We start from the raw sequence: 288,358 nt of genomic DNA, 5'->3' as shown, positions 1-288,358 counted from the left end.
AACAAGCGGTAAAATGTGATACGGGAAATCTGAAAATGCCAGCAAACTTTTTTTTCTAACTTAAGGGGACTAATCATTTAATTAACCAGAGAAAAATCAATCACCGGATCTGAAACAGCAGCAATTTTTGTTCACCAGTCGACCTGTATGATGGGCTAAAAGAATATATGCACTGCGCCAGACTATATGTGCTGTCTGTACATGTGCAAACAAGCCTAGCTGTGAAGTTACCCAGTGCAGTACAAGCAGAACCACGTGTTTGCTGTTCTGTCCATCTGTCCATATTGTAAACAATAACTGTGACTTTTAGACTTTTACCAAAGTATAAACATGCTGTGCAAAAAGCAAAAATGGTACCGAGAGCTTCCTGAGTTTAAGCACTGTCTAATGATAGAGTTATTCTATATTAAACACATTCAGCAGTCGCATAATTCCAGTAAAGGAACAAAGCTGAAGCAAGCGCACGCGCTCTATCATTTTTTTCCTAACAAACGATGTAAAAATGGTCCATTATAACGAGGAACAAAGAGGATAGACCCCATGTTACAGCCAACCCCTCACTGATGCCCTAGTGACTCGGCCAGCCACTCTCCCAAGGCCTACTCCTTGATTAAATGCATAATCCACTACTCCCCATCCCCAATGATTTAGTGTGCCTTTAAATCAGCTTGCGCACACATAAAAACCTCAAATAAAAATCACCAAGAAAAACCATTGCACTCTAACTGTTCTATTAAAATGATACCCAGCCCAGCCTTTCTTCTCTGCAATAGCGTTTATTCCACATGAATGCATATCTTCATTTTTTTCATAGGTATGCATATAAAATATTTAAAGTTTAAAATGTCACAGTTGAAACATCAAATGCGGGAGTCTCTTATTAATCAGCAAGGATTGAGGTTCTCTTTTAAGGTTATAACCCTTTGAAAGAGCAAAAATTACATTTTTGACCTTGAAGATGAGACAAACTCATAAACGTAAAATAATTTGCAGTTTAAAGGGGAAAGAGATATCGGTTACCTCAGCCAGCAGTGCTCTGGGTTGTCAGGGGAAGACCAAACAAGTCTCATTTTCATATTTACATCCAAGCTGTTGAGATTAATTTGAAATCACATCAAGAAAAAAAAGAAAAGAAACAAAACTCAGAGAAAACATCAAAAGGGCCAACTGTCAAAGTTTCAAATCCACGGGGCCCTAGCTATCTCCAGCGTGTGAAACGCAGACTTTTTTCTTGCAGTTTTATTAAATGGTGCATGACATTTTCATTACTCAAGGAAATTAAATTGACTAATTTTCTTACAAGCCCTGTACGTCTGCTATTTTAGGGAGGTGCACAGAAGAGAGCAATTGTTTCAACACCTACACAAAAGAAATGCAAACACGGATGAGCTCAGAGAAGAAAAGTGATTTCAAAGCTTTTAATGAGGAACTTTAGGGTTTTGCTCCTTTTCTTAAAACTGGGTTTTGATCACATCCCCAAGTGCTGATTACTGTTTGTTCATTCATTTTAGAGCCATGTACAGCACGGCGCGCTACAAACTGGAGCCTCCATTTTTCAATATATTGACTTTGAAACAAATTACAGCTTTCCAAAAATAAAAATTAAAAATTAAATATGATGCATTAAAAAATCCAGGTCGAGGTTTGAACAAGTGAGAACACACATTTACTTGAATAGGCTGGAGACTTAAATAACAACACGCTGCCATATTTATATATTATACATGAGGATAAAATGATACATCTCAATGTAACTGTAAAGGTGAAACCTTTAACCCGTGGATACAGACTTTAACCAGAATTTGTGCTCATAATCCAAAAACAAGCCATTTGTTTTGTTAACACACAAACATATTCATCATCAAAATCATAACAATCATCATCAAACATGGTGTCACACTAAAGCACGGTTGGGGAGATGGCTCCAGTTAAGTATTAAAGATTTAATCCATAAAGAGCGACGCTTTGCTCAAACACGGCGAGGACGGCTGAGGAAAATATGGAGTCAGCCAGGACCTCGACATTGCCTCTTCTCTGGAGATGAAAAGGCTGATTACCTTCACCTCTCAGGGGTGTAAGCCACATGGCTGACAACATCATTGGAAAATAGACTACTGAGCTCCTCTGGGCCCTATAACAGCTTACATTTAATGTGGGGGGAAAATTCACACTAAAAAGGAGTTGACACCACAGCCATACTCTCATATTGTTGAATGCGTTATGAAGGAAGCCACTTATTTCTTGATGCTGGTTGTGAAACAGTGATGGCTGGAAAGGGATTTTAAAGACTGTGTAGATAATATACACAGTCGGGCGGGAGTTAAAAAGTGCAGTTTGAGTAATGCAGATTGCTCTCACTTACTTAAGCTGCATTTCTCCATTCATCTGGAAGATTTTTCCTCATAGAAAGAAAATTCACATTAAAGTTGACCTCAAGCGCTCATCTCGCAGCGGAGCCGTCCTGTGAAAGAATCTACAAAGACAAATTTGCTGATTTCCAAAAAGTATTTGCTTAATTTTAAACACAATAGCCGCTGTTCAAAGACGGAACGAGCGAAAACGAAAAAGTTGAAGCCAGAAAAATAATTCAAACCAAACGAGCGACTGTTTTTTATGTTCTCCACAGTGTTTCAGTGACACATTTTGAGTGCCATTGGATAAAAAAAAATGACAATTTAAAAATGATATCCCAGTAATCCTCTGATGAATAAGCTGGAACCCTCTGTGTGACCTCTGTGTTCATCAACAGCAACCACAATTTAGTGGCTGCCTGAACTCTATTTCAAAGGTTACTGAATTAACTTAAAATTACTTACAATGCTATTAAAATGCTGAGCTCTTTTGTTGTGGCTGTAAATTAATTTAAAACCTCAGCAATTTGAAATATTCTGAGACATGTCAGGCGAAGAAAAAAAGAAAAAGAATGGCAGAAGTTGGGCTTTCTCAATGCTTTTGGCTTGGCAAATGCTTGTCTTGAATGATGAGAAAAAGAAATTGGGCTTAACTAGAAACATATGGTATTCCACTGGAGAGGAAGCCTTCGTAAGAGGATCATGGCTGCGTAATAAAAGGAGACAGGAAAAGGGCACGTGTGGCGGTTTGGGTTGATGGGGAGTTTTTTTAAGGCGAGCTGGAGCCAAAGTCTTTTTTTGAAAGCTGCATTGGTGTCCTACTCAAACCCTCTTGATCAGGACACAGAAAACTGAATTAATAACAGAACACTGCAATACAGACAGAGACCTGGACGCTCGCAGGAAAGCGGACAATGACAGTTATCCGTGGAAAAGCCAGGCGGTTACACAGAATAGTCAATTCAAAATTTGATCTTTTTTAATTTTCTAATTAAAAACAGTCACACTGGATGTAATGTTTGTACCATATGCATTTTTTTTTTAAAATTAGGATTTAAATGAATCTTGCTGATGTCGTCTCTATGTTCTATTTAATTGCCTTACCTTTAAAAAATGTTGGTGAAACAAATAAACACAGTGACAATATTTTTTAATGTCCGATCTAATCCCAAGCATTTTCTGGCATTAAATGTTTTTGGCTTTGACTTTTTTGTAGCAGCCTGAAAGAAGTTAAAGGCCATTACAATCACAAATATCACAAATTATTTAAATCTTGTGTACCTAAAAACTGCAATTAATGGAAAGTCCACTTGAGGCTGGCTCCAACAGTGAATCGATCCCCCCTCATGACAACTGTAATGAGGATGAACTCTTATAAAACACACCCCTTTAAATTATATTTAAAGTCATATGTAGCTGAATGGTTTCGCCTTCAGTTGTAGTAAAAGAAACAAAGAATTCTGCTGTTTAGTTTCTTCTAGAAGTTCGCTTAAATTTAATTCACATAAATTTTCAATATTACATAAAATTATCACTGGCATGTACTGAATGGGTGAAATCACCCATTGTTTTGTGAAGCTCCATTTTGAAGCATTGGATGTAGTTAGAGGCGGGTCTGACTGAAATTGCACTCTCATTGGCTACTGACTTGTGACTGACAACTAGGCAAGTGAGCATAGGGTTTCATACCACAGCAAATTCTCCGTTTTGGTATGATGAAGATTTATAAAACAGATATAATTTTTTTTACTCAGTGTGACCCAAAATGAGTGACTGAGTCCATAAACTCAGCAGGAGAGTATTTACAGCAGTCATCACAGGAAGCCGTTTTCCCATAAACTTCTATATGACCAGAAGTGTTTCTCCAATTACAACTATCACCATCTGATGGACTTTTAATAGCAAGCAGGTTTAAGGCAGTTCAGCACTAATGTAAATTTTCAACTCAGAAGCTTAAATTTATGTTTTATACTCTCTATGAAAAGTGTTAACCTCATTCTCCAACATCTAAATAAAAAAATAAAAAAAATTAATATAAAAAGTATACGGTTAGAGTCTATGGTTAGTCCACTAGCCAATAGGTGAATCCACAGTGGCTACACTAACAAAAGATTTTTCCTTAGCCTTTTGGATTATCAAAGAAAAAGTTTATGATACTGACACATTTTGTTCAGCAACAAAATCTTCTCAAACTGACACCATCTTTAACCACAAATTAAATTCCTATTGCGGTATGAACAACCTACACCAAGATCACATGGCCTCAGTGTCACAACCACAAAACTCATGTTTGGTAAAAACAGGAAAAGACCAAAAGGTAATAACTCATTTCTAGACTTTTCATTCCACTCTTTAAACATCTGTTAACCATTTGTGTTTCTGCCTTAACCACTGTTAAACCTACAAATAATTCATTAGTGGCAAATTTGGACACAGTGTTATGGTATTTCTATATATTAGTTTATACTAGCAAAAAAACACCCTAATGTTGGTTTTTGCCAGACCTGTGGCACTTAAAATTCTTCATTCTGTGAATTGGTCGTAATATATGGAAAAATCCAAATAACTGGGATTTATAACCTTTTTAAAAACATAATTGTATGTGTGAAGATGTTCATGCAGTTTTGTTCATGGCCATTAAAGAGCCCATGGGGTAGATACAGACATAAACAAACCTATGCTGCAATCATTATATTAAGATATGTTATTGACAATAACAAAAGTCACAATGTCTCAATCTTAATTCCCAAATACACCCAAGCCTTATGCTGCTCTGTTTTTTTTCCATACGTTGAGAAATTCCAGTTTGTCCAGTGTCATATAATTAGTTTGTCTTTGATGTCAAAACTCCACAACTGGACACATATTTCTGTAAACAGCCATGGCTGTTTTAATGATTAATATCAGTCATGTTGCACTACCATGTAAATATCAACAAAAACCTTCATTAGTAGGTCAGTAGCTAAAGGGTCTTAGGCTTTTAGCTTACTGGTGTCTAGTTTGTAGTACTCAGCACTGGGGCATATGTCTGTGCTGTAATCACAACAACAATCTTTTACAGATTGCCCATAATTAGAAAAGCTCCTCTCCAAACCAGCTCCATGTTAAGAGCATGATTGCAGCCAAATTGAGCAGTAATTTGTATGATGTCGATGTGTGCTGTGTGAGGGGAGAAGTCTGATGTTTTAATGCCACTTTTATCAGGCCTGGTTAGCCTGCCTCATTCAAACTAAGCGCATGGACCTTCGGCTGAGACTGGGTAAAGAGCTTCTGTATTGTATCATAGTAAAACAGACATCAAGCTTAAATAAAAGGCTAGAAAAGGCAGAATGGGCATCCACGTTTTCTGTCCTCAGTGACCCCAAGAGACCCATCATGGATGCTAATGGAATCACTTGCCCTACTATTATACAAAAACCTAAACATCACCTGGCTGGCTGTGTGTGAAGGACAGATGCACTCATTATTATTCTGCAATGCTTATCAGGGCCGTGCTACTGAGCAGTCCAATAAAGACTGTCCAGTTACTGTACCACAGACATGCTAGCAAAGTAGTAAGGAAACTGGAAGATTTGGGGTATTAAAAGTATCGAAATATCAGTGATTGTGATTTCATAAACTTTTCATAAACGATGCTCTGTAGAGATAAAACAACAGATGAATGAATAAATGAATGATTGTGTATCTACATTGATTTTATATAATCTTACAAAATCAGTTATGAATCAAAGTTAAGAATTTGAAGATAAGAAAAGGACAAATAAATATAAAATAATTCTATATTATGTTTAGTGAACACGGCAGTTACAGTATTAGTACACCTCTGGTAGAAGGTGTTTGCCATTATATAATGAGAAGTATAATATTTAATCATTATGCTACGTCATCCAATGTATTTTTAATTTAAAGCCACATATTACGTAACTAAATTCTTTGACAATTACAAAGCTCCGTATAAAAACACTAGGCTATAAAAATAGGAAACCCTTTAACAGACTGAAAAGACCGGGCAGTGACAAGCTGTATCAACACAGGCCTGAGAGAATGTCTCCTTCACCCACCATAATTACCGCTGCCAATCCAGAGTGATTTTATAATTCCAAAATCATGACACTTCACAAAGACACCGTAATTGCATTAGTATACTCTTTCAGTCTTCAAATGTCTATTTATTCATTTTTTCCAAGGACCTGTCCCAAAATATATCTGGGGTTTTTTTTCTAAAAGCCACCTCATGAGAAGATGAGGAATTTTTCATGAAAACATAAAAATTTCCACTTGAGATCATCACCCACTCTCTACTCTCTGCTCTCAAAAACATCCCAGAATAGAGCAATGGCGTGGTGTTAGATACTTAGAGCATAATTTTGAAGTCCAAAAGGAAATTTAAAGCCAATAATAGTCAAGGAGGTGAAACCTCAAGAGTGACAGATTTACATGGCGTCCGAATAGATACAATTAAAAAAAAAAGAAGAAACTTTTGGATCTATGCCGAGTTGCAGCTTACATCAATGTTTAACCAGGCTCACAAAATATATGTAGTGAAGACTCTGGACTTACAGAAAGTAACATTATGATGCCCTGTGTTTTTTCATAAACATGGAATCGATTGTTGATTTATAACCAAAAGCTGTTTTGAGATCACTGTGACATTGATCACTCCATTCGTACCAGTCCATCCTTATGTCCATCCAAGTGGGCATGTGTGCCAAGTCTGACCAAAAAAACCCAAAAAACCCTCAAAGTATTCAAGAGAAGTGAGAAAAGGTGAGCTTAGTGGGCGTACAGTGTGACTTTTACCACAAAATGAAATTGGTGCCTTCTGGAAATGCCAAGCTCATGAGAATGGGATGAAACTGTCAGGTCAGGATGGGAAGGTACAGCTGTCACCTATCATTCTAAATGTTAATCTGCTTTAAGTGGACACTTGTTAAAACACACTGTGCTTGTTGAAGAGTGGCAGGTTTACATCCCCCCATGGCGCTCGGCAGTGTTTTCTCCCTCACTCTGGCCAACAAATTTGTCAGAGCCAAAGGTTACAGTTCACCACTGAGAAAATACATTCATGACAGGCTTAAGTTACTGAGGATGGTGCTGTTTTCTGCTTAGTGACTCCCAGTCAAATGATACCATAGCTGCACAGCTAGATAGTTGCTAAGGTCTAGCAGGCCTAGAGACTGGACGGTGACCCCCTGGAAACCTCTGGTTGCTAGGGAAAACTGTGTATTTGCAAACAATTGATGAGCAGTTGCTGGAATTTGCTGACTGTCATTAGGGGAAATCAGTCGCAAAGAGGGGTCTGCTCCAAAAACCTCCTGATGATTGATTTGGGCTCAGACGGCCACAGTCTGCACAGTAGTTTGCCAGCCAACCGCAGAGTGGTAGTGAAACTGTGAAAAGTGTGACAGTCTCCGTTTCTGGTGTGCATTGCACTCTTCACAGTTTCACTACCACTTCCATGCAATTCCATCCAAACTACAGGTGATGTAGCAATCTGCTAGTGATCAAAGAATCACAAGGTTTTTGGTGCTGCATGTTTCTTTGCAATCAATTTCAACTAACCAAACCAAACAACCTCCGACAAACAATTGGCAACCGGTTGGGGAATACAAATTTTTCCCTTGTGAGCTATGATCACCAGGAGGTTCACTGACTGCTCTCCAGGCCTGCGTGTCTGCCTGCGTGGATTTAGCAGATGATTTCACAGTAACTGCCGGTATGTTCTAGCAATTTTTCCATAGCGACTCATGGTTGCCAGGAGTTTGCAAGGAAGTTGCCAAATGGTCCCTAGGCCCATGTGACTGGGGCATAACCATCACTGGAAACAACATGATAAAAAAAAACCCCACTACAGTTGTTTGAAAGGTAGCACACTAAAAGTATGTTTAATGTAATTTCCCAACAGTGTCAAGTTTCACTGGACTATGTTTGTGGCAGACACCAATATATAAGTCATGTGCTTGTTGCTATCATAATGGGTTCAACTTTCTTCACAATTTCACACACTTAAAAAAGAAAAATGAAAATGAAATGAAATAGAGGTTGGCTTGTTTTCACAAATGTAAAACTGCATTCCTGTGCAGATGTTTTGCTACTGCTAAATGTTTGTAGCTAGCATAAAACAGTTTATGCCTGTGTAGGTTCTCACTCATCCAGGTCATTATAGTTTTTTATTATAAGTTAAAAAAAGAAAAAAAAACTAAAGAAATCCAGTCGCCTTCTTTTCAAACCCCTACATCTTACAACAGATGCTAATGCTCACAATCCATTAGAAGTTAGCATTTGTTCTTTTGTTTTCTGCTAACTAATTAGCATATTGCAAGAACCATGAAGTGCAAACATCACCATGTCACAATAAAACCAGTCTTGTTCTTACTGGGCAGAACAGAGATAAAACATCACACCCAGGTACACATGGCACCCACATAAACAGGCCTGATCTGACAGTTTGTCAACGAGAACATCTGACATGCTCTGTTCAGGTTCACATACTGCAAGACCTGTAAAACAGCTTTTCTACAAATAAGAATATCGCTTTCTCTTTCGTTATTTATTATTAATTTCCATCTAATTCTTGCAAATAAAAAGAAAGAAGAGTCATCTAACAGCCAACATGAAAGTTGTGCTTTGTTTTACTGACACAGGTGCAGTGAGTTTCAGATCTCTATTACGTGTTACACCGTGGATGCAAACGGTCTTCAAGTGCTTGACAAAGTAAGCCCCAACGTTTATCTCTTGAGCCAATCTGCCCATTTGCCTCTTCAGAGTTACGCCTGTCTTGTCATGACTTGTGGTAATGACATGACTATTACATAGCTGCTGCTGGGTAATGAATTAACAGCTAAAATATTACCGTTTTAAAGTTTGTTTTAAATCCCAGGTGTTTGCAGAGGTACTGTATGTGTTCAGTTTTGCCCTTCAGGTGTTTATGAAGAAAGACTTGGAGCATGGCAACCATTTACAGAACTGGAAGTCTAATCATATCAATGTGAAATACAGTTCTTGGGCATACTGCTTTCTGGCGAAGTGACGGCTTCAGATCTGCTCACTTAAGAAAATTGATGAGATCATTGCCAAAATGGTGCCCTTGACAGACATTGAAATGATAGCAAGCGTTAAGTTTTATGCGATGTAGTTGACTCCAACATAACCATACTACAAGCTCTGATCAACTAGTCAACCCACACGGCACCAGCAGAAAACGGCTGATGTGCTTTCCTCTGTCATGCACAAAAGGCACATTTACTTCTTAAATGCAGCCTCTCTTCATTTAAAAAGCAACACTGCTGTGCTAAAAGTTGGCTCTCTATTTACTCCTCCAAGAAGTATCATAAATACAGACACAAAAAGGATTCTAATTGAGAAAACTCCACTTTATTTGATTCATCACTTCAGCAGCCTGATTGTTTTAGATACACAATTGCCACACATTTGGGACTCGAGCAGAGGAAGAGGGAGTGGCAAAATAATACTTAAACAAACAGACAAACATAAAATATTTCTGGATGATGCTAAAATCCCTGCAGAGCACCAAAAGCATGGGGCTTAAAGATTTACTGCAGTCCTCTTATCTTTCATTACTGACAAGTGTGAAAGAGAGGCAAACATATTCTACTTTCTGCATTTCTGTTCTGATCCCAGTCCAACTCGATTAAACATTTGTGTTTCAGAGGATGTGTCAACTTCATTCTCAGAGCACTGCTTGCATTTAGGAGAAAAAAAGGGAGGAAAACTGTCTCAGAAATTAAGTTCTTTAAGACCATCTTCCCCCTCTTCTGTTCTTAATAAAAGATCTGTTTCTTTTTGTTGTTTTTTTCTCATAAAGCTGTGCAACGTATGAAAGCCCTGGAATGAAAGCCAGTACAATAGCTTTATGAAACAAAGGCAGGAAGGAGATTGAGGGGAAAACAGGGGGAAAATGGCATCATCTCTAAACTTAATGAAACAGCATCCTTTCATTTTTTCTGGTAATTATAATAAAGATGGAAAAACATAATAAACGTCTCCCTGCCCCCACCTGCTAACAGTAATTATAATAGACTCAACAATAAATGGTAAAGCAGCACAGAGCTGCATCTTGGGAATTCTCAGGGGTCTGTGGATTAGCTTGAAAAGCCTGAATGATTAAAATACACTAATTAAAATTTTGTGTTCCTTGGTAACTCGTCTTCCAGGGCCCCTTGTGCTGGCAAAATGGGAATAAATGCGACAAAAGCAAATACTCTTTTGGACCCGAATAAATAAACAAGTCTAATCAACTTAATGTTTTTACAGAGCGAGTTACATAAAAACTTCCTTGATGACCTTTCCTCACAGCCGTACTTTGCACCCACCAGGACAATAGCAAGTATATTTTGACTATGTTGTTCTAATCAAGCAAGACATGCCAGACAGGTTAGATGTCCTATTATGCTGCTTTTGATTAGGCGGTTCAGCCTCATTGTGACTTCTAATTGTTATTTAGACAAAGTTTGACATCACTGGACAAATAACTTTGTCAGCTGCTTGAGGCTGAAGAGGGATACTCAAGCTGCTAACTTTTGTACACAAACCCAACAAAAAAAACAGCAGTACATTAATGACAATATGTTACAAATCACTGGTTTGGAGACAGTGAAATCAATTTTGCATTTTCAGATTTCTGCACAGTATTTATCACAAGTGTGATGAGCAAGGCAAGTGCACTTTTGCTATGCACAGTTTAAACACCAGACATGCAGGGCTTTGTCTTTCTCTTACAATGGGTAATACTCAAAAATGGGAAAAATTAAATCATCTTATTTTGGGGGTTTGGTCTTCCTAAAGAGTCTCCTGCAAATCGGTACTTTGGCTTTTGTAAACTCTGTGCGGTCACTGGTACTTGGCCCCCTTCTGCCAGGGTGTCAAAATAGCACCTCGCTTCGAAAAAACGCTGTAATTCCTTCCGGTATTACCGAAGAGGCTAAAAAGATTCAAAAAGCCTGCTCCCAAATTTAATTACCTTTGCAGTTAACCACAGCTTAGCAGCCAATGACCTGATATTTCCACTGAAGACTAGCTAAGGGGGGATGGATTGGAGACGGACGCGCCGAGTGGGCCACAGAGACTGCCATGCGTGGCAATCCAGGGCGGCTCAGAGCCATCCGGTGGGCATACTCATTGCCAGCAAAGGCAACAACAGCACACATGTGGCCCTATCTTCTGCTGGAGTGCAAATTAGATACAGTTGATTAAAATATTGAGTCATTTCACAGTCACTGTTGGGGGAATAAAAAGAGTGTGAGTACTGAAAATGTGCTGTGGTGTGTGTGCGTGAGAGAGAATATTGGTATGAAAAAAAAGTAAGAGAGAGAAAAGAGAGCTCTCTTAAATTTGTACATATTTCTCATTTATATAGATTTCCTTTGACAAACATGCCCTTTCCCAAAGGACAACTTTGAAGCGCCTCTGCTCGCAATATCAAAGAATTCTCTGCAATCACTCAGTCCACGTCACGACAGTATATATATAAGTGTTGTGAAGAGCAGTGTGCAGGGTTATACCGGTGTTCATGAACGGTAGAACGGTATCCAACATTCAACATCGCGTCCACCCTCCCTCCTTTTTTTTAACTCAAGAAAGAAAATAAAGTCCCAAGTTCTTTGTTCACTAAAAAAGTGAATATGACTTGTGTTATAAAAACTTCTGCCTCGCTGCAATATAACAAAAGAAAATTAACACTTTGGGGTTGCCCTGGTAACCTAATTGCATCACAACACTGCACACAGGAGCCAAAGTAACTGAATTTTGATGAAAAGGCGGTGATAATTTACGGCATTGAGAAATTAGTTGCCGTGGCGACGCGTTAATTACATCTCAAATTAACAATGCAAGTGTAGTGAAATTAAATATAAATCATATTTTCTGCATAAATTACAGGGGTTGATTAGTGCGGGCGCCAGGAGAGAGAGGTTGAGATTCCAAGGGCCTGTCACATCCCCCCCCTCCCTCTCCCTCTCCCTCCTCTCTCTCTCTCTCTCTATCTGTCTTTCCCTCCTCCTATTCCTCAATGCCACCCCCCCCCCCTCATCCTGACTGGTTCCCTTAAAGACAGGGACTGGATTAGTATAGCTGGCCTGGCATATTAGTGGATTTGCATGTTTGTGTGTTATCTGTCCACAAACACTTTTGCACATTTTTGCCAGAACACGTGTTTTGTTGTTGCTGTTTTTTTTTAATGCAAGCGCATGTGCACAATTGCAATTTTGTACATCTGTACTGAAACCGTAAATTCTGCATACGTGTGATTATTGTACGTGCACGCGTGTGTTTGCCTTTGCTTGGTGCTGCAGGGACAATTCAGATCTTTGAATCCATTTTACATTGCTCCATATTGGAGACCTTCCACCAAATATCCATTTATATGTGTCAAATAAATATCCATCTCCAGTCACACCCAGCCTCATTACCATGATGCTCAGTGAACACTAAAAAAAAAATCAGATTTCAATTAAGAGAATCCAGTGTATACAAGTTTCAAACGTGTGCAATGTCTACCATATAAAACGAAGCGTCTCGATATCTGAAGAGTATTTCCCACATGCAACATGCCTGGCTGACTGACAGGCTATGTGTGTCAGCGGGTGTTTAACTGTTTATCTGAGGTTTGTGTAGATCTAAGAAAGAAAGAAGACACAGAAAGCACAGCAGAGAGGGAAAGTGAGTCTCTCCTCCCCTCGATTCCTCATGTGGCCCAACTTCCCTTTAAGCATCACAAACAAACCTCAGGAGTGATGTCAAGGAGGGAGGGTGATGGTGGGGGTGCTGAGCTGAGAGAGAAAGCTGAGCGCAAACACAACAGCAACAGGAACCAACTTCAGCCATCTAAATTATTCATATACCAGATGGATACGTTTCCCCGGGATTTCACACTAAAACACAGCTATTCAGCTTCCCCGCGCGTCGCCGTGTCTATTCAACGGACGGCGCCGGGAATCAAGATAACTATCACTTTATCTAAATCATTTCATGTCTGATTCATATCAACTTTGAAGAGTGGAAGCCCCTCGACACCGTGATCTCACGTTTGTTCTATTCCACAGGCACAATGAAGGGGGAACATGTTCTCTTTCCTCTATCTTCAAAGATGTAGGCAATGCTATGACCTTGTCTGAAGGATATTATACAAATCAGAGGGTCCTTAGAGACGCGTGTCATGTATATCACCGACTACACCTCGCTCGCTTGATGTGAGCTTGTAGGCAGTCCAAAGGTTCGGGGATTGAAGGAAAAGGCAACATGCAGTAAACTGTACTATTGTTTCAGGTGCACTCCTTATCTACTTTTCAAACTTGTGTGGAGCTTTCAAGGATAATTTGGGAAAATCTTGAACGTCCAGTTGTTTTCGTTATGTTATTTTTAGGTTATTATACTCCCATGAAATCACAGTTAAATACATCTACAGTGCATACAAAAGGACAAAAAAGCATAACTCTAAAAAGGCACAGCACTAAAAATGAGAAAATATATAGAGCAAGGAAAAAAAAAAACATCTTTTCAGTTCCTCCAGTTCAATTTTTATTTACTAAACAGGACAGAAAAATTACCTGAAGGAGCAAAACTCATCCGAGTTTGTATAAAGTCTGTGTATTAGTAAAAACCTTCTAATATTTCAAAAGTATTTGATAAAAATAATGATCCTTGGTCTAAACTTTTAGTCACTGCATCACTCATAAAAGGGACTTTCAGCCGGTCTCTTCTTCACAAGAGGTCACCGCAGCAGGTAGCTCTGTATGTTTGATATGGCAGATTTATTTATTTGTTTTTTACACCTGATGCCCTTCCTGACACGAGTCAGTCTCCTCCCAAGACTGAACCAGGAATCTTTCACGTGTTAAGCAGTTGTGTAAACCACCACAGTATGGAGCCTCTAGTCATAAAATCAGAAACCGAAAAAAGGCTTAAATTTCAAAAGCTTCCAAACGTCTTTAGCCTTGTATACTGTGTTTACAGCAGTTTAGCGAAAACTGACAGTGTCACATTTTAAATACACTTATTAAGTTGGAGATTTAGATTTGGCATGCAACAAAACATTCCCCATTTCCCTGGGTGCAGCTATTAATGGGCAGGAAACTTATCATAAATACCTGCCTAACTAATCCACCCCTATAATAATTACTATGTGCCATTACATTCTACCCCCCACCCGATGTCAACAAATTTAATTTTTAACACAAACTGTCATGCCTCATTTCATACACAGTAACTTCCTTTGCTGGGACAAGGAGGTTGGGATGACCTCAGTCCCTCGGGGTGCTCCTCTGCTATAGTCATCCATTTGTGAATGAAGATGACGACTTTTAAAAGGACAAGACATCATTAAGAGAATAAGTAGCCTTTCCAGCAGTCTTTTTGCAACCCCCCACCACCTGGACGTAATTCCAAAGCCTTAAAACAGAACCGAAAGTGGTTGTGAGTGGGAGGGGTGGCGATTTAATGGTCCAATAATGTCTCAGCCAAAGCATAGTGTCCTCCTAGGGTGGTACAAAAAAAAGTAACGCACTGAGACTGACCAGTTTGTTGATTTAAGAGGCAGTTAAGGATGCTCTGAAAGTGCCCACATTGAGTGAAATAAAGCCCTATATAAGGTGACGCAACACAGCAGCCGGAGCGGATACTCTATCCACACAAACGGATGAATTCTATCAAAATACCACATGTCAGCGTATGACACTGAAACCAAAGATGGTCAAATGACATTTATTTAAGTGGCACATCTTCTACTGTAGATAGAAAAGGTCAATAAAAACAAGTCGGGGACTGCACTATCAAGCTGTAAAAGATGCCTGTGTCATCTGTCCCTATTTGTCGCTCTTTTTCAGTCCTTTTTCCTCATGCTTCTCCTCTCTTTCAGGTTACTGTCTCTCACAAAATGTTAAGTCTAGCAACACGGCAGGCTTCGCAGGCGTCGCATCATCAGTCATCCTATGCCTAAACATAGGATGAGCTGCAAGTGGCGCAGCATTACTCGACCCCCATCTTAAATCTGCCACTGTTTGCATTTAACGGGAAATTGGCAACTAAAGTTTTGAAATCTGGATCAATAAGCCGAATAAAATCAGGTTTTAAATGTGACAGGGTTCGCCTAAATGTCAAATAACCTAGTGTATCAAAAAGAAAAGGCAAGACCTTCCCAACAAGTTTAAATAAACCCTGCAGGATAATGCTGGCTCTCCTGGGGGAACCAAAAGCTGATGGCTTTGAAACAGGAGGGAGGGTATTTTCAGCGGGGCTGCCCAGCATGTGAGATCCTGTATGTCTCACAGCTGATCTTGTTTTATTGAAAGGTTGTTTGAAAGGCCCTGAACCCAAGACACCAGTGGTCATGTTTGTTTGGCTTAAAGAGAAGCAGCATTCAAAAGAGCAGCACAAGTAGTCAGAGTACACGAAGGAAAATAAGATGGGTTAGTGCCCGTAGTAGCTCGGAAATACAGGCAGGGAAGATTTGTAAAAATTAATAAAATGGTCTCAGTACAGCTTCAATTACAACCTGCTTCGAATGTGCACGGCACACGCACGAGCTTAGCGCTGCACTGTGCAAATAAGTGCCAAAACCAGCGCTGTTATCAGGTAATGGAGTCAGTGGGAGAGAGAGGGCCTTTGTGAACTTGACACTCCCATTAAGCCCCTACTGGAAAGTGCAGTATTTGATCAGGAGATGGGAATTGAGCAAAAATGAACTGAAACTGGATCCCACATGACTTATTTTCCTGTTGGCTCTCAGCTTTAGGTGTCACTCAGACTTAATAAAGCTTTCAGATTTTCATTTTATCACAGAAAATAGACTGGGCAAAAATAAAATCACTCGGTTTTGCCTTAATGGAGCAAAGTAATGGCGAGGTGAAACTGACACAACACATTTTGTCCATAGTAATACCATCAAAATGAAAGCATATTCACTTCTTGAGTTTTCCAAGAATCAATTCAAACTGAATATTGCCCTTTTCCACAGACTTTATTTCATAATGGTTCCAACAAATACAGCACTTTGGCAATAGCCTGTCACCTCGGGTGATACCAACACAGCTATTTCAACCTATAGAGTTACAGTATTCTCTAGCCCACACTGAGCCTCCTCCACCAACCTATAACTCTTATTTTATTTCCGCACTTTATACATTAGAGGTACATTACACCCATCCCAGTAGATAGGATGAGTCCACTTTTACACCCAGGTGTTACATTGCAAGGTTAGGTCATTTGGATGGCTATGACCTTTGATGGCTCCATCTTCAATGAAAATTATCTGGCGATCTCCGCATTGACATGCACACGGATGCCCTTGTGCTGTACATTCACACTATGGTGATAAGAGCAATTCACTTGGGAGACATTATGGAAATGTTCATTTGGGAATTACGAATTATAATTAGAATGTATGGCCACATTTCTCTGTCTTAAGTATGGTGGGGTTTGCTTGATTTTAGAGGGACGGCACTAAGAAGCGAGAGCAGGACGTTTCCTGCATCTTTCCTGAACTTTTCCTTTTGCGGAGCGTACGGCTGCTGTGTTTATCATTCAAGTCTTCTTTAGAGAATGCTTTGCTTTTAAAGAAGTAATTAGACCAAATAAAGTGAGAGGAAAAATCCAACTCTGAGTCCCGAGTGTTCTGGTAAGCGATTAATTATTCTGAGGAAGACAGATGTTAAATTGTGTATGCCCATCAGCGCTAAGACTTTCTGAAGATTTATCATTCATGTAAATCATGAATAAAATATTTCCTTGTTGTGAGAAAATGCTACATCTGTTTGGCGCATCATTTACTCCCGACTGCAGGAAAATAAGCACACAAATCTGACCTATTAAAGCTCGTTTTTGACACACAGTGGACATGTGGAATTTAAGTGTTTGAGGTATAGAGATTCAAATCTGTATGTTGTTTGCAAACGATTTTATGAATGTCGTCCCTACTGAACCAAACTCTTCTCTTAAGGGGCCTCGTGTATAAGGTAAACTAGTAGTGCATGTACACGAAGCTTACGTTTTTATTATCTGCCCAAATGTATGAATAAATAAGCAGAAACAGTGAAGCGAATGGGATGGTGTCATGGGGATCAGGGACAAGGCAATGGTGGTGGCAGAGGTTGAGCCACAAGCCACCGGGACGGCAGCGTCTCCAATCGCCCCTGGCGACCATCACGTTGCCATGCTCCGGAACAGACAGGCCTGCTCGCACAACAGATGGAACTAATGATGCGAAACAAAAGAGATCATTTCACCGTGGTCCTCTAGGAAGCCACAAAGAGAGGCTTGGAAGTTTGAATGATGGGATCAGGGGACTTGCATGGGGTTAGATATGGATAGCCTTTTTTTTTTTTTCCAGGAGGTGCTCAGATGAATAGGAAAAAAGGATCTTTGATGTTTGCTACTGAAAGCACCAAGTTTAAAAGGCGACTATGAAAAAAATAAGAAAAATGGAAATTAATGTTGAAGCTCTGCTGATGATGCCCAGTAGGGATGGGGTATTTCTTTTTTCCTACATAAATATCAGGTCACATATCAGACATCAGAGCCTTGAGGTAAAATCTTCAATGATGGAGAAGACAGTTGTGAATCTGTAGTTGTAGAAACTTTTTAGCATAACGTGTTTAACAGTTCAGTCAGTTTTACAAATACCCTTAACTGCAACTAAACACAGTATTAACCATAAAGTTTTCACTTCCTTGTTGAAACTAAAACTCGTTTCAGGTCAGCTCTTTCTACGTAATACTTGCTGAAGAAAGAAGAATTTTAATTCTAACATTTAAGGTAAATTTGTCCAAGAAAATAATATCGAAGCTGTCTACCGAACACGGCTTTTTCCTGCCACTGTGTCAGATAACGGTTATAAACAAACGGCCGTGTCCTGAACAGTCAAAAACAAATCAAATTTGAGCTGAGGACATTTGCATATCCTGAGGGACAGGATTAGATTTAGAGGTCATGTCTTACGAGCCAGTTCTCAACAGATGCCAATGTAATGTTTCTATGTCAAGTACTTTCCATTGAAGCCCAGCCTGTTTTCCCAAGTCCGACAGTCAGAGAGAGGGAGCGCTGCTCGCTAAATGCAGAACGTGAACTGAGAAAAGCCAAACACCTTGGGATGGGATTTAACCAGGATGGAGCAGAGTAGAGCCCAATCCATGCCCATCCACACATGGAGGGGATCACTGGGAAAAGTTCAGCTCCGACGCTGACACAAACAGCGGAGCAAGGCCTGTATTAGAGTCAGGTTAGCAAAGATAACACTATCAGCCTGATCCCCATGGGTACCAAATGCCGGGCCTTGCTGGCAAATAAAGCTACAGTGTCTTGACTCCTTGGCACATTAGCTCTGATTACAATGACCTTCATTATATCAGCTACCCTTATTACAACACGTAGAAGGCGTCTCTCCCCTGGGCAAAGCACAGTGGGGGAAAGAGTGAAGGAAAGTGTGGAGATTCACTTGTAAGGACTGAGCTATGAAAGCTAAAGCACAGACCTGTGCTGTAGTGCACAATTACCACCTGTGAAAACACTCATAACAGTCACAACTGATGACTAGTCACTTCACTTGAAGAGAGTTTGTAGATGTATTATTCAATTCAGATTCAAGTGTACTGCAGTGATCTCCTGGGGTCACTCAGATATAATGGTACTTGAAATATGAGAACTAATTTAAAACTTTTTTTAATTACATTTTTATTCTGTATCTATGATTTTCAAACTCAAAACTCTGAAGAAGCTTTCCAGCACAATACCAAAAATATGTGCTTTTTTTTTTACATTACTAAAAATTGATATCTTGACTGAACCACAAACACTGTGGGAGTTTTAATAGATTTCACGTGTGAATAATAACATGCTTGACTATTCAAGGATTTGCCTATGGAAGCAGCCAACCCCTGCTTAATATGTAACAATGTCGTTAACCTCAATTTCCTGCCTAGTCTGCCCCTCCACAGGCCACATTGTTAGCTTGAGGAAGCTCTTGGCAAAGATTACCGCCGTGGTGGTGACTCTCATTCAGTCTGACCACCCTGCAGACACGGGGATTCTCCCCCGCAGACCTGCTCATCCCTCCTTCAGGCCCCTCACTGTGCATCTCACCCTCCCTCTTTGTTGGCAGGTGACTCAGAACAACAGATGTTGGCCTGAGAGAGCCGCTACATCGCAATCACCCAGCTCTGCCAACATGCCCAACACGGGATGAGTCGAACTGTGGGGGGTTCTCAGGACCATCCCTTCAGCCAGCAGGGGAGAGGGGTGGGGGGGGTTGTTTATGTGCGGAGATACAAGGAGGTAAAGGGGTGGGCAAATCAGCTTCCTTTGGATTAAGAACAAATCAGCAGATTTTAAGAATCATGAGAAGTGCCTCAATAGCCAGCCAAAACATCAACACCTGTAGGAAGCGTGGGATACCGAGCACTATGTGACACACACAGTATCATTTTCAGCCTCTCATTCATTTTTTTGTCAAAGCATAATTCCTGAGGAAGAATAAAGGACACAAAAGCGATATAGCCAAGAGTGCACTTAACAGAATCAGAGTTTAAGCCATGTTGATCCCCTATGACAGTATGTTAAAAAAAAGCAAATAAAATTGTAACTTAATTATAGATTTATAATGAGCCACTGCACCACTGCCAAAAACAAGTCCCATACCAAGGCAAACAGGCACCTGCTGAATGCTCTCTGCTCATGGGTTTTCATAGCTTAATTAATCTATGCCTTGGGGTATCATGACTCGAACGTGCTGCTTCCGTGCATGTTTGAGACAATTAAGTTGCTCCAAGAAACAGAGGTGCAACTTCGACATGGAGCAAAGACAGCAATACCGCACATTGCATGACACATTTTGTGTTTTGCGAAAGTCAATTATCCAATAATTTGTTTCCCACTGAAGAAAACAGAAAACTAATGACAAATGTGTGAATTGCTTTTTTTTTTTTTTTTTGTATACAATTGAATTACAAATCACATGGGCGATCTGTCAAAGACAGGGAGGAAAGCCAGTTCAGTCTTAAATGTTTTGGGGCTGGGGGGTTACCTATATTTGCTATACCACATAAAAATGGTGCAGGAATAAAAGTTAAAGACTCACCTTCCTGTTGAATAATGTCTGCTGAAGACTAATCCGCTGAGGAGTTATCGCCTCTGGCCGATGCTCACTCTACTGCCATCTGATTTCTGTAGATAAACATAAAACAGCTGTTTACATCACATATAGTCCGTTTACATCACATGTAGTTTCTTTGAAATAAGAGATTTAAAGCATTTGCGCAGATTGCAGCAAAGATGCCATTACCAATGTTGCAAATAACAAACTGAATGTAGAGGTTAATATCTTCAAACCACCAAGTCACTCAAATGTGTGACTCGATGGGACAATAAAGTTTATATTAAATTTAGTTTTATGTCCAATATACAGTATTTAAACTCAAACTTCTGAGGTCATTCTTTTTCTCTTTTGTGTAGAAACCTCTCTGTGGAGCAGTTTTGCATTCAGTGATGCAGCTGGTTTTGGAAAATAAAGGGAAACCAACTCGTTTTATGATGGTCAAACAAAACAAGCACATCAGTGACCACCCTGTTTTCTAAAGGCTTTGGTTCCAGAAGTGAACTTCTCATTCATTTTCATTTATTGACAACAATTCTGATGTAAAGGGTTTAAAGCAGGGGTGGGCAATCTCAGTCCACGAGGGCCGGTGTCCCTGCAGGTTTTAGATGTGTCCTCGAACCAACACAGCTGATTTAAATGGCTAAATTAGCTCCTCAACATGTCCTGAAGTTCTCCAGAGGCCTGGTAACGAACTAATCATGTGATTCAGGTGTGTTGACCCAAGGTGAGATCTAAAACCTGCAGGGACACTGGCCCTCGTGGACTGAGATTGCCCACCCCTGGTTTAAAGGCTTGAACCAAGACAACCAGCTATGAGTGAATCATGACCATAAAAAGATTTGATATGCAGAAAAAAATAAAGGGAAAAAAAAAGGCCAAGGTACAAGACTGACATGATTACTTGAAAGGCATTACTCATCCCATAATGCATTGCAAATTCCACAGTATCCGGATTCCACAGTATCTTTATTGAATGCAAACCATATCATTATCATAATGTTTATATGCTTAATAATGGCGTTAAGTATTAATAATAGTTTTGAATCTATTTTGCATTTTGTGTAGTAAAGTATAAATCAAAGTATAATCCCTGACTGCAAACACCTCTTGGGCAGTTTCTTAAGTTTGGTTTGTTGGGCTTGGACACTTCCATGGCAACAGCGGCGTCCACCGATCAGAGATAACACTGTTTTTAGTTTAGTCCTTTCCATGACTTTGCAAACAAGCGCACTCGGAGAGCATGACTCGCCTCAAAGGGCAAGGGCTGTTCTAAAACACTGATGTTTTATGATGTTTTTATTACAACATGCTGACGTCAACCTGCTTTTATAACAACACCCTGATATCTGAACTTTGACCTATGACCTTAAAGCATTACATAGTAAAATTATATTTTGCTTATTATCTTTAGCCATGTGATTGAAGCAGAATTAGCTGACTTCTTTGGCATCAAATTTGAGATTTTAAGACATATTCATGCCATGTGTGATTTTGCTTAATTTTATGTAATCGCTATGATTCTGAAGTGTGTTGTACAGCTCACTCAGATGACATGATGCCCATTGTGGTTTCTTTAAATGTTTTTTCAAGGTCAACTTTGACCTGGGGTGCAAACAGCCCGGTACTCATGGCCACAACTTCCTAGTATATTGTTGTGAAATTTGAAGACGATCCATAAATAAATGATACATTTTATGTGACCTTGACCTTGATCTGATTTTCACCAAAATTAAATTAGTTCATGTTTTACCATGACACAAAATTTGAGCTAACGACAGCTAACGAACAGCACCGACTGCATACTCCCTCCCTTCGGGGAGAGAATAAACTGCATCTTTGTTAAAACAAGGTGGATTTCGCACAGACTTGTGGTTTCTACAGGAGCACATGCCATCATTTCACAATGCTGTAGCTCAGAGTAAGTCTGCTTTGGATGGTTACAACATTACGGCTCATAATCAAAATCCCTACGGAAAATACGAATGGGATTTTCCATTTTCGGAACCTCGCTGCTGAGCTCTGTCAGACGTCTCACTTTAAGGCTTAGTTAAGGCAAAGTTAAAGTAGAACTGCAACTATGCAGATAGAGTTATGCTTTGGTATTACACAAAACATGAAACAAACATTTGAGTGAGCACGGTGTTTGTATGTTTACTGAAAAATCTAAATGGATATGGTAATGATTCATTGATATAAAATACACTATAAATAACTGGCGACCAAAATGAATTAGGACAAAAGTATAGAATTCTCACGACTGCTAATTACCAGCTTGAATGAGCCTGATAACTAAAAGAGAAAAGGTATTAAATGCAATAATTATTACTATTGCTAATTACATTTCCAATTATGTAACTAATGAGAACAGCTTAATTATCAGCACATTGGATAAATAAGAGTTTTGCTTTCCACCATTTGTGATTGGGGTGGTGATTTGGTCACGATATCAAGGGCAAGTCCTCTGAAACGCACAAGAAAAACGCTGTAGCACCCTTTCTTCAATGGTAATAAAACATTTACCATGTAAATTAAATGCATATTCATTTATAGATTTGATTATGTCCCTTGCACTGTGTGAAAAAAAAAAGGAAAATCAGATATCAAAGTTATCACAAGCCAGCATTTAGGCCTTAAACAACTGCATTTATCATTCAGTACAAAGTCATTATAGCTTTTCAACAAACGGGCAGCTGCACTTTATTTTTATTAATTTATACTTAAAACCATCTCTGCAGAAAAAAACTAAACTTTGTTAAAGAACTAAATTTCTTTAAAAAGAAAGAAAAAAGAAAGAAAGAAAGAAACGCAGCCAGACAGAAAAATATCAGTATTGTAAACATGGAAGCTCAGTTAGTTATATTATATAAGATTGGGGTGCAGCAGCAGACTGTGAGCATGCAGAGGTCAGCCTTCCCTCTTGCAGGTTATGAGCCTTTTTTTTTTTTTGCCTAATCAATGTCGGCAAGTTTAAAAAGACAACATTCAGGATTTTATCTAACTAAGAGATTTTCTTTCATGATACCAGCTTATCTGTTACTCTACGTTGAAAGAGGGTTTCGTGCACATGAGTGAAAAAAAATTAAAAAAGGAAAATGAAAGTATCTCGTTGGAATAGAGGCCAGGCACAAGCCTAGAGAAATAAGGATGCCCAGATCCATCCAATAAATCTGAATCTATCAACTGGCTGATGACTGCCATCATCAGCACCCATACTCTGCCCACTTCCTCCACGAGGTAAACTGAACCCCACGTGGCTGCATCATGCTCAAGAGTCTTGAAACCATGTTGATATTTCTCACATTCCTTAAGGGCGTTGCTCTAACTTTAGGAGAGCGGAAGTGTTGCAGAGGGCCATGTCTGAGTGCCAAGCAAAGGCACGATGGATTAGAGTCGTATCTTCCACATGGCTGCTTCCTAATCCTACCATCTGAGGTAAACACAGCACCAGGTGAGGCAACACGCCTGTCTGAGACACCGCTGGAACACAGAGGGATCTCCTCCTCAACACCCACGGGTCTGCTACTTCCGACTACCATGAAACACGATCACAGTGGGTTGTAGTAATAACAGGGAAATTATTCGTTTTCTGGTCTGCCTTTAACGCACATAAAATAGCACAGAGTGTCAAAAGAATGAACAGTTGGAAGTTCTTTTTTTCTTTTCTTTCAGCGAGTGTTTACACTTCTGTTTTTAAGAGCAGAACTCGAACATCTGGTTGAGCTCTTTGTGTTTTTCGTGTTTTCTAAAAGTGAGCAATAAGGTGATACTTCAGCGTGTGTCACCGCCGAGGAATGCTGCCAACTTTAGTTTCTAAGTCTCTCCCTTTCGACTCAAAGGCAGGACAAGAGGAGGAGCGAAAACAAACAAAAAGCACAGAGAAACATTCAATGTGCGTGTTTAAGATAGAGACGCTTTTTTTGTTGTTTTGTTTTTTTAAAATATCTGGATCATTATGTAAAAACAGGTTTTGATTTGTTATGGCATGACTGTTTTTCAGTACATTTTTCACACATGACCTCATGATGTGAAAAAATGTACACACCCATGGAACAGGTACTTGAGGTAAAAAGAAAAAAAACACTGACAGAAAAAAACAAAACTTCAAGATGGGTATTTCACAAGTAAATTAGGTTTGTACTTTGTGGTACGGTATTTTCCATTACAGACATGACTCATCTATGAATAGTAAAGTAAAAAAGAGAAGGCACTGAGGCAGAGTATTTAACATTTACCAGAATTGTTCAAAAAATTCAAATCCAAAAAATACGAAAGAAAGTGTAGAGAACTATTTTTTGAAATAAATGACATTAACATTTACAGGAAGTGTTAATACTAACACAAAAATATATCTTGTGGGATGAACAAAGCATCTATCTATCTTATCTTATCTTATCTTATCTTTATTTACAGGCCAGTTCTGTAGAGTATTGAATTTCCCTGCAAACTGTACAGCTGTTTTTGTTATGATTTGAAGTATCAAGGTGTTCTGACAAACACCATATTACTACAAATACAACCTAGAGCCAAGGCACTTGAGAAAACCTTGTCAGAACATGTGAATGAGGGACGGTTCTGAAAAAGTGCATATTTTGATTTTGGTGATAAAACAACAATCCCAGGGGCTGAAATGCGTTAACTATTAAGTGACTGTGAAACCTTTTGATAAAATGTGGAGATGACTCATTAACATTTAACAAGACAACAGTTAACAGCTTAATCTGGAAAAGGCCAAAAAACCCCTACCTTCAAGAGAGGAAAAAAAGCAAAAATCTGAACCTGCAAGGTGAGATTTTCTGTGGTTATGTTACCCTTAGGCATGAGTACGAGATAAATACATTGTAAAATATGCACAACGCACTTTTGTCACGCAATGTGGCTTGAGCAAAAAGGCATCACCATTACAAATAATGGAATCTCCCATAAATGCAATATGCAGCTGACCCACCTTACTTTCTTTGCCTGACTTTGTTTTTCACACTCTTTGTTGACACTAAAATAGTAAGCTATACAACAGAAGAAAAAAAAACTCCCTGAATAGCTGAGTGAGTGTTTTGTGTCTCAGTGACCGCATCACCCCTGAAAATGACGCTCACCTAACCGGGCTTGGATTTAACTGCTGGTTTTCATATTAAATGAATGAGCAAACTCTAATTTCATGTTTATACAGCACTGAAATACAAAGTAAACAGTCTCCCTGTGTTTGTTTGCCTTGCAAATGTATACTAGTAGTTATGGTAAACCATATAGAAACAGTTAAATTCCATCAAGTACACAGTCTACTGACTGAGTGAGCTTGAGTCCTACCAATTTAAAGAGATTGTTCAAGTCTGGAGTGTGTACCAAGAATGGACGTGTTGATTATGTATGCTAGGAGTGGTACAGTGTTTTATTGGAAAATTTACACCCGTGCAGTGATTTATATAAATCAGTAGTGCCCACAAAGCAGTAAAACTCTAATTGTTTCTTCCATTTTGAAAGTCTAGCGTCCATTAAGGATGCAGTGAGTAATAAAAAGGACTTTTAATCAATCCTCTCTTGTTGATGAGCTGATGTGCGAATGGGCTATCCTACCTGACAGCGCTACCATATGTTGATTTTTTTTGTTCTTACAGTCAACAAAGAGACAGAGGGAGCTTACTGCAGTGCAGGTGAATGCCTTTACAATATACTTTAATTGAAACACTCTGATAAAAGGGGACAATTTATCTGACTTAGATCTTTTTGATCCGTTTTCACGTTTGTCGAAACATTTGCTGAATGAGCAAAAAGATCCTAAAACCAAAATGAATACAGCCGCTCTCATCTTTTCAATATTAGTGCCTTTCATAACATTACAAAGTCATTTTCAGGCACGTGCAGGAGGCCGGCCACGTTGCTCCCTTTTGCCCACGTTGCAGTCTCTGTAGTGACCCTTTCATTGTCAGATTAGACTGGCCGACCCCTCCTCGACCGGCTGGCACGGCCACAGTAAATCCTGGAGACTGCTCATGCTAGGGACCTTGGGTAATTAATAAAATCCCCATTACATGCCTTGTGCCCGTTGTTTGCTATTTCAACACCCCATTTGTGCCACGATTACAGTCATTATCAGTCACCGCCATTAATTCTCTACCCGAAGCCAGAACTGCATACTAATAAATTGGGCTCTAAAATTTCTTTACCTTTCAAGGAGTTGGTGTTGGAACTCGGCCAGGAAGTGCCACTCCAGATTAGGAGTCATCTGGTGACTCGGAAGGAGCCCTTTGAATAGTAGGCTGCTGCATCTTTGGAGATAGTTCAAATTCCCTCTTTGATTATTTTCCTTTCCCCTCCAAAATGAATCTTTATTAAGCTTAAATCCTGAATAAAATGAAATTAGCAGACTGCAAAATATTGCTTTCTTTTCTGACTCTATTCCCTTGTGCACGCATGCAAATTATAATGCTTATTTATGTAAATGAGGTGTCGTCTTTAATTAGTTTTGCTTGAGGGCATTAAAATACATGTATTCTTTCCCCAAAAATGATTTGTTTTGTTGCTCTGCTCAGTTTAAGTTCAAAATGAGTGATTATGCCAACTAAAAAGGTTTATTAATTCTCCAGTTTTCTTTTTTTTTTTTTCCTTTCCCTTTCCTCTTTTGCAGAATTATCTTCTCCACCCACTTCCTGGGAAGAGTGTATTCTCTGTGAAATCGAAAAGCCTCTTCAGGCAGCACTCTAAGCACTACTCCGACAAGCACTTGTAAAGGTCCCAGGTTGAAACCACATGGTAGAAATGCACTTCCACTCATCAAATCTGAAAGCTGTGCTCTTCAGCAATTCTCTCTATACGTACGTGCTTTGCCACATGACTTTTTGAATGACGACACGGGAGATTTGCTCAACTGTAGCACTTTTCAGTCGCGTGTGCGTCTCAACGTTTTGTTTAATCATGGTAAAGTACGCCGTGCTTCAGTGACGTGCTCGTTCGTTTCGAATTTTTATCCATACATAACAGACTTACGCTGACAACATAACCTATCTTCAGAGTGAGGGCTGCGGCATTAATTAAATGTTATTAACGATGTAAATTCCACCATCCTGTCAGCTACTGTGGCTCGCCTCGAAGCTGAAGAGAGCACGACCCGTTTAAAGATGATCCGCCTGATTTGGCCCTTATTTTAATATTTGTTTAAAAGGATTCGCAGCGTTACAGTAAATCTTCTGCTGCGCGCTGTTTTTATGCATTTACTCCTGATTTACAGTCCTTTGTTGAGAGGCTATCGAACAGAAAACAGCTTTATGTCACTGCAGAAGGTGTTGGGTCAACTTCAGTTAGAAGCAGCCACTGACTGTGTCATGCAGTATTTCATACCACTTCAGGTTGAAAGTGACCAACTGCAGCTCTGGTTATTGTTCAATATCCTATCAGTATTCAGCATCACTTCAACTGCTCAGATGAGCTGAAATGGCAAGTTAAGATGCCCCCCCTCCCCAGCCTCCAAGTATGATTTATGGAAAGGAAGCTAAAACCATTATAGCATTTTTATTATTATTGTTCTTTCAAGGCTAATGCAACAATAGATTTTTGCATGATTGATGCGTTATACTAAACATTAGAGGATTACATTAACTTTGCATAGAACAGCAGAATGACATGAGATTACTTATTGTTATTTTTCCACCACATGATCATACTGTAAACACAGCACATATAGTAATTCTCGGCATATATCGATCACTGTGTACGCATCCTACGTAAGTTACACGGTTTGATACAGCTTAGCCGGCTTTCGAGACTGCTTTTTAGAGGGAACTATGAACTCCTGTCTTTTTCTGGAAAACTTTGTGAATGGCAGTCCTTCAGAGATTAAACAAATATAAGCCACTTTGATAGCCTCTCAACCCCCCTACCCCCCTTCATTCTGCAAATTATTAAAACTCTAGGCTCTTGTGGGAGGGAATATGGCAGCAATATGCTGATACTTCAATCATCTGGGAGGAAATTCCACGTGTAATAAAGAGGAATTGCATACAGTATAGAGTACAGCCATGAGTTCTCTTTCATGGCATGTGTGATAGAAGAACTATTCAGACCACATCAAACATCGTGCATTATTCCTCACACATTAAGCACAGGCACAGGCAAAGCCTCAGACCAGACTCAGCTTCTTAAGGTGTCCTCTCCCTTCATTTATTGCAACAAAGTTTTTTTCCCCCCCACTACATTTATTTACGAGCTTAAAGAACAGAGAAAAAAAAGTTGACCCTCTATAAAGGCTTGTTTTCACACACGACTCTGCAGGATTCGCTCAATATACAAACAGGACATTACCCAATGTTGGTCTTTAAAATCAAAAGCGGTAATCCCGCAGTTAGTCTTTTAGTTTTCCTTAAAAAAAATAAAATAAAATAACGTCTTCAAAATGTTGATGCACACTTTGGATGCCTTTTATAGGCATTTGTGCTTCTGTGTTTCTCATGTCCAGGCCATGCAAGCAGTGATGGGCATCCAGCCAACTGATTCTTCGCCCAAAGTGCTAATTTGTGCCACTCTAGTGTGCACAACGCTATAATTACCTGAAAACGTAAACTGGAAGCTATGCCTGACAAAGACAAGAAACTGTAATAAAACTGAGCTTTTGGTGCTCAGTTGCGGTGACTCTTATAAGACATATTAATGGGATGTTTAAAGGATATGGCACTTTTCCATTTGTCTTGTGGAAAAAATCTTGGGCAAAACACCTGGTGCACTAAGTGCCTGCAGTCTGAACACTGAACAACAGCTAGCAGTCATGGAGCTCTTTTATAAAGCGCTGTCACTTCTAAAAGATTTTCTATTAACTACATACTGCAGCTTCGTACCACACTTGTCCTTTCTCGACACTCATTATGTGGCTAGTTAATGAACTACCAAAGTCAGATTTCAAAGGATTGTATCTTGTAAATTACATTAAACAGCAAAATAGCCATCTGTTTAAAAACATATCACTTAAATCAGTCAGCTCTTGCTCTTCTGCTCTTTCCTGTTGGGATGTTTGATTCATGAAAAATGGGTTTTGTGACTGATGACTAGCTTCAGGTTTCTTAACAAATTAGACCAATTACCCTTTTCCAAATAATTCACTCCATATTTAGTCACACAAACAAAATTCCTTAGAGAATACAAATTCGGTGGCCATTAAGTTACGTATGGGCAATGCACACTGAATGTGACACGTGAAACAGACAAAAGCAGAGAATGTAACGTCGCATTCACAGGGGGATGATGAAATCAACACACTATATAGGAAAATCCAAAGATTTAGGATTTATAATCGTATTTTAAAATATTTTGCATGACTCCCGTATGTGTGACGATGTTCATGTAAAGGTACTTTCAGCTTGGCGTTCCCGTTAGGGAGGAGATACAGATATATATAAATGCTATGATCACAATAGCAACATGTGTAAGTAGGTAAGCTAAAAATATATTTTTATTTAACCTATTCTTGGTAAATATTTTGTGGCAGTAGGAATACAGTGCTTAACATTTTTTTTTTTACCAACTTATAAGAATAAGAAAACAAACATCCTTTTGAAGTCTTTCAAAAACTTGTTTTAAACTAAAAACTACTGAATTCATAAATATGATCATAAATATCATAAAGGGCCTTGCACAGTAGATACAGTAGTTCATCTGTTCAAGCGTTCATTATGCAAATATCTATTTGGACAATAACCAAAAGCATTTAAGCATGTAGGCAGGGTCTTTCCAAGATATGCAGAAGAGCATCTCTGAGCATACAGCAGCAGAAGACCACACCGGGCACCACTCCTGCCAGCTAAGAACACAAAACTAAAGCTACAATTTGAAAAAGCTCACCAAAATCAGACAACAGAATATTGGGAAAATACTACCAACTGCCTACCTGAGCATTGTTGCTGAAAATGTCAATCTCTTTATATTACCACTCCGTGCCCATCGTCTGACGGCTGACTCCAAAAGGATAACGCACATAAATCTCAAACTGGTTTCTTGAACATGACAATGAGTTCATTGTACTCCAGTGGCCTCTATACTCACCAGATCCCAATCCTTTGGGATGTGGTGAAACAGGAGATTTGCATCATAGAGCTGAAGCCAACGAAGCCGCAGCAATTGTGTGACACTATCATGTCAAGATGGACCAAAATCTCTGACGAATGTTTCCATCACTGAAGAGTTCAGGCAGTTCTGAAGGCTTGTTAGTACCCACTTGGACCAAGGATAACTAGGTGTACCTAATAAAGTGGCCAGTGACTGCAAAGCTCCCTGATAAGGCAGGTTTTACAGGCTTTACATATCACTGACTTTAACACTGTTTAGCAAACTGAAGAACCATAATATAATGACTTCACTGCTGATTCATCAGATAGTAAATGAATATGTAAATTTGTCAAAATTAAGTAAATGAATTATTTAAAAACAACTTATTTACTTCCTGTGATCCGTAGAGAATCAAACAACTCCCCCAAAATATATTCTATCAGTCTAACTATAAAGAACCACCTTTCACCTGACTTAAAACTGCACTCAGTCCACTGTTTATATGAGGATTCTGTCCCTGAGAAACTCATTTGTTCACAAAAGGAACACAATGTTATGCCTTTCACATTCTTTTTGTAAATCATATCTCTCTGTGAATTCAATAATAATTCAGGGAAGAGAAAATACTAAGAACTCATACAGCCCGTATTGTAAAAACCTGTAGGTGCGGTTACTTTTTCACTTTTTTTTTTTCAATGACGCAAATACCAGGAACATATTTTTTTGTTTGTCTGCCGTGTCTACTGAAACCAAGCATACAATGTGAATGGAATGCTCATTCTCAGACATACCTCTAAACAGACCATTTTTCTTGCCATTTAAAATATGAGATCTCTAGCTGCTGCGACTCTTGCAAACCTGTTGGTCAGATGCACAAATATCTGAGCAGCACTACTGCTTATGAAAGAATATCTCTTTCAGATTTTATATCATTAAGGTCATTTCGTTCACTTGCAGATTTTCTATGCAAAATAACAGAAATAACGCAGACATCAACTGAACAAATTTATCCCTAAAGGTACAAGATACTAAAACACGTACGCTAGAATTCAACACACTGCGCTTAATCAGGAGACAAAAGAGAAAAGAAAGTTCCAGTTAAGAAAACTGGCCCTGCAACTTAACTACTATTTAAGAAAACAGACAATTTATATGCAGAAAGAAGTTTAAGAAGACAGAACTGGGCAGACAGGTTCAACTATTATTTACTGTAGGGAGATGTAATTATTTCTAATAAAAGTCTTCACCACCAACAGTCAGTACATTCCTGTGATGCATAGCAGGTCAAAACTAAAACCAAGATTGTGCGTGCTCTGTGAATGTGACTGCTGCCGTTGCTATAACAGAGAAAAAGTGTCTTTTGTTTTTATAAATATATTCCATAGTGTGGTAGTTTACACATTCACCTAACAAGTGAAACCTTTCCTGGGAGGAGACAAAATTCCCTTTGGGGTTGCGTCAGGAAGGGCATTTTTTTCTTTCTTTTTTTTTATAATAAATCTGCCGAATCAAACATGTCGAGCTACCCCTTGTGGCGACCCCTTGTGAATAAGGGAGCAGTTACAATTTTAAATGACTCCCATGACACCTTCATATCCTCAGCAGAAGGATTTGTGGACAGCTACTTGAAAAAAAAAACTTTGCAATACCTATGGCACAGACAAGACGTCCAGAGAAAAAGAAATGTGGAATAAAACTCAGCAGGACGTCATCAATTGATGACTTACAAGAATAAAAGAGGTTTGTGTATTTGTAAATGAGCAGTTCTGCTGTTAACCCCGGGAATACACTGCATGTGACGTTCCACTTTTGGGATGCAATTCCATTTTTTCTGGTTTTGCCCTTGGATTCATCAAGCCTATTTTTTTCCAGTTCCATACTTTGATTTCAGCTATCAGCAGAATGGGAAAAAACTAGGAATCATTCTATACAGTGAAAGCAATATCAGGTTTGATTTAGACATTTTTAAAAAATCATTTTAGAGAATTTTTAGGAAGAGAAACATTCAGCTGCTATCTACTGTGGTGGTGTAATTAGCACCATTGCCTCACAGTCAGAAATTCCTGGGTCTGAATCCACCGGTCAGCCAGAAGCCTTCCTGATGTCTGCATGAGAGAAGCCGAGTACTCCAGCTTTCTCCCACTGTCCAAACACTGCATGCTAGGTTAATCGGTGACTCTAAATTGGCTGTGGGAGTGAGTCTGAGTGGTTGTCTGTCTCTCTGTGTTTGCCCTGTGATAGACTGGTGATCTACTCTGGATGTATCCAGTTGGGAAAGGCTCCAACAATCTGCTACCAATATAATATTTGACAGCATGCCCAAGATCCATAAATACAATGAAAAACTCAAAAATGTACCGGTGCTGATCATCTAATTCATTTCCACTAGTCTCATTACAGTTAAAAAAAAAAAAAAAAAAAAAGCAAGAAGCTGGCATAGCGAAGGTAAAATACCTGCTAGCTTTCGCCATGCCATGTTTGCTCTCAGGCTAGCTGCTGCTGACACGCGACAAAATAAACACAGATCAATTTAATTCAAAAGGTCAGCTCAACGATCAGCACGTTGTCAAGGATACCCAATCTAGCTTCTTTTTTTTCTTTCTTTTTTATATTAAGATTGGACCATCACCCAATACAAATGTCAAATTGATGAATCCCTAGTTCTGTGCCGGCCTTCGTGCAACTTTAACGCACGCTCAGACTAATTTAGAAGTGTAGCATTGAATCTGCACAGGATGTTTTATTTTGAAAATTCACTACATCTTCTTTTTGTATCTGACTTCCAGCACCTCACCTCTTTTGTGCAGCTCCAACAAAAAAACAAACAAAAAAAAAATCAGCACAGAGTTTTAGTAGTGCAAAGAAGTGCCGGTGCTGCTCCTTCACTGTACGTGCACTAGGATAAACTGGAAGGATTACGCTGGTGTGACACAAAGCAGCCATGCCTAGTGGGATTCGGGCCTAAGGCAGCTTATAGCACAGCCTGGAGTGCAGGGACATTTGTGAAAGTGCACTGTAACAGCTAAATAAAGATTTTCAATCATACAGGATTTTCTAATAATTTCTGCTTTTGTTTTCTTTACAGACCCAATAATAATCATTCTGTCACCTCTGACTTAGTAGTTCAAGATATCGTATCAAGAAAATAATTTTACAGGAATTATTATGCAAAGACTTCATAGTAGCAATGACTATCTCAAGGTACAGTTAGCATCCTTGGAACACAAGAAAACAAGAATCAATCAGAAACAGCAGAGAAACTCCCATAAAAAATAACTGTTTTCAATAACAACTAAGCATGTAAAGGAACTGTGGCAACTTTGAATTGTTTTTATGCAATTCTACTTATTTTTTGACATTTTAAATTAGGTTTTTTTTTTACAAAGAGAGAGCTGATTAGACCTTTAGGAGTTGAGATTTTAAAACATTTTTAATTTGACAAATTTTTGACCCTTTTGTGAAGTCTGCAATCCTAATCATTTTACACATATCTAAAATGGAAAAGGTAATCAAAGTGAAATAGCTTTTTTTTTTTTTTTTTAACTTGGTCTAGGTCTCACAAAAGCCACAAGAATTTGAGAGAAAACAAAATGCCTGTCAGGGCGAGCATACAAGAGGCAAAGGGGGAATCTGGCATGGCCTAAGCAAAGTCATAAAAATATTTTCCCTTTTATTTAATGTCATCCATAATTCATTGCCAGGAAAAGCTAATCAATAGCACCTTAATGAAAACTTGAGCCATATTTTATTTTGCCGCAGAGAAGTCCCGGATCAGCATTTGTTGCCTTCTTATGTGCTGGTTTTCACCCTTGGGCTGTTTGACAGATGTGCATCACATTTGCAGATACCTTAAATATTTGCTGTCTTTTAACCACATTTGCTTTATCAAAACACTATAGAGAAGGGAAATTCTGATGATGATTGCAATCTAGAACTGCAAGAAACGAAAATATCTAAAGAGACTATAATATGCATTTAGTTTTTTAGTTTTTTTAGCCATTTGCTTTAATGTTTTAGTGATTAGTTTTTTTACACTGTAGCTTTTGTGTGTGTGTGTGTGTGTGTGTGTCAAACCTCATCAAAGATATAAACCATATTAGCATAGTAACCTCCCAGCAGGTGGGTTAGCATACCCTAAAACAAAGAATAAGCATTTGCTCTACATTGACTTGCAAGAGAAACTTCTGCTGGATCCAAAATGTCTCAGCCAAGTGTGTCAAATGTTCTGTCACAGGCGGCAAGACTCAACACAAGATTCCTCATTCACTCCAGCAACGAATGAGGAATCAGATGGTCGTCTTTGTTGTGCTCACCACTGCCAGCTACAGTCCAAGACGGTGGAGCGGGAGTCCGTCAGCAGAATGAGAAGAGACAGCTGATTATATTGCTCAGTTAATTATATGCCACAAAGTACTTGACAAATAAATATTTTGCAGAAGAGAAACTTGAAAAGAAATCTTTAATTGGTTCAAGAAATTACCCAACCCGGCTGTGACCCTCTAGAAAGAATATGAGGGCAAAGCAAACAGAACTAAATGAACTTCAGTGTACTTGATTAAAAAAAATAATAGTAATGTATTTTGTTATTTGTCTAACCTTTGTTCCACATAATGAAATCAGACTGGTGTTGGAGCAAAAGGTGTGAATAAAGTGAAAACAGAGCCGCTTCCAGATTGGCTCGTGAGACGCAATGCTAATTGTTTCCAGTGATCCTTGTCAACATACAGTATGCTCTCGTTCCAGTCAACTATCTATGAACTCAGCCTACGATTACAAGGGAAAAGGTCATTTTTCATGCTCCGAAAAGCACCTTAATGAACTGGTTACCGTGTATTTAACACTACCCTCGAGTCCACTTAAACAGACTTTCTATTTCCACTGTCAACAGGCTTCATGAACAGGATGAGGTGTTTTTGTTTTGCCATTTGTGTCAGGGACAATGACTGCAAAACTTAAGAAAAACTTGTTTAATGCCCGCTTTCAGAGTAAACAGTTATTCATCAAAAAAATAATAATGCCTCAAAGGTCACGCCATAAAAAACAATATCTGCCCTCTTTCCACTGACTTGTGCATTAGTTACTTTTTGATGACAAGGGACTAGGTAAAAAAAAAGCTGCCTACACTTGTAGGAACTTTAGAGTATGGACTCGTTTATGACGTGATATAAAAACTGAGTCCAGTGTCAAAACAACAGGCTGTCACAGCGAAAAGGATCATTTTAGTGATCAGCGTCTGACTCAAAGTTTTTTTATCCATAAGGAATTGGATGAGGGTATACGGTGCTGTCCAGCAGCTACACATCGTTTGCCTGTATTTGCATTGTCAGCCGGAGGTGAGAGGGTGGAGATCTGCCAAGTGTAAGGCTCTGGTCCAATGCCATGACAGCTGACAACTCAGACAGGCCTTGTGTGCAGCGTTGCACTTCTAACAGCCAAGATCTCAGATCAAGTAAATCCTAATCAGTGAGTTAATATGCAGCTAATGTGAAAATTCATATTTCTGCTCTGTAGTGTTTCATGTTCAAAAGGGAGCACATGTCATTTGGCATGCCTTCATATAACACTAGGGCTTCCATCACTCACTGATTATTGCAATGAGGAATTAAAATCCCTTAACACAAAGCAACCAGCACCACATTGCTTTGCCTGTCAGAATTAACTAGTGAAAGTGACCTCAGCCTATATAGGCTGAAGGAGGAGGGATCATATTCAATTAGTTAGACAGAAATATTCTATCAGACATGCATTCATTGTCGATTAATAAAGATACAGAAGAGCGTGTTCCCATGCATCAAATCTCAGCCCTGCTTGAACAGTTTTCACATATTCTTTAGCTGATTTTCAGTCGGCAAGTTTAACTATCTGAATTGACCGACATTCACAGTCGCACTTACACTGATCTGTTAGAGTACAGCAAAGCTGCCAGAGGGGCTGTCTAGTTTGTCAGTGAAGACTGGCTGAGGGAGGCTGTGCTGAACTGTTAGTCTTCTCCCTCTTATGGCACGATGTGTTTACACCGATCCCTCAGGCCATTTGTTTGCAGCACTTCCTTGCCCCACAGCACCATGCATAATGCAGGAATGAAAATGTTAACAGTGGCAAATAAAATCGGCAAGGTGCCCCCACAAATCAGGGCAGTTTAGGAGCACATTTAATCATCCGTGCATTGGGGACAACGCATAGCAATTAATTGTGGCATTTCAAAGAAGATCAGGACCCAATTTTTCCAAGGCCTTTCAAGCGTCTTGCTCAGTTGCCCCATCCGCTGCAGACCAGTGTCGGCAGCCTCTGGTCTTCTCTTTGAAACATCTCCATATTTTGGCCCAATTATGTTTATTATCGCTTTGCTCTCAAGTAGATGAGAGGAGAACTCTTGTAGCGCGTTGCACACAATTGCATCAACAAAGCCCACCCAGCAAAAGAAATAACAAAAAACAGGCATTGTTTGAAGAGGGTCTCCTATGTATTCATGCAAGAAGTAAATCTGTCTATGTCTTGCATTTCTCCTCTATGCTCCAAGACAAACAAGTTACAGCACCATATGGTGATGTCAGGAAAGTAAATAATTTAGAGACCTTCATGTGCGGTGCGCAGATGAGCGACCGCAGAAATACCAACACACCAGCATCCTCATAGTTAACCCTCAAATAAGAAACCTCAGCAGCAGGGGGAGCGCAAAGACACGACCGCAATATCGGACGTTAACTGGATTGAGAACTACTTTGGAATTTCAAAGACTGGGACTGGCAACTGTCTCTGGACGTAAGGACAGCATTTTGTGGAGATACAATCTGCAGTGCCTTTCAGCACTTCCTGAACACAAGACAGCCTAATCTAATGAACTGGGTGTGTGTGTGTGGTGTGTGCGACGTCGGGGGGGGGGCAAAATCTGCTCAGGCTTTTAGCCCAGTGCCAGCATGCTCACATCTTACCGCAGTCAAAAATCCACTTGTTATTTTTATTCCCACTGAATTCTCCCTGTGGTGTACTCTGCATGGCTTGAGTCATCATTGTTCAAGTCTTTAGAGTTGGAAAGAAAAAACAAAAACACGCAAACACAAGCTGGTGGCAAGGTTATAGCCACTCAGACATGGAGGAGGGGGGCACTCGTTTTCTGCCAACCCAAGGGAAAACTCACAGAGGGTTCAAGCGAGAGAGAGAACAGAGATGTGCCATGTTGCTGACATGGCAGCCGTCACGTCGTACTAACGGGCGAGAGTGATGTGCGCAGACAGCACCGAGATTTGTAGAATACTGCGGTGGCTCCTAACCAGAACAGTAAGTGGTGTGTAGATTATATGACCCGTGATTGCCTTCTTCATGCCTAATTATCCCAAAAGGAGCACGAGAAAAAACAAAGGCAGCAAGAGAACATCAGATCATGAACATAAGCGCACACAACCAATGAAACCTCAGCGTGTCTATGAAGCTACAGCGACGGCTTTTTACCTCACATCTGCAATTAAACTGTTGCAGCGTCAATAAGCCATAACACACGGCTCGAAAGTTTGTGCACAGCTTTGGTGCTTCAGTTCCAAAATAAGGCAAATCACAACCAAACAGCCATACTCTGAAAGACTTACGGAAGCAGATGTTCACATATAGAAATGTAAACTAGGCTTTTTTTTTTTGGTAGCTCTTTTATCCCAGTAACAATGATGCTGAAGCACTATAACTGCACAGTCAGCCCTTTTTAATATAGAAGTGTTTTCACTAAATGTTTATGTGTGTTATAATTTAGTGCCAAGTGATGATTTAAATTGTTCTTCTCTTCCTTTGTGATCCCTGGCTGGAATCATTTCTGAAGAGTTAATAAATAACATAACGTTGAACTCGATCATAACTGAAATTCAAAACATAAAGAATCTGCTTTAAGTCGCGAAACAATGAAGAAAAAAGCTGGCCGCTGCATATATTCAGTGTAAATAACAAATCCTCTGTAACCTGTTACTCGAAATGACCCTGATTTGCCCCCAAAAGCTTGAACCCTAACCAACAGAAAGGTGCACCACAAACCACGAGACTGCCTCACATCTCAACCCGTTTTAAACCATTCAACCGAACTTTGTCGCTTGAATTTGTAATTAAAAGGTTAAAGATAATTAAAGAGAGTCAAATCCATTCTGGCACATAATACCAGAGAAAATTACTACTATACAGTTCGTCTACAAGCTGGAAAACAGACAACAGAGAGAATTTAGTTTCTTTCTTTTAAAAGTGTGACAGGTATGTTAGCTGGCAGAGATGCAGCATTTCGCTGTTGCCAACATTTAGTCTCTTTGAACAGTGACACGAATAATCAAAGAAAATAATTAGAAAGCCTGAGTGGGTGAAATAACACGTCGGATAGATTTCTCCATAAACACACTGTTAGAGCCAGCCACATCACAAAACGTAGAACTGCTAATGGCTATAAAAAGCTTTAAAAACTTTAAAATGCTGTTGCCATACATCATTCTGTCTTTCAAGGACTACGCCGTAACAGTTTCTGCTTCTAACATTTTCATGACTCGTGAAAAGTGCAGGCTTTTAATACGATGTTACTCTCTTTAACGTGCACACCAGAACAAAGCAAGCCAACAGAACAAGCAAAACAAAAAAAAAAGGAAAGAAAAAAAGATGGCCTGAGTTGTTCCACATCCATGATAAATCACTGCCACTTTTATAGCCTCTAATAAGTTGATGCAAAGCCATTTTTCTTCCTGCCCATCGTTCAAACATTTAAGGCATATTTACAAGGAACTTGTTAAAATATTTAATAATATTTAGTGGCAATTTTGGAGCAGCCTGTCACAGTGAAATTTATTAGCTTTAAGTGTTTAAAAAGGCGACGTCATGAATAACAAACTGTCAAAATTTCCTAATTTGCATGGACAGGCCATAACTCCTGATACCTTGCATTAAAAAAAGAGGTTTTTAAAAAAACTAGTCATAAAAGAAGCATTCAAAGTGAATGATGGCAAAGACTCTTCCACAAAGTCGCACCACAGAGACAGCTTCCCCCCCACTACAGATGCCTCGGAGATCAAGTCAGCCAATAAAAGGACATATATCCTACTGCTTTGACTTATTTATCCTGTGTGGATGAGCTCAAGATGGAACATCTCCTATAGGCAAGCTTAATTAATTGTGATAAAAGGGCTAATTCAAAGGCTGCACAAGAAAAGTGAGCCAAACAATAATATTCCCCACAAATCATCTCAGCCCGTCAAATATTTCCTCCATAACTTTCTAATTCAAAGTCCTTCGGACGTGAGCCTTTTGTTAAGGAACCTCACAGAGCCAAACTACCTCCCACGTATCTCTGCAATTCCATCCACACTCCTAACTAAAAGTGATCAGATGAAATTGCAGCTGCTCAGCTGCTCGCGCTCTCTTGTTTTTGTTTAAGCAGACAGCACGATGGCCATCTTTGATGCCGCTTCTTCCGCCAGATTCAACGGGTTTCACCATAAGACTCAGTGACCTGGGCCTGCCCCGGCTGTCCCAGTCAGAAAAGGGCCCCCGTTGACACTGATTGCAAGGCTATGAGTAGTCTCTCCCCTGTGCCCTCTCAGTGCAACTCTAATTAATAGCCAATTCATCTTCTCTGATCTGAGCCAGCACATGGAGTAATATATCGTTAGTTTGGCAAGCGAGCTATTAAAGTGTAATAACCAAGTACCAGCACTCGATTTGGAAGAGTAGCACATACTTAACCATGAAGTGGAAACAATTAATTTACTGGAGGATCTCCTGTAACCAATCATTTACTAGCACTCACACTGTGATGCAAAAGCCATCTCCTGTTGTGTGTGGCACAAGTCAATGACATATTTTGGGCTCAGTGCCTCAACCCCTCTGCTCTTTGACCAGTTATGTAAGCCTCATTTAAGCGCCAATGTCACACTTCCTACCTACATATAAAAAATAAAAAACTCTTCTAATGGCCATCTGCAAGGCAGAAAGTTCATTACAAAAAGGACCCGGCTGGATTCCAGGTGACCTTACTGGATGAAAGTAGAATTTGAAGATGAAAAAAGGAATAATAAAATAATGAACACACTCTGAAACACTGTCTTGAAACAGTCTTTTAACTTTAAGCTAAATCAAAAGACGATATAAATGATGCGAATGAACAAAAGGAAGCAGCCTCAAAATAATCAACCCAACTTTGTTTGGGTGTAAGTATTAAACTTCACCTGTTGTTGAGTTTGATTCATTTGTTTATGAATTTATTCACAGGAGCCAAATTGAAAAAACAAAAACTGATTGGACTATTTTAGGCCAAATAAGAGCCTGCCCCTGTACTACAGCATGGCTGGCTTAATGCCACACGAAGGTTTGGAAGTGCCTATTCTCTTAACCAACTCAGTGGATTATCAAATAATCCATCTCTCACATTTTTACAGCGACATCCAGCTTTCCTCACTGACAATACTATTTAGCACAGCAATTCAGCAGGGAAAATTATAAATGGAAAAAAATGAATTTTGTCTTATTTCAGGCAATTAAGGCACACACTTAGTGAGGAAAGCAACAAACTGTGTCTGCTTCCTCAGTAATGTACCTTAGAACAATAAATCCCTCCTTCAAACCTTGATAATTGCAGGAAGTAAATGAAAATACATAAGGCTCACTGTGCTTTTGGCCTGCCCCTGAAGCAAAACATTTAAAACCCATTATTCTTTTTGCAAGAACTAATGACGTTTTTTGTCTCTTCAGCTTAACGCACTAATTGACAGTTTTTTTGGAGGATAGCCCAGATGGAAAAATAAGTAGCCCCTTAAAGACCCAACTCCCTTGCTCATTCCCTTAGCTTTAAGTCCCTTATTAATTAAACTTTCACCAAGTCAGGAATTTTTATTAAAAAGATAAAGTCTGCTGTACCGTAAAACAGAACCTATTGTCTCTGAAGCTAAAATTTTACTTCTATAAATAAAAGAGACTTTTTAATACCATCCGAGGGACGGGGACCGGAGGATCCACACAGTACAGTAATTAGAGAGAGATTTCCATCCCAACTACTCAAAAGTTGGTCAGCTTTAACCAATACCCTTTGCTCCAACTGAATAAATACACTAAGGCTGCTCATTTTAACAGCGTGGGATATTATTTACTGTATGGCAAACAGGAGCAACATCATCACGCTCAGTGAGAGAAGAAGTGTAAATATGTGTTTTGCCATCACTGTGTGTCTAACCATACATCTCAGACATCCTGGTACACTGTTGTTCAGAGGGAAATAAGGCTGCAGCCAAATATTGACTGCAGTTTTATGATCAGTCATTCACTTGATCAATTAAATCCCTCTTGTGCCATTAAGTTTGCAACAATGTTTGTCAATCAACATCAGAATAGAGGGATTGTGTGGCTCCAATCGGAGTTCTATGGCATTTACAAAACAATACAAGTCTTGTGTGCTTTTAATTTTTTTTAAGCACAAAAACAGGCATGTTTACAAAAACAAAGTGGATTTTGGGAAATCTTCAAAAGGAAAAAAAACAAAGCATAAATTTAAAAAAAAAATTAAAACAAAGCTCCATGTATGATCACAATAATCAGGCCTAAAATGAAATTCAGACTGGTTGCATTTGAGTGGTTAAAACATTTGTAAAAGCATAAAAAAAAAGTGAACCACATAATCTACTTAACCGGATTTTCTGGCTGCGTTTTTCATGCACATGCCTTCTGCTCTGAAATCATTCGGTGCATCCCCTCCATCTTAAACCCACGGGCATGTATGAACTCCACTTCCCCCCAAAAACACACATGACAACCTCTGAGTTGAATTCGAGTGTTTCTCTAGTAAAAACTCTTAAGTTTATATTAGAGAAACTTTGTATTAAGCTTCTATTAAAGGCAACATTAAAGACATCCATCTGCAGGCAGCTCATCAAACTAAAGAGATGCAGTCGATGCAAATGTGGACAAATGCATGCATACCTATTACCTTTGCACATCTGCAATGTTAACAGCTGCATCAAAGTCTTTAATCAGAATGATTTCAGTCAGAATATTATATGTGTGCATGTAGCTGATGTTTCTTTCTTGGTTAGGATATGTCTAATGAATTGTTTTGTATTTAAGAAACTTTCTTACGTGGACTCCTTACTTGTCACCAGATAACAGATGGTGGCTTGTTTGGGATCTTTAGACCCACAGCTAAGATTTAAGTTAGAGTCAAAGTTAATGGTTAACTTGTGGTTTGCTAAATGCTTATCTATCTATCTAAGTTGAACTGCTTTTTGAGAACAGCCGAAAGTACTTATGGTATTTAGCTTTGGTCCTTCATTGGGAGCTGGGGAGTCATTTTTCTGTGTTGCACTCTGGGTTCCCCTGGGCTTTTTGGGAGTGGTCCACAATGCTGAAAATAAGCTGTAATACTGAATAAAAAAACTTTACAGATGAGCTGCTTTGGTATTTCATGGCCTTCAACCACAAGTCTAAAGCGAAAACATGGAATTCATTGGAGAATCACTGTAAAACAACTCAAGGGACTTACTTTAGAGAAAGTGGCAGAGGTCAACATTTCATGTACTCATTTGCAACCTGCAGCGTGTAGGTCAAAGCCATTGTTATGTCCGTTTGTTATGATGCCCAGATGAAGGCTTAAATACTTACAGAGAGGAGTATGAATACATCCCGCGTTAAGGTGCATTAATTTGGCAGAAAAGTAATGTATCATCCACAGAGGATCATTATGCCACTTCCAGTCACTGCTGTACAGCCAGCAAATCACAGCCAATTAAGAACCCTTTAAACTTACAAGTCAAGCATCACTTGTTGTGCTGTCCATAATGGGGTTTTATGGATATGAAGCACTGTGATGGCTGTATTGGTCTTGTGATGAATGGTTAACTTTACAGGAAAGATGGCCTCTGAAAGAGTAGTGTTGAAAACTAAGCAGATCATTTGGTGCCTTCAGTTTTTCAGGCACACAAAAGGCGAGGATGAGCGAGGTTTTGGGAGCCGCGTGTTTGATCTGATTCTATCGTTTCATGAGAATCACACTTTTAACTTATTCTGAGAGATAAACAATTCAGGCCTGTTTCCCAAATTTTTTGTGTCAGTTTTCTGTTTTCTGCTAACGAGATGTCACTAATATGTACTGGAATGCTGTGAGAACAGACAGTTTGATTGGCCACGAAGAACTTAATGATGTATACCAAATGTGGGGGGACAGCTTCTAAGCGCATATTTTCTAGACAAACATAGGTGTTGACAGCATTTTCCACCCAGTTTGCCATTTCTGTCAGGCTGAAAATCTAAAATTAAGAACATTTTTTTTCCTAGGTACAACATCCATTAACAAATCATGTCTTATTAGCATTTTTGCAGCAATTGGTCATATTGCAAGTACACATTATGTAAAAATGTCAGTGAACAAGAGGGAAATAACAATAATTACAAGAAAGACAGAATTCCTGCCTAAGAAAACAAATCTAACTAATTAAAGAAAACATAAATGAAACATTGCATGTTGTCTAACAACATAAATGCATTATGGTATTGTTGCATGAATTTCCTTGTATTGTTCCTCGGTGCACATGGCAGCTTATTCGAGCTCAATTTGCGCCACTGTGTCTTCCTGTGAGCAGACCCTAGTCATCTTTAAACGGCTCCATTTAAAATGCAATTTGATTATCTGCCAAATTGCTACCAAGTCTTTCCCTCTGCAGCTCGGGGATGGGGGGTAAAAATTTTAATTAGCATTTGTGCATAAAAGAGAGGTCTTTGTTACATTGCATTTGAACACGGCATCCCAGAATGACCACCGCTTTCAAAGAGTCATCACCCAAACGATTTCAAACTAATAGATCCAAAGGGAGAGGAGGAGTCCTGGCACAGACGGGTGGGGGAATCGGAGGTCTTCAGTGGGACTGGGAAAAAAAACAAAAACCCACAGGACACAGCATGTTTAAATAATCCAAAACTTTTCTTTAATCATAGTTTAGAAAATTGGCTGGGACCTTCAGCAGGAGACAGCTGCTCTGCCCCACAGCCATTTAATGAGAATCACTGAGGGTTTCCCTTAAAATATTTACGCTGTCCCATGGCACAGCAATATTGTCCTAGAATGGGGAGATAAGAGCCAAGGAGGTGTGTTGAAGTTCTCCTAATCAATTTGCTAATTACTGGAGCAGCAATAGGAGAGGAGAGAGGAGTCCCTTCTGGCAAGCTGTATTCTAATAAATGCTGAAAAATTTATTTACTCCCTTAGCCAAGAGGAATTCTGAAGTGGGATTACAGCAGAGAGCTGATTGAGACAGAGCTGTGCTGTGGTTGAGGTCGCAGTCAAAGGAGCAAGGAGAGGTCTCCAAACATAAAAGAATCTCTCAGGACCTGCACCTTTGCATCTGCTCGGGGAACAGAGATGACAGACTCTTACAGACTTGGCATGAAAAGACCTGACTGCTATAGCTACATATCAACAAATATTAATGAGACTTCAGGTTCTTGCATAATAAAACAGGTTATCGGGGGAGCTGTGGTATGCACTGCATACTGGCCCTGACTCCAAAACAAAACAGCTCTACTGTATGTATATAATGCATATGTGGATATTCTGAGAGAAGACAATAACTTTAGCATTTGATGCCACAGGAGCCATGGGGTGGTATTACCCTTAGCAGAGGGCAGCAGGCCCAGACATTATACCAGACGCTAGGGTTGTGTGTTTGAAGTCACCTTTGTGTCCTCTGGCTCAGCCTGACCCCACCCTCCCAACCTCTGGGACTGAGGGCAACCCTGGACCTGTCATAGTACACAGCCCACATCTTCTTCAGGGTTGAGGGCAAAATCTGCTCCGCATTTTCAGTGACACATCATCTATATGACCGTTCCTTCCCTGAGGCCGGCAACCAATAGCCTGCCTCAAGACAGGTCGAAGGTCAAAGTAAAATGATGGCTCAAAGGGCATTATGAGGTGATCAGAATTGCCATTATGGCAGAAGTACAGTGAAGCGTGGAGGAAGTTAGACCCTGGGATCCCAAGGGTCTTCTAGAGACTGATATTTACTGCTTTTTATATTTACCACAAATCTGACAGGAAAACTGTGCACTTCAATCCAAGGAAAAGATCCCATGCAATTTAACCATTTACTTTATTGGGAAGGCCCCAGCAGGACTTCAGTTTGTTCACAGCGAAAAGTGTGTGTATAGAAGTCAGAGAGAGGGGGATGGCTTTTTTTCCCAAGGTTAATTTATTCAGTTTTATTTTGCAAAATACTACTAAACTGAATAAAATTTGAGGTAAATTGAAATACCTCGGTATGAAACAACTTTTTCAGCACTGAAACTAATTAAACAAAATTCTGCTTTTCAATTGCATGTTTTTATTATAAATTATTGTTATATAATTAAAAACCCTGCAGTTTTCCCTTCAGGTTGTGCCCATTTGGAGAATTTGCAAACACATTTATTCAGATAAAAACAATGAAACTTCCTCCCTGGCTCTGCTTTTGCGTTTTTACCCTGATGCTAAACATTACAGAAGGAAGGAAAACAAACAAATGCACTTATTATAGTCTACTTTGATACCAATCCATTCATTTCCCCAATCAGCCTGTTTGCCTAACTCCCACAGTCCCTGCAGCAGTCCATCCAGTGTGACGGGTTACATGGATCTGAGTGCATTTCCACTGGGAATTGAGGCAAAAACAAAAACATACAAAAAAACCTGTTGCTGTGACATTTTGTTCTCTCTCACCTTAACGCATGCCGGTCACAATGGACCGGTGTGTTGGGGATCTGTGTTCACATCACCATGGCAATGGCTCTCTGCCTCCCAAGGCTTCCTTGAGGGTGTCGAAGGGTTGGCGCTTGGGAAGGGGGCAGTAAAGGAGGAGTTTGCCAACCTTGCAAACTAAAATCCAAACGCACTGGGAGAATGGTAAAGAAAACATGTTCCTACAAGCTTTTTCTCTATGTAACGTAATGGGTTTTTTTGTTTTGTTTTTTTACTCCAGACTTTAGTCCACTATAAGGGGAGCATTTTAACTCAGCACACTGTGGAGCAGAGCAAACAACATCAAAGCAATCAAAAGAGGCCGACATGTTGCAGGGAGCGCGTTTCACTGCCTAACCTTTAAAAGGGCAAAAAATAGAACTAAACGTGTAGGTTCATGAGCAAAGGTCTGAGAACATCTGTCTCTTTGTAAATCATTTTTACATGACAGAAAGGCACAGAGATGGCATTACACTGTGCAAGACAAAAGAGGACAAAAGGTTACACCCATTCTACACCATCAGCTCCAATTTCATGTGCTTGTTTCACTTATTCCCCCTACTTGGACAATTAAAGCCAACACATTCCCGTGAAAATCTGCGGAATTATCATCAAGATTTAAATACACAGGGAACATAAGGAGCACCTTATGTTGCCAACAATCTTAGAGAAAAATGTCATTATTTTTAAATAGGAGCTTCATTTTTCAAATAATTAATGGCACAAAAATGATCAGAATTGGTCCAACGTGATGCAAGAACGCAATGTCTCCGATGTAATCCTCAACTGCAGCAGTCTGTGACAAGATAAAAGTGCTTGTTTTCACCACTGACAGGGTCAAATAGATATTCTAAGATTGTTTTTGACATTCTCCCGCCATGCTTTTACATGTACTGATGCTAAGTCAAGAAGATAACTTTAGACAGAAACAGTATTATCTCTCTGTCTGCAGTTTCTCATAAAAATCAAGCAACGGATTTCTTTGATTTCACAGCCAGCAGACATCCTGGCTAAAATGGTAACTGAAATATTATTGTCACCAAGACGCTGTGTACAGGCAGCCGTGTTTTCATGCTCTTGTAACACAACTGACGACAACTTCTGCACTCTGTTAGGATTTGTTTTCTTTGTACTACAGTTATAGAGAAAACTATAACTGTAATCTATACGCTCCATACTCCAACTGTGTAATACTCAGATTTTCTAAACGGCTCTCTCAAACTCTCATTTTGCAGTGGGACTTCCCCTTAAGCAAAATAATGCTAGTTTCTATAGGGATCTTTTGCACAATGTTGGCACAAACACTTGTGGTTAACACCAGTGACTCATGACAAGGATATTCGGGGTTCGGACCTGTTGCTTAGCTAAGGACGTTCTTTAAGTTTTATGCTCTTCCGGTCCCTGTTTTCAAAGACATGAATGTAGGGTTCAGTGGTGACCTTAAATTGAAAATAGTTGTGAATGTGGGCACCAATGCTTATTGTTGTGTCTGTAATAGACTGGCACTCTATGCTTTGCCTAATGTCAGCTAGGCCTAGCCATCGTATGACCCAGATGGAACTGCCACATGAGACTGGATAACAAAGTTTCACAACTTCTGATAAAACCATTCACACTCAGTTTCTGACCAGTTTCTTTCCAATTGGAAATGGGAAAATAGGGCCCAGGTTTTAACAGACCTGCTTAAATGTGACGCAGAAAAGCTGGCCACAGACACAGACCGAGAATCCCAGTTCCACATAAACCAGCCGACGCAATGATACAATCATGAATAATGTTTGTTATCTTAACTTGACCGTGCCCAAATAACTCTTGCAATTATTCATGAAAAGTGCAGTTTATTGAACTGTTATGTATAAACTGCAAATAAACAGTGCTCTATGTTGGCTGTGAGGACAAAAATCCCCACTCAGTGCAGCCACACATGCACAGGGAGGCAATGTGGCCAGTCAGCCAGTGAAATTTGCCCACTTACTGGTGACTTTTCTGCCTTCAGCCTGTGGAAACAGCACTGTAGGGTTTGTGACTGATCAACGGTTTCTTGTAAACCTAGTGTAGTTTTCATTAAAAGTTTACTCACTTCTTAACGTGTTACAAGTGACTATTTATCCAGCTGCATTCTTACTAAACCACAATCATTCAAAGAACGTACACAGTTTGACATCTTCAAGTTAAAAATACATAGAAAATAAACAAAGACAAAGGACGCTTTATTTTGCATGTTAATCTAGAAGTTTATTTCCATAAATAGCTGATGTTCACTCTTGTCTCAAGTTGCTGAACACTTTGTGAACTGCTTCAGCGAGAAATCTGATTAAGTACGGCATTTGTTGTTCGTAAACTGTTGGATATATGAAAAGATAAGGGGGAAAAAATCACAATTGTAATCTTGTGCTTTTAAAAAGAATTAATAGATGCCAAAAAATGTATTTTCTTTTACCTGTGACGTCACATTCACAAAAAGAAAACTGCTGAATCCAACCATAAAAAACAGCATTTACAAACAACAGTTATTCCCCAAACTACCACCCACATAAAGCTGCTTGTTCTGATGGTGGTGGTCATGTAGCAGTTTAGAGCCTCAATAATCATTTTAGAAATACAGACCTTTAGCGAATAAAGGTGTCTTTTCACAGACATATAGTCACAAAGCGCTGTAAAATGCAATAAATAAAAAACTAGGAGTAATCACAAAACACTATAACAGAAACAGCATAAACTATAATAGGAAGTTAAAACACAGCAAACACCAGTACAAAACGATGTTTAACAGACAACAGATGAAAAAATTGCCAATAAAAACAGTAATAACAAAAGAATGTCAACAAAAGGTCGGGTTAAACAGAAGAGTGAGCTAACGATAGCTGAAGTGAAAGATTTTAAAACAAATTTAAAAACCTACTGGAAGCCATGTATCGAATTTAAAAAACAAGTAATGTGAGCTCTCTTACTAGAATGTGTTAATAGTTTGGCTGCTGGATTTTGTATAGCTTGAAGGCGTGAAAGAGACAATTTATCTAAGCCCATAAACAGGGCATTTACAGTAATCTAGGTGCAACAACAAAAATGCAGTAATAATTTTCTTCAGTTCAGATGGGGAGACTATGGCTCGCAATTTAGAAATTTCCATAAATGAAAGAAGCAAGAACGTGAGACAGATTTTACATCTGACTCAAAACCCAGAGAAGACTCAAATATCAACTGAGATTAGGAGCACTGGACTTCTCAGATGAGCAGAAGGAAGCAAGCACTTGACTGATTTTTGGATGTAGTTCAGGAGGAGCTATAATCATGGTCTCAGCCTTACTGGAATTTAAAACAAGGTAATTGTTGGAAAGCCAGTCACTAATCCAGGATAAACAATCAACTGGAGTGGACAGCCTATCCAGTTGGTGAGGCTTAAAGATATATACAGCTTAATGTCATCAGCATAAAGGTGATAAGAAATGTAATCAAAAGGCTGAATGATGCTAGCTAACGGAAGAATGTAGAAAGAAAATGATAACGGGCCGAGGATTGATCCTTGCGGAACCCCACAAACCCCCACAAATTATTACAACAGCTGCTATTAAAAGACCATTATAGATCTTTAAAAGAGCAGTTTCAATTGAGTTATTTTGCTTGAGTCTCTCTTGCTTATTTTTGAGTTAAATTTGCATTATAAGGATTTAAATGGACTTTATACATCTTTGTCTAATACATTTGAATCAGTTTCAAAATAGGTCAAAATTTACCACCAATCAAGATTATTTTGGGAGTTCTTTTAAATAATGAAATTACCTCAGCATGCTTAAAATTGCTAGGAACACAACCTTGTCTCGCTGTGCTGTTAATGACGGTTTGCTAACTTTTAATTTGTTTTAGTATTATGAAATACTAAATACCGCACAAAATAAAGAGGTAGGGCCACATGTCAGGGCCAGAAAGGATATTGTGTTTGCAGTCATTCTTCAAAGAAGGCGTGTTCTGAAAGACACCACTGCAAGTGTTTTGCACTTTGTTCTGCTTTTCAGTTGCTGATTTGTTTCATTTTCTCCGCTCGATTTTTACTATCACTTTCAATCACTGGCAGATTTAAGCACTAAAATCTGCTTAGCCAGGTTTAGGAGCAGACAACATGCTTTCAAGTTTGAGCGATCATAATTTTAAATTTTTTATAAATGCAGTTTTTATAAATTATGTCATAAAAATATTAGCTCATGGTGTGGCACACCGTGCACTGAGTAAGAACAATTTTTGAATTGATGATCAATTCTGAATCCAAATTTAAAATAATTACTGAAGATTCCTATGACACCTAAATACCACTTACAAACACTATTCTCGATTAGTTACTTTAGCTGAGGAAATAAAATATGTTTCCACTTGTGATGTGACCAATTCTGTCACATCACAAGCAGCTGACAGGGCTGTCGCAATATACCAGTACTGACAATAACCATATTTAAAAATGAGAACTGATATCCCATCAAAAACTCTTCCTCTTCAGTGAAAGACTTTCAGTAACTACTATAGTGCAGCATGAGCTTATCTACAGACTGCATGGCTCATGGGATTCACTGTTCTGTAGCGGCAGCTCCTTCTCTCACAAAGCAGGAGAGACTCACTTCCCACAATAAACCCACTAAGTTAGACTGAGTCACTTACACATGTGCAGTAAGGCTGTTGTTACGTTGTTGAGTGAAGCAATGAAGAAAGGCGAGTGCCGTTGAGTACTTAATTTAATTACCAATTTGTTGTCTGCTCTTGCTGCTGCTTTTCCCCTTTATTCTGCTTTCCAAGCGCTCAGAGCTAACGCTAGGGCTTCGATTTAGATGCACTACTTTGCCCTGCGCCATGACTCACAGGTGTGTCTACAGTTCTCGGCTGGCCTGATTGAGTTATTGCAGTTTGGTGCTCAATTTGAGCTGGATGATAATGTTTGCACAAAAACTACTGAATGTACTGCATATATCAGTGACATTTGTTCATACTGGTTGAGCTTTTTTTAATCTTATTAGATGCAGTGGTGAATTAGAAAGTCTTTTCAGACGTTTTAATGTCCTTCATTCAATTTGTCAATGTCATTACATTCTGGTAATGGCGTTTGCCACATTTTTTGCTAATGCAACAGTAAGGAAAACACTCTCTGTGCTAATTAATCCGAGTATAAAAATCACCTTCTTGTGTGGCCTAATGTGGACTAAGATTAATGTGCCAGACATGTCTCACAACTGATTTGATTAATGAAAAGGAATACTTTAATATTACTAACACTGTATAATGTATAGGGTGACAGAACACTGGACTGTAAACTTGGTACAGTATATAAATAAATACTGCATTGGATTTCCATTAAAGCAGTGTGGTTGAACAACCCCTACAAGTGGCTGGCAATTTGTTAAATGAGTTAATTGGTCACCAGTTCATCTAATTCATCATAATGCCTGTTTCTGGACCACACCCAAAGAACAGTGAATTAGGCAGGCAGTGCAATCAACAGTTACACTGAGATCAAATATAGACGTGAACCCCAAAGCAGAAGGTATTCCACTTGAATTTTTAATGAAACTTTAGTTGTCACCTTTTAACTGTTCTTTTTGGGAATAATTCCAGCCTACGCCCAGTCTTAGCGCCCAAACACTGCTGTTTTAAGTCTGATGCAGAGCTGTTTACTCATTAATTGCCAGGTGGTGCAGTTACTGGAAAGCTACAGGCTGGGGGAAAGGCCCTAACCTTTATGCACTGTCTAAACGTCCTCACTTTCTCCTTGAACATCTATCCTTAACTGTGCTCCTCTGGTCCCCTCCCTGTCCCAAAGTGGCCAGCTGGGAACGGTGCGCATGTGCTGACGTCCCTACTAACCTTGGCCAGTGTAAGGATTACCGTGCATTTACACTCAATGCTCCTTCTTTCCTTAAGACTTATTAAGAATGATAATGAGCTCGGAAAGGGGCAGCTTGTCCCTTTCTCAACTCTGTGAAGGCTCTTTTTCTCTCTGTCTTTCTCTTCCTCACTGTTCACTCGTCTTGTTCTTCTTTCTGCTCCCGCTCTCCACCCTTTATGCAGTCTCTCTCTCTTTTCCCCAGTCCATGCCTCTCTCCCTCTTTCTCCATCGTATTGAAAGGAGCCAGGACAAATTACCAAAAAGGCCATTTTCATCTATGAACTGCAGGATTTAATCGATACTTATTTCATGCCTTCAAAATCAACCCTATATTACTGTTGTCTGCGTGATTTGTTTATTTTGCTTTAGAATATTCCTTCAGTCGAGTGGAGGGGGGGTGGGGGGAGATGCACGGGATGCAATTCACCTTGAACCTCCATTATATTGGATTTCTCTACTGGCTGATCAAGCATGCACAAAGGACATTTCCTCAGCACTAAAATAAAAACAATAATGATGATTAAAAAAACATGTGTGCTATTTGTGCCGGTGTAAGAGTACGTGTTGAAGGCAGTATATTTTTACAAGGAAAAAACTACGGTTGTGGTAGTGTGAATATGTATACAAAAATCATTACACTGTGGGCAATTGATAAAGCTTAGGTGCCGGGGAAACAAAAGTAATAGCTCCTGAAGCCTGTCGAATGCAGCCTGGGATTACAGATGCTTATTTGACATCAAAGACCCGAGGTCCACAGCCAAGGTCATACAGAAGAGGAATACACATGGGTTTAATTTTACACACCCCTTGACAGATGCAGATGGGTACTTATGAGACATGAGGCATTTCACTGACTGATAGAGCTGCAAGCAATAAGAATCTTGGAGGCATCGCACACTGATTAACTAATGAGATTCTCAACCATTTTAGTGAACCAAGGGTTCAGCACTACAGGCAACATTTCAAGTCCATTTTAGAGACAGAGAACCCGAAACGAAAGGCCCACCGCATCCATAAATACTGAACTAAGCACACAAAGCGAATTTGCAATTAAAACCGCACAAATGGACAGTTATCATCTCAGCTATCATCTCTGCCTACCTCTCTGGCAGAGAGGAGAGCGAGCGAAAGAGAAGCAGGGAAGGAAGGGCAGTATGTTTGACATATGGATATTGCAGTGTCTCTTCAATGCCGAAGAGAGATGAGAACCTGCGCCACTGGCCTGACAGTGAAGGCTGGCTGGTGTCCAGCTAAAGATGGACCTCTGGACAGCAGGCACATGCCGTTACATTTGAGAGCGGCACCGAGGGAGCACACAGGGCGGAAGAGTTGGAAACAGCTTCGGCTGATCACTTTGCAGCTCTTCTTTGCACAGAATGTACAAAAGCTATTTTACAGTAGCCCTGCGATGGACCGAGGCGAACTGCTGTACTCTGTAGTGTCACCTGCTGTTGGTTTTTATTTTTGGTATGCTCATAAAACAGGAGGCATCAGTAAAGCGAACTCACATATAGACCGGCTAATGACTGGTACTCAAAACACGCAAAACGCTATGTAATTTCATGTCTAAGCATGTGTTTTTTAAGCTTGCCTTGTTTAAGTGCCAAGTGTGTGCTTGCTCTGCATGCATGAATACATCTGCAACAGTTAGGCTGCACAGCTGCTGCATCATGAGGGTATTATGGAAAATACCTCAAAAGCACACACTGTGTGCATAATGCATCTCTTCACATGATGAAATTATTTCATCTACTAGCGATCTGTGGGACACACACACACACACACAAAATCAAAGGATAAAAAAACCTGGGGAAAAAAAAAAAGTTTTCATGTTTACCTTGTGTTGTACTATCAGTGGCATTTTTAATATAGAAGATGGCTTTCCTTGAATGATCTGTTTAACCAAAGACAGGAGGGAGAGAGGGAAAAAAAGGGGGGGGGGGGTAATTAATTACTTTTGTGCTATTGCACGGGAGAGACAATAAACCTGCCTGGTCGCCATGGATATGACATATTTGCTCTGAAAACAACACAATAATTAGCAAAGGAGAAAGATCCGGCGAGAATATGAGAACTCCGGGTTTAAAGTGCCAGTGATCTATTCCTGTCCTCCTCATCATCCCTGAGAACAATAACAAACACAGTGGCAAGCACACAGCAAAGACATCTATAAATGCGCGAGAGAACAAACAGTGACCCTTTACAAAACCATGTTAAATTAAATCTCACATCACAGTGGTGTTTTGTAGAGATCACAACTAACCAAACACACGCAGTGTTTTAAAAAAGATTGTTTGTTCGACAGTAAGTGGAAGTCAGAAAGCCCATGCAGTCACTGAGAGCAGGAACTGCATCATATTTACCATAGTAAATATAGTTTAGTGGTGTGTGGTGTCAGACCTGCCAATAGCTGAAACTACATTATCGGTAAGAAGCCTTACAATGTTAAACAATAATTGTTAATAAGTAGAAAAGGTCTGATGGTGTGATGCACTTTGCAGGTTTCAGTTGTGACTAAGATCAGACACTTCGGCCCCAATTAACCTTTTTACCCATGCAATATACAGAAAAGAAAAAAAAACAAGTCATTCACAGCCAAACTTCAAAAGCAGAACTTCCGCAATTCGGGCTTTGAATATTGATTGCATTTATAGCAGTTCCTCTATTTACAGTAAATGATACTGTGTGAAGGCTACTACCTGTTTAGGGGCAGCCAAGGAGTTTCACTAAGTTTTTCTCAACTTTAAAAGCGGGACTTTCGGCGCTGAAGTCGCTCTTTTGTGTCTTTTTTGTTATGTTTTGTTGGGGTTTTTCTCATTGTTGCACTTTTGGATAAGTGCAAACTAACAGGAACAGCCTATGATAGCCTGTACGTCCAAAACTGCTGATTAAATAATAAAGAAAAAAGCGCGTGTCAGTTCTGTTTTCACGCAGTCCACTTTTTATATTTTGAGGAAGGGAGGACTCGAGCTCACCTTGACTGGGCAATAAAAAAAGAAAAGTACAAACTTAAGGGGAGGAAAAAGTTACACCTTTCTGTCTCAACTTTGAAACGGGGACTGGCTGGCTGGCTTTTGCTTGCTTGTAGTTTCCTTATCTTCTTTAGACGGTTTAAAATGAGACCGCTGTGTGAACTAGCAGATTTTAAGGAAAGCCCGGACCCCTCGCCGTCATTTTCAAAGGTACAGTAGGTTCAGTCGGACTGTGTGGAGTCGCTCCAGACCTGCCGCTGTTGCTGTCGGCGCTGCCGCTGTAACCGAGGCTGCTGCTCGCACCGTGTTTACAGAGTCCTCACATCAACTCTCTATCCTACAGTATCGCTTCCACGACGTTAAATACCGCTTGATAATGCTATTTGTCGGCGTCCCCGCTGGAGCTGGGGACACTTTGATGTCCTTTTCAGCGCGGGGTGATATGTTTTGGAGATGAAATGAGCGTGTGCTGTATAGTTGAGAGCAAAAGGAAAACTCTTACCTGTGCTACTTCGCTGTCTCTCGGTGACTTCCAACTCAGGGGAGGTGTGAGTGTGCTTACGGTGGCCGGTGTGAGAGCTTTCATTATTAAAGTTCCCACATTTTTTTCAGTTTTTTCAGGTTTTATTGTAGCATTTTCTAATTTCTTACAGGGCGAGTTGGCCGGAAGATCTGCCCTGGAGACCGGCTCCAAGTGGGAAGAGGAGCCCTTAATTGAATTTCTCGGTTAGCAGGTGTTGCTTGGAAAACCTGAACTGGAGTTTAGGATAGTCTCCCCTGACGACTTGTTAACAGTTAACTCTTTCAGTCTATTGTAGTTATTAATATATATATATATCAATTAAAAAATACAGTCTGTGCTTTCAGTTTAATGAAGAGGAACTGGAATTAAAACATTGCCCTTAAATACCAAATAGCTACCAAAGTGTTTTCAGATATTAAGCTAGCTGAGGGGAAAGAATCCGAAATATGGTGTGTGTGTGTGTGTGTGTGTTTGTACATGAATATTGTGGTATTAACATTTATCTGGCAACCTGTTTGCATTAACTTACAACTTAACTTGTATTAACTTACACTTAGCAGACACTTTATTAGGTACACCTTTCTAGTATCTTGCTAGTAGTAGTAGTAGTTGGACACCCTTTTGCCTTCATAGCTGCCTTAATTATTCATGGCATAGATTGAACAAGGTGCTGGAAACATTCTTCTGAGACTTTGGTCCATATTGGCATTAAAAGCAACGTACAATTGCTGTACACCCATGATGAGAATCGCCTGTTCGACCACATCCCAAAGGTGTGCTGTTGGATTGAGATCTTCTGACTGGGGAGGCTGTATGAGTAAAGTGAACTCACTGTCATGTTCAAGAAACCATTGCATTTTAAATTGATTTTGAATATTACTTTAAATACTTAGATTAAAAGTTCTGCTGAAAGTTTAAATAAAAAGATTAGTATTGCTGAACTGCAACATATTTTGGGTGCAGTGTATTTTTTGCATACAAGTGTAATAGAATAGCTTTAGTTTTTTGTCTTTTTAAATTTGAGTATGAACTTATGCAAAATGCAGCAAGACATTTTTAAAAAACAGTTTTATTAATTATAAAATAGACTACATCGGATTCATCAAATATCGGCAGATATCCATATTTATGATATCGGTATCAGACATAAAAAAGTGGTATCGTGCTATCTCTAATATATATATGTCACAGCACGGTGGTGTTACTCCAGCTTCCTCCCACAGTCCAAAGACATGCTGTTAGTGGGGTTAGGTTAATTGGTGTGGTGATTCTACTGTATATTGCCCATAGGTGTGAATGTGAGTGCAAATGGTTGTCTGTCTGTGTTAGCCAACAGACTGGTGACCTATCCACCAAGGTGTACCCTGCCTTTCGCCCAAGACAGCTGGGATAGGCTAGGAAGAGAATGGGTGGATGGATGTATATGTTTCCTGTTTTTAGCTGCGAAGAATGTCAGTTCTGCAAATTCAACATGCCGTGCATTCAGAGATGCTCTTCTGCATCTCTTGGTTGTAACAAGTGGTTATTTAGGGTTTTGCTGCTTTCCTGTCATCTTGAAGGCTCATACATACTTGAGCACTAAAAGCACTTTATATACAATACACTCTATTCATTCATACAAGCACTTTTTTCTATCACTTTTTTTCAAGCACTTTCTAGCTAACATTTTCACACAAATACACCAGGAGCAACTGCAGGGTTCAAGGGAATCAAACCAACAACTTCCCAGTTGCTCTACCTTCTGAGCTACAGCCACCCCTAAAGGCCATTCTTCTCTAAACCGTGGATTCAGCAAAGCATTTTCACTCAGAGAACTCCAGTTTGAGGGGTTTTCCCCTCTTTCTTCGATCATTCTCTCCAAACGTTGTGCAAGAAGATCTGCAGAGTAGATCAGCAGTGTATGTAATACTTGTCTGTCCTGTAGCAACAGCCAAACCATGTTCAAAGTCATTAAAATGACCTTTCTACCACATTTTGATGCTTAGTATTAACTTCATTATGTCATGTCATGCCTATATGGCTAAATGCACTGAACTGCTGCAGTGTCATTGGGTGATTTGATATTTGCAATAACAAGCAGTTGAACCTGGTGTACCTAATAAAGTGGCCAGTGAGTGTATTTTTTTTATCCACCATAATAACATAAACACATATTTTCTTACTGTAACTAATATATTTTAGCTTAGTTAAGAGCCACAGCTAGTTTTCAGTGTCTAGCTACGTAGCTAAAGAATCCAGATGATTTACCTCAAACTAAAATTTTTATCCAAGTCTGTCCTACTTTGGCTTGACAGTTTAGGCTATAAAAACAACCCCATCTTTTATCTGTTTTGTGATTGACAGTCTAACCAGTCAGCCCTAAAAGGCCATAATGGACTTCAGGTAAGGACTGCACCACCCTCTCACCTGTCAGGCACTAAATGATTGCCAGTGGTTTATAGATGTTGCAGTGGTATCAAACAACTAAAAATATATCTTAAATACTGTGTGAACAATGTGGTACTCAAAGTTTACTAGTCCATATGCACAGCTAAGAAAACAGAAAGAAAATCCAGAAAGTTTTTCATTTTCGCTCACATCTCCAGTGGAAAAGAGAACATTCTGAAATAAGGTGTGACTAGTTTTGCTACTATGGATAACAAAGACAATCGACACCACTAAACAAGTTGACAGCCAAGGGTAATGCCCAGTTCTTAAGAGAGTCATTCAAACGTCCACCTCAATAAATTGGGTTTGTTCTTTGTTCACACTTCACTAAGTTTTAAGAAAACTTAATTGTTTGACAGTTTTTGCAAGATCTTACTGACAGGCGAACTAACTGCATATCTCAGCTGAGGCGCCACCTCATGAAAACGTCAGAGCACCGGAGAAAAAATAGGACTTGCATTGTTACGTTAGACCTTTTATTAATGTGTTGATAGATTACTGCAAGGTAGGTGTGGAGCTTTCATGTTGCCAAATGAACTGTAAATTGCAAGGTCATTGTTATTGTAAGGTCTGGATGTTCACACTTTGGCGCAAATCAGCTGTGAACACATTTTGACATTTTATACATTTTGTTACCTTATGTGAAGAACATCAAACATCTGCCCATTTACAGACAGAGAGCAGATAGACAGCCACATTAACATCAATACGAGTCTTTCAATATTCGTCTCACTATTCACCTTCATCTGAACTATTGGTTTAGTGGTCTCCACCAAATCCTGAGGTTACTATTTAACTCTTCTGGAGTTGGTTTCACCACTTACATTGACTTTGTACGTTGTTGGTGTCTTTAATAAAAAAAGAGAAAAGCAATCCTTCCCAAAGAGCACAGTCATTACATATTTATTATAATATATATTCATTACAAATATATATATTTTTTTATATTAAAATATAATTATTGTTATTCTACATGAATTTTCCAGTTTACTCTTTTACAAAAAGGCTGAAAAAATTTGTAAAGCACATTATTATTTTTTGATTAACATCCCAATTTACACTTATTTGCTTATTCCCGAAAAGGAAATTTTTTCTTAGTGGTTCACTGCTATGACGGATTAATTTCTGAGGTCTCCAATAACTTTTGGAATTCTGTTCAGTTTGCTTTGCCTGATGAGTTAGTTCAACTCAAACTGTTTGAAGAACTGTTTGAATTATTACATATGTAATTTTGTTAACTGAGTACTCATAATTTTAAAAAAAACCTCAACTTAAGTAAGTGAATTTATTAATGAGGACTGAATAGGATGAACTTAAATGGTTTATTTTACTTGGATGCTAAGTTTTATTTACTTAGTTTGCTTCTATTCAGATTCGATTAAGCATTTGTGACAAATTCAAACACAGCTGTGTCTACTCTGTTCGTCTAAGGAAACCGACTGCCTTAAATGTTTTACGTTGCAGTAACACAATACTGCAACAACTTAACACTGTTTATTTAGTTGAATGCTGAACACTGACACTTGACATGTTGGACCATGACAGAAGCTTTAGGAGCGCAGAGACTGCAAATCTTAATAGTTTCCGTTTAGTTTTATTAACACCACACAATTAAACATAATTGTTAGTTGTCCTAGTAACCTTAGACCTGACAGCAGCCTTCGACACTGTCGATCACAACATACTGTTATCCCGCCTAGAACACTGTGTCGGTCTGCAAGGTACTGTTTTGAAGTTTTTCCAGTCCTACCTGGATAACAGGAGTTTTTCTGTTCACCTTGGTGAACTGTCATCTCCCAGAGCTCCTTTAACTTGTGGTGTACCTCAGGGGTCCATTCTAGGTCCCCTGCTGTTTATTTTGTATTTGCTCCCTCTGGGCGATGTGCTGCGCAAACATAATGTGTCCTTTCACTTTTTTGCTGATGACATTCAGATCTACCTCCCACTGAGGTTAGACTGTAAGGACTCTTTGCAGCCGTTATTCTCCTGTCTGTCGGACGTTAAGACTTGGATGGCTCTTAACTTTCTACATCTAAATGAAAGTAAAACTGAAGTCATTGTGTTTGGGCTTCCTAAAGACCCTAACTCTTCTTTTGATTTTATGGGACCCCTAACTTCTGAATGTGCTTCCTCTATTAAGAGCCTCGGTGTTACTTTTGACAGTGCTCTTAAATTTGATAAACAAATCAGCTCCGTAGTCAAGGGATCTTTTTATCACCTACGGATTTTAGCTAAAGTCAAGTCCTACCCGTGCAGGAACGATCTAGAAAGGGTGGTCCATGCTTTTATTACTTCACGGCTGGACTACTGTAACTCCCTTTATGCTGGTTTAGATCGTTCCTGTTTGCATCGCCTCCAACTGGTGCAGAACGCTGCTGCTCGCATGCTGACCGGTTCCAAAAAGAGAGACCACATCACTCCGGTCCTCTGCTCTCTCCACTGGCTCCCAGTTGCTTTTAGGATTGATTTTAAAATTTTACTGCTGGTTTTTAAGGTTCTTAACGGCACTGCACCTCCTTACCTGGCAGAGCTTCTTAGCATTTACTGCCCCAGGAGATCTTTGAGGTCAGCAGACTTGATGCTTTTAGATGTTCCCAGGTATAGATTAAAGACTAGGGGAGAGAGGGCTTTTGCTGTGGCTGCACCCAGACTGTGGAACAGTTTACCCCCTCACACCAGATTCTCCACAAGCCTAGGAACTTTTAAAACTGCTCTTAAAACTCACCTATTTTCACTGGCTTTTAGCAAGGTTTAACCTATTGTTTTTAATTTATTGTTTTATCTGTGAGGCATTTTATGTACCTGTGTTTTATAGTATTTTATATTTGTATTTTATTGTACAGCACTTTGGTCAGCCTTGGTTGTTTTTAAATGTGCTTTATAAATAAACTTGACTTGACTTGACTTGACTTAAACAAGCTTTTGACTGATTTCTAAAATATTTTATGTTTTCTTCTTCTTATGTGGTTTGTTAATTTTTTAAAAGAATTATATAGTCAAAGTTTTGCTGACGCACATGTTCTTGATCATTTCGGCCGATTTGCACTTCTATATAGGAGCAGCTTGAGAGTTAAAGTTTACCGTACTATTGGTAGGACAATAAAGTCACTTCCTCTGTTTGTTTTCCTGCTCTCACCTTTTCTACCACCACACATACATCAATAATTTACTGTAAAATATTCTGAGCATGAGACTCCTTGAAGGTTTTCCAGGAACAAAGCCCATAGGAATAGTGGGGCTGTGATAATGTATTTTAAACTTGAACTTTCCTTATCTAAATTCTGCAGTCTTGTGATCTATTGACAAACAGATTATTGCCAATTAGCAATTTTGTGATGTGTCCTCTTGTACATAATAAAGAATTGAGAGGATCGATAGCAAAGTCAACTAACAAGGTAGCGCTTTAATCTCTACCTTTTGTAGGGTTTAAAGCTCGCGACCTACTGCAGGGTGTATCTCTATACATTAAGGCCTTGGTCAGTTGATTTCATCTCGTTCTCAATTCAGTCAACTGTCATGTTTAAAATTTTGAGCAGCTGCCGCCCCAAAAATTTAGGTTAGGCTGAATAATTTTACTAATCAGATACTGAACATCTGGGAGTGTTTAGTTTGAACGAGTTCTTTCTTCTTTTTTTAAATTTATTTGATAGACAGTGTAGTGCAGACCAACCTTATATGGTATGTCACTCTTTAGTTGTTATATAATGTGCATATAGGATTTTAGACTAATAATGGCTTCTGTGTCTTACCCCAAGTTCCCCATTACTGAAAGCCTCAAAATGAAGACTCACTCAAAAACACATATGCTCTAAATTTAGTAAAGAATCTCAGCAACACAGTTTATTTTATGTTTTATGCCCAGTGCTCTGGTATGGGTTATATATACACAGCACTCTTAAACAACTCCCCCCACGGTCACTGCAGAGGCCCGGGCACCCCATCCATCAGTGGGTTCCTCCTGATGTTGCAATACTGTGATACAGAATAATAAAGAAGTAAGAAAGACCAGAAAATCAATAGATTATTCTGCAGATCACTTGATTCAGTAATGATCCAGTCCATTTATCGCCGGCCGTTTATTCATAAGGCCCACTCTCAAGGGCGTACCCACCTCACCTCTGCCCTGCTGACTCCTTTGCCACTGGTACTACTAATTATACGGCATTAAAAGCTAATCATGTGGCACTCCAAGGTTAGAAAACACATACAAGTTATTTCATAAAAACTGCAGTAAACAGAAAAAAATGTCTCCTAAGTAGACTTGCACACTGTGTTTGACACCTTGGAGAATTTTCACAGTTTCGTGGGTTTAGTCCGTCTTGATTGCCTCTGTCTCTTCATGTAATCCCAGACTGATGATGTTGAGATCAGTGCTCTGTGGGGGGCATATTCTGTTGTAGGACTCCTTGTTGTTCTGAAGAGCTTGGGATCTTAATTATTCTCACTGTATGTCTGGAGTCATTGTCGTGCTACAGAATCAATTTGGGACCATCAGATGCCTCCCTGATAGTATCGTGTCATGTGTGATGGATCTAAACAGTTTAAGTGCATAAAACATGAGCTCAGTACTCTGTTCTGGGAAATAACTACAGTCCATTTCAAAGGCCTGCATCAATTTCAGTACGAGACTGTAAGTGCAAAGAAACAAATCGTCCCACCCAAAAGCCCTTCCACATCTCACTTTTCTATTTCTACACTTTCAAAAAGGCCAAAAAACAAACATGCAGTTTGTTTATTTTTAGTTTTTTTATCAATAGGATATAAATGCTGCTGTAAAACACATTCTGTCTTGATAAAAATGGACATGAGGGTTATTATCTGACTGTCTATAGCACATTTTCTCCTCTTTTGAAAGGCTGGCAGTGATTTTCAGACAGTATACCCCCCAGAGTTTCCCAATTGTACTATGAAAACACAAATACACAGCAGGAGAGAATAAAGCAAATCTGGTACAATAACACAGCATCTGTAAAAGTCGCCAGATTTGCTCATATTCTCCCCATTCACCTGATGAACCCTTGAAATTTTCCATTTCTGTTCAAATGTAGCGTTTTCTGCAGATTTCCATTGTAGTTGTTTGGATGCGACAAACAGAAAAGGGCAGAGTGGAGTTGGTCAAGAGCTCTGTTTGAGCTCGTCATCAGTATCGGCTCAGATACCTGTTTTACATTCATCAAGTTTCACGTTGGCAGTGAGTGATATTACATTGGACCACAAGAACGCAGTTAAACCATGGGTGTGAAATGCTTTTTTTTGTAGTGCAACAGCACTGCATTGCATAAAAACTGTTGCACAGCATTACACAAACAGTTGCCAGATTAGCTTATGCTTAATGAGTCAAATGCACTTTGCAGCAATAGTTACATGACACCTTTTTCTGCTGCAAAACTTTGATCAATGACGAAGACGCGTGCCCTCCACAAGCTTCCAAACTGTCCACCGGCAGAAGCCTGATCAAGGTCGACTTATTTTCAGTCACATTGCATGAGGGGCCCAATGAACTGGCATTCGCCTTAATTAAATAAAGACATGTACAAATGTCCTGTAGCAGGTGGCTGTCTTATGGAAGTTAACGGTGGTGGCAGCTGCCTATGTATGGTAAACAGGGAGCCTTTTCTGAAAAGTGATGGTGGCTGGTGAGGGAGGAGGGGTGAGGGGAAGATTGGACAGCTGTCGCCATACCCACCTCACTGTGCTGACTTAGAGCTAATGCTCGATCAAGCCTTTGTATATATTTTTCCAGTACATTTCAACACTGTGTACACCTAGTGTTTGAGGCCGCGCAGAGACACAGTTGGCGCGACAGATGTACACAGCACATGAGCAGCAGAGGGCAAGAGCTGAAATGCCTGAGCCAGTAAATTACTCTTTCTGTCAAACTTTAGGGATAAGCACGACCTCAAAGACAGCGGCACTGAGGCGAACGTGCGATTCTTTCCTATAGCTTCGTGGTTTTTATGGGAATTTTTTTGAAATGCCTCCATGAGCCGCTGGTGTGTTTTTTCTCTTGCGGAGGCAATATAATATCTTCATCTGCGCTATTTACATGTTTAGGTAGCAAACAATAACAGGTAGGTGGCTACTTCCTCAATCACTTCCAACAGGAAATTAAGGTGTGGGTCCTCCATAGAACTGCACTATCACAACAATCTCAACTTTTCTCAAAACAAACTAGAATTCTGCAGCAAGAGGCGACATTTAGGTCCGTGTTCAAAGTTCACAGAGTGCAATGATGACTAGGGAAACAGCTGTTTCCTTAAAAAATAATTACAGAAGCTGTGTCCACATGTCTACGCTAAAAACAATGCTGGTCAGTGCACCATATGGTGATGATAGGATGGGCCAGGTAAAATCTAATTCTAATAAATTCCTAATCAGTTTGGAGGGACACTGAAACAGCACAGTTAATGGAAATGTGTAGAGTCAGCAAGGTCTTTCACAGCTGCGTTTTTAATAAGATTTGAGAGGCATTACAACAACATTGCAGTCAATGTCATGTTGAGCTGCTCCCTCTGTCTGTAACTCCGGCAGAGGGAAAAAAGAACAGACAAATGAGGCAGGCGAGGGGAGGAAAACATGGTCATCTGTTTCAAAAGAGCTGAAATCTGATCTCTCGGGGGGAGAGGCATAGTCGGAGGTACTGTATAGTACATATCATCTGCCTGTGATCATTCATGCTTTCTAATTACAGAAGGTGAGGAGGGCCATAATTTTATCGTATTTGTTTTGCATCACTGCAAAAATAGAAAATGAGGGCTTGCCAAGCTGCACCAATTTACTTCATTTCGACCTTGATTAAAAGAAAATTAATTGCCACATCTCTCATTATGTTGCAGGCAGCATTCGATGACGTGAATGGGAAAAAAAAACCCTCAAAAAATAAGATTCAAAGGCTCAGAGGCAATGGGAGGTGGACCTGGGTGTTCAAGAGACGGCGCAGTCCTCGAAAATAAACAAGCCCTCCCCCTAAAGCTGTTCCACGAAACTATCAAAGATGTTAAGAATCAATAATTTAGAAATACAGATAATGAGTGGTTGCTCGATGTTTGGATATTTGGATGTTTGATTGGCTCACTGTGTTTTCATACCTGAAAGGACTTTACTTGTACTGACTTTTAGTATAAACTATTACTTTTAAAACCGAAACGTGCCCCTTGCAAATAATGACAGACCCAACCAAATTTAAATCCTGTTTTCATCCCTCGAGCCCCCGCTGCTCCTCCTCTTCCCAAGACACCATATGTCTCAGCGGATCAACTTCAGAAGTTTTCAGCAACCACGGTGTATGATTACATGAGAATTTGTCTCAGAGAAGGCCTCCAGGAGGAAGAAAATGCTAAATGCTATTTTTGAAATGAAATTCTCCTTCATGTGGCTGCACCTGTTTCCCTGGGAGAGTAAACAGAGCAGACGCCCGATAGAAAGGGCCTGCCCTCAACACGCACCTAATTCTAAAAAATTTATTAGCTTTTGACACTCTTTAAAGTCACAGTGTGGGACAAAGGGTAACCTGTTCCTCTTGCACTGGTTTGGCTATACTTCTTCTTCCCTCCTTGCTGTGCCGCTGGCTCCAGCTGCTTATCTGTGTCTATGGTGACAGAGACCCACCGGTGCTGACCTCACACAAGTTTACCTGTCATCTTTCCACAGTTGGGTCCAATCAACAGGGCTGAAATTAGTGTTTTGTTGTTGTTGTGAACTTGTGCGCGTGAATTTTTCATGCTCAGCTGAGTATCCGTAAGTGAGCTACCATTTAGCGGATCATGCATCCTAACTTGCGGGCGTCGGGGGCAGGGATCATTATTTGGCATGCCTCGTCAAGCCATCATGAAGGCAGCGGGGACATTTGAATAATTGATTGAAATAATGTAAAGTAATCTGGCCGGCTCTCATTCTTGGCTCACCTGCCCCTATTTCTGAGACCGCTCTCAGCTGACAGGGGCTAGGGAGGGACATTTAAGGACATGGGAGTAACATGGAGGAGGGCATTTTACCCACCATTACCCTTCGGCTCCTATTTCTCGACTGGTCTTACCAGTGATGTTGTGGTAAATAAAATGGTGTGTTAACAGCCCTATCACCCCTGTTGGAAATTATCCCGAGGCATGCCTTTGTTAATATCAGCAAACAATTTTTTTTTTAAAGAGCTTCATTTGAGATATTTTTCACTATTTTTCACCTGTTAAGATCAGGTCAGTTGTCTTTCCGAGGCACAAAATTCCCCCCCGACCCCCAACCCACCCTTCCTTTTTGTACGCTAAGCTGGAATGAGAAATGTAAACTCATGATAGGAAAATTTAAATCAAAACCTTAAGGGGTTTTAATAGGACATTAAAGCACATCAGTCATGCATGGCCAAGCATCTTTGTTTAGACTGAATTTGAGCAATCAGCTCAGGCTCGGTGACATTGTTTGTCTCACACTGTGATAAAGTTTTATGATTGACCGTAATTATTCCCTCAGGATCTAAAAGCACCTTCCAGAATCACTTTTTCAACTTCACTGCTTATATTTGATTCAAAGCACAACAGAAGAAAAACAATGAATTGATTAACAAATCCGAATATTTCAAAAAGCCACACCTGTGCTCCTCTTGCACCTTGAAAGTGTGCATTAACACTTGCTCGACAAATGTCAGTTTTGTAGAAAGATCCAATGCCACCTACGAACCATTTGCATTCAGGTTAGGTCTAGATCAGGGGTGTGAAAGATACGGCCCAGGGGCCAGAATTGGCCTGGCAAATACTTCAATCCGGCCCACTGGACAGCTTTGGAAAATGTGACGGAGTGGATAAATTTTGAACTTTTAACTGTATTTCATAAGTTTTACAGCTTTTCATATTGAACCCCCCACCACAGCCACCACCACACACACAATTGGGATTAATATTACACCAAAATGATAAAGTATTAGATAAACAAATGACAGAAAAGGTCTGCTCTCTACAGTAGAAATGACATGTGTTTGTTAGGGCTGTCAATGTTAATGCGTCCCCAAGATTAACACAATTAAAATTTTTAATGCATTTAACCTATCTGGAGTGCAGAATGGACAAACTTTGGACAAACAGCCCAAAATGCGTTGACAGAGACATTTCAGGGATTTTGAATCATTCTGCGCTCCAGATGGGTTAATTGCGTTAAAGATTTTAATCGCGTTAATCTTGATTAATCCATGTTAACACGTACAGAGGCCACACTTTAAAAAAAACAAAAAAAACATTGATTTTCTGTGAATTAATGAAAACTTTAGATGTTATGATGAACTACTAGAAGTACCAGAAACCAGACGTTTCACTGTTCGCCACGGTTAAGGTGAAAGCGAACTGTATGTAGCCCATGATGTAAGATGAGTTTGACATCCCTGGTCTAGAGTGTGGCACTAGGATTGTCATGTTACAAGCACCACACTGGTAGGTCCTCTTCAGTAGCCTTTGTTTATCTTTCTTTGCGTCTTTACACCTCGAGCAGAAGCTGTGGGAGAGGAGGGAGCATACAGGTGCTTTCTTAACTCTGAGTCCACGTGTTGAAAAGTCCTTCACAATTTGAATGGCAAGCTCTGCAGTCCTCCTCCTCCTCCTGCATTCGTTGAAAGACCACGGGGACGAGCTGCGTTCTTCTCAGTGTGTCATGCTGACTGCTGCCTGATACAGTATATCACCTGATATGGTGTTTATCCTTGAAAGCTTCACTGAATACTTCAAACTCCTCTGGCAGGAGCACAACTTGACACTACAGGCGCTATTGTGTGTACACAAAACCGGTCTCACTTAACACTTTGTCAGAATTCGGAGAGAGTGTCGAGAAAGGGAAACTTAAAAGAAAGAAAAAAGAAGCTTATCACACTGTGGTGTGCGGTTTCTATATGATAAGTGAGCATGCCCTCCCCTCGTCCCTTACGAAACAGCACCCACTGAAAGTGTTCAGTTTTAGGACACAGGGGTCACACCTGTTGTGGAACTTGATAGAAGGCTTATTTATAAACTTTCACAGCCCTAAATTCCTCCTTCAGAGAAAACGCTGACACATAAAGAGTGAGGACATGGGTCAGCTGAAATGCTTGTTTAAGAACGAACCGGCACCTTGGAAAAACCTGCAAAAATCCCAAATGAGGAAATAAACAAGCCATTAAAAAAGGTGATCAGAGAACGAGCAGGGCTTTCATCTCCACACCGAAGCACATTTAGACGTGTCACCAGCAGCGCGGTTTGGGTGTGTGACGTGCAATTTCTTTCAATGAACTTCAGCGTGTACCGTAAAACTGGGCGGCTCGACCGCGTTTTCTGGTAGCGCTCTGCTCTCGACTGCAACTGTCGTGAACACGCTCTTTAAATCAAGTCACACTGTGTATTCTGAGTGACCTTCACCCAGCCTTTGTGGTAATTTAAAAACCAAGCACCGCACTGGGACGGCCTCTGTTAAATACTTTGCTCCCTAAAAAAGGCAGAAGTCACAATCGGGGTCCAGAGGGGAGCATCTTAATATATTGCCTAAATTTAGGTACTGAGTTACAGCCTGGGGGGAGATATCTGGGTGGGCTCAACTGACGTAAGAAAAGTTCTGGTAATGCTGAGTGGATTTTAAGTACAAGAGGGGACACATTGTGGCTGTAGGGAAGAGCTTTGGAGTGACTGATAGCGTGACAGGTGCTACCAGACAAGTGTCTGATAAGTGGCTTTTAGAAATGGGGAAATATATGCATTTTATTACCTCTCAGTGCCTGTTTTCTTATTTAGAAATAACTCGAGCCATGCAGCTTATTAATCAGATTTAACCTAGATTTGACCTTAAGCTTAATATCTTTTTAACTAAAATATATACATCTAATGAAACACACAAATGAAATATAACGCAGTATAGCAGGTTTCAGGTTCTTCAGCAGAAAGACACTAATAGAAGTGTCATCATATTCTGCTGAGCCCCTCTCTCTGTCACTCTTGCCATGCCGTGTAATGCAATGTCGTTCCCTTTAACATTTAGCAGGGTTCAAGTCATTCTGCACTGGTCAGGAAGCTGTAAGGACCAGATTGCGCACAAGTAAGCAGATACTCCACACTTTATTATAGACATCTGGGTATAATATTAGTCATCTCTGCCAATACCAGCAAACCTAACAGGCAAACCATGTGACAAGGAGCAATACCAGACAAATCGATGGCTCAGAACAGATTGCATTGCAGAGATTCCCTTTGCTGACAGGCCGAGGGATAGTTTTGGCTTTTAAAAAATAGCGACATCTTTTAAGGTGACCCCTAGAGTGCTTCTTATAAAATTACAAGAGACAGAAATCCATTTGCAACTGTGCTATAACACTGAGATTACATTGTTACTTTAGAGGCTCGGTGCAAATTAATTTGAGGTTCATTTCATGTATTATATAAATGGATGGTGGTAGGAAAATTAAATCCCAGTTTTGCACATTTCTATATATTGTTTTATTTCTGCAGAGGGTGTTTTGGATCACCGTGCTTGCCATTCAATTGGCCAGCAGGGCAGGGTTCCAGCAGATTTAACTCTTTTATGGCTCTCAGCTGTTTGGAGGGCAGAAGGACAAAAACAATCCGGCATTCATTGTTCAGGTAAATAAATGTGAGACGACACATCTAAAGCTGATTAATCCCTGTTAAAAACAATATGTAAATACTTTCGAAAAACATCTGGTTTTCCTGGGAATAAAGAATTGGTTATCTGTAAATAGACAACATGAGTCATTTCTTTGAAGCCCAGTTTGAAGGGAGCAGTTCAAAAAGCAACCAATTCCATATTTGAGGTTTCCCGCCGCTCATACTGCAGGTGTCCAGCTGAATTTGCTTCCACATTTCACCTGGCAGCAAACCGCAGTGGACGTCTCCCGCTGATTTAAGACCCACGTGCTCAAAGGTGGACAGCAGCATTGTAAAAGAAAAGTTGTAATACTGGATTACTTTGTTTGAGTTAGGCTTTTATTCTCAGCTGTTAATCATGTTGTAAATGTTGGCTGTCATAATGGATACGGCTGAAATGTTTTAAAAGTGCAGCAAGTGATGCTACACTAGTATTTGCCGCAATTTAATTATAGGTGGAGAAAAAACATGTGACTGCTACAAATTTTTATTTTTTCTCTTCATCATCTCACGACTTGTTTTTAGTCAGATCAGCAGAGGCCACTGCTCATTCGCAGCTAATGCAATATAGGGCCTATTTTCACCTACTTTAAGACGGCTCACGTCAGTTTCCACTCGAGAAAATGTCGGTTTGCTCTATCGGACACCTCCTTTATTCCTCCTCCTCTTCTCTCACTCCTGTCGCTCCCCTTTAAACCCTAAAAAAGAGCAGCTACCAGTAAAGTTGTAAACTCCCTCACTGTGTTCGGCACCCTTGCACCCAACACCAGCCACACATATGGAAAGAGTGCACAGCGTGTCAATGGGGCAGCCCTGTCAGGTATGAATATCGGAGCATCTCCTACCCTATCTAGGGACCTTGGAGCCATGTGTCGACATGCATCGCACTGTTAGCTACATCGCCTGGTCATATTGGGGACAGGAAAGAAGTGGCGGAACAGAAGCACTCCAGATGTTCTTCATCAGTGGGCCACAGGGGAAGTCTGTTACCACAACACCTGGCTCATTCTGCTCTGAGCTCCGAGGCAGAGTGGTGACGCTCTGCCACAGTCTGGCTATCCGACTGAAAATAGACTTGCGCTGCTGAAGGATACAGCAGGATCCACTGTTAACATGGACTTTATCATGTTAATGCCTCTACGGATAGACTGGCAACAATCCCATGTATATATAATGAAAAGAAGATGTGCAGTGACAATACTGTGCAGGTCTAGAAGCGCACATGTGAGCGTTCAGTCTTGGACTGCTTGATCAGATTTGATCCAGCAGACTTGCATCAGCCCAAAAAATGACTAAATGAGACAACTACATTTATTTTTCCCTGCAGATTTATGAGTTTGAGACGGCTTTAAAAACATTAAAATAAGTCCTCTTTACAATAACTGATTTAAAGACTGAATGAATGAAAATGCCCAACCACACACACACACACATTAAATTGTGCACACCAGTTTAAAATAAACTAAGATTCTTATTGCGCACACTTTGCAGATTTACACCTGCAACTGTCACCTTGCGGGCGACAGATCTGGAGCCCTCGTAGTGGTGAAAAAAAGGTGTTTGTTTTCATTTTGGCAGTAGAGAGCAGGGATAGTGAAGAGGGCAGCGGCCCAGGTGAAAAACGGCAGATGCCACGCTCAATAATACCAATGTTAAAATCTCCTTGACCTGCAGGTCATCAAATAGCAACACCAATTCGTTTCATATTTTGCTTGCCGGATCAATGGTGGCATAAATTTGGGGCTCAATGACAAGAATAATTTAAAACAGATCTATAAACGATAGAACGGTATTCCCTATGGTCACAGATGCATAACAATTTGCTAGATTGACAGGATGGACTGCAGAAAGCTAAAAGATGCGAACATATAGTTAAGAAAAAAAATCATATAAGGCATGCTTGTGCACAAGCACACCTTAGTTTTATTTTTGCGTCTCCTCCTTTTATCCTTTTATCAGGTTCATATAGAGAAATCAATGTTTTCTGAATTTTCTTAGGCTTTTCTGCTCTGATCAGCAAATACTGGAAGGACAAATTGTTTAACATGCCTGAATAAATAATAATATCAATGGCGAATCCACCAACCCCTCCTATTTGAGTCAAATGAATCTGACTTTCACCACCTTCACACATGACAAGAAGGGCAATAAATATATGAAATATAAAAGCAGGAGTGAGCCTCAGCATTGGTGCTTTAATTCAAAGAGCAGAAATCCAGATGTCTGCTTAATAATTTTTTTGGGGGGGAGGAATCATCTTAAATGTTTAGTTGACACTTCTCTTTGACTTATCAAATCCCAAAACCCGTCTGACCAAGCCTAGATACAGACACCATTTTCCTGCTTAGAGGACAAGATTATTGGACTTCACGCTAATACTGTTTTGCAAAGCATAAAAGCCTCTTGCTGATAAATATTAATTTGAGCCTTCATGATGTATTTGAAAATTCCAGCTAAAATGTCACCACATGGAACATTAATGTAATATTTCAAGGCCTGAGAGCAATACTCATATTGATTGCATTTATTTGACTCTGGGGAGGAGAAATAATTCTTCAGTGTGGAGACACATCTGGTAGCCAAAGATGCGAAGCAGGGAATGAGAAAATGCAAAATAACAATAAAAAATAATAGGACTTGTATTTAAATGCATTATCCCAGAATTGTTTGGATACCAATGCCTTATTATAGCCGAGAAAAAGACAGATGCACCCGGGTCTTTTACTGCTACCTCTGAAAGGTTTAATTTTCTATAAAGTGTTTAATACCCAACAAGAGGAAAGCAGATCGTTTGCATCCAGCTATTTCCCCCCCCCACCTCGCCGCTATTTGCAGCAGGTCCCCTGTGATAAAGCTGAGCAGCTAAATGACAAGGAGTACCAGCGCTAATGCTCCCCTTTTCCTTACAGTACTGAGCTGCACTTTGCATTGCTGCTGCTGCTGCTGCTGCTGCTTGCGTGAGTTCACCGGGATCCAACTTCAAGGCGTTGTCACATAAGGATTGTGTCCTTTGTTATCAGCGATATTGACTCGCAGTGTGTCGAGGCGTCTGCCTGTCTTCGTGCAAATGAACTGAAATCTGAGAAACAGCACTTTGACCCTGAGCCCATCCGTCACCAGCTGCGCGGACTTTTATTAATTGGATGAACAATGTTTGGCCGTTTGGTGCTTAAATCATTTGTAAGGGCGGCCTTATGTTCTTCTTTAAATAACATTAACAGCTTTGCTGTGTCACTTTGGAAACAGATTCAAAATTCATAAAAGACAATTTCTCAATAAAATAATTTATTTTATTTTATTTTTTTAAGAGTGGAGGCCTTGTGAAATCCGTCTATTGGTATATGCGTGCCTGTAGGATTCATTTATTTACCACTGAGGTGTTGCTTACAGTTATGGAAAAATGCCGATCATCTTCTGCTTCACACACATCTCCATGAAATGCCCCGGATTTCCTCTACGATGCGCATGCGTTAAATAACGAGTCTTCAACTTAAGCAACTGTGGTCACAGTTTTGCATAGTTTTAAAAGAAGAGCCTGTCAAAAAAGAAAAGAGAGAGAAAACTTTTCTCACGTTGAGGAGAGAGCTTCTCCGTCCTGTACGCAGGCGGCTTGAATACAACACGGCTAAAGCGCCTCCCACTGGCGTTTCTCGGTACTCCTCATGCTTCATCAGACACCTGACCACCATCTTCTCCCGTTTGCTTGTTTTCCGAGAGGATTTGAAGTTTGAAACCATGCATACTGCAGTGCAGGGGGATGGATGTGTGCAGAAAAAGGAGTGATGGCATCGCAGGTGACTTTTTTTTTTGCCACTACGTAGTTGTGATGTTCCTGTAACTGCGACACTTAAAGGATGCATTGTGTAAATATTTTATAGCACATCTTTTATAATTATGTTTTCATTCTTTTTTATGTAGAGGAAAAAAATATCTGCAAGCGGTTGAGTTAACCACAGAATTATTTTCAGCTTGGAAGCGCTTAATATGTGTTAAATTCAGATTTTGGTTAGGTGGTTAGCCCACTAAATAAGGCCTTATTAAACACACTTGGCAAATCCGTCCACGTGGGCTTTGGTTGGTTATCAAAATGTCGTTTCAAGGAATGCCAGTTTATTTAAATGCTTTTTTTCTTCTTCTTGTAACTACAGTAAACATTAACAGGAAGTAGGGAAGAAACACGATGAGTCAAAAGTCCTTCTCTGATTTTATGTTACAACTTTTAGATGAACCGTCAGGACATTATACCACATCTGTAGGCCTGCTTTCCAGCGAAACCCTGAATGATTTTACCAGATATTCCCTCTGTTTGGTTAAAAGTGGGCCAGGCCGCTAAACCAGCAGATGCCATGTCAGGTTAGGATGAAATACTGAACGGTCTCAAATGAGGATGACAGGAAAAACTGTTCTCATTCTTGTCTCACTTTTTCATTAAAACTTTTTGAATTCGCACAGTTGCACAGCTGCACAATCCAGGGGGATGTCGTTCCTTTATGCTTCGCGCCACCAGGAACCGAGAAGTTTCATCCAAATTCCTAACAATAAATATCCAACCAAGGATAGCCTAAATAATGGATTTACACAAAAACCCAAGACAACGCCTTCAAAAAGCAAATACCTTTTATCGCCATCTGTAGCGGGCACCTGGGAAGATGGGCTTTGTGCGTGGCAGAGTGAGGAGGGAAATCATAGTTTTGGCGCAGACAATGTGAGCATTTAAATAAGAAATGGAATCCGAGCCCGACTGTTTGCTTTATTTCTCAATTCCCACATCAGTTTGAGAAAACAGCACAAAAAAAGAGGAGTGGAAGAAAAAAAGCAAAACACTTTTTTAGGTGTAAAGAAAAACATACGCCAGGAAATGACAAGTTCCAAACCAAAGAGCAAAGAACGTCACTATAGGATGTGTGATAATTGTGATGAATCTCCGGTGTCCTTATCCATCTCTGCATGCAATTTTCACTTCCCTTTTTTGCATGCATGAAAGCAGGGAAAGAAGTAAAAATAAATACTGAATTTATTTGAAATAAGAGGCTCAGTCACACAGAATACGCGCCTGTTGGTCCTGAACTGCTACCGCGTGTGACATAAAGCAGAAGTATGCACTGCCGGGGCCAGACGGGTCAGCCAGGCATCAACAGCGGCATCAGTAAAGTGGCTGCACCGTGGCAGGTGATTTAATGGTTGTCACAGCAGCAATAGAAGTGTACAGAGACAGGATTCCAGTCAAAGCTAATATTTGTGATGAATCACTGTCACGCCAGAGGTAAATGTAACACTAATAGACATGGGGAGATCTACTGTTAGCTGGTTTTGCTAATGAGCGTATTCTTTCAGAGAGGTGGTGTCACTTTGCGGGTGCTGCTTCCATACAGTAAGCAGAGAAATGAGGGGGCTTATATTGGATTGAGTGTAATGAGAGTGTCATAGCTATACTGCTGTGAGGAGCTCAGTGGAGGAGCTCAAGACATGAGGCCTGAAATGCAGATAATGTTGTTGGAAGACAGTCTTTATGAGTATTGCTAAACTGCAGGTAAGACGTCTGATCAAAATGAAGTTTAAAAAAAAGAACTGCGTGCATGACTCTCTACTTTCCTAAACAGGAAATAGTGCAGTAGCAATGTAAAAGCACTAAAGCCACACCAACGTGTGCTCGAATGCTTGCCGGAGTTGTATCACGAAACAAATGTCTATTGATTAACTTATTTTATTGATTTATGATGGAACTGTTGGTGTTGGTTTTATTGTGCAAATTCTGCTAAGTTTTAAACACAAATTTCCCATAAGGGACGATAAAGTTTCTTCTTCTTCTTCCTTATTTAGGCCCGTACTTTCTTTGAACATCCTGACTTCACATTCACCATCAGATCAGCCCACAAAAACCAAAGCTAAAAAAATGTGTTGCTAACATTTCAGAGGTTACATTTAGAAGTCTCCCTATGGAGGATCTAGATATTTGTTTAGCTGCAGTAACATATGTTCCACTTTAATTCAGGCCAATAATTTAACATATGAAATCAACAATTACAAAAACTACTTAACTGTTAGACAATTGGAGGATACCTAAATAAAGAATGTGGATTTAAATATTTGAATGTCAATCAATCAGTTTTTATATTTGTTATTTTTTTCTAATTTAACTATATTAATTTCACTAAGGCTATTTTCACATATTAATCAGTGACGTCTGTGCACATTCATTTCCAGTCCCAGAATGAAACGGTTAGGAGAAATCTCTCCAATATTTTTCCGGGATCCTTTTACTTTAAACGTCTGTTTCCGATGGTGCTCGGATGTGTCGATCTGCAAAGGGAGGAATTCTGTTTTTGCTGAATGGCAAGTGTTTGGTTTCCTGTTTGGATTAGCCAGCTTTAAATCAGGTACAGTGATACTCAGCGCAGAGAGATTCTTCAAGGTGGAAGGTCACGGGGAAGTCAGCGCGACACAATGGCTGCAACTGACTCCCCCAGCCAGGTGGAGCGACTCTTAAGGTGGCTTGTAGATGTAGTCCGATCTGTTGTATGCAGGGAGAGAGGACTGTGTGCTGGCATCAGGTTCTTTAAGTTTATTAGCCTGTGGTATTTTTCAAAAAGCTATAAACCAGATAGGAAGATCATTTCTACTTCTTACGCACAGAAGTGAATGAAGTTCAGCAGCTTTGTTTGTCAGGCTTTTTTAGCAGTTGTTGGGCAGATTATAGATGTTTTTTCTAAGCGTATTTTCTGAAATCTTAAGACTATAAAGCCTCACATTTTCAATCTCATTTGATTCAGCTGTACCTTATTTAACAACAAATCCAGAGGATTGTACAAGCACGGGAGAAGACAGGACTACTTTCTGCTGCCTTTGCTTGAGTTGGTGTGCAAGGATTCTGCTTCTCATACTCGATTTCCAGCCTTTCCAGCAGCTTTAATAAGATCACAGAGTCATACAGTGATCATATTTCATTTCTGAGTTTCGGTGCCAATGTAGATTTACAAATGCGCCTATATAAACCAGGAACCACAAAAAAGCACTAGTCACTGATCTCACAATTACTTAGTCCCTTTGGCCATCCACCCAGTCTTTGAACTGTATCTTGCGAGCTGAAAGCGCCTTCCTACACTGGAACGAGAAGTGGCAATACCACATGATTATTGCTCAATCCACTGAGTATTCACAATTACAATGAGGTCTGTTGCATTTCCTGGAGCAGAAAAAAACAAATAAAACTGAAGCGTATCAAAGTCTTTTGGCCTAATTTGTCCTGTTGGGGGTCTCACTCGATCCTCTGCATCCAAGTAACACACCGTGCGCTTTTGCTTAGCACCCCACCCTCAACCACTCCCAGGAGCACCTCGCACCCCCCCGCAACACATTCAGCCCGAGCCCTCAATTGCTTGTTTAACTTGACACATAATTACTGTGGAAATATTTGTGTATTTTGTACGAGTGCCACAGCCTGTATTGCAACCGACTGCCAAGTCCTCGCTGCTCCCACTGCAGCTATCGCAGCCAGAATCCCTGATTAAAACAAGATGCTTTCATTTGGGCCAGCTTTGGAAGAAATCACTCCCAGAGATGGGCCTCTCCCTGCCAAGCCCCTACTGCTGTAAGGTTTGCCATGTGTGGCAAGGCCGACATGCTCATTGTACCAAAAGAGCTTTCCTTTTTTTTTTTTTCTTGGTTTAAACCCAAACATGCTACTGAATCAAGCCTCCTCCATCAAAGTGGTGCTCTGAAAAAGCCCACAGTGGAACTCTGGTCAACATGAAACAGAGAGTTGTTATTAAAACCCCATGCAGCTTGAGGTCATCGCTATAATTTTTCACACAGAACCCTTTAATTTTACACTCATTTAATAGCTTTTCATATTAAGATTGAGGCAAATGCGCATGAAATAAGTACCTTTAAGCCTAGAAAATTTGAAGCCACCTTTGCTCCGGATTAAGAGTTATAACAGCATATTTTACTTTCCCTTAGCCTTGCTTAATCTGTTAAATTAAAGGATGCAGAGGTGTGAGGGGAGCCAAAGGCCTTGTTTCAAGCTGTATAGGTATTGGTTTGTCTGCATTTTCCCAGGACAAATTTGGCTTTCTATCAATCTGTACAGCAGAGTAATATTTTAAAGGATTTCATTTGCACGTGTGTGTGTGTGACTGAGCACATGTAGCACAAGACTTTCTCCAAACCCCCTCACAAAAAAAGATGACAACTAACTGCATTTAAATAGTTTATAAAAGGCTCGAATCTGCACTATAGGTTAGTTTCCGCCGGCCATCCATAATTCATAAGTGGCACGGGAATATGCAGTTGTGGGAGAGAAGTGACAACGGCAGGTGAAATGCTCTCTGACATCTTATGAAGTCACTCTCGTGTGGCGGTGACTGGACGTCTGGAGAGTCTGGCTCCGGCTGACCCATCAGCTTTGACTCACCGCTGGCCCGAATCAACAAAAATCTGAAGAGTCACTTGAGCTTTGTCCTGACACCTGTCATGCAACCTGAGGTCTTAATTTGCTTGTCTGAAATTTTGCTAATTTGAAATTTGGAGGTAATTCCTGAGCCAAGCTAATAGGCGCGCGGCACTGTAAGCCGCGAGATACAGTGGGGCATTGCAACGCATCCCAGCAGCAAAATAAGTAAAACACACCACTTCAATCAATGTTGGGGGCCACTTTCATGTAAATTGGGACCTCATTCACAATATCCAAAGCAAATTATCTTCATTAGATTTCCAAAACCATGCCACTGATTTGTCAAGCTGTGAATGATAATGAAGTTGTCTGGTTAATGAAGGACTGAAGATGCAGGGTTTCACAATCATGATCATCTGCTATATAACCCTTATGAATATTTAAGGATCTTAATTCTGTATACTGTATAATTGCACACCAAAGCTTGGCATCTCTATAGACTTAACAAATAGAGTATGTAATGGAGGAGACAGACCTAGCTATATTTCACTAATCACTCGGATTAATTAACTGGTGAATATATGGGATGTTTAACTTTGCAGGATCCATAGGGAACTCCAGCAAACAAAATGCGTGGAAGAGGCACCGAGTTCTGTGAGCTTATGCGTCAGATTATTTACAGAGAGTTACTTACACTTTCAGAGTTTGTCCGTGGTGCTCAGCTAAATTGTTTTCCTTCCAGCAGATTCGAATGGCAAAGCTCGGGCTGCTGATTTGAAATACTGTAATTGGGCTCACGTCATTTAAGGGAAATAAAGGCTCTTTGGTCTTTATTTCCCTTTATTACAGCACATGGAGCAGAAGTGCACATGTGACTCAGAGCACCGGGGTCGGAAAACAGGAAGTAAATAAGCTCGGTCGTATCGTGATCCCACCAGGTGCCCGTTCCCACAACGGCCTTTGGAGTAAACTGGAGTGGATTTGAGTGTCATGGTGGAAATCCTCAGTCAAATAAAACAAAGTGGGGCTGCATCGATGCTCTGTCTTGTTTTATATGATGGCTTGAAATAAATGAACTTTAAATGGAACCTTGGCAGGGACTCGAGCTATTGATCGATTGAAGCAGGAGCTGAAGTTTAAGGGCACAGCTTTCCCGGGGCTGGGGCTGTAACTGGAGTAATGAAATTGATTAGGCCAAGGGAGGGTGACAAGCCAGTAGAGTCAAGCCCTTGATGTAAGGAAACAAGAGTGCCATCTAATTGGGGTGTAATATGGGTCTTTAGAGGACATTAAGCACACGAGTGGCGGAAGGGAAGCCACTCTACTGGATGGAGCCAAGATGATGTTGCACCGGTGTTATTATTTTGTAATTATTCACTCAGATGATTGGATTATAGGAGTCAAAACTGAGAGTCCAGCCAAGGGTCAGCTTAGTCCCAAACTGTAGCAGCTTTTGTAACAACTCGATCCCTGCAATAGCGTGTGCTGCTCAGGCACCTGGATGAGAGAAAAAAGATGTATCTTCTATAAACTATAAACTTGAACAAGTCATGTTTTACATTAAATATGTTTTTTTATTTTTCCTCTTACTTCCCTAAATCTTGAAGTTTAACCAGACGGGTCCATGCAGTTGCAGCAATCGTCCTTAAAAACTGCTGGCCAGCTGTGGTGAAGTTAGAGATGGCTTGTATTCAGCACATTACCTATGCAGACTATATAAACAGACCTCACTGGATAAATATTCTATTAGTATTGACATGACATTTGCCCTCCTTTAATAGACCCTGTGATGTGCACATTGCTGTGGTTTCCAGGTGGGTCTAAGCTGAATGTGCACAACAATTAGTCTTTTTACATTTTATTATTCAAGATTTAGTATATAATTAAAAGCATGTAGAAGGCTCAAACTACATCTCTGATTGAACCTGTAATCCTAAAAAAGAACAAACTTTTATGAATTCATTCATCAGCTGCTACAGTCTGAAAATCGCACTTCCTGCGCTGTCACTGTTTTGAACTTATGAGTAACTCTGGCTGGGATCACGGGGAGTGCGGTGTCCTCCTGCCAGCAAAAGGCCCTGTCCAGTGCAGGGGCATTTATCTCCTGGCCTGAACTGTCTCACTCAACAGGATGGCCAGAAGTTACGGTGCATTACAAGCACTTAGCGCAGTGATATCAAGGTTCACCTCCGATTTCCAATCTCAGGCCAGAATGGTGGGCTGGGAGGCCGTCATTAAAAAGCCATTACATGCCCATATTTCATATACCAGTCTCTCCTATGTTTCAAGGTGTTAAAAGCTCAATGTATATTTCCTCTATATTTAAGCAGCAGGACAACGGAGCAGCACATAGCATCCCGCTAGCAGCCATTGACCTTGGCCTAGCCAGCCTTCATTAGCTTTTAGACACTTATCAGTCATAACTGGGTTTGTCCTCTCCGCAACGTTTCCTCCTTCACTTCACTTAGGCCGGAAAATAATGGCTGAAATCCATTTATCTGCCATTTCCAACAAGTGCGTGACATTAACAAATTATCTACTTTTCGCTAAGTATGGCCAAGGTACCCTCTAAAGGATTCCTCCACTCTGCCGGCCAAGGTCAGACCTTTTTAGAAACCGCCTTTTTTTTTTTTCTACCTGAGCTATTTTCTTTCATTCCCATCTTTAAATATTCATCCCGCTTTTGCATGCCGGGCTGAGCTTTTATGAGCACCATCAGCCATATTTCTCCAAACACACATCTTTATTTGTTTTTGATTATTTATGCTCCACTCTGACTTTATAACTCACATCCCTAGGAAAACATTGATCCAAGAGGCAAATGAATCTAATTAGGACCTCTTTCTTCTGTGCTGAATATTGACTTGTTTTGAAAGGTGCCTCTCCATTTCGAGAGAATGTCTCTGGAATGCTCCTTCCCAATCTCTTTAAGGAAAACTTCTAAATGCTGATGAGATATTTAAGTCCATAAATGCGATCCTGTGCAGATCTGCAGTGGCGCCTAGATGTTCATAATGTATTGCATTTATTGCAGGATGTCATCAGTGCGCTAATTTCCAGCCCTCTGAAACTCACGGGCACCAGTTGTTTGTTCAATTATCGAGTGCTTTTTCAACCTTTTTTTTGGGAAGTTGTGCATCTTAATATATAAAACCATCATAAAAAACATGCTGCAGAGACAGAGTGGATAATCTCTGCAGTGCATTTGGGGCTCCCAGGCCCAACCTGTCAATCTCTTGAACAAGGACAGCGCAGAAAGTGATGATGTACCATTAGTCAAGAATCATCTCAGCTAAGAAGAATCTTTGTTCTTGACACAGAAAACTTGTGTTCCATCTCGATCAGTGAGGAAATGGGGCCTGGCGAAGCGTGCGTCGCCTTGCATTTGTCTTGAGTTGCTGTCCCAAAGGCACCGGCGCTTGTTCACAGCATTACGCCGCCGCCTTTTGATGAAAAGCCCCTGCATTTTGCCATTTCGCGCAAACTCCGTTTCTCAAATATTCCGTCGCTTTCCATGTAGTTGATTTCTATTTAAAATGGTCATGATTATTTTATTTTGTAACATTAATGGAAGTACATTTGGTGCTGGAGGAGGGTGGTGCCGAGGCATTTGCAATTCATATTCCCCTGCGTGATTACATTAAGAGTATGTTCTGTCATATTTGATTAATGTATCGTGTTTTCCTTAAAACAGGATTAAAATATGAAAACAGACAGAAATTATTACATTACAAAGACTGATCAATTTTTAATAATCTACTCAAGGAAAGGGGAGGGGGGGGGTAGAAATGTGGGCTGCTCAGAAATGCACAGATCAGGTTTCTGCAACATTTTGTAATCGGGGTTGAAGTCCCTGACAGAATGAACATGAAAGGCCACTAACAGCTCCTGCACTCTGTGCATGTTATACAACGCTGAACGGCGAGCTTCGGCTCCGTTATTAGCATGCTCGTGTATGTATCCGCAGCCGGCAACAACCTGCGCATTTACTGTAGATATCTTTTAAATTTCCCTGTAATTTACAGAAGCAATCATAAAATTTAATGCGCAGTCTTTAATTTCAAGGGGTGACCGCGAATGAAAACATAAATAACAGAGAAATACAAGCTTAAACACCGTTGTGCAAAGTACTTTAACTGGCAGCTTTTTACGAGCAAGTAGTACATCATGAGATGTACCCCTAGATGTGCTCTTTGTTGCATGTTCACAATTATATTTTCGGGAAATTCACTCCATTCATTTCCTCGTGGAATCGCTTCATCATACACGTGTGAAACCTACTGCATTCGCTAAAATCTTTCACACTGAAGCAACATTGCAGAGAATCCAGCTGAAGCTCTTCAGTCAATGTCAATAGCCATTTTTGAAACTAAGTGTGTGTGCGTGTGTGTGTGTGTCTACCAGTATAAACACAGGCCTCCAATTCCAGTGTCAGCCATTTAGCCTGACCATGGGTGACTGTGAATTAAAAAGAGGGGCCTTTATGTGCGACCCTGCAGCACAAAAGGCTACATCCATAACTTAAAGAGGCAGGGAGGCCATTAGCCGCCACTGCTAGTCCACCTTTACATAATACGGTGTGTGCGGAGTAATCGCTGAGCTGATGAGCCAAAGTGCTTTTGGACTGAACTGTATACATACTCCTTCCACGTGAAAGAAAGAAAAAATGATAACAACCTCCTTATGTGCGTCTCTCAGACATGTTCTACGCGGAAAAGCTTTTTCAAGAAAATCTTTCCCTTCGGCTCCACTTTGGGTAACAATTAAATTCTGTTAATCCTCAGCTAATATTTATCATATGAGATCAATTGACAGTTTGTCTGTGAATGGAAGCCTGTTTCTCCAAAACAAATCACATCCATGTGGCTTTCCAAATGCTGGGACGAATCAAAATGACTCAGAAAAGCCAAATATTACTGCTGAAGCAGTGCTTTTTTTTTTTCTTCTTTTCCTGAGGGCAAGCAGAGACAACAAAGTGTGCCTGTGGAAGCAGAAACACATGGACCGGGGGGAAGAAACTACAGAGAAAGCTCCAAGAAACAAACTATTAGCAGTTACCAGTATGGAGTGTGAACTCCATATGTTCTGCGCGCACGCTGTCCCATTCTTATTCTATGAACTATTACAGTAACTCCCAGTGTTTTAGATCTGCTTCTCCTAATCGGTTCTGATTTTGCATCTGTTATTTTTAATGCCACGTATCATGTTTTAATGCATTAATCCATTAAAAACAAAGTAACCACCAGGAGCAAGATTGAACTGTTTTCATATTCGTCCTGCTTCTAATCTTTCAAACAAAGTGAACCACAAGTGTCTCTGATTGTGCTTATCTAAAACACTTAGATTCCCTATAAAGCTGCTAGTGGCAGAAATCAGGTAAATGATACTGTGTATCCTGCTTAAAAAGGATTTGCAAACCATTTGGACTGACTGCTCTTCATATTACCTTAATGCCTCCCAAAAGGCCAAAGCCAAGAATGAATTATTGATAGCCATCATATGGATCGCACACTGTGGCTCCACATGCCTATTAGAGGGTTTTCTTCATTCATTTGCGCTAGCTTGGACTTCTGCCTTGACCGACGCATCACTCTTCTTCTTTTACTTTTATCCATTAACTGTTAACAATAACTGACTTTACGCAGGTCCCTGAGTTTCCAGCACAAACAAAGTAACGCCGTGGCTTTCATTTGCATGCTCTGTGCAGGGGTTGACCTTTGACGTCTGTTGGTTAACCTGCAGACCATTTAGGCTTTGCTCCATTTCTGCATGGAAATTGGAAAAGGGGAGACAATAATTTCTGGTGAAACCATAGCTGGAATAATAATTGCTAAGTTTAAAAAAACAGAAATCTAATTGTGCCGATCCCTCTGGGAACTAATATTGGACTATCTTATAAAAGGCCCCCAGTATACCAGCAGTGATTTATTGCTGAATTCCAGTCATTTTCAATACATTATAGTTTCCAAATTGTGTTTAAATTGAGTGTAGAGGAGAAAAGGCCATTAGGAGATGCAGAAATGAAGATTATATTTAAATATTCATGTACTCGGTACCTTATTATTGAATCTGTACACTAACAAAATCAATATTAAGTGCAGCTTGACATAAATTTATTTATGAATTTCGACTTTCTAAGTACTTGCGTTTTTTCGCTCAAAAAAAGGATGGGTATAATGCCGTAATGATATCAAAACAGAGTGTCAGGGTGCATTAGTCTGGGAGTTTATGAACCCGCACATAAAAACTCAGGAGCGTCCCTGTAGAAGTGCTTACTAGGCAGAAATGTCGCTTTTTACAAACATCAGTCATTTTACAGCCCTGTATCGCAGAGCGCTCCTCGGCTGTGGGTGATAGTTAGAGAAAGATGCAGTCATCTTGTTTGTCCTAAATGAGATCTTTGCAGTAAGCCTACTTGTATTAGGGGCTGGGAGTGGGACTGTGTAACATTTAATTAAAATGGATGTCTCTCGTTGTGCCTAACCTGTCCCCCTAACTCCTTCTTGTTTCCAGGCCATGTCTTTGTTTAGACAACAGCCCAATGTGACACTTATGACACGAGGACACTGTGGTTCAGTGGATTTTCTTGTTGCGCGAGTCTTAATACGGCAGCATAAAATAGCCTGTGATTGGCTGTCCCTTGCTGAAAGCCTCAAGGAGAATTATAAATGTACTACCAGTAATAAAATATCTGCGTAGTTTATTTTTATATTCCATTGTGTCGCTGAGAGGAAAGGAACTGCCACATTTTTCATTCATATCACACACGCTTTGCGCGCACCATACCGCTCAGATTTAATAGATTTTCACAAGTTTTGGAAACAGTTCCTTTTGTTTCTCCGTTTTCTTTTTTAATAGAAATGTGAGCAAAGTTAAAAGGCTCTTTATTGGAGGAGCCACATCTCTGGACACAAGATGATGCCATAAAAGCAGGAAGGCATGGAAAAGCAAAACATCAATCTGAACTAAGAGGGGGAAGCAATAAATCAGAGAATCATAGCCTTCAGCCCCGCCTTTAAAATCATTTAAACAGATTCAAAAACCCTGATTCTGCTCGAGTCTCTCTGTAAGCACCCTTATAAAGCCTTTATGTGCCTTAGACACAGAGGATAAAACCACAGATCCTTATTGAGAGACAGAAAAATGACACCCTGTTCCTGGTAAGTGGACGCTTTAAACAGTACTATCGGTATCAGGATCGAAGAGCGGACACGAGTAAGTAAGGCTGAAGGAAGTCATCCATCCAAAGCATTCTTGTAATATGTTTTAAAAACCTTTTCAGGTCTCTGTTTCTACTTTAAGGTCCACTCATATCTAAGGTTAAGGGGGTTTGTACAGCTTTATCAGATAGTCAGTCAAACTGGATTGTTCCAATTTCCTTATTTCCCACTTTAGAAACATATCAGCTGCTCTGTTTAAACTCAGTGCCAGTGAGTGGGCTGGATAAATATGTAACAGTGTGCATCAGTCAGCGTCACCATATCTGCTCTTGGGCTGCGGTGTGACAACGTGAGGCAGCTTTGCTCGTCACCCAGAGTAGAAGACCATAAAACAAGATATCATTTTTTACTTTTAGGTGTGAGAGAAAAATACTTTATTTATTTATTGTGAATTTTACCACTCATTTAAAAAAAAAAAACCCATCAGAAATATTACATGTTACAGGAAAACAGCCAAAGAAACCAAATTTTCCCTTTTCTATCCCGCTCTAAGAGGAAGCGCTAAACTTACTTGAAAAATTAAAAGCTTTGGTCTGCAAGTAAAATAGTCAGTATCAGAAGGACACATGTTCAGCAAGCTGCTGAGGATGGAAGGAGGGACTGGGATTGCTCAGAGCTAATGTTAGTTTAAAAAAGGAGAAGAACCTGTTTCAGTTAAATGACACAGCTGCTCTTCTGGACTTACCTGACACTGATACACGAATAATTACACGTGATTCTCAGAAATGAGTATTTTGTTGTATTTTTGCTTGAGTGCAGTATTTCCCAAGTAATTTATGTGTGCACTGTCAACAGTTTTATTTTGTGTTTTAGACCAAATATCTTTATTTTATCTGTTTTGTTTATAGTTTTATGAAATCTCTTGTTTAAGGTGACACTTCTCAAGTCTCGCTTCACATTTTCCCAAAAAGAAATGCTTTAGAAAACGTTCAATTTTACCCTTGCAAAACCCAAAACATGAAAGAAATGCCGGAAAAATCACATTTTTTGAAACTGGAGTGGGTTTTTTTTCTGAACATCGGACATTTTTGTGCAATTTATAGCTAGCAGTTTATCTTAAACAAAGAAAAAAACATAAAGAGGAGTTAGAGATAAAGTTACAGTTTTAAAAAAATCACCAAAGGTCTCAAAAACTAATGTATCAAATATGACACATTTGGCATTTGGTTTAATTTCAGTTTGATTTTAATACTGAAATCTGAGTACTTCAGACTTCACTGGGAATGATCACTACAGTTTGCCCAACTTAAATTTTAAAACGTAATTTCCTCTGTGATGGATTGGAGACCTGTCCTGTACCACGTCTTTCGCCCACTGCTAACTAGGAAAGGCTAGCGGTTAAAGAATCAGCGGTGCTTTCTAGCAGATAAACTCACCGAAATGATTATTTTTTCTTTTCTTTTTTCATTTTTTCTGCTCTGCGTGACAGAAATGTGATGACTTTTATTAGAAAGAATGTAAATCCACATTACTGTACCTTTAGATCCATGAAAATGTGCATCTCTTTCACTGTCAGCAAATATTTGTCATTTTAAGGTGAAGCATTGCAAAAATGCGTTTGCACAAAAAGACAAAACTAAAAGCAGAATTGTTCTGTGTGTGTTAGATTTGAAGATTCGACTTTGAATTTATTTGTTTTTCCTACATTCTCCAGAAAATAAAGGCCGATAATGAGGTAATAACTGGGTTGCTTAACCAAAATGTGCAAACTACTAATAAGAGATGAATACAGCAGCAGCTTATTAGCAGCTTTACAATGGAGGAGCTGTTGGGAAGAAAACACGTGTATTTCACAGCCAGATTCATTCATGTGTGTGCGTGTGTGTGTTTTCTTTGCCTGAATGTCACTTTTAAAGAGTCTGTTGAGGGTAGGTGGGACAATTTTAAGTAAAAGCGTTTTTTTGTGTTGACAGCGAAACGATAAAGCGTTCTCGGGTGATCCTTGTGTGTCCTCTGTCTGTTTCAAACCCTCAGCCCTCTTTCATCCCTGTTCACCCAAGAAATGGAATCATAAAAACCATTCATGCTAAATGAAAAAGGGCATCATAAAGCTGCATTACACTGGAGTACACTCCTCTGCACCTTCCATCCTTATCAATATCACCTTTCGTCTCCCAACACATCTCTCTTCCCCCTTCCTGGTCCTCTTGAAACAAAGCATAAAAGCCTTAGAAAGAGGCGCAAGCTGTCACTGCTGTAATATAAGATAAAAGTCTTTAAAAGCTAAAGGTCCGGGTTGGGTTTTTTTTTTTTTCTCTCCTTCGAGTCGGCAGTCTTTAGGACTGCTCTTCAGGATTAGCAGCATAAAGGACTATATATTATTTGCAGAAAAGCTTAGTGGGCACAGTCTAAGCCTATACATATAAGTCAATTTATATTAGAATTTCCATACATGCATTTTCTTGTTAGAGTCAATATGCAAAAATGGTACTTACTAACAAATAATGCATAATGTACTAGAGGCAGGGCCATCAATAACTGCGTTTGAGCTTTAAAAGAAAATGCAAAAATGCCGAGCATAAAGATGGGCCGTATAAAATCTACAACACATTAAACACAAAAACGTCAAAAATATAAAGATGGCTCTTTGCCCGGGAGACAGCGAGTCATTTATCTATGAAGAAGAGGAGGAAATAAAGAGCTCCCATCCTGAGCTCCTGTGTATTTCATTTACTAACAAAGTCAGGTTATCAGTTTAGAGACAACTCTCTTCCTCCTGCCCATCAGCCACACAGACAAAGAGACCGGAAGGGAAACAAGGCAGACAAAAGACACTCACATTTCTCATCAAGTAAACATCCTCTTTTAATTTTAAATGCAATAAAAAAAAAAGGTGGTGGTGGGGAGGGAGTTCTTCTCATGCTAATATATAGTTAACGTTTATTATGTAGAGCACGAACTGGTAAAAATATGTCCTTTTCCTCTATTTAAGATGCGGGAAAGAAAGTAGCTGTAAATAAAGCGCAGCAATTTGGGAAAGCACTTTTGAATACAGAACCTGTCAATGTACACCTCCTCCGGGCAGTTTGGTACACCACATAACACATGTTCCTCTCTGCTGGCTGGCTCAGAGTAGAGACGATGCTGTGTAGTTTTGTGGTGAGGTGTTCTGTTGCTTCTGTTGCATTTTCTCCCACTGGTTTGACATTCAAGATCTCTCAATTATGTATGAACGGCAAGCAATATCCTTTACCATCAGGCCCCCATGTAGCATATTTCATTTTCAAGGGCTGCAGAGCACAATCAGACCCTCTGTGTAATTACGACTTATTAAAAATGATTCCAAATTATCAGTGGATCTGTGGGCTGGTGTCTGGGTCCAAACTGAAAACCATTGCGCTGTATTAGTCACAGAATAACTTCCCATGGGTGCAAGGTCTGTCAGCATAGATCCCTGTCTTTAGATCAGTGAATATTTCAAATGTATTAAAGGAAAATATTTTTTTGGAAGGGGTAGGTGGGGATTTTGCACACTTGATGTGTGATGTAACAGGGAGGACCACTGACATCTCTTTTTTTCTATTATTTTTTTGGCTATGCAGACATAAGTGGCTTTTGGGACTGAGCATTATTCGAAAATCACCTTCAATGACTTGTCGCGACGCACTTTAAGCACTTTCGTGACTAGTTTTTGCTCCCTATACACAGTCTCATAATGAGAAAACACAGTTCAGCAGAGAAAAGACATCTCAAACAACATGTTTACCCTTCACACAACATGGAGGAATTAAAAATGGATGAGCGCCCCATCCATTATTTCAGCCTCCAAATGGCAAAATCTGTATAAAGCTCTGAGTATCCGTCTGGGTGAAAATAAATAAATCAAATATGCACTTCAGCGTTTCCTGCTCTTTTTCCACGCAGGATACGTGTCGTGATGGCGGAGGGCACACATCCGGCTCCTGAAAACACCATGAGCTTTTTTCTAAACGCATGTATAAATAACCCACGAGTTTTCAATTAGCTTTTTGCATCTTTTCTGTTAATTCAAATAATTTTGTCACTTTTCCGGGGAAGCGCATATAATATTTAGGCAACTTGCATATTTCTCCCAGACCCACTCTCCCAGCTGAATCCTCCATATCTGAAGTATTCTAATTTGTGAACACAGCGGTGTCAGGAGTGATTTTGCTGCAAAGTCACTAATTACATGCAACATCAATGCGATGTGGGGAAAACGTTAAAAATTTAGCATCGCAAGACAAATGGAAAAAATGCGTGCTGAAACAAGGAAAAGAGGCACTAACATTCACAGTTTTTCTATGAATAATGCATGTCTCTGCTGCTTTCACAAGGACTCACCCAGATTGGCTCCAGTGTCACTCTCATCTTTATCCTAAAAAAGAAAAAAATACGCATTTATGACTTTCCACTTGCAGCACTGCTTTAAAGGCCATTGTTCTATGATTTCTGTGATTTTCATTAACAACCAAAAAAAGCAGGCTGGAGTGGTCAATTCAAACTCATTTGTTCATTTTTTTAAATTAAGTATTTAGCATGCACTCTAAAGTTCAAAGTTTCGTACTCCTAGATTGCGAGGACCGTGTGGTTAAATGTGATTTCAAAGGTTTTGAGCATTTCCTGTGAAATTCTGTGCCGAAGAGCAGACAGTGTTGGAATAGCCTCGCATATTTGCAACAAGACTTGAGCAAAAGTATAAGAGGCTGCGGTTTACTGTTGCTCCCCAGCCACTCGCCAAATGGCAGCCATGTGTACTGTAGAAAGGTACAAAGGAGGCTGATAAACTGTTGGTGCGTCAGGCTGACAACAGCCAACATGATCTGCCCTCTGAACTCCAGTAACTTAGACTGACACGGCGGGGGTCAGCGTTGGACTGACAAACAACTTTGCTTTATTTTGAAGGCATTTTTTTACGGCTCCCCTTACACAGTAATTATATTCCAAATCATTATGTGTTGTAAAGTCTATTGACCCCTGGTAAACTTATATTTACCAAGCTGGAACAGTTAATGAAATAGTCTTTTAATTAGCACTCCTCTTAAGGGTGGAACTTCTGAAGGGGTCCCTGTTTTGTTTTGGCTTTGTGGTTGACTGAAGTGTGCAGATCCACTGTTCTAAGATAAAACAGTAACATCTTAATTAAGGCTCGCCGTTTAACTGTTTACAGTCGAGCTCGGCACCTCTGCGTGACGGCACCTGCGGTACAGGAATATTCACCACGCCGTGAATCAATAAAACAATATCATAATTTCTTCTTTTGTTGTTTTGTTTTTTTTAGGGCCAGGTCATTTTTCAAGCTTGACTGATTGAAAGTGGTCTGACTACTCAAGGTAACAACTGGAGATGGGGGGGGGATTCTTTGCCTCTTGTATAATGCAGTCTTTGGCAGGCTCTCTCTTTGTATTAGATACATTAGGATGGAAATGTGCACCAACTTAAAAATGCTCATGTGAAAAAACATGGAATGTATTAAATTAATGGTCTCTTTTGCCTCAGGGCAGTAATGAAAAGGGACCCCCAATGAGTTCATTTTTCACGGCTTTGGTTATGCATTCAACACTCTAATTGAATTTCAATGTAAGTTTTAAAAAGTCTTTATTACAGTGACTCTTGATGCAAATTACATGTGATCTATCGTGGGACTTTCACCCATTAAGTAATTTAATTGTGACATGCACTCTCTGCACACCTCGTGCTTTTATGCCCATTCCTCCTCATCCAGATTGTCACTTTCTTCTATTATTGGTGCTGTTTATGTGGATTGAGGAAAGTAGTCTGCGTACACTCTAGGCAACTTTCACGAGAGCGGCTCCTTAAAAGGAGTAATTGCAAAGAGAGGGGACAGGCCCCGACAGCTAAAGTATACTGGAGTATATACAAGTCACAAGGATTTGCAAGATGTTTGCAGATGACTGCACAGAGCACATTTTACGTGTGAAAAGAGATTATTAGGTTTATCACGCAAAGAGGAAAAATATGGCACTAAGAGGATCTGAGGGGAGGGGTGTCTGACACGGGAGAGAAGTGTTAAATGTATACGTAACACATACACTATTTGCCCAAAAGAAGTCAAGAAGACTACGGGGGAAAAACTGTATGTGGACGTGCCGTGTGCTGTGTTTCAAACACACTGAGCTGTAATCTCAAAAGTGTCCAAAATCCAACCTGGGAGTCAGTTTTCTCTGTCTCCATCTAGTGTTTCTGGTTGAACTAACTTTCTGAGCCCGGGGAATAAATAGAAAGCCATCACCTCCCTTTTCCTTTAATGTTAAAGAACAAAACATGTTTAAGAAAAACATAAACTCAGCCGAGAAGACGGAAATCCAATCACAAACTGTATGTTTCTCATCAATAGCATGACTGCGTGTGGACGCACATGCGAGTGTGCCTGAGCCCGAATTGACCTGATCATTAGAGGGAGGAAGAGGCTTGACCTGATATTTCCTCTGTTGTTTGGTCAGGAAAGGGACGTTATTGTAAAAGGCCTGTAAAGATAAATAACCCTGGCGTTGCCATGGCAAAGGCACAAACAGTGGTGGCCAAAGACAAAAGAGCACGAGACAATAAATCCAACTCTGTCAATTTTGTTTAGTTTTCAAAGTGTTTTTGAGGGAAATATGGTTTCAAAACAAGAGGCCACGTCCATTTTTCCACAGAGAAAGGGAAATCAGATCAGTTTTTTTCTGCTTTTTTTTTTTTTTCTGAACAGGCCACAGTTTCATCTTGTACAATTTTTTTCCATGGCCACGGCATCCTGATTAGTAATAGGAATATCTGACACTGTATTTTGCCTTTGGGTCAGGAAACTCCTTGTACAGCTGTATACATGTTTTTATAGCCTTTGGAAGAAAGGGTATTGTCTTTAAATTCCTAAGAAGGCTTTGTCCAGCCTTCAAATTTTAAGTGGAAAACCATCTTAGGCTCTATTTTTTCCACAAGCTAAACAATGACGAGTGAACATACACCTATGCCTTGTTCCTCAGGTCAAACAGAGTTCACCTCATTAGAACAATCCCGGCTCAAACGCCGCCATCGGCGATTCTCATCTCAACGGCATAAAAAAACAACAACGAGGGAACTCTTTATTTGAGGATGTTCCTTAATTACCCAAAAAATATCAGGTCCAAGCCTTTTACTTGGAACGTTTGCTGCTTTTTATGTCATCAGCCAATCACCATCTACACTGTTAAAAAAAACCTCCGTGGCTATTCTCTCTACCCCCCACCCTTCCAAACACACCCATCCAACACTTCCCATCTTCTCACAGTCAGGGTAGACGAGCCTCATCAGAAGCGAGGAGTGATGAAGAGCGGCCTTATCACTCCAATACAAGAGCAAACACGGGAGTCTTTACAGCACGTTGTCTCAGGAAGCAGTGCACGGCAAGATTACTGCCCTTTAAGACGCCCTAAGACACGACCAATCCCAAGTAGTCCTTTATCTTGACAGTTTGCAGCTCTTTGTTTGCCTTTTCTGTGAAGCCTGGGGATAAAAGAGCAGCCTCTGTGAGCTGTGTCTGATTAGGATCTAATTGTTAACATTCACTGTCTTTTTTTTTTATTATCATCATCAGGCCGGTGTTGCCATACATGCAGCAGGTAGAGGCCTTTTCGGTGTTATGAAGGACTCTTCCCTTGCTGCTCTCGTGTGTTACTCAAGTACTAGTTAGCACAAGGTGGCAGAAGAGGAGCCCCCAGCTCGACATCAACAACAACAACAACATCAACAAACAGGAATTGATGGCGAGTGTTTATTATCTGGTTTAATTGCTCCTCATCTGGAGGATCTGACAGTTGCGGTTAATGAGAGAGGGAGAAGAGGCACACTCTGTTGGCAGCCAGTTTTCACAGTGTAAGACATGTAAGTGTGTGTGGGTGTGTGTCTGTGGTGAAAAGAGGATAGATCACATTCCAGCTCAGAAGCGAGTAACACAGAAGAAACATCAAACGGGCCTCGTCGAATTATCGAAACAGGCCTCTGAATCAGGAATTTCAAGTCCACACCCAAACGTATACACGCTCTTACTGCAAACCTGCATTAACAGTTAGATAGATACACCTGTACCTGTACTGACAAACACAGGTCTTATCCTCCGCTGCAGGCTGTGTACGGGAATCGGATCCGAGCTGAGACAGGATTTCTCTGAAATCAAGCCTCTTCCTCAGTTTTTCATCTGGCCTGCAGCACACCGGGCTCATGTCCAACCAGGGACCTCCCTGACATTGTGCAGTGTCACGCACTCGCATCCAGGCATGGTCTGACAGAGGAAACATCAAGAAGCAGGAGGCATTCGAGCAAGTGGGGATGCTCAGAGAAGGCCTGGAACATGGAATAAGGCTCTCTCCTCGGAGAAGGATGTACTTTTACTGTTAATTTTTGCCCCACAACCCAAAGCCAGACGCACACATTAACACAATATAAACACACGCACCACCAGAACCACACACAGGCTCGTTGTCCCATTCATAAATTTCTCCTGTTGAGAAACACGGGCATTTTTAAACAGGGCATACCCGCCCCTTTTACTATTCCAGCTCAGCAGGCCCACATGGGAACAATTAGGGGTGTACGCAAGTTTGGCGAAGGTCCGTAGCAACCAGCTGCATCTGTTTTTATTTACCTTTTTGCTCTGGTGCTGGATAATGTCATGAGCACATCTGCTACTGTGCAACGTAACCGTGGTTGCATGCGTGGTTGACCCATGATTCTGTAATTACCCGCCGAGCGAGATGAAGAGGCCCAACAAACCACTCAAAGCCACACATAGCCTTCCTCTCCCCCTCTTCCTCCCTCCCTCCTTCCCCCACCGTGTCTCTCCAGTGGCATGAAACTCCGTCTGCCTGAGAGCTGGTAGCCGATGCTGAAGTGGCATTTAATGACTCAAAGTTGTTCACAATAGTAATTCTGACTTCATTTTGATGTCATTAGATTGCCACTTTCGCTCTATTATGCAGGATTAAAATGTGGTTGTTCTGCAGTGGGATGAGACTGATCACATTCCCTCATCCGATTACTTGTTTGTGGTCATACAGAACAAGCTGCACAGTCTTCTTGCTGGCCCACTTTTAATGATCTGAACTAGAAAAATGTCATTTTTGTAGCTCAAATAAGGACAAATAAAGAATTTGCTCCACAGCATGTGTCTTGCTTAAAAAATTGTGGACAAGCGGTCATGCAAGGAGACTCAGAATAGTCAGAGATGGTAAATGTAGTTGCATGACCAGACCCCGTGACATGTCTCTGTAAGGTTTCACACTTCTACTACTAAATGAGGGAAAGTTTCGCCTACTTTAGTCACATGTTTGTTTTTTTTTAATATATATATATAATCCTGAAAGTTCACACTATTAAGCATCTTCAGACAGCAAACTCAAAGCGACCAATCATGACAGAACTTGTTTATAATAATGATGAGTGATTATGAGCAATAACAATGAAGACCATATATGGATCACTTCACAGAGTCTGTGTGTGTGTTCGTGTGTATATGTGTGTGTGTATTGGGGGGAGGGGGTGGGGGGGTGCCACCACGCTTAGCATATCCCAGATGTGCAAACCATATGCTCTGACTGAAATTAAAACAAAAAAGAAACAGTGAAACATGAAAGGGATTTTTAACTTTGTAAAGACAGTTAACAGTCGATACAGATAGGCTAATGGCCGAGAGAGGCCACATGAAAGAACCGGGGATGTTGGCATGCTTTTTGCACCACTTATTCCATTTCCTGCTCATAAGTTCACTGAGCAGATGGGAACCAAAGGCACAAGGAAGTTTAGATTTTCTGCCCCACAGACCGTTGTATATGATGCATGTAACTGCGCAACACCGCGCGGTTATCATTTAGAGACGCTTTGGTGCATACCGGGAGGTCACAATAACAAAGGTGGAAGAAAAAAAAAGCCGTGGGACAAAAATGAAACCTCTTCAGCTATTTTGATCTATACCAGTAATTCTGTATGGGTGTTACATTTAAAGCACTCAACTGAATAAATTTAAACCCCCCTTCTATACTGCATATTGGATTTTCAAGAGTTATCTTATGATGAATAAAGTTCATTTAATTGTGCACACAAAAAAACAACTAGCACTGAATCTAGGTTCACTTTTAAAAAAACAAATGTCAAACTGCTTAATTTGGAAAAGAGCATCTGGAGGCAGGCTGTGACCCATCAGGAGTCTACTGAAAACATGTTGGAGAGTGCCCTCTGCTGTTGGTTTAGTGTACTGCAACGAGGGGAGCGACAGCTACAGCTGACATTACAGTAAATCAGAAGCTAAATTTGATCTATTGTTGAAAAGAAAACAGTTTTTAACACATAAAATTGATTCTAACATCTAAGAATCTTAGAATGACCGCTGACAAGCAATCCGTGAGCTTTTATTATGACTTTCTGTGATTTGAGTTCAAGTTGCTCTGAAAGGTGGCATCAGCTAACACAAGGTCTTCTCTTCATCAGCCTGTTTTGCTGCTCGGAAAGAGACGTGTTTATTTAACGCCTGCCTTTGTCTGAGTCTGGATAATGTCCACCCTGAGGCAATAGCTGGCAGAGGTCTGATGGTAATTCTGCTTGCACTGTATAATCAGCCTTCACTGACCACTGCGTCACCTTTCATGACTGCAAACAGATGTATGTGGTACCAGTTGGGTTTAAAAGGAAAAGGAGTAAAAAAAGGCCTTAAAGTAATTAAGATATAGTAGTTGAAGAATAATTTGACTTAACTAAATAAATAAATCTAATCCTACCAAATCCACTGCAGTTTTTTCTCCTTTTGCTGTTGTTCATTCCTACTGGTTGTGTTGAGTACCTGGTACTCTTCATCAGGCTGAGCCAGCGTGGTAAGAGACATATGTGGCGTTTGGGCTGTGGCTGCTGACGTAAGCAAGTCTGACTCTGCTGAAACATTTGTAGCTGCATGTAGAAAATCAAAGAAACTAGTTGTAGTTGTGTTAATGTCGATACTGGTGCCATTATCCAACACTGAAGAAGACACATCATCCCTTATTATCTCATCAGCGTGGATATTAAAACTGCGGCCCTCCCTCAGCATGTCAGGAAGATTAGTTGTGGGAAACTTTGCAGGCTTGAACAAATCTCTCTCTTTTAGGTTTTCTTGTGGGATGGTGACGAGTTCGGGCAAAGGCTCGTCTGTAGTTACAGTCTCACGTGTAGAGTCGAGCGTGGACGGGCTTATGTTGTTTGGGCCAGGAGAAGATGTGACATGTGATGATGTGTTATCAGGTGCAGCTGTGGAGATAATGGTGATTTCAACAAGGGTGAGATTAAACAGAAACAATGCCTGCTATTCCACAATTTAATAACTGGTGCAGTAAATTATGACTTACAGAGACTTTAAACACTTGTGAAAAAACATGATTTGTGACAATGCAGCAAACACAGGTTTAATAAGGAATTTACACGAGTGTGATGTGAAAATTTGAAGCCACATTTTTTAAAAACAATTATTTGTACATTCCCAGCAGTAGTTTAACTGACACAAAACTATTTTAGAGATCTTAAAATATATCTATTAAGGATCTTTATTTCCCATGTTTTAACATTTTCATATTAACAAAACACTATAAGAAGTGGAACTGCAGGCTCACAATAACTGTCCACAGTGATGCATCCAATCATCCAGTTAAGATCTCTTTATTGTATTGTTAAGACTGATTTTGAAAAAGAATATATCTTGGATACAATCTCAGAAGCATATTGTGTCCCTATACACTCCAGGCACTTTGTTAAGTACACCTGCTTGTTAAAGCAAATATCTAATCAGCCAGTGAATGTAGCTGTGTAGCCATCTTCAGCGTGACCTGATTAGGTTCAAACCAAATCATTAGAATGGGGAAGAATGTGATTTAAGTGACTTTGAACGTGGCGTAGTTGTTCCTGCAAGCTGGGCTGGTCTGAGTATTTTAGAAACAGCTGATCTGCTGGGATTTTCCCACAAACCATCTCTGGGGTTTACACAGAATGGTCCGAAAAGAGAGAAGAATGGACAGAATGGACAAATAACAGTTGATTGTAATCTAGGTATGCAGAAGAGCATTTCTGAACACACAACACCTCAAACCTTGAAACATATGGGCTACAGCAGCAGAAGACCAGAGTAATTGCCACTCCTATCACCTACGAACAGGTAACTGTGGCTGCAAAGGCAAAACTTTCAACATGGCAGCCAAAGAAATGCCCCAGAACCAGAAAGTAGGAGAAGCTCAGTTAACACGGATATCAACTGAGCACATCTCTCCCTTCATATTACACAGAATAACTGAGACCCTCAACTTAAAGTGGATAGATTATAAGTTACACTGTAAGTTCAAGTCCTGGTTCTATCTTGTGACCCAAAGCCTAACTGTATGCATGCAGTATGCAGTTTCCTTATGAACTGCATTTTAGCTGCAAATATTTACTCAATCATTTTTACTCTCCACTGATTCAAAGAGGCATCTTTTCTGAAAGGTTTTGATAGCAGAGGGGTATGCTAGCAAATATATGACTTGTACTTCCTGACCTTGCTCCCTGTCATTTGTGGAAAATGTGTGCAAAAGCTGTTGATGTTAAATATTTATCCATTTGATTTTCAGCAGGTGTCTTATACAGTAGCAAGTCAGTGCAGCAGCATTTTAAATTATATTTAGCGAGCCAAAGGAAAAAAGTGGTCCTCAAAAGAAGAAGGAGAGAAGAGAGCAGGATGGCTATACAGCCAGGACTTTAGACTTTGGTGGCGCGAAAGATGAAGTGTTGATGGGTGAGTAGTTTTTCTTGGTGTTTTTTTAAAGGATTGAAACATTTTTAACACTAATATGCTGAAAATGTGCAATCATACTGTGATATATCCAGAAATTGTTCCACTGAAAATAATTGTTGAAGGAGGGATTTTATAAATGAGTGATATTGATATTGATAGGACTGATTATTGCTATGTGACATTATTTTTATTTAATTTTTTTAAACATTTTTTGGAGGCGTGCAGTGAAGAGTGGAAAATGTGAAGAGAGAGGTTTGGGCCATGGGTCAGATATAAACCTAGACTGGCATCCAAAAGGGGATCCAACCCAGTACAGACAATGTGTACCTAATAAAGTGTCTGATGTGTGTATATTGGAGTGTTTTCATTAATAGGACTGAAACATTAAGCGTCTGGCTGAGCAACAAACAAGAAGTGCCTGGTGTGACTACATTAAATGCCATGGTCAAGAAAACATCCAATAATTGATCACCTCTTTAGTTTTTACTGTGCTCATCAGCAGAAAACTCACCTATGCATGGCAGCGTGCTCTCCATGGTCCAGTGCATTTTGTGATTTGTCTCTCTGAAGGTGAGCACAGCATCCACCCTGTAGAACGGCTGCAGGAGCCGGGTGTCATCTGTGCAGGGCTGTAAAATAAACCTGGGTTAGATGTGTTACTCTTTAATGAATCCTCAAAGCCACACAGTTTACTCATGTTAGCGCATGCTTTAACAGCCATGCACTACCATGGTGATTTGGAGTCATACAGGTTTGTGTTTCAGCACTAACTTTTGTCTGGAGTATTTGGGCCGTGGGAATGGACAGAGTTACAAATTCACTCGTCTCATGCACTGTGAAAGTATCTGTCTGGTTAACTGACAGGTCACTGAGTGTCAGTGCTTCATTGTGATAGGTGCCTCTTCTGGTCAAACCTATTCGGCGTTTGAGGATGCGCAGCACAGTCTTGTCTGCCGTGGATGCGTTCACTGAAATAAAATAAGATGTGTTAATGTGGTTAGTTATTAACAAGTAATTATATTTGATTTATCTGTTTATAAGTATTTTCACTTGTTGCCAATTTCTAGTTGATTACATTTGCACTTTTGCTCTGTATTTATTTAACATATATATAATGAGATAGACGATGAGGTTGATACATTTTTGGACAATCATACATGTTTTTTAAATCTTGCTTCTCTGCACCGTCACAGTGGATTATAAACCAAACAGTCACCATCTGGGTAAAGTGCAAACTTTCAAATGGTTTAACAAAAATATTGCACAATATGTTTTGAAAATCAGCCATTGTTATATACAGTCTCCTACTTTCAGATGCTCAAAAGTTATCGGACAGTGGACTGGTAAAGCGTTTCGTGGCCTATTTCCTTATTGTTCAAAGAGCCTGAAAGAGCAGAAAGACCCACAAATAAGCAGCAACTGAGGCAACTACAGTGAAGACCTGGCCTAGCATCTCACTGGAGGAAACACAGTACTTAATGAGCTCCATGGGCTCTAGATTTTATCCAGTCATTGACTGCAACAATCCTTGTGTTTAAAATCATGTTAGTTTGTTCAGTTAATGTTGAACATTTGTATATGTTGAAGACTTTATATAAAAAATGGTTGTAATTCCTAAACAGTGCAATATTTTAGACGAACCCCTTGAATTTAAGCTGGAGGTCTGTGCTTCAGTTATATGGTGGGGGTTTAATTTAAAATCTACTGTGTTGTATACAGAGGCAAATTTACAAAAAGTGTGCCACTTTCAAAACTATTATTTAATTTTCATCAGTCATCTGATGATACCCACAGATTTAACTTGTGACCCTTTGGATCTGACCTTGAATCCACTGGACCAAGCTGAAACTTTGTAGCTTTAGTTCAAACTATGACCACATACAGAACTATTGTGAATACTTGGGAGTTAAGAATATTTAGGCTTTGGATTCAGGACTTTTACATTTAAGTATTTTTAACATTTTTATAACTGATACGTTCTCTTTAGAAGACGGAAAAAGAGCCAATGTCCCCATCCCACATGTTTTTATCAACATTAAACAAAAAATAGCCCAAATGATTTTTACTGATGTGAAGGTCAGCACAGTGACAGGTTTTTGTTTTTTACAGAATATTAGCCTTCTTCTTAAACTGCGAAAAAACATACTATATTTCTATAATAGATAGAGAAAAATTGTAGCTGTAAAAGCTGTAAAACAGATGTCTGTGAAGGTTCTAAGTCATCCAGGTCATCGTAGTCAAAGGAGCTTGCAAAGAAAAGCGTCTGGACTTCTTTAAGTTGCTTGAAGACGTTTCACCTCTCATCCGAGAAGCTTCTTCAGTTCTAAGGTCTCGGCCATTTGACCTTAGAACTGAAGAAGCTTCTCGGATGAGAGGTGAAACGTCTTCAAGCAACTTAAAGAAGTCCAGACGCTTTTCTTTGCAAGCTCCTTTGACTGCAAAACAGATGAAAATACTGTTAAAATCCAAAATTTATGTCCTCTTTTACATTTTCCAAAGCCACCCAGTGGGCCCGATTGGAGTCTGTGCCAGGCAGCAATCGGCCCCCAGGCCTTGTGTTTGACACCCTTGCTCTAATTAAACTCAAACACTCACTGTTGTTGTTGGATAATTTTTAAAAAGTCACAACTCATTTTGGAAAATATCTTCCAGCTCCAATTCTGTCCTTGTTACCCACCTTTTGGACATGTTGCTTCCATACTGTAGGCATATCTGTCTCTGACCAGCTTCAAAGCCAAAAATTCCCCTTCATTTTCCATTATCTGTATTAACCAAACAGTAATTGAGTACATTTCAGTTGTAATACTAACAATAGTCACTAGGTGGCATAATGCTGTGTGAAGTCTCACTTTGACAGGCCTTAAGATCTCCCTCCTCCTGCCCTGAACTCTTATGTCTTTTACATTCACATCAATGTTCATCTGAATCAAGCTGGCATCCTCCAGAGCTACAAGGAGGTGATCGTCCAGACACAGCAACCACTGCAGCTGCAGCAAAAACCAGACAATAAATACAAAAAAAAGTTAGACTTGCTTTCCAAACATTAAACATCTACAGACAAAATTGTGATCATTTAGAAGGTAATCAGAATTCCAGGCACTGAATGTAATTACTACCTCATTATCCCAGTTTCCATAGGGAATTTCTCTTATCACCTGAGGGCACACAAATTATTTCTAGTAACAAAGCAAACTAATCCTAATATATAAATACAGTTAGGTTGAAATGTGGTAAAATGTTCATTGTTACCTGAACATATTCAGGGTCACAGTGGATTTGCTCCCTGCTTTGCACCACAGACATCACAGGGCACTTCATTGTGAAACTGTGAGGCTGGCTTCCAAATCGATTCATCCTCCGCACCAAATTTAATGTTAAGACATTAAAGCCATTCTGAATAGTCAATATAAACACAGATCATTATCACCATCAAGCCCAAGTGCAAGACTAAAATATCTGAGGTTGTGTATATGGATTGCATATTTCAGAAAAGACTGGCAAACCTGCTGCCGAACAAAACACCCGGTGTAGCTGACTCTAAAAACGTAGTTATTGTCGAAGTCGTTTTGCAGTGAGAATCCACAAGCAGACAGCTGGAGATTCAGGTGATCCAGAGATGCAAGGTTGGCTTGTGAAAAGCAAGCAGTGATTCAGAAATGACATGTTCAACATTAAATGAATGCTTTTTAAAGTCATTTATCTTGTCATAAAGAATTACCTTGGATACTTAGCGCCCTCGACAGCAGGACCCTGAACTCCTCAATTCTTGCACTGTGCATCCACATCTCCATGTATTCAGGAAAGCAAACCACATCTTCTTCTGAAAGTGCAGCAGGTAGATTTCTCACAAACACTAGGAACATAACAGCTTTAGCTCATATCAGAATAAATGTTCACCTGTTAATCTTGCTGCTGAAGTTTGAATCCATTCTCGTTTCTGAATGGAAAATGCGCTCTTTGTGATAAAACACTGCAAAAAGCTGTAGAAAAGAGCATCGAATGCAGCTTATATTTGAAAGACGATGTAGATATAAAGAAAGTCTGTTACTCACATAGCAAGGATGCCAACTCTGATGTGATCCATGGTGAAGTGATGGAAACGTCTGTGGATAGTTTTATTTGTAGGTGAGGGGTGGTGTCACTGGCCTGGATAGGTTGAAGCACAGGTGTGTTTACTTTGCTTTGTTAAAAGATAAGTGAGAAAAAAAGCTTAAAAATAAAAGAACAATTGCTGTTTCGAGCATGTGTGAAAATAAACTTTACAGGAACGTGTCCTTTTGTGTTTGTCATCCATCACGAATTACCCCTTTCACTTCCAGTAACCTCCTTTTATTAACCTTTATTGTTTTCTTGACATCGATGCAGAGATTGTTGCCCCTGTAATAAAATCTCACTTTACTTTGCCTTCTATTAAATTGCGTCTTTAGGCACTTTGTTACTAGCAGCCTGTCGCAAAAACACATAATCATTTTATTGGTTGAATTTGTCAGGTAGAAAATGGTATTTTACCCCGACAAGTTGATTCTCAAAGTGCTGTTAGCCAAAAAAAATTGTCATATCTCAGTATAGTGTCCAGTGTGTCCTTAAAAAATGCAGACACTGGACAAATGGAGGACAAAAGAAAATGTGAAAGGCCTACAAAAAACTGTGGTAGATGAACAGTGTCTGAAAGTTGTGTCCTTAAGAAAAAGGAAACTAATCCAGCAAAGACCTGACACAGGACCTGAGAGATGCAATTGACCCTTAGTTGATCATCTGCTGTTCACCGAAGCCTCATCGGAAATGGTCGCAGTGAAGGGTGACTGTCAAGACATCATTCTTAAGAAAGGGAAGCAGGGAGGAAAAAGACTCAACTATATCAAATGACACAAGACTGAAAATCCCAAACTGTGGACTGAAGATCCATATCCACAGGTTATATGGTGCAATGAATACAAATTAGAATTTTTTTTTTGTTCAATCTTGATGAGTCTGTGGTGTTGAAGATCTTGTCAAAATTGAATGGAGTTGAATGAATTATGAACACAGTTTCATCTGGAAAGGATCTGATTAGCAACTGCTTCCTTTTTCAGCAAGACAGTGATCCCAAATACGCTGCCAATACAGTAGAAGCATACCAGGATAGAAAAACACATAATAGAACACCAACACTCATGGATTGGCCTTCCCAGGGCCCAGACCTCAACATTATTGAAGCAGTCTGGGATCATTTAGACAGAGAAAAGAAAAAGGCAGCCATTATCCAAAGACGAACTCTGAACGTCCCTCAGGAAGCCTGGAGAACAATCCCTGAAAACTTCTTTTTTTTTTAAAGTGACACGAAAACTTGCCTCAGAGAGTTCAGGCTGTGTTGCAGAATAAAGGTTGTCATACCAAATGTTGACTTTCAAGCTCATAAGAATTGTGCATGCCCAGTGTTTGCCTTATAAACTGTATTTGCATGGATGTTTGCACATCTTTTATTAATTTTCTGCAGCTATTTCCCTTTATCCTGTAAATTCCTGTTTGTATGCATCTCGAAAACATTTTGTTCATTCATTTATGTCAGGGTACAGGGTTTTATGTACAGATTGAGTTAAAAAAAAATTCTAAAAAAAACAATTGTAAATACAGTTAGAGTTACTTAACATTGGAAAAGATGAGATTTGGTCCCCATTGTTTATTATTGTGTCAGTAATGTGCCTTAAAAATTACCACGAAGACCGGAAGTTTTAGTCTCTGCAATTGACCAATATCGGGCAATAATATTGGCCAACCAAAACATCGGTCGGGCTTTTCTTTTTTTAAATTTATTTCTTCAAAACATTACACACCTTTTGTTTGGGCTCCTAGCTTCGTGTGAGACTTCAAAGGGTAACTCGGGAGCGTTATCCTTGGCACAAACAAGTTACGACACTCCACTTGATAAATGTAAAAAAACGCAGATTAGGTTTAACTTAAATTCACAAACGGTAACTGGCAATTGATAGTCAAAAACTGATCTATTCAGAAAACGTTTTCAAATTAATTTTATGGCAGCCCCACAAATTGAGTGCACCCTCCCAAGTCGATGATGTCATCTTTACAAGGTGAGCATCAGCAGCCATTTTGTTAGCTAGCTTGAGGTTAAAAGAGGTTAGCCGTGTGCAGCTGTATTGATATACTCGCTTTGGTGGTGAAATTGCGTCGAACGCGATAACTCGTCGATGTTGTTATTGACGTACAATTTTCGGCCACGCGCTCGTAAGCACGAGGAGGAGTCGTGTATTTGTTGACAGCGCGTTGTAAAACTGGACGGCCATTCATTTTTCGAGCTGACTTGAGTGTGCTAGCTCAGTGGCTAGCTGGCTAACTTGTTTACGCGTGTCATTTCTGGCAAAGAAAGCATCCCGGCTTTCATGCCACCAGCTGTTTAACGCGAAAGAGTCGCAGAGTGACTGTTTCACGCAGTTCGCGTGTCTGTGCTTGTGTTACATTAGCTTCGCGCACAGTTAACAGAAGTAAACTACAAGCCAGGGGCAGATCCGCTCGCACCACTCCGGTGTTTACTGATAACTTGAGCTCTCTCAGCTGACCGCGCTTGGGCCAGAGCTCAGCCATCCTGGACACCATGTCAGAGCTTTACATTCGGGTGGCTGAGGAAGAAAATGAGGAACCCATGGAGATCCCGTCAGAGGACGATGGCACTGTTTTGCTGTCATCGGTAGCAGCGCAGTTTCCAGGGGCTTGCGGGCTGCGATACAGAAACCCAGAGACCCAGTGCATGAGGGGAGTCCGGCTTGTGGAGGGTGTCCTGCACCCACCGGAGAACGACTGGGGAAACCTGGTGTACATTGTCAATTACCCCAAAGGTATGCCAGGTGTTTGTGTCATTATAAACATGTAAGCAAATGGACAACCCTGCCCACAAACTGCCTGTTAAGTTGATTTGACTACAACTAGTTAAAAGTACCAATACATGGTATTACAATTAACGCTTTAATGCTCGGGATTGGTCCAAATTTGAACATAAAGTGTTGTTTTGTGTTCACATTGTGCTGAAGCTGCTTTGCCCAACACCTAAGCGTGTGCGCTGTATTTTAACTCTCATAAAAAAAAATGTTTGTGACTGTAAAGTAGTATTATATTACAAAATTCAGCAGCATCACAAACTGGAGCCTCTAAAGGATACCTTAAAGAGAGATCACTGTATTAGATTGTTCTAAAAAGACACAAATGACACCAACAAAAAACATTGTGAGACAGGTGACTGAACTGGATTAAAGCCCTGTATTTAATAGCTTGCTTACTGAATGTGACCAAATCCGGCAGCAAGGTTGTGACAACTGTGGAAAATTATAACAGATTAGTTGATGCTGTTATGGCAACATGTTATTGAAATAGTAAACACAGTTGTATTTCGGTTTTCTGCCGTTTTTTTAATTTAGGGGAGTTTTGTAATTATATAAGACAAGGGTTTTGATTGCTTTTTTTTTCTCACTGGCATGATTTATTTATTCTTCATAGATAACAAAAGAAAGATGGAGGAAATAGACGCTGCCTCAGTTGTGAAAATTAAAAGGGGCTTTCAGAAGACATCGGATCTTATTGTCCTCGGGTTGCCATGGAAAACAACAGAACAAGACCTCAAGGATTATTTCAGTACCTTTGGAGAGGTCATCATGGTGCAGGTATTGATGTGTCATGTGACTGTGAATGTTTTCTCAGTTCTTTTCTAGACGTTGAGCGCAACGAGGGTGTGACTTTTGTTTGTGTACTAATGATTTTGCTCACCTCGCCCATTTTCAGGTGAAGAGAGATGCAAAAACTGGCAATTCAAAAGGTTTTGGGTTCGTCCGGTTCACCGACTATGAGACGCAAACCAAAGTCATCGCTCAGAGACACATGATTGACGGGAGATGGTGTGACTGTAAACTTCCCAATTCAAAGGTGGGTTGGGCACGATTATACCATGTCTCAAAAAAGTGCTTCTGGTAGAAATTGATTTCTTTACATTAAAGATCAGTGAATAAGGTCTGGTATAAATTCCTTTTTAGGTTTATATGTAGGCTTACAGGACCTGTTACTGCTTGTTGATCTGTGTCACATGTTCACATTCATTCACATTCACCTCGGATTAGGATTGGGTTTCCACACTTACAAGCAGGGGTTTTAAAGTCATTGCAATGGATTTTTAAAAACACATCTTCATTAATAATGTAAGTTTAACACGGGTTGCAAATGTTGATTAGATTTTGTAAAACTGAATCTGGATTGTTGAGCAGCATGACTAAAATGAAATGGTGGCTGTGCCTGTTCTTCCTTTCAGGCATGTCCTGATGAGCCGATGCGGAGCCGTAAAATCTTTGTTGGTCGCTGCACGGAGGACATGACAACTGATGATCTGAGGCAGTACTTCATGCAGTATGGTGAAGTCACAGACGTCTTCATTCCCAAACCTTTCCGGGCGTTTGCTTTTGTCACATTTGCTGATGACCAGGTAAGAGTGACCTTAAATGACGGGCTTTGAATATGAGTAGATGGTATTATACAGGAAGAGTGAGGAATACCTAATATGTATGTTTAGATAAAACAAAAACAAATTTATAATATCAGTAATTATATGCATATAAGTTTGGTGTAGTAGTGGAAAACATGAGAGCTCAGTTACAGATTTATACTGTAAATACCTCTTGATACCTGGTATTTATAGTGTACGGAGTATTTATTTACCTGTTAGAAAAAAGAAATACACAGACTTAGTAACTCATTTCTTTCTCAGGTTGCCCAAGCTCTGTGTGGAGAGGACCTGATCATCAAGGGTGTCAGCGTGCACATCTCCAATGCTGAGCCCAAACACAATAATAGTAGGCAAATGATGGATCGAGGGCGTTTCGGGGCTGGTGGGTTCAATCAGGGCTATGGCAGTAATCGCGGTGGACTAGGCAGCGGTAGCGGAGGGGTTAACTTCGGGGCTCTCGGTCTAAACCCAGCCATGGTCGCGGCTGCTCAGGCAGCGCTGCAGAGCAGTTGGGGAATGATGGGCATGCTGGCTAACCAGCAGGGTCTGACCACAACAGCAGGCACAGCCACTACAACCAGAGACCAGACCTATAGCTCTGCGAGCACCAGTTACAGCAGCCCAAACTCAGCAAGCCTTGGTTGGGCTGCAGGCACTAACACGGCCTCCAGCAGCGGCTTCAGCTCTGGCTTTGGTGCATCTATGGAGTCTAAGTCTTCTAGTTGGGGAATGTAGATAGCTACGAGCTAACTTTTTCTGTTGCTATAAGGCTGATCTGGTAAGTATACATATGAGGGGGAATGGCTTAGATATTATGTTATTTAAAAAAGAAAAAATACACTGCCTTTTATTTTGTTAAAGAGGAAATTTATACTTGTGTGTGACTTATGTAGTCATGCATTGAATGGGTGAGAAGTGTAGTTTGTTAGTGGAAGCTGCCACACTACCTGGTTTTGTTTTTTGAGAATATGTTCTACAAAGATGACTGTGCATGCAGGATAAAATTATTTATAAACGTGCACGAGTATCTCAAGAGCCCCCTGATTGCCTCTTGTGAAATGATGGGCTTTCTATAATTACATATAAATATATATATATGTATGTATGCATTTGATTTTATCTTTGTTTTTGTTTGACATCTTTTGGAAACGCCTTCATGGAAATCTCTTCTGCAGTTCACCAACTCTTTCCCAATTTCCCGGGAGGAAGCGCCTCATTGGCAGCAATGTTCGACAGATCTCAGTATCATTTCCCCTCCTCCCATGTGTAAATGCTTTGTCATCCAAGAACACAGCTTCACTCTGCATATACTGTATTAGACGGTGGGTGTTGTCTTTTTTTCCTCTCCCCCTTTTTAATTTTTTAAATTTTTGGGATATAGAAATTTTGTCTGCTGTTGTCACTTTTTGAGATCAGTGAGTGGGATTGGTGTTGGACCGAGTGAGAGTGAGCGAACGGGAGAGCGAAATGAAAGCGGTGTGAGAAGGACTGTTGGTGCGGAGTTTTTTCTTTTTTGTTTGTTTTTCTTTTGGTTTGTTGGTTTTTTTTGTTTGTTTTTTTTAATTCAAAAGAGACAAATGCCTGCGAGAGTTGAGAAGAACCTGTGGCTTTGTGCGAGTGTGAGAGGAAGAAACCAGTACGAGTGTGTTCATCATGGCCATCACAAGGACATTTATTGCATCTCGAGATCCCTACGGTCTCTTTCTCTCATTGTTTTCTATCAACCTTAATTCTTTAAAATCACAGTGAAATGTCAAGTGCTATGAGTATTTGTATCCTTTTGTAGCTTTCTCTTGCTATCTGATTTGACGTGAATGCTGTGTCTGGTTGTGTGCTTTACTTTCTCCTTGTTACCACCCTCTCTGTGTGAAAATGTGACCTTGTGCTAGTGAAGTCTGTGTGGGTGGGTGGGGTTGGGGGACACTGAAAGAGTGCTGAAGTTTGAAAGCGAGCTCAGAAGTTGATGTGGTGAATGTTTGACAAGTTCCCATTGAAAGTTTGTGTTTGAAGTGGTTACGAATGCATTTTCTATGTTTTGTGAATAAAGGGAAGTCTGAAATAAAATTGAATTTGACTAGGTATAATGCCCTCTTGATAGTCACTTATTTTTAACTTACTTTACATTAATTGAACTGCCAACACTTTAATTCACATGTATAGGGACCTCGGACACGGAAAGCCCAGGTTTTCGTCTGAATGAAGGTTGGAGTCAGTTGCGTGGGAGACGAAGCCTTTGTTGGGTGTGCCGGTGCAAACCACAATGAACCTTAATCCTGAAAAGGATCTTCTTCACCTCACTTGCAAGAAACCTTGGACCACCAAATTTAGAGCGGACCATAATCGGTGACAATCAAGGTATTTTTTTTTTGTCATACATAAAGATGTCACAGTTGGGACCAAAGTAACACCTGCTGCTTGGCAGCGATCATTCCTTTGTCTGGTCCCCAATCTGTGCGACAGGTCTTGCCTTACTAAAACTGGGTGTTTGTCAGTAAACGCTTTCTTTTGTCTCCCAACAGTCACTGACATCAAAGTAATAACCAGTCGGGTGTTTGATGTGGTCAAAAATGATATCGGTGTAGCAGGAAGCTGTCTTGTTCTGTTTACCTTGATTGTAAAGTGGCTGAAATGTATCACCTGGCTGATCTTTTTTTTTTTTTTTTTTTCCTCAAAGGGACTTAACTGACTGAACAGCAGCAATTCACACATTGTATTCTGACATATTAGTATTGCATTGTTAAATAAAGCTTTGGAGTTTTTAATCATTGTGGTCTCTCAATGTAGATAAAATGTCACTTTTTTTTTTTCCAGGCCATAATCTCTAGTTTTCCTTGCTTTTAATCCATATCCCTTTTTAGCATTTATTTGAAAACTTGGATTCAATTCAGATTGAGTCCTCTTGTTAAAACTGCTTCAGCATCCTGCAAAAAGCTAGCTCATATATATTGTATATAGAAGATAGACTATATAAACAGACTCTTTTAGTCTTTCTTGGTGGATGTAATTTACATTTTCCTCCTGATGATGGTGCCGTTGTACAGTTTTTGCTACTTGTTGGACAGGACTCTCACATCCCCTTCATATATTAAAATTTGGTGATATTTTCCATTTTTAAATGGCTGTAGGAGTTTGTGAAAATTTGCACACACAAGACTACTATGAAACTAAACATACAAGTCATCAGTTGACAATCAGAATGCATCTCCCAAGTTTGCTTTTATGTACAAGCATTATTAAAAATGTTTTATCTAAAATCTTTTAGACTCTAAATTACTCTTAATAATGTGTGGAAACCACGTATTTTTATGGGCTGTCTGACAAGGTTTCTGAAAAGTTATTTTTGGTGTGAAATTATTTGAGATGAGCTCATTAAAACTGTACATAAATGCAGAAATTGTGATTTATTTTTTTTATTTAAGAACTGAAAAAAGGCATCAAAACCAGATCAGTTTAAGTTTTACCTAAAAAATTCAATGAATAACAGAAGTTTGTACATCTCTCAGAATTACTCTGCAATAATACCGGAAGTACAAGATAGTGGGTATAAATATTTTCCTTGTGCTTAAACATAACATTTATTATACATACAGCCATGATCTTTAAAAGGTCCTCCTATAACTCAAATTCTCCATAGAGAATAACGTTTCTCACAGTGTGATTTAATGTGGTTTCTCCCACTGCAAGCAGGTTGCAAAGGTTTTCCAGAGGAATTTGTCTCAGCTTGATCTTTTCCAGGATGCAGTCTGGTTTCTGAGAGTCCTCTCTGCTGTCTTGTCAGAGGTATGCACCAGGACTGATTATCTGAATTAAACGAATGGGTCCATGAGAAAAATTTCTGTATTTTCTTATGACTTGCAAGCAAAAATGTACCTAGATTTTTGTTTTTATAATTTAAATTGAAGCCTGTGGAGAACCAAGTGTGCAAACGCCCAAACCTCTTGTTCCATCAGTCCCAGATTGTCAGTGGTTGGTGGAGCGTAATATTGAAGTACCAGACAAAATAATCTCACTCTTACTACACCTGCTGCACTCAGTCTCAGTTAGTTAGATCATATTTTAAGCCCTGCAGTCTCATTCATACACCCTCAAGCGTGACTCACTTCCAGTTGACGTCAGTTCCAATCCAAATTAAACCTCTCTCCACCTACCCACGCATTTTTGTTTTTTGTGATTTATTGTGATGTAAGCACAGAGAGTTCAAACTGATTCTTCTGTTCTACTATTCCTATAAGTAATTTAGAAATTTTACACAACATTTAGAAAGCGTATCATTATGTCTTGTATTTAACTTGCTTTGTTATATCATGAAGCAGAAGTATTCAAGCCTTTAATTTTAATACTCTAATACTTAAGAGTTGTGACTTTCTGTATTTGTATTATCTTAATAACAATGAGCCAAACACCACTGCATTGTATGATAACTTCTTTCATTATAACCAGTTTGTAATGTACTTCAATGTACTTGACTACAATAAACGTTCAAGTTCTAAAGATGAATTTTAAAAAAAATAAAATCTTCTGTCTTTTAAATTAGGCAATTTAACTGTAACAAAGCTTTGCCTGCCAGTATTTTAGTACACAAGCACAATTACTGAGCTGTTTGCTTTTTCAGGGCCCATGAAACCACATAAATTTTCAGCACTGGAGCCATATGTAAAACGCTATTTTTAATGTGTCTTAAATGATTTATAGAAATCCTTTTGATTTTGGGTTTGATCTTGACTAAAATCAATTTGTTGACCGTCATCACGCTGTCTGGTGTCTCCTTGGTGCCTGCTTTGTCTGCACATGACTCAGAGGTGTCATCTTGCACCTGCCCTGCCTTAACTGAGCTCTAACAGCCTCTGTGACGTCAGGCCACATTAAGAATACAAGGCCCTATTGTAGCGAGCCTCGCTCTGATGATAGAGCTGCATGTTCATGGTACTCGAAGTGTATATATGTTGTTAAGCATTGAAATGACGGAGTTTATATTGTGTGGTTCTGCTGTGTTCCCTTTCAGGATCAAAGCTCCGACATGAAGAGTCAAACGAGCTCTTTGAAGCGTCCCAAGATGGCCAAATGAAGGTCTGATGTTAACATCAATATGGTAATCACCAAAGCTATTGCAGCGCGGGTGCACTGAGGCAAAGCTTTGTTTACTGTTTAACAGCAGGTGTAATAACAGCTGTGACACACTCCTGTCAGGTACAACAACCATCACTGCTGTACGAGTTAAAGCAGTCTTGTTAGCACAAGACTTTTTACAAGACTCTTTTTACAGCAGCTGGGAATTTCCTGACAAGCCTGAAGTGCTTAAAGGATTACAGTTTTTTGTTCTTGTTTTAAAATTCAAGATTGTTATAAAATACACTTTATGAACGTAGAAACTGAGGTGAGTAATTCTGGAGAGTTGAATGTGTTTAAGGTGAGAAGGTGTTTTATGCTTCTAATGGGCAGCTAACTGTAGACCAGTACAGGAAATGAAGGTAATTAAAGCTGTGGAGTTGTATTCAACTTTCACAGCTGAAAGTGTATTGTTGCTGTTTTTTGGTCATTACTTTAACGCCACCAGGAAGCAGTATCTGCTCACAATGCTAATCCCATTTTAACCTGGCCCTTGTAGAGCAAAATCAGGTAAAAAGATCATTCTTCGTTTTTACATTCATCAGGCCCCAATCAGCCCAAATAGCAAAGAGAAATTAAAAATGCATGCCATGAAAGAGTTCAGATCTTAGGAGGTTGAATATTCACACTCACTTCATTAGATGTACCTTGCTAGTACTGTGTCGGACCCCCTTTTGCTTTCAGAAATGTTTTAATTCTTTGTAGCACAGATTCAGGACGGTGATGGAAAACCCTTCAAGATTTTGGTCCTTATTGACATGATTACATCACATTGTTGCTGCAGATTTCTGACATGTACATCCGGGACCTGACTTTCCTGTTTCACTGCATCCAAAAGGTGCTCTTCCTGTCTGAGCATTGGTGACTGTGGGGGCCATTTGAGTACAGTGAACTTGCTCAGAACAGTTTGAGATGATTTGAGCTTTGTGATATAGGGTTATATCCTAATGGAAGCAGCCATCAGGTGCACTGTGGGCATGGATATGGTGAAACAATGCTCATTTGGTACTAATGAGCCTAAAGTGAACTCTAAAATAACATTACACCACCAGCAACCTGAAACACTGATACATGCTTTCATGTTGTGTATGCCACCCACTGTCCCTGGAAAAGTGTTGTTTTGAGCACTTCTTTAAGAACTACTTCTGCTGCAGCAGCCGTTGTCTTGCCAAAAAACAAAAATAAGCACATTTTTTCTAAAACAAACGTCTCCAGCCAAATAAGTGCTCATGAGGAGCTGGCTAAATGAAAGCCAGTGACTTTTGGCCATTTTCCAGTTTTGAAGACAAAAGATTTAAAGCTTTGAACCAGGCTTTAAACCCCACGTCTCTTCTCTCCAGTAGTAGTCAGTGTATAAAAATAAAGCTTTTATGAAAGCACAGAATAAAAAATTAGGCTAAAGGCCTCTGAGTGATACTGACTGAAGACACGTGTGAGTTCAGGAGGTAGCCCATTTCCTTCAGGCTTTGAGGTGTTGTGTATTCAGAGATGCTCTTCTGCATACCTTAGTTGTAATGAGTGGTTATTTGACCACTCTATTGCCTTCCTATGAGCTTGATGCAGTTTGGCCATTCTCCTCAGAGAACCCAGAGAACCGCTGCTCACTTGTTACTTTCTTTTTCCAGACCATTTTCTGTAAACCCTAGAGATGATTGTGCAGGAAAATCTACTTGTATCAGCAGTTTTGGCAATACTCAGACCATCCTGTCTGGCACCAACAACCCTGCCACGTTTAAAGTCACTTAAATCACCTTTCTGCCCCATTCTGATGTTTGGTTTGAATTTCAATAGGTTGTCTTAACCACATCTACAAGCCTACATGCATTGATTTGCTGCTATCTGATTGGCTGATTAACTATTTGCATTAATGAGCAGTTTAACCGGTATACCTAATAAACAGCTGTTTATTTATCTAAGAATTGTTTCTAAGGTTTCACAGCCATTTTTATAGTGACCTGCTGTATTTGAAGTCAGTTTTTCCCCATGTTATTTAAATTGTAGAGCATGCCTAACATTATGTTGTCTAATAAAAAAGCAAAGAAAAATGTCTCACAGTTTATTGTACTGTATGCTACAGTATTATTGAATAAGTCTCCCTGTTGGTGTCCACTAAAACAGTGAAGGGTTTAATAGTGTTAACATGAGTCTTAGGGCCACCTGCTGGGCAACCACTCAAAAGACAACACATGAAATAGTTCATTTGTCATTTCACTGTGGTGACCTGTTATTATCACATTCATTGTTAATATTTGTGATATTGTTTTGATACAGATCGGTATGTGTAGCTACAGATTTTAATTATTCTTACCATCTGGAATTGGTAGTGCATTCACTTGGCAAGCAAAAGATTGCTGGTTCGATTCCCACCGGAGACACAGCCCCTTTAGGGTTGCGTCAGGAGTGTCATGTGGTGTAAAACTCCACCATATCAGATGTGTGGAGCTACTTGCTATTTTTAAAATAAAGTTGTTTTATAAATTGTCTTCATCAGTGTTAAAAGGTTATGTGGATCAGAATGTCTTTGCCTTTAAAATGCATGTCACGGTTATATATCACGGTCCTCTGTAACTTGTTGCCTTATTTAGTATCACACACTTCAATCCTGTTTACAGCATCCAGACAGTTAAGGATCATTCAAGCTAATTATAGAGGGATTGAAAATCTTTATTTAGCCTAACACAGCACAGTGCAAGGGTTCACCTTAATCCAGTGTTAACACCGTGGACCCCGTGCCCAACATGACTGTGAAACAGTCATGGCGGCCTGTGTAATATCGAGATGAAGTCACACATCCCCTCTGACTACATCAAAATACACAGGGGGTTGTCTACAGTGCACATAATCTATTGTTCTACCTCTTGATAAATATAACTGCAACAAGTCTCTGTGAGAAGTAAAAAGTTGGTTGAAGTGGATTCTGGGTCCTAGATGGTGGAAAATTGAAAGATGGAATGTTTAAAATCTTCATTTGTTGATAACGTCCCCTCGTCCTCGGTCTTCCATCGTGTTTGCTTTTGGGTGTCGTGAAGATCTCCCTTAAGCATTGTAGGATGAAGAGGAGACATTTCCGCCATGACCTGTCCAGTTGGTGTGGATGAAATGACCGGGGTTTGAGAGTAGCTCATATGTGTGGGCTCCAAAGTAGTCCCTCTGAGCCTAAAAACAAAGCCAGATACAGTTACCTTTTTAAAATCTGCAAATCCTTAAAATAGTTTATCCAAAAGATTCACGATATAAAAAAGGATTTTATAGCATCTAGACTCCAGCACAAGACTCAAGCTACAAGGGATCTATTATTCTGATACACCTCCTATAGTGGAGGCGTGACCGTTTCCAGAATTGTGTTACCTGAAGAAGGTTGGCGGGCAGCTTGTCATGTCTGTAGCCATCATAGAAGGACAGAGCGGTAGTGAAACAGGGCATGGGGATGCCATGTTGGACTCCAGTGCTGACTGTTCTGCGCCATGACTCCTACAGCAGGAGAGTAAACAGAATGAAGACATAATTAAGTTTGTTTACAGGACTAAATTAAATCACTGTGAATCTGGTCATAAATTAGAGGTCATCTCAAGGCTTTTGGTAACCAAAACAATCACTGCAGCATTCTCATCAGCTCAAATTCTGCAGGACTCACTACGACTGCAAAACTTACAAAGGAAAAACCTGGAAACATGGGAAGGGGAGAAGGGAAAAAATGTATTGTGTACTTGGGTCTATTGGGATGGATTCAATTCTGATCATCTTCACACAGTTTGAATTAGTTCATCCGTTAAATGTAAAGGGAACCCAGACCACTATATCACAAATCAACCAGAGGGCTGGTGACTACAAGACAAGTCGTACTGTTGCTTCACTCCTTTTCTATATTTAAAAAAAGAGGAAATAACTTGTTTTTTTGTGCCTTTGTCAATGTGGTGATTGCAGGTTATTGCTTGGCCACTTCCTCCTTCCTCATACCTGGCAGTCTTGCACAGCGTTACTGAAGAAAGTGTCCAGCAGCAAGTTCTGCAGCTCAGCGTTCCTGTCGAAAGCCTCTTTGATTTTACCCAAGAAGACACTAGAAGAGGAAAAGCAGTGTTAATGTTCTCCCGACATACTGTAATAAAAACTCCATTTAAACAAAGTTCAATGCCCTTTGAGAACTTCATCCCCATTAGCTGGCTGGTGACTGTACACTGCAAATTATGAGTGTTAAATGTGCGATTACGCAACGACTGTGCCAGATTACAAAGTAAACCAGTGTCACAATCACAATTTCCTCATTCTTCTCTCTCAATATGATTTTATGGGAAGAGTCCCTTTGTTCCTCTCTTTTCTCACTCCAACATTACAACACAACGCATTGACAAAAAGGTGATTTTATAACCTTATGGCACTGCATAAAGGTTTTTCTTGCACCTAAAGAAACTGCAGCTTAACTCAAATGTTCTTAAATCTTACTCAAGCAACAAAAACTTCTGTTTTAGTCGAGCTTTCTTAACAAGGGCTCTCAGACACCCTCGCCCCCACTGTTTGGACAACAGTGTTGAAACTTTTGCACAACATGGAAGTGAGGCAAACTTCTGCTGTGTGGACACATGAGGGCAAAAGTACCTTCGAATGATGCAGCCTCCTCTCCACATCAGGGCGATTGCACCGTAGTTGAGCGTCCAGCCGAACTCTTTGGCTGCCTGACGCAGCAGCATGAATCCCTGCGCGTAGGAAATGATCTTGGACGCATACAGGGCCTGGACAAATGAAAACATAACAATTTTCATATTACTTTCACATTTTTCAATAGTAATTAGTCTTTTTTGTTTTATAAAAAGTGTTTAATTCAACAGAAGCAGATAAAACTTGTAGGTCTGAAAAGTGTTTGTAATGTTTATTCATCACTTCTGATACCTGGTAATCTCAAAGGGTGCACAGACATTTTTACTTTGACCTCTCTGTGGCATGCTGCTCTAAACTGGCCCATTTAGAGTAAATGCATTTACTGTGTGTTTCACCTTTCTGATGTCTTCTAGGAAGGTAGCCTTGTTGCCGCTGAATTTGACCCCCTGTGGCCCTGACAGGCTGCGGCTGGCCTCCACTCTCTCATCCTTTAGAGAAGACAGACATCTGGCAAAGACAGCCTCCCCTGGGAGACAACAGGAGGAGAGAAGGGAGAGAAAAGAAGAGGGACAGCATTAGTGCACATACTACACACAGCGCTTTGAGTGTCACATAAACTAACTGCTCAGCTTCTTTTTTTCTTAAATAGTAATTTAGGTTTCCTGAAATCTCAAAAAAATGACAAAGCATTACATAGAATTTCCAAGCTGACAGTCACAGTGACCCTGTGCTATCAGCCAACACTCGAGCGACAGCATGACTCAGCAGTGTTTGCAATAGGGTTTGGTAAAGCAGGTGTGCCAAAGCTACAGTAGACAAAACTCAAGGTTTCCCAGATTAGAGAGGATCGTTTCCTTGCCACTAACTGAGGAGAGTAGGAAAAAAAAAACCTGTTGGGTCAGCATGACTTGCTAAAACCTGCACTGCTCTGTAACGCAATGGACTGAGTCAAACTGTCCTAGTGAGGAATGTGATCCCTGCTGGGTGAGAGCGCCTCCTGTGCATACTGCTTCGCCCTGATGGGCTTAGTTCTCACACAATGAAGCCTTTTATTCTGCACCCATCACTCTCTATTACAGCAGGGTATGCAACACAGACAGGGAACGAGCAAACACAGCAATTTAAAAAAATCTCACTTGTGGGTACATTGGATACATTTTCCATATAGTTTACCCTGCATGATTTTAAAGTTAATCATATAAAGCTTGCTTCTTGTTTAGGTCTGTTTATAAAACAGACTATGATACAGTCACAGCAAAGACCAAAGCCAAATCCCCCTTATGTCACCTGACATGCAGAGGCCATCAGAATAGCCTTCAAGCTTCTTACAGGCAACAACATATTGATCACATTCTCTAAAAGAAGCTCACAGCCCATGCTGTGTTTGCCAGCTGACAGATCAAAAGCATAAGCCCAAGAAATCTGATCATTAAAGGGTAATTTGATAAGTGGCTTTTGGGGAATTGGTACATGACACTAGCCTTTATGAGTAGTTCATTGCTTTAAGCCTCCTTTCTTCCTCTTACCGATCAGTGTGACAGGTGTCCCGTACTCGAGGGCTGAAATGGCCGTCCACTTCCCTGTGCCTTTCTGTCCAGCACTGTCGCGGATTTTGGGCAGCAGATGTTTACCGTCAGAGTCTTTGTATTTAAGGATGTTGGCTGTGATCTCAATCAGGAAGGAGTCCAGCTCCGTCTTGTTCCAGCTGTCAAAAGCCTTAAAAAACAAAACAAAAAACAAAAACACATATTGTCTTTATATTTTACATAATTAATACTGCCAGACAAATGTGAAAGTGGTGTCATAGAAGTCCAACAAGCGCACCTGTGCCATCTCATCATGGTCCATACCCAAGACATCCTTCATTAGGTGATAGGCCTCACAGATCAGCTGCATATCTCCATACTCAATGCCGTTATGGACCATTTTCACAAAATGACCTGCACCCTCATCGCCAACCTGCTCAAGCCACACAATATTTGTTAGATGACTTGGCATAATAATAACAAATATATCTTTAATAAACATTAAATATACACGCAGATTAAAAAAAAAAAAAAAAAATACATCACTCACCCAGTCACAACAAGGCTCTCCTGTTCCAACTTTGGCAGCGATGCTCTGGAAGATGTCCTTTATGTATGGCCTATAAAATAAACAATAACTTACACTCTGAAATTGATGAATGTTCACTGATTTTAACACACATGAAATGAAGCTGACGACTTACCAGGCCTCTTTATGTCCACCAGGCATGAGTGAGGGTCCATAGCGTGCACCCTCCTCTCCACCACTCACTCCACTGCCAACAAACAGCAGGCCCTTCTCTTTCAGACTCTTGCACCGCCGCTATAGGATAGAAGTACATGAGCTATGACGATATCCTCTGGAATAAAGAGGTTTTGTTCCACAGTGAATGTTTATGACTTACTGTCGTGTCTCTGTATTCAGAGTTGCCACCATCAATGATGATGTCCCCAGCCTCAAGAAGAGGAACCTGAGAATGAACAGATGTAGTACAAACCCAATAAATATATGCAGGTTGGATGCAGTTTCCAAACTTTAGCCCAGTTCAGGACTGACTACTCACTAGCTTGTCAATGAAGTCATCCACAGCCTGTCCAGCCTTGACCAGCAGGATGATCCTCCTGGGCTTCTTGAGCTTGGACACCATGTCTTCCAGAGATTCTGCTCCAATCACCTTGGAGCCCTTAGCCTCGTTCTGCAGGAAGTCATGCACCTTGGACACGGTACGGTTGTAAGCGCAGACCTGTTGGAAAGATATTGAATGAGTGAAAAAAAGTGGAACAGGTTATGCAGGGAGTAACAGCAACACACACAGGAGGCATCAACTTACCACAAAGCCGTGGTCATTCATGTTCATGATGAGGTTCTGGCCCATGACGGCCAAACCAATCAGTGCAATGTCTGCTCTGAGGAAATAAGAATCACATCACAGGTGAGAAGGTCGGATAGTCTGGCTTCAGGGTAATTATCATCAAAACAGCCTTCTGTCTAGTATGCATCTAGTCATCCAGTGTATTTTTATTTCAAGTAAATTAAAACATGAGCTTCAGAGTCCTCACTCCGAAGATCCCTTTAATTTCCCAGAGTCCATAGCGACCATCACCCAATTCAATGCTGCATACACCACACATATTTGTACTAAACTCTAAAGCTGACCCCGGTCAGATAACAAGATAACAGCACCGTTAGCATTAACTACTAAAGAAGATTACTCTCAGCAAAGGAGAAAAACAAAAGAACCTCAACTAGTAGTTATAACCTTTCTATTGCCCCGACTTTGTACAAAAAAAGAAACAACAGAAAAAGAAACAAAGAAACTAGTGAAGGACTTACTTGGCCATTGTGTTCTGTAGGCAAAGTAACTGTAAGGTAACTGTGTTAAAATGACAGTCGAGCTCGCACACCAGTCCTTTCCCTTAGATTTCCTCCTTGCTCGTTTTCCACTTCCTCGTTCTCATCTAAACTTGACTGAGACTCTTAGGTACGCCCACGTAGAGCAACAACCAATCGAAGAGCTTCCTGCAAACAAGCCACGTCCAAGACTAAATTTGATTGGTCTAGAATTCTGAGCAGAGCTATCGCTTCTCCTGTTGGCTCCCCCGGAAGTCACTCACGAAGCGTCAGTGCACGCCGTACGTCTGCTTGATGAAAGACCTGTTTCAGAAATGAATTTTCCTCTTTAAGTATCGCTATACAGTCAAACTTGTCTTGACTGTATATCATTTTGACTTGATGATTTTGACTTGTCAGTCTCCCAGTCGGATGCCTCGTTTCTACTGGCAGCGGTCAAATCCGTCAGACCTGAGAGCTGCGCTTGCGCCACAATAGACTATATGTCTATATATCTATAAGTTCATGAATCCCTTTTTCTTTTTCTCTGGTGAATATCTGAACAAGTACATTGTGTATTTCATCTTTTAATCACAAATGCGGAAGATATGCCCGTTGTTTAGCTGTGCGTGGCACAAATGTTTTTCTTATCACAACATCTAAATTTTATAATTTCAGTATAATGATTACACGCCCAGCAAGTTTTCTAAAAGAAGAATTGCCTATATATTTTTAGTAGATTATGCAACAGCACAATCAGTAATAATTTCAGTGCATATGCAGTCAATTTTCCTGTTGCTAACTAGCTCAGTGCATTACAGACAGTTAAAGAGAGGATAGTATACACATTGATTCTTGTCATGTTAAGTTATATTTCACACATTCTGGCACAGGAAAGATGTTCTGGCTGTCTTTGTTTGAAATGTTTGCCTTTTCTTCTGTATAATGGAAATAAATGGCATCTGAAAAACTGAGGACCAGTGTGCAGAGTGTGTAGATGGGTGTTCCTGTGCTGTGAACAAAGTTTGTTTAAAAAAAGAAAGAAAGAAAGAAAAACCCAAGAAAACAAATGATCTGGAAGAGAGAGAGACAGAAAGTGATTGCTGAGCTCCTTATATACCTTCAGTTAAGGAATTAAGCACAGTGACAAATATTACTCTAAATAGGCCACTCCCCTAATCTAAATAGTCACAATAACCTGTAAGCGGATATGGAGGACTAAGGGCCATCACACATATTTATTCAGAATAAAAGTTGTTTTTGTTTCTGTTTTGGGCAATGTCAAAATTAATATGCACAACAGCAAGTACACATTAAAAATCATAGAAAAGACAAAGTTACACATGTCTTATGCTTGACTTTGACTTCAGTTTGTGTGTGTAGGAATTTTTATGTTACTGTCAATATAATGCCTGTTTAGCTCGCTGTTTGAACAAGTGGTCATATGGCACAATCCAGCAGCCTGGGTTCAAGTCTGACCCTGGCTCTTGGCTACATGTCACCTCCACTTCCTTTACTGCTGCACTATCCAATAAAGGCAAAAGTATCCACCCTCACAAAAAGTTAAAGAAGGAAAAACACCCATGTTTTGTAAGCTTTTATAGAGTGTCTTGATGCGTGCTCAGGCATCCATGTAAGTAAATCAGAGACTGAAGGAGTCACTTGCATCAGAAACTTTTCTCATTGAAAACATTATGTCCAGAAAAACACAATCAAGATTTAGGGCTTTTATAAAGTGCATATTGAGGGATGGTCATTCAAGATATTTAGCTGCCTGTCAATTGAATAAAAAACTAAAACTGTGTGAATTTATACATAAACGTGTTCACTGAAGTCTAGTGTATGTTAATATGTGGTTTCATGATTGCTTGCTGTCTTTTGGTCCTGCTTATACATATTGGTAAAATGTTTGAGATGAGATGGAGATAAAGGTTTTAAACATTTTAATCAGCACACTCCTGCAAACTAAAACATATGAAGGTCTAAATATTTATCACAGGGGTCCACAAATCAGCAGTTTGGGAATAAAAAGTGCTTAAACTACTTTAATCCTCCTCTGCTGCAGTGCAGAAGGAACAACACTGATGGGAGCGATGAGGGTTTGTAGTTAAATTCCTGCTGTTACAGGACCAGAGAGTGGTCCTGTCCAGTAAACATCACTAGGATTTTGGAATTCTGGTTGCTATGACAGTACTGCATAACAGCACCATATCTGCAGGAGAGCAGGTCTGATCACACTTCTGAGGACACCTTTGAAGAGGTAAGACCGATCTACTGTTTTTGCTGATCTTTTTCTTGTCAGATTTCCTGTACAGTGTTAGGAAGTGGCTAAAATTATTTCCCCAGCATTGTTTTTCCAAGTAAATCGCTTTTTTTATTTAGCTACACTGGAAAAACAGTTATGATGGTATGTCAGTCTTTTTGCTCTAATCAGACTCTTTAAATGTATTTTCATTTTGTACTGAATAATTTTCATTTGTAATTTTTCTTAGTTTAATGAGGTGTCAGTAATGCACTGAAAGAGTTAAGACTTTATTTTGTGGTACTAAAATGCTAGTATTTTGACTAAACTGGTTGATGCTGCCAAACAGATTTGCATTTTTCAAAATGCATTTTTTAAATGCATTTTCTAAATGTAGTTTGAAACATTTAGAAAGTTATAAAATGTGATACATAACTGTATTTTATAATAGTTTTGTTAACTAACTTTGATTTGACTCTTTGATTTAATCTTGCATAAAACTAATACTGTGTTATGTTGTCACATCAAATATACCTTCTCCTCGAATCAAGTAAATTTAATGGCTAGAATAAGGCTGAAAATATTAACAGTACTTACAGCTTGAAGACGTTTCCTGATTTATCTTACCTCTATAATGATTTCGATTTCAACTCAAGGCAGAAACAAGGAAGGAGCTGGATCCGTTATGTCAGCAGACGCAAGAGGAGAGGAAAAAAGATGGGGCAGAGCAAAGGGTGGATCAAACAAAGGTACCAGAAGGCAGAAGGCAAAAACTGTGAGTATGAAAAAACATTAAACACTCCTCTCAAAAGGATACGTTAAAACAAACTTTTCAGGTATGACATTAGCATAAGACTGAAAACTATTCTGCTGATTAACAGAATCTTTAAAATTACTTCAGTTTTCTTGGATGGTACAGCTGGGTATGCCACAGGTTTGGAGTATATAGATATAAATATATTGGAGTTAATCCAAATACTAATGTGGCAAAATTATTGTTATTTAACCAGCATTTTATTATAAAAACCTATTGGATAACTTTTATTGTATGAAACAAAAAATATCCCATGTATGAAACTGGGATGATCGAGACACATTTATTGCTTCTTTAATCACCACAATAGTTTCAGTTTGTGATAAAAATATTTATAAAAATGTGTTTTGAATGCAGAGTTAGGCTTTTAATGTGTTAAACTTGCATTAGATAAGACAATGTACCACTGAACACAGGAGGGATTATTGCTGAAAATGGGTCTCTGAACACCTCTGTAGATATTCTATGAAAAATCATTCATGATCTGTGATCAGTGTTAATATTAAGCATTTATATGATTATTTTGATTAATTGCTGTGATTCAATCTGAAACCAAATTTGAGTCTATTCAGAAAACAGGACATTTCTAATTCACTCCAGACTTTTGAGCTGTAGTCTACATTGTAATTATAGTGTACGGTTATTGATTAGAGCAGATGATATGAGACTATCAAGAGAGACTGTTAAAAAGTTATGAGCTGTCTTGAAGCAGAGAAAGTGGAGTTTGTCATCCTTGAGCTGCTGGTAGGATTGAATGATGCTCTGGCTCTGTGGTCAAGTTCAGACATAGGCTTTAAGCAACCATGAGCCACTGATAAGCGTGATAGATTAATAAGCATGTATAAAGTGGACTTGTTAAACAGCTCTGATAGGAGAAAGTCAATGAGCACGCAATAAAGTGGACTTGTTAGGGACAGTTTACCATCAGTCTTGCTAAAGTTGAACTTCATTTGTATTTAAAGACAGACTTTAAAGAAAATTCTTATTTGAAACTGGTGATAAAATCCAGGTCAGACACAGTTACATACAAGCATACAGTACACACTACTGCTCAAAGGTCGGAGGTCAGTTAGAAAAGTCTCTGATTTTAATAGAAAATTGGCTTTAATGTAATATCTCATGAAGTGTATCAGTAATGTTTTCACAGCTTTAATCAAATCATTCATCATCCATAAGTTGTGATGCAAAAATGTCTGGAGCCCATTTTTAGAGACAATCACTCCTGTGTTATAATGTTCATTGAAGTTTCTCAGGTCAGATGACCAATAGATGATAAGAAATATACTCTTACTAATTATTAGAGTTGAAAAGTGCTTTGCTAAGCAAAATTAAATGAGGTTAGGCTGCAACTTGAAATTTTAACATAAAAGGTTCAGTTGGTGATGCATGAAAGAAAATAATTTTCTTCTAAAAATCTATTGGAGAATTCTGATTGTAAGAAATGAAAAATATTCAAAGAGTGAAACTGTTAAAAAGTGAAGGTTTTGTGCAGCTGGGTGTTGCAGCCCCTTTACAGGAAAATGTAAACTTGGTTTAATGAGGTTAAAACAAAAACTGGGATGATCCAGACACATTTATTCTTTCTTTAATCACCACAATAGTTTCAGTTTGTGCTAAAATCTCTTAAAAAGCTGTTTTGAGTGATAAGTTTGGCTTTTAATGTGTTAAACTTGCATTAGATAAGACAATGTACCACTGAACACAGGAGGGATTATTGCTGAAAATGGGTCTCTGAACACCTCTGTAGATATTCTATTAAAAATCATTCATGATCTGTGATCAGTGTTAATATTAAGCATTTATATGATTATTTTGATTAATTGCTGTGATTCAATCTGAAACCAAATTTGAGTCTATTCAGAAAACAGGACATTTCTAATTCACTCCAGACTTTTGAGCTGTAGTCTACATTGTAATTATAGTGTACGGTTATTGATTAGAGCAGATGATATGAGACTATCAGGAGAAACTGTTAAAAAGTTATGAGCTGTCTTGATGCAGAGAAAGTGGAGTTTGTCATCCTTGAGCTGCTGGTAGGATGAATGATGCTCTGGCTCTGTGGTCAAGTTCAGACATAGGCTTTAAGCAACCATGAGCCACTGATAAGCGTGATAGATTAATAAGCATGTATAAAGTGGACTTGTTAAACAGCTCTGATAGGAGAAAGTCAATGAGCACGCAATAAAGTGGACTTGTTAGGGACAGTTTACCATCAGTCTTGCTAAAGTTTAACTTCATTTGTATTTAAAGACAGACTTGAAAGAAAATCTTATTTGAAACTGCTGATAAAATCCAGGTCAGACACAGTTACATGCAAACATACAGTACACACTACTGCTCAAAGGTCAGAGGTCAGTTAGAAAAGTCTCTGATTTTAATAGAAAATTGGCTTTAATGTAATATCTCATGAAGTGTATCAGTAATGTTTTCACAGCTTTAATCAAATCATTCATCATCCATAAGTTGTGATGCAAAAATGTCTGCAAGCGTGCAGGAGCCCATTTTTAGAGACAATCACTCCTGTGTTATAATGTTCATTGAAGTTTCTCAGGTCAGATGACCAATAGATGATAAGAAATATACTCTTACTAATTATTAGAGTTGAAAAGTGCTTTGCTAAGCAAAATTAAATGAGGTTAGGTTGCAGCTTGAAATTTTAACATAAAAGGTTCAGTTGGTGATGCATGAAAGAAAATAATTTTCTTCTAAAAATCTATTGGAGAATTCTGATTGTAAGAAATGAAAAATATTCAAAGAGTGAAACTGTTAAAAAAGTGAAGGTTTTGTGCAGCTGGGTGTTGCAGCCCCTTTACAGGAAAATGTAAACTTGGTTTAATGAGGTTAAAAACAAAAACTGGGATGATCCAGACACATTTATTCTTTCTTTAATCACCACAATAGTTTCAGTTTGTGCTAAAATCTCTTAAAAAGCTGTTTCGAGTGATAAGTTTGGCTTTTAATGTGTTAAACTTGCATTAGATAAGACAATGTACCACTGAACACAGGAGGGATTATTGCTGAAAATGGGTCTCTGAACACCTCTGTAGATATTCTATTAAAAATCATTCATGATCTGTGATCAGTGTTAATATTAAGCATTTATATGATTATTTTTGATTAATTGCTGTGATTCAATCTGAAACCAAATTTGAGTCTATTCAGAAAACAGGACATTTCTAATTCACTCCAGACTTTTGAGCTGTAGTCTACATTGTAATTATAGTGTACGGTTATTGATTAGAGCAGATGATATGAGACTATCAAGAGAGACTGTTAAAAAGTTATGAGCTGTCTTGATGCAGAGAAAGTGGAGTTTGTCATCCTTGAGCTGCTGGTAGGATTGAATGATGCTCTGGCTCTGTGGTCAAGTTCAGACATAGGCTTTAAGCAACCATGAGCCACTGATAAGCGTGATAGATTAATAAGCATGTATAAAGTGGACTTGTTAAACAGCTCTGATAGGAGAAAGTCAATGAGCACGCAATAAAGTGGACTTGTTAGGGACAGTTTACCATCAGTCTTGCTAAAGTTGAACTTCATTTGTATTTAAAGACAGACTTTAAAGAAAATTCTTATTCGAAACTGGTGATAAAATCCAGGTCAGATACAGTTACATACAAGCATACAGTACACACTACTGCTCAAAGGTCGGAGGTCAGTTAGAAAAGTCCCTGATTTTAATAGAAAATTGGCTTTAATGTAATATCTCATGAAGTTTATCAGTAATGTTTTCACAGCTTTAATCAAATCATTCATCATCCATAAGTTGTGATGCAAAAATGTCTGCAAGCGTGCAGGAGCCCATTTTTAGAGACAATCACTCCTGTGTTATAATGTTCATTGAAGTTTCTCAGGTCAGATGACCAATAGATGATAAGAAATATACTCTTACTAATTATTAGAGTTGAAAAGTGCTTTGCTAAGCAAAATTAAATGAGGTTAGGTTGCAGCTTGAAATTTGGAGAATGTGGAGTAAATCTATTGGAGTAAGTTTCACACAGTAGAAATTTGTATTTATCGTTAATATTGTTTTTATCCTGATATTAGTGTTTATTTGTAAGTGTAGTTTTTGCATGATTTTATTCTGTTTGTATCGCTTGTTTTTAGTGTGTTATTTTACATCGTTTTAATCCACTGTGCATTGGCTGGGCATGGGACAAATTAGCTGATAGTGTCACCTGCTGAGGCATGGGTGTGTCCAGAGGTGTTCTTTCAGCTGTTTAAAGGACTTATTAGAAGGAAGCAAGCTGAGCACTGGAAGGAGAGAGGCCCTAGATATGAAGAGGAATGCATGAAGCCCAGGTAGAAAAGAGGGATCCGCTGCGTGATCGTGGGGGGCGCGACGCCTCGTCTGGAGACTGACCGGTCAGCGCGGTGTGGCGACCCAGTACCGACAGCAGGAACGGCGACAGTAGGAGACAACGCTTGTGATTGACAGCAGGGCAGATGTATACCTGTGCCTGCATTCGTGAGTAGTGTCTCCACTGTTGTTCACCGGGTGCAGCCGTGTTGGGAGAGGGTCACCATGGTTATAAGCCAGGGCAGCTTCCGGGATGATGGCTCTAGCTCCTATTTGTTTTTACTTACAGGGCGATGACGTGAGGGGAGCCGCGGTGGTATCGAGCGGCGGACTCCAATGCAGAATGCGAACTGTGCTGGGATGTGATGGGCCCAGTGGAGGGACGAGACTGGGATAGGAGGCTCCTCATCTGCCTGGCACGAGGCTGGCGTGGACCCCGCTCCGCAAGAGGAATTTCTGTCCAGCTCAAGAACACACAGGGGATATTCGTCCTGGGTTGTGGGACTGGGTGGGATTTTTGTGCATGAAGAGAATTGTATTTTTACCAGTTTTAGAACAATTTCATCTGGTCTCGGTGGGAATTTTAGCATATTGAGAATATTTTATTGTATACTTTTTTCTTAGTATCTGGTTTGTTTTATTCCTGCTGTCCACCTCGTGGAATAAACAGTTTCTGATCAGACAATCACTTCTGTGTTATAATGTTAACGGAAGTTTATCAGGTCAGATGGCCAATGGATGATAAGAAATATACTCTTAGCAATTATTAGAGTTGAAAAGTAGTTTGCTAAGCAACAAGTACTAAATCGGGTTAGGTTGAGGCTTAATCCTTCACCTTAACTGGCTCAGATGGTCTCTAAATGGATGAATGAAACAATACTTAACTTCCAAAAACAATATTTTAGTCAGGGCTAGCGGAAAGTTTCATAAATATCATTAATATGTATCTTCTCTGTCTTCCTATAGTTTCGTTTCATTTTCTTACCCCACCCCCAACCGGTCGAGGCAGATGGCCGCCCCCTGAGCCTGGTTCTGCCGAAAATGGAGTTCTTCCTTCCCACTGTTGCCAAATGCTTCGTCATAGGGGATCATTTGATTGTTGGGCCTTTCTCTGTATTATTGCACAACCTTTATCTTACCATGTATTGCAAGTTTATATGTTGTGAATTGTCTTAATTTAAATCAAATTGAACTGCATTCAATTAAAACTAAATATAACTTGTAATCAAATGTGAAGTCTTCTCACTCAATTTGGACAACTAGCACTGAAAAATACACTGACATCCTCTGTTTCCCAATTAGCAGATCAGAGGTTGCTGTTTTGTTCATGACTCAATACTTGAATAGTTTTATCCTGTTTATAAATAAACATTTAAAAATGACATTGCTTCATTGTATGATTAATTCTTTGTCTGTGTCAGTCCTTAATAGATACACATGTAGGCAACTGCTGTGATTTGGTGCTACATACATAAACTTGAAGTGAGTTAATCCACCTGTTCACAGGAAGATCGTGCGCCACAGTAAAAGGTGGTTTCTTGGGACTAAAAGCACACAATAAACTACAGCAGAAGCTCACATAAAGCAGGAAATAAGCAGGCACCACTTCATCTGCTAATGCACGTTTTGCACTTTTATTGTTGCCTCATTCACTAAACAGTTCAATGGTGCAAGATTACCATACACAGAATTAGGATATCTGCATGACACATCTATGCTATACAGCGAATGGATTATAATTATTACAAATACAGTAAACATATTTACATTTTAGTTCAAGCTCCATACAACACAGATATTTACAAAGTAAGTATGAAAATGAAACCGGTCTGACAAATAATGTACAGCGTTAATGACGTTTTTTTTTTTTCCTTTTCTTTTGGTGAACAAATCTGAAAGGGAGCGAGGTTAACTGATATTAATTGTCAGAGGGGGAAAATATCATGGCTAGTTTTGTTTCAAAGGCATCAACGGAAAAACAAACACACACAGAAAAAAAGTGATGAGGTGAAGAAAGACACAATAAGTGTGCTGTCGTTTAAGATGTCACAAGCTACTTTGTATAGTCCTATATCCCTGATATTAGAAAAAATAAAAATGAGCTAAAATACACCTTTATTTTGATAGAGTTCAGATGGATGCGTAGCATGACTGATGAGTAAATATCCTCCAAAACAAAAACAGACTTCCAATTCACTCAAACCACTTTCTAATAAAGAGGAAGCACTAATGTAACTCACCTCCTCAGTCGAGGTGCACGGGGTTACATTTTAGGTCTCTTTTTCCTTTTCCCCCCCCCTCTCTCTTACATTCAAACCCTCTCCCAGTTCACACTAGAACAGGCCGCCACACCATCATTTGGTTTAATATGAGTGGAACAACTAAACCGCACAGACTTTATTTGATCAGTTAGTTGAACCTTTTATTAATATGTGCAAAGAGCTGCAAACTAATATATATACATTGCAAACAATAAATACACAATCCAAAATAAAAACACCTCTGCAAATTAAGTGAAAACGTTTGCTCTGGCAGCGCTTCGCATCAACATGTATATGAGGTACATTGCACTTTTGAGATTTGATCTGTGCATAGGTGCATCTTTGATGTGCAGCTCAGAGATCCACAATCCAGCACGTTTCTGTTTCTCTGACCGTCAGGCTGGCTGACCCGAGGTCACCTCAGAGCTTTATTTTTTATCTATATGTAACAGACAGTTGGTGCCTCTCCTTCCGCGCATTTCATACGACACAGCAGGCAGACTGCTGGTTGGTTGACCAGAGTTTTTTAATGCCTGTCTGCATTAACACATCTCGGGAGGCGTAGGCGCCAAAAAGTGAATCCGGAGCCGAATGTAGCAGCTGCAGCACGGCACACAGAGCAAATATTTTCATGGGGTAGTATCAGAAATAAGACCTTTGAATATGTAGTCCCTTTAACTTCTTTCCTTCTATTAAACCCTTTGAGAAACAGCTATCCAGTGTACTCCTGATATGTGCTCTTATCATTTGTTCCTGATGCTCAGATACAATCCTGGACTCAACATATGTGGCTGTGTCTCTGTCCTTGCTATAGATATGTGTTAATGTGCAAAATAAGGTTAAAAAATTTAAGAAATAAATGCCCTCTGTTACATTTCACAGAAACCTTCATTGTGGAATGATTAAAAGCATAAGAAAAAAAATAACAATGTTAAAATAAAAAAAATATGAACACAATGAGAGTTAGATGAGGTTTTGATTCAAGAATAAGAATAGAAAAATGAACACATGGTTCCCTGTGGTGCTGCTGAACACGAGTACTTCACTTCAGAGATTTCAGCCGACACTGGTGTGAGAGCGAGGGGAGTCATGGGACTACATCGTAATCTGTCCTGCGGGCCATTTAAAAGCAGCTTTGCTGGCTAACCACTGGCGTCAAAGCAAAAAAACCAAAAGAAACATTGCACCTTCATTCTTTTTCCTTACGTCCTTCTAACCATTTCACCGCATTTTCTTTGCATCTTTACAACAAGAGTGTGACGTTAATAGCAGTAAATGTCAAGGCTTTCTGATTCTCAGCGAGTTAGAGCGAGCTAGAGGAGCAGAGAGGGATGTGTTAAATGAGGGTTAACTACCACACTGATCCCAGAACAGACCGCATGTACAAATCAAGTTCTCTCTTTAGTTCATTTTCATCCTCCTAGTCCTCCTCCTCATCTCCTTGTAACCCCGTTTTTTTTCCTTGGGATGAAAAAGCAAAAGGGGCCCGAAACTACTCCTGCAGGAACAATAGCTCACTATGTTTCTTTTAAACTGCTGAGATATGAAGCGTTCCTCGCTTGTTTGTCTCTAGTTAGTCTGCAGTTTTTATGTTAACACAAATGCATGAGTATTTTACTGACACTGGCACTATCGGGGGTTTAGAGGCGGCGTATGTACACAGATTGAGGAGGATCTAAGTATGACGTGGATGACAGTGGAAATCTGGCGTGGCCCTCCTGTCAAATTTCATTCCCACTTTGAGTTTTTGTTTCAGAGACGGTTCAGCCTGATGCAAATCTCACTGCGAGAAGAAAAATACCCCATAAATCTATTAGCAGCTATAATTTAGGTAGCAGAGCATAAACTAACACGTCACTTGGAGAGATCTGTAGATTTTTCCTTCATGGTTTCAAATGTAAGCTGGCTGATTTGGTTAATTTTTGTTTTTTGTTTTAAACTGAGGACTGCTGCAGGTATCATGCAAGCATGTTAATTTAATAAAAAACCAACAACAAAAAAACCCCAAAAATAGAATGAAACTCATTTCAGGAGACAAATAACACTGATAGAGACATTTTTTTTGTACAGATGATTGGCAAACGGAAAGTTTCTAAAGAGTCGTGCACACACAAGTAGACTACTACAACATGCTACTTAGTTAGGGGAGATTGGGAATGACAACGGAGCGGAACGAAATTAGACCCAAACATTGTCATTGAAACGAAAACACAAAAAGCTGAGGGGAGGGAATAGAGAGGAGGAAAGCTAAGTTGGCAGCGGGGTTGCTGGAGGGAAGCGGGGAGGCAAAAGTTCTGTGGAACTTAAACGTTTTAGTCGCATGAAAAGAGACTTAAGCCACAAGTCTACTTACAAGAGAAAACCGTCAAGAATCACAATGATTAATAAGTTTTAACACTTGGTATTTTCGGTATTTTCAAAGGCTTTTCAGAAAGGATGGAAGCGGTGGTTTTCCCCTCGTACCGCTCCGCCTGCTCAGTTCTTCGTCAGGCCGCTGCGCCGCCTCGCCAGCTTAGATCTGTGGGGAGAGTTTTACGTTGTGAGGAGGAGGGAATGTTTTTGAAGGGTGCAGACGCTGCACGTTTGACTGTGGTGTGAGAGGAGTGTGTGTGTGTCTGTGTGTGTGTACCTTATCGTTCCTGCTAGCAGAGGATTAAAAGCGTACAGCCAGTCGTTCATGTCTTTCTCGTTGTTGGCCTGCAGGAGGATGCCTCGATGTTTTGTGCACACTGCAAATGTGTTGGGCGTCTGAAAAGAAAACATCACATTATATTCATGTTCATTCAAATGATGCATTTGCATTTCAGCAATCAATGTGTCCAAAACTGGCCACGTGCACCAAAACAATTTGAATAAATTCTCATTAAAGACAAGCGTGTTACATCCAGCCTTACCTTAAGCATGGCCTGCTGGTCTTCGCTGTATTCCACCTGTGCTGTGGAGAGGTTGAGGACGCCTCGCTCCACGGGGTCCTTGTCGCTGTTGTAGATGAAGACGTAGGGCCGGCGAACAACCACAAAATGCTTCACCCATGAGTTAGAGCGAGGCTCCATGAAGCTTAGAAAACCCTTCTTGGACACAACAGATCTGAAAAGAAGAGATTTTATTCATTCATTTATTTTTTAAGAGAGTGCTTGTTTTTCTGAGGAAGAAGCAGAGTTGGTTTGTTTCCAGCTGAAATCATCCAGGTTCAGGAATCTGAATCAATCCACATCCTTTCTGCTTGAATTAGAGAACATGAGTATCGACTTACATTTGGTCTGTGAGACACATGTCATAGTGACAGTGTTTGGGTTAACACGGCATTACTCACCCTGGTCGCATTTCTTCAATATCAGGCACCAAGTTGAGGAACTCGTTCTTTGCAGCCCGCGCAAGGTAGGAGGTCTCCAGAGTGGGAACCATCGGGAAGTTTTCATAGTCTGAGAAGGAGGGACTGGAGGCACGTGAGCTGTTCTCAGGGGTCCTTTAACACAAATCACACCAAGTTAGAATCAAATAGATAACCTGTCAATAACCGTTTGCAGATTGAGCTCATTGTTCCTAAAAATATGTTTACTTCTGGTCCATGGAGCCACAGCGGGAGTCCGACAGAGAGGGGCAGGTAGAGGAAGGGGTGAGGGTGGCACTGCTGAAGCTCGTCACGGATGGATCACGTCCGATCGGTGAGATGTCAGAAAGCTGAAGTGAGACAACAGCAGGGTGAGTTAGACGTTAATATATCAACTCCCTGACACAGAAAGGCTATTTTTTAAATTTCTTTGTATTATTTCTCACCTTGCAGTCACTGATGCTGTTCACCAGCTGGTTGTATTCACTATTGAAGGTGTGTGTCAGAAGGCGCAGGCACTACAACACAACAGGAACAAGACCGATCAGCTCCGAGCAGAGAAGGAAGAAGAGGCGGCAACGAGAACGCCAGCTAAGCCGACGTTTTTCTCACCTTGGTGGCCAGCTCCTTCTCACGATCCACCAGGCTCTCGATGTCGGTGGAATCGTAGCCGCTGCTCTCGCTCGGCGTGATGGCGCTTTCAAAGGTGGTGCTGGAGATCTGCGAGGAGATGGAGGTGGACGTGGACAGAGTGCCAGAGCTCATGCTGGGGGACAGTGACTCGCTCAGGGACTTTGTGGTGGGAGCTGTTCCCACGGGAGCCGCCTCTCCCAGCTTCTCCCTCAGCGCCAGAAGGTGACGGGTCTTTTCCACCTGGACAAAAGATGGGGGTGAATGTGGGGTGGGGAGAAGAGGGGGAGGTAGGGTTAGTCATGTAAAGTCTGTAGTCTAAGAAAAAATTTTTTAGAATAGCACTTTGGTCTTTGAGTTGAAAAGTCGTTTTTCCCTCTAAGACATTAAACAGAGATTTATTTGTTTATAAATCTTTTAAGGCCCCACCTCCTGCAGCTGCTCCATCTTCTCTAGCTCCCACTGGTGCTCTAGGATGAGGCTGTCTCCTCTGGGCCTCCAGCCCGCCAGGTTCTCCTCTCCACGCACATAAGCCACTGATGTGTCCAGGACCTTCCTCCTCCTCCTCTGCATCCCTGCTCAGGACATGAGCCTTCATTAGGATAAAGCTCTCAGCAGAATTATGATAAAACAGCTGCCGTTCTTTAAACATGTTTCATGTCCGCTCACCTGGGCTTCCAGTGTCAGACATCTTACACAAGCTCAGCTCGTAGATCCCAGTCACTCGGTTGCTATAATGAAGCAGAAGTTATGAACGAGGAAACTTTGTAACAGGGCAGATATCTCTGAATGTGAAACAGAGATGGCCACAGTACAGCAGCCCAGATTTACCAGTCAGGAGTTTTGGAGTATCCAGTCCCAAAGAGGTTCTTGAGAGAACGAGGTGGGGAAATCTTGGCGTCTCGGGAGTAAAAGACCATGCAGATATCTTTGGTGATAATGGCAGGCTGGATGCAATGGTCCAGCTGTAGAGAGGAGATAAAGGGTGTGTGTTAGACACGATGACATCAAGAGACTTAAAAACACGTACAAACAGGTACAACACGGCAGAGCAGCGGCTGACCTCCAGATACGCAGATAAGGTCATGTAGATCTTCTCTCCATAGGGAGTGACGCGGTTGAGCAGGAGGGAGTTGTGCAGGGAGCTGTCCCACACTGCCTCAAAGCGATAGAAAGTCCTGAAAAAGACAGAAAGAGGAAAAGTTACCTTGACAGCATTATTTTTTATGAAGTCCTACTTGGTGCTAACATTACAGGGTCTCTGTGTACAGCAGTGTGTCATGTTGTTACAAAAAAAGTGAGTGACGTGAGCACAGTTCTGACATATCAGGAAGTGAACACAGTGACTGAAGCAGTGCTCACATTCATCCTTTAATCATGACATAACGTGAGGAGTCGCACTGAGGTGAGACCTTGACAACAGATAAATCAGGAGCCACAGAGTGTCAGCCGACACCAATCGGGACAATGATAAGAAAGAAATTCATTTACAGACGTGTGAAAAAGCAGTCTAAGGTTCTGGATCTAGATTATTACACCACATCATTATTTATTTAAAACAACCCAAAATGCACAAATGACTATAACCAAGTACATGTGACCTGTGAGTACCTGTGATTCAGCAGCTGATAGAACCAACTTTAGCAGCAAAAACTTGAGGTAACCATTTTTTTTAGTGTTTCACAGCAGTGTGGAGGAATTTGACCCACTTGTCTTTATAACGTTGCTTCAGTTCATTGAAGTTTGTAGAAATGTATTCATGCACAGCTTTCTTAACGTCCCGCCACAGCATGTCAATCTTACTGAAGTCTGGACTTTAAGCCATTGCAGCACCATTCTGTTATAGCTTTGCTGCTGTACTTTGGAGTCACTGACCCAACGATGATCTCATTTGACTCTAGAATACTTCATGGCTCACTCAGTGACCTGGACACTTTGCAGGTTCTTTGGCAGCAAAAAAAGCCCAAATAATCATCACCCGTGCAAAACCGCTGGTACGAAGTGTTTGTACTGATATGCTGTGTTTGGTTTTCACCAATCTTGAAGCTGTGCATTAGGGCTTAGGTTTTCAACTCTGCAAACTGAACCCATGCTGCCATGTTGTATATAGAGAGATAAGGGTTACTCCTGGAAGCCTTTTCAAACAGGCCATATTTGCTGAGTCTTTTTCTAATTGCACTGTCATGAACTCCAACATTTAGCATGCTAACTGTGGCCTGTAGAGCCTCAAATATCTGTGGTGAATTTTTTGGGATGTCCACTCCTGGGACAATTGGAAACAGTCTTTGATTTTTTTTTTTAAACTTGTGAATAATCTTTCTTGCTGTAAAATGATTGGATGTACTCACCACATCTGAATTTAGGCTCAGTGTTTGTTAAATAAATAATGACGTGGTATAACGTGTTATGCCTTGTTGTTCATCTGAGGTTTACCTCATATTAAGACCTACTAAGGACCTGATTGTTTTTTAAATTATGTCCTGATACATACAACCTGAGAGCTCACATAACTGCATATGCTCAGAATATACAGCACACATGGATACAAATTACTGCCTTGCAGCAGCAATTTTAAGACCGTCACTATGAGCTCTATACAAGGTTACACTGTTCCTGTTATTGACAGCAGGGGGCACTATCAGCCACAGACTGAGAGCCAGATATGCTCTGCTGGTGCCTCATTGGCCTCATTGTTACTGAGGTAAGACTCTATAGTGAGAAACAGCTGAGGGGGAAAACATTGATCTGGAAATGTCTGAGTGTTACAGAGGATATACATAGCACTGTGGTTCAGTGTCACACAATCACAAACAAATACAGAAAAGTACTAAAAAGGGTGTTGCCTCCAAAGACTGCTTTTACTGGTTTGGAGCTTAGGAGGCTTAATATCGACAGGCATGAATGAAGACAGATCTTATGCAACACACAAGCACACACAAACTGTGGAGAGCTTATTGCTATGAGTCTATGGGACTAATGAGAAGCATAAAGGTCTTTCAGTGAAGGAGCCTTATGTTCTCTGGTCGCTGGTACCTATCAATATCCTTATCAATAGAAAGCCTGAGCACAATCATGAGTCCAGCCGCGGCAGGAGGAAGAAAGAGAGCGCACAGAAAAAAAAAAGAGAGAGAGAGAAGCACAAAGAGTCAGGCAACAGAGACAATGAAGCAAAGTAACAGCAGCGAAAATGGAAAAGGTCGTGCAATGACTCCAAAGTGGCTTCAGAGAATATACAGACAAGGATACATGCATAGATTTTAACTGATAATGTTACTACAAAGCATCAAAAAATTATATTTTTACATGGCAGGAACTCAATCATGACAAAATAACACAGTGTAACAATGTAACACACTGGCTGTTTTAAAAACATAAATAAATGTGTTTCATGACAATAACTGAAGAGAATACAAGCAAGAAGGCAACAAGAAACCTTCAAAGATCTGTGAATGGAAACATTTTACACCTTCAAATGTTGTGACTAGTGCGTTTTCACTCAAATTGACTCAGCGTGGGAGTTTCACCTACCTGTTGTTGTTGTGGGATGACTTGATGTTCTTGGCAGAAATGATGTTAAGGGACAGGACAGCATCGGCTGCGCTATCGTCCACTTCAGCCTTGTTCCTGATACGACCTGGTGAGGCAGATCCACACAACAGTTATAAGACCTTCTTGTGTTGGAATAGCTCTCAATAGAGAAGCTCAGCCAGCAGGCAGTTCGTCCACTAACAGCTGTCTTATCACAGCATCCAGTACCAACACAATCATCCACACTCAAGAGCCCTGTTGGCTTCAGAGTCAGGAGCTAAATGTCTAAAATATGAAATGTAATTATTTGGTCCATCAGCTACAGCTACAGCATAAACTGCTTAAAGTGAGAAGCAGCCTAAAGCCCGACAGATTCATCTTTCCAGACTGAAAATATCTCAGAGAGAACAGAGTGGTGCGTTTTCAGTGTGATCTCACAAAGTCAAATCCCTTTAATGATGTTCTGTCCTGTCTTCCTCTATCAAAAGCACATAAACACTAGGGGTGCAACGATATTCGTATCGATATTGAACCGTTCGATACAGTGCTTTCGGTTCGGTACGCATATGTATCGAACAATACAACATTTTTTATTTATTTTATCAACTTTTCTTCTGACGATGCTGTCTGTGTTGAGCGCTCAGTGGATCTGCGTTCGACTACTCCGCCTAGGCTGCACTGTCGAGTGCAGATCCACTGAGCGCAGCGCAAGCTAGCAAGACAGAAGTTAAGCTCCTTGCAACATGGCAAGTGCCTCAACGATACCCGAAATTGAGCCTCCCCCACCCTCATTCAGATCCGGCGTTTGGAACTATCTTGGTTTTCATGTGAAGCATGACCCTGATGGTAAGCGCGTCATGGACAAAAGTAAAACAGTATGTCGGATGTGCCACGCAATGGTAAATTTGTGGGAACTAGTGCGTTAGCGCAGTTAGCTTGTTAACGTGTTGACGCCGTCCAACCCCAAGCACGGGGCGATCCGCAGTAACTTGTTAACGGAGATTTGCCGTGTTATGGTATTAATGTCATTTTAACGAGATTAACGCTGACAGCACTAGTGGGAACACAACGAATATGACTGCACATTTACGCCGACATCATCCTAGTGCAAAGACAAGTGGAAGCAGACAAAAACAACAAACAGGCATGCTACAAACTTTACCCGCGTCATTTAGATGGCCGTTAGCACATGATTCTCCTTATGGGGACCTGATATGTTTAATATGCTGCTGAGAATATAGCCCAGAAGAAGCGTATAGTATAGCTTTTATTTTGGAAAGAGCCATTTCTCTGTAATAAACTCTCTTTCCAAAGATGAGTGATTTCTCGATCTGATAGATTTATTTTTTTATTATTTTGTTGTTACAGCAACATTAAATTTAAAAACTGTACTTTTGAGTTAAAATATATATTTATAATTTTAATAAATGATAAATTAAAAAGGCATGAACATTTTTTTGTATCGAAAAAATATCGAACCGTGTCACCAAAGTATCGAACCGAACCGAACCGTGAATTTTGTGTATCGTTGCACCCCTAATAAACACTATAAAACATTGTTTCTGTGCTTTGGGTTTTTTGTTTTCTATAGAGAGGTATAGTACGACTAGACCCTAAAGGTAGGCTGCTCACCTACAACCAGCTCGCGAACATCCTTCCAATGGAGCTCGCTGCCCTTCTCGTGGATGAGGGTCACTGTGATCCTCCGCTGGATCCCCTGCAGCAAACATAACAGGAGCTCAGGAACACAGTGAGCACAGCTAGAGCAACATTACGCTTTAAAAGAAGATATTCAACTCTGTCAATCTGTGTACAAAGGAAGCAGTTACCACTGTGTGCGTAATAAGAAAACAACATGTGGATCAATCCTGTACCTGGTGCAGCAGGTAGGTACCATGGCAGGGCAGGCCTCCACTGTGATCCACGATGGCTGGGATGTACCTGTGCATGGAGGGAGGAAGGTCACACAACATCCTAACTTATAATATTCTTTGTGGAGATAATTTTTATTGTTTCTTTAAAGCTTGTGTGGGAATATAACACTCCAGGTGGATACTCACTCTCCAGTGGGCTCCAGCTCGCTGATCTCAAACCAGACCAGCAGGTCGTACTTGCTGACACACTGACCCAGGTTGGATTTGGTGATGGTGTTCAACTTGGTGGCTGGAACTGGCACACACAGACAGAAGCTCAATGTTATCAAGCGGGAATTTGTCTGAATTTAAGAGCAGATGAGTAAAAATAAGGAGTATTTACTACATGCTTTGGGTGACTAAATGGAGGATGGATAGGTGATGTGAAAACACTACTGACCCTTTATACTGAGCCAGTAGCTCACACACTTCTATTAACCTCCTAGGACCTGCCGTCCACATATGTGGACATCACATTTTGGGTTATTTAGACCAAAATACTCAATTTTGCTCTACATGGGCCTGATATCCACTTACGAGGACATTACACTGCTACTGTTCTATCAAAATTTTAAACGAATATCCTCATATGTGGCTCTTAGTTTTCTTAAAAACAAAAATAAGGTAAAAAAAAAAAAATCTGGCAATTCTTTGTTTTTACATTCATCGGGCCCCAATATGCCCAAATATCAAAGTGAAATTAAAAATGCATGCCGTGGAAGAGTTCGGGTCTTAGGAGGTTAAATCTGTCTAAAGAGCCAGTAATCACAGAGGATAGATACTGGAAGCATACTGAAATGTTAGGAGGAACTAAATCACAGATTACAACACCAGTGGCAGCACCCTGCTGTCTCACACATCAGGATTACGGTCCTGTTGAAACGGGCTAATCGCTAAAGCTCACAGTTGCATTCGTCTATGCTCAATATGATCGAAAGGAACGTTATTTCACTTGAAAACTGCTGTATTTACTCCTTATATGGTGTGAATGATATGTCATTGACCCTGAAGGCGTCTCCTCAGGACAGTTTCTAAGCGACAGGAGGACATCGTGACCGAACTAACCGCACCTGCAGCAAGGTGCAGCACTCATAACAACAGCAGAGCTTTACCGTGCTACCGCCTGCAGCCACAGAGCACTATAAGAGCACAGCACTACTCTAATCACTACAGCACCAGCATCATATGTCTGGCTCATTAGCTACAGTCCACTGTACCAACCATGATGCTTGGGGACAGTTAGCACAGGGTCACTGCCCACTGGGAGGAAGGGGAAGTGAGAGAGCTGGTCAGCCTCATCCTCCAGACTGGCCAGAGCAGAGGACGCCAGGGAGTTGGCGTGCTCGGACAGCGTGTCCAGCACTTTGCCGTTCACATAACCGCTCACGAGGTAGCGGATCAACTCTATCTTACGGGTATGGTCTGGATGTGCGATATTGATGAACGGCGAGAGAGATTGAAGGGGAAAAGAAGAGGAAGGAGGACAGAGTTGGGTAAGTGGATTATATAAATTGTGAGGGAATGATTGAATAAGAGACACAAAAAAAAAAAAATCCAAAGGAGGCGAGAAATGACAAGGAAAAAAAAGTGGAAGGACACATGAGGCATGCTTATGTAAGAAAAAGTCAACATAAAATTATTGATGGCAGAGAACACATTGAAGTGACATGGAAACACGCACCTGGTTTGGACAGAGGCATGGGAATAGGATAGTATTTCCTGGATGGTGTTGGAGGACTGCATATAAAATTAGCCAACGTTATTAGAATACAATCGTTTACACATATCTAACAAAATCTGCTGCATTAAATATGAATTATCACTGCATGACTGGATCTGCTGTTTGACCCCCACCAACCTGATCACGTCCTGGCCATGGAGGTGCAGCGGGTGCTGCTGGTAGTGGCCGAACACTTCAAACACGACGGGCTTGCTCTTGATGTACTCCATAAAAGACTCTGTAACTTCGACAGAAATCTGCTCCAACAGATTTAAAAAAAAGGAAAAAGGATTTGACAAACTGAGTTAGAATAAAATCGTTGAAGCACAGTTAGTGTGTGTAGGTGCAGATGTGTGTGTGCACTCACATTCTGGACGTGGTAAAAGCCCAGAGGAGCTCCTTTGCCAGTGTTTTTCAGAGGCTCGGTGGAAAAAGCCTCATCGTGACGGTGCAAGAAACTGAGGGAAGAAACATAAATGAGTGTCAGCGGGTTGCATTTCTTTTTACACGAGATAACGACAGACAGCTGAAAGTCACACTCCAGGATTTAGCTAGAATTTTGAATCCTCCTTGTTCTGAGTATTATATTTAGAGATAAAGCTGAAACTCAAATCAAACGACTTTTAAACCAAAACAGTTTGGTGTAAAGTTACAGCAATAACACCATACTTTAGTTAAAAAGCTGATTTTACAGCACTGCATTTTCCACTTAACCAGTCTGCTTCAAACAAATATGAACTACTGTGCAAAAGTCTTCCCTTGTTTAGTTTTTTTTCCCCAATAAAATGGGAAACAGGTGCAGCAGTTTATTGAAACGTGCAAACATAGATGGAAATTTGGTATATAAGAAACAGAGTTTGTACAATTCTAATGTTCTTTAAAGTCAGTATTTGGCATGACCACCTTTATTCATCTACACAGCCTGAACTCTTAGGCAAGCGTTCTTGTCATTTCTTTAAAGTAGTTTTCCAGACTTCTTGAAGGACATTCAAAGCTCTTCGTTGGATGTTGCCTTTAGATGATCCCACGCTGCTTCATTAAGGTTCTGGGCTCTGTTGAGGCCAATCCATGACTGATAATGCTCCTTTGTGTGTTTTTGCGGTGGATCAAAATCTGACGGTACTTTTTTGCATTCTTAATTTAATCAATACTGACAAGATCTCCAACACCACTGCCTGAAAGTGCCTAAACATACATTTTAAAGTTGGTGTTTTCCTCGTGTACCTCAAGTACAATGACTGGACTAAAAAATGAGTGGAAAACATCCAACGTTCAAAGAAAAACTTTGAAAGACATTTAGAAACCCTTCAGAAGGAAAGTCTGGCTGCTTGGAAACAAAATATGAAGAATAAGCAGTGGCTCAAGGAGTGACTTTACATCAGCAACAGAACTATTCACTTAGCTTTGATAAGAAAGTGTAAAGGAAACCCGACTCAACTACTATATTCTCAGGATCGTGCACTCACTTGAATTGGCAGAAGATGTCAGCATACTCAGGCGGGATGCCGCTGGCCTGGAGCACAGTGACACGGAAGGTAAAGACGCTGCCCACCTCCAAGTGGCTTGCCAGATCATCACCATGACCTAGTTTGGTTTCTCCAATGTTACCCAGCTTGAGGTCTAAAGAAAGCCACAGTGAAAGGTTAGTAGGCTTGCTGGATGACTTATTAAAAAAAAAGAAAAAAAGACCCTTGACTGAAAAGACCCTTGACTGCACCTGTGACTCTGCAGTCTCCATTTGACTTCAAAACAAGCACACATTCGCGCCTGTAATTTATAGAGCGGATTCTGCTGTTCACTCATCAAATAGCTTTCATACACGTTCCTTCACAGGACAAGAAAAACTGCCAAATTTCCATAACAAAACATTTTAATTCCTCCTTTTTCATTAAACAGGACCATCTGCGCTTAACACTGGGGCTCATAGGTGGAAATTTACGAGTAAAGGGGTGAAAGTCTGGCAGCCTTACCCATGTCATTGATTCTGTTGAGCTCCTCTGAGGGTGTGATGACCTCTGAACTCTGACCCTGACCCTCTACGATGCGCAGCTCTTCCAGGGACAACCCAGAGCGGGTTATGACCTTGGAGGGGAAGTCATTCTGATTGAAACAGAGGAAGACATTAGCATATAGCTGGAGGAGCGACACTAAATCTCCAAACCTAGCTATAGTGTGAGGCATTGGCCGTTTAACGCTAGGCATTTTATTTGACTTGAATACGTAGGGAAAAAAAAAAAAAAGGAACAGCAATGACTTGATGTTTGAACCACAATATTACACGCCATCACAGAAAAGGTGCTTCTCCGGGCTTACCTTTTTGAAGTATTCATCATCAAAGGAAATCTTGGCGGTTCCTGACTGCCTCACTCCTGACCCGTAGTCTGGAGCTTCCTCGTCAGCTACAAAGAGAAAAACCCTCCTCTAATCAGGATCCATCTCAGACACAGATGACTTAAACTGTCAACACGGATCAAAAGGAATACACTGAATCTAAGGAATCTTTTTTTTGCCACTGCACCAGTAACTTAAAAAAGGCTCTTCAATATGCTGCCATGCTGCTACTGAACATTAAAGCAGTTAAATTTACCATTTAAATAGCATAAAAATGGAAAACATCATATGGCCCAAATACAGGGGCGCTCATATTTAATAAAGAGCAATAAGCGTGCTTTTATCTCCCCCAGTAGGCTCACTCGTTAAAGAATCTCATTAATTACTCACCAGCTATAGCCTGGACCCCCACACGCAGGAAGCCACGCACCTCGCCCTTCTCTGTTACTACAGCAACACGGTGAACCAGAGGTACAGGGTACAGCAGGTTGCTCAGGTACACAAAAGCTCTGAGAGTAAAAAGGAGGAGAGAGATATGAAAACCGGAGCGCGGTGCAGTCTGGAAACAGCTGCGGCATTTTTCAGATACAGAAAACATCAACATCCGATTCACGGAGGCTTTCACTAAACTGCTGATATCTGTTGGATCCCAAAGCAGACTGGATATCGAAAAATCTGAGCAGTGTCACAGACAGTTTTCTGACGTCTCTACAGAACATATACAGACTGACAGCAGTTCAAACACCCTGCGCACAATCGCTTTGAGTGTTTAGCACATAATAATGACTACAATAACATACTGCAAAATATTAGTGACATTTATGTGAGGAGAAGCAAAAAAAAATTAAGCACCAAAGAAAAAAAACAAAAACAAAGGGGGGGAATATAAACTCAAACATGCTCCGGGGCGCTGAAATCTGCAGCAGCTCAAACCATCTGTTTTATTTTTAAACTGCGTGACAGGGTGGTGACGGATCGCCGGGGCTGCGGCGGTAAAGCCTGTAACAGGGTGGTTTATTGTGCTGCGTTATGGCCGTGTTAGTCTCTTACCCACGCGCTCACTGACAGTTTGTTTTGTGGGACTTGATTTGTTTTGCTGTACCTCTGATGGCCTACTCTTTTTTTTTTTTTTTTTTACTGTCTGCTGTCCCAGTGCAGGGAGACTCGCGGCTAAGATGGAGGAAAGATATGAATCTGTAAATTCTCTGAAGTCACAGTGACGCAGGTTAGCCGAGCTTAGTTCAGCTCAGTCTGGCTGCACCGATCTGTCATCTTCTTCTGAGGCGGGAGAGTCGTTTTTTGTTTTTTTTAAAGTAGCCATTGTGTTTACAGCACTGAGGCTGCGGCATGGGTGCAACGTGAGCTGCTGCAGCATTTTGCAAAAATGAATTAAAACAAATCCCAGTGAGCCTGATTAAGTGACAGCTACCAACTACTGGTCAGTTAATATGAACTACAATCCATCACACTGTTAAAGCAGACAAGGTTATAAAAACATAATGATGTAATTACAATGTAATAAATAAAAGAAATAAAGATTAAAAAAAACAACAACATAAGATGACAAGTAGCCAATCAGCTTTCACACAGCAAATACATGTATTTCAAACACAGATGGCAGTTAATGCAGTCAGCACTGTGATGGTGGCGGGAAATGAGACATCACGCTGGGAGGATGGATAAAGATGGTGGCTTTTTTTGTACGACTGAGTCTAAATTAAAAGTGTGACTAATCATATTACATCCAAAAAGTGCCCAAATTATCTCAAACCGCTCTGAAAACATGATCTGACTCTTTCAGGAAGTAATTTGCGCGCATGTGTTTACTCACATTTTAAGCTCCTGACCTTCCAGCTGTTTAATAATAATGTTGATGTATTTTGTCCCTTTACATCTATTCACTGCACTGCTGCTCGATGCAAAACTATCAACTATCCTAAATCTATTTCTGCATCGTCACAGGGCGTAATCCAGTACATCCTCAGTTTTTCCTATTTTCTTCACTGGTTTCTCTTTGCTCTGTATCTGCATACATGCAAATAAAAATAAACCAAGCCAACATCAGCTCCAAACTGCTGCCCCAGCCTGTATGTGGAGGATGAGAACGCCACGGTCACCAACCTTCCCACCAGGATGAACCAGGGGGAGCGGTCGTAGAAGGGGTCCTGGCCGTCGCTGAAGATGTCCGAGCCCTCCTCGGTGCCGGCGTCTGAGCTAGTGTCGTCCACGAACGCCTCGTCGTCGATCAAATCAGACATCTCGCTCTGACGCTCGTCCGCCATCTCCGTGATCTCCGAGTCGGTGGTGGAGAAAGTAGGAGAGGGCGTGCGGTCAGCCAGGTGCTCATTGACGCAACCGTGGAAGATGGGGGAGCTGAGAGGGGCGGTGGTTTGGGAAGAGTGGCGAGAACCAAGGAAAGGTAACAGTGGAGCAATAGAGTTAAAACAGCTCAGCGAGCACGGCATCGATGTGACACTTCACTTTCAGAAACAAACATTTCCTGCCTCAAACAACATAAAACACATAGCTGGACACTAACCAGCAGGAAAGGCCTGTATTTAGGTTTTCTCCAGTAGGTAATGTAAACAATTATCAGCTACACAGAATAATCTGAAGTGTTAATGCAAATAAAATTGTAGGATTCAATTCATAGGCAGCAGGTATTAAGCCAACAGTGTGACAGCGGTTTACAGAAACATGACCATTTTAAACCAAAATGAAACGTCACTTTAAAGGATTAACATACAAATCGTCTCACACAGGCTGAATGAAAAGAGGATAGAATACAAAATGCCTCAAAATTCCACATTATCCAAATCCACAATGCTGTTAACAAGTGTTTGTATGAATTACAGTTGGATATCAACATGGGAGTGACATGTGAGAACAGACACAGCAAAATGATAAAAAATAAATAAATAAAAAAACAACAACACAGGATTAAAATGTGACATCAAATAAAATAATAAATACAAAAAGGAATGTTGTTATGTGACATGAAATCATATGGGAAAATAAAATCAACAACAAAAAAATAAAATGAAGGATTTCCACGAGGCGCAAAACACCAACAGACATAAATAATAAAACATGAGGCCCAAACGTGTGATAACGCTGGTGCACGTAACTCCAATGGCAGAGGATGAAAGTGAAAGTGGAACACGAGTGAATGTGATGCACCGTACGCTTCTGTTGGCTTGTTCTGCGTTACATACCTCCCCACGAGTTTGAACCAGTGGAAACGGTCATAGAAGGGGTCGTTTCCTGTCAGAGTGCCCTCGCAATCCTCCTGGTGCGTGGAGGCCATTTCTCCAGCGCGGTCGTACATCGCTCTCATCTGGTCTAGCCTCTGCCTGCAAAATGACAAGCGAGTCATTTTAATGGACAAGCGATGAGAAATAGAGCTCCTAAAAGCCAGAAGGCAGAGACGCTGCTGGGTGTACAGACGCTGATATCATAGCTCTGTGTGTCCTTCTTGCATTCCTGGTACAGGAAATATGAGAAGAGGCACACTAAAAAAAATAAATTTGCACAAAAGCAGATAGATGATTTAAAAACAAAAAAAGGAAAAAAAAAAGTTTAAAATACTTAAAAATATGTTTTGGTAAGTTATTTCTTATACGTTTTAGTTACTCTAAAATTACAGTTAAAATCTGAAGTTAGGGCTTTTATTATTATTATTATTATCATTATTATTATTGAGAATGGTCTTTCAGTGATAGACGAAGCACTACGTTACCAGTTTATTAGGTACACCTGTTTAACAGCATTTTAAGTATAACCAATTTGAAAACAACAACAACAACAAAAAAACCCAAGTACGTGTCAAACGTGTCTCAAGTGGAGCTTCAGGGTTTAAATTTATGTATTGTAAATAAACTCAGGACTGGTTTAAGAAAGGAAAAGTGGAAGCATTACTTGAGTTTTTCAAGGGACCAGTAGTGCGTGGCTCCATTCTTCAGGTCTTGAACCTCTACAGCGACCACGGTGCGAGGGAAAGGCCTCGGGTCACGATCTTTCTCTGGCTCTGGGGGAAGGAGCTCAGGGGGCAGTGGCGAGTAGGGTGTGTCTGTCAGCAAGACAAACTGGAACTGGACCTGATGAAAGATGGGAAAGGACGAATAAAAGGGACGGTTTATATCTTCAGGTAAGTAAATGTTCGAAGGTTGGTTGGTATCGTGAAGCTGAAAGATCAGATGAACACCCCTCTACTCCCTTCCTCTTCATGCCCTTTTGATCTCAGCATCTTCTGGACACATAACGCTAAACCAATTAATAACATTCGATATAAATCACACACAGATAGAAACCTAAGATAAAATCCTGTCAGCCTATGATGAAAATGGTCTGGAAATGTGACAGATGACCCATTACTGGTATTAATCATAGAGGGCCTAGAAGTGGACAAGCATATAAATCACACTTTTATCCCTGATGAGGGAGGTAAACCAGGCAAACCAGCTTCTGCTTTGTAATATTTCTTTCTTTCTGAGGCGGTGAATCAGCGGTTGCTCCCTGTAACATTTGAAAACACGGCCCTGTGTATTATCTCAAAACACACAGTCTAGACCGTATGTATTTGGACAGTTAAACATCTTCAGGCGATGTGCTTCAGCACATTCAATTTGTTGTTAATATAAAATTCAAACTACATTAAAGTGCAGGGTCTCAGTTTTATTTAAAGGAGTTTTCACAGGGACATAAAAAATAAATATCTGTGTGACCTTTAATAAATAATGCCTTAAGGTTATGAGTAGTAAGGGAATGGCATTGATATACAGCTTTGTCATCTTAGTAACCATTTAAAGTGCTTTAAAGTAAAAGCCACACCTCTAACCTTGAGGCCGATGCCACTGAGATTCAAACTCGGCCGAGACTTTTAGCAGATACACCTATGTTATCAATTTGAAACTGCTACTCTACTTTGTTCCCGAGCTATCGCATGCACAAACTTGGGTGTCCAGGTGAGTTCAAAAACAGGAACCTTCTTACAGTGTGGCGACACCTTTAACAAGGAGAGTGCCGCCATTTTTTTTTTTAATTTGCTGGTTCTTTAAAATGTATCAATCACATTCAAAGCACACCAAAATGGTCTACTGCTGGCAGCAAGAACTTCCAGTATCTAAAAAAACTGAAGGCCTGCATCACTTTTAATTTTGTGTTAGCATGCTGCACGCTAATGTGGCCACAATTAGCACTGACCAAACACAGACCTGTGTGGGAAATGCAATGCTAAGCCAACAAACAAGGAGTGAGTCTGGGATTCTTTTTCACCTTGTGTGCTACACTGTAACCTAAACACCCTGAAGAATAGAACAGAATAGAATAGACTAGAATAGCCCTTTATTTTCATTGTCATTGTACATGTACAATGAAACTGTAGAGGGAAGGGGATGCATAAGAAAAGTCTATGGTGACAATACAAGTAATTTCTGAAATGTCAACACCACTGCATGAAAACATTTTGTACTGAACGAGTCTATCCTCTTTGTGGGTTTTACTGCCAGTCGACAGCTCTTAGAAGGCTGTTCCCATCTTGATGAAGCTGTATTATATAAACGGGGCTTCTTGAGAGGAGGGCTTTAAATAAATAAGGAGCTAAAATGGAACTTTTCTTTTTACAGAGCTGAAAAAGAGGCGGGGAAGCAGTGTATAGTGTAAGGATGATAATATTTTATTTTAACACTAAGTTATCTAAGCACACTCTAGCAAACCCCTAAAATAATGCTAGGAACCATTATATGCATAATGTTTTATGCAGCAACCTTTAAGTCTAACATCCTCTGACCCATTAACATCATCAGGCGCTTCCCTTGTGACGCTCTCACAAGGCCTGAGGGCGTGTCATGTGGGTTTGTGTTTAGGTGTCAGTGAAATACGTAGAAAACGACAGATTACTGCTGTGTGGGTGATTCACTTCAAGGTAAGTAAAGAGAAACACCAATTCACTTACTTTCTTCTTCAGTTCCACACTGATGGCATTAGCCTCTTTTAGGTAGACGGCATTTCCCCACAGCTGATCTCGAAGGGAGGTGAACTGATGGTACCTCCACTTCCTGAAGGCCCACTGAGCCAGCTCAAACTCATGCTGAGTCCACGGCACTGTGCGGATACAGAAGACAGAGGGGGTGTTATCAAGATAAATACAGCAATTATTAAACCTTACAAATCAAATAATCATAAAACCCAAAAGGACCATAGCTTTGATTTAGCCCAGCCACAGATATATCCTACTTAGCATTAATGCTTGAAATTCAAGAGGATCTCTCAGTTATAGCATTTTGTCAACTTTACTTCAGTTAAAGGTAACATTACTTGTAGGCACTGACTGCAGTATCGACAGTTTCTTTTTGAGTCCCTCAAACAGAATTAATGAAACAAGTTCCAGAAAGGCATGAAACTTACAAACTTATGCGTCGAGAACCAAAACTAAGAGTTTCTTGTATGAAACTACAATCTATGAGCATAAAGGTTTGGTTCTGTCACAATAAATAAAACCTCTTTAAACATGACTGAGCCTGTATTCACATTAGGTTTCATTTTGACTAATGTGCCACCTAGATGGATGAGATTAAGACTAAATTAATTAATGACCCATCGCTGGTTATTACCAGTCTTTCATCCAGACTTAAAATGATGGAAACCAGCACAGAGGCATGCTCTGAAACCTGAAACAGTGATTTAATGACAATCTGTCATCACTGGGCTGAATACGTATGGTCCTTTAGACTTCATAATGATGAGCATTTCAGACCTGGTCTTCCTTGAAAAAAAAAAAAAAAAAAAAAAAAAAAATCTCAATGGATTTTTGGTTAAACAGAAGTTTAGTAAAAGTAATATAGAAATTTATGTAAAACAACATATACCATTAGTAGTACGTTTTATTTTGCATGGACTAGAGGATGTACTAGTTTTGAGCTAGTTTTCTGTTAATACCTTCAATGGGTAATTAATGTGGTACTATTAAAATACTTGAATCTGAATGAAAGTGATATTATGGATATGTAAATACTATACGCACATCCAAGGAGTTTAGGCTCTGGACACAAAGTGTGGAAGAAAACAGACAGTTCATTTATATACAGTGGCTTGCAAAAGTATTCGGCCCCCTTGAACTTTTCCACATTTTGTCACATTACAGCCACAAACATGAATCAATTTTATTGGAATTCCCGGTGAAAGACCAATACAAAGTGGTGTACACGTGAGAAGTGGAACGAAAATCATACATGATTCCAAACATTTTTTTACAAATAAATAACTGCAAAGTGGGGTGTGCGTAATTATTCAGCCCCCTGAGTCAATACTTTGTAGAACCACCTTTTGCTGCAGTTACAGCTTCCAGTCTTTTAGGGTATGTCTCTACCAGCTTTGCACATCTACAGACTGAAATCCTTGCCCATTCTTCTTTGCAAAACAGCTCCAGCTCAGTCAGATTAGATGGACAGCGTTTGTGAACAGCAGTTTTCAGATCTTGCCACAGATTCTCGATTGGATTTAGGTCTGGACTTTGACTGGGCCATTCTAACACATGGATATGTTTAGTTTTAAACCATTCCATTGTTGCCCTGGCTTTATGTTTAGGGTGGTTGTCCTGCTGGAAGGTGACCCTCCGCCCCAGTCTCAAGTCTTTTGCAGACTCCAAGAGGTTTTCTTCCAAGGTTTCCCTGTATTTGGCTCCATCCATCTTCCCATCAACTCTGACCAGCTTCCCTGTCCCTGCTGAAGAGAAGCACCCCCAGAGCATGATGCTGCCACCACCATATTTGACAGTGGGGATGGTGTGTTCAGAGTGATGAGCAGTGTTAGTTTTCCGCCACACATAGCGTTTTGCATTTTGGCCAAAAGTTCCATTTGGTCTCATCTGACCAGAGCACCTTCTTCCACATGTTTGCTGTGTCCCCACATGGCTTGTGGCAAACTGCAAACGGGACTTCTCATGGTTTTCTGTTAACAATGGCTTTCTTCTTGCCACTCTTCCATAAAGGCCAACTTTGTGCAGTGCACGACTAATAGTTGTGCTATGGACAGATTCCCCACCTGAGCTGTAGATCTCTGCAGCTCGTCCAGAGTCACCATGGGCCTCTTGGCTGCATTTCTGATCAGCGCTCTCCTTGTTCGGCCTGTGAGTTTAGGTGGGCGGCCTTGTCTTGGTAGGTTTACAGTTGTGCCATACTCCTTCCATTTCTGAATGATGGCTTGAACAGTGCTCCGTGGGATGTTCAAGGCTTGGGAAATCTTTTGTAGCCTAAACCTGCTTTAAATTTCTCAATAACTTTATCCCTGACCTGTCTGGTGTGTTCTTTGGACTTCATGGTGTTGTTGCTCCCAATATTCTCTTAGACAACCTCTGAGGCCGTCACAGGGCAGCTGTGGAGCTGTTTTGCAAAGAAGAATGGGCAAGAATTTCAGTCTCTAGATGTGCAAAGCTGGTAGAGACATACTCTAAAAGACTGGCAGCTGGAATTGCAGCAAAAGGTGGTTCTACAAAGTATTGACTCAGGGGGCTGAATAATTACGCACACCCCACTTTCCAGTTATTTATTTGTAAAAAATGTTTGGAATCATGTAGGATTTTCGTTCCACTTCTCATGTGTACACCACTTTGTATTGGTCTTTCACGTGGAATTCCAATAAAATTGATTCATGTTTGTGGCTGTAATGTGACAAAATGTGGAAAAGTTCAAGGGGGCCGAATACTTTTGCAAGCCACTGTATATATTAAAAAACAAACAAACAAAAAAAACACACGCACTCACCCACACATATATATTTATATATACATATATATATATTTTAGCATTACATGTAGTGTGTACAGAAAAAAAGCAACAAAAAAACAATCATCTTCAGGTCTGAAAATGCATACTACACACCTTCCTCTTCCTCCTCCTCCTCCAACTCTTCTTCATCGGGTGTCTCAGCTACCAGTGAGCGAGTCTCCACCTGTTTCTGAAGTTCCTGCAATTTGCTCTCGTAAACCTGGACACCAACACAGGGAAGAGGAGAGAGAACGTGGAAAACTGTCCGTCAGCCGCAACAACAGGTGAACTCAGCGAGCCTTCAGAACTGCAGCTTCTCTTCCCAACCTCAAATGAACACGCAGTGGCTCACGCCAACCCGACGAGGGTTTTATTTGTGAAAAATGAGCACTGAAGACTGTGATTATGAAGCCAAATGATGTGTGCTTCTGGATGTGTAATAGCATTAAACTGGTTTATAGTTATTAGATTGTAAGATGTACACAGTAATTTTGCAAGTCCTACCCTTATATTATGAATTTCTAGATAAATATGTTGCACATAAGCAATTCATGCATCATTAAAAAGAAAAAAGAAAAAAAAAGATATTTCTACTGTCCATGAAACTATTATTAAATCCAGGACTAAAGAGGTTCAATAAAGTTCTAATTATGTGGATCGCTCAGCTCTTCACCAGTGCAACAAAGGAGAAACCATCTCCTTGTGTAACAGCATAAACTGTGGAATATTTTCTATATTGATCAATGAGGAAAAAAAAGCAACTGAGAGCAGTGGTATGAGTGGAAGCAGAGAGGTGCTGGTAGAAGCTGAGTCAACTGTAATCCAATGAGGGGCGCCATCATCATCATCATCGGGACAGGCTGTGTTCCCAATGACCTCATCCTGTTTGTTCACAGTCTTCTGAGAAGACAATGCAGCCTTTTCATTTGTCTTTGCCCTCCTCCTCTCTGCTGAACTCCTACCAGCAAGCTGACGTCTCCTCATTTAAGGAGCCCGTGGAAATCCAGCATGAAAGTTTCACCGATCAGCTTGAAGCTACCGAGTTTATTATAGGGACACTTTAAGCACCTTTAACCTGAGTGTTGCAAATAATTAACCCTGCACACTGCCTACATGCAGATTCTACTCCTATTTAGGTTTAGTGGTAGTGAAAAACAAATACCAGCCATATGTAACAAACAACTGCACATGGATCATGTAATTTTATTTCATTTCTTTCATACCTTGACAATAAAACACATAGTTGTGGTATATCCTTTATGAAAACCAGTGAACAATACTGTTCAATGTTAATGTGCTCTATCAAGGAGCAACACAACTCGGTACACAGCCACAATGAGGCACTTTATGTGGTTGTAGGTTCAAAAAACAAAAAGATGTACGACACTCAGACACAGAGACCTAGCATACTTATAAATGCAGATTTCAGAGCTGTACACACGGTGGTTCATTTGATGCTGTACACTCTCCAGCTTACCCGGTCACCATCTGCACCAGAGCTTATGTTAAACAACCTACTTTTAATAGATTCATCAGGGCTGAGGAAATGTAAGCTACTCCATGCAAAGATAGTCAAACATATGAGGGGAAGGCTGGCTGAATATGTCATGTCATTTGGTTTTTTGTTACAGCATAGTAAGGCAGAATATATAGTGTCAAAACTTAAGAGCATAAAAAAGAAAATAAATTCAAATCCCAGGCTTAACAATATGATAGTCCTCAAAGGTCTCTCCCGTCCTGCTGCGAGTGTCGCTGTTAGTCTGAAATGATTTGAAGGCCATCTGATATCTAATGTTAATAATTAATGGGGGTTCTTTTAAAGCTAAAAATGCAGCAGACAACAGGCCGATTGAAAAGGTAGGCAAATACGCACACGCTAAAGCACAGAGGCAAAAACACTGACACAGACTACTGAAGTTATTAACATGGACAACAGATTTCATAGACCATCACACCCATATCTGTCTTGGTTGTGTGAATATGCAGCTAAAGACAAGGCAGTCCTTTAAAAAAACAAAAATCTCATTTGATATGGACATTTCTCCTGAATACCATTATGCAAACATTTCAAGTCTTTGTCCTGCTTCCAACATTTTTTAGGGCGAGTCTTTGGGAACCTTGACAACACTCTGTAGGGCATCCATCTGAAACACAGTGAACTCTGTGCTTACTCAATGAGCCACAAACCTAAAATGTAATTTTAAGACCAGACCGAGTGGTTCATACAGGAAGAAAAGGGGAAACTATTCATTGAAACTTTGAAACGGATACAATTTGCGTTCACGTACAATCGAGGGTGCTCTCTGTGCTTTTCAGCATAGTGGTTCTTGCATTTCGGTGCGTCTTTAGTGAGCTCCAAAACTCATGGACATGTTTTAAAACCTTTTTTGGACTTGGTCTGCTTTTAAAACATATTTTTAGAAGAACTTAGTATCTTTAAAAATTAGTGCAGTCAATAACAAATAGTTTTTTTTTTGTTTTTGGTTAAACTGTAAAGTAAAAAGAAAGACAGGAAAAAGTTTGTAATCAAGCAAGTAAGATGATTACTAAAAAATGTAAAAGTCAGTATGTTATTAATAAAAAGTTAGTTTTGGTTAGGTAAGTTATGAAGCCTCCTTTACAAAATTAATCTGCAAACCTGTCCGTAGGCACTGAATTAAAAGGAAGGCAAAGAAAATACTGAATTGAAAGGCATAGCAGGATTAATAGAGTTAGAGCATCTAAAAGGCACTTTAACAAAAACACTTTCTTTATATGTCAGTCTGTTTAAAAGGCACACGATTGACTGGTGCTTCAAGTTATTCCTCAAGTGGTCTTTTGATTCCAGATCTAGGCCAATGATGCGTTATAACAAAATGCTTTATGAGGTAAACGTGATCTTGCTAAAGACAACTGATTCTCCCATCCTACCATGCAGCTCAACAGTACGTAGATAAAACACTGGGTGTGTTCTGTTCCTAAAGTGGGCACCAACAAAAATCTCAATGCGTATTGGACACGTCACTATGTTCATGTCACAGTGGCTATTTAAAAAAAACAAAACACAGCACTCTATTTTCATCAATACTAAAATGGCAATAATGTAAACTCAGAAATTCGACCGTGAAAGTAATTTTGGCAAATCAAAGTGTGATTCATCAACTTGTCACACATGCTGATAAATGAAGAGTAGGCGTGGTATGTTAAAAAAATCATCTGTTGGCTTTGAATCCTTATGACAGCTCTCCCAGTGACAGTGATGACAATGCACACGATGCAGAAAACAAATGATAAAAATGTCATACGATGATACTGATGGTGATAAAATGTCTCTTTTTTTTATATATTTATATATAATACATACAATACTTGGATCAACCAGTAACACACCGATCTAGTGCAATAGTCACAGTCACTTTTGTCAGAGCTGTTGTGATCTGTAATGTGTTTGCCTACTAAAAGTCTGCCAATCTAGTTCCTAACTCCTCAAGTCCCACTCAGACCGTCGTCTCTCTGCTGGCTTTTAGGTTAGGGGCAGACATTTGCCTGCGCATTCGTGGAGGTGGCTGAAAGTTGACTGGATGGTTAGGATGGTCAGTGTGATGGTAATGCTGGTAACCATTGAAGCCGCCATCGGCATACATCGCACCATTATAGTGGCATGGCTGTTGGTGGTGGTGAGGCTGGGGATGTGCTGGCTGGTTCTGATAGTGGCGGGGCTGGTAGAAAGCCTGCGTATGCCTCCTGTTGTTTTCAGACTGCTGCAGTGACTCCATGGAGCCCGAGGGACGCTGACGGTGATTAAAGGAGTTGCTGCGGCCTCGTTCGTGCGGCTGCTGGTGTTGGTTGTTCCTATAGTTATGCCTGTGACCCTGGTTTAAACCTTGGTCAGAGTCCTTGCTTCTGCGCTGAACTGATGGGCTTTGCAGCGGTGGAGAGACTTGGATAACTGAAGCAGCCATCTTATCTATTTTATCGCTACACTGTACACCTTCTCCAGCTAGGCTTTCTGCCTCCTCTTCCTGTACAGCTTCTTTGGGCACCTTTAACTCTATAACCTGCTCATCTGTAATTATAATATGAGTACCCGGGCTCCACGAGTTACGGTGCTTTGGATTACTTTTGAAGGGGAAGCGTAATTTACGGTCTTCTGGTGGTATAAAGCGATGAGGCCCGGGATGCCGGCGGAGCTGCTTGGAGATCTCTTGTTGCTGTAGATTCTTGAGACGCAGCTGCTCTTGACGCATCCAGCGCATGTGGCCTCGCTTTAGCGTTGAATCATCTGCCGTACTTTGGCCTGTTAGTGAATCTGCATCTTCTTCATCAGGCTTTTCAGGCACAGGTAGTTTTACTTCCTGAGGGCTTGGAGTTCTTGCTTCACAAGTAGAGGCACCTACACTGGGAGGCTTTTCTTGGCCCTCTGGGGTGATGAGCGGTAGGACCTTTTCCATTTTAACCATCTTATTCCTGAGGGCGCGGATCTCCTCATCCTTCATGTTATTCTGTTTCTTCACCTCCTGCAGGATGTCCTCGAGTTTATCAATGTGCACTTTTAGTTCGTCCATAACAGCTCCTCCGGGTCGAGACCCATTGGTCATGACATCCTCAATGCGCTCGTCACCAACCCCTACAGTGTCCCAAACATCTCGAGCCACCGCCCTCCACGAGTCCCGCTCGTTGGGGTCCTTCTTGCCATAGCTAGCGCAAAGCTCCTTCATCTTTACAATAGCCAACGCCTCGATTTCCTGCCGTGTGTGACGGAAGTCATTGAGCGCCACTTCGTAGCAGATTTCTTTGACTGCCTGGATCTTCAGGTCAGAGATGGTGACCCACTTAGAGTCCTTGGTGATGCGGCGCCGCTGAGGGATCTGGTACATTTTCACTGGCTCTCTTCTTTTCCCACTGCTGGGTAATCCACACTTTTTCACTATGGTTTGGAGCTTGCTGGGAGGTAGCTTTTCCCTCAGGGAAGTGATCAGTCTCCAGCTCTCTTCGCAAGACCTCTTATCTGAGTCATCCCCACTATCAGAGTCTCCATCCTTGAGAAAACAACACAGGACACAAACCAGATGGGTCCCCCCCAAAAAAAGGAGAAATTACAATGGGAAATCAGGGAGAGGATGAAAAGATGGCTTAAAAAAAAAGAATGAACATATAAATATGCAACAAGGGAACGTCAACCAAGACTCAAAGATATATCAGAAGATTACGTTCTGTCTTAAGCGCAGACAGAATTCTGGATTTTTACCAAAGGTGACACTAATATTAGAAACATTTTGCATACATCATTATTATACAAGATGTATGGCAACATGCAAGATTATTTTTAAAGTTATGCTGAAAATAAAGCTATAGAAACGGAAAAAATTAAATCACAAGAAACAGTGGCTTCTATTGACTTTCTTGTCAGTTTTCTTTCTCTAACTTCTCCACTGAAACAGTGCTATGGATATAAATTCATGTTCAACACAACACTCACTAAAAACTTTTTATATGTCTGAAATGGATGTATCCTTTTTAGACCTTATTGTTCCCAGTGTTGCATATTGATATTAAAGGTAAAGCATGTCTATCATGATTAGAAAGAAAATATCAATAGATGATAGTTGCTGATTGGAGCACATCTGTACTGTTTTGTGATATTCCTCTTCTTAGTGGAAAATTTTGTGAGCTGGATCCCAAACATGCTACAGCAGCATGCATGTAGACGGATTCTGGAGCTTTCCCCCTTTAGTCCAGAAGGTTTGAGTGGCTTTAGTATTAGTGGTAAGTTAGCAGACAGAGTGTTCTTGCAGTTGATCAGAAAGCCAGTAGAGAGAGGAGATGCAGAAGTGCGGATAAGTGTTAATCCACTACAGGAAAGTTGTTAGTTGGAGGGAAAAAAAAATGCAGTTTCTCATTTTTCGGAGACAGCATACATTACAGATCACAACCAGTAGAGATCATTTAGATTGTGTGTATGAGACTGTATGTATCTTTGGGAAAAATTGGACATGTTATGTCCCTGGGAGTCTGAACCCTCTGTGTGTAATTCTTCACATATAAAACCACCAGGATGTGAACGAGGCCCCGTGATTCACTGAGTTAACTGTGAGCAGTGGTAACTGTTGTTCAGTCGTGCCCTCACAGATGCCAAAGAAGTCAATGAGAAACCACATTGTCACTATCTGTCAAAAACTACAGCAGAAATTGTTGTTATCACAATGCATTGTACATATCAGCAACTGCATTGAAGAGATGAAACTCAGGACAAAACAGAGTAAGAAAACTAGAGTAGAAATCTAATCCAAGCAAATCAACAGCCACTTCAGAGTTGACCAGCTCCGGCAAACACTGCAACTTAGTCCACAACCAGTACTGAATGAGTTAAGAAAACATGCTATTAAAATGAACCATGCAAAAGCAGCGTCACTTTTTAACATGTTTTTTGATGCTGATAAATGCTGAATCGGTTTTAAAGGAAATTTGATCTCCATATCAAATCAATTTTAGCTGCAAGTTGCTGTTTTGCAAGATTCAGATCCACTATAGAAGACACAAGAAAGGGGAAAACAGGGGTTTGGAAAGGGGAAAGCTTTACAGTCTAATTCTTGCTCAATCAAGCTGCTACAGAAAAAAATAAATAAACTGTTGAACACAAGAGGACAGCCAGTAAAAGCTTATCCGTCTCAAACCAGAAAAACTTCCATGCAAAAAGAACAGACATGCGCTAGGAGTAAAAGTGTGATTTACACAAACATCTCAAAGTGTCAGAGCTCGGAGTGAGAATTAGTACTAGTGAGATTTAAAAGGACCAAATGAAACCATCATCCAAAGAAACAAGCTGTCAAATTGTAACTGATCGTAGCTTTGGAGATACTTTTACTTTGAAATCCACGAGAGATAGCCTGAAGTACATCAAAAATCACACACAAAATATCCCAAACTAGCATGTTCACTCAATAGGCTGCTTCTAGTAGCGATTTCATTAACTTACACAAGGAAGAACTGACATTACAGCTCCTTTTAAACCCACTCTGCACTTATTACTAACTGGTTTCAAACGTCTATGATAACAAAAAACAGAGTGAGTCCTTTAAATTCACAAAAGGGGCTTATTTGAACTCACCAGTCGCTGCTGCTCCAGAAGCTGATCGGCTTCTTCCTTCTCTTTTTTGTACAAGATTTCCATCTCAGTGAGTCTACACAGCAGAGTAAAATCAAAGTTTTGAAACACATCAAACAATCCACATTTAACGCCACACAACTACTCGCATATTTAAAATAAATGAATGTCACAGATTGCATACCTTTTCTCCATTTCCTGCTTCATGTCAATGCCCTGTTTCTCCAGGAGTTCTCTCTGAGCAAATGTCCAATCAACGGGCTCCACGGGGGTTTCAGCCGATGGCGTCTTCTCCCTTTCGGCTCTGGCCTGCTCTGGGTGGTTGAACCGGAACACGTGGTTCTTTCCCATAATGATGCGATTGCCTTAAAGAAGGCAGCACAAGCATGAAAGAAATTTCTTAAACGCTACAGGTCATAAATACATTTCATAATTTGGGCATTAGGAAATTAGTTACATCATATCTGCTTACAGTCATCATACAAATGTTCACAGTTTGTATAGAAAACTTTCTACACACATACCTGAACGAAGCTGGATCGAGTCCTCAACACGCTTGCCGTTGACGTAGGTCTCTGATCCCTCGCAGGGCACCAGCATGACAATAACTTTAGCAAAAACAAACCAATCACAAATCAATCATTCTGAATGACTCATCACCATTCAAACAAACAAACAAAAAAAAAACAACCCACAAATACGTCATCCTTATATGTAGTGATTAATCACTACAGTCTATATATTTATATACTCATTTCATCCATTCAAAAAAAAGGTTTCTTTTGTATGTGTTTAGGTGTTTTTAAAATCACACTATAAACATCTTGCTCAACTTAATTTAGCACACATTCAATACATACAACACAAACACCTCCAAACACCAGCAGCTAGTATTATGTCTCACCGTCTCCATTGGCATTCCTTTCGCTGCGGAAGTAGCAGTGTTCTTCCTTGATATGAGCACCACTTAAAACAATGTCCTGTCTTCTCTCTGCATCGGCCTGACCCACTCTGAAACAATCACAGAAGCCAGTTTGAGAGACTCCATACTGCTATCCACATGCGTTGTCAGCCATTTGTGCAAAAATGTACAGTTATTGTTTCTGTAAGTTGAAATGTAACAACTGACTCAACAGAAAGAGTCTATAGAGGGTACCGACAGGACAAAGAGGCGACATAAACAAAAGCAAAATGTATTCATTAGCAGATTTTAAGCCTGATCATAAAAAGACCCAGTAATTTTCCAGACAACCTTGCCTGGGAGAGTTGCCAGAACTTTCCAAATCCACTGCAGCAGGGTCATTATTCAGGTTTGGGTTACCTTGTAATTCCGTCTTTGATGTAGTAGAGCAGACACTCAGACATGAGAGGATCCTCATTCAGGTTAACCAGGTGTGGGGTCTACAGATAAACACATGAGGCAGACAGTTTACCTCAAAAACATTTCTAGAATTTCGCTGCTTTAATCAACATTCATAAGTGCAGAAACTGCCCCTGATGCTAGGATATTTTCATATCAAACACTGCAAATGTAGACAGAAGCGGTCACATCAACACCGTCCTGACAACTCTGGAGTCTTAAATTTCACAGAACTACTTCAAAAAGGATCCTGCAAGCTATTCCTCCAAAACACCAACCTTTTTAGGTGAGAATACCCCATTAAAGTCTGCATAGAGATCGCAAGGCTAACCCGTGGAGCAGTGAGTGAAAGGAGAGAAAAGAAATTATGGAAGACAATCGGATGTGAACAAAGGACGCAGACGCACACACACACACACACACACACACACACACACACACACACACACACACACACACACACACTAGAACAAAGACTCACAGACTCATGAAGTGATGACGTGTGTTGTTTCAGGCACTAATCACTCCACTGACAAACAAACACAAACATATCTACCAGTTTTTAAGTCACTGCACTATAGCACTGCCTCTACTTGATGGAGTGAAGGGAACATGCCACTGCCTGTAATTTAATAAGGGTCTGATAGCACTGAGAGATCTAAGCATCTACAGGAAAAAAAAAGACTGTAAATGATCCAGCAGAATAAAAGTAGAAAACAATGAGCAGAAAAAGTGTAGATCTGGACCATGCACATAAAATGTCTATTAAAGACTAAACTGTCTAAAGTGGGGCTATTTCTAATGCGGGAAATGTAGTTCTGTCTGCTTATTCAGTTAAACAAACCTTTTTGGCGGCAAAACAATCAAAAGGCTCGTCAAATGGCCCTTCATCGCTAAGCTGAGTATGTGAAGGAAGCAAATAAGAAGTGGAAAGAAAGACAGAATGATAAAGAAAAAAAACACAGAGAGGGTTCTCATGGAAAAAAGACACTGAAGTAAAGTGAAGTGATGGAGGAAGGATGTGGTTCACCACCAGTGGGAATGTCGACACTGTGCGCTCCCACCCAGTCTGTCATACCTTTTTAGGAGAGAATACACCCAAAGTGCCTCCATCTTCACGGATTGCCACGCCCATCTCTGCAAGCAAAGCCTCCCTGAAATAAAGCCAAAAAAACATTTGTACACTCAGTGAAAGCATTCCTTATTGGTCTTTTATTCTTGCTGCAACATACACTGTGTACACTTCTTTTTTTCCACTAAAGATCGTTTGTACTGATAACTCGGAGAGGATGAGAACCGATGGAGTGCAACGTTGGAGTAAGTGATTTGTAGCATGACAACCGGCTGAGAATGGCACCAGTTAGACTCTATGGACAGACGGTAGCATGGTTGATGTCTGAGAGGGGTGTTTGTGCAGCCGAGTGTGACGACAAAGGAGGACAGTGAAATGGACAGAACTAGTGCAGAGATAGAAAAAAGAGGTGGGAGAGGAAAGTAAAACAGACAGCACAGAGGGATGAAGAGATAGAGAGTAAAGTACAAGGGAAAAACTAAAGGTTTGGTTACAGTTTCTCAGGACAAGTTCTGAAGATGTGATGTTTGACAGTGCTGAAAATTAAATGTGCTCATAGAGAGAGGGGGATAGATAAATCATGACCAACAAAGAGGGAGAAGACAAGAATATCCTATACAAAAAAGGGGGTAATAGTCACATTTAGCCACACATGCTGAGTAACAAACAAACAAAGCCTCAGAGAGCTAGAATGAGAAGGAAAGTGGCCAATCACAGCATCAGGTGGGAGTGAACGTCAAATTGCAGATAATGGATGACAGACATCCCTCTATGTGACGTCTGAGAGGTGTGTCGGGGGAAGTTTCCAATGCTATCAGAGCATTTGACACACAGTTGAGACAGACCGCACACCCCTTTAAGACTGACAGGATGCAATGAGGAAGACTTTAATGCACACGTTGGACAGACACCTCCCCCCTCGGGAAATAAAGATGGAAATGAACAAACAGTGTCTGCCTGTACTGACCTCTCCATGCGGATTGCCTCAGTCTTTCGCAGTTTCTCCTCCCAGGTTTCATTGAGCTCAGCAATGATCTTTTCTGATTCCTAAACAAAGGTAAAATTATGAGAAAAACAAAAACTGTGTAATATAAAAGTAACTAGTAGCAGTGTATCAGAAGCAGGAACAAGCGCACCCAGCCTGGATTTGGGAGATTACCTTTGCCACATCATGAAATGTTTATGTGTAATGTTTACACTTTCCCTTCACAAAATAAACTTGTATATTCAACGTGATTATGACTTATTTTTTTCGCATTTAGATGCCCAAAAATAGCTTCATCACTGATAGAGAACGCTGTTCCTCACTATTAAAGCCTAAAGCTGATAAGACTGAATCTATTTTGGTCTGATTTCCACCGTATTTGCGTTGGTGCTTGACGTCATTGGATGACAGACGGGACCGGGCACCACGGTTGCCATGGAAACTGCAGCTCCTCATGGCTGTGGATGTTGCAATCTTATGTGCTACCCTATCTACAGAGTGCGAGAGACTGCTGTGAGTGGGAGGCATATAAGGCTCGGTGGCCGCGTGACGACCGATACACAAAGCAGGATTTTATTAAAGGCTGTATGTGGCCTAAAATTAAACAGCCATTTTAACTTTAAATAAATGTATTGAACAAATGTTACAGTTTCTCCCTTTTTATCTTATTTCATGTTACTGTGAATTTCTTGACTTCTAATAAATTTTGTATATTTAATCATAAAAAATAAAGCTGCATCTCTATATTTATATACGCTGTGGATAAAATACACTTTTCAACAATTAAAAGCAAGCCTGTTGTCCCGTGTGGCATTGAAAAAGTCAGCAATTACTTTATTATTTTTGCCATATTAACCATGAAACCAGCAGTTAAGACGAACAGTTTGTTTCAGGCCTCTACTGGTTAGAACAGAGATGTCAAACATAAGGTCCAGGGGCCAGAATCAGCCCAGGAAAGGCTCCAAAACAGCCTTACTGATAAAGATGTCCCTCAACGATATTCAAAGTAATAAAGTAATACATAAACAATTAAATGTGTGCAGTGAAAATAACAGAAAATTTTCTGTGATTTAACAAAAACTTTGTTTTATAATTACAGGATAGTCTGGGCAGTGATCTAACAGAACTTTTTTTTTTTTTTTTTTTTTTTTAATTTTACGCATTTATTTCTTACAATTTAAGTCCAGAGTTTTGCTGACAGACTTCTTTTACTACAGCTACATTACTCCTTTATGTAGGAAAACTTAGATATTGTATTTTTCTTATAATTGCATATCTCAGCAAATAAATACATGTAAATGTCTTATTCCACTAACAAAAAGGGGAGTTCCACTTAAGATCAAAGATCTGTATGTGGGCCATGGTATAAAATGTGATATCTGGGTTACACCTTTAAGTGGCCAGAGTAGGAAGATGGCTGCGGGACTTTTAACTTTCATCAACAACAAGCAGTGAGTGTGATTTTAAAACTGCTGCATACACCATTGTCCGCTTTACCTTGAGTCTTTCAATGGCCTCCTCCCCTCCAGGCGTGGACATGATGCGCTCTTGGATGCTGGTGACTGACTGAAGGCCCACCTGGCTGGACAGCGAGCCAGAGGACGGCGAGGCTGTCAGGGAACCAATAGGGGCTGTGGAGAAATGGCCAGGGCGTTGGTTCTCTGAGGCTATCAAGTATCTATTCTTATTGTTCTGAATGTCTTTGAGGTCTGAGCCAACAACAAGAAAGAGAGAGGGAGGAGGAAGATAACACAGAAAGAGGAGGGATAGGCCAAGAAAGGTTGGATGGAATAAAACACATAAAAATGGAATAACGAAATACCAAATAGAAAGAAGGAAAGAAAGTAAGGGGGGGGGGGCAGATGGGGAAAGAGAAAGGACAAAGGGGAGGAAAGACCAATGTAAGACACACATTTTACGTTGTAGGGTTTAGACAAACACCCAGCATGATAGTCAGCTACAGACAGCAGCAGTTTTCACTCCAGGCAGTTATGCTCCAACTCATCATCTTCCAGAGAAAGCACATTAGATTTCAGCCTGCGCTTTAATAACCAGTTTAAAGGGCTGCTTTTATGGTGGTCACAATTACAGTGGAGAGCAATTAACTCTGAGCTCTTAATTTGTAGTATGTTTGGAAGGAATAGGGAGTTGTCACTTTGTTGCTTCTGTGTATGTGTGAATGAGAGTGAACACACTGTGTGAAAACTGCTATCAAGAGTATGGGCTACAGGACGGGAGGGAGATGGAGACTGCAAGAAGGTCCAGCAGGAGGACAGAAGAGACGTGGACACATGCTGGCAAAGAAAGTTCAGCCTGCAGTTGATTAGATTAATTCACAGCACACGCGCCATACGCACACAGCATCCGCCATAACAAAAGCCACAGCAGCCTCACTCAAAGGTCAGGCAGCTCATGTCAATATAATGACCTCAAGGGCCTCTGAGGCAACACACAAGTGAGCTCTTTAAGGACCAAACTAAATCAAAGTGATATTAGAAAAGGGTAAATATTCTGGGGGATGATGACTTTCTTGAGATATGGGCTTTTTTTCTCCAAAAAAAAAAAAATAAAAAAAATAAAATAAAAAAAAAAATAAAAAAAAAAAATAGATCCAACTATGGCTTCAGCTAGTTAACTATCTGCCCTGCACATCAGATGGTGCAGAAACATTTTCAGGGTTAAGATGTTAGGGATGCTTGAGAATACAGCAGAAAGCACACTAGCAAACTAGTCACTCTACTAACTACTAAAGTGCACAAAGTTAGTCAACTCTTTACACAAACACCTCTGGTGCCTCTATACAGAAATACAAAAATCAAGCACCTTTCCGTCTGTAGCTCTGAGCCTCAGTTTGAGAACTCAGAAGGGGCATTTTAAAGCTTTGGGCACCGTCACCTGCTGGGGATGATTAGTGAAAGAAAACAAAATAAAAAGCAGAACGAATGACCGGGATTAAAATAAGCTTAAAGAGTGCGAGTCACAGGTAGTGAGACATTGTTATGAAACGATGCATTTGCATTTTGAGGCCAGGGAAGACTAAAGGGCTACTCTAAAATGGATCTGAGCCTGTAAGCAGCTGCCTCCCCCCTGTCATTCTGAAAAACGTAACAAAAAAATAATAATAAAGCGCAAAGCATGCTAACCTACTGCCATGCTTACTCTTGCCAGTTATAAGAACACCTATGCAAGCCTTGCATTTCTGAGACTCTATTAAGCTTTTGCTTTTTTAAAAAAAAACAAAGGCACTTACATGCAAAGCTGATAGCAGATTCAATATACAGGTAATGGGGTTCATAAGCAATGTTAGCTACTATAATTAGGGCAAATAGTGATATACAGTGCAAGTCTACCACACATATACACACATTTGATTCCACTTCCTGGGCAATCATCCCCCATAGGATCAACTGAGGGGAAGCAGGAAAAGAGGTCAGAGGTCAGCACCAGTAGAATAGGAGGAAAAGGTTACAGATGTTTTTTATGTTTGCTTTTTTTTTTTTTTTTGCTGGATAAACAATAACAAAGCTGAGAAGAAACGTCATGACATGTTTTGCTAAGTGCTATGCCATTAGGCGTGATCTATGCAGGCATTAGCAAGTAGTCAGGTTATTCATCACTTCGACTATTAGAAGTCATTAATGGGTATATTATGTATCTAATTGACAAGGCTATGAGCCATTACTCCTGCATATAGCAAATGATATTTTAGTGCAGTTTTGAGCGACTTCATGTGTTGTCAGACACAATCAGTCAAACACATACAACCTTAAATATACTACATATTTGATGTTCTATATATGACTGCACTGAGGCATAATAAACCAGTATTGAGGTAAATGTGTTAAAAGCTGCTTCATTCTTTGTTTTTAGTGATGTACCAGCCACAAGTACAAGCACTGAGATGAAAAAGTTAGATGGCTGAGAGCAACGAGACGGTAATGAAGATAGAAGACGTTGCCAGTTTGTGGTGGGCCCTGACAGAGAAGGTCGCTGGCTGCAGATACGACCAGCTGAGACAGCATAAAACTCACTGTCCAGAATGTCTCCCAGGCCCTGGGCACGGAGCAGTTCCTTCAGCCGGGCCACTTCATCCTTCAGTTCGCGCACCAGCTTATTGTTGGGATCCTCATTGATGACAGCATTGCATTTGATGTTCTTGGCGCGGTCAGCATAGCTAAAAACCATAATAAAACAAATCATTTAAAGTGCAATTCAAACAATCACAATCACAGTCTTTCTCCAGGACAGAAAGCTTACCGCAGAGTGCTGAGGGTTTCATCGTAGTTTATGTCTGCAGGACTGAGGGCAGCTACCATGGCTGTTCTGGAGTTCCCACCTGATAAAAGATCAGTAGAGATGTCAGATAAGCATTGAGGACCGAACATGACCAAAAGCACTTATGATTTCTATGAAAATACAACATTTTTGAAATACATTTTTTGTGTAATCAAGAGCTTCATTAGACTAAATCTAAGATACACTGTACACTTTTTTTTGACACGTCTGGACCAAGGAGGTGAGTGACTGGTTGGTCTGCTGCTGACTATGCTCTTCTTAAACTGCCTGAGTTCAATGTAGACTATTTCAAGTCTTTTTTCTTTTTCTTTTTTTTATCCTGACTGCATATTCCATTATGCAAATGGCTCAATCTCTCTGGCTGTCTACAAATACGGATTTTCATACGTAGTTTACTGGCAAACCACTATTGTCACATAGTAACGTCAATTAATCAAGTGATACTAATGTTCATACCGAGGTTCTCCCTCAGCAGCCATGTCAGAACAGAGTCCCTGTATGGGATGAAATCACTCTTCTTCTTCTTCTTGCTCTGCGGTAAGCAAAAAAAAAAAAAAAAAAAAAAAATATGAGTAAAAAATGAGCTGATGTAATGATGTACAAATTATGGAAGCCGCTGGAGGCTGTATAATATTATGTTGTAAGAGCCTTATGTGTAATGGTCAACATGTCAGGTAAAATGAGGAGAGAGTTAATTTGACATGTGTTTGCTCTTGTGCAGGGATTTGGGTTTAAGGTTTAAAGTGATAAAACTGATAACAGCTAAATATCTGCAACTTCATCACTGCACATGACCAAAGGCTGTCAAATCTGTCTCATGGGATGAATGACAGGTTAGTGGTTTAGCTGTCAAAGGGTTTACCTTGCTGGTACAATTATCCTGTGCAAGTAAGCATTACAAGGACAAGAGAAGAGAGAACAGAAGGGCAGACATTACAGCATGCCAGGCTACAAACATGAATTCCATTTGAAGGTAGGGTCAAGTTGTAGAGGGTAAGAGAACAGCTGCAAAGAAGGAGAAGGAGAGAAATAAAGGAAATAAAATCAAGTGTAAGACTCACCACTTCAGCCAAGGCAGAGATAACCTTTCCTAACGTGGTGAGAGACTTGTTGATGTTTGCTCCCTCCTGCAAGCACAGACAAAAAAACAAAAACAGAATAAAATTACACAGATTTCCAGGTTATACAAGCCAATTTTTTAATGTGATTCCAAGGTGTTTGGGAAGATCGGAGCCTTACCTTTAGCCTGGTACCTTTAGCTCCAGTTGAATCTGCTCGCTCACTGCCTGCCAAGTCTACCAGACTAATTTTACTGACCTAAAGGGAGGGAGTAAATGCATTAGATGCATCAGGCCTATAATAATGCGCATTCAATAGGGTAGGTAGAGAAAATAAAAAAAATAAAAAAATACAGCCCTTATCTTCACCAATGCGAAATCTAAATTTCTTCATAATGGTGACCACATTAAAAAAAGAAAAAAGAAAAAGAAAAAAAAAGATAGAGGAGCACAGTGACAGCGACAAAGCACGCACTATAAAACTTGACCAGCTCTGGCGAGGTGAAGAAATAGCTCTGTCAGTGTAATCTATTACAAAAGATCTGTTCCATTACTGCAACAGAAAGAGCACTGCTGGAGGTATGATGTAAAAAATGAAAGCTCCACTTTCACTTTATAGTTTTTATGTCAAGGAAAACATATGCCTGGTGCTCCCGAGCCAAGCAGCAGATTCACACAAATCACATTAGAAAATAATTTATAAAGGAAATCAATTCTAAATGCAAAACTTTTTTTTTAAGCAACAGAGACCACAACAATCCCAAAAAGGAGGATTTTACTGAAACAAAGTCCAGTTTAATGGCTTAAATCCCACCATAAAAATCTGCAGAATGAATTGTTGAACACATTCAAAGCATTTGGGGGCATTCCTGTCAAGTGAGATGGAGCAAGGGTGTAAAATCTAACAGAGTGGCCACATACAATAGGCATTGTTTACAGTAACACAGCGGTCTTTGTTCCTCCACAGTCTGAGGAAATGCTAAAAGTCAAATCTAAAATGGCTCTCTCTTTTTTTTTCCTGCCTCCAGTGACCACTGACTTGAGGAGACTAAAGGGTACATCTTAGCTGGAATCAAAGAAATAAAACAGCATAAAAAAATTCACCTCTAACGAACTTTAAGTGTATTTGAGTGTGAATGTTTTACAGACTAATTATAAACAAAGAGGGTGGCTGTTTTCCTGCTCTGACCTTTTCTGTGGAGAGGTCCGTCTCGCTGTCGTGTTTCCTCTGAGTGAAGACAATGGTGAAAACAGCATGGGACCTGCTGCTGGTCTCATTCATGTTGGTGGCAGCCACAGTTCTGCAGGTTAGCACATATGGGCACAGTTAGGAAATAAACAGCATCATTTCTGAGCACCTTAATAACCACACAATATTCTTTTAAAGGAAAATTAATTCCTAATTCTTAGTCTTGGCTATTACTAGCGCTATCATCAGTGGGTTTTACACCTATTAGAGTGAAGTAAGTCTAAAGGATTACTTTGTGCGGCGGAGGTGGATAATAACGCGAGGACGCCAAACACAAATACATGAGGAGTGCTCAGAGGGATAGTCACAGGGGAGATATGGGCTTTACACGGCATGTTCTAGAAATAAGCCTTCTGAGTCAGCACAGTGAGATTATGGCAGGGTTCACTCCTCCTCACACGAGCCCTCGTGCACGCGCACATTTCATTGAAAAATACTCATTACCTGCCAGGTCAAGCTTGACATGCGGTTATATTAAAAAAAAAAAAAAAAATTAAGGAGGTAACACAGTGAAGGTCGAGCTGTCTTGCTGTTTAACAATTCAATCCTTGCAAATGAGTCATACAAGAACATTTCCTGATTCAAAGCCAATTTTTATCTTTTATCGACCTGACTGACCGTTAATTATCAGATCACCACAGCTGTCGCCACAACTTTAGCCCCTCCCGCTCCTTCCTGTGATCTCAGCATGATCTCAGGGCTTAGCTCACCTGGCCTTGTTGCCTGCATCCATCAGATCAGCGATGTCTGTGTAGGAGGTGACAGCTAGCTTGGACAGATCCTCTACATAGGGACCCAACAGCGGGTGTTCTCGGACTCGTAGGTTCCCTTTGTTCTTGGGGTTGAGCAAATCTCGGACGCGTTCGCAGTAGATCTCCATGTAACTGACCTGGAAACAATTTCAGAAGAACAGAGAGTAATTTCAGGTGCCCCAGGTTGAATATATTAAGCTAATATTATGCAGCTCTGCACAAAGAATATATATTAATGTTACTATTAATATATATATAAGCGGAAGTATTTGCATGGATATACTAAGGTAAGCAAACATAAGAACATAAGGTATACTTTATTTATCCCAGATTTGGGAAATTATCCAGACCACAATCACACCTCAACTTCACACTTTTGTTTTCCCAATTTGACTGGCAGAGATTTGCAAAGAAAACCATGCAGTACGTGACTGATGTCTGGGAAATGTTCAGGAAAGAGCAGCGAACACAAAAAGTTGGGGGCAGAGGTGAGCCATGAGGACTACAGATACCAAAGCAGAATGAGACTCACCTCTACTGAGTAGGAGAGCTCCTCTTTGTTGCCGTCCTCATTGATCTTCTCAAACAGATCTTCACACAGCTGAGTGGCAAAGAAAAAAAAAACATTTTAGTTCAAATGACAGCATCCGGAGATATAAAATGGGTGATAAATAGGCGTGAGATCTGTGGGCTTCTTATAAAGCAAACATTTAAATAGTTATAGCCTGAAAACCTCGTCTAAAGGGTAGAATGAATCTAAAATTGTAAACTTTGGCCAAATGTCATTCATTTTCCATACCGCTGTAAATTGCTTTCAGTGTTGTTGCAGTTTAAAGGACAAGTTGTTTCAGTTCTTCTATTTTAGACTGTTTTAATGTTCTGAAAGGTGGATTTAGAAACTTTTTGTCCATTAGATCTGACAATCTGATCAAAGGAGGGGAAAGAGCCAGATCAAACCTTTGGGGAAGGACACCTTTGTCACTACATACATTATTTAATGTATAAAAAAAAATCTGTTATCCACATATTTTTCAGGCTTTTCATTATATACAAGGTACTACATGTAATATTTCCAGAGCTCTGATGGTCTAAGATGGGTACAGAATTATGACAACAATAATTAGTAGATTAAATGGACTCAGCAGTTTGTGAGTTGTACTATACATTCAAGGCTCTAAATGAGCAGGAATAGTAAACAGACTGCAAGACAAGGGATTGCATTATTTGTCTTAGTCTCTGCAGTGCAGTGAATGGTGAATGAGGTTTTGTTGAACAAACCATGGGAATGATTCCTTCCTGCCCCTCCTCCTGCTTGCCCATCATGGTGTAGGATTTGCCAGCTCCTGTCTGGCCATAAGCGAAGATGCAGACGTTATAACCCTCAAAAGCATGCTGCAGCATTTCCTTTCCAATGTCATTGTAAACAAGGTTCTGTGAGGCAAAGCAGGGGTCATCGGGCTGCAATAGAAAGAGAAAAATATATTTAAATATACGTATGATCACAATAAGATTTGCATATTTTCTTTGCTTTTAGTGATTAGAGTTAAAACTCACAGAGGTATGAGACCAGTAGGAGTAATCAAAACTGAAGGTCTTTGCTGGTTCCTTTGGGGCTTTGGGGTTGAGGATAGCTGTGGAGGAGGAACAAAATTAGTAATGTGGTTGATATTTTCTAGATTGAAAGTTGAAGTGACACAAAAACTACTCGCATGTTCTGTTATTTTAAAAAGCTACCTTTAGTTAGTTTGTGATATGTCTTCTACAGAATTCTTTACATATATATATTCTGATCCTGGCTGGCAAATAGCAGCTACCTCAGGTTCCTGTTCCTCAATTAGAGAGATATTTCTGGCAATGCAAGTCACATGAAACAGTGGCAGACTACGAGATGCTGGCTTCTTCTTTTTTTTTTTTTGAGAACTGCAACTGTTGCGGCAAGTTCTGCCACATATGCTTTATCTTTAACCAGTGTTTTAATCATCATCATTTAGATTGACATCATTACAAAGTGACAATCAAAAGCAGAGTTTGAATGAAAAACACAGCCTGCTTCGATCACACCACTTCACCTGCTCTCGCCAAACACTACTCAGCCATTCCCCGTCACCACATGGACAGTTTTTAATGAACAGAAATCTGCTGCCATGTCTGGCATGTCACACTCCTCAACCATGCTGGTTGGTACTGCTGGTGACAAGTGCGCTAGCTTTCACACTGGATATGTGACAGGCAGAAAGCGGGATGTTAATTTACTATAAGATAACCACAGAAATCACTCCTCTTAGACAAACTAAACTTTAGGGATTAAAGTTGTTTTGTGCCATGGCTAATGCAAGAGACTTTGCTCAGGCCAGGCAGACAAATGCATACCACCACCTTTAGAAGTGAGGGGGAAGTGGGAGAGGAAGGAGTGAGAAAGAGGCTAGTGAAAGAAGGGTTTGGAGAGACTAAAATAATGTGAGTGCTCAAGGCCCTAGCAACAGTCCAAACAGATCAACAACAGAAACCGAAGCAGGACAAAAGGGAAAAAACTATCTGTGTCTTAGTAAGAATGCTACAGTCTGTGAGCGTAAGTATTTAGAACATTTTCAATCTTTCCAGGGAAGTCTGCAGTACCAGTCACAAAGGAATAATTAGCGTTGTGTGTTACCCTGTGCTAATGGGCAAATTAAAGCCAGGTTTGGCTCCTCAACATGACGGTGCTTGAGAGGCTTTTGCATCAAGATGTCGCCAGCAGAGTGCCTTATGTGCTCAGAGGATTTCAGCGTGCTTATCAATAATGCAAGAGATCTGGAGAGACGGGGATAGCATATCGCCCTCCATGGGTCACAGGCTGACAAAAAAGCACAGCATGTCCTCAGAAACCTGAACACTAACTGCTTCATGCTAAATCTATGATGATTAAAGCAGCAGCTATTTCACTGAAACTCATATAGATTCATGCAAAAATAATCCATTTGCCTGTGCACTCTACAATCTTTGAACAGGTTAAGGTGTGCAGGCGGAGTAGCAGCTTCCATATTGGGCACTGGAAGAGGATACAGCGAGACAGGCGGCTAAATAAATCCCAATTTCAACTTTGACCTGCCTCCAAAGGGAAATTGGAGACTGGGGATGAAGAAATGAAGGGGGATTTAGGTTACCAGTGCCCTTATTCACCTTTCCTGGAACAATCTACAGTGGCTATTAATGAGAAAGCAGCCTAAGCTCTGATTCAGTGTCAATGAGGCAACTAAGCATTAAAAACAGAAACATGATGAGACAGTTCCACATGTGGGGGCATTTAGACAGCGATATTCCTATTATAGCACAGAAGTCTGATGGTGACAAACTCTACCATACAGGGAATCAGCATTAAACAAGCTTTTTAATCTTTGACTCTCTCAATCTTCCCAAGTTCAATCTTGGACAAGACACTACATGGTAGCAACTACTAGGAGATTCATCAGCTCCTTAATGTGAATCATGCTCATGTAGTATAATTATCTCATTCAATAGCCCACAACATTTCTCCCAGAAAGGAGGGCTGGTTCACCCATGTGGTGTCATCAGTGTGTCATAAGAGTGGGTCTCTTCTGTAAGAGCCTGTAAAGGTGTTCTGAGGTCAAGATACCCACACCTTCAAAAATGGGGCTCTAACTAGTGCTGCATCTGCACATAAAGGACACCAATGGCAACGGTTACATATTCACAGTCTAGCTTTTATTTACATATTGTGTTGAAAGAAGTAAGAAAACACACTAGTCTAATATTTGTTCATGATATTGGTTCGATACAGACTGAAATAGCTGGGTTGGGTGTCTGTGGTACTGTGACAACAGGGAGCCGTCTATTTTATTCAAATATAAGTTATTCTGTGTTTGGTTTGCTGTGCTGTGTGTGACCAGGGGTGCACTAGTTCCTAGAAAGAGAGCTTACACAGCATGGAGGAAGCTAACAGCAAACTATTAGGAGTTCTCAAGATATTTCATGCTTGCTACGCCAACAAATTTGATTTGTTTTGGGGGTTTTTTGTTGCTTTGCAGCAGTTTGTGAATTTATGTTAGCAAATGGTGTTAAGTAGGAAGTTTTGTACTGTTTGGCATTTTCAAAAAAAGCTGATAAAAAGCTAACTTGTCAGTATCCAAATTAATTTAGGTAACTACCATGTCCAATTTTTAAATGTTTAAATATCACTAATACAAAAAGACAAAATGGTCACTGAGATTTTACATTTCAGCTAAATGTATTAATATTACTGGCAACTGAAACAGCTGTGAATCCTTCTTACTCATGGTTCTGATGATGCGAAAAGTATTAGTTGCTCTTCAAAAGCACCATCATAACAACAGAGATTAATTTGTTACAGACAAATTAGATAAAGAAAAATAACAATTCTGATACTTCTGCTAGCTAGCCAGGTAGCACTGGAGTCTATTAACAGCTGGGAGGCTCCTGCGGTACATTCAAGAACAGCTAAGACAGATGGAGAAACAAGAACAAATCCAGAGGTGCACCGAAATAAGCTGTGCCCATTGTTTAGAAGATTTCCTGTTTAAAAGACTCGTTTTGTTCTGTTTTGTTTGTGCGTCTTCCTTGCGTGCTCACATTTCAAGCTGTTCCTCTGCATACAGTGTAGTGGCATGCTGCAATACCGAGAACTAAAAAAATCTGTTTTGTTCAAATTGGTTGAGTGTGTGAATGAATAAAGCCGAGTCCGATTGTGAGGGTACAGGGAACCAAGAGAGACAAAGATCAGTGCTACTCAAGGATAACAGGCATTTTGCCACAAAGATTTAAGGATCAAATTAATAAATCCAAATTGAGCTTTATTGGTTGTATTTTTAAGTTAGACTTCTCTGCTCTGGACACATTAACACTAACAATAGCACATATCCCAATTTTTTTTTGAAAATTAAGTGGAAATTAAAAAGTGGCATTATGTCTAACTGAAAAGCATAACAGGAAACCTTTTAAGGACTGAATGACTTTATTTCCTGTGACAATTATTTTTGTTTTTTGTTAACCGAATGGAAGTGTGGACTGCAAATCATTCTGGTTACGTGATTTTATTTTCTTTGTCATTATTATAATGACTAGCACAAACGCAGGCCTGTGGGTCTAGTTTGCTTCGCTCAGGTATAAAAACACAGACATGTGTGTAATTTTATCGTGCCATTCTTTTTATGTTCATTATCACGGCGTACATTAAGAAACTTGCTGTTCATAAACACCAAGCAAATTAATTTTTAAAAAATGTATTGTTCTACTTCTTTGCAGACTACTTGTTAACCGTTTAAGACAAGGTAATCAGCTACAGGCACTATTAGTTATAGTTTGTTGAAAATGTATGCATATCTGTAAACAAGAACACATTCCAGTGATCCCAAAGTGCCTCTGTACTAAAAGAAATAACAACGAACACATGTATGTAATGTAGACATAATGGCCCATTTGTTTTGAGATCACCTACTATACATAATATAAATAAAATTTATAATAATCTGAGTCTTAAAAATAAAATAATCCCCAAAAACTATATAGATGTAGTTGTGCTTTAATCCAATCATAAAACGTCCAGTAGCAAAAACTTTCCATGCCTGAATATTCTACATATTCTTTTCATACAACAATTCTGTGTTAATTTTTTTTCCAAAAATAAAGGCAGTTCTTAAATTGTTCATGTGTGGATTTATCATTCTCACCTTTCTCCTCACAATCAGGAGTACAACCTATACATTTAACATCAGTATTTGATTGATATCTGCAATCAATCAGGATGTGACTGTGGAAAATACGCAAAGTTGTGGTACTTGTATCTACCAGGAGTAGAAAGGTTGGGCTGGTGTGTCACTACTTGTTCACATGCATGTGTCAAATTGTTACATTTGACGGGCAGAATGTGGAGAGTTTTATCCTCACCATCTGATATGCAGTCAATCACAAAACAGTGCCCTTACACTCTAGCATGACATGCCTACACCTGCACCTACACATCCCATAAAGCACATGGGATTCACACTTAGTAAAAGTCATGAATCCTGAAATAAATAATACTTATAGTATTCCCACTTAATATTCAGCTAAAGTCACATCCTGAACTTGAAATGGCAAACGCATCCTGCTGCCTCATAAGCAACGTCATCATTCCGTCTTTCTCATCCATGGCAACAGGTATAGGACCAGATTCTGGTTGCCATAACAACTCAAACTTGGCACAGATGGGGAGGATGCAGCACATCGCGTCCTCTTTTCTCTCGTCTCAAGCGTTCACCGTTATTGCCCTCACAAACTATTTAGACATTCTTAAAATTCAAGTTTATGGATAATTACAGTCATTTATCAAACACTGATTTCCAAGTTTAAATCCTTTGCACATCTTAACAACCAACATGCAGCCAGCACTGGAGACATTAAGCCACTTATAATGTCAGGCTCAATAAGCAACGTGAGAAGCAACCTAAACTGTGCAAAGACATAACATGTCATAAAATGAAATAAATATAAGAAAATGAGTGTAGTAATGACAGTTTATCATTTAGATGCACTGAAACAGAAGGAATACACTGGCTGACTGTGTGTACCAGGAAATACTGGGGCACACGGTGAGAGATGTAGCACTGTTTATCATCCCGCCGTTGGTAAGCACTAAACATCCATTACATTAACTGATGACATGCAAATCTACACATTTGAGGTTCTCTCAAGACTGTGAAATGTAGACAAACAAAAGCTATTGGGTGGCACATTCAACTGTTTGCTCTTCCGAAATGCTGCGGCTTTACATTTTCAGCTCCTAGGAATTTAGGATTGATAGGATGCAAGCCCTCCACTTCAAGTCAGGGTGAACAGCAGTTAACTAACCACATCCTGACATCAACCTCAGCTGGTTGTTGCCAGCAGACATTTTGTGCTACAGTGCTCAATATGGGGCCTATAATCCAACCAGGAAAGAAAAAAAAAAACCCTCAGTAATTAGGTTGTTAGGAGGTCTCCAAGCACCAGATGGAGACTAAAAGCTAGCCCTTTTCACCTGACGCGAACAGCCAGAGTCTAAAATGGCTGAACAAAATCGACCTCTCTCTCTTCCAGTAACCCACTAAGGATACGCCGACTGCTAAGTGAAGCTGATCGATGACTATCTGGGATCACAGGCAGGGGGTGAAGACATTAGGGTGAAAGCATATGGAAACTTTGAAAGAGAACCAATTGGTTGAAGTTAAAGGATCCCAGAGAAATAATATCTGTGCACAGCTGGAATGGCAACACGTGCTTCTTTGAACAAGACAGGAATTTTAATAGCGTCCCTGGGGTCTCTGTGTGCATATGCAAGAGCATCTGTGTGATGTTCACTTCTGAATAATATCACGTCAAACATTTAATTCAAAAATTTACTCACAAGAGTACAGACTGCCCTTTTCCACTAAATAAAAATGTTGGTTACACCAGTTGAACCAAAACCATGTGCACTTAACTACTAATTAAATAATCTCATGACATGTAACTGCACAGGCAAATTACTGTTAGTGATAGAAAATCCATTTGTAATAGCAGCTGAGAGAAACATTTAAAGTTCAGTGTACAGTATTAGCGCCCAGCTTCTTACTTATTATTAAATATTGAAGGCCATAGTAATCATTATTTTTAAATGGATTGCAGTTCACCATCACTGCATGTTTTTATTTCTAGAGATTACATCTAGGTGTCCAAAACAATAATGGAACCTCAACAAAACAAACCCCATGTCAGAAAATAATTTTCTGCTTTGGTAGAGCTCTGGGTCTGGAATGATTTTCTTCTCTGCTAGTTAATATGTAATATACAAGATGGAAGCAAGTCAATTAAAAATTGTTGTTGTTCCAATAATGGAATTTCTCCCAATAACATAATCTGATAATATGGATCATGGTGCTGATTAGAAATGCCACTTAAAACCTAATCTCTGTCTCCCTCTCCCCCTCTGCCATCCACATAAAAAAACAACACCCCCCCCTCAAGAAACACCCTGCATTGGTGTTAAAAGCCAGAGACACAGAGAGGGTAAACTAAAACATTACAGTTTTCCCTGTGAGTGCAACAAAGTCTTACATTGTGAAACTGCTGCATCCTCTACATCCACAGCTGGTACGTTTTACACAGATGCAGCCAGCACTGAATTCAGATCAGAGGAACTTTATTGATCCCAGAGGAAAACTGAGTTGTCATAGCAACATACATACAACACACAGTTTAGGGTTTTTTGGGGTTTTTTGCATCATTCCTAGTGAGCTCTGCTATCGCTTCCTTCCCTGTTCCAGTCCACTTTTCAATCAATCAACATTTGATCGACGCAAAGCATCACACGTTACTCGACGCGCTGCACGGAAGCATGTTAGCGTTGGCTGAAAACTCGCCTTCACAGGCGAATACATACACAAACGGACAAAATGGCAAATCCACAAATTAAGCTGCACGCACACTGGAAGAGATTCATTTGCCATACATCACTTTGACGCTGACGACTGGTCGCTTGCACACACTCCAAGCACTGGTTGCCTAGGTGACCCTCTATTGTACTACCAGGTCATATGTCAATTAGAGGTAATCTTCGCTCTCACTGGTAGTTGCTTCAGTTGCTTACCGGGAATTTGAGAAAACTTTGACCTGGGTCTGGCCTACTTCCCATTGCCTGCAGTTATGACACCTGAAGTCGCAGAGTATCATTCATTTTCTATACAGAAGACTTGAGGGAAAAGGTAAGTATATTCACTTAAAATATTAAATCTCCATTTAAGGTCACCGTTGTCAAGTGACATTCATCGTGTGATTCTTGCAGTATGGATAAGAATCACAGCTTTTTCATGGCTACAACACAATTATTCCTTTTGGTAAAAAGTGTGAGGTATTGTATGAGAAATAGAAAATGTTGTGTACACTTATTTCAAACCCCAAACTACAGCCTCCCACCTGTGTCAGTTTGTGGATGAATGGTGAAGCAAAACAGCTGTCAAAATGAACCAACAATGTGAGCAGTGCCACAGTAACGCTAATATAGCTGTTCACTGTCAAGTAGCAAGACTCAAATCTGGATGAGGTACATGCTGAGTTGGCCACAGAAATTCTCTGCGTGTTGCATCCAGTGTATTTAGGAGAGTGTGTTTGATGGCTCGGTTACCAGGGCTGCGGCACAGGTGACAGAGTTGTGGCTGGATGCGGCTTAAAGCTGAGGGCTAAAAGTAGTGTCTGAGCACTGCAGCGTACATTTGCCAAACAGCTGAGCTTGTCGCAGCCACAACACAGCACATACAACATCTCCAAAACAGAAACTTACACCTTGATTACCCCCCTTGGATACAGTGACGTTCATGTAAGGTCAGGGTGGGTTGCCAGGTGGCCTTTAATTAAAACAATATCGACACAGCAAATCAATATGCCTCTGTTAAATACTTCTACCAGAAAAAAAAAAATACTGTAACTTTCCAAGCAGCGAGCTGAGTTTTTCTTACCAGGAGACATGACCCTATAAAACAATCTATATCACGGTCACTGACTCAGATGAACTACTACAATCTTTCTATTCATGAAAGAATCAGACATTTTCATTTGATCAGATGAGTGTACTTCAGAGGTACTGCTGGAACTTTAAAGGAAGGCACTAACAGCATCTCAGCTTCTACTCAGAAGGCCGATCACGTCATTCTTCTACTGGGTGAGAGGAGAGAGGAAAAAAGGCACAGGAAGACACTTGAACAAAGCACTGAATGCAGGGTATTGCATGCAGGGTTAGAGCCTGCAAAACACATTAGGTAATCTGTTATGACAAGGCTCTATGCGCCGAGTCCCCTCTGTGACAATGACCCTTTTCACACTGCCCTATCCCCCTCTCTTTTTTTAGGGAAGAAAAAGCATTCAGAAAAATATATACTCTCAGTGTTTTCATTGGAAAGTGACTGAAGTTAGCTTAAAAGCACATGTAAAACAACAGCGCTCCATTCAAAAGCAAGCTTTATTTAACTGATGCTCTGAAAAAGTCAAGCTTCAAATGCATTCAATACATGTGCCTAGGTTATCTGAGGAAATATGGTCTGAGCAGGAAATCAGTGTTTGCATGTAGTGCAAAAAAAGCCCCTGTTTACTTTCTGTTTCTGAGCTATCACATATAAATCCCACCACCTACCAACTTAAGAGGATTTCTTTAAAGCATTTTGAGTGATAGTAGAGAGAAAAGAGAGGCAGTGTAGTAGGAGTTGCTTTTTTCCCTTAATATGCATATATGTATGTGGTAACAGGCTTTCTCTTAATTCCTCGCCCCAATTTAGGATACTGGGTTTCTTGTTAGCATGGTAAGAAATAAAAAAAATCGCTGAAAATCTTGAATCAATACATTTTTAACAAAAAAGCCCCACATGCGTAACCTGATTATAGGTGGAGTTGCCTGTTTAACTAGAAAGCAGTGGGAGAAGCGTAGTCCTGGCCGGCCCATGTGCCAGCTGTTCCAGCTCTGACGACTGTCTATTTATACAGCAGCAGATGGCAGTTAGTGCCTAGCATGCCGACAGACTGTCAGTGACAGGAAGGAATGGACAGATTTCAGCCGCCCAACCTTTCCGCTGAACTTGTAGCCAAACCATACATTGCTCCGAGCCCACAGACACTGATAGCTGGCGAGGGCTCCAACTACCTCTTGATATTAGCAGCTTATGTGGACTCACTGAGTCCAGGATAACAGAGACTAAAGAGAGGCTTCTAGAAGCCACCAGACAGAGAAAACATGCAAGGCCAGCAGGACTCCATTCAGGAGCTAAACAAACACAGAACTACAACAAAGAGAGAGGGATGCCAGGCAGCCTCACAGGTGGTGGCATGCAGGGTTAAATGAAATCAATGCTGAAATAAGACTAAATTCTTTCTCTTTTTTTTTTATATTTAAAAAAAAAAAAGTTTCAATTCTAATTACCTAAACTCTGTATGTCAACCTAAACTCTGGGAACATACTCCAGGACCTTTAATGAGCTTTTTTCAGCCATTTTCACAGCTTCAAGAGGCACCGCTTTCCCAAGAATTATATTCTCCTTGGTGCAGGTGCTGCCTCAAAGGTCAAAGGTCTTTCCCATGACAACCTGTGCCGAGAAGAAGTTCAGCACGTCCAGCTCAGCTTTAAGAGTCTGGTATATTCCAATTTAAAAATAGCACTTACTTTTACAGCACTGAATATTTCCTGCATTAACCTTGGCACAATAAGCCTGTGGAGCTGCACGTGCTCAACTAAAAAAAGAGGAACTGAAAAGATTTACAGAGAAAGCAGTTCCTCTAAAGTTTAAATCTTTAGAAAATTTGGTTGCACATTACAGAACAAGATTTTAATGTCAACTCAACTGAGGTGATCAACATTGCAGTGATTAACTAATAACATTTACACACAGATGATGCTATAAAACATGAAATTACAGCTGAAAAAGTCATAAAAATGACAAGAAGAGCAAAAAAAAAGAGAGGGGTTGATTCAACTCCAGTAACCTATGACTTTAACATGAGTGCATTCGCCTCAGCTTTCCAGACATCCGCCTTTACTGCCATCAGAAACAATAAATCCTGGAGAAAGGAAAGTTTCTTTGACAAGTATAGATGAATGGATCTGCAGTGCAGCATTACTTGTTTTTATATCTAAATCATGACAGAGCAACATCTGAAGTCCGTCTAAAAACAGTAGGGATGCAATGGTTTAAGCAGCCAATATTCAGCTTGTGGAGCCACACAACATGACATTTACTGATGTTAGTAGGCAGTGTTTATATATTCTCACATCAGTTTTGGGGTCCCTGAATCCAGTTCCAGAAATCTGTATATTTGAATTTGTGCTTAAAAAAAAAAAAAAATACATACATAAAAAAAAAAAAAAATCAAAGACAAAAGGAAAAAGAAAAAATTCAGTGCAGAAATCCTCAATCAGAGCATCTCTTCAGTGTTCAGATTATCATATGGCCCAAGAACAGTGGGAACAACGTGGAGACCGAGCTGTGCAGACACGGGGAAGACAGCACTGCTCACAACAAGCTCCTATTTTACAGAGCAGTGACCTGGATTTCCTTAACTAGCCTCTACTCTGCAACACAAGTCTCACTTTAAATGTTCCCTGGCTTTCTGTACGCATTGTGACATGCGCATGGATCGGTGAAAACCTCACATTTCTTTTCCTTTGGTGTCCATCTTTCAAAAAAACAAACATTCAGGTTAAGCAGAGATTGATGCTTCATGTTAACATTAGATGAGTGAACCTTTCACAGAACAGTTTCTCTGCAGAGAACAAAAGTGATGTGTGAAAGTGTGTGTGCTGCATGCATATGCATCCATGAGTGGGTGTACACTCCAATGATCTTCATTAGCTTCCCAGCAAAGGATTCCGGTACCTGACCTAGTCATGGGTCAGCTGTCCCGCCTGATTAATTAAGGTTTCAAAAATATTACACTGCCAACCCCTCCACTCTGGACGCATGAATAATACACAGTGAGCATGATGCCCACCAACAAGCTACTCGTGCTCAGACTGCAAAGCTCCCCGGTCTGCCTCTGAATTCAGCCCCAGACTGTGGGAGGAAACCAAACAACACAGTCTGTGTCGGTGAGGGCAAAAAACTTAAAAACACATTCACTTTCTTGAATGTGGGAAAGTCCGACTATTTCAGTCAACTTAAGCACCGAACCAAAGAGCAGGGATGAGGAGCAAGCCAAGAAGTGACGGAACATGATAACAAACATGCCATTATCTTGGCTTTTTTTTTTTTTTTTGCTGCCAGTCAGAGATGAATGGTGCTGGATGCAGGCTGTTGGGAACGCAAAGACATTTAAAGAAATACGTGCTGGTTATGTCGTGTGCAGGTAATCAAACGAAAGCACAAAAGCATCATGCTGTACTCTGAACCCTGCATGTGCTGATTATCCTGTGCAGAAGTTTAATGTTTGCATTCTTCTTAGCCATCATGAGGAAGACGAGCAGAGTGATAAAGAAATATTTTCAGTGCTAAGAAAAACAAGGAGAGTCAGAAACAACTGAACCAGCCTAAATACAGAGATCTCTCAATTTCTACTCATTTCTGTTTGCATTTTGTATTTTAAATAATGAAGTGAAAATGCAAACACAGGCTTCCAATTAGAACTAACGGATGTAAAAAATAATGGCACTGTCTCCCTTCACTGGTAGCTAAGCTACAAACATGCACGGTCAGCCTCAATCATAATTATGACCAAAACCTCACGATGTATCGCTATGTGATGCCGCCTCACGCTGTCCTACACGTGAAGTGTGCTCGTGCACGACTTTCACTGTCTATCTGCTGTGGCTGCGTTTGCACACCCCCTCCCCCCTACCAGCTCCTCTAATATCCCACTTTTTTCTGCAAAAGGCTCACTCACTTCTGATCTCCATCGCAGGCTGAAAAGCTAAAAACAATGAGGTAGATAGAATTTAACCAATGGGATGCATGGAAAAAAACATAACCATAAGACGAGTACAGAATGAGTTTGGCAAATTTCTAGCTAGTGTGCTATGTGAGAAAAATAAACCTCGTGAGATCAGGAGGTATGCTGCTTTTCCAGATGTACTGCTTTATGGCATCGGTAATACCTACGCTTAAAGACATCTGGAGCTGATCCTCAAGCCCTCAAGTTACGACCGAGGATCACGTCATCCAACGATGACATTTGCTGCAATGTTTAATTTCTGGTGTTTGCAAAAAAGAGGTTTCTAATAAGTCTCTTTGTTTACCTGTAGCAATTAAAACACAAAGATATGACAAAACAGAAAAACAAAAAGCAAATAAATAATCAACAATGGAAGTTACAAGACTCCTTCCCGTAATAAGCTGAACAAGGAAGCACAGGCAGGTTATTACAAGAAAATACAGGAAAGCAACTGGCCTGATCTGTGGCAACATGGAGAATGGTTGGGTGATCTCAGTGAGATCCTCTGTCTTCTAAAGCAGACATCTGTTATACTCTGGGTTAAATTGTTTAGGCTTAGAGAAATCTCCCCGAGAGCCAAAGAAGACCATTTTAAAAATCCAGTTATTGAACTAAAATTCTAGATAGCAAAGTAAAATCTGCCATGGCTTAATCTTTAACCACGATGATGAGTAGCTAACTCTACCCAGATCTCAGGCTGCGTCAGCTCAATAGAAGGAGTGCATCAATTAATGAGGAGGTGTTTCTATCCATCTGCTATGACTCTGATATATAACAGCAGATGTCTCTTCTTTGTGTGGCTGTAGCTTCTGTTAATGACAGTCCATGGCTTATTTATAATACACATTACATTACAGCCCTGCATGCTATTAAGATATTTCATTAGTCTAGCTCTACCACAGCAAGCGTCGCTGCGTCCACAGTTTTTCTATGTCTGAGAAATTACTGCTTCCATAGTTTCTGTACCAAGAAATCCCACAATGCCTTGTGTCACTCACTTCAGCTGACATCAGGATTCCATGATGTCAGAAAAAAAACAAAACTGTTTGCAGTTTGAGCAAATGAGTGTGCATAATTATGTAGATTACTGAGTAAGTAATTTGATATTGACTAAAGTAAAGTGTTTAAAAGGAGGAACATTGGAAACAAAATAAAACCTAGCTGCCAAAAAGCAAACAAAAACTGTGAAGTGAAAACCACAAGAAGCTTGGTCAGTTACAAAGCTGTAACCACTTTGAGGAGTTTAACACTTTCCCCTCTGACCTCAGCCACATCTAGAATATGGCAGCATTCAGGCTATCCCTCATGTGCAATGCACTGTTGTGGTTTCTTATTCATTTCTTATTAATGAAACATAATTCAGTGTTAATGGGAAAGGTCATCAGGGCTCTGTGCAATGCTTTGTTTCTCATCTTAAATAAGAATGGTGCCATTTCATTTCAGATATTAAGTAAAGAAACATGTGACACATGAAGAGAAGCTTATCAAAAGAATCTGAGAATCAGAGAGGATTCCAATAACTGAGAACTTCTGATCTTAAAACCTATGTTTAGTATTGTTGTAACTAGGTCAGCATTCAGCAGCCTACATCCTATTACACAAAGTGACTGTGTATATTCAAACGTCCCAAACATCTGTCCACCAGTCAGTTTCAATAACTGCCAGAACATCGGCATTTAACAACAATTTGCAAAGCTGACCCAAAAACAGAGCATCATGAAGAATCACAAGGCAAAATATTATAAGCTGTGGTGGGTTTCCCTCGTATACATTTTTAAAAAAGCAAAGAATACAGAAAAAGAGAAGCTTTTATTCATTCACTGCAGATGTTTTAGTATTGCTATTGCTTTGACTACTACAGAAGACAACCACAGAACATATGGCAGTGGTTTCATGAGACACAGCTATTCAGACCCTTACAGGGTTTCTATTTCCTGTTTATAAGTTTGGCGTGTACCTTGGTCTAGGGTTTATGACTTGGTGGTACATTTCGTATGTTGAAGAGGCCTCAAGCAAGATGGTGAATCCTGAATGCCTCCTGATGGATCCATCAGAGAGTCAGTGTGTGTATGATAGAAAGTGCTTAAAAGGCACAGAATAAAGCACTGCATGAGTAGTTATCTGAATGGGTACATGTTGCTTGTTGTAAAAAAAAAAAAAAAAAAAAGCACTTGGAATACTCTGTGTAGAAAGATGTTATACAAGTATTAGTACTATTGTATACACACACTAGCTAAGCAGATAGTGTGCACTTAGCAGTAACGCTCCATGAAAAGTCTGTGACTTGCTTACAAATTTAAATATGTTTATGGATAGGTAAGGGTGAGCAGAGAGCTTGTACGCTGTTCAAAAATGCTAAGTGCAATGTTAAATGTGAATTAAGACATAATAATAACAATATTAGCACACAGTCTCCCTAGCTTCAACAGCTAGTTTAACACACTCATCGATACACTAACTGTGTGACTTTCTGTAAGACACCTGCTACGAGTAGTTCAGTAAAAACTGGGTGAGCTGCATGACATGCATTTGTGCCTCTCAGCTGACAGTCCTGTGACACAGTCTGCCCGTCCTTCCTCCTCATTAGGAGGTCATGTTTGAATGTCAAAGTTTGCTCTGTACATTTGTGAATGTTTGGCTCCAGAACTATCTGAGTGATGAGGAATGTAACACCCTAGAGTGGGTGCATGTCGGTATGTATACACCTGCAAGGGTCACAAGGATTACGGGGCAAGCCAAAGGATTACTGGTCTTAATCAGGTCAATAAGCCCTGTCTGCACAGGGTTCAGCGAAAGTATGACTGCCCCACATCCAAACCCACCTTCCTTGCTGCATGTCCCACCAATAACTGCATTTCATTGACGTGAAAATGGTTCATTGTTATTTCTGCTGTGATGAGAGCCTCCTCTGATGTGTAACTGACACTGGAGCTGAGCTCGTTCTTCCCTGCAGGGTAAGGTCAGCATCCACTTACCTCATAGTGAGAGCACACTTGGGTGAATTGTATCTGAAAGGTGAAGGTTTAATTGATGTGGTGACCTTCTGTTTGTGCTTTCAATTGGTCATTTTGTTTACTCTTAGCTTAAGTGATAATATCGTCTAACATCCCGTACTTGAAAATGTGGCTAGTGCAGACTACTGATAAGGCATTAGAAACACTATTTTGAACACCAGACAGTGACTAGACTAGACTGCAGGTTTGCAATCAGTTGACAAAATGCTTCATCATAACATCTCTGTGTGCTTTGTAAGCTCTATTGATCATCTCTGGCCATACATCGTTGAGTGGCTCCTCACTGGCTCAAGGGGCACATAACACATGACTTACATAACAAGATGGAAACTGATGTGAAGAACACATCAGGCCCCAGATTAAGGCGGAGTTTGGGTGTACTGGAGTTATTCAACATTTAGAGTACCAACACAAAATTAGCGGGCCATCGCGTCACTGTTTTATAATTACATTAGCTCTGGTATGTCTGAGAGCGTCTCCTGAATGAGGCCTTTGCTTTGTTTCTGTCTCCCTGCAGAGGCCTTGGACACATTTCCTGCACACTGGCTAATCAATTTGCTGCTCCTTTGCTCTCACCCTATCCTTGACAACCCTCTATGCATGGTGAAAAGGGGAAAGAGCGAGAAAGAGACCGAGTTCTTGCCCCCTACCCCCATCTTTCTCTGTATTGTTGACACATGCACACAGGCGGGCACATATGCCCTTGAGCCAGTCACAACAATAAGGGGAGTGTCATGGCATAACGCACACATCTGCCAAACACCTACAAGCTGACCACGCAACATCCCATTTCCGTCAGGCAGCCTTCAGCCCAATTTAAATCCAAGCAAAGACCAGTGAAAACATTAGAAGTACACCCATACTGCGCACACACACTGACTGGCTAGTGCTACATCACAGCTTATCATACAAAGGCAAAAACATAACATACCGACCAGAGATTTTTTTTTAAGGGAATTTCCAGTAGCATGGATTTGAGAAGTTTCTCTAGATGCTGTTGTTTCACCACGTCAGACACCAACTGTTTCATAGCCACCTTTCACGCCTTCTGGAAAGGCTACGTTGTTGGGTTTTTGATACCCAAAGATGTTTTGCGGATCACAGTGTAAACTTGGGAGTCATGTTTAGATTTGTTTTTCAATGATGCAGAATTAGACAATTACACAGATGGACGCTGAACATATCACTTAGAAAGAAAACACTAGGTTGACAAATAAAAAATCCTTGGTAAATGTAACACTCATGTGACTAATTGTATCTATTTACTGTTAAAAACATACCATAGAAATTTTGATTATTAAAATATTGTTCAAATGGCAATGCTGTGTCTATTTCATTTGGTTAGAGTAAAAATGCACAATGGCTTTTAGAAAGTCTGAGGGAATACAACGACCACAACAATATAAAGGTCAGATTTTTTTTAAAACTTCAAGCCAAATGATCTCAGTATGATCATGTGCATGTCTGAGCCATCAGGTAAGATTCGGCCTCTCGGCATCCAAATAAGACAGCGCATTCTCAGCATACCATCTGCAATGAAGTCCTGACGAAGGGAGAGTATGGCCGCCTGCCAGCCTCCCTTTCTGCTCTGCAATCTGCCCATGTGAAAGGAGGCAGAGTAGGCAGTACCGCAGCCTACTCCTCTCCCTCACTCGCTCACACACACTCACTGACTAACCCCCTAAAAAACGCTGCATATTCCACTGCAGCTCTGCTACAAACCACGAGTCACCCTCCAGCTCCTTCGGGTGACATTGGCATAATGAAAACCCAAGGATATAGAGTAAAACTACTAGGGATTTGACACAAAGCTTCTCTTTGGTAGAGTGTGAGAGATAAAGGACAAGTAAGCCATAACTGGTAGGGACACTTGATCTTATGGAAGATTCATATAAGCTTAGTCTAATGAGGGTGATATAAGACTGACAGACAAAACTCGAGAGCCAGCTGGTAGAGCATGTTTCTGTTTCCACATGCTGTCTCGTTACTGCGGGTTAATAAATGCTTCCACGCTAACGTCGTGGAGATTGCGCTCAGCTGGAATGAAGCACACACGACAGAGTCATGAGTAAGGAGGCAGCCAGCACTTCACAGTAACAGATGACTCATAAGTAAGCAGGTTGAATCACATGACTGCAAACCATATTCAGGTTTTCTCTTCTTGCTCTGCTATTGCTTATCATATAACACTGTCGACAAGCATGCTTTACAGTAAATAAGGGCACTATCACATAATCAAAGCTGATATGCCTTCGCTTAAAACTAAAGCTTAGATGGTCTTAACATCCTTCCCTATGGCTCAATCACGGATTGCTGCAACATGAGAAAAGTTATAAATATATATATTTTTACTTAACCTGTCAGACTTTGCATCTCTATCTCAACCACTGTGGTTCAAAAAGGGATGCAAATCTTGTAAATAATTAACTGCCAATTGTGTTTTATATGCATCTAACAAGCTCTTCACAAATTGTTTGTGTACACTCAAGAGATAACGCAACCATAAACTATAAAGCAGCACACACATCCATTAAAGAAAAACAGTGGCCGTGTGATAAAGCCTAGCTGAACTGGGGGTGCTGGCAGGCCACGCTGTGGGACGACCCCTGGGTCTCCCAGCGTGAACCAACTAAGCGTTTCTCACACAGAATCTCCTCTGGCATGCACACCCCTCCAGAGGAGGAGGAATTTCACTCTGTAAGCCTTTTATTCTCTTTCAGGCTGCTCGTCCCCAACCGTCCACTATTCAGTTTGCTCATTCTACTGTTCTCTGCTAAGACGCCCGAAGGAAGAACATGCAGGAGCATGCATGGTACACCAAAGTGTTCCTGCAGACTGGACCTGCATAAAATCAAGATGCCCCCCCCCCAGTTTGTGTTGGTGGTCTTGCATGGATGCCAGTAGGCCACTTACTTGTAGTGTTGCCTTGCATCTGAATGATACATTTTGACTCCTTGCTGATCTCCCTCGAGTTGAAGGGTCGAACTCGAACAGCGACTTTCACAGACGCCCCAGACATGTTTGCAGTTTAAGTCCGTCTCCCTGTAAGATCCCTTGTGTATATCCCTCCTAAAGGAAACAGAAAAACAAATGTGCATCTCCTCAGTTAAAACAATAAGTGATGCAGTGAAGCCAGACAATGTTTGCTTCCTTCTTTAAAAATAAAACAAAAGTGCTATAGTGAAAGGAGCAGAGCCTGTTTTCACTAAATATAAATCAAACACAATGAAAGTCCACCCCCTCCCAATTTTTAGTCATAACAGCCTACAACAAATATGGCCGACCAAACCCGATGAAGCCTTTAATATTTTGTAAACAGCAGCCGATCACACATTTAGCAAATGAAACAGAGGATGTAAGACTTTATATTTATTTCATAAACTCACAGTTTACGTGTAATGCGCTTTAGCCGAAAACAAAATATGAAGATCACAAATCACGATTGTTGCATGCATAAAATAACGTGGCGTTAAAATACCACACAACTTTCCATCGTTTTTACAGTCCATTTAGGCTACACAACCCCACACCCGGTGACTACACAGCCTAAATATCCCATGTTTTCCATGTACTTGCAGTCAGTCAGCCATACTTGCCGAAGCATACGCCCATGAAATCCTATCTCCCCTATTTGGTTTGAGCTACAGTGGGACAGCTAACCGAGGGCCTGTCTGTTGCATCTGACACTGTTCATTTTGTGCAGACGGAGAGCTTAAATTTCCCCCTTTAAAAAAAATTAAATTCGCTGATGTTAGGAAGTAGGCTAATCCTCCGCCGCTGCATGTTGGGGAATACTGCAAGGGAGGAGTTACATGCTTATTTTAGCAGCCCAGACTGGACACATTGTTCACATTTACCCTATCCGGCAGGGTTAAAAGCGTTTGACGTTAAATCCTACCAGAGGCGAAGCTTCCAACAGTAGCTATTATATTTTCTATGGCAAGCTAGCTTTAACCCGTTAAATGTTACTGGCTCTGACTTCAATATTTACGACCTACAGTCTAACGGAAACAGCTATCCAACTATAATCAACTAAACCTATAAACAAATTATTCTATATACTGTAACAATTAAGTAACTATATATATTTAATTTTTTTGTGTTATAGGAACCTTGGCCACGTAGAGGTCCACTGACTACCGGACGTGTATTAGTTAACACAGACAACTGCTCCCTATCCATCTTTGAAACTAATCTGTAATAACAACCCAGTGCACAACAGTCCCCAAAAATAGAAATATATTATTTTTAAAAAATATACTTACGCTTGGAGACTCTTGCAAAAGACAAAACCAAAACCACCGGACAGTGGCGAGAACTAACGCTAGCTAGCAAGCGTCAAAATTTGTTGTTTCTATCAGAATCTGTGCGCAAGGAAACTGCTATAAAGTCCATTTCCGTGAAAAACACCCATTATAGCGGTATCCTCCGGCGGAAGGATTTGTATTTGGAAACGACCACTTCGTTGACTGCTTTAGTCTCCCTTACAGATGAACGGCGGACGCCTATCTGCAAATTAGCGAGAAGAAGAATTGGTAGATTGTCTTGATTTACCGAAGAGATTACGTCAACTCCCTCTCAGTGCGCTCACGGACAGGCTGGCGGGCCAATGAGCAAACAGAGAGTGGTGACTAATGCGGCGAAGAGCCTATGGCGTGACTCGGAGTTGCGAAGGGGGAGGGAATAGGGTGGGTGTCGCTCCCGTTTTTTTCGCCCGTGACGCCACACTGCAGGATTTCTCATTACCGCTACCCGCAGCACCGTGGGTTACCGCAAAGAGCGCCGCCTAGGGACGTACCTTTTCCGTGCATCACGAATTTATAAACCAAATTATTTATATTTTTGCTCATATAAATGGCCTTAAAGCAGGCACAAGAGATGTCGCTGACCATAAAACAAAATAAAATGAGCAAATACATTTCCTGCTGTGTTTGAATGTAATCAGTTCAATTACATTATATTCATATAGCGCCAAATGACTACAGCAGTCGCCTCAAGACGCTTTTTATTGTGAAGACCATACAATAATAGAGAGTAAACCTCAACAATCAGACAACCCCCTTTTAACAAGCACATGGCGACAAAGGGAAGGGAAAACTCCCTTTTAACAGAAGGAAAACTCCCTTTTAACAGAAGGAAACCTCCGAAAGAACCATTAAGAGGCAGGTTTGATTCAAAGCAATTCATTTTCCTGTGATATTTTTGCAGTTGCAGTTTCTTTTTGGAATGAACTTGGAGTTAAAAGTTTAACAGGTGTAGTCCTTGCCAGTAAATCCTGGACAGTTGTCAAGTTTAATCGAGACTAGCCTATGCACCTTCAAAAAAGGATTACAATTTTTTTGTTCCCTAGAACTGGAAGTTACCTTTGCTGACACAAAATGAAAACAGGTTTGCATTATATTTGCTACATCCAGCATTTTTTTTCTTTTTTTTTTGCTATTTATGTAGTTGTTGTTTTTCCCACTCTGTTTCAATGAGTCTTTTGTCCTGTCTCCACCACCTCACATGGTCGCAGCAGATGGTTTCCCTTTTCTGAGCCTGCTTCTGCCGCAGGCTTCTTCCTGTTTAAAGGGAGTTTTTTGGTCCCACTCTCGCCAAGTGCATAGGGGTTAGTCTGACTGCTGGGCTTGTCTCTGTATTATTGTATGGTCTTCACCTTATAATATAAAGCTTCTTGAGGCAACAGTTGTAATTTGGCACTGTATAAATAAAATGCAATTGATCTGTTATTTTGTATCTTGTCATGAGCGTCTTTGTTTTCTTTACTTACACTAAACTTAAATTTTAAAAAAGATACTAAACAAAGCCACTAAGACATCAGTCTGAGGGGGAAAAAAATGGTGACCAGTTGTGAAATAATGTGCATCATCATTTATTCGAGTTCAAAATCCTAGCTTCCAAAACAGGTATGTGGTTAAAGGAAATAATTTCCTGTACAGTTAAGGTCAGCAAGGTCAAGTTAGGTACAGTGCTATTTGAAAGAGACCATTTTAAGGTGAGATGACTTAATGGTGTGCTCCTAGGATGGTGCTTCAGGTGATCATGCTACATTCTCACGGTCCTTCCACTCGACCTAAAATGGGGATTACATGTCCATGTGGCGCTCAGGAGGTTCTTGACTTAAGGCCGTGCACACACACACACACACACACACACACACACACACACACACAAGTAAATTCAATCTATCAAAGTCAGCGGGGAAAACGTGTCCGAGAAGGAAAATTTGGGGCATACTTTATCATGGTGAGCCACAGCTCATCTTCCTACTGTACTCAAAACAAAAGCTGACACTGAGGATTAGTTTAGGGTATTCCCAGTCCTGAACCTCTTCTACAAGCACACACTGTGCATAAGTTATCTCTGGGACACCATTAAACATTACGTGGACTCAAACTCATCACCGTCACAAGTCTTGATAAAGAAAACTTGAGGCTAACAGTTTTATCAGAACCCAACCAGACTCAGTAATACCAAACAAAATGAGAACTGTAAAGGAAGGTGATCAATGAAGAGATTGTATGCACCTCGCAGGTAAACCTGTTGGTAATGGTTTCTGCAGCTTTATAATGCACTATTGTTAAATTAATGTATATACTTTGATATATATACTTATTTATATATATATGTATATATATATACACAAACTCATGAGAAAAACTTAAAAGTCTTAGCTTTATTATGTTTTGTTTTAGAACCATGATAATGGTTTGAGACAAAAAGGGTAAATGCAAAAAAAAAAAAAAATTAAAAAAAAATAATCAAATCAAGTCTCCTTTTTTCCTCTCCATTCAAAATGTTTGTTTTTTTTGTTCTCATTGGTAGTAGTGATGCTGAATTCAGGTGATTTGGACAGATCCCTTAATGATGATTAGCAGGCCAGACATCAGTGACGTGGTCCTTAGACACTCCGTCCACCCTGTTTCTCCCTCATCCAGGTGTGGATCCTCTCCTTCAGTTCAGGCACTGTGGAATTAACATTGTGACATTTAGGCATCCTGAAATTATTAGCCTCATCTCCAGCTATAAGTGCATGATCTTGCGTACCTTGAAAATAAACACTTATTTACATTATCTGTTTAAAATAAATAAAGCAAAAGGATCAATGGTGGGGTTACCTGACTCCAGCATGTTCTCTGTGAGTGGCTGCCTGTTGAAGGGATCAGTGGGGGAGTTGAGCAGGTGGCGTAAGATGATGGATCTGTCCATGATGTTCCCCGAAGGCAGCATCACAGGGTCGGTCATCAGCGTGTCCATCAGAGGGTCTGTTGTAACACAGTCACACGCAGATTTTACAGACAATTACAAGCAAGATGCTACACTAAAAATCAGATTCATCACCAGCAGCACTGGCGCCCTGATTGGATTAGGAGAGGGACCAGTATTACAACACTAAAAGTAAGCGTAAAAACAATAAATAATTAAATGTAATCAGCAAGTGACATACATGTGTGCCCATGATGGTTTGTGTAGGAGCCTGTCACATGTCCAAAAAAATGTTTTATATGACCACAATATTGATGCACCTATCAAAACACTAGTAAACAAAATTTCCCATGAAGTCCGATACAGAGCCTTTGGTGGCATGGGGCTCTGTGTTGAAATGTCACAAGGTTGTTACAGTAGGACTCTGGTGCTACAAAAATAAAACCTGTCGTGGGAGATTTCATCTACACAGACAGCTGATACTCAAGTCTCCTGTATGGCACACTCCCATCAACTGTGGTGGGCTGGCTGGCATATCTGAGAATCAAAGGAGGCACGCAGACCACATACTCTTTCTAGATTATATTAAGTCTGTGGTTACTCGATAGCCTTGCACTAAGCTGTCTAGATGACCAGAGTGAGCTTCAAAATCCACCGCATATGTCTGGAATTCAATAGCAGAAGAGGCCGTTAAAGATCCTGTCTGTCATTGACTGACCCGAGGTCACAGGTCAGTCTTTTACACAATGACAATATTATTTAAAAACAGCATTTGAAGACCTAGAGAGACATTTAATAAGATGCTTTCAGAAGCAGCGCAATGTGACCCATTATTTTATATAGATGTTCTTTGAGGATCTCAATACATTACTCTAAAGTGATCTAAATAGATTAATTTAATGATACAGCACATATCAAAGTGAGATGTTATTACACCAGCTGTGGGAAAGATGATTCGCTTCACCATTGCTGCATAACCAGATTCAAAAGTTCTAGTTGTGCTGTTTAAACACAGTCTTTCACACACCTTTGAACTCATCTGGTGCATCACTGTAGTCCATTTCAGACTGGGAGTTCTTGGCGACTATTTCCTCCACCTTCTCCAATAGCAGCTTGAATTTCTCAATGGCAATTGAGGACTTAATGCCAGCCTTCCTCATCTTTGAGATCACCTCCTCAAAGAGTTCACGGCTGTATGACCTCTGCAAAGAACAAGTCCCTGAGGTCAGACTTCAGTACCTTACTGTCATCACATCACAGATTTGAAATTTAAGCCATGTCTTCACACTTGCACAGGTTTTGATAATGCACACAACAATCAACCGCTGTGTTTCATACATATATGTTCTGATGGAAATTTCTCACAACAATATGTAATAATGTGGCTTCATCATTCATAATGTTCTCTTTGTTCTCTCAACAAATCAGGAATTATATATATACACGATATTCTCCACATACAGTAGAGAATTCATGCTAACTGGCACGGCAATACAGTTAAGACAGATGATTCAGGATAACTAAATGTAGACTGGACATCAAATTTTCTCCCCTCCCCCATCAGTGCCAACCTGGTCATCTGCTATAGCTTTAGCAAAGCGAGCACAGTCTAGCTGCAGGTAGATGTCTGTCAGCTGGTCTAGGAGTTTCTTGGGCTCAAAGCCATATTTCTCTGGGTTCTCCACCTTCAGGTCCCGACACTTCGGCCCGCACAGCTGCTGGAGGTTAAAGTTCAGCATGGCAGCTAAACGAGGCCCCAGCTCCTGTGTGAAGAAGGAGCCACTGTTTAGAAAAGCACATCTATAGATTCTCCAATAGTTTCATTCCCCAAGACAGACTGTTGAACTCTCCATAACCCCCACACCCCTCTTATACATAAACAAGGCACATTCTGAAACTGTCTCTGGACTGTTTCACATTACTGTATATTCATGGCAGTGCATTATGTCTGGAATAATGATATACATTGTTTTTTGCTGTTTTATTGCTGTGGAAAAGGGAAGATGGATGGATGGATGTATGCACTAGTCCAATGTTGAGTCAATAGACCGACATTTCATTCCAACGTGCACTAACTGGTGTAAGTTTGAATAACAACGTACCTATTCTATGCTATGCCTGGAGGAAAATGGCAAATAATGCTTCCTTTATATTATTTGTATAACTGAGAATAAATCTCTAGAATACATCAAGTGTTCATTGGTAACAGTGACACTCACAGGCCTTAGGAAAGGCTTCTGGACCTGCTTGGTGAGGATGTGGAACATTTCAACTGTTTCGGTAGCCAGGGCCAGATAGGAGCGGGACACCCGCTCATCCTGAGTCAGCTGGGACTGACGACTCTGCTGCTGCTCCTGAAAATTTGTACAACCCCCCCCCCCCCCAAAACAAAACACAAAAAAGACAAAATAATAAATAAGTTACCCTATACAATGGCAGTAACCTTCTGCCTGTCTTCACAGCTCAGCACAACTGTGAATGAAGCAATAATCTGATCAAATATGACCTCTGACACAGTTTCGTCTTTGCTAGACTCTGTAAAAACTGATAAATAAATATAGCACCCTACAAAACTGAGCACTGACCCTTGGCAGCTGCTCCCACTGCTCTTTATTCTTCATCTCCTCTTGAACTTCATGAATACGCTTCAGGGATTCAAGGCTCTCATCTAACAAGAAGGTGGTGTCATTAATCAGCATGTTGATGTAGCGCACAAACTGCTTGCCAGAGCTGGTGTGAAAGAAGGACAAAAGGAGACAGAAGAGGACGTGAGGCTGGAAAATTCATACAGCCACAAACTCTAAACCACAATTTCTTTAAAATAAGGTAAAAAAATAAAATAAAACATTGCAACTGCTGTTTTTGTCAATGGCAAACTCACTTGAATTCCTCCATGAAGGTTCCATGGTGGGCAATGTTTTGCCAGAGGCTCTTGAAGATCGTGCTGATATGGTACCGTATAGTGAACTTATCATAAAACTCACTGGTAGCACCGGTATGCTCAACATCTGACCAGAGGAGGGAAAGATTTTAGTAAACTTTTTTCTTGAAAAGATCGCAACTTGTAGTAAAGAAAGAATACGTGCCAGTCAGCTGGATTTTTATTCTACCGAGCACAACATCAGCAGAGAACTGCAGCACAACATAAAGCTCACCAGTGTAAAACTTCATGAGAGCAGGGACCAGGTGTTTGACGGACAGCGGGTGGTTCTCCATCATTTCAGAGAATCGCTGAGTACGAGGCTGAACAGCGGGGTTGGTGACGAACAGCACCTCCACCAACTTGGCGATAAGGTAGGGGTTCCTGATGTAGTTCTGAGTGCAGATGAACACCACCAAGAAGGTGACAATGTCCTGGACACATGGCTCATATAAAACCTGGGGTGAGTACCTGGGAGAAAAAAGGAGATAGCAGTTCACAAATCCCTTATTTGGATTTAATTTTTCCTCACAAAATTCACTGGGAATTATGGATTTTTACATGTACATACACATTTATAGACCTGTTAAGCATTCAATATCTGTATTTTTCCCCTCATCGTTCCTTCCTGTTAACATTTTATTACTGCCCTCCACAGGACAGTCACTAAAACATGATAGATGAGCAGAGAGCAGAGGACTTACTGCACAACAAAAAGCAGAAACTCTGCCACATCTTCAATGTAAAACTCGGGCAGAGCGGCAAAGCTTTTGGGAATCTCGGGGTTCAGAGGCAGGTTAATGCTGCGCAAAGGAGGGAAAAACAAACATATTACTTCTTGATTTAATAACAAACTGAAGTGAAGCAAAAAAAAAAAATGCTGGAAAAAAAAAAAAACAGACAAACTGTGTGATGCCACAGCTGTTCCTCTGACATCGATATCAAAACAAATGGCAACGTGGTGCGTCAGAGGAGAGGTGACTAACTTGGGGTAGGTGGGGTCCACCATGCGAAGAATGAGCTGGATGACTGTGCTGTAAAACTGCAGACATCTGCGGAGCAGGTTCTCATCCAGAAGGCCCACATCAGCACAAGCTTTGGCTCGCACCAGTTTCTGTCACACACAGTAACAATCACTCATCTGTAAACATGCTCCGTGCCAAAATCAGCCACGCGTGTCTTCCAAATATACCCAACCAACGAATACTGAGAGCATTCACACACCTCTACATTTAAATTTGTCCTTGATGTTTGATCATTAAATGAATTAAGACAGTAGCTCCATCTACAAGTACGTGAAACTGACCTTAAGCTGAGTTTTGCAGCGTTTGAGCATCTCTCTGTGTCGACTCGCCAGGGGAGAATCTTTCCACTGACTCTCACTGTTTTTGAGCTCCTCTACAGTCCTAAAAGATAAAAATAGCAGTATTAATACACACATGCATACACTTAACGCGCTATGATTGTCCGTGTAGATGTGCGAGCGTGTACCTGTTGAGTTCGCGGATGGCTCGTAATCTGCGGATGTAGCGCCGGCAGCCAGGCAGGATGGATAAGTGATGGGTGTGAAGCGTCAAAAAGAAACACTCGGTAGGAAATTTGGGTTCTGTGAACTTGGCGGGGTCTTTATCTGTACATATTCACAGATGAAATTTATGGTTATAAGGACACAAATATCAGCTTTAGTCTCCACAAAGTTAGTGACCTAGGTTATTATGTAACACTACTAAGCCCAAAGATTTAAAAGATTTCATTCACTGCATCAAAGCAACAAAGTGACTCTTTTAACCAATTAGATTAGTTAAAAATACCCCCAAACAAAATAAAACTGTGGCTCTGATACGCTTAAGATTCGTTCATGAGAACTGCAGAATGATGACTTCACATGCAACTGATATTTATCTTTAACGACCGCCCTCTTTAAAATCTATGTGGTCCACTTAGATTTACTGAAATGATCACATGTATCTGAACATTTCTGGTTATGCCAGCTTACGCAGTTCAGACAGCCAGGCCTTGAGCTCGTCCATGGTGGCTTTGAGACGCGTTTCCTCAAGACTGACGACAAGGCGACACCGTGGATGGAAAATATAGTAGGGATCCACTGTCTCTAACTTGATCTTCATGCTCAGCTGTTGCAGCACCCATAAGAAGTTGAGCATGAAACCGTCTGTCGAAACCAGCTTGTCATCAGTCTGAAAGAGAGGAAAATGTTTGTTTTTTTTAATTAAAATCTGTACAAACACACAGTAAACACCTGGCCCCGAAGATTAAATAATATCAAGAATGTCTTCTAAAATTAATATACTTTTAATCACATTTGTTCCTTATGGTCTGAATCTAGTAATATCAAAAACATCAATTTTATCAGCAGCGCTGACTGTAAAACACAACTTTACCTGCATCTGGGCTTTCTTCACATTGTAGTTGACTAGAGCTGCCATGTAATTAAGAGCCAACTCCCGCGTTTCACTGTTTAGCAGGATGTTGTGGAGAACTTTGAACATGTCACCCTGATTTAAAAAAAAAACATCAATCAATAAACAACATCATTCCACACTGCTGGAAAAAACAGCTGTTAAAAATAAAAAATAAAAAAATGAAACAGAGACTTACTCTTGCAGACTCCAGGTAGTGCTGCAGTGACTGGCTGACGACTCGCGTGTTCTCCATGGTGATAGCCGGGCCGGAGAAGTATTTGTCTCCAACTTTGGTCTAAAAAAACAGCCCAAAAAACAACAAAAAAAATGGTTGGTACTTTTCAGTTTTGTTCTGTTTTTTTAAATATGAGGTTTGCGTTACTTCCCATAGTTTATCCTTTACTTAATTAGATAATATGATGATAATAATAATAATAATAACAATAATATGGTGTAATATAAATGGTCATGGGGGAGGTCCTCATCAGTAGAAGTAGAAAAATTTCTGATAAGACAATTAAAAGTCCACAATTTATGTCCTCCTTCACCTTTTCCTAAGCCATTCACTGGGACCGATTGGAGTCTTTCTCGGGCAGATTCTGGCCCCTGGGCCTTATGTTTGACACTCCTCATTTAATTGAGAATCAGACAAAGTACAACTCATCGTAGCGAACAACTCACATCATCCTCAGCGAACACAGAGAGGCCGAAAAAGGCTCCCAGGTAGGACAGTCTCTGAATCTCTCTGCCACATCCAGGGCTCAGAGGTTTGGGACACCACAAAGGCAGTGATGTTACCTGCACACATTACACAATCCTTGATTTAATACATATTATTGTCAAGTGTGGTTAATAACACTGATTTATATATTTATATATTATATATTAATCAACAGTAACTGTAACTCATAACTCATTTTACGTAAGTAAAGCTAAATGGCTAATTATGCATCAGTTAATTCCACAGTATTTTGAAAACTTAAACACAGTAAAGAAATATTATTGGACAGATAACAAGCACTAAGAGAGCTAAGAGACCCCACCCCCCCACCGGGGAATTTCCTCTTGCCCTTTTTCCACGTAACAGGAAAATGTCTCACAACAGGCAGAGTTCATCTGGTATGAGGAAAGTACATTTACAACAGTTACATTTATTAATAAGCTCAGGGTAACCAAACTGCTTTCACAATACATGTCCAAAATAATCGGAGCCATAAGGACCCAGTGAACAACACTCAAGTGTTACGATGTAGCTTTACCTTTCCATTTGCATACTTACCAAATTGCACACCGGGTGAGTCTTTCCAAACTTAATTTCACAAAGCTCAGCTAATGCCTGTAAAATCAAAAACAGACATCAGGTCAGTGACTTGTCAGAAACAGATTACAACCCAACACGTGAATTGTGCTAAAAATGAGTTGTGTGGATGTGTCTTCATCCCATGCTGTATGATATATTTCCCTACAGAATTACTGCAGCTGCAGGAAAGACCAGGACAATGTCTCCTTACCATGAGGGGAAATTTAAAGTTGTCACTGTCAAAGGAACATTCTTTGACTGCAAGTGCCAGGCCGTGGAGGATAGGGATGAAGATCTAAATAAAAACAACAACACATTAAACAGCATGCTTCAGTGCTTCAGTGCATTTTGACCTTGGAGAAACGTTCACACGGTCCGTATTTACACATCACTGTGAGGGTGTATAACTAGCTGCCCTAAACATGGGATCACTCTGTTTTTACATTTTTATATTCATGCATCTGGACAAGCAGACGGCAAAATATGGGGGAAAAATGAATTCAGCACGTAAACCTCCAACATAAATTTCCATTTGCAGTATTTTACTTGAACTACTATGAGTCAAGGCGTCACCTTCTAGCTGTTTAAATTTGGTGCTCCATCTACAGGAGAAATAGGCTGGGGGGAAAAAAAGGGCAAGGATGTTTTTGTAGCGAATTATAATTTCTGGCTTTGCAGGATCAACCCAGCGAAACACAGTTTGCAGATTCAACCTAGTACAGTCTGTTTACAGTCATGCTGGGCTGGTAAAGCTTCAGCGTGCAGACTTTCCAGTTCTATCTGTGACAATTAAAAATGGATATTTGGGCTTTGCTTAGTTGAATCACCCAGTACAAACTGTATATGGGTGTATGAGATCATCTCCAGCTGTTATGAAGAAATATGAAGAAATACAGTTCTACCTTTTTAAACTGATTCATCCCCATTAATTACAGTTAACTAGATTATTTATGGGTGTGTGTAAAGAGCCGGTCTGTACCACACAGTATGAGCCATAGTGCACAGGAAGCAAATGAGTGCAGCAGTAAGCATAAACAGATCCAAAAGAATGGATGGATGTGCTCATCACCTGTCTGAATACTTCATCCTCCTGGTGAGTAATGCGCACCAGCTCCTGAATAAAGCCATATGGAAGGTTCCGACACAGCATGTAAGGTACCAGCAGAGACTGTTGAAGAGGGCTCCTAAAAGTAGTAAACACACGGCAAATAAATAAATTAATAAATCACACATTTGGAGACAAGGTGAATGAGTAGTTGCTATGGATACAGAGAGGGAAAAGGAACGGAACATGCACAAATATGGTGAGAGCATAAAAAAAAAAAAAAAAAAAAAAAAGTACAAACCCAGAGATCGTCTGAGTTAATGGATGGCTTCTTACCGAGGCTGGGTCAGAGCGCCTTGCAGGACCAGGGCAACATGGGAAATACACTGAGAGCGAATGTTACTGAGAAGCTGGCTGACATTTGGTTGGCTACACATCTGAGAAAGAAACACAGAGAGAAGAGTGAGAACGACTGCAGTGTGATTAAAAAAAAGAAAGTGTTATGTGACGAGCTATGCCTAATGCCTGCAGCTAGTCTACAAAGCACAACCTGTTCTTCTATGCTCAGTGCATTTTAAAACAATTGAAACAAGAAGAACACATTAAAGACCTTTATATATCAGCTCTTATTATGATTTTGATTGCCATCTACCTTGGGAGCTTTCCTCTCCTCCATGCCAACACTGTCAAAACGCTCAATGAGGTAGTTCAGCATCTCTGTCTCTTTGCATGTTTCAATGGTGAAGCGGTCGCTGGCTGATTCGCAGGACATCCCCCCTCCACATGCCCCAAGACTACAAAAAAAAAAATCAGACACAGACAGAGAGGCTCATCACATAACAGGCAATGTCACAGTGTGGACAGACGTAGCATTAGAATCAAACTTTCCTGAAAAGTAAGTAAGTAAGTAAAGTTTATTTATAAAGTCCTGAAAGAAGACAAACTAAAACACTTTAAAGGCAGCACTGCAAAATCTCAGTATCGGTAAGAAAATGTTTAGATGCCATTAAACCTTCTTTTTTCAAATCAACATTAGGATTCAGCTCGTCATATCTATCTGACAAACACGTTAAGAGCTTCAGTTGCCATTAGCGATCAGCTGTAACAGCAAAAATTTTCACAAGAACTGCACAACAAATCCTAGCAGGTAATAAGATGTTAGTCATACAGGAAATGCAGAAACAGGAGTTCTGTCCAGATATGCAACTATATCCAAAGCTACAATAGAAAACCACACAAGAAATTATTTTATTTAAAACTGAAAATGCATCTTTGTTCATGCCATGTTTTCAGAGCCACTATTTGCATATATATATAAATCGGTAGCTGCATTTCTAACAGGTGATAAATGAAAAATTTTAAAGTAAAGAAGAAATGGGGGAAACACACTTCAACCACACTATGAGTGTTCATGTTGGCAACTTATGTTTGGAACGCTATGAATTCAACCACCAGGTGATCCGAGCAGATGGTAAAATAAGATTAGTGTTAAACTGTATTGCCATGTCAACTCAGTAAGAGCTCACACAAATTACATGTAAGAAAAAGGGAATCTGTTTATGTTTTGTGTGCCTGAAGAAAAAAAAAAAAAAAAAAAAAAGGCCAATTTATTTTTATTTTTTTTTTTTTTTTAAATCACCAAATACCAGTATGAGTGTTAAAAAGTCCTATATCGGTCGAGCTCTACAGATTTTTTTCTTTCTTCAATAAGGTAAGAAGCAAACTGAACTCAACTGTGAATTAGATGAACTGTTTCTGCTACTGTGAGGAACAGTTTCTCGGCTCCATGCAAGAAAATGTTAATGTCGGTACCCAATCAAATTACTTTAATTTCATCAATCCCCTTTAAGGTTTGTACTTATGGTCCTCAAATTAAAACAAACAAACAAACAAACAAACAAACAAACAAACAAAAAAACACATACGGTTTGATTTTTAGGCAACTATGCTACTGAAGATATCTATGGATCCTATAAGCTACAATGAACACAGATGAGGCTACAATAAAGACAAACTCACTGAAAGTGTGAGCTAAAACATCTGAACAAGAGGAATCAAAATGATTTTCTCTCTATGGTTTCTCAGCTGTATATATGGCACAATAAGCCTTGCTGTCAATTTCCATATTAGTCTAAAAGAATGTTGAGATGATTTAGACAACAGAAACAAATTAAAGCTGCAAAGGTCAAACCTGTTCCAAACTTCTCTGAGCCACAGCATAAAAAAAAAGAGATATCAACATAGTAGATTTAATTTACTAATATGAGCAATATATTCTGTATTTCTGTGCACATACATATATATCCATATACTGGCTAAATGATGGCTTTAAATAGTAGGCAACAATATTTTCTTAGAGATATAATTCTCCATTTATGAATCAAAAGCAGGGCAGTTCTGCAGTCAGGGATTCATGATGTTACTTCCCATGTTTGCAATCAAAAACACAAAATACGGGTTTGGTAGGCTTATACATAAATATCTAATGCTGTCTGATCGGGTTACATAATGATGAAACAGTGGCTCACGTGTCTTTGAGCTAAGGGTGATTTCTCTTTCTGAACAAGAAAATTGTGCACGTAAAAATGGATTCTTATACAGACAGAAACGCAGAGTCATTAATGAGCGATTCATAGCACTGAAGATTTTCTAGATCTTAAAGCCGTTTGCAGAAGAGTTACTGTGGTTATTACTTACCTCCATATTGCATGTACTAAAATGTATAGTTATGGGAAATTATCTCTGAATGTCGATGACCAAAACACTCCTAAAGATGGTTTAATCTTCTTTAATCTCGCCTGTCGTCTTTGTGCACGGTTAGTGGCAAGCCTACCGGACCCGCTGGAACATGCAGCATAGCCCATCCCTGAGCAAGCGTGCACACACACGCGCATTAACACACACCACACAGTGGTGTACCTGGACCCAAATTGAACCTGTGAAATATCCTCCTCCTGCTCCTCCTCAGAGTCTTCATCATCGCTGTCCTGAGACATGTCAGAGAGGGCAAAAAACAGGAACGAAAAGGGGCTGACAGGACGAGAGAAAAACAGGTGAAATGAGAGAAAGACTGGAAGAAAGGAGGATGATGCACAAGCGTGAGGAGGCAGAAAGCCAACAGGGGAAAAGCATCAAGACAAATGTGGAGCAGTAACAAACAAAAAAAAGGAAATGAGAAAGGGAGAACAGGGAAGATGCATGCTTTCTTGGAGACTACTTTCTCTTTTTAAACTAGTTTTCTATCGCTTTAGCACACTCATGCTAGCTCTTTATCATGATGACCTTATACAAAGAACTACAGCTGTTAATATTAAATGTATGTATTAATTTTTTTAATTGCCTAAATTTAAATTGTTACTTTGTGATAGAGGTAGCATTTTTTAAATCTCGTTGTCTCACAAGATTTTAACCACAGAAATGTTAAAGTGCTAGTAACTTCTGAATGCAGGAAAGTTAATGTAGGAGCAGATATCACCAGTGATGAACAGAAACATCACCAAAGGTTCAGGCTTTAGTATGCTGGCTTGCGTTTGCACTCCACTCTGACATGCAGGTGACAGTTTAGATACCTAGATGGAGGCATCCTGGCAGCAAAGGCAGCCTGTCGAGTGTTCAGTCTGGGAGAAGGAGGCACCATAGGAGAGGTTGCAGAGGAGGGTTGATTGCGACCCCTAGGTGAGCTCAAGGATAAAGACTGGGGACAAGGTGGTGGCACAGAAACTGGAGTGTTGGGGGGAACGGAGGGTCCTGCAGGGCTGGGAGAGGGTCCAGGGAAACTAAACCCTCTGTGACCCGGGCTTGTCGGGGAAGGAGCCACCCAGGGAGTGGTGACCGAGTAAGGGCGATACCTTTGGGAAATGGGCACGGGGGCAGATGGAGCACTGAGGGAGTGCCGTGGAGGAGTGGAAGCAGGTGGGCTGGGGGGAACAACGAACTGTGGGGTAGACGGTGTAGATACAACGGATGTAGTAGGGGTGAGGAGAGAGGGGGAGGTCCTCTTTGCTGCATCCAAAGCCACTGGTTGAGGACTACCACAGCCATACAGACTGTGGACAACATTGTTAAGATAAGAATGATCTCAAAGCCTTAAAAACAGAAATGATTAAAGCTTGATGAAAAAGACTGGGAAATACATGGCAGCATGATAATAAAGTAAATAGAAAAAAAACAGCCCAATCAGTAGCCTTGATATGTCTCCGCGAGATTGATAATGACTCATGGCACTTGCCTGGACAGAGAGCTGGCTCCGAAGGATCCAGCGCTAGGGCCCATTGGGCTTCCACCTTGGCTGGAGGGCTGCACCAGCGTCAGACGATGGTCGGGGGATTTGGCTGCTGCAATTGGCTGTGAGGTGGCCGTCAAGCTGGCAAAGGGGTTGTGGACACGTGACTGGGTGGACATCATTAAGACTTCCATCAGGATCTGGCTGATGAGGTCTTTGAAGTCAGAGTATACTGCAGGAGAAAACATAACAACAGTCGCACGAGGCTCCCAGGTGTACAAAAACAAAATGTTTGATGATTCAGCTTTTTATGGTAAAAGCTGTTGTTTAGTGGCGTTACCTTCTTTAGGGTTCTGGTGAAACTCTGCAGCCAGTGAAGGGAGAAAGATGACATCTCTATCCTGCTCCTTCCACGATACGCGGAGAATCTTGCAAATGAGCTGCAGGGCCTGTTCTTCAGAGACATCTGAGTTTGCAGAAGTTTCCTAAGAAAAAAAAAAACAAAAACAAAAAAACGTGCATAATGAACAAGCATTACTGAGTCTCAGGAGACTCGTTATCTCATGACGTCTCTGGTTGAGCAAGAAACAACAGAGGTATGTGTGTATAAGTTGATATAAACAAAAATGAAACCAAGAATAGCGTTTGTGGAAAGTCCCTCGTCACCCGTCTGCAAACAACCAGACACTCCTTTAATGTTTATTCGTTTAAGACTTTCTTGATATCCTGATAGATAGGATCAAAGTCCAGGAGGCAACATCTCTTGATTAATGTTCACTCTAACTGCTTACCTTTTCAGTCAAGTTTCTCTTCTCCCTGCGGTCACTGTCCTCCACCTCCATGTTCTCTATCCCTGAGTCCACATCCACCTGGGACATGCTGGAATAAAAGAGAAACCATAGTTCTTAATAAGCCATTATCTCCAAGCAAACTATGCTATTATTCCAAGCTCAATCGTACATAGTGTCAATATTTATCTAATCTCTGTCCATATGCCTTTCAGTCTGAGCTGAGGAAAGCTACATTATTTTCACAGCTTGTGTTCAATTCCACAGATAAGGAGTATTTGAGAATGAAAACAGAAGCTGGGTAGGGCAATGGGACACAGGAGACGCTCTCACCTCTTTTCACAGGAGGCAGGGTCGATATCCATGCTCTGCGATCGGGACAAACTCTGGGACTGAGTCTCAAGGCTGTTGGAGGGGGAGCTGGAGAGTGAGCTCACACCCTCGCTGCTCTGACTACCATAAGCGACCCCTGGAAGAGCAAAACCCCACAAGTGAATCTCTCTGAACAACAATAACAAAAATGAATCAAATCTGACACATTCCTGGAGGCTTTCTTGTGCCTCCATCTTCAGATAAAACTGAAGTAGTAAGGTTTTAAATTTGCTTGCTTTTGTTTTTAATTTTTTTCTTGTGTTTTTCAACACAGATGTAGCGCTCTGTGTGCACAGAGCAGTAAGAAAAACATTTAATTTGAGTTAATTATTGCAGTGCTGAGTGCATACGTGAGTACTTTAAACTGCATACAATGTAACATTGCTGTTATTCTTCCACAGCCTAACAAAGTCGCTTTAGTCTGTCAGCAGATCAAAGTGAAATTAATTGTATTGATTGAATTGGTATTCTTGGTATGTGCTCTGTGTTTAGGTAGCTGCAATTTCAGCAGTGTAAAAGTGACTTAGCAGCAGATTAGAATCCAGTATAACAACATGTATCCATTTTTATGCATCACCAGCTAAATACATTTATATTCCAGTCAGAATGAGATGCACAGTTTGTGTTACTGTAACTTTACAGCTGGGCATCATTGGATAGTTTTGGTAAGGTGAGACTTAAAAAGTTCTACATATAAAACATACTCCCCCCTCAAAAAAGAAAAAAAAAAAAATCATATAAAGCACTTACATACTGTAAATAAGAGAAACCCCAAAATCCCCCAAGCCTTTAAATCGAAACTGAACGTAACCTGCTCCCTACCATGGTATGTGGTCAGCAGAGGTTTTAAAGCTACTTTCGTGACGCAGAAAACTCTGACTTTAAGTTTGACATAACTCACCAACCCCTCAGATGAACTAAAGAGTTGGAGAAATGAAAAATATTGACTGTATTGATTCATACTGTACACTTTAAATCCTTTGCACAGCGTTGAATTTTAGTCTATCATGTCTTTTCCTGTTTTATAGATTTTTGTAATCTTTTTATTGCTTTCAAGGTATAAACAGTCCCAACATACAGCGATTACAGTAACGACATTACAGTCAAAAGAAAGCACACTAAGAACTCTGAGGAAATTAAATCGAAACAAAAAACATGATGGATCCAGGTCATTGATGTCAAACAGTCACCCAAAACCAAACATCAGTCATGTTGACTCTTCACTTTCAACTGGCCTTCGTACAGAAAGAAAACAAGACACCTTTACCAGTGAACTGTGTAAGCACACAGGGCTGATTCCTCTTTGAAATGCCCTCGAGTTATGTTTCACATTAAATCCTATTTTCTCATATGTATTCAATGAAAATATTTTGAAACAAAAAGAATAAACGAATCAAATACCTTGCGTGTGGACTGGCAAACGCATTTGGATGTTGTGATCAAAGGGAAACTCCTAATTTTCTATGTCAGTAAATGTAATGACTAAAATCTGGGACATACGCAGTACATACATCTATACATGGCTGGCATGATATCAGAGTGTGATGACATGAAAAGATCAAGAAAGGAAGAGGAAATGAGGAAGAGGATGTGCAAAATGGCCCTAAAGTTGTGGCAGTAGTCGGGGAAAAAAGTATACATTTGCCAGAAAAAAAAGACTCCGTTAGAGCTGCTGAAATGAAGAAAATATTAATATACATATCTACAAGTTTTTAAAGAAGAAACAGCAGGTTTGAGGCTTTGATTTTGAAATGATTGTTCAGTTCAGTTTTTATACAAAATAAGTTTTTATCGTCTTTATCTTTCCTGATATTGTAATCAAAGATGACGTTTAATGCTGAAAATAAGGCACTTTTTACTGCCATTCTCTAACACTTACCACTGGGAACCACACAAAGATATGACACGAATAGGCAACCATGTACAGTTTTAGAATTCATGTCACAGCTATTGCTTAAAGAAGAACCAACTGTTTAGTCAGTCTGGGTTAGCAAAGGCTCAGATTGGAATTTTTAAGTTGCTTACTGACTACTGCAGACAGGTAGTGAGAAATCTGATTAACAGAGGATCTTACACCGGATAGGGGGCTGGAATTAACAGCTCTCTCCTGGTTATACAACAATCATGCAATCGAATGATTACCCTACAAATGTCAGATGTAATACACATTAATAAGTTGGTGTGTAGGTATGGCTTGTCCAACTGCCAGTATTTTTTCTTCTTATTAATCACTTAGGAAATGCACCACTGGGCCTAAAAGGAAGACCTTTAAAGCAGCATGGCTATGCATAGCAACAAACAATGCCAGGAAACTGTTGCTGTATCCATACATGGATCTCTGCTGCATTTTCTAGAGCCCGTGCATGACTGAAGCCTCCATTCTACCTTTGTACTAGAGGGCTCACCATTCGTGTCTAGTAGGGTACACTTTTTGTCACAGCGTACCCTGATTTGGGGGATTTTTGATATTTTAACACTGTGAATCATTCAATGTCACAAATTTTTTTCAATATTTTTTTTTATTTTTCCTTATAGGAAATTGCCTCCCAGAACCTTGTTTTAATTTCTTACCAGAGGTGCCCATAGGGGATGTAGCAGGGGTACCACTGTGGACATTGAGGCCCAGTGATTGAGAGGCAGCTGGTGGCACGGGTTGGGGTGCAGCACCTGAGGGTCCAGGGAGGGGTCCAGGTGGAGTCTCTCTCTGTGGGGATGTCAGGGGTGTGCTGAGAGGGGTGCTAGGCTGGGACGTTTGTCCTCCTGCCAATCGTGCCAATCTCCTCCTGCGAATCTTGAATGGGCAGATATACAGGGTCATTAAAAGAACTCTGTAGCTCTTCATAACTGCATAATGTTGAAATGTATTAATAGGTTAATAATAAACCTACATGTATGTATATAAATCCCTGGACACTGTAAGAATAACCAAATTATGCATGTATTGCCCAGAAAAGACAGATCATTAAGGCACAGATTTTCTTTGTTGTACGTTTTAAAGTCAGATCTGAAGAAAAACATCGCGAATAAAGTCAGATGCGGACACGAATCGTCGCAGCTTGGCCGAGGAGCGACGTTAAAGCTAAATTATCTGCTGCACACTCTGCTGAATGCTAATCGAGCAGCTGAAAATGATGACTGTAAACTGCAGTATGCTGTATGCGATTTCACATAAACAGCTCAATGGCCATGCATCGGCCCACGGCTGATTGCACAATGGTGGCCCGGTCTCTGTGTGTGTTTTTTATGCTGAGTCGTCTCGCAGGCTAATTTCTGTCTGTCAGCTAAACCGCCGCGAGGTGACATGCGAAAACAAATCAGTCAAAAGGTATTCCCTTCCTAACCTCCCCGTGAAAACACAACACAGAAAAATATCTGCCACTTACAAGCGGCTAACAAGATCTTGAAATATTTTCGATGCTTTATATAAGAGCAGTGTTCTCCAGCTTGTAGCATTACGTTAGCTACTTTCATTTAGCAACCCAGCTGCTCCAGCTAAATAGAACACGGCCCAAATCCACCTCTCGTTCTTTCACTTCTTATATTCCCAAAATAAGAAGTGAATAACTGGCCTTTGAGTTAAACTGCGTGACACCCACTACCGTGTTCTAGCTAACTGAGATTTTTGTCGAAAATGTATTTCTTCCATCAGCTAGTTTTTGTAGCACCTCAGCTAGCAGCAATACCCCTAAAAGGGGTAAAGGAAGAATTTGCAAAACGTACATTTGTAACTTCAGTAACGTAAAATCATTTCAATTCCCTGTGTAAGCGTTTATTCATATTGTCACCTTACCTCATCTGCGCTCAACTCCTCCATCATCCCAGCTAAGACAGCTAGCTATTTCACTTTCTAATGCTTTAATATGCCAGCCAGAGCCAGCTAGCTAGCTTGTATTAGATCTAAATATGCATAGTCTAACTCATTCAACAAATATATGTGTCAGGCTTTTGATTGTCTTCAAGATAAAAAACGACACCGATATTCGGAGGATGGCGAAATATAGTTCCCCCAAAAAGTCTGCTGTTTGCTGGTTTTCTACCAAGAATGAAACAAAAAGAAAAGTAGCTAGCTATTATACGTCAAAATACAACAGCGGCCATTTTGGTTCCACAAGTCACGTGACCAAATGGACCAAAGGTGGGGGTGCGTAGCGTGTCGCACAGATAAATGGAGTATTTCACCTGTTGTGTAAGTATAAAAGTCTGTTTTAGGTCACTTCAATGTAACGCTCCTGCATTAGCGTGACCTCGGTTTATAACTGAGGTCACAGTTACCACATACAACGCATCAAACTGAGCGTGCGTGAACCATGGCCAGTCAGAGGGGTGCAAGGTCACTGCAAAGACTTATATTAGTGACGTAATTGCCAATCATCTGTCACCAGGTAAAGATGCCTGCAATATACAGTATGTGCCTATACATTTTATTTTAATGCCTATTTATTTTTACCGCAGTTACAGCCACATCACGTGTGTGACAGGGTGGGCAGTACACCAGATGAACTGAATAGGCAACCAAATTTGACAATTTTTGGTAATAACTCGCCATAATTAATATATATATATATATATATATATATATATTTTTTTTTTTTTTTTTTTTTTTTTACACAGGCAGTCAGTATACAAAATACCCAGTTTCCTTGGGCAAGACACTTAAACCTTGAGTTGCCCCACCTGACTGATCAACTAACTAGAAAGTACCAGTTCATTCACTATTTACATGGAATACTCATAAATATATGGTATGTGCATTGAGAAATGCAGCTACATTTATAAAAGTGCAAAAATATCTGTCCTGGATTGAGTCTTGAGATTGAAAAAAAAAGGAGATCAACTGGATTTCTTTAGGTTTGTGAAGACGTTTCACTTCCCATCCAAGAAGCTTCTTCAGTTTTTAAAACAAATGAAGAAGATGGAGAGTCCCAGGTATATAACCCCTAGTGGGGGCTGTCCCCTTTGGAGGTGGTCCTGATGGTGTGAAAAAAGGTGTGGGTCATTAGCATTACCTGGGGTTAAGGGTAAAGTCACTATGAGACCTTGCCCCACCCCATGTGACCTATTTAGGTCACCTAAGGCAAAGTGTGAGTGGTGTATGAAGCGCCTGGGAGTGGATCATAGGTAGCTGACGGGTGGTGCTGCAGAGTCAAATCAGATGAGACATTTACTCTGGGCACAGAAGTGGATCAGTGAAGGGCAGCTGTGAGCGCAGAATTTCCTCAACACATTTCTATTTGTCTGGCAATTTGTGCAATTATCAAGTAGGATTGAGCTTTAAAACTGGCTGCACACGCTGATGATTGACCTCTTTTAAATTACAAAGAGACATGAGGGGTTCTCCCCAAAGTGTGACCTGCACGGGACAATCCGCTCAGTGTCCTTTAGTCATGCTGGTTACCACTATTGCTGCAGAAGCACTAAACTACTATTACCTGAAGCTTCCACCGCAGAGGTCAAGCAGCAAATCGTATGCATTAGTGTAACTTATAGCTGAAGTGTGTCAGCAGTATTTAGCCGACGGGGTATGGTGACTTTACCAGTCGATCCAATGCTGACGTGTGATTAATGGCACAACAAAAACCTGTCAGTTTACTAAGAACACAATAAAAAAAAATGCTTCAACTTTTACATCAGATTTATTTTTCTTACTCACATATTACATACAACAAAACTGTATTCCAAACATCCTACGAATAACCTTCAGTTACACTGGTTATAAGTGTTCTTGAATGAATGAAAAATTTACAGAAATATTGAACAAAATGCACGACGGAGAGCACAAGCTGCACCCGTGTCTCCTTTTTCTCATAGCTCTAAATATTTAACAAAAAATACATTTTTTTCAGCCAGCTGAAAGGTGCTATAAACATTTTTGACGGTTTGGGATAGAGGCACGCACCGACAGGCTACAGGACCAGACAGACCAGCATCTGACAAAAGTATTGCAGCGATACCATCTAGTGGTGTAAATGCATACCCCGAGAGTACAGACGTTTCCACCTGAACCGAGTATTTAAGCGACGGGTAAGACACCAGTCGTAACTCTCGGTGTGGATTCTCAGTCAGGGTTGGATCTAATACATAAAGCCTTCTAATTCTGGACCACCTCAAGATCCTCCTCCAACTCTTCATTCTTCTTCTCTCGTCTTTGAAACGTTCTTATAAACCTGCTTGCAGACTTGTCCTTCGCAGAACAGCTCCTAAAGAGAAAGGGTCAGAAAAGCTTTAATAATTACATTTTATTTAAATATAACAGATTAAAATGAGTTCAATAATACATAGTTTTTTAATTCTGTGTATTATGTAGAATGTCCAAATTCACAGTCTTACCAGATGAAGCTTGTCATCTTCAATCCAGTGAGTCCATCCCCTGTTCTTCTTCTCTCCAGTCTGTTCACATATTAGTTTGTTCCCCTCCCATCTCACGAGCGACTGCAAAGGGAACAGAGAAGCGAAAGTGTGAATCACGACTTGTTTTTCAACATGCATAATATTCAAAGTACATTAATTATCTATAAAAAAAACCCCTCCAATTATGATATTTATGATACACTCTAGCCATTCCCATTTACCTTCAGGTGTCTGTTGTCTAGTCCCTTTGTAAACTCATTAAATTCCTGGCCCACTTTGAAGGTGACCGTGTAGTTTCGGAAAGTGCTCGTGGTTTTGATGATGAACTGGTCCCCCTGCCGCTCAATTGTTTTCTTTAAGTTAAGTTTCGTAGCAATTTTTCGTAAGGAAGCGCTGATGCCTGGAAAAGTGGAAACAGAGGTTGAGCCATAGGCACAAATTCATTTTCTCATTTCTCGCACAGTTAAATGATAAATAGCCCAGCTGCCGTGTTTTTCTACAAAAGTGCATTTTGAATGAGGTGAATGCACATTCTCATGAGGGAAACAACACGCTTGAAGGACTTACCCAGCACAATCATGTAGTCGTCAAAGTTGACATTGCTGATCATCTCCCATTTGCCACTCAGGCTGGCAGGCATGTTGATGGACTTGACTTTTCCTTCTTTTGGGAAGCGTGTAAGTGCAAGGTGATCCTGAGCCGGTCAGGTGCAGACTGTTGAGAAGAGGCTGAGCCAAATGCTGTTTATATGAGGTCAGGAGACACAGAGGCAGGTGTGTCCTGTCACCTGAGGATGAGAGAGGTGAACTGATTTGTTCCAGAGTAAAGAAGAGGCCAGACGTGTCAGACTGGTGCAACAGTTCAGTCTAAGCATGGCTTTGAAAATTTGCCCCAGGCATCACGCCTTTATGGCATTCAAATCCTAGTGGTGCATGTTATCCAGAAGCAATGTTTGGATTTGAATGACAGACTGAAAGGCTTTTATCCTTTTCTTTTAATAAAACAAAAAGTTACTCAGAATTAATCACTTGTACAATGATGGCAAAGCAGTCACTCTATTTCTCTTACATAACTGCAGTAAATACAGCCATGTGAAAAGAGTTTTTACATGACTAAGTACACAAACTAAGTACACCCTAATTGCTTCGATAGGAATTAAGAAGGTAAGCAGCAGCAAGGACCTGCTGGAATCGTTGGAGATGTTACCAGGAGAAAGCCTCTTCTCTCTAAAAAGAAAAAGGCAGCACATGCACAGAAGAGTGGACCAAAGTTCCTCCACAACCATGTCACTTTCTGTTTGACTGAAAAATCAAACAGAAAGTTATAACTTCCAAGTTACTGTTTCTAAAGGTGGTTCTACAAGCTAATATATATAGGTAATAATAATAGGTAATAATCATGGGGTGTGCTAAGGGCTGCACAGTCCTGTTGAAATCTTTGTTTTTCACGACTATAAATGTTATATCGACCGATTTGCACACTATACTTTTTACTGCACAGTTAGAGAAATCTTAAATTGTGATTATATGTATTTATGATGTAGTGTAGTAGCTGGTAGGCATACATTTTCTAGCACTTTATCTTTTTTTGTAATGTTTTTGTACTATGTGTGAATTTGCTGTGGCACTGGACTCTGAGTTTCAATAATCTACATATTCCCAGTTAAAAGAAAAAAAAAATCATGCTTATCTCATTTAAGGTTTTATATTTATATAATAGTTGTAGAGGGAGAGGGATTTTAATATTCCAGTTGTCCAAAGCTGGCTTCAGACATAAACAGAATCAGACAGCTACTGATTCTTACGAACAGGGCCTACGTAAAAATGGCACACCTTTATGTGCAATGAGGAACATAGTGACACTGTTGCATACTCTGGCATGCAGTGTGAAAAGGATTGATGTAAGCCAAGTGTGGGAAAAAAAATAAATGAAACACATGGCACTTATCCAAATACTCAGGTGTTGTTGCTTCTTCTGACGGGGTGTCTTGTGACATGGGAAAACCACGTCAGGGTTTTTTCCCTGCCAAGACTCTAAATGTGCGTAAACACAATGCAGACGTATTAACTGCTTAAATAAAACACAGAGGAGTTTGGGATGCTAGCTAAAACATACTCAGAGTAAATTGGTAGAAATAATAATGTTTTTCAAAATTAATCATAATAAAATTATTATTATTATTAAAAAACTACTACTAATAATGATCAATTCTGATACTAATGATGATGTTCTCTGTTATATTTTAATTTTAAACCCCATTACTGTAATCAAATCTCTTCATTTGGCTGATGTTTTGTTATTTCACCTGAAATCTAAAAGTGAGGATGATCCTGCGAGATAATCAATTTCATCATGAAAGCAAAGCTGAGACTTTACTGGAGATATTTAAGGATTCTTATCTGTGCGATAAAAGCAACAATGAACGGCTCACAAGGTGGAAAACAAAGAGTGCTGTTTATTTCTAGAATATCACAAATCATGTCTTTATTATCAGATCTGCAGAAGTGGGTATTTAAAGCGCACAGCCTGAGGGACAGCATGGAAAAATACAGCTCTAGGTACAAAAACATGTTGACTAACAGGCGTATGCTGAAGCCAGACATGGAAAAGATAACTGTGGTAAAACAAGTGTGATTCAATTAATTCTCTGTGCATCATCTGCTCACCATTTCACAGTTGAATGTAAATCCTTTGATTGACTGGAAACACATTTATGTGACCACTCATCTATATGATCTGCTGCTCGGTTATTTTGTGACCTTGTGTATTTTTCCACACACGCAAACAAAAAGTTCTGGCAAAGTGAAACTGTTACTAAATCACTTCACTCAACAACCTGAAACACACCCATTCTTAGAAAAGACCCCTGTTTAGTGCAGGCACTGTCGGAAGCATGAATTACGTGAATTTGTGTTTTGTTTTAAATTCACAGTCAAATTTCCTCAACTTGAGGAAGCACCCGTGTACCTCTGGAGGGGCGCTAGAACCACATCTGCGTTTTTCTGCTCGCTCTCAGAGCTGTATAGGTCGTGCTCTTTGATGTAGTGAATGACGCTGTCTGGCAGCAGGTATCTGACGCTCTGGCCGCGCCGCAGCGACCGCCGCACATGAGTGGCTGAGATGTCGTTAGTCACCCATTCGCGGACGATATGGATGTTCTTGCGATACTTCCACAGCAAGTCTGACTGGTGGATGAACTTATATGGATCGCTGTTGCTGCGGGTGATGCAAACCAAACCGTGGCGGCCCACGATCTCGGCGATATCCTCCTGCTTCCACATGTTGGGAATCCCAAAAGACTCGAGGACGTCAGCCCCGCACAGCAACATCAGCTGAAGGCCATCTGAGCACAGAGAGACAAGTTAACTGTTTTTCTGTCAGCACAACACAAGAGTCAACTAATCCACACTGTGCATATGCTTCAGGTCAAAAATTTTAGAACACCTCAGTTCTTCCAGTTTTTTATTGAAATTCAAGCAGTTCAATGTCTCATTGTACTCTGAGATTAAAGCATAGAAAGATAAAGTTAAAAAGGAAACCATAGAATCCATTTCTAAATCAAAATGTAATCTAAACTTTTGAATCATCAAAGTAGTCACCTTTGGCAGAGAGAACAGCTAAATACACTCATGGCATTATCTCTACAATGTCATCTATCCATCCGTCCATCCGCATGAAAGTGAAGCTTTCGATTTACCAGTCAATCGACGTCCCTGTCCTCTACTATGGTCGCGAGCTCTGGGTAGTGACTGAAAGAATGAGATCACGGATACAAGCGGCGAAAATGAGCTTCCTCCAAAGGGTGGCTGGCCTCTCTCTTAGAGATAGGATGAAGAGTTCAGCCATCTGAGAATGGCTCAGAGTAGAGTCATTACTCCTCCACATCGAAAGAAGTCAGTTGAGGTGGTTCAAGCATCTGGCAAGGATGCCTACTGGGCAACTCCTGGTTGAGGTGTTTCGGGCACGTCCCACCAGAATGAGGCCCAGGGGCAGACCTAGGACCTGCTGGAGAAATTAGATCTCTCGGTTGGCCTAGAAATGCCTCTGTGTTCCTCGGGATAAGCTGGAGGAGGTGGCTGGAGAGAGGGAGGTCTGGGCGTCCTTGCTTGGGCTACTGCGCCCACGACCGTGCCATGGATAAGGAGAAGAAAATGGATGGATGGAAGTTTTTCCCAGCTGTGTTGCAGAAGTTCCCATAAATGCGTGGCACTTTTAGGATGGAGAGTGTGCTGGTCATTCCATTCTTGTTCCTTTTTCCTACTGTAGTTCTGGCACAGCTTGGACTTATGTTTTGGGTTTTTATCTTGGTGTAGGATGAACCCCTGACCAACTAGGTGCATACCAGAGGGTACTGCATGGCGATGCAGAACCATTTTGGTTCAAGGTGCCTCTAAATCTGTACATGTCACCAACATCCCGAGACCATCACGCTTCCTCCTCATATTTAAAAGTTGATGTCACACTCAACATGTTTTTTCTTGTTCAATGGTGTACAAAAGTAGGTTGGTAGGACCAACTGTCAAAGCTCAATCAACCGCCTTTGCTGCGGAACAGGTTTAAGTTCTTAATCCATTTCCTGTTCTCTAAAAAAGGCTGTTGTATATTTCTGAAATATGTATTTTTTAGTTTTAGGTAATATTACAATATTTTTTAAATCTCTGACAGTTCACTACTTACCTTTATGCCATTTCAAATTAATCATTGGACTTGAGCTGCTTGAATTTCAATTTAAAGAATGGAAGAATTGGGGTCTTCTTCAAGTTTGGACCACAGTGTATTCACTATCTATTCACAGGTCATGGGGCAGAACAGTGCATACGTTACTGTTGTAGGAACTGCCTGAAATGTTACACATAAAATCAGATTCTATGTATTTCAGCTTCTGCATCAGCTGAGTTTGAAGGTGTGGAATAACAAAGAAGTGCGCTTACTGGAACTCGCCTACATTAGCTGCGAATAAGAACACACCCAAATGTCCTAATGAATTGTCAGTGGTCATCTTGCATTGCAGATCATTGCAGGGTTGAAATTTTGATGAGGAAAGAGAGTGATTCATGGAATAAAGAAGAAGATATCCGGTTCTGCTGCACTGGTTTTAAACTGAACTGCTGACATCTTAACCCTGTAACGCCAAGTGTAACATATTTGATACATGAGATTTTGTGACCTCTGCATCTTCTGTTTTCCATTTTTTTTCCTGAATAAATTGGACAGTAAATATTTAAGTAATACATTGCACAAAAATGCCAACTGTAGCTCACATATAACTCATATATGCAAACTGATAAAATTGATATTTCATAAATCTTTTCTCAGAATTTTCTGGCAATTATACTTCATGGTTCAAGCTTTACAGGGTCAAGCGATGCTAGTAGAACTTAAATGCAAAGCATAGCATGCACTTCAACATGCCAGCTTTTGCCTTCAGCAAAAATTCAAGTGCTTCCATAATGCATATTTTTCCCTTCCATCCCCCGGAGGCTCAGCTCGTGCTGTTAACACCACACCTGTGTATCCACACCCTAAACCCATTCTCTTGTCAGTTAAGCTGCAAACAGGAAAATCCTGACAACTACGTTTGTTGCATGGCTTGTTTGATGGACAAGAAAAGTTACAGACAATGACAGGGAGGTAAATGTATGGCATGACTTACCTCTATGTTTGTGATAATTCTCTTCTATGCGCCTCTTTTTTGCATACTTGATCGTGTCCACATCATCGAAGTTCTGCTCTGCTTCAAGAAGCTCCTCATAGTGATGCCTGTAAATTTACAAATTGAAATCAAAGATTTTTATCAGGCAAAAACCACGCTGAGTGTGTACTGTATTTACAGTTTGCTATAAAGTGGAAAAAGGCTACTATTGGTAGTTGTCAGTCAGCAAATTAGTGCTCCAAAATCCAATTCTCGTTATGCTAAACGCATTTGATCTTATTATTAAACTGCTTTTGTGCCTTTTATGGGGTTTTTTTTTCTTCAGGTCTGTGAGGCTGCAGTTGGGATACTATTTCAGATTCTTTTCACCATCAGCATTTAATAATTTCAGCCTTCACCTTAAATAATTAAGGAATTTTGATTGACTTTGTCTGATCTCGTTTGAACTGCACCTGCAAAGTTCTGGGAAGTATTCAGCAAATCATAACATGTATCAAGTATCATACCAGTAAAGGCTCTCACATTTCCTGACTTGCATTTCTTCCTTTTCCTGTTGCCACGAGAAAACAGATGACAAAGATTCTAAATAATGATTTCATTTATGTGAGGCATAATGATGTTAATTATCTAATATCTAATTAAGCCTGCACAAGTTTAATTTTAATCCCTAAGGTTTAAATCAAACCTCTATAATGGATTTTGTTACTTTAAGAATTAATTTATCTAGAAAAGGATAAAAAGTTTCAAGACATGGGTTGAAAAATACAGAGTCTATCATTCAGCAGTGTGTGAGCCAGTGTAACTGCAGGGTGTTTGACGCTTTGTGTGTAAAAATAGTTCATACTACATGATGCAACACACACACACAAACCAAATCTAAAGAATTCATCAATCAATTATCATTAAGGTTCCCAGTAATTATCTACATCACATGTCATTTAAAGATGCTTTAGGTTTGGGAAATCAGTATTTTAATAGGTTTATTACTTGCAGTGGTAATGTTAAGATAATAGAGGAAGAAGTGGGCAGCTTGGGGTGAGTCAGTAATAAAGGTGAATCAGAAAACAACAGATAACAAAACAGTAAAGGTCACAGGTAGTGTCACACAGTTTTTGTCTCAAGACAAACCACATACACCACACAAAAGCACTCCCAGCACTCAGACGCAAGAAATGTCAACTCACCGAACTACTTTAGCTGTTTCCACCCACTCTGGCTGCAAACTCTCCCAGGAATCCACCATAACCCAGTCTGAGCTTTCGGTAGCCAATCGAGTCATCTCCAGACGGTGGCAGGCTTCAATCAAGCCCTTTTTCTTATATGCATCACCCACTGGAGAGATGATTCCTCTCACCACCTTATACTGACCTTATGCACAAAAGAAGACATGTGTTTAAGTACTGGTCAGGTAAAATATTATATTTGACCTCAATTATTACTAGTTATTACTAGCACTTTTCCTACAAACATATACAAAGGTCATTACAAGTTTGCAAAATATAATAATAATAAGTGTAAAATTTGCATAGTATTTGAAATAAGTTCAGTTTTTCCTGCATAATGTATTTTCTTTTAATTTTTGAGATGAATTATTAGACTTTATTGGACAGAACAGTAGAGTAGACAAGAAATGACACACGGGAAACTGTCTGAGCAGAATAGAATCCAGAATCAAAGAAACCAGCATTTACTGAATAAATAATTGGTTGTAGATAGTCGATAGTGTAGTGGTTTACACATTAGCCTAACAAACAAAAAGATCCCTGGTTTGATCCCAGAAGGAGACACAAAGGCATCCAGTGTAAAGATCTGCCAAATCAAAATATGTGGTGAAATGCAAAGTGATTCCAGCTGGAGAGAAGTTGGGGGTTGGGGTTGGGTCAGGAAGGGCATCTGGCATAAAACTCCCAAATGAAACATGAGGCACAACCTAATAGTGTCTATTAATAATGCAATATTAAAATACTGCCAGCTTTTCTGTAGTGTCATATTAATCAATTTACAAAAGCATAATCCCTTCTTGAACTAGACTACAGGTATAACAATTTTATCCAAAACACTTGTCTCTCCAATGTACTGATTCACAATCCCTTTTTAAGACAAAGCTACCCCTTTCACTTAATTTTTGCCTGTCCATCCATCTTCCTCTGTTTATCCATTTCAGGATTGCTGGGGGTTGGATGCTTATCCCAGGTGTCATAAAGCAAGAGGGTACATCCTGGGTAGATTGCCAATCTGTTGCAGGGCTAACATATAGAAACTGGGAACCCTTCATGCTCACATTTGCACCTACAGTAATTTTAGAATCACCCCATGCATGTCTCCACGTCGGGTGACTGTGGGAGAAAGCTGGAGTACCCAGAGAGAACTAACTAAATCTAACTAACTACATCATAATGATAATATTTGAGATTTTAGCCTTTAGAATAACTCAGTTCAACAGCATGGAGGGTAACTGAATTAAATCTGTGGTGTTCACAAAACTTGGGAAAAAATGAATGAATAACTGATAAAGGTGGAGATGCATCGCAATAAAAGACCCAATTGTCATGTAACTCAACCTGTGTCTTCCAGGTGATCTCGAGCCAGTTCAAACATCCTCATGTGCATGTTGGTGATGGGGTTGAAGGACCCGCAAGCCAGCAGGACCACTTTGGTTATACTGTGACCCTCCATGGCTCATACTGGAGCTGGGTTTGCACAAACAAGGAGAAGAAACGAAGACTAATTAAACTTGGCTGATCACATGTCAAGAAAGGGTATATTTGTATCAAGAGAGTAGTTTAACCTCGTTTAAAGTTAGAGTCTGTGAGCTTCATTAACTAATTAACTACAAATGTAAAGAAAACTAAAGCTTGACGCTTTATCTTCGTTAAACGTTAGCATTCGACTATAACAAGTAGCTAACTTTAGCTTATCTATTGAGCACACAGCGCGAGCCTCCTTTTACATCAAAGATTCACGTACGGGACCCTTAAACAGACAAAGCATGAACTCGGTGCTTAACTCAAAAACAAATTATGCGTTTTTAATATAATGTCAAATATTGTAGTACCAAGAGAAACGGCCACAGATACCATTTGTGTTTCACCCGCTTCCTCTTTGACGTCACGGACTACGCTGTAAGATCCCCTAATCTGATTGGACACAATAGACCAGGAAGAGGTGAACCGCACCCGCTCTGGTGGTGCTGCGTTCACAATCACAAATTCCCCAAATCCCAAACGTCTCGACTAATAGTAAACGTGTTATAGCCGTGTTTTTAAGTAATTATTTTTTAATTTTCCTCTAGTACGGCCACCTTCTTTACGACAAACTCTTCAGCAAATGCTAACATTCTACTAAGGCTGATTTGCAGCTGTTTACAAAGAAAGTCCCGGTAAGATGTTTTCCTTTTAGCATCCACGCTAGCTGTTTAGCTAACAAAACAACTTGGACTGTTTGCATGAACTTCCAACACACAGATAAATTTATCCTATCAGTGTAGTCGCCAAAGAGACTGTTAGATCTGATAAAATGTTATGTTTTTTTCCACTAACTCCAAGAGCTCTGCACTCATCGAGTGGAAATAGCACGTTAGGTCATCTTTGAGTTATCTGTGAAGTACCTCAGCAACAAAACCTAACGTGATCTGTTGTTTGGTCCCAGTTCTCCCAGTTCCCGTAGAAAAAATAGGATTTTAACTGAAGATGGCCTCTCGAGGAAAATCAGAAACTGGAAAATTGAGGCAGAATATGGAGGAACAACTTGACAGACTAATGCAGCAGCTTCAGGACCTGGAGGAATGCAGGTGTAGTACAGAAAAAGAAAAAAAATAAACTCCTCCTGTGTGCTTTTTGTATATGAAAATCTGGCATGCAGTACCTGAAGGATAACAGAGAGAATAAAAACAGTGAGTAAATAAATGCTTCTCTATTCTTCTGTTGTGTCTCAGTTTTCATTCCTTCATTTGTTTATTCCAGAGAAGATCTGGATGAGGAAGAGTACGAAGAGACAAAGAAGGAAACTTTGGAGCAGCTGGGTGAATTCAATGACTCCTTAAAGAAAATAATGTCAGGAGATATGACACTTGTGGATGAACTCAGTGGGATGCAACTGGTATGGACAATTAATGTGCTACTACTGTGTATTAGGAGTGTATTAAATAGGTTATAGCACATTGATTAAGAAAACTGATGATTAGTAAAATATCAGAACGTTCAGATGTTTCTGTCTTCATCAGGCGATCCAAGCTGCCATCAGCCAAGCCTTCAAAACCCCGGAGGTGATACGACTTTTTGCTAAGAAGCAGCCAGGACAGCTGAGAAGCAGACTGGCAGAGGTTTGCAATGTCAAATTTATATTGTATAATACACACACACACACACACACACACACACACACACACACACACACACACACACACACACAGAGTGTGGTAAGAAGTTTACACACCCACCCATGTGGATGAATATCATGTTAATTTTGGGCATTTAATGATTTCTTTGATGTTTCATTTTTACTTTCTATATTACTTCTTTTTTATCTTTAATGACTTGAAAAAACATGAATTGTGTGCACAAGATTGAATTTAATTTGGATTTTCTCTAAACCATACAGGCTCAAACATAAACATACACCCCTACTAATATTTGGTTAAATTGTCATCCCCACTTTTGGATAACATCAACAATCTTCTGGCATACTTCTTGCTGGATATTTAACCGATCTTCTTGGCAGTGTTGGCAGAATCCAGTTAAATTGGTTGGTTTCCTGGCACAGACACGACTTTTAAACGCAGTCCATACATTTTCAACAAGGATGGGGTCGGGGCTTTGGGAAGGTCATTCCAAAAGCTTAATGTTAGCCTGTTTTATCCAAACTGAAACCAGTTCTGATGTGTATTTGGGATCATTGTTCTGATCATGTGGTGTGTTCATTTGAGGTGAAGTTGAAGAATTGAGGTATTCCTCATCCTTCATTATTTCATCCACTTTGCACAGTGTACCAGTGACACTGGCAGCAAAACAGCTTAGTTAGTAGAACTTAATTTTTTCAAGTTAAAAGACATGTAGAACCTTTAGCGCCAATTATTATTATTTAAGTGAGCATATGTCTATATTTGAGCCTATTATTTTCACCCTGTGTGGATTGGAGGAAATCCCCCAAAAATTCAAAGTTGTTTTAAAATTCTTCTTTTTTAATATCATGAAAGATGTTTGCTTTGAAATTGTTTCACTCTGGAAGAACAGTTCAAAGAAATTATCAAAAGCCCCAAATTGCCACGATTGTACGCAAATTTCTGACCACAACAGCAGAGTTCAGTCACACCTCAGTGTTTATGTGCAGATTCATTTGCCTGACAATTTCCCAACCGGTGTGTGACGTACTGTGCAGATGGACCGCGATGTGATGGTGGGAAAACTGTCACGGGACGTGTACACGCAGCAGAAAATGGAAATCCTCACTGCCTTGAGAAAACTGGGGGAGAAGGTGAGGAGCACTCAGAGCACACATGATTAGAGTCGAGGATGATTCAGCGGCTTGTGCCACGTAAAGTCTGAACTGATTCATTTCAGTCATGCAGCCCTCACTAGCTGCCTCGAAATGCCTCAAATGTTTCCTTTCACTCATGTTGTAATTACGTGACAGCTCACCCCAGAAGACGAGACTTTCCTCACTGAAAACGCCACAGCGACCCTGAGCCAGTTTGAAAAAGTGACTGCAAACCAAGGTGAGCATAAAGGTGATTTTACTACAAGACAGATCATTTTCTCACATATTTCTGTTGACCTCATTTTGCCTTCCTTTTTTCAGGGTCTGAAGACAAAATAATGGCTTTAGCTAGCTCTGGTGTGAAAACAAAGTCATAGCAGTTCTGCAAAAAAAAGTGTGTTTTTAACTAAGACAAAAATGTGCCATCCAATTATGGATTTTCTAAACAATCAGTGCGCTTTTAAGTGCTACTGCAGACGCTGACACTTTTTAACAGTATTGTTTTATATGTACACGTCAATCTTTGTAAATGTCTTTTAATCGTCCAGATAAAGTGTAAAAATGTATTTTAGGTACGAGCGTGTGATTTGTTAAAAGGCGCGTGAATGTAGAGGACGGCGCAGACAGTTTGTTATTATGATCTTGTGGTTTGTGCAGTGATTCTTTATTCCAAAATTTCAATATTCAACAGTGCTGTTTTTATGATGCTGATTTCCTTCAGGGTGTAGTTTTATTTCAGCTAGAACTGTGCCGTCTGCAGGACTCTGGATAAAATAATAGAAACACTGCATGTGCCAGAACTACAGCGCTTCAGATGATCGGATCTGCCTCGATTAATATGTACACTATAACCAATTTACAATTGCATTTATATATGAATACATTTGTAAACCACTTGTGTGCCGATGGGATGTAGAGTCTGATGATATCTTTAGTAAAACTTGACGAGTCTTAGCACATTTCAACTAAACTGGTCAGAGTCTGCAGGGTGGATTAGAGCAGCCGTCGTCCAAGAATATGAGAATCATAAAGTTTTATTAATAGTGTGGGTCTTCAGTCTGTTCATGGAGAAAATACAGAGAAAATACAAAGATTTTACAGGATGAAGTAATGAATTGAGAGGCTTTACCACTATTCAGTGTCACTTGGGTGTTTCCATTATTTTAATGAGTCCTCTATGCATTTATTATCATGTAATTCAAACTGATGACTGTAGTTTCATATTGACAGTGATAGTTTTTAAACTCGCATCAGAGTCTGTGTAGAAGTGAATGTCACAATGTTTACAGCATTAATCTTGATATTCTTGCTACTTTTAATGTGAGTAAAAAGAAAACTAACAACAGGCTTCGTGTTTTATTTCCCGCCATGTACACTCACCTGCCACTATGTACACCTGTTCAGCTGCTCATCAGCATTAATATTTTATCAGCCAATCACATTGCAGCAACTTAATGCATGTAGGCATGGTCAAACAGAGTACCAAAATGCAGATTTAAAGTGACTTTGAATGTGTCATGGTTGTTGTCTTCAAACATTTTGGGCATCGAATAAACACCACAGCTTACCGGAGTATTACTGCAGGCCATGTCCATCACTTTATGACCACCGTGTATCCATCTTGAATCTTTGCCACAAAGAATTAAGGTAGTTCTGAAGGCAAGGAGGGTCCAACTTGATACTAGCAGGTTAAATCTAATAAAGTATCTCATCAGTGTGTTCACTGTTACAGTCATGGCTGCTCATTTTAAACACGGCCAAAGTCTGAAATAATGAGATCGGCAAACATTCAAGTCGTCCCGTTGTGCCTAAAGCTTTGGCTTCAAACTGCTCTCAAGGTTCACTTCAGACATTTTTCAAATCTTGGCTCTGTATGATGTCACTGAGAGTGGACATCATAAATATGCTCTCAGCACAGGAGGCCCACCCACCTGCTGTTCAAACCCGATTTTGAGGGGCACCCAATTCTAAGAAAGGGAACTGAGAAATATACCCAAGCATTAAGGCCTTACTGGTATTACTGGTGGTTCTACTATACACAGTTTGAAATGTGAATCATGCAAAGCAGCCCTGGTAGAGCACAAAAATAAAAGCATGGAGTTTAAATCCACCAGCTCTATAGTTTATCGTGGAGCTGTAGCAGATCTCAGTTTCACCACCAGAGGGCAACAATGCTCAATATTTAAAAAGAGACTTTCCACAGCACCACCCAGGGTGTGTTCCCATGCTGTGCAATAGAACAATGTTTACACTACAGAATACAATGAAGGAAATCAAGAGCAGACGTAAGTTATACCCCATCTCGTCATCCTTTATTTTGTTTACGAGCAAGCATCAACTTCACTACATTTGCCTTTGAACTGGTAGAAAAGAGAGCAGCTCCAACAAGCACAAAGGAAACATCCAACCACGCTGAAAACACCGTCACAGTCCCATTTTGAGCAGATTTTAAAACAAAGAAAAAAAACATTTCTGGAGTGTCATGGATGTGTGAAACAGACAATCTGAGAATCAGTAGTGTATCACGTCTCCTTTCTCACTCCGGTCTCATAGGCCCACATGGAGCGTACACACACACTTGTGGTTCATGCAAAGTCAATATACCCCCCACCCACCCAACCTTCCTTACTTACTCCGTCTTGGTGTTGTTACAGTATGGCTGCATTTCAGATTGTTAGGCAGTGACATTCATTGGGGGCGCACCAGAAAGCACACAACCCGAAAAACGAGATGCTAGTTAACCTTTCAACTGTAGCTGAAATGTGGACATGAAGTGTTTGACACAATGAAACCGTGAGAACTGCGGCACTGACAGGCATATATACTCTTGTGAAATTTCATGCTGCCCTCAAAAAAATTAATAAAATTGTTTCTCAACAGCTCAAGCAACAGGACACTGTTCAAAAACAAGAAGAAAAAAAAAAACTCACCTTCCACTATACACAAATAGGCCAGTATACCCGCTGTATGCTGCCAAAGCAATTTCATAATGTACATCTTTTAAACGTGGATTCCGTCAATATGATTTTTAAGTACAATATCTATAGAAGATACAATGTGGATCTACTTCCTCTACACATCAACAAGGACACGTGACATCTATGTAAAATGCTTTCACCTGTAATAAAACTAGCGTCGGCCTATTATCGCGACAAACTGAGAGAAAACGTCTCCCCAGCTACGAAAGAAATCTAGCATTAAAAAAAACAAAAGAGCACGGATAAGTGTGTTTGTTAGACCAGCTAATTACGCTATGATCGGCAAAAGGCACTCCCATCTCAGCCGGCTCAGACCTGGCGCCCCCCTTTTTACATTTTTTTTTTAGTTTTTTAGTTTTTTAAAACAAGCCAAAGTCATCGTGGAAGGGAGACTGTTCACTACGTTTCAAATACACACCTATTAAAAAAAAAATAAAATCAAATAAATCAAATGGATTCACTGAGCTGAAAACAAAAGTAGCCTGGAAACTTTTTACAACAACAATAATAAGCATTGAAGGTGTTTTTAATCAATTTTGGCCTCTGAAAACAGATTTGCACGCAAAGACTTTTCCAATCCTGATAATGCCATTTTCTGCACAATCCAATGCCCCAAACATGGTCGTAATAAATGCAGGTTTGGGAAACGCTTATATTTTACTCTGTACCCCAAAAAGACGAACACTAAAATCGTTCAGTGTGACGGCACGTTTTTATCTGGTCTGATGAAAGATTATATACAACAGTTATGGACAACAGTGTCTGAGAGGAGACAAGAGGTTGGACACCCTTTCCCAATCGTAAGCTTCATACTAATACCCGAAGGAAAATAAGTTTACCAAATGTAAACAAATATCTTTGAACAACTCTACAGTACAGTTTCATGTACAATAAAATCTAGTGGTCTACTGCAAAAAAATATCTCACTTTAAGATTCAAAGAAGATTCATTTTTAAAGTGTTTTCCTGCCGTAAGCATCCCAGCCAACGAAGACGACGATGCTTCAGCAATAAGCAGACAGTTTAAAAATGTACCTCATACAGGCTATGTATTATTATTTTAGGTAAAATAGCCGTGCCATGAAAAGAAAAAAAAACATTGCCAGCAATTCAACGATTCAGCCAGTCTCCACTAAAGCTCATAAACATTTTCTTTCAGTAGCTTGAAAGGGTTTCTCCTTGAACCACACCAGGGACAGGGACAAAGGTTTTAAAGCTGCTGAGGACATTTTAGTACCCTTATTTTCACCAGGAACGGCACTGCTGAGCCGATGTTTGTGATTCCACATGACATTTTCTGAAACTGAAAGAAGATTCCCTCTGTAGTGTACATCAGTGAGATCTGCTGGGAATGAAATAACACTAAAGCCAGGAGTAGAGCGTTGCAACGCGTGCAAGCGAAGCAAAAGCATCATGTGAAGCTGAAACCGTCAACTAAGTCCTCTGCCTACGAGAAAGCAAAAGAAACTACTTTACTCCTCGCAAAAGATTAAAGAAAAGGAACGAAATGGACACCTTTTTGTCATGGAAACCTCCGCTGAACAGTCCTCGGTTTCGCATCATGAAGCGAGACATTTTGTACAAGCGTGATGGAACAGCTTTTGCAGAAATTCAGCGGCATGCTGCGACAGCCTGTGTGACACAAATAGTCTACATTACATAATCGTAGATATTGGACCCCATTGATTAGGTCTTCACTAACACATTGACTAATTACATGGTTTCATTATATTTACAAAAATCTTTAAAAAGCAATTTATTTCTCTACACATGACTTCCCCAAAATTTCTCCATGCACTAAAATGAAAAACAAAAAGAAATGGAAGAGGAAAATGCAGTCTACTTGTTAAAAGCATCATTTTCGATTCACTGTGGACTACAAGTCAAGAAAACCCAAGTCGGAGCTAGTTGTGAAATTAGCGAATAAATCTACAAGCATTAGCAAAGAATATACATCAGGAGAAGCGATTACTCTGCTCTTCAAAGCCGTACATCTGAGAGAAAACAAAAAAAGTGCAGGGTTGGCTTCCTCACACAGTTCCAATGTAAGCCAGGTTTTCCTGGGAATTAAAATATAATAAATAAAAAAAAAAGTCAGCAATCTGGTGATGACTACACTACACTGAGTACCACCACTAAGATAACAACAGGAAAACCTTGACCATATATACGCTGAAGGGACTTTATGTTTCTCCTTTTCTTGATTTTTTTTATTTTATTTTTGTTAAGTTTTTACATCATGGCTCCTAGACATGAAACTGCAGGGAGTGCTGCATGTGTGAGAGAGAGTGTGTGTGTGTGTGAGGGAGGGAGTATGAGTGAGTTTCTGATGTGTGTGTCGGGAGCTCTTGTTTGGGTGTCTTGTGTGTGTTTAGTAGGTGAGGGTGGAGTCGTCCCACTCCAGCTGCTGCTGTCTGCTGGCCCCCTGCTGGTCCTCCGGCTCGCCGCCCTCCTCGTCTTCGCTGCTCTCTGACTCAGCGCTCGTGATGTCATCTTCTTCCTCGCCGTCCTCGCTCTCCTCCTCCTCTTCTTCCTCCTCCTCGCTGCTGTGCTGGTCCTCGTATGTCTGCGTTAGTGACAGCGAGAGAAAAGATGGAGACTGTGACTGTGGGCACTCATTTTGTGATCTTAACTACTCAATTACTTAAATCAGTGTTAGAGAACTTTACACAGGTCATGGCTTTGTTAAGCACCGTGCATGTTACCTTCCTGTTTCACATCATTTTCATGTATGTGTGTTTGGACAACAACACAGCAGCCTCTGCTAATCTGACAAGTGCAGGCTCCTTTAGATGTTTTCTAGCAAAGACTAATCTGGCCTTCTTGTAAATCTTCTGCATTCCCTTTCACGAAGACGTCTCTTGATTATAGACTCTTGACAATAATACGCCAACCTCCTCAAGATTTTGAACCATTGAAATAAATCTGCCATCGTGCACTTTAGTTGTCTTCTGTGGTCTCACAGGCTGTTTTGGTGCTGCTGAGCTGGTCAACACTTGGAATAAGCTCCACGTCGTTCATCTGCAAAGCTTTTGCAAAACTGGAGCTAAAAGTCTGCCCTTCAATCACATCTTGTTTGCTTAAAGTCCTCTGTGGTGGTGACAAAAGTGTATCAAGTCCACTGTTCTGAATTTCACATATTAGAAAATACTGGGGCCATTAGACACAATAAAAAAACCCAGTCAGAGCAGTGAGCCTTTCAAGGTGAACTCACACATCAACCAAACCTAAATAGATTTGGACATTTCAAGTACACTTTGATGTAAATATGATGGAGGTTCAACACATCAGGTGAAAAGCTCACATGGGATGTAGATTAGCATTAAAAGGCAGCGATATACAATAAAACCACGGGAGAGGATTTAATGTCTTGCATTGCCTTTGAGAAACGCTGCATTACCTCAATAACTGTCTCCTACGAACCAAATCCATTCAATAAAAATAACAAACCTCTTTGAAAGAGTCATTTCCAAGTTACTCAGGATATTGAGAGTCTCATTTCAGCTCTGTTTAACAAAACAGAGCTACAAAAACCCCATCATCTTTTAACAAATCTGTATTCGACGGGCTAAGTCTCACTGGATAGTTTGTATAAGATCAGATTCATTTGGGTCAAATGTGTAAAGTCTCACTCAGCAGATGTGCTGTGGCAAACCACCTTTGTGATTTAGTCACCTGTAAACAGCAGGATGGGAGTTAAAGCAAATCAAAACGAGGTAAATAATCGGCCATTTTAACAAACAGTAAAGCAACAACGAGTAATTGAATGACTCAGAAAGACACGAATCTTCTTGTACAAATATATTCAGCCCACGAGCTGACTCATTCGCTTCATTTTGGGCTTTTGGGAAAAGAAGCCGCTTCCTTTCGTTTCATTCTTGTGTGTCAGTGAGGTAATGTGACTTACATATTTGCAACAGAGTCTCTCTCGCGTCCCCGCAAGGCTGCTAATTACGAGGGGCTCAGACAAAACTAGGGCACAGTTTTAACATCACCCAGTTCGCATTAGCAGGCGAAAAGCTGTCTGGGCTACAGCCTAACACCAGCAGCGAAATTCTGTTAAACAGCTTTTCACCAGTTAATCACCATCATATTATATCTATCTATCTATCTATCTATCTATCTATCTATCTATCTATCTATCTGGTGCTTATTTTGCTTCCCTGCTTCCTTTCGTGTGGTTTTACCTCCATAGGGTTTACGGTGATGGTGAGGGCTGAATCGTCCCAGTCCATCTCGTTCTCCTTGCCGTTTTCCTGGTCCCTCATGGTGCGCTGGTGTGCAGCTCGGATGCGGAACACGCCCAGGATGATCATGAACACCAGGAAGCTGACGCACACCACGATGACAATGGTGGCAGCGCTGGGAACCACTACGAGGAGGTAAACCACATCAGGAAAAACACAGTGATTAGACGCAAAACAACACTTCACCATCTAATCTGTGGAGACGCAGCTTCCACAGCCGCTTTGGCTTTATGGCGTGCTCCCAGCGATCTGAACACACGTGCTTTTGGCTGTTCAAGGTGTGCGTTTTTCTTTAAATAGGTTAGCCCGTCTCGCGCCAACCTGCTCCACTTTCAATATTAGCAGAAAGAGCCCTCCCTGACGCAGTGGCGAGCTTAGCGAGGCAGTCAGCTTAGAAGAATACAGAAGCCGGAAAATAAAAGGTCGTGCTCAGTGTGCGCTGCCTGTACAGATGTCACAAACAGCACTCAAAAGTAATCCCCGACTTGGTCTATTAAAAAACAGACACACTACCAGTGTTTCATACACGCCCCACTTCTGCTTAGTAGGCTGTAATCCTCCTGCTTCATATCACAAATCTTTTTCTACAGCAACAATTAAGCTGATTACTGGTTTGATTATGATATTTAGTGTTGCATTCAACAGATAAACACACGATATTGCAGCCAATACTGAGGAAAAAATAAACACTACTGCTTAATTTATTTTCCAGGCATCCTTAAATCAATTTATGCAGGAAAGATTTTTATACTTTGATTTTTTGTCTTTTTCCACGTCGCTGAAAAAGATACGTTTGATTTTTTCTTTTTTTTTTTTAAATTTTGGTGAATTGATGGCTGCAGATGACTACTGATTTTCTATGCAACCTGCTGAAAAAGGATGAAGCATTCTCCATGTTTCAGTACCTGAGGCCTGATGAGCGTTGACCAAGTTATGCCCAGACAGATCCACAGAGGCGTGATGGACAGGGTTGATGAAGTTGGGCTGCACCATGGCATTGTTGGCATGCTCCATGGGACTGGCTGTGTGGATTACATTAACCTACAGAGAAATAAAGACCACACGTGAAGTGAGGGCACACAAGTGTGTTGATAACACCATGACAGGCTGGTCACGGTTCAGTGTGCACGTGACAAACGCTCAGACGTACCTCGACCTTAAAGTCGTTGCTGATGTAGCGACCATTGAGTTCAGAGCAGACCAGTTTAAATTTCCTGTCAAAGAGAGCCTCGGTGTGCCAGTTCTTGTAACGGATAAGGTGCAGGACCTGCTCGTAGTTAGCCATGGTGTTCACACCTGGAACACAGAGAGGGGGGGAGGAGTGTTAGTGACAAGCTCTTGCTGGTGAAAATGTACTATTCCAGATCTTTTAGTCATTTTCTTTAATCTCACAGTACTATCAGAGGTTTTGCAGAAACCAGGGCTATACGCTAGATAAAGCTTCCTAGCCGAGCACTGTGATCTGTACCGGTGATGACGAGGCCCATGTTGGATGAGCTCATCTCTAAGCTGCGCTGCTGCAGCTGGGACATGTCCACTTCAAGGCTCTCGTGCTCTCCGTCCAGCTCGTCTCCCACCACAGTCACTTCACACGTGTCCAGGTTGTGCATGATTTCCTCCGACACCACAGTCTCTTGGACTGAAAGAACAAAAGGACAAAAACGATTGAGGAGAAAGATTTGGAGCACTCCTTTGAAATGCAGCAGTCTGCTGTGCCTGTAATGTATATTTGATGTTTGGCTTCACTCTGATCCGAAACCTGAAAATCTTAAAAGGATGAGGGAAAAAACAAAACAACAACAAAAGCATCAATTTTGTATATGAAAATGCTAAAACGAGTCAACTACTGACATTATAGAATATGCAACGTGCAGCTTGCTCCTTAGAAATGCCGGTAAACAGAGAATCCTGGCTCCAACAGTTAAGAGTCCAATAAAACAACTACAGCAGATTTAGCAATGTTAGTATACTTGTATATCAGAGAAAGTGATTTTATTATTTAAATCATAATAATGTAATAGTCTGCATCCTCAGCTTGCTTATGAAACAAATTAATATTTTATGCATCTACTGCCTGTACCATTTGACTCTTCAAAGCTCCATTTTAATGACTCTTAATTATCTACTGTGTCATCTCTTGTTTGCGGGGTGTGTAAGGTGGGGCAGGGTAATGCAGGTGATAGCAGCAGAGCTCTGTAAGCCCTTTTGTCCCTTATGGCCTGCTGCTCACTGCAGGACGTCGTATCTCGTGGTATCTGTGTCAACCTCAGAGCTTGTCTATTGTGTCTCCTCCGCTTAACTTATGTGCAAGCCCACCAGATGGCACGGCCGGTCACTGACCCCTCCCACAAAGTAGTAAACAACTTATCTCTCCTCCCCTCCCTCGCTCTGTTTTTCCAATCCCTTCATCCCCCAAGCGTAATCCTCAACATAGACTGCTACTGTAGTTCTGCACAGACGTCTGTACTGTACACACCCTGTAACTGCAGAATCATTCACTGTCAAAGGTGCAGACAGGTGAGCGTTTAAAGAGAAATCAAACCAGTGAGTGTGGGCGTGCCCACTATTTTTGTGCACGGGCCTATGTGTGGTGCAAACGGAAGACCAGCTGCTTTCTTAACAAACACCTGAAGCTCAGGAGCTAAAATGAGATGGTTGGTGGTTCGATCCCCAGCTTCAGTCCCGATGTGCCTTAAATCACCCCAACACATCATCACTCTGTAATGCCATCAAGGCAATAATTACTATTACATATGCAGCCATGTTTAAATGGACAGGTACAGGTTAGCTCCTGTGTATATGCTAAATCCTTTTAGAATGATAAGAAGTTGCTTCAGAGTCCAGTGTGCACATCTCTTACCTGTAGGGTCATCGTCAGCTCCCTCTGCAGCTTCAGACTCCGTGTCGGCCTCCACTTCACGGGTGATGGTGCTCACAATGCGTAGCTCGGGGAACAGCGTCACTCCTTCCTGGCTCTCAAATTCAGCTGCACTGCGGGCAAAGTGGTCAATGCCGCTCAGGCTGATCTTGGGTTCTTCTGGTTGCAGCACCATCACGTAACCTTCAGCATCTGGCACCGTTACACAGGACTCCTCGTTAAAGCATCTGTGAAACAGACAATTTTAAATGCTCAGAAATTTGATTTTCCTTCTGTCTTTTATTAAATCAAGTTGCTGCTTCTCCCTATAGAAGAAAAGTGGCATTCTGAATAGTTTTCAAGGTATGTGAACAAATTTGAGCCAACAACAGTGTACGGCATAAAAGACAAAGACCCTTATTTGTGCTCGTGTAGAAGCCTAAAGCTCACCTATCTGTAGAAGTGGCAAAATAAGAGTTCTTGTGTGTATGTGTGTATTTTTATGCATCAAGCTGTTTGATGTGTAACAAATAAAGAACACATTCTTGCTTTTCACTGACATTAAATCTCACTTTGACTGCAACTACATATAAAAAGCTAATTTCAAATGTTTCTCATCAATTATACAAATTTAATTGCCATCACAAATTTTAAGAAAAAATAAAAACATTTTAGTCTGATTACTCAGTCCGCATTATAAAGCTGGGAGCTGACGCACATTAGTGCATGTGCAAATAAGAACAAATACTAAACGACTTCACCAACTGGAACAAATCTTACACTAGGCTGAGAACAACTACGAGAGCTTTGATGAATTCATTTCATACTCGTGTATAAATCAGTAAAACTACTGCTGTTCTTACTGACTTTCCAGCGCTGCATACATCAAAGAGAATAGGAAAAAAGGAAAGGGGGGAAAAAAGCCTACCGCTCTTCAGTCTTTCATTCTCAAGCACCAAAACACCTTGTGTTTATTCTCTTTGTTATGGGCATCAGGTAAAACGCCTGACCTCCATTTTACCTCAATAAACCATCCTTACATTTTAAGCAGCAACAGAGAAGCTTTCTGAATGTCTATGAGGCAGAAAGGACCTGCTTTATAAATAACAGAGCTGCTGCTGCCAGCCAACAGATGAAGTGAGAAGAAGCAGGCCAGGCTGTGAAAACAATAAGCGCTTCTTGCTTCTTCTGCTTCTGCTTACTTGACGGTGGTTGAGATACGCAGGTGCCTGATGCCAGGGGTTGGGAACTGGCGGGAGTTTAAGTAGGAGATGTGCTGCATGACCTTGTCAAAGGCATCGATGTCATCACCTTCCACAGTCAGAGAGGACTGGTTGGGGTTGAACTCCACCTGAGAGAAGAAAACAAGGTGAGGGACTTGTGAATAACATGACCTGTGACTGATGCTGAGCTAACAAACAAACAATTCTTTCCAACATCAGTCCTGCAGAACCACTTAAAGTATCAGCTAAAATGCAACTTTCGAGGTAAATATTCTCCAAAAGTTGCAAATCTAAGATTAAAAATCATTCTTTTGGTTTGGTTGGATGGTATGAACCGCAGTTCATTAGATGAGCAAGCTGTCAAATGATTTAAAATGAGACTTCCTCTTAAAGATTCACAAATCTCAAAGCTTTCTTTGCCCTCCTCACCTTGATAGCTGAAGCAACCTCCTCAGGGAGCTGCACGTCCAGTCCTTCTTTGCACGTGTACAAACAGTCGATCACCTTCTTGTTCTCCAGCTTGCCGGTGCGGATAATCAGCCCCGCTAGGTTACCGCGGAAAAACTGCGCCATTCGAGCATTTCCACCTGGTTTCCAAGACAACACATAGAAGTTATTTAGGGGGTACATTTAACAGGCTTCACCTTTTCTGAGCTGGAGCTTCAAGCATGCTGTCTCACTGTACAAAGCTGGCGTGAATGGAGTTCATGCAAGTTAGTATGTGTGCCCTTCAAGAGGCCCGAAGCCCAAAGAGCAAGACAGGCAAATGATTGATGAGCTTATGCACGCCAGCGGCAGCATGCAACGTTTGCATTAAAAGGGTGAACGGCTTACTGTGGGAAAAGAAATGGCATCAACAGGAAAAAAAAGAAAAGAAACTCAAAGAAGGGATTACGTAAGATAATGATGAATTAATCCTCTTTAGTCACCTCATTTTCACAAAATAACAGAGCCATCTTGAGGACCGCAAAATGCTCATGATCTGAAATTTGGAGTCTTGACATTTTGAGAGAGGTACGCCACTCCTGTCTTCCAGCTACATCATAATGAGCATTAGTCTGCACCACTGCGGAGTCAGCGACAAAGTCTACATCTCAAGGTCGCGTATTCATCCACTGATGTGTGTGCGCGCTTCTGCTGCAGGTTTGTTATCTGATACAGAGGAGTTACTGCTTCCAGCCTCAAGGTCAAGCTCTGAAAGAAAAGCCAGCATGGCTAAAATGCTGCAGCTGGATCGGAATCTTGACTCGTTATATATTTATTTGCGATCTGCTGGTGTATCAAATGTTGGGAAAAAATAAAGAAATAAGGGGAAAATGAAACAAAACAACTACGTAGCTTTTGCAGTTAGAAAATAAAATAAAATAAATGGGAGTCAGGTGCCACTGAACATCAATACTGCAACAAAAACAAATTATTTTTGCATCTAGAATGTGTAGGAATCATTCTAGTCTTAATGGAATGAGGATGCAATTAGCATGGTGGGACATTGTGGACACATGGACATATCTGAGGAGTAAGGGAAAGACGTGAGCAACCTGAACTGGGCTCAGAGACTGTCTCAGTGTCATTGTCATGTCCTGAGTTTTCTGTAAAGGACAGAAACAAGAGAGCAGGAAGAGACAGGGAGGAAGGTTGAGGATCTGGAGGAGAGATTCAGATGCTACATACGAGGTCACGTCATTAATATTACAAAGAGTTAATACAGCGTTGGCTGAATATAAAGTAATAGTTTATACAAGAGTTTATATCATGTAGCATGAATACAGTTTTAACCGTTTCTAATAGAGTATCAAACACACAAAAGAAGAAATCACATTTTTCAATACAATGCATATAAATGATACAGATGTCAAAAAAGAGAGCTCTCCAAAAATCAGTTACACAGTTTACCTTGCCAGCAGGCACCAATTGTGAGCTGAGTTTCGATCTTGGAGGCGTGCAGTGGGTAGTCCTCCGTAACCAGGAAGGGCTCAAAGGTAGTTCCATCCACAAATACAGAAACGGTGGGGAACTCCACATTAAGCACATAGTGATGCCACTCTTTGTCACACACCTGGAAAGATGACAGCAGAAGGAGTGAAAAGCTGAAATCTACACTCTGCAGTACACTGCAACCTGATTTTTTTATTATTATTTTTTCAACTTTATGTGCCGCCTCATGCTGTGCACTGGGACAAAGTTTAGTTTTGGAAGCAGCGGACCTGGTCGAGCTTCCAGTGAAACTCTGCGGGTTTATAGTTCTCTGCCTCAGATGGCTCCTGGCGTAGGAGAAAGATCAGCCTGCAGTTGTGGACGTAGAGCGAGTAGTGGTGTCTGTTCATCTCTGCAGAGAAGAAAACGACAGAAGAGATCAGGATGAGAAACTGTAACACTAAAATATGCAATAATTTCCCTCGTGAGATAAATTAAGTATCTGACAATCCATGGAAATGTGTAGCAATGTATTTGTAGAAAATATCTCAATCTTCTGAAGAAACCATAACAAATGTGTTTTCTTGATGCTTCTCCAGGTAAAACTGAACTCATGCTCCAGCTCAGTGTCGAAATCTGCAATCTGTCAGAACACTAAGTGTTGAGAAGGTGTGGACTGAATACAGGCCCTTTTAGCAGCCTCTCTCTATTACAAAAAAATTGCTATGTGGCTGTAATATGCACAACGTGGTTTAGCAACGCGTTACTGAATTAAGCAAAACCTCAGGAAAAAAACAAAAAAACAATGCCTGGATGGGATTTTACAGATCGACACAAAACCTGCGAACATTATTTAGCATTAATGGTGCCCTCACATGTATGTAGCCATGCGTCTAAAGCATGAGTGTGCTGATAGAAATGGATGGTCCTTAAATACCCTGATTCATGGATACATAGATTATGCATTTTTTTTAATCTTGTCTTGCATCTTCACAATTACTCTTAAAATGCTGAACTATTTGCCCACACACTCTCTCACAGAGTGGTCATCCTCTCCTTGTTTCTGATTCTGAAAGATTCAACCTTTATGGGAAGGTTGGTTTTTTTTTTGGTAACCAATTAACCAATACTGCCAATTAAAACTTATTAGTGCACCATCAAACTGACACAAAGGTGGTTGTAGCTAAGGAGGCAGACCAGGTCATCTACTAATCAGAAGTTCAGAGGTTTAGTCCCTGGCTGCTCTGCATGCCAAAGTATCCTTGGGCAAGATACTGAACCCTAGGTTGCTGCTAATATGTTGATTGTAGTGTGAGTGTTAGATAGAAAGCACTTGCAGGTGCTTGCATGAATGCAGTTGTGAATGGTCCACGTTAGATAAAGTGTTCAAGTAGAGTACAAAACCACCATATAAGAAACGGTCAATTTATCATTAACATGAAGCAAATAACATTTTTTAAATATGGTTTAAATGATTGCAAATACATTCTTATCTTTTTTGACTGACATTTTTACAAATTGCTCCAATTTCAGTTTTACGTGGTTCTGTAAAGCTAAAGCAAAATGAGATTCATCTTTCTGTTCCAGACTCTGCTGAAAAAAGGTCACAAATGACCCATGATCTCATGGGTATGGGAGCTTCCTGTCCAGGCCACAGGCCTGATGTAATCTTCCTTATATAAGCAGCTGGGCCGAAGCTGATGAACTGGCTCCCCGTCACTGGCCATGGCAGACTTTACAGTCCATAAGATCAAGGAGCTTGTGACCATGCAGAAAATTTACAACGACTGTCAAAATGGAAAGGTCAGCGAGCGCTCAGCGGGATGTGAGAAAGAAATTAAAAAGGAATCACGTTTCCATGTGTTAGACCACCAGCTGAGCACAAACGCTGATTATAGCCTGAAGTTTCAATGGTAGAGTTTTTTTTGTTTTTAATCAGAGGATCTCTTCAGACACCATATGTGCACCAATAATCAGTAGCCGCCAGATATTTTAATAGCACAGTTTTGAGATTAATGAGTCCATGTGCCATGCTTATTATATGTATGAAACAAGACGCTCTGTCCTACAGAACTCTTCAAACCTTCTGTTCCAAGATTTTTATTATTATTTCATGCCAGCGTTACAGTATTAGTTGATCTTATCATGCCATTGGCGAATGGATGCACTTCATTACATTAGGAAAGGTGAAAATGGGGTAGTACATGTCATTTATAAGCTAAAACAAGGCATTTTTGCCTATTGCTAGGTGGTTTCTAAGCATATATAATTAAACTTTTGTGGCTATAAGTATGATTGTACTGGAATTACAACAATAGGGACAGCAAGGAGGTACAGTGGTTAGCACTGTTGCCTCACACCAAGAAGGTTCAATTCCAGTATCTGTGTGGAGTCTGCATGGGCTTTCTCCCACAGTCATGCAGTTAGTGGGGTTAGGTTAATTGGTGAATCTAAATTGCCCATAGCTGTGAATGTGAGTGAGAATGATAGAGTGTCTCTATGTGTCTAGGGTACACCGTGGACAGACTGGCAACCTTTCCAGGGTGTACCCTGCCTGTCGCTCTGTGGTAGCTGGGATACACTCCAGCCTCCCACAACCCTGAATTGGATAAGTGAAAGAGAATGGATGGATAAAACAATAGGATATTTTCATAAGGTGCTGTATTTTCATAAAGACTAAACACAGATCATTTTAACCAAGTTGGTTGCCAGGCAATGTGATAGGGGCTTAAGATGTTCTTGTGTGCCAAGTTGGAGGAGTTTGCAGACAAACAAAGATGTTGTATTTTATTATAAAGCTAAATCTTCAATTAAGGTGGACTGATAGAAAGATTTAATTTATACAGTGAGTCAGTTATCTTTTTTCCCCCTTTTTAACAGCTGAATAATAGTTGGAGCCTTTAAATGCGCATGTTTATTTTCTTCACAATAAGCTGTGACTCCTACCCGTTTTGTCAGAGTTGCAGAGGATGGTCTCCTTCTCGTGGGCCCCAGGGCCGTGTCTCATCCACACAGAAATGGTGAAGGGGTCCTTCAGGCTGGTGCTCACCATACCATTAGGAACCTTGATGGCCTGGGTGCCATTAAATTCAAACACCTGATCGCTGTCGTGGCCGTTATCAGTTGGCAGCCCTACAGTCCAGTTAGCAGAGCTGCTGGGAGCAGGAAGGAGCTCCACAGTGCCGGAGCTGGCTCCTAATAAACAAAGATGGTAGACTTAGTTGTGTGTGGCTCACAGAGTTATAAAACAACTACTAACAATAACCATTTCCAGTTCCTTACCACACAACTTATGCAGAGACTTCTCAGAGTAGGTGTCACGGTCACAGCCCTTTCCAATATGGTTGGTTTCCAGTTCAATACTGGCCCGGATGGACGTGATTGGCTCATCACAGGTCTCCAAGTGCATGCTGGGGAAAAGGGCCAAACTACCAGTGCCAGGCTCGTATTCAATCCTCTTATTGAAGCCTGAAAAAGAAGCAGAGAGAGTAAAAAGCATTAAAAGATGTTCTTTAAGTACAAGCCTTTTTAATACTAATCACTCTTTAAGAAGTATTCCTCTTCTTTTGAGTTGAAATGAGGCCTTATAGTTTAGAGGAGTTCAATTATCCTTCAGAGCCTGTTTGGACTGCATCAATGATCATTTATGTTCAACACAAAAGACACAGCTTAACAGTGATGGCTGGCGAGCTACAACAAAAGAGGAGAGCTTTCATACCTTGCCAGCTGGGCTTGCAGGTGGGCTTGACGCTGATCTTCACCAGCACGTCCTCAGAGGCTCGGTTCTTTCCGCAGTCGTAGGCGGTCACGGTCAGTTTATACATGTGCTCTTTGCCATAGCTCAGTTTTTCTGTGTTCTTGATAAAGCCTGAACAGAGCAGGTGGGGGGGAAAAAATTTAATTTTAATAAAGGACCACTCTTTGTTTAACTTCAGAGCTGCGGCTGTGCTAAAATTGGCAGAGGTATCGGTAGGTATAGAAACCCTCAAAGCACTAACACATTATAATTCTGTTGGAAACGCGTAGAGTAAAGATTATTTAAAAAAACAAAACAAAAGGGATTTATCGACAAGCCAAACAAAAAACTGATGGAACACTGTTAGGATTCATAATATTTTGAATTTAAATGCTGTACTGAGAGTTATTTTCAAAGCCTGTGTGTATGCAGAGTCTCACAATTAAAGTGAAAGTGAAATTAAAGTGTCACATCACCGGTTCTCACTGATTGATCTCCTCATATTATCACCCATCCTTATTTTTCTATTTAGGCATTATATCGGTCAGAGTTCGAAAACTGGGTCTTCACTTTTTCTATTTATTTTATTTTATTTTTTTTAAAGATAAAAAGAAATGATCTTTAAATCCGGCACTAATCACTGACCAGCTTGGTGACATTCAAAGAACGCCGTCATTGTCTTGCAAGCCGACAAGTTTGTGCTGAATTTTGAATGACAGCCCTGCAGTGTCATCGTTTAAACAAATCAATATGCACTGTGAAGCGTGTCATTGCACTCATGACTCTTGAGCGTGGGCTGCAGCTTTTTTCCAGTGGGCACAAAGACAAAGGCGCTATGTGAACATCCATACCATCCTTGTCGATGGTGAAGGGCACATCAGGGGTCACAATCTCGTAGTTGCAGATTTGGCTAAACTGGAACGAGCAGTCAGCATCCACCGCCTCCACCTTCAAGATGCTGTCGTATTTCTTTCCCTCAATGACGGTGGCTTTGTAGGACTTCTCCTTGAACACTGGTGAATACTCATTTATGTCGTTCACCTGGATGTGGACAGTGGCCCTGATAGGGAGATATTCAAGTTAGGACACTTTATCAGTTGGATAGTCAATGGTTTATTTATTTATTTTATTTTATTATGAAAATGAGACCTTCATGATCATCCTCTTTCAATGGATAACTAAGACTGATCTCAAATCCTGGATTGGTTAAAATAAAATCAATTCTTGACTTTAAGCCCTGGCCTGGCTTTTGTTTGCGATTACTGCAGATGGAAAGAATAATCTTGTGTTGAGTCAACTCTATTTGTAATCGTTACTTCATCACTGCTGATCTTTTTTGTTTTTGTTTTTTTGAAAAAGGTGCAGCTTAATTTTCTGTTGACAGACAAATCAAATAACCATCTAATCATGACCCTTATTCCATTCATTCACGATTGGAAATCCTCACAATCCAGATGTGCATTCATGTCACCAAATCCTCATGGATAATTATACGGCTTGTTTGGGAAAGGATTCCCTTGACAGTTCCCACAATCAGCATAAAGACTTAACAGAATGCAGCTTTCGATTTTATGCCAAAACCACATATCTATATTTGCACACTTGTGTGCTTGCTCTGCTTTGCTTTCATAACCCATTCGTCAGGGCAAATGCATCAGATTTGATGATGCATTTGAACCACAATCAGGATTTTTTACCTGGGAGACCTAAAATAATTTTTCTTTTTGTATTCCTTTATAGTAGCGTATGAACAAGTGATCATTGTGAGCCAAAAGCTGAGGCTTCCCACTGCTCTGTCATATTTTGCCCCCCCCCCCCTTCTTTTTTTCTAGTTTTGAATCAGTAGCCCTTAATGTGATCATTCTAAGCACACAATTATGGCTTTGAGAATGAAAAGAGCCCAAGGAATTCCTTGTTAACACCTTCAATTCATGAGGGGCAGCCAATCAAAAGAAACCGATTGGCTGACTCAGTAACCCTAACATGGTAAGGTCGGGGAACAAAAAATATACAGTTGGAAGTTTTATACCAGTTCCCTTTAACAACCAGTGTACATGTTTCCCCCCTTTTTTTTTTTAAACAGTTAAAACATTTTATCTCAAAGAAAATGTGCTCAAAGATAATTATGATAATTAAGATAATTTTGCAGGCGTTAACTCACTTGTGAGACTTCTTCATGTTGGCACCATCAGGACCCTCTCCACAGTCGTAGGCTTGGATGGTGAAGGTGTGCTCCTTCTGCAGCTCACAGTCCAGCTTGTCCTTTGCCCTGATAACCCCCTCTCCAGTGGACTTGTCCAGCACCACTGCCTCAAAAGGGACATTCTGCCCGTGGATCCTGAAGCCGCAAATCTCACCTGAACACGTTAAGAGCCAAAACAGAGCTTGCTCAGAATAACTGGTGACCGCTGTGAAATTTAAACGTCTAATAAAGCGATTAAGCAATTATATTAACCACAAAACAAATTAATTAAACGCCTCAAAAATAAACAAAATCAAATCAAAGTCAGCCACAGGTTTTGGGAGCCAGGGACTTGTAGATTGAGGTGCGTGGGGTCTGTGGAGGAAGCCCGTGTGGGTGAGTAGTTTGGGGGTGGGTGACATTACGTATCAGTACAGAGAGTGTATTTTCCAAGCCGCTTGAAAACATTGCATCCAGTCATGCAGGCAGAAACTGAAAAAATGTAGACAGGCATTTCACAGGAGTACTTAAGATATTAAAAAAAGTCATGAAACCAAGTTTGAAAAGTAAGCATATAGAGCACAGTATATTTGTTGAGAATAAAAAAAAATAACGTTACATCCTATCTCATGAAAGAAACAATATATAACACAAATTATAGGAACAAAAATTGAGATCCTTAACAATAGAGACCATTGAGATTCAGCCATCCCGGCTTAAATGTCTGCGAAAGAAAAGGGAAAAAAAGCCCAGACAACGCTTAATATTTTGGCACAATTTGAGAAAAGTCTTCCTGTGTAATTTTGCCTCTGACCCAAAACTACTGCAAAATGAACTGAAAAGAAAACCATGAAATCATAGAGAACTAAACCAGTACAAGAACAGTTTTCAAACAAAAACAAAAGTACTGGATGAGAACTGGGGTTAGAAATATCAACTTGCTCGACATCCACATCAAATGACAACTGCAGCCATGCTAATGGTAGAGATTAGTGGTGGAGAATTAGAAATCAAGAGATCCACTGAGGCAAAGATGCGATAACAGAAACTTTGCAGCAGAGAGAGTTTGCATTAGTTAACAATCTCAGCAATCTCACGTGAAGACTTAAAATGTCAGAAAGGTTGACAGGAGTCACTGGAATTGCGCAGCTATAACGAGGTCGTTAATGGCCACAACCGAGCACGCTCGGTGCCTTTAAGATGGTTACACTTTAAGAAGGTTCAGCTTCTTAAAATACCAATTAGAGTTTCAATTTCTGCTCCAATTGCCGCATGTTAAAGAGGTTATAAAATAATCCTACACAGACTTTTAAATTGGAGTTGTGCAGAAAATTGCTTTAGCCTTCTGCTTCCTCCCCCCCCCCCCCCGGGGAATTAAAAGGACCGAATTGGACAAAACGGCAAAGAGACTCAGAACTCCTGTTTTTTTGTTGTTGTTATTTTTAAAGCGGCTTCTGTTCCCTGCTGACAGCTGAAAAACTGTTAGGGTCTGCAAACTGCAATGGATGTCTCATGCACAGATATTTCTAAGAACAGTCAGCCCCCACATCACACTTTTCATCCAGCTGTTGGAACGGCAAAAACTTCAGGGTGAGAACATAAAACGCAAGGTCAAGAAAACCAAATGGGGAGTTTACAGAGCATGAGCAGGAGGAGTTTCTGTGTAAAAGTGTGGATGCTGGTTTTAGCGTTAGTGGGTTAATAGTAACAAGTAAGCACAAGGCAGAAGAAAGAGCCCAAGATCACCTTCTTCAGTGAGGGTCACCTCAAAACTCTCTACAAGGAAGGGAGACAAGATAAACCCAGATCAGTTCAGAGAAGAGTTAGAAGCTGAGAGATAACACACACAGAGGACAGGAAGATAATACACGCTAGCTAAAGGCTTACAATACCTCCCTCAGAGAAACAAAAAACATACTGCAAGTGGGGAATAAGGACTACACCAGAGTAAACAAGTACTAAACATCACATTTTCCCCACTATCTACAATAGAAATGTGTGATTTTCACAAGCCCGCAGTAAGTCAACAAGTTAAAAAAGAAAAAGAATATATAATTAGAGGATAGTTTACACAGCCCGTTTTAGACAATTGTGGAAAGTCAGTCCCATCACATTCAAATCATATTTCTCAAAACGTCACATTTACCATTTCCATTCATTTTTTAATATATTTTATATATTAAACTTCAAGACATGAAGATAAAGTAGCTTAGGAAAAACAAAATGACAACTTCTTTTGTTGCTTAGCTGGCATTTTCAATCTCTTTCACAGGCTCCGGTGAGTTGGGCCTTTGTTTTTACCTACTGAACAATTAGAAATGGATTTTACATTAGCCAGGGCAAGCTGGTATAGTGGATGGATGGAGGTGCTGCTAAAGTCTGACATGCAGCAGGCATTGTGGCTGCTGAGTTTAACACACTTCTAACGACCAGCTCACATCAGGAGTTTAGGATTTCCTTAGCTTTTCACTTATCTCACAGGCCTCTCAGTTCGGATCAGGTCAGCAATCACAAGGATAGTTAAACATTTATCCTCCGCCTGCCTAGTACTAATTAAATACAGTGAGTAATGTTCTCAATACATTCACACACTCACAAAAGGTTAATATCTTAACCTGTTTTCCAGGAGCTGTGTCGCAGAAACAAGATATTTCCTCCTGTCGCCTTGTCTATTACTTCTCAGGGAATGAAATAACCAGATCTGGTGGGTGGGCCGTTCTTGCTTTGTGTTTCACACTTGTGTTACAGCACAGTCATCCATGAGCACTGAGCTTGTTTTCAAAGGCTTTAGTTTCAGCCATTTCAGTTCCAATTACCCTGCCCGTCCCACAGCGAATCAGCCTTACAGACACAACTTATATAGCAACTCCTCGTTCGTGGTGAAGCTTCTGTTCCTCAGACTGACTTAAGAACCTGGGATTGGGCTTCTGAATGATCTGCAGGCTGGCTTAAAGTGAACCCTGCTTGCTGGCACAGGAGGACCGACTAAAAGGGAGGCTGGCATGACAGAGTAGGTCACCCCTGCTGCCACGTGAAGCCGGACTGCTTGCTCTGTCTCAAAAGAGCAAGTTCACAAGGACACACAGTCCACTCGCAAAAGGCCTGCTCATCAAAAGAAGAGCCCCAGCTGAGAGAAACAGGACTCCCCTCCCCAAAGCTCTGCATTCAAAACAAATTTTCTGTGAAGGGAGACAAACATCATGCAGAGAGTTGGGCATATTACTCTAATCATGGCTCTCTTGGTGCAGTTGTCCACCTTAAAAAGCTGCCAAGCCAATCAGCTCAGGAGAAATTTCACATAACTTTGTCAAGAAGATTACATTTGGCATGTCCTGTGGCGTGCACGTGGATGCTAAAGCCTCACATTCTAAATCAGGGGGAGTAATCTGTGATTAAAATAGTCATATAAAGCCTGGTGAGAGCACCGAGTGTGAAGAGAGCCGCAGACAAGAGATCACACAACTCATGTGATGTGAGATGGTGGGAAACCATTTCCAGTGCTGTGGTGCTTTGAATCATGGCCAAAGTCAATCCTGATGTGATTAAAACCCCCAGAGCTAATGCTGCCTTGGTACATAAAGCACACTAATTGTGCCTCTACAGTGGGAGAGAGAGGGAGGGGGGGAAAAACTTGAAAAAAGTTTTTGATCTGAATATCAAAAGGTTCAGCCTGGAGGATATGGTAGCCAGCTGTACATCAGTATGGCAGGCAAGTCATAAAAAACTAAAGTGCAGAAATGTGTTAGCAGAACTTATTCAAGAGTGAACTGAGAATTAAGACCTGACAGTTACTGTCTTCTTTCTTCACTGCAGACTCACTGCTTTGATTTGTATCCGTGTGCATAGCTAATCTAAGATTATAACCTGTATCACAGAAAGAATTACGAGCAATGCATAATGAGACACCCTGCAGGGAAAGAGACCTCCACACATTAACCATGACATAGATGTAATTTTTTAAAGAATCAAGTGTTAAACAAGCTTTATTCTATTTCATTTATCAAGAAGAATAAGATTTACTCTTAATTAAAGGCTGGATAAGATGGACTCTTCTTCTTCTTCAAGTCTATAAGCTATTCCTGCAGGTTTTCCTGCATCCATAATACTTTATAATGTCACGAAGCTCAAAAAGGTACAAACTAATTGCTGGATGTTTTCTATAATTTGGTGTGAAAAGAATAATTCTTGTTAAGGAACAGATGCAGCAGCATTAAACGCCCTCTCTCACCTGCGTAGCGTAGAGGAGCATCTTTGTCCAGTGCAATCAGAGGAGGGTCCAGAAGAACTTTGTCGTCATTTTCTGTTACGATCCCATGGTACGTTGTCTCAATCCATGGTTTGTGCTTATTGACTGTCAGAGAGAGAGAGAGAGAGAGAGAGAGAGAGAGAGAGAGAGAGAGAGAGAGAGAGAGAGAGAGAGAGAGAGAGAGAAAATGTATGAGTATGTAATATTAAAAATCAAAAACACTAAATATCTGTTCACAATCGAGCTGGCAACTTGTTTTGCCTCTCACCAACGCTGAATAACAAACTGACACTGTGTGTGTGTGTGTGTGTGTGATCTCATTGCTGGCTTGACTTTTCTTTCCCCTCACCAGTGAAGCTTAAATACATTTTTAATGAGGTTTTGGATGCTTTTAATGGTATTTTTTAGAAACGACATTAGAAGCAACACCAAACAAGAAAAGATCACATACAACAGCAACTGACAACCATGCAACATGCATTGTTTATAGAAGGAAGGAGCAGGTCCAACACTGATGTGCCTCCAAGCATGTGTATCAATACTAATTTTTCAGCCAGCGTCAGCGAGGAAAAATTAATCTCACAAGCTTCAATTAAAATAAATAAATAAATAAATAAATAATTTCTTGGTTCAGGATTTAAAGGGTTAAACAGCATTTTTACATCACACACACAGAAAACTGATCACAAATGCATAGGAATATCAATAATATCAACATTCATCACTAATAAAAACCCTGTATTGAACATCCTTCTATAGCTTCAGTTTTAAGATGTACAAGTTACAAAGCATGATCCACAGCTCACATGAGTTAATTTGTCCTGACAGTAGATTCAGGGGTGATAAAGACTTTCAGGCCAGTTTTTGGAGCGGCGGTCGAGCCATTTACATCACTGCATGCTCATCGGCCTGGGACGAAGCCCAGCTGCAGACGGGACTCGGCTGTAGCTGGCGGCTGCAGTAAAAAGCTGCAGTGAGTGACATATTTGGGACGGTGCAGAACATGGCGCTGATGCGGGGAGATACAGCTCTCTTACAGCCAATATGCGAGCACTTCAGAATGCGAGGGAGGACGGTATTCCTGTGCTACTGATCTGCAAAGGTGACGCTGACGCTGGCTGACAGCACGCCGTGGGGGACAGATACGGTCGAAGAGGTAACCAGACGAGGCACAACAACGCATAAATACGTCCAAATCGCTCTGACACTGATTCGCTGCATTTTGGAATTGTAGCTTTAGTTCAGGCATAATATCACATTAAGAAAATATTATATAACAGCTCTATTTTTTTATACTGTGATGACACAAACAAACAGAGCTTGCTGAAATCCGTTCAGACATGCTGCCTCTGCCCCGACCAACCGCAGTTCTTATTCAGATGGTAAATTTGAATAGAAACAATCTAATCCCTGCTAACAATGAAGTGCTGCAATAGCCTAAACAATCAATGGCGGGAAATCATTGATCACAGCATAATTAGGAGGCTCAAAAATAGGAAACAATTCCAGTTATATAACAGGTGGGATTGAGAGTGATCTCTTTTAATAATCAATAAGATGAAGAAAAACTCCCAGTGTTAATAAAGGCACTTTTGGGGGGTTTATTGATAAGAATGCTACAGCTGTTAAAGCACACATGAAGTGACCTCAGGCTGCTGTCGGATGTAAATGAACTTTTTCTGTAACATTCAATTTTCTGAGATGAGACAAAAAGCAATAGAGCAGATACAGACTTTCCGCAAACAAGTTAAACATCAATTACCTGCTTCATGAGCTTTTTCCACTTTTAATCACATCACTGCAGGGAAACGTTGCAGTGCTGAACCGCTTAAATAATAGCCTCTAAAAGCCTGGTTTGCTATCATAAAGGCCCATTTTGACAGTGTCAGACACAAACTGGATATAAAGAAAAGACAGTGGGAGGGTCCATTATCAATGCTTTGTATCTGTCCACACACACTTTGGCATGTTTCACACGATGTAAAAACTATGGCATAACATCAAACTGTAATTATAATCAAACACTCTTTGCCAGACACAGTGCTAAACATAATTGGCAGTTAGTCAAATACGCTTATAGCTCAGCATGGTCATTATTTCATGAGCCATATTCTCCTTTAATCATCTTGTTTAAAAGCTCAAAATTGCATTTTTACATTTCTGGTTGCTTTACATCAATAACAAAGAAAAAATGGTAAAAGGTTACATGAACAGAAATCTTAAAGTCTACCAATTAATTGCACATGATAATGCTGATCCTATGCACAAAATTCATTCACAAGACAACACCGTTTCAACAAACAGCTTTAGGATTAATTACCGGATCTGTGCTTCAAAATGTTCACGGATATTTTCAGGAATGTACACATGAATTTGTGTATTGTTAAACTTTTACACTCAATAATTGATAACTATTTTTTCCAGAAACGTTTTTAGTAAGCAAACTGACCCAAAGGATATCCAGACCTTCAAAAATGTGTGTCATTCCACTAAGACGTACACAAAACGCACACATTTCCAGATGTTTTTCCTACCTGACTTTTTACAATTACATAGCAATTGCAGTATGCCTTTTAGTGAAATTACTTCACTAATAGGAAGGTGCCTGATGTTCTCCAAGACAGTCTGGGCTACAATTACATTATGAGCTTTAAATAGTAACCACAGATGTAAATAGAAAACCCACACAAGCATAAACGCACAATGTAAATGTTTTCAGATGACATTTGGTGACAGCTTGCCAAATCCAATTTCAGTCAAGCAACTAAATTGCATTTGTGTCATCACATAATTAAGTGTAATTCTCAGTGATTGCACAATAAATGGAAATTAATTACAAGCTACTTGCACGGGATTTGTACGACACACGCATCACCAAGCATTAGTATTATTATCCAGAAATTAGTTAGATATCCTTACAGCGAAGGAATTTGGCACAATCTACCAAGCAAGGATTTTCAAACATGACTTACAACAATTATTCACTTTATTTAATGTCACAGCCTGTATAATCATTATGAAACAGTTGATCACCCATTAAAAGTGTGTCTGAACCGTACAATATGTAATAATCTCAAGTCTAGTCTTAGCAAGGACACAAATACTGCACAGCTATGACAACAAACTGAGTTTAAACGTCACTATAATGTAGGGCTGGGCGATATGGCCTAAAATTCATATCGCGATATAATTTGAAGCATGTGCGATAACGATATATATCACGATATAATCTTTTCTTCTGTATAACGTATTTTCCACACTATAAAGCACACTTAAAATCCTTTAATTTTCTCAAAAATCGAGAGTGTGCCTTATGTATGAATTCTGGTTGTGCTCACTGACCTTGAACCGATTTTGGCGTGTAGAAATCTGTTAAAAAATGTTTTAGTACAACTTTGGTAAGCCTGCTGATGGACTGCTTGATGGATTGTCAGAGCATTACGGCTGCCGTAGTGAGAAGCTTCGCGGAGTAATCTGGGTCCAAAACTCCGTCCTCTTCGGGTCCCAAAGTCAAACGAACACTGAGAGTTAAAAACAGTCTAAATTCTTTCATCTTTAATTAAATCATCAGCGTTGCTGCTTTATCGGGTGTAACAATTAAGTTTAACATCCATGCATCCATGAAAACAGAATTTATTAAATTTAACGGAGTTAGAAGTTAACAGGAAGTTAGCTCGCTAGTTTACACCTAAACATTTCATACCATGTTCTGACAGAGATTTTTGAAACTAATTAAAACGTACAGCTCTGCTACCACTTCCAACATAAGTGAAGACAGAAACACTAAACAGCAGTGGGTTTGCAGGGTTACCGAAGTTGGACTACCTGTGTATACAATGTTGATTGCTAGCGACACAGCTATGTTAGCATAACACTAGCACAGTGAAGCTGGAGGATGAACGTCAACTTTTTTTCCACTCGATAAAAGTTAACGTGAGGGATTCTGGTGGTCAGGGACAAATGCAATTGCATAGCAGGATGCTATACACGGGCCAAACTTCAGTCAGGAGAACATAATTTACTGATGATAATGGTTGTAGCCGCTGTGATACTTTCTACCAAAACAGGCGCAGCTTGATGACATCATCAACATGCGCTATCGCGATATAGTCAAAATCTCTATCGTTGGCCAAATCTATATCGTTTCTATCGTATATCGTTTATATCGCCCACCCCTACTATAATGTTAACTCAAATTGAGTCTTTAATAATATAAAAAACATTTTATTTGACACAACTTTACACCAGTGCCTTAATTGAAGGCACTGCTTTGCCTGCCAGTAATTTTTGAATTGATTGAGCCTAATGAATACTTTGCTGAGCGTCTCGTGACCCTGAAGTGAAGTGGATGTCTTCAGACAGATTGCCAGAACAGACCAGTACTACAATAATCAGCTTTAGCTTCCTCAGACTCACACTTACTGTGAGCTAGGTCACATGATCACATTTGTTCACGAGTCCTTTATGAGGTCATCCAATATCCTCCAAGACTGAAATGTTTTGTATAAACCTGCAATCTTATCCCAGCGATGAACCAACCAGGACATCTCTCAGGTAGAATAGCAATGAATTGCACTTAGGGCTGTTCGATATAACGATATATATCGGATGACGATATAAAAACGTCTATCGTTTCATGTTACGCTATCGTTTGTTTCGTGGTGTCGCAAAATAAAGTGTTTACGGCAGTATTTTTTCATTATTTTGATGGTCACTGTAGTGGCTATATTAATTTCCTAAAGTTCTCTCTTTCTCTTATATTTAATATAACCACACTACAGACTGACAAGCGCTTGTTTTTATGCGTTGTCGTTAGCAACAACGATGGTAAAACCACCTCGTGTCCTCTTGTTTATTTTCCACATAAACCTTTCACAATAAAGCTCAAGATCCTGTTGAGACTTTTCAAAATAAACTGAATCACGTGAAAGATGCAGAGTATTTACGGATGAGAAGCAAAAAAGAGCCGTCAGGTGCTAAAAAAAATAAACCTTAGACTTAAACGTTAGAACAGGCTTTTCCCCGCAGCACGCTGTGTAATAAATACTCACAAAGAAAACAGCGGCCGTTACAACCTATGTCTAAAAATGTATCGTTTCATGCATCAGTTAAAACACTCGACTCCAGGTACGCGACGCCCAGCTGGAAACACTTCACGCAAGTCGAGCTGCCCGACAGTCACAGAATTTACAGAAAATGTTACATTTTTGTGATTTATATCGTTATCGGGACGATAGATGTCTTAATATCGGGATATGAGATTTTGGTCATATCGCACAGCCCTAATTGCACTAGTTAAGAGTTATTTGCCCCAATACATTAAACACAATGTCCATTTACTTATCAATGCTAGGTGATAGTTGTTAGTAGAAAAATGGTATCTATCTATTCAGTTGCAGATATATTCACAGAGGTGTATGTGGTTTGTGCATCAGAAGTTCGTGAGGGTGATCTCTGCCTATACTGCTTACTAGGACTAGAAAACCTTGGAAAAACCTGGTAGCTATTCTAATGATGGTCAACCCATATCTTTACTGATATATAATGAGGTTTTAAAATTCAACACTGACGATACAGAGGTCGTCACCGAGTGTCGTCTGTGCTCTGTAAAAGAAGGAAATCAGTGAAAAAAGGATGTGCAAAATGGAGCCCAACCCCAAATGAGCCATTTAAATTATGTATAGCTGTAAACAACCCAGTGAGACAGCAAAATCAAATGCCAGGTGGAATGCCTCCATTCCCCTCAAGAAAAAAAAAAAAAGGAGATGAAGAAAATAAAAACCAACTCAGCAAATCTCAGACAGACAGGTGAATAGCACTAAACATCTTGCCATGTGACAACGCTACTTCTTTTCGGCAACCTTGAGTCCTGGGATTCCTAAAGATGTTACGTTGATCCGTTTCACCTACCCTAATCAAAAAGGTTTTGCTGCCAACATCTAGGGTGCCAGACACCACAGGACACCTCAAGACGTCCTGTGTGAATACCCTAACTGGCTGGAGTTACTCACAGTCTGATATTGTAGCTTATAAATGTGTTTGTCTAATTGTGCAAACCTATTGTGTTATACAACATAACAAATTTGAGTTTGAAGTGTGCTTTTTGTACAACACAAAACGAATGAAAAAGAGTTAATAGCGATGTATACGCCCGGGAAAAAGACGTTAACACACCTTTGACAGATTACCGCTACTGTACTGCCGTCAAAAATCACAGCCCAAATCAAACAGACACTTCCCAAGAAATCAAATCTAAAAGATTATTTTATTTAAAGCGGGAAATCTCACATGTATTGCATGAAATTGCCAACAAAGCCTTTTTAACAAGATCGCTTCATCAAGCCTGCAGCGAGTAGTGAGAACATTTGTTGTGCTTTGGCAACATTTGACACAGAGGAACATGAGCAAATCTGAATAATTTCAGACACAAAACAGTGTCATTTGTCACACATTATCCTTTATGTTTCTATATTATCTTTTACTTATAATATACTGATTATAAGGGGAGAAGATGTGTTGTAAGGGATGGACTGGCTGCTTAGAAAAAAGGGGAGACTTTGGGATGAGATTAGAAGTAAGAGCTGAACAAGGCAGTCTGTTAAAGGCCTGCTGCTGCAGCACTGAGGATTTTCAACCTGGACGAGTGCCATTTCTTTAATTTAACTTAATCAGGAAATGAATCCATCTAATGCAGTGCATAGGCCCAACCAGCACAATTATAACCTGCAGACTCAGGTCTTCATACAAATCAAAGCATATAATTCAGCGGAAAGCTGATACCCTCTTGTGAGTGATTAACATTAAACTGATAAACTGGCCTTACTGTGTCTCGTGTTAGTAAAAAACAAATAAAATAGATCTGATTTCTTTTCACTAGTTATATTAACCACCAACTAATCTTAATAGTGTTTTTATGCCAAAAATGACCATGTTAAAGCTAATCCTAAAGTTGAACTGACTTTTTATTTGATCATCAAAATCTCTGAAAATTATTCAGAATAGTTTTTCCAAATGTGAAAGAGCAGAAAAGAAAACTGGAGGCCGAAATCAGAGAAAGGGAAAGAAAAAGCACTTAAAGAACCGTAATCATAAATATATTCTATGATACAGAAAGTAGTGGATATCCTGCACCTCACTCCCAAAGAGCCCCTCAGTAATTTTATATTACACTTACAATTGTGTTGTTGCACCGCCACAAGTGCAAAGAGGAGGTCCACACAGTTTTAACTGTGTGATGATATATCTACTCAATACTGTCATATAAATGTAACCAAGTATACGTGAATTATGATGCAATTTTTCTTGAAGTGCTCCAGTGGAACACGCCAGAAATCTCGATTGTGCCGGCACTCTGATTTTAGCCGTACATAAACCTGTAATGTCAAACTATCAAACTGAAAAACCCCCAAAAACCTTCCCATAATTTTCAGCAAAGTCAACAAACTTCAAGCATTTACTGGCTGGTGATTCTATACATGAAGTTTTTACATCCTGGTCATAAAGTAACTGCCCGCAGGAGCTGCCAAGATGCTCTCTGAGTTAAAAGACTCAAAAGAAGTCACAGCAACATGGAACAAAGTAGCTTCACGTTAAATCCATTTTTAACGGTCTGCAAAATAAAGCTCTTTTTTTAAAAAGCGCACTTCAAAAGGTAAAAGCAAGCCGAGCATAATTCTGTGAGTATCTGGCCCCATTATCACTGCGACAGACTGAAAAGAAACACAAACCCTTACTCATTTTTAAGATGCCTAGAGAAATAAACAGTAGGGATGGCGCATCATTAACCACATTTAATGTGTCATTTAAATTCTGTGGTGCAGACTTATCAGGTAAAAGGTGAACAGAAAAGGAAAGCCATTTTTAAACCACTGCGCACACATGCATATATTTAAAGATTAAGAGAAATGGACTAGTTATTCACCATCCTATTTTTAACACAAGCAAGTCTTTGTACTCAGTATAAATATTATATGCAGAGCTGGGCCATAAATACACAGACATATGAAACCAATCTTGGCCTTTTGCAGTGTAATAAAGTCTTTTCAGGCAGCATTATCCCCCCGCCAATAACCATGAATACAAATAAGTTCACAAAACACAAAAAGATAGACACGGGAAAAATGACAATGTACAAGAAGCCTCTGAGGGATGAATGTGTCAGAAGCTGGGGACAAACACACATATCAAGATATTATTACTAAATGTGCACAGATGGTGGGCCACTGGATGCACTTCCAGGCCGGCAACCACACAGCGCCATGCAATCCTGTTACACAGCAAATAAGGCCAATGGCATTTAATCCTATAATGGGATGCGTCTATTTCATTCAATGACAAGGTCGTGCAACGAGCGAGATATAAAGACATCAACAAAACCTGGAGAAAACAAATTCCTGCCAAATTCTGATCGTGTACACATAGAGGTCGGCATGGAGCTACTTTCATGGGGCTCCCTTATTCACAAGGGCGAGTCGGGGGCCCTACTGCAGGTAGAGTCACATGCAGATTTCTAAGCCGGATGCCCTTCTTGACGCAACTCCAAAGGGACTTGTGTCTCTTCCCAGGATTGAAACCAGCATCTTTCAATTCTTAGATGATTTGTAAACCAATATACTATTTCTACAGAGGTGACCATGATACCACGACATTAGCAAAGACTGCCCCTAACCCACCCAACACCTGCAAGACTAAAGCCTAGATTATACCCTGTTGTGGATATGGACAAGTACACCTGGAGACCCGACAGCCGGGTAGTCATTCCTGTTACACTTCTTTGAAGTCTGCTGCTTGGGCGCAAGCATAATTGGTTTATTGTAATGTAAATTCTCTCTGCACTGGTCCCTCCAGATCCTCACCGTTTGATGATGAAATTTACATGATAGGAACCAAAGCGGACCCTAGTGGACGCTGGTGTCATAGAATGGCATCAGTATGCCCTCCACAATGGTCACTTTGCGTAACGCCACATCATCATCATTACACAGTCAGTTCTATTTATGTCCGCCATTAAAGCGCAGGTAGCCGCCACAGTATTCTCCTGAACAATACTGCCACACCACTGCTGATATAATGGATGGCCACCATGAGACAGGGTTAAGCTGGGAGCATAAAAGATGCTCAAATGACAGGAAGAACTGCAGAGATCGAGAACATTTTGGAAAGCAAAGTTGAAACACAGCTGACTGATGACACAGATGGACCAGGATCAAGTACTCGATTTGACTGTGTGCGCCAAGCTGTGCTGTGGCATGCCTTCGACTAATCAGCTCTGTGTCTCTGCCACCTGCACTGAGCTCTCATGAAGCAGAGGGGCATTTGAGGACTTGAAATGAAGACTTGTGTATTCCTTGTCATGTGCTTTCCTTTTCAACACATTAAGTTTCAATTTTCATATATACTAAATCATGATCGGCAAGTACTGCAGCTAGATAAAGATAGCAAGGGCTTATCCCACAAACTAAAGAATTTGCAAAGATTTGAGAAAAAGAGCTTCGATAGAAAACTTTGTGGTCCAGAGTGATTAGCGTAGCAATTTTTCTGCTTGCCTTGCAACTAATTTACCCAAAAGCACAATAGTTTTATATAATAAAGGCTTAATAAGGCTCCAATAGGTTCTTTCAAATCTGCTCAAAAGAAACAAAGTCAACAACAGAAAACCTCAAAAATTACCCCAATGTAACTCCACCACAGACTTCTTTCATGACCCCAAAAGAATGAGGTTACAGGCTGTCCATTCACTTGGACACAAAGACAAAGTCCCCATTATGGTTGCCTTGCTCTTTTATAGAATCCTAACCTATACAGTTTGGCCTATTAACCGTGATGAAATACTTCCTGCGAGAACATTAGAGTCACAATAGGTCCTGGTAATCCTGAGATTCAATAGGCAGCCTTTACACTCATTCTCCATCTATGCCAGGACTGTGAATCCTCCTCCCCAACACCAAAACTCTGTGGCAGCAACTCTGAGCCCACAACATATTTCCCCTAAGGGAAACACAAGGATAAAAATCTTAATCTTAATCTCAAACCACTTGCCAAAAGTTTTCACTTCACTGTATAATCCTCCCTAACAGTACAGATTAAACCAAACACAATGAAAACATGGCTCACTTGTCCTCACTCTGGAAGAACCAGAGAAAAATGCCACAGCTGTCCAGATTGTAGCTGCATGATAGCAGCAGATGATCAGTCCGTAATTATCAGATCAAGCCTCATAATGCCTGGGAACCTCCGAGGACCTGTTGTGTAATGATGATGCTGCAGTCACACGTGAGGCCTGTGACATTCAGTGAGGTCTGCTTCGTCGATTTTATATTTGACAGGCCGGCAGCCTGCAAGACTTGAAATCTTGTTTGATTACATGCAAATGCAGAGCTATGGCCGGTCACACCATAGCAACACTTATCCTTTGTCCAGCAACAATTCGAGCGTTCATTCGTGCCTATCACATACAACCAAGTATATGGAAATTTTATTTATGATATACTACACACACACACACAACCAAATGTAGTGAATAATCAGCCTCATTCCAATGATTGATTAACCAGACTGAGAAATATAATGAAACTAGTAGAAAAACTGGCCAATCAAAGGAATACAAGTGGCTGAATGGTCTACAAGCAGCGCGTGCAGAGAGTGTGTTGTCTGAGACTAAATAAAGCCTGTTGTTGCCAGGTTGATCACATTTGTCCCATTAGCTGCAGGAGTAGCTGCACTGAGAAAAGAAGGAGGGCGTGTGTGCACTGAGGAGATAGTCAGACCTTATGGGGTTTTCATGGAGAGTCTAGAAACTTCTGAACTGCTTTAAATAAACATTATTCTAACAGAAGAATATGCTGAATGCCCCAGCTATATCCCCTGCCTCAGCATATGAGGGCATATGCATTTTAACTATGTAAAATTATTCAATAATTTTGTGCTAGCCAGAAGAAAAGTTTGCCTCATAAACAGGTGTGCCTTCGTTGCAAATTAGATGACAACTTCAGGGATTTAAGGCAGCACAGTCAAACAGAAGCTGTGGCCAAACAGCTTAAGGTATGTGATGCTTGCAAATGTGAGCCAAGGAATGACTTGAATTATTTAGTCTGTTTTTGTGGACCAAAAATAATCAAAGAATAATCTGCTCAGGGTGTGAAAAAGCAGGCACACTTCTCTGTTTGCCTTGCCTTAAAAGCTCAGGAGCTTGTTGACGTAAGCTACTTCCATCACAGACTGTGGACTGTTCACAGAAGCCCGAAGACCCTTAAACGAAGCCCAGACTTCAGGCCCCCTTCACTCCTTAAACACCCGGCTCACACAGCAGAGCCTGTCAGTTTCCCTGCCAGGCAACAACATTTGTTTGTCCTCCGTGCAGTCACAACCGCCCAACAGAGCGAACACACCCCGGACGACGCGGCGTTCCTCCGAAGCGGGGGTGGGGAGCTGCGGGGCCTTGAACGCAACTCAATCACCTCTCTGTGCGAGCTGCACAAAAGGGGCCAGTGAGAGTGAAAACACAAGAGTAAAACAGACGAAATGAACCAGATGCTCGGGTGGAGCCGACCTGCGGCAGGTAATGTGCTCTCTGGTTACCTGCTTCTCAAGGAAACCGAATCTTAATGAGAACACACCTAAATGTGAATAGCTGAGCGGGTTAACATCTTCACCCGGCAGCAATGGTAGGAGGTAACAGCCAGATAAGCTGCTGAACTCAGTTAAACCCTGTTCACTCTGGTTTTTATTACACTTTTATAGAAATAACACAATAGGATCATCATCACTGGCTATTACTTTAAGGCATTCTACGCATTCTGTTTCACTTTTGACATTTTTACGAGGAAAGGGGATATTTTTATTACATTCTCTGCAGACCTGGATAGTTTATTGCAGTATTATTTTCAAATGCAGAAACATATATGAAAAAAATGAAAAAAGATTTAAGGCAGATTTAAAGGGAAAAATTAATAAAAAAAGCACTTTCTCACGTTATTATTTTTATATCTCACGCAAAAGTTAACAACCAGAGGCTGACTTGACTACAGACTTCTTTCTTGGTGGCCGACACAACTTCCCAGTATTCTGGCCGGCTTAATATTCACAACTGAATGACCCATTCTTGACAGTTCACTGACTCCTTTCAGCTCCTGAAGGCACCAATGAGAGGAAAGTCATCACAGACACAAATTGAGTCCAGTATTGTCGTGGCCTAAGTGGCAAACTACCAAATGGAAATGCTTCGACATCTTAGCACTCTCGGGGGATTAACTCATACACACATTCTTTAGGGGCTTGAGGCGCAACTCCATGAACAGTGACCGCACTGTGACGTGACCAGTGGAGATCCCGACCCCCCCGACATCTAGCCAATAAAAGCCCTTTGTTCCTCTGAGAAATCTCTGAATAAATACTGAAAAATGTTAAGAGGTAACGAGTGTGACTGGAGCTTCCCTTCAGGGCAAGCAAACTGTTATTCAGGCCAACAGAGGGCAACTTTTTTGTAATGCTTCTTGTGAATCTCCACAGAAGAAACATTCAATATTAAATCCAGCTTGGACATGATGTTCGTTGATCTCAGTGAATACATTTTTAATGAAATCTGGTGCAGGCCATGACCCAGATGACTACCGTAGGTTTAATTATGACAAGCACCATCCGTCACCCTGTAGCCATTCACAATAAATTGTGTGACCCTTAAATTCTGTGCCAAGAAGAACAAAGTACTGTTTTCTTTTTGTCCAGGGTTGCCACATTGTACCCATATATCCAAGGAAACCGTCCACCATTTCAGACTTTTCTCTAATATCTTTACCGTCCAATCTTCCTCATATCTGGCCGTTATTCCTTTTGGTTAGCGCTGCGAGTGGGTTCTGAATTCAGGGTTGAGGTGGATTCAGTGCCTCTGGTTTCCTCCCACAGTCCAAAGACATGCTTGTTACTTTAAATGCCGATTCTAAATTGGCTGTAGGAATGCCACAAACAGCTAACCCACCTGTCCAGGGTGTACCCAACCTCTTGCCCACTAGCCATGTTAAATGTGCAAAATTTCTTCAATCTGATTAAAATTCATATTAGAGCTTCACTCTTTACATGGACCCTAAATGAGGCGAGCCAATCATGAAGAGCATACACATACACATGAACGATTTGAACAAAAATAAAAAGGAAAAAAAAGGAATTTTTGCATGCACACAATTGTCTAACTTTCCAGAAATAGTAGAAGTAGTAAATGCTCCGATTTCCAATAAAAGGTTTGTCAGATACAGACCAGTTTTGTTTCACTCCATCTCTACCACTAGCTTCAACAAAGGCAGGATCTTCTAATTGGTGGGTTTACATGAAGCATTTTAATCATTGAGGCTTTTAATCCTTGCAAACATGGCTACCATTAGCTGAATACCTGAACTCGATAAGCAGATAACTTCCAATGTGTGGTGGGCATGATGTATTTAAAACAAACTACCTTTACACAATCTAAATATGTAATCACTTTTTCATCGCATGCACCCAAAACATTTTCGCAGCAAGTGGTGCTACAGTATAACAAATAAACACTAAGAGTGCAAAGTTTCTGAAAACAAGGCAGTAACTGCACTGAAAGCATCCACCTTCCCGTAGCCCTGTGGAGCTGTTCCCACCTAGTTCAAACATGCTTTTCTGATGAAAGGATAAATGGGTGAATGGGAAATTAAGAATAAATGACAGAGCCAGTCACAATCAGGTTTCTATTTTGGTTACTCAAACAGTTTAAAGAAAAAAAAGAAGGGATATGCGTTTCATAATATTATGATGTTTCAGGAAAGCTACGCGTTTCCCCTGAGTTCTTTCTAGATGCTTCCTTCTTCAACAACTTAAAATAATGTTACAGCAATCCATCTTTTATGCAACACACGTATCAGCTAATTGAAGCCTGACATATTCAAAACGAGAGCTCACTTTTAATTTCAGCGCTACATCACACTTGTGGATCTTAAGCTACTGCCATGCCATCTGACTAATATCACAGTATGTTAAGACCATGATAATGCCTCAATGAGCGATTCTGAGACAACTGCCTACAATACATCACAATATTTGCATAATTAAAGACAAAAAACAAAGCAAAAAGCAAGAGTGATGCATTTACTCACTGCACCGTGGTGTCAGTGTCTGTGCATATTTATTATAATTTGCATTCAGTTTCAAGAATGTGTGAAATTAAATGTGCGATTTGTCTTTTTTCCCCCCTTAAATTTCTTTTTCACTGCAGCCTCGGTTCAGTTTACCATCAATCATTTGATAAGCACCACAAGGAGGAGTCATAAAGCGGTGACTCTAGTAAGACAAACTATCAGGGGAAACTGTTTAGAGCCGCTGCTGCACGTTTTATTAAAAGATCGACATTTTCACCCCATAATTGCATCTCGAGAGCAAACAGCGAGATATGACTTTATCAATATTTTGTCCCAACCCCATACTTACTGGCATACTTTCTAAGGAAAAACACAAGTCTCTGGACTGACTCTAAGTAGCAGCACACCACAGTGCTTCTCGAGCTGCATGGAAGAGGCGAACAATGCAGTCATTGTCAGCTGTGTGCATCCACATAGTTTCTGCTTGCCATAACACGGCAAGATAACATACGTCACGCAGATCGCTGCTAGTTTGAAGGCTTGAAATGGGCTCCAATGAGACAGTCGGCAGCATGTAGAAAATGTAAGAGTATATATTTCCTTCAGGGTCAGCAAAGTCACAAATGGCAATCATCCATCACTTGGTGCCTGGGATGCTCTAATCCACTGGAAAGAGGGGCCTTTTTATAAGCCTGGCAAGCAGTTTCAATCAGTGCAGCATTTTTGCAATGAAGCTTTTGTTTGACCATGAAAAAGCACGTAAAAAGTGATTAGATTACAAATGCAATTATTAGTAATTTGAACAAATTGTTGATGTAATAACTAATTAATTGAGCTAATTACACCATTGAAGAATATTTTAATGAGGTTGCCATAAGTCACCTCAGAGCCCAGCAAGACTTTTTTTAAAAAAAATAAAGAGTTTATTTACATTGTTTTAATTTCAACTATTGATTGGTGATAGGCATCTGCAGCTAACGCAGGACTGGGAAGTTTTTTTTGCTGGAGGGGGGGTCTCTGACTTAAAAAAAAACTCCCAGCAATGTGAGAAGGACGCATATGTTAACCCCACAAAGCAGGGCATCCGATTTGTTGAACTACAATTGCTTAATTCAATGATGAATGAGCCAAGGAACTTCCCAACAAGCCAGCCTCTCTTTTCTCTGACCCTGTGTGCACAGAACAAACTCATGCATCCCAGCGGACCTAATGTTTTGACTCTGGAGCATGGGAGACACACAGCCGCTGCTCACAGTATACAGAAAACTAAATAAATTACATGGGTGAGACCTCGGAAAAACAAGTGATGTGTCTGTTTAGCTCTTGACTTTTGTGGTACACACAGCAGCATTTCCTCACCGGCAATATGATGGATCATATGATCATAGGTGGAGCCAAAAAGATAGCGTTTCAACACATCCTTAACACATCAGTCTGAGTTGTGGGTCAGAGTTTGCCAAATCACCTGATTGTGCCAAGCTTTTCACCTCAATCAGTTTCCATAGTGCTTATATTTGCTAACACTGAGGGAAGGGAACAAGAACCACTACCCAAGGACTATCTGGTTTCTTCATGTGCTGTGAGATGGCTGGTAATGAAAAAAAAAGCAATGAAAACACAAAGCTGTAGGGCAGAGTGCACACAAACAAGCAAGTAATCTTTGGTTAATAAAAGATAAGCCAACACCAACATGCCCAGTTCACAGGTATTGTCCGCTGATAAGCACAGGAAAGGCAGCAGGTGCACTTTGTACGCATGCACACACACAGACACACACACACACACTTTAGTAGATCATTAAAAGGCAGCCACACTGACACACTATCCAGGCCTAGGTGCTACAGGCCTTTTCTTTCTTTTGATGGATGGAAAAAGAAATGAAGTTACAGCTGTACAAGCGGTGCATTCCCAGCTGCTTAACCTGGAAACAAGGGAATTACGACTGGAATAATCTCCCCACCCCACCCCTTATTTGTGCAGACATTTTTTTGGGAACCTGTGTCTATTTCACCGCCTGTATTCTCATCACAATAACTATCAAAGACAAAAGCACACCCTGGCTTCTGTAGCCCTGCCTGGGCATGCCGATATGGCCGGTGATTAAGGCGCACCTGCCTCTACACACCCTGAAACAGGAAGCTCAAGCTAGGGAGTGCGTCGATTGGGAGTTTAACGATGAAACACGGTGTGTAAATCACGCATCGACGGTGGTCAAATTGGTGCCGCTGTGAAGCACGAGAGGTGGACCGCCCTGCAGCAAATGCCCACCGGTGACGTTGCACAAGGAGAGGGCAGAGGCACTTTCAGGTCTTGCATAGTTTCTGCACAAAAGTAGGCCCAGACCTACTGAGCGTGTGTGTGTGTGTGTTTCCCCCACTTTAAGCCCGTGATCACACCACATAATTTTTTTTAAATCTACCGACGAAACAGGGACAGGGTGAAGAGGATCTGCAATGCGCAGCCAACCAAGCCACTCGATCCTGGTGCGAACACAACGTTGCCAAACCCCAAGTATTAAACTCACTAATGGAAAAATAAACCTGCGTGGTTTTAACAGCATGGACATAAAACAGACACACACACACAAAAGTACTGGGTGGGTTGGGGGTAAAGAAACACATCACCACTAGCCCTAATCCAGATGTACTCAAACGTATTTAAAAACAAGATTAGTACAGGGAGTGCCAGCCACGGGCAATATTACAAAGCATGCAGCGGGTGAAGCGGATTTTTAATCCTAATAATACAAAACACAAAGATAAAAAAAAAAAAAAAAAAAAAGTATAAAGAAGTGACTAGATGCCAAAAATAGAATCGATGCGGATGACAGAAGGGGGTCGTTCACAGCCTAGATATTATCTCATAAAGCGGCACACTTCTTGCACTAAGGAGGCAATGTTTAACAGGACAGGGAATAAGTGCAGTTGGACCATAATGGCTAATTTCCCTCTGCTTCAGGCTGCATTGGAAAAAGCATCGCGGGATGCACTTGTCCACCGGCGGGATACTTCGCCACATCCATCCGCTGCGGCTCCGGGGCTGGCAATCCCGGAGCAGGTTACTGGACACGCATCCCCCCTCAGGACCGCACAGCCCCTGCCTGCTAACCGCTCTCTTTGTAACCTTCAGCGTCCTGGAGCGACTCCGCGGCTTCAGACAGCCGCAAACAAACAATAAAATGAAATACAAGCCTGTCTGCCTCTGACACTCACAAGACACAACGGGATCTAAATCCCAGCTTAGTTACCTTTAGCTGCCTCCACCGCACATAATAGTCCGAGGACCAGTCCGACTGCGGATGCAAATTGCTTGTTCCCTCGGAACCGCATCCTGACTTCGAGTTCAACCGCGGCGAAGTCAAAAACAGCCGTCTTCTTCTTCCTCTTCCTTTCGTCAGTCAGGCGGAGTGTTTGTCTCACAAGAAAAATTAAATCCAGGAGATGAGTGTGTCGGTTACCACGGTAGCTCTAAGATGGCCGTCGTCGTCGCCACCGCCGCTCTGCTATCCTCTTCAATCACCGCTTCTCTCGCAGTTTTGCAGCTCGAGGCGTTCAGGGACTGTCGGAAAAAATCCCAGACCTGTCCGGATTCACCAAAATACACACAGTCCTAAATCTTACTCATGGGTGTGCGCCCGATGACACAGTTTATGTATTAAGTAACCACCTAGTCACAATTTAAATACAAAAAGAAGGCGTGTATTGAGATTGTTTCACCAAATGTAATGTTAAATGTATCAAAACAGACTCGTATGTATCAAATGTATCAAAGAAGCTGGGATTCCCGATATTAAACTAAGAAGGAGAGCCTAAATAAAAGGGTATTTAATTAACTTTATCGTATGAGAGCAAAACTCAATATTATCTATTAGGAAAACCGCATCTGTCACAGCATCTGTCTAATTTTTAAATTTGGGGGAGAAGTACCAAAACCTGAAGTAAAATAAATGCTGCGTTGTTACAGGGAAGATTACTTTAGTTATGTGTTATAGTTTAGTTTAAATATTGAATCGAGTGTTCTGGGTGCCAATCAAATGTTAGGCTGTATGTAGGGAAAGGAAATATTAGTTTGTTTTATCAGTCCCCATAGCAGGTAAACACATTCATGTATGACAAGTCAGCTACTGTTATGTTTTTTCCATTTTTATCACACTTTGCTATAGTCCGGTATACGTTTTCTGCACAAGACCCCTGCTATGCAAGTGCTCGACATGGCACCGGAATACATGGCACATCGTACATTTTAAATGCATCCACATTTAAGTATCAGAAAACATCCATATTAGGCCAGTTGCTTAAATAACCATAACTCACATGCACTAGGATCAAATGAATACTGTTAGATGTTTAATGAAGCCTACTGGGTTGCATTTTATCTATGTTTTATTTATCTATTTATTTATTTTGTCCCTTCTTTCCATCTCTATCCATTCTATGTCAGCTCTCCAAATATCCAAAATCTGAGCTTAAAATGAGAACCTGAAGGCAGCACGTGTCCAATGATGGTTAGTGACGTCAATACTGTTATTGTGGGAGCATGCAGCTAGTTTAGCACGGGCGGCTAAACTAAGACTGAGGTCCAGGGTCAGATGCTTTCCGGTGCTATGTGGGGATCTGTGGGGATGGCAGGCTCTAAGTGGTCGCCATAATTTAAAGTGCATGGCTGATTTGAACAGAGTACTTAACACATGAAACACAGGGGCCAACAAAGGGCAACTTGACAAATTAACAGTTTACTTGCAAATTTGTGTTTGACCCATGGTCACTGGTTGCAGATCTCAGTCCCCTCAGTTATCTCAAAGGTTTCCACTGGACAGGACAGAGAACATTGCTGGTAGAGAGTAGATTAAACACATAAGTGCCCAATGCCTTAAGGCCCTGGATGGATAATCCAGACATGGTAAAATTGGTATTTCAACAAAACGTCTGTACCAGAATGTGACAAAATGTGTGAAACTGTTTATGTGCGAAGCTTAAAAAGCTGTTTTTAATCCTTGAGTCCAGACAGGCAAGATGGGAATTGTAAATCAAAAGTACATCCATGCATTTCACCCCGTCTCTATTCCACAGAGGGACATTCAGAAAGCTCACTCTCTGTGAAAGAGGCTCGTATGGCATATTGATCATTTATGAGTTAACTACAGTCTTCACCCTGCGGAACAACCACACGGCGGTGCGCATAGCAATGTGAGAATAGCAATTCCTTGAATTGCTAATGTGGGTGGGGACTGCTATCTAATCAACACCCTCAGATATAGATAGCACCCCTAAGGAGAGGAGGATGCGAAGCAATCAGAGAATTACTTCAGATGCGTCTGCATCGCTAAATTTGCATCACACTGTGAACTTTGCTACGGCTGCAGCTCATGCAAATTCAGACACATGTAGCTTCAATTATTTTACTTGGGAAATCAGAAAGAAAAGGTCAGCAGCCCATGATGCAAACTCTCGCTGTGAAGCAAGGAATCTTGTTACATATCTGTCGATTTTTACTTGAAAAACTGCCCCAAACAAATCATATATAGATGTTGGAAGGATAGAGGCCCACCATTAGACCTCAGCAAAGCCGCGCTGGCTACAGTATTCACAGGGAAACACCAAATAATGGGCATAGTTGTGTGAGGCCACAATTAAGTGATGGGTCCATAAACAGGAACAGTCTACAGACATCAGGGCCGCCGCCGCAGAACTGAAGCACAATGCCTGTTTGTTTCCAGTTTGGCAACACATGAAGTGAACGAGAGAAAGTGGACACCCAGCACACACACACACACACACACACACACACACACACACACACACACACACACACACACACACACATGCATGCACACAAAGCTTCTCTCACAGATCCCCGGCACTCTGGAAGAAAGACAGAGTGGCCATTATCATTTCTTTAGGATACAATGACAGCCAATAGGAGGGCTTAGTGAATAGGTGTGAGACAACAAAAAAAGCTCAGGTAGGTGCAACTTCCTCAGGAGCATTTTACCCACTGTGAGAGAAACACTGTGCTCTTCAGGGGTTTTCACAACTGCTGATAGTTTAATGTCTGCTACGAATGCATTCGTACTAAGAGTAACTTAGAAGACTGTATAAATTGGATAATATAATTTTTACAGGTTTCAGGATATCTGTCCTTTGTTATTTCTAAACAATGAAGGTGAGTCAAGCTATGGCAATGAAGATGAGCATTAAAAAAAACAGTGACTCAACAGTGATTTAGGGTTATTTGCAAGAAATCAGCGTAAGTCCACAGAGAAGTCACGAGAGATGATTGTGATGAAGTATATTATAGGACAGCAGGGGTGTGTTGGGCAAATTTGCCTGCATGCAGACTGACCCCCCCGCCCCCACCAGTCTAAAGATATGCATGTCGGGTTAATTGGTGATTTTAAAGTAGCCATAGGTGTGAATGGTTATCTGTCTCTTTGTGTACCCTGACTTTTACTGTATGAGAGCAGGAATGTGCTCCAGCCCACCCACCACCTTGATTTGGGTAAGAGGGAGAAAATGAATGACTGGAATATGATCAACAAAGGGAAGCTGCAATAACATATGACATTTTGGATTTTGTACAGTTTTCTGCAAAAGTCTTGAGCCACCCTTCATTGCTTTAAATGTTGCTTCCAAGCAGCCAAACCCGAGCAACAACTTCCAGGTGATGTGAAGATCTTTCACATTTTTCTTTGAATGTCGGCAGCGTTTTCCTCATTTTCAGTCTAGACCTTGTTTGTTTGCTAACACACTCAACACTGAAGTGCAAATCATTTTAAAAAAACATAACTCAGGAGATGAAACAGTGTTGTGTTTACACATAACAGACAATTGAGCAAAGTACTGATTTTAAACTGTATGCTTAGGGGCAAGAACAAATAATTTCTTCCCCCAATTTCTTTAGTTGACTCTGGAAAAAATGCCAAAGATAACACAGTTTGACAGGCATGAAATAGTATTTTTGAACCAGTAAGGTGAGTGCCACAGAACTATTAGCCAAAAACATGGTGTTTACTGTTAAGGAAACTGGAAAATTGGACTAATTGAACCTGTTTACTGAAGCCTCATCAGAAATGGTTTCAGTAGAAGCCTGGAGAAGTATTATCTAAGAAATGACAAGAAAGCTTGGCTAAAAGAATTCAGGCTGTGTGGAAGAATCAAGGGTAAGAAAAATGAAGGAGTTTCCAGCTTCTAAAATGTAAGAATTTGCCGCTTTCCTCTCGTTTCTTGGTCAGAAATGAAAAGAAGAAGAAAAAAGAAGACATCATCAGTTTTTTCCCCTCCACTGCCGAGCTCCTCAGCATGAAATAGAATATGAAATAGCTATCCATCACAGAGAGTGACCACACTTCTTCATCTTCCAGGCAAGGATTTGGGGTTTAGACACATTACAAGGCTATCATGGTTGAAGGTCATGAATGCCTCATGGATGCTCACATTCTTTAAAAACCTTTCCACCTCAGTTGCCATCCTTCTGCCTGAGCTGCACACGCTGTCAGCATGGACAGAGGGTGGATCCAGCGGGGGTTGAATGTGTTCAGTCACTGACCGTAGGAATCGCGCCATCAGAGACGTTACTGTGGGCTGCAATCACGGTGGGCGGCTGGCAGCAAACAGAGCATGAAAAAGACTCGACTGCTACCATGGGAATCAAAGTGGCCGTGACCATTAAAGACTACGGCTTCTCAATATTCTGTTTCCTGTCTCATGTCTAGACTGCAGCTTGTGTCATTAAAGATCACAAAGTTTTGGCTTTTCCTCCCAGGAGAAGCTGGACCTCTATTATCTGTACTACTTTTCTGATAACAGGCACCGGCTTTACCGAGGATAATTATTCACAAGGTAATTATTTGGCACAACAGAAACATTTAGTAATGACTTCCTTAGATGGGAATTTATAATTATTATGTGTACAGACCAAATTATTTGTTTTTGTTAGTATGTCTTTCACAAAGGAGCAGCATATTCGTCCCAGGATTTAATTGGCCCGAGGAAAAAAAGCTCAGCAAAGTTATTTCAGTGGATTGAAGCTTTGCATGCCAATTTGCCTCCATTTTTTATTTAAAGTCACATTCTCTTTCTATATCTGATGATCAAAAATGTATCCCACGGATGCTGAATTAGTGTCGCCTCATCCATTTGTAATCCTCAATTTTCTGAGAACATTTTCAATGAAAGATTCATTTTCTATACACGGAGCCTTTTTTTCTGCTTCGGTACGGGTGTCTCCTTGACTTTGCTCATGACTGCAGTTTTTAAAAAATCCTCGGCTGGGGAGAAATTAAATCTCACTTTAGAAGTTCGGGACGATATCAAGTTCTTCCAAAGGAAGTTTTAAAGCCGATGGGTCTGTAGGTGCAGGAGCCCGGCAACAAATCACACAAAGAACCTAAGCTGTGCACCCTTAAGCTGCCTTTGCCATCTAATTCAAACATTTCCCACAGGGAACGTTTAAAACATACCCGCGGTGACTGATTCCTCTCCACTTAAGAAGCTCTCATTTATCTTACTGCCTTGGGCTGTCACTTGTGGTCATTTATTAAACACACGCTCTTCCTTAATGTGTACAAACTCTGTCTAAAAATGGCCTGAAAATGCACTGTCAGTGGTCCTTTTATTTTTTTAAAACAGTCCCACCATCATTAATCAGGAGCCAATACAATTGCTGTCAGTGCAGGGAGCCAACGTCATGAGACAAGAAATCTGTGCATTTCTCTATTTGCTTTCATTTTCCACATTGACGCAATGCAGAATTCCAGCCGCCCAGTTTAGTTTAGGGGTGATATATGTGGAGTAATATGCACACTGATCCAAACCTGATCAAGCACTTTGTCCCTCTGCGCTATTGCAGTTTTAGCGGTGCCTCAGGTCTCATTGTTACTGATTAAAGACACGGAGTGAGTGGGAATGTAGCAGATGGAGGCGTGATAACCTAACAGAGCACTGTGGTCCACTCAACAGGGTTCAAGGATCTTGCAGATTAAACTTTCACTCAGCACGTTCAGGAATATTCATGAGAGCTGTATTTTAGTTTTATCGCTGGTACCAGACATCACATGTGTTTGATTTCATTTTGAAAGCAGATCTAAAACATAATTTTTAGCCACCTTTGTGTTTATATGTGGTGGATTCCAGATGGGCATCAGGTTGCTCAGAAGGGGGCGGGTGAAATGATTGTTATATTATTGTTTTAGGACCTTCACCCCTGAACCCTACAGAAGGTCACCTCTGACACGCCATGGAGACTGTTCATAGGGGGCTAAGCTGGTGTGAAACTCTCACCTCCTTGGCTTTATTGCCTTGGAGAGTTTAGGGAGGGGGCACTAACATGGCTGTCACCCCAACTCCAATCAGTCATTTGTGATATGCAAGGTCTCTTGACTCCCCAGAGTCTTTCATTTTAAGCGCTGAATATTAGGACCCTGGGGATGACAGCTGATGAATACAGACATGCCGGACAAAGTTGGAGTGTTCAGATGTAAATGAAGTACCAGCGATTTCCAACCACAGATACTAAAAATGCCAAGGTGGTACTCAGAACTTGACTTATAAGAGCAGAGCACCTGCTCAGCAAATATAAAGCAGGACTTGATCCAACAGTGCGTGCTGTGGCAGTGCATGAAAAGTGGAAATCGAGGAGAGAAGTTTAAACGCTGGTGATAAGTGATGGAAAAAATGGTTCACACAGATAATTTCATAAATTAGAGTAGAAATGATTAAAGCATTAAAACAGCTGCTGGAATAATAGCTGACAAGTGAAATAAACCATAAAGTAGATAAGTAAAAGAAACAATTTGCTAAATTTATTGAGTAAATGAAACAAAAACACTGCAGCTTCTGGCCACTTGAGGCAAGTCGGTCACCTTAGGCATCAGTCACACAGGTCCAGAGGCCTTCTGGCAGTTGCTAGGGTAAAATGTGTATGCCCCAGTTCATTGGCAAGTGGTTGCTTGAAACTGCTGACTGTCTGAGTTTGCAATCAAATCACCGCCTTCCATAGAAGTTACCAGTCACTGTGGCAATCTGCAAGCAACCAAAACATTTCCAAGGTGGTTTTCGATGCACCACCACATATCACTTTGTGACCAGTTTCACCTTTGCATGACCAGGCTTCAGATAATCAATCCTGTAGTATTGTTAGTCAGCTTGCCCATTGATACGCTTATTGATTACACTTGCACTACAATCAGCTGATTTCAGTTCCTGTGAAAGAGGAGAAAATTAGAGGCTCAGAAAGGACGAGAAGGTGATGGTAAAGTGGAAACTGTATCCAGGACAAGTGCAAAACAGCATTATGCTGCTAACACCACTTTGGCTGTTTACAAGCACCTGCACAGACAGCATGCTAACTCTAAGCTAGACAAGGACCCAAAGTGTCTGCTGACCGCACCCAGCAGCCAGACCCTTAACTTCAACAGGCTTCTGGCTACAAAGAAAAAAACATTTTACAGGCAAAAAAGTTAACAATGAGGTTTTAAAATATTGAGTCCAGAAACAAAAGTTAGCTGTGCCCATCTTTTATGAACAACCTTTAATAAATAATTGTAAAAAGTTAGAACAGTCAAATAGTGCAAACAGACTCCTACACACTAACTTAGATTTTACTATATAACAGTCTTTAGCTTATATACAACTAACAAACGAACAAACAGAAACTCTATTAACAGCCACTCCCTATTTAAGATGGTGCCTCTTTGTCACAAAAAGACTAATGGGGATTATGTCTATATCAAACGGATAGGAAGCAGAGCTGGAAGTGGAAGTGTTGAGTGGGAGTGACCAGCAGGATGGACATGATATTGGTATATGAGAGGGACATCTCTGGTTGGGTGGGTTAGAGACAAAGTTGGCGAGGCAAATCTGAGGTGGTTTTGACATGTGGAGAGGAAGCTTAGTAAATAGATGGAGCAAAGGATGTTGAAGATGGAGGAACCAGGCAGGAGGAAAAGAGGAAGACAAAAGAGAAGGTTCAAGGAGGACATGCACAGGGTTGGTATGACTGAAGAGGATAATAGGGATAGGGCGACACACAGATGATCCACTGGGATCAGCTGAATGAAGAAGAAGAAGAAGAAGAAGAAGAAGAAGAAGAAGAAGGAGAAGAAGAAACTCTAGGACCAAAACATTGGATATAAATCAAGCCTTGAAAGTTGGGTTCAAAAGTCTGATTCCATCTTCACCACTAATAAATTTAGTATGAATGAACCTCAACCTGTTCATTTTTTTCAAATATCATCCACTTAAAACATAAATGTTTGGAACAAGACATGTGAGGGAGTTTTGACAGACTTCTCCTATTTCAGCTAACAAACATAACACTTGACACACACTCACACAAACACACACAAATGTGTCCACCCACACACCGGATGAAGCTAATAACACAGACCTAAGAAACACTGCCCACCCATTTTCACAACCCCCAAGTTGAGACATGTCTGTGATTAAAATCTCTGCCCCTGTTTTCTCATATAGGAAAATCTGCTGTCCAGACAGGGGGAAGTGAGCAGTCTTCTCCATCATTACCCTTGAAGGAGGCTCATCTGGTGAGTGGGTTATATTAAAGTGGAGAAGGTTAGAAATGGCTCCGAGCCAGTGTGTGGTGTGCTCCATGATTTCTGGCTGAGCAGTGTAGTTGGGAGCACGGTGACCCAGAAGCTGTAAAAAAACAAAAAAAGAAAGAAATCTGCTAAATTCAATGAATTCAAGTAAGTTTAGAGATGTGAAAATAGTACAAAAAGAAGGTTCAATACTCAAAGTTAAGCTTCGTTTCAGGTGTTTACATAAGACCTACACAGATTTTTTTTTAAATCAATTTAATTTAATTAAAGAGCAGAAATATTGCCCCCTTTGAAATTGTAAGTCTTGTGGGCTCTAATGATAGTAATTTGTTCACTTAATCTCTTCCCCAAACAATATTTGATCCCTCCTGTGGTATTTAGTTACTTCGTTCACCCTCATGTCCCTCAACACATGTAAAGCTGGTGTTAAGACATTAGAGCAAAGGACATATCAGGGTCTGTGCAGTCAGCTTGACTACACTGTCACTGAGGTCCCATTATGTTATAGTGTTTGTGTCCTGCTCCCAGACTGCACATAATTATGTAGTTAGTCTGCCATTAACTCAGATCAGCGATTATTAACTGACCAGGTCAGCGCTGCAGAAGGGGAGCAATTGAAGTATTCCCAGGTCACACTCAAAGTCACTTCATGCCCCCACTCGCTAAAAAAACCCAAACAGTTAGAGCTACTGGAAATGACTCTGAGCTTTAACACAGTGTGACACATGATCCCCAGGCTCATGTTTTAAGATGTCCTTTAGACTCTGCAACAAAGTCCATGGCTAAGATTGTCAGAATCGACGCATCAGCACTGCGTGATGCTCAGGAAGGTGGAAAGCTGCTTCTAATGCATCCATTTTGTTAATTGGGTTGGTTCATTATAGATTTTGTTGAGCTTGGCCTTTTCTCTACAAAAGTCTGTCTCTTGTCCAAGTTGAACGGCCAGTGATGCACTTACTGATTGCACTGGGTGCTTCAATGCGACACATTGCACAAGGTGATTGAATTTATTTGATTATTCAAAATCTCAGTGCGGCAAACAAATAGAAAGACCAGACAAGGACTTAAGCATTCAAAAGGAGAGCGGCCGGGTTTAGGTGAGAAAGCTCTGTCTACATCATCAAACCAAGGACGTTTTTAAGGTCAGTCTGATGGGATCACCTAGATTTATAGGGTAGATATTAAATATTCTGTTCATATAATAAGTACTGAAAGATCAAGCGCAGTCATATCTTAATGACCTCATGCTGACATTGCAATAAAACCCTTTGGACAACGAGAGGTTGAGCCATTAGCTATCAGACTCCTCTACTTTCCTCCTGAACCAGCTCAGTTTAGGTGTAAGGGTTATGATTAGTCTCCTAGCCATGCTGCTATAGGCCCAGGAATGCTCCCACTGAGCTCTCTTTCACCCATCATGCTTTTATATGTCACTACTGCATGTCATTAACTTTGTGTCCTCTCTCTCCTGTAGGTTTGACCCCTTTTCCCCCTCGATACTTTCTCTCCTTCTACATTTCTGCAGCTGTTTCTGGATCTAAAGTGCCGCATTTCCCAATCTGCATGTTCCACTAGTAGTGCTCTTCCTTTGCCTCACTACTCCCCCCCACTTCCCAGCCCAACCGGTTAAGCCTGGTTCTGAGATTTCTTCCTGTTAAAAGGGAACATTTTTTTTTCTGCACCGTCACCAAGTGCTTTTTCAAATGCTCCTTTGGCATGCACTAAGTGTGTTTAACATAATGCATGAGTCAAGTGTTAGAGGCACACTACAGTATATTATTCAGCAATAACCACACATCACCGGCCAATTCAGGACTCATTCTTTGTGTATGTACACTACACATATGCGTGTGTGTGGTGGATATATATTTTGCATGAATAAAGCGCTGGGTACATTGGTGTCAGCACTCCCAGAGACCTGATGGGATGAGGAAGCAGCAGATTTTGGCAGCTGCATGTTAAGAGAGGATTATTTAGTGAAAGGACCTTCACTTTCTCATTTCGTGTGACCTTTTAATTATTGATTTTCAGCTCACTAGGACTCATCTCGCCTCTCATCTCCTTTCCTTCTTCTCGTCTGTGCCTCCGCCTCTCCCTTTATCTTCGCGGCTCTTTTTCTTCCAAAACACAAAATCACTCATAGCAACCCAAACGCACATGCACCAAATTCGTCTTGTCCTTTCTCTCCCACTCGCTTCTCCCTCATGTGCTTCTCCCTGTCTTGTCTCCATATTAAAAATGCGTCGCTGCCGGCCGCTACCTGCTGTGTCAGCAGGGGGGAATGAGGAAGGTAATTCATACCGGGCTGTCACTGAAACTGGAGGTGAGTAAGCACACCTCTACCCTGAAAAGACAGCCAGAAATGAGCCCAGCAAAGGACCTTAGAGGCATCAATAATCCAGCATCTCTCCTTGCACTAACGACAGCCTCACACGATCTCATTAAACACTGCACGCTCCTGGTGCTGGCGTATATTTGCACTGTTGGAGCTCAGATTGAGATAAATGGGAGCTCACGCTACCTGCAACGCCCCTAAGAGCGCCCCCCGAGTTATAGCTATCAGTGAATTACATTATTTGGTCAGATCCACTTAGTTCTCCGTGGAGATGGTGACACAAGCCTCTCGATGAGAAGCCATTCCTGTGAAGAGATGTCGGTTCGTAGAAAGCCTTGGATGTGTTTACACCCACATGAGGTATATTTTAGAGCACCAGCCCAGTTCTCTGAGACACCAGTGTAAACAGACTGTCACAGTTCTCACTGGAGCTCTATTACCAAACCCACAAGGACACACACAGAGAAGCAAACAGCCACATTCCCAGTGACAAGCACACACTCATTGAGACAAAAATACAGTATATAGAGCATATATATTGTGAGGGGTTGGACTCTGTTCCAATCTGTCACTGCCCCTTGTGAGAGACAGTTGAGTGGGGGTGGGCATACTTGTATCTGCTTCGGTTCTCTGACTGTGCATTGGGGTTTTTCTCCAGTGAACAACCGGGTTGTTTCCCTGTACCTTCGGGTCTGGGAATCGGTCCTCAGGAGCCTTTGAACTCATGTGTCAAATGAAAGTTCAGAGTACCCAGCTTTGTTGGTGTACCTGGGTGGGGTGCTTGCAGGTGGCCCTGCTGGGGATTCCACTGTTCTGGTGCGGGACAACAGCAAGATCTGGAGGTGTGTGAATGGGAGGAAGAGCCTGTCCAATGTGTTATTGGACTTCTGTACTAATCACTGGTTGTCTATAATGATGTTTGAGCATAAAGGTGTTCATAAGGAAACCACAGGTTGCAGATCAATCATTGATTTTGTAGTTGTATTGCTTGTCTGTGTCTTGGACATTCAGGTGAAAAGAGGAGCGAGTTGTCAACTGATCATCACCAGCCATGTGGTGAAAGTGTGCTAGAAATCAACATAGGTCTTCACTTCCCACCTTCAGCAACGCGTCGATTGCATTCCAGAAAGGCTGCCGGCGTTTAATCTGAGTGGACCATGTTCTTCATCTCCATTGCTGAGGGGGCTGCATGAAGATGTGGCTGCAAGGTAGTTGGTGCTTTTTGTGACAGTAAACCCTAAATCAGGTGGTTAACAGTGGAGGTGAAGTTGCTGAAAAAGGAGTTCTGTCAGGTTTGGTTAGCTTGTGAGACTCCGGAGGCAGTTGGCAGGTACCAACAGGCCACTGGAGCATGACTCTGGAAGTAGCTGAAGCATAAACTTGGGCGTGGTAGGAATTTGGTGGGGCGAATGAGCAAGATATTCTTTCAGCCTTAAAATGATTCTGGCAAACTCTTTGGCAACTCAGCAGGGGAAAGTTCCATTTCGTGGAATGACAAGTCTGAGGCCTTCCATACAGGAAGCAGAGTCTGAGGACGAGCGGTATGACTCGCCCATTATTGGGGCAGGGGTCAATGAGGTAGTTAAACAACTCCTTGCTGGCAGGGTCCCTGGGGGGGGAATGAGATGCACCATGAGTTTCTCAGTTCTCTGGATGTTGTTGGAGTGTCTTTGCTGACACATAAAAGTCTGGGACAGTGCCTGGTGTGGTAGTTTAAGAAGTGAGACCAGTGATTGGCTTCCAACTTCAAGGTGATCACAGTTCTCAAATGGGGTACGCCAGAGTATTGAAGAGGAGAGTCCGTCTGTTATTCAAACTCCGGATTCAAGAGGAATGATGTGGTTTTTGTCCTGGTCATGGAACGCTGGACCAGGTCTTTGTCCTCTCGAGGATTTAAAGGTGCATGCAAGTTTCCCCAACCAGTCTATGTCTGTTATGTGGCCTTTGAAAAGGCATTCAATCACATCCTTTGGAGGATCCACTTTAGTTGCTGAGGAACCTGTCTCTGCTTCTTGTAGATGAAGTGCTTCTGTTGGCTTCAATGTGTTGGGTGACCTCCAGCTCACACTGGGCATTTTGCAGCCAACTGTGAAGCGGCAGGAATAACAGTCATCCTGTATCTCTACCCTCACCTATAGTCATGAACTTGCCTCAGTGAGCCCCCAGATGAGGTGAAGGAGGTGGCCAGGGAAAGGGCGGTTTGGATCTGGACCCGATAAGGGGTAGAAAATTGAATGGATGGATGAACATGCTGAGACACAAAATGAAATACATAACTAAGCACATCATATAATCCTAAAATAGATGGTTTAAGGCACTGGATTAAGTGTGATGCCCTAGCTTTGGCAGTTTGTTATAGAAACACAAACTAACATGCATTCATTCCTGCCAGGCTGCTGCCTGAGTACCAACACAGTTCAAAATAGTCATTTATGTACCATCACCTCTAAAAGAGGCTCTCCGCCCCGTACCTCCTCTCTGCATCACCCTCAGGATAATTCTGTCCCAGGTATTTTAGGAATCTGTCTCAGGATAAGACAATCTGGGGACAGCTGCTCTCTAATTTTAAGTGGAGGGCCCAAGGATATGAGTGTCACAGAGAGAGCTGAGAGCCAGTGGATATTAAAGTCAGTAAGAAAGCTGCATGTTGCATGTGCGTGGCAGAATATCATTGCACCAGCACCTCTGACTACTATTCCCAAGGGACCCACCCCAAGGAGGTCAGGACCTGATCTAAGGGCAAAGAGTGAACCCCACTCCCCCTCTCCAACAGTCAACTCATGATCCACTAAGACAGTTTCATCTGTTGTTGCCGTGGTAACACCACCTGCCGATCCAAGGAAAGCATTCACAGTGACACCTCCCCCTGTGTCATGGGAGTATGATTGAAGGGTTTGTTTGCTGGTGCGAGTGAGGCAATTGTTAAATGAGAAAATATATAATTTATGTCAACAAAGAAAAAACAAACTTGTTTTGTGTGAGCTGGTTGGTGCATATGCCAGACCTGAAAATAATTAGCTTGAAATGTTGTCATCAGTCACTAATATCTGCATCATCATCTGATGCTAACATGTGCTAACAGGAGCTGCTGCTGCTGCTGTTACATCAGATCCAGTTGGTTCATTACAGTGCATTAGCATCAGGCCACTGATGCTCTGAATCAAAGCTGGTTCTATTCCAATCATGCCAGCAACGCTTTCCAGAACTGGTATTGGCGCATGCATTTCCAAATTCTTATGTGGGAGTCATGCACAAGGTCAATAAGGCGTTCCAGAGTGTGTCCTTCAGCAAGAGGCTCGCTGAGCTGGTTCACAGAGAAGCTACTGCAGGGTGCCGATTTCCAGATGATCCCGACCTCTGCTGCCTGTGATGGAGGAGGAGAGAGGAGTTAAAAAAGAAGTGAAAAATAAAAACTATGTTTTGTGCAGGGCAAAGGTAGACGTAGCAGCGCGGGGCCTGCAGGAGATCAAAACAAATTTAAACCTCCGTGATGTTATTGATTCTTTGACACAGAGGTAAAATATGGGGATTTCTTACAGCTGTGGCTTGTGGTGTTATCATTATTAGATTGTAATAATTTGTTGAAGGTGTTGAAGCTTTTTTTTTGTCAATTTTCTTCATGGGAAGCAACAAAGTTACAAAAGGTAGTGATTGCTGTGAGTGTGATGGGTTTTTTTTGGATGATGTGTTTCTCAGCCTAGGCTCTGTCAGTGGAAAGGCTGGTTCCTCTCAGGCTGATTGCTCATAGTGTAAGGGATGAAGCTGAAGAAGAAGTGATCTTGTGCTAATTTCTGGAAACAAACAAAAACTTGGCGTGGAGTAGAAACAGAAAGATCTAGCTAGGCAGGATAGTTTCCAAGCATTGGCGCTTTTGTTAATTACTTAAGGGGGCTTAAGGGAAAATTTAATGAAGCTGCCCCACAACTCATGTTTGCACCGGAGGTCCTGCAGCTTGTTATAAAGCAGGCATAATCCCACCGAGACAGTCAGTCTTGATTCAGACCTAATCGCCGTTTATAGTTTGGCCGTTCCTCGAAATGACTTCTCCTCAGATTAGTTTGACCTCTGCTCAGAAAAAGACTAATATTTCTTCTGCAGTCAGCAGTGTCTGCTCCACCTGCACAGAGTTATAATGTCAGAGGAGTCACTATAGGCTACGGCCACACCGTCACAGTGGCGTGATGGATGTCAGCTCTGCCAGCTCCTGCTGAGAACGCTGAGTCATTTATCGCATTCCCAGCGTTCAGCAGGACGCTGCACCGGCTTCAATGCTCCGAAAGTTCACCTGAGGTCAAAATCCACAAATAGCTCCGTGCATCGCTCTTTATCCTGCTTTGAATGAGTCTGATGTGATAGTTCATCATATTTAGCACTTGCATCAACAGTTTGTTCCAGTTTATAACCTGAGTTTCAGGCGAGGGAAAACAAAAATCTCAGCCTACAGACTCCATCATGTAGCGAAAAGAAAACAGAGTAATAAATACAGCTTTGAACTTGAGAGCTTAGAGTCTGTTTCATTAATCAATGCCAGAGCTGCTGCTGGCTATTCATCTTTCTCCTCCTCCCCTGCCTCCTCGGGGAGGAATTTTATCACTTTAAGGTTTCAGCATTTTCACATTCCTCCCTCACTCATTCGGTGAATTGAAATGAGAGAGGGAGTCTGGAGAATTTTATGGAGTATCTACTTTTCATTTTATTTCATTGCAAACCAAACAAAAATAAGCAAAGTTGCAACAAACGCCCCATCCAATCCAGGGTTGTGGGGAGAGGCTGCAGTCGATGCCTGCTGTCACTGCAAGGCGGGCAGGCCAGACGAAGCTTTCAGTATCTAAAAATGCAAAATTTGCTCCCAATTTTTTGAGTTGTGAAATCCATCTTTCCTGTTTGAGGCACAACTGCAGTTGGCTGCACCACTTGTGTTGTTGTTGTAGCTGGATCTTCTCTAAACACGGTCTAAGAATATGCTGGTCCTCCAGCAACAGTACCCTCACTCACTCACTCAGGCTTATTTCAGTCAACATACTTCAGGCCTGATGGCGCACCCATAAACTGACACCAAGTTACAGACCTGTGTTGATATTTTAAGGCTTGAGGGGAAACTTGTGCGTATGATTCTTGAATAGTAATTATATTTATAGCCTTTGAACTGTTTATATTTGCACATATACAGGATGTTGGGTCTGGATTTCCCTTACACCTGTCAAATTATGTCACTACACTCTGATAGCATAGAAACTATTAATTAACCATTAATAGATGCAAAAATTAGAATACCTTTTCAAATCTCATTGTAAGTTCTGGGTTTACTCTAGAATCGTTTAACACATGCAGTATTTGATTACCCAACACACCCTTGTGAATTCTCTCCACAGTATTCTCCTTTTCAGTGTGTCAAATGCAACGAGCGGAGATGACATCTCCATATATTTTGCCTACGCGCTGTAATGTGTGCACGAAATAAATCTCACTCAGAGGAGGCACTGGAGTGGGAATCCTGGAGGTGGACAGGTATTTTGATCCTGAGAGTATATTGTGGAAATAAGCTTCTGTCAAAACGATATCACAGCTAGAAAGAAGTCGAGCAGATGGCGGGAGTTGGTACGCCTTCAGGGGAGCTCAAAGACCGAGTGGAAGCTGTGGATCTTTGTTGCCACTGTTCTGGCTGTTATGGTCAGTGGTTGACCCCACAGCAGCTCAATGGCCATATGGCCTGGTTTCACAGCTACCAAGCACAGCAGGGATTTAGCACAGCATGGAAGAATGTGGAACTGACTCTGGTGGGAAAAGCAATGTTTCATTACTGCACTAAAGAAATGCTGTTATGGATTAAACAGCATTCAAAGGCACACAATGATGTTGGCATTGAAACTGATGGCAGGTACGGTCAGTATAATAATAAAACACCAGGGGAAGTAGCAGCTCGGTGCTGATAATCAAATACCCTCGGTAAACTGATCATCAGTATGTGTGATCACCTCTATGAAAACAGAGGTTTTGGCATTTTGCTTGTCCGTCGCATTCAGGTGTTCATTAACAGAATTTTACAATCTTCCCAGGAGTGAATGTCCCTACAAATTCAACCGTTCAGTGCTCACAAAAATGCAAGAAACCCAGGTGCTACATTAGCTGCAATAGACTCTACAGGCCTCAGTTAGCAGGTTAAATGCTAACATTCATGACAGCCTCTTCTCTCTAAAAAGAACATGGCAGCATGTTTGCAAAGTTGCATCTGAACAAATCACAAGACTCCTGGAACAAAGTCCTTTGGACAAACAAGATCGAAGTGGAGATGTTTGGCCATATTGCACAGCACGCCATCTGGTGAAAACCAAACACAGCATATCAGCACAAATGCTTCTGACCAAGTCTTCTAAATACTCTCACGTTACACCTCTGCTGATCCGGTTGCACTGGCTCCCCATAAAATTCAGAATCCACTTCAAGATTTTGAGTTTGACATTCAGGGCTCTGCATGGACAAGCACCAACCTATATCAGAGATCTTTTACATCCGTACATCCCCAGCAGGTCCCTGAGGTCATGTGACCAGGGCTTGCTGGACGTCCAATATACGAGGCTGTAAACAAAAGGCGACAGAGCGTTTGTAACTGTGGCCCCCAGACTCTGGAACTCCCTTCCTTTGAGCCTGAGATCTGTGGACTCAGTGGTTTCATTTAAAAAACAGCTAAAAACCCATCTTTTTAAACTTGCTTTTGGATGATTTCTGTTTTTATGATTTAGCTTTTCTGTGAAGCACTTTGTGATTTTTATCTTGAAAGGTGCTATACAAATAAAATTTTACTTACTTACTTACTCATAGTAACTGTGAAAGTTATGATGGAGTGGTGATGATTTGGGCTTGTTTACAACTACAGGACCCGGACCCCTCGCAGTCATTGAGTCAACCATGAACTCCTCTGTAAACAAAAGTATTTCGAAGTCAAATGTGAGGCCGTCTGTCCGACAGCTAAAGCTTGGCCGAAACTGGGTCATGCAACAAGAGAATGATCCAGATCAGACCTGGTCCAGACCTCAACCGGACTGAGATGCTGTGGTGGAACCTTACAAGAATTCTTTCACAATTATGTGAAAGACTGATAAAGTCATACAGGAAAAAAAAATAGCTTCAAGTTATTACTTGAATCATGGGGTGTTCACAGGACTGCAGAGAGTCCTGTGAAAGAAATGTCTCTCTCACAGGACTGCACATGAGCATGAGGAAGAAATCTATTTGTAGTGAGAAGTAATTCCTCTACTTTCATGGCAGAAATGGACAGCAGTAATGGCAGGTATGTAATTTCAGACGCTTTTTCCTTAAAGCGTCGGCACATCAGAGGCACACATTTTATGCAGGATGTACCAAACGTAGCTGAGTTTTGGTGATATTCCCCTCAGGATATACACATATTAAATAAAATAGTTTTTTTTTCTTCAAGTTATTTCTTTGTTTTGGTGTTCAAAATATGGAGAAGTTAAAGGAATATCTACAGAGTCTTTGGTAATTAGTCCCCAAATTATCAACATTATTGAGTTTTGTGGAAAATTCTAGTTTAGCAGATGAAGCGGTGCCTTCAGTCTGATGGGATGAGTGGAAGCATGAAGAGAAAGCCTGACAGAGAATATGATATGATAAGATAGTCCAGCCAACTCTTTTTTCAAATTAAGCTTCAAGTACATAATATATAAAACATGACAGGTTCATGTGAGATATAGTCTCACACCATGGAAGGAGATTATTCTCCACCCTACAGGGGTAGGGAGTTACATGAGTTTTCAGCAGGTATTATCTACTAAGAGGGTTAATGTGTGTAGGATAACAGCAAGACAGGACTTCACAGCCATACTGGCAAAGCCGTGAGGCTGTATGCACATCTGCATGTCCAAGACATCAGTGGGTGAACTAAAAGTGAACCTTTGACGTGATGACAGCGCTGAAAGAAAAGCAAATCCCCAAACAATCCAAAATCATTTCCTCCAGTTGTTATTGTTGGATGTGGGTGGATCTGTAGTCAACTGATATTATGTTCAAAGTAATGCTTCAAGTTGTGTATTTGTATCTGCAGCACAGTCACAGTAGCAGCCCAGCTCTATCCTTAATTCATGTGCGGTCATGAGCTGTGAGGAGCTCGCGCTTTATCGAGCACCGGAGAAAGTCATGACGAGTAAAACAGATAAAACTGAGACAACTGTGCACCAAAGATGTTTTACAGACTCCAAAATGAGCCAGAAGGTTTGTGGAAAGTATGGACTCAAGCCTAAACCTTTTATCCACATGAAGCTGCTTCAGTATTAACTTTAAGAGTAGCTGAGAAATAAAGGTGGTCTGCTTCAAAAAGACTTAAGGAAACCATTGTTAACACTGCTTGTTGTTGCTGCAGAAAAGGGAGTCACAACAGTCCAGTTCACAGATCTTTTCACTAACTTTTTTAAAAAGCATCTTTCTGATTGGCTCATCTGCCCTTACCGCTCAGGCTCAGGTCATGTGACATGGCTGCTGAACTAAACAAGGAGAAGCAGCATTATTGTTGGATGTGGATGGATCTGTAGTCAGTTTTATGCATCACCAACATAGAACCAAAATAATAAATTTATCATCAGGTATGTAGACTTTTCTGCTTGTCACTGCATTTTGTTCAATTAAACTCGGGCCTATTTTTTGCATATCTTGCACTGCACTGCAACTACCAGCTAAATTTCATTATTTTATGGAGCTGATTCTATTTTCGCTTTCATTTTATTTTACTGCCAGTTAGGATGTCTCTTATGTTGGCTCGTATCGCTTTCATCTCGCTGAAAAAGCCTTTGATGTCTCGGGGAAAGCTCGCTTTGAAGAACACAAATAAACCTGCCTTGTATTTTCTTCATGAAAATATGCGTTTCTGTATGTAACAGTCATGCTGCGGACGAGCGCAGGAATGATCAAAGTTTTCTTATCAGCAGAGCATCTGATGCAGAAAACCGGTTTCATTTCTCTCCGTGAAGCGAGCGTGAGGTGCTGCTAGTAGAAGAAACTGGGAGCAAGTCTCATCTATTAGTCATGAGGTTTAGGGAGTGTGTGTCTGCAGAGCTTTGTGTATGCCTGTGAGTGACTGTGCAGTGCTGCATTACTCCACATGTGCCCCTCTTTGCCTGCGCGCCTCTCCCTCCCTCTTCTCTGGATACTCTTGGCTTTGCCCGATGTGTTGAGTCACAAGGTGGGAAGGAGCGTCACCTCCCTCGCTCCTGGAGCTGCCACGCTTTCAACTCGCTTTTTGCTTTGAAGATGAAAGTCGGAGCTGATCACATTCATTTGTCCCATAAAATTATATCCTTCCCCCTCAAACGTATGGGGGTGGAGTAATTTTTAGTGCCGGTCAGAGAGTCATGTGGCTTTAAAGTTTCTCACTTTCAATAATGCTGACTTTAAACTCTGTTAAAATTTTCAGAATGCTGTCAGGAGTCCAAGGACCCACTGTCACCCGAAAAAAAAGAAAAAGAAGCAGTACTTATATTTTCAATTGCACGCCGATCAACCACAAAATTAAAACAACTGACAAGTGAAGCAAATGACATTAATCTTCTCATTACAATGCAAAGGTCTGCCACTGCTGGGAAAGCTTGCGTCCTTGCCCAAGCTTTGCTCCATAATGGCAATGACACTCCCCCACAGCTGTGGTCTCCTCCAGCAACAGAGTCCAAACTGCTCAAGACATCGATGGAGACCTACCGAGAAGTTCATATCTTCTGTAATCAAATCTTATAATTAATTTTTTAGATAGGTTAATAAAAATGCTGAACTCCTGAATGTCATAGGCATTTTTTCCCCTTTTCTTACAGTTGTGTTTACAAATTGATTACTGGCTAGGCAGACAAACTACCCCTATCCTACATTCGTCCTCTTAAACTTCTCCCTCTGCCACAGCAGATCATCTTCCTTTATTTCACCCCATCCCCAGCATCCTCCTCAGTCACACCAACTCTCTGCATGTCCTCCTTCACTACATCCACGAACCTCCTCTGTGACCTTCCTCTTTTCCTCTTGCCTGGCAGCTCCATAATAAGCATCCTTGGTCCAGTATCCACTGTCCCTCCTCACTTTGCCTCTCTAGCTTTGCCTCCAAATTGCTCAACCTGAGCTTTCCCTCTGATGTGCTCATTTTAATCTTGTCCATTCTGATCTCTCCCAAAGAAAATCTGAGCGCCTTTAGCTCGGCCACGTCCAGCAACACCTCGTCTCTTTCTGTCAGTGTCACCGTCTTCAAACCAAACGGCACAACAGCTCTCACTACCATCTTTTAGATGTTCCCTTTTGCTCTTACTGCTCTCCTTCTTTCACAAATCATCCCCGACACTCATCTCCACCCACTACAACCCGCCTGCACTCTCTTCTTCACCTGTCTGTTACTTTGGGTAGCTGACCCCAGGTATTTAAACTCAACCTGTCCATCACCACTGCTGACAAGAAGGGGCTCAGAGTCAATCCTTGTTGTATTCTTGCTCCCAACTTGAACCCCTCTGTCACTCCTGCCGTGCAACTCACCATTGTCTCTCTGTCCTCACATTTGTCCTGCACCACCCTCACACACTTCTCCGCCACTCCTGACCTCCCCATGCAATACCATAGTTCCTCTCTCGGGACGTTATCATCCGTTTCCTCTAGATCCACAAAGACACGGCAGAACTCCTTCTGGCCTTCTCGATACTTCTGCATCAACACTCTCAAATCAAACATCACATCAGTAGTTCTTTTTCTCTGCATGAAGCCATACTGCTGCTCACTGATCGTCACCTCTCTTCTAGCCTAACCTAGCTTCAACAGCTCCTTCCCTCATCTTCATTTTCTTCTTTCTTGAAACACTGAAATCAGGAGAATGAAACTTAAGTATTGTTGTGTGTAAGTGGGCCTGCAAGTGGGCCTCAGACAACCAAGTGAAAAATATGACTGAATGAAACTAAGCTGAATGAATACATTTGTATCAAAAGAACATGAAAATGAGTTTGGTAATGCTATCGTTCTCACCCTTATTTAATTAAAACTAATTTGCATCCTGTTTTATTTAAAACATAACCTCAAGGAGATTATGTTTTCGATAGCTCAAAAGGTTACGAATGAATTCTGACAAAGCTTTGTAGGGGTGTAGAGTGGGGTCATGTTAACAATGCATTCAAATCTGGCTTTTGTCCACCAAGACCTTAAAGGTCAACTTCATGATTTATTAGTCAAAAAATGACACATGACACACATGCACACCAAACTTCTTAAAGTACGTTTAAAAAAAAACAAAGAAAGGGAATTTATAGAAAACACAACACTATTCAATTAAAAGTGAATATTCCAGAGAGCTCTTCCTTATAATGTGACAACAGGCACTGCTTTAAGAAAAACCATCCTTTCAAACTTATTTCATATTTTAAAGAACTTAAATTCACAGGCACTGATGTGACTGCGCATCACACAGTTGAAACGTTTCTTAAACAGCTGTCCGCAGTATAGGAACATCATGATGATGAGCGCTGCACACACACACACACACAGACACACACACGCAGAGTTGCATAATGCAGTGCAATTGTGCTGGTGGCAGTTATCAGCTGGCTGGCGCACAGATCAGCTGCTGTGCGCCGAGCTCTGGGTCTGATCTGCCTGACATCAGATAAACACAACGTCAGGGCTCACGTGTACAGTGAGAGTGGGAGCTTATACTGCCGGGGAGAGAGAAGTCCTCTCACATGCTGGCAGATGAGATGTTCCCCTGTTTGTCTGAGAGGCTGCGTTAAAAATAACTGATGGACAAAAAATGTTCCTCCATGTGGATATGCAAAATTGTTTAAAAAAAACAACAACAACAACAAAAAAACATGCAAGTTTCTAATGTGCGCACTTTCATCCATACCTTGGTCCAGTTACAGTTAAAAGACACCTACAGCAGCTGGCTTGTTATCCCCAGAGCTGATAAAGGTACCGGAACAGTAAACAGATGTTCATCATTAGCAGAGGACAAAAAAAAAGAGGGAATCCCTTCTCCAACTTGGCGACCAAGTAGCGCCCCCGGTAATTTAAACATCTGCCTCAATTAAAAGCCGACAGGGAATTGCACAGTGCTGTGGTTGGTTATTGCTAGATAATGAGGTAAATGAGAGAGCTTCAAAGTTTTGTTTTTCATTTGGAAAGATGCCAGTGCAAAGTGTGTCATTTCAAAGGACGGTTGTTAAAAGTTTTTATGGGTAGGATCATAAATCTAATAATTAAATGAAGGTAAAACTATCTGAAACCTTCTTTTGTGGTTCCATGTTGGTCCCAGAGTGGTTGGGCACAATCACTGCACCATCAGTCATTTGTGAAACCTCATTGAAGCCTCGTTGGTACAATTTTGGCTGCTGCTGTGTTAATTTCTTAAGTGACCATCATCAGACTAATAACAAACTAGACCAAAACTGGATCACAGATTTCACAAGTGGTTTGTAAGTAGCATTAACACCACAGCAAAAGTGTTATTTGTAAGACAATCCCACTAAAAACACCACAAACATCATGTGGAGGTTCACTTTAGTTACTTGATTGAGGGAGGGGAGTCCTGGTGATCACTTCTCAGCTACAGCTGACATTCACTAGCCAGTCAGTCACATCTCTTCTTTAAGCCTTAAGTTTAAATTGGTGGTTTATACTTTCTCCTACCCTGGCCTTATTGATATGAAGGGGTAAATTAGCTTTAGAGAACAGGTTTTTGTCCCAGGCTAAAAACATGTATTTTAAGCTGCAAAAGTTGGCATTTTAACATGTTCGTTTATGCAGGTTTACTTGATGTTGGATCGAGGATTAAGTGGCAATTGAAGGAAATCCATTCTGGCTTCATGTTTTGTTCACCTGTAGATGGGTTCTGAATCAGGCACTATCACTGTGATGTATGTGGGAAACAGTTACCTGCTTGTTTTGGAGACAATTTAGAAAAAGTAAGCCAACAAAGAAGTGCCAAACACTACAGCCACTACAGGCTGCCTCCAAAAGTGAGCCACTCCCCTTAGACCCCAGTGTTAAAATGCCAAACTTTAAGGACTCGAACACTCGAAGCAGTAAGCAGTGACCATGAAAACTCAGTGACATTCAGCAACGACAAGGGAAATAACTGGCAAAGCAAACTGGGCGGGTCCTGAGTCAAACTTTTCTCAAATTTGAGGTGAGCAACTGAAACGACTGCCAATGAGGGTGAAGAATATCGCTGACACATGAGCAGGTACAAAACACATTAGCTGGTTGTTTAAGCAAATGCAACAAGAGCCTGATCGGCTCTGGTCGGCTGGTGACCAGCTGTTAGCTACAAAGTCACGTGTGAGGAGTGTGTTGCTTGCTGTGTGAATGCCACTTAAAAACAAAACTACAGCCTGGAACTAAAAAGCGAAATGATGGTGGGTTTTTTTAGTCTGATATTCAGCTCTAATCCTACATCTCTGTGTTGCACCTGATAAGTTTATAGATGCAGCTTGTTCATGGTTCCCTCACAGTAGATTAAAAATAGGACACTCCCTCCTTGCAACTAGGAAGAATAACGGGTTGCAAATTTTTCCCACATTTGACGACTGAGTGCAAATGGTTGCACTACCTAACTGGTTGCATTCTCAACCTCTGGGTAACCAGCTGCCTTTCGATCGCAAGGTGATTACATGTGTGACCTGGAGGAAGGCAACATGTCTCCAAACAATTGCTGT

The 288,358-nt window shown here is 40.6% G+C and overlaps 9 protein-coding genes and 2 long non-coding RNA genes across 31 annotated transcripts in view; 3 read left to right on the top strand and 8 right to left on the bottom strand.

Annotated features, from left to right (window-relative positions):
* The window catches only part of LOC120435295, a 57,875-nt gene extending 2,147 nt beyond the window's left edge, over nucleotides 1–55,728 (bottom strand). The window contains exons 1-2 of the long non-coding RNA XR_005609625.1: nucleotides 55,527–55,728; nucleotides 20,434–20,519 (exon numbers count right to left, since the gene is read on the bottom strand). This is a non-coding gene — a long non-coding RNA (uncharacterized LOC120435295). The remainder of the gene's footprint in view (nucleotides 1–20,433; nucleotides 20,520–55,526) is intronic.
* Nucleotides 55,729–73,140: 17,412 nt separating this feature from the next.
* LOC120435164 lies at nucleotides 73,141–92,876 on the top strand. Its single transcript, XR_005609560.1, has 3 exons — nucleotides 73,141–73,371; nucleotides 90,429–90,480; nucleotides 92,724–92,876. It is a non-coding gene; the product is annotated as an uncharacterized LOC120435164 (long non-coding RNA).
* Nucleotides 92,877–94,658: 1,782 nt separating this feature from the next.
* Nucleotides 94,659–103,853, bottom strand: c20h1orf127 (chromosome 20 C1orf127 homolog). 3 transcript variants are annotated; one of them, XM_039604192.1, is made up of 13 exons: nucleotides 103,721–103,829; nucleotides 102,631–102,725; nucleotides 101,960–102,053; nucleotides 101,805–101,887; nucleotides 101,626–101,727; nucleotides 101,411–101,535; nucleotides 101,157–101,300; nucleotides 101,024–101,062; nucleotides 100,757–100,894; nucleotides 100,585–100,669; nucleotides 98,679–98,875; nucleotides 98,419–98,536; nucleotides 94,659–96,397 (listed from the first exon to the last, which is right to left on the bottom strand). In XM_039604192.1, the coding sequence occupies exons 3-13, from the start codon at nucleotides 101,989–101,991 to the stop codon at nucleotides 95,892–95,894; spliced, it is 1,569 nt and encodes a 522-aa protein (XP_039460126.1). In that variant the 5' UTR covers nucleotides 101,992–102,053; nucleotides 102,631–102,725; nucleotides 103,721–103,829; the 3' UTR covers nucleotides 94,659–95,891. The 3 variants fall into 3 exon arrangements, with proteins under 3 accessions (XP_039460126.1, XP_039460125.1, XP_039460127.1); XM_039604191.1 differs by lacking the exon at nucleotides 102,631–102,725 and having other exon boundaries at nucleotides 103,721–103,853; XM_039604193.1 differs by lacking the exon at nucleotides 102,631–102,725 and having other exon boundaries at nucleotides 101,626–101,724; nucleotides 103,721–103,853.
* A 144-nt stretch (nucleotides 103,854–103,997) lies between these two features.
* tardbpa (TAR DNA binding protein a) lies at nucleotides 103,998–109,151 on the top strand. Of its 4 annotated transcripts, none has more exons than XR_004198650.2 (8): nucleotides 104,001–104,737; nucleotides 105,393–105,556; nucleotides 105,675–105,815; nucleotides 106,195–106,365; nucleotides 106,648–106,732; nucleotides 107,562–107,708; nucleotides 108,547–108,741; nucleotides 109,061–109,151. XR_004198650.2 is itself a non-coding variant. In XM_031726422.2 (5 exons), the coding sequence occupies exons 1-5, from the start codon at nucleotides 104,497–104,499 to the stop codon at nucleotides 107,119–107,121; spliced, it is 1,191 nt and encodes a 396-aa protein (XP_031582282.1). In that variant the 5' UTR covers nucleotides 103,998–104,496; the 3' UTR covers nucleotides 107,122–108,465. The 4 variants fall into 4 exon arrangements, 1 of the variants encoding a protein (XP_031582282.1); XR_004198649.2 differs by having other exon boundaries at nucleotides 108,906–109,151; XR_004198648.2 differs by having other exon boundaries at nucleotides 108,547–109,151.
* A 4,981-nt stretch (nucleotides 109,152–114,132) lies between these two features.
* Nucleotides 114,133–119,580, bottom strand: pgd (phosphogluconate dehydrogenase). Its single transcript, XM_031726421.2, has 13 exons — nucleotides 119,446–119,580; nucleotides 118,943–119,018; nucleotides 118,676–118,855; nucleotides 118,517–118,582; nucleotides 118,316–118,434; nucleotides 118,162–118,231; nucleotides 117,910–118,044; nucleotides 117,612–117,801; nucleotides 116,481–116,611; nucleotides 116,086–116,219; nucleotides 115,450–115,549; nucleotides 114,841–114,963; nucleotides 114,133–114,648 (listed from the first exon to the last, which is right to left on the bottom strand). The coding sequence occupies exons 1-13, from the start codon at nucleotides 119,451–119,453 to the stop codon at nucleotides 114,529–114,531; spliced, it is 1,452 nt and encodes a 483-aa protein (XP_031582281.1). The 5' UTR covers nucleotides 119,454–119,580; the 3' UTR covers nucleotides 114,133–114,528.
* Nucleotides 119,581–128,404: 8,824 nt separating this feature from the next.
* Nucleotides 128,405–190,108, bottom strand: kif1b (kinesin family member 1B). Of its 9 annotated transcripts, none has more exons than XM_039604182.1 (48): nucleotides 189,826–190,108; nucleotides 188,474–188,629; nucleotides 170,685–170,761; nucleotides 170,409–170,588; nucleotides 169,663–169,731; nucleotides 169,089–169,267; nucleotides 168,319–168,430; nucleotides 167,311–167,388; nucleotides 167,133–167,198; nucleotides 166,528–166,603; nucleotides 166,033–166,111; nucleotides 165,807–165,949; nucleotides 165,141–165,182; nucleotides 163,273–163,484; nucleotides 161,758–161,837; nucleotides 160,797–160,872; nucleotides 159,680–159,759; nucleotides 159,263–159,369; nucleotides 158,883–158,966; nucleotides 158,543–158,723; nucleotides 158,362–158,434; nucleotides 151,389–151,494; nucleotides 148,466–148,614; nucleotides 146,431–146,609; nucleotides 145,728–145,865; nucleotides 144,634–144,885; nucleotides 142,903–143,021; nucleotides 142,495–142,580; nucleotides 142,152–142,281; nucleotides 141,648–141,801; nucleotides 140,549–140,639; nucleotides 140,320–140,438; nucleotides 140,143–140,198; nucleotides 138,609–138,717; nucleotides 138,423–138,489; nucleotides 138,181–138,265; nucleotides 136,549–136,654; nucleotides 134,084–134,198; nucleotides 133,852–133,985; nucleotides 133,690–133,751; nucleotides 133,450–133,595; nucleotides 133,003–133,263; nucleotides 132,837–132,908; nucleotides 132,619–132,740; nucleotides 132,373–132,525; nucleotides 131,954–132,146; nucleotides 131,689–131,807; nucleotides 128,405–131,577 (listed from the first exon to the last, which is right to left on the bottom strand). In XM_039604182.1, the coding sequence occupies exons 2-48, from the start codon at nucleotides 188,577–188,579 to the stop codon at nucleotides 131,535–131,537; spliced, it is 5,466 nt and encodes a 1,821-aa protein (XP_039460116.1). In that variant the 5' UTR covers nucleotides 188,580–188,629; nucleotides 189,826–190,108; the 3' UTR covers nucleotides 128,405–131,534. The 9 variants fall into 9 exon arrangements, with proteins under 9 accessions (XP_039460116.1, XP_039460117.1, XP_039460119.1 ...); XM_039604183.1 differs by having other exon boundaries at nucleotides 163,273–163,406; XM_039604185.1 differs by lacking the exon at nucleotides 144,634–144,885.
* Nucleotides 190,109–191,416: 1,308 nt separating this feature from the next.
* ube4b (ubiquitination factor E4B, UFD2 homolog (S. cerevisiae)) lies at nucleotides 191,417–209,949 on the bottom strand. Of its 2 annotated transcripts, XM_039604523.1 has the most exons (29): nucleotides 209,624–209,949; nucleotides 208,405–208,624; nucleotides 205,795–205,930; nucleotides 205,465–205,552; nucleotides 205,014–205,158; nucleotides 204,680–204,905; nucleotides 204,021–204,497; nucleotides 203,371–203,481; nucleotides 201,104–201,245; nucleotides 200,788–200,888; nucleotides 200,476–200,590; nucleotides 199,618–199,701; nucleotides 199,386–199,442; nucleotides 198,788–198,904; nucleotides 198,303–198,401; nucleotides 198,086–198,199; nucleotides 197,683–197,881; nucleotides 197,178–197,316; nucleotides 196,993–197,092; nucleotides 196,673–196,800; nucleotides 196,391–196,489; nucleotides 195,922–196,157; nucleotides 195,648–195,774; nucleotides 195,352–195,496; nucleotides 194,986–195,120; nucleotides 194,338–194,529; nucleotides 193,794–193,968; nucleotides 192,679–192,825; nucleotides 191,417–192,526 (listed from the first exon to the last, which is right to left on the bottom strand). In XM_039604523.1, exons 1-29 carry the CDS (start codon nucleotides 209,648–209,650, stop codon nucleotides 192,462–192,464), a joined length of 4,146 nt encoding a protein of 1,381 aa, XP_039460457.1. In that variant the 5' UTR covers nucleotides 209,651–209,949; the 3' UTR covers nucleotides 191,417–192,461. The 2 variants fall into 2 exon arrangements, with proteins under 2 accessions (XP_039460457.1, XP_031582220.1); XM_031726360.2 differs by lacking the exons at nucleotides 203,371–203,481; nucleotides 204,021–204,497 and having other exon boundaries at nucleotides 209,624–209,948.
* A 1,498-nt stretch (nucleotides 209,950–211,447) lies between these two features.
* On the bottom strand, nucleotides 211,448–212,930 carry LOC116309706 (retinoid-binding protein 7). The gene is made up of 4 exons (XM_031726381.2): nucleotides 212,749–212,930; nucleotides 212,403–212,581; nucleotides 212,161–212,262; nucleotides 211,448–212,030 (listed from the first exon to the last, which is right to left on the bottom strand). Exons 1-4 carry the CDS (start codon nucleotides 212,819–212,821, stop codon nucleotides 211,959–211,961), a joined length of 426 nt encoding a protein of 141 aa, XP_031582241.1. The 5' UTR covers nucleotides 212,822–212,930; the 3' UTR covers nucleotides 211,448–211,958.
* A 1,686-nt stretch (nucleotides 212,931–214,616) lies between these two features.
* On the bottom strand, nucleotides 214,617–221,579 carry LOC116309704 (nicotinamide/nicotinic acid mononucleotide adenylyltransferase 1). Of its 4 annotated transcripts, none has more exons than XM_031726378.2 (5): nucleotides 221,442–221,579; nucleotides 220,396–220,524; nucleotides 219,019–219,202; nucleotides 217,835–217,941; nucleotides 214,617–215,524 (listed from the first exon to the last, which is right to left on the bottom strand). In XM_031726378.2, the coding sequence occupies exons 2-5, from the start codon at nucleotides 220,508–220,510 to the stop codon at nucleotides 215,124–215,126; spliced, it is 807 nt and encodes a 268-aa protein (XP_031582238.1). In that variant the 5' UTR covers nucleotides 220,511–220,524; nucleotides 221,442–221,579; the 3' UTR covers nucleotides 214,617–215,123. The 4 variants fall into 4 exon arrangements, with proteins under 4 accessions (XP_031582238.1, XP_031582237.1, XP_031582236.1 ...); XM_031726377.2 differs by lacking the exon at nucleotides 221,442–221,579 and adding an exon at nucleotides 220,912–220,997; XM_031726376.2 differs by lacking the exon at nucleotides 221,442–221,579 and adding an exon at nucleotides 220,890–220,957.
* On the top strand, nucleotides 221,483–224,654 carry lzic (leucine zipper and CTNNBIP1 domain containing). The gene is made up of 6 exons (XM_031726380.2): nucleotides 221,483–221,624; nucleotides 221,797–221,932; nucleotides 222,057–222,155; nucleotides 223,211–223,306; nucleotides 223,466–223,547; nucleotides 223,631–224,654. Exons 1-6 carry the CDS (start codon nucleotides 221,524–221,526, stop codon nucleotides 223,684–223,686), a joined length of 570 nt encoding a protein of 189 aa, XP_031582240.1. The 5' UTR covers nucleotides 221,483–221,523; the 3' UTR covers nucleotides 223,687–224,654.
* Nucleotides 224,655–226,985: 2,331 nt separating this feature from the next.
* clstn1 (calsyntenin 1) lies at nucleotides 226,986–264,306 on the bottom strand. 4 transcript variants are annotated; one of them, XM_031726394.2, is made up of 19 exons: nucleotides 264,032–264,306; nucleotides 246,674–246,796; nucleotides 244,192–244,221; nucleotides 242,425–242,620; nucleotides 241,115–241,323; nucleotides 240,246–240,395; nucleotides 239,810–239,995; nucleotides 239,474–239,722; nucleotides 236,818–236,939; nucleotides 236,507–236,669; nucleotides 236,152–236,202; nucleotides 235,043–235,200; nucleotides 234,593–234,741; nucleotides 233,394–233,638; nucleotides 232,002–232,172; nucleotides 231,684–231,829; nucleotides 231,439–231,574; nucleotides 230,474–230,658; nucleotides 226,986–228,852 (listed from the first exon to the last, which is right to left on the bottom strand). In XM_031726394.2, exons 1-19 carry the CDS (start codon nucleotides 264,111–264,113, stop codon nucleotides 228,658–228,660), a joined length of 2,946 nt encoding a protein of 981 aa, XP_031582254.1. In that variant the 5' UTR covers nucleotides 264,114–264,306; the 3' UTR covers nucleotides 226,986–228,657. The 4 variants fall into 4 exon arrangements, with proteins under 4 accessions (XP_031582254.1, XP_031582255.1, XP_031582256.1 ...); XM_031726395.2 differs by lacking the exon at nucleotides 244,192–244,221; XM_031726396.2 differs by lacking the exon at nucleotides 236,152–236,202 and having other exon boundaries at nucleotides 264,032–264,305.
* Between the last annotated feature and the right edge of the window lie 24,052 nt (nucleotides 264,307–288,358).

The sequence above is a fragment of the Oreochromis aureus genome, linkage group 20 (assembly GCF_013358895.1).
Source record: "Oreochromis aureus strain Israel breed Guangdong linkage group 20, ZZ_aureus, whole genome shotgun sequence".
Classification (NCBI taxonomy): domain Eukaryota; kingdom Metazoa; phylum Chordata; class Actinopteri; order Cichliformes; family Cichlidae; genus Oreochromis; species Oreochromis aureus.
Note: the sequence above shows the minus strand (reverse complement) of the source record. Positions and strands in the feature narration are given on the sequence as shown.

Excerpts from the sequence above, each read along its gene's own strand:
- pgd (XM_031726421.2), bottom strand. Across the intron at positions 118,583-118,675 it reads ATGACTTCATTGACAAGCTA|GTTCCTCTTCTTGAGGCTGG; the intron begins GTGAGTAGTCAG and ends GTTCATTCTCAG. Across the intron at positions 118,435-118,516 it reads CTGAATACAGAGACACGACA|CGGCGGTGCAAGAGTCTGAA; the intron begins GTAAGTCATAAA and ends TCTATCCTATAG.
- kif1b (XM_039604182.1), bottom strand. The coding sequence starts at position 188,579 with ATGTCTGGGGCGTCTGTGAAAGTCGCTGTTCGAGTTCGACCCTTCAAC. Across the intron at positions 167,199-167,310 it reads CTAAAGGTACCAGGCTAAAG|GAGGGAGCAAACATCAACAA; the intron begins GTAAGGCTCCGA and ends CTGTGCTTGCAG. Across the intron at positions 133,596-133,689 it reads GTCTGACACTGGAAGCCCAG|GGATGCAGAGGAGGAGGAGG; the intron begins GTGAGCGGACAT and ends TGTCCTGAGCAG.
- tardbpa (XM_031726422.2), top strand. The coding sequence starts at position 104,497 with ATGTCAGAGCTTTACATTCGGGTGGCTGAGGAAGAAAATGAGGAACCC. Across the intron at positions 104,738-105,392 it reads CATTGTCAATTACCCCAAAG|ATAACAAAAGAAAGATGGAG; the intron begins GTATGCCAGGTG and ends TATTCTTCATAG. Across the intron at positions 105,816-106,194 it reads GTAAACTTCCCAATTCAAAG|GCATGTCCTGATGAGCCGAT; the intron begins GTGGGTTGGGCA and ends TCTTCCTTTCAG.
- ube4b (XM_039604523.1), bottom strand. The coding sequence starts at position 209,650 with ATGATGGAGGAGTTGAGCGCAGATGAG. Across the intron at positions 199,702-200,475 it reads AGGATGAAGTATTCAGACAG|ATCTTCATCCCTATCCTCCA; the intron begins GTGATGAGCACA and ends GTTTTTATTTAG. Across the intron at positions 195,121-195,351 it reads AGTGGGAGCAGCTGCCAAGG|GAGCAGCAGCAGAGTCGTCA; the intron begins GTCAGTGCTCAG and ends ACAAATTTTCAG.
- clstn1 (XM_031726394.2), bottom strand. The coding sequence starts at position 264,113 with ATGCGGTTCCGAGGGAACAAGCAATTTGCATCCGCAGTCGGACTGGTC. Across the intron at positions 236,940-239,473 it reads CTGCAACTCTGACAAAACGG|AGATGAACAGACACCACTAC; the intron begins GTAGGAGTCACA and ends TCTTCTCTGCAG. Across the intron at positions 236,670-236,817 it reads TTCACTGGAAGCTCGACCAG|GTGTGTGACAAAGAGTGGCA; the intron begins GTCCGCTGCTTC and ends TCATCTTTCCAG.
- lzic (XM_031726380.2), top strand. The coding sequence starts at position 221,524 with ATGGCCTCTCGAGGAAAATCAGAAACTGGAAAATTGAGGCAGAATATG. Across the intron at positions 222,156-223,210 it reads TGAGAAGCAGACTGGCAGAG|ATGGACCGCGATGTGATGGT; the intron begins GTTTGCAATGTC and ends CGTACTGTGCAG. Across the intron at positions 223,548-223,630 it reads AAAAGTGACTGCAAACCAAG|GGTCTGAAGACAAAATAATG; the intron begins GTGAGCATAAAG and ends TCCTTTTTTCAG.
- LOC116309704 (XM_031726378.2), bottom strand. The coding sequence starts at position 220,510 with ATGGAGGGTCACAGTATAACCAAAGTGGTCCTGCTGGCTTGCGGGTCC. Across the intron at positions 217,942-219,018 it reads GAAACAGCTAAAGTAGTTCG|GCATCACTATGAGGAGCTTC; the intron begins GTGAGTTGACAT and ends GTAAATTTACAG. Across the intron at positions 215,525-217,834 it reads GAATTATCACAAACATAGAG|ATGGCCTTCAGCTGATGTTG; the intron begins GTAAGTCATGCC and ends CTCTGTGCTCAG.
- LOC116309706 (XM_031726381.2), bottom strand. The coding sequence starts at position 212,821 with ATGCCTGCCAGCCTGAGTGGCAAATGGGAGATGATCAGCAATGTCAAC. Across the intron at positions 212,582-212,748 it reads CGACTACATGATTGTGCTGG|GCATCAGCGCTTCCTTACGA; the intron begins GTAAGTCCTTCA and ends CCACTTTTCCAG. Across the intron at positions 212,263-212,402 it reads TAGACAACAGACACCTGAAG|TCGCTCGTGAGATGGGAGGG; the intron begins GTAAATGGGAAT and ends TTCCCTTTGCAG.
- c20h1orf127 (XM_039604191.1), bottom strand. The coding sequence starts at position 101,991 with ATGGATCACATCAGAGTTGGCATCCTTGCTAT. Across the intron at positions 101,536-101,625 it reads GAGGGCGCTAAGTATCCAAG|CCAACCTTGCATCTCTGGAT; the intron begins GTAATTCTTTAT and ends GCTTTTCACAAG. Across the intron at positions 100,670-100,756 it reads AGATCTTAAGGCCTGTCAAA|ATAATGGAAAATGAAGGGGA; the intron begins GTGAGACTTCAC and ends TGGTTAATACAG.